Source organism: Crinia signifera, chromosome 12, assembly GCF_055691185.1.
Source record: "Crinia signifera chromosome 12, ASM5569118v1, whole genome shotgun sequence".
NCBI classification, from domain to species: domain Eukaryota; kingdom Metazoa; phylum Chordata; class Amphibia; order Anura; family Myobatrachidae; genus Crinia; species Crinia signifera.
This window is the reverse complement of record NC_139228.1, coordinates 57,504,370-57,728,064: the sequence shown is the minus strand read 5'-3', so window position 1 is coordinate 57,728,064 and position 223,695 is coordinate 57,504,370. Positions and strand designations below refer to the sequence as shown.

The window sequence follows — 223,695 nt, the reverse complement described above, 5'->3', positions numbered from 1 at the left end:
AGTGTCTAGACCGTCAATAGGTCTACCCTAAAAGGTCGACATGCAATAGGTTGACCGGGTCAAAAGGTTGACATGAAAATAGTCGACTGTTCCAACAATGTCGACCTGAAAGGTCGACATGAGTTTTTCATGATTTTTTAACCGGCTTGTTCTTACTTCATCCATCCATCATTCATCCATCAAAAACCCCCAACAGTGCACGTTTTCCAGGTCTCCACTCAGAATTAGTGCACCTGCCAGGTGACCTGGAAAACCCGCACTGTAGGGGGTCCTTGAGGACAGAGGTTGAGAACCACTGATCTAACCCATGACCTCAGCCCTGTGAGGCAGGAACGCTAACCATTACACCATCCATGCTGCCCATTTACAATCACAGACGGGCAGGGCATGATGTTTATTTGGAGGCAGGAGGTCCCGGTTTACACGAGATGCCCTGTGGCCATAGACTTGCACTAGTTTTGTTACTCTTATGTTGGACTGGTAGAATAGAATCATCCATGAATTACCTGAGCCCGGGGTAATTACAGGAGGACAGATGTCACCCGGATGGAACACGGTAGGTCAGACGGGTGTCTATGAAATGAGGATGTGCATGGCGTTTCCGTTGTGTCATATAAAGGAATATGGGGCCTGATTCAGACACCATCATAGCTGCGGACTATGCAGTACGGGCCTATGATGTCTGACAGAGATCAGCAGCACAATGATTGACTGTCTGATGCCATTTGGGGGCTGTCTCACAAAACTGAGGTGTTTTGCCGCCATTTTGAAGGAGTGAACAGCGATTTCCTGGCATACATTTAGGGGTTTATTTACTAAGATGCTAGTTCTATTGAAGATGGGATGTTGCTATGGGCAACCAATGAGATTCTATCTATTATCTTCTAGCAGGTGCTAAATAAATAAGTAGATTCGGTACTTCTGTAGTTTCACGGCGCCGCCGCGCGCACACTCTGGCTCAGAAACTTGGCAGACTGCCAGAGGCTCTGATTAACCGTGCGCGTGCCGCTCTAGCTCAGACAGAGTGTGCTCGCGCCGCTCTAGCTGTACTGACAGCTACGTAAACAGCGTGGCGGCCGGGCAGCAGCAGCAGCGCGCTGCCAGGTCACTGTGGTACTTGTAGTTCCACAGTGAAATAGGCAGCGCTGACAACAGCGGGGGCAAGTGGACACACCCCGGGCACAACGCTGACATGCCAGGGCTTGTAAAGTACTCACCCCGGCACAGCGCTGTATCCCCCATTTACACGCTAAATCCAATGGCTTGCAGCCTAGATCTAGGCGCTAATGCACCTGGATTCACACTCCCTGCAAGCCGCTAAGAAGGAGGGGGGCGCCTGGATTTAGGCGCAAAACCCTCTGAATCCAGGCGCCTTGCGAGCCGCTAAGAAGGAGGGGGGCGCCTGGATTTAGGCGCAAAACCCTCTGAATCCAGGCGCCTTGCGAGCCGCTAAGAAGGAGGGGGGCGCCTGGATTTAGGCGCAAAACCCTCTGAATCCAGGCGCCTTGCAAGCCGCTAAGAAGGAGGGGGGCGCCTGGATTTAGGCGCAAAAGCCAGGCTCCCTGGGAGCCGCAAAGGTGGTTTAGCATCTAAATTTAGACGCTAAAGCGCCTGGATTTAGTTGGGTGGAGGGGTACATCTAAATTTAGACGCAAAAGCATCTAAATTTAGCTGGGTTTAGGGGTACACTATTAAAGCCCGTCCACAGTGGCAGTAGTTGACGCAACAGCTGTCGACTGTGTAAATCCCACTATCCACGCCCACCCGAAGCGTGGCGAGCGGCGGCGGTACGCGTCCTACGACCTTTTCATACCCCCACTATCCACGTCGGCGTGGAGTTGAGAACAGAATAGTGTAGCGAGCCACCGAGCCCGAAGCGTGGCGAGCGCACGCGGATACCTTCACAGGTAAACGCGTCCCCTCGCGGGCTTCACAGGTGTCCGCGTCGCCACGGACACCTGTGAAGCCCGCGAGGGGACGCGTTTACCTGTGAAGGTATCCGCGTCCCCTCGCTGCGCTCGCCACGCTTCGGGCTCGGTGGCTCGCTGCGCTCGCCACACTATTCTATTCTCAACTCCACGCCGACGTGGATAGTGGGGGTATGAAAAGGTCGTAGGACGCGTACCGCCGCCCCTCGCGGGGCTCGCTGCGCTCGCCACGCTTCGGGTGGGCGTGGATAGTGGGGATGATTCAGGAACACATTCACACCTGCACACTCACACACCTGAGACAGTGAAGACGACATTTTCGGCAACTGTTCACTTTTTTTTTAGTTGAAATTCAAGTGAAATTTAACTTTTTTTTTGTTGAAATTTAACATAACTGTAGAATAAAAATGATTCAATAATCATAAACAATAAAAAGTCCAACAATAATTTAGGTACTTATGAGTTATCCGGGCGCCCGATTTCTAAATCGGGTCGGATCGGGCACATCGCATCGCATCGCATGCGACCATCGGATGCGATGCGATGCGATGACCCGATTTTTCCATAGGAATCAATGTTAAAATGGACTGAGTCCATTTTAACATGGAATTCAATGGGAAAAAGGGGTCCTTTTCATACCCCTACTATCCAAGTGGGCATGGAGTTGGATATAAACCTGTGGCGAGCGTAGCGAGCCACCGAGCCCGAAGCGTGGCGAGCCCCGCGAGGGGACACAGAATACCGTCCCCTCGCGGGGCTCGCTTCGCTCGCCACGCTTCGGGCTCGGTGGCTCGCTACGCTCGCCACAGGTTTATATCCAACTCCATGCCCACTTGGATAGTAGGGGTATGAAAAGGACCCCTTTTTCCCATTGAATTCCATGTTAAAATGGACTCAGTCCATTTTAACATTGATTCCTATGGAAAAATCGGGTCATCGCATCCGATGGTCGCATGCGATGTGATGCGATATCGCATCGCATCGCATCTGATTGTATGCCTTAACTTAAGGCATACAATCAAAAAATCGGGCGCCCAGATAACTCATAAGTACCATAATTTAAAAGTCATGATTTAATCAGTAGAGCAGGAAGGAACTTCGGCGTCTACGTCACCGCCAGCATTTTCAGTTGACGGACCTGCTGTGTCGACATCATCGCCGGAAGGACCTACTGTGTCAACATCACCGCCAGCATTCTCTTTCTCGACCAGGGGGAGCAGGGTCAGAGCGTGCCAAATACGATGGAAGGGGTCCTGGGCGCCTAAACTCTGGCTCCACATAAATTCCTGAAGGTATGAATCGAGGTAATGGCGTGCGGTACCCCTCTGGGGTTTATTACGCCACTTGCAGCTGCCCCAGAGTCGCTCCACATTCTGGGTGTGCACCCCAGTGTCCGGGTCGACGAAGTGGTATTTGTGGTTCACCTTTCCGTGAACATAACCAGCCTGCTGGAGTTGCTGGGTATTGTACACCCTCCAGCAGTCTGTGAAGACAGTAGTGCCCGGTTCCACATGGGCCTCGATGGCAGCCATCAGGGTGGCCGTATCCCGCCGCTCCACCGCAGTGATAAAGCACTGGCCGGACTCCCTAGATATTCCCCCGAATACCCACTGCTGGGGCAGGAGCCGTCCGACGTTGCTCTTTCTTTTTACATACAGGCTTTCGTCGACCTCGACGATCTGCCCCGGGCCTCCGATTCGCCGCTGAGGCTGTGCCAGCAGGTCCAGCGTGCAGGCCTCCCTCATTAGATTGCTGTATAGGACAGCAGTTTTTTGGCAGATGTTGAGCTGCTTGTCACAAAATTTCATGCTGGTCAGCTCTTCTGCCCAGCAATATACAAATCTGATCAGGGTCACGAAGGTGAGGTGAGATCCCCTGAACCATTGAGCTGACCTGACGCTGACTTTTTTTCTGCAGCTCCTAATGTGGCAGCGCCACATGCGCTCCTTTATGCTGAGCTTCATGGGGTGGCCATTGGGGCAGGTCATGGTCTGTGGCAGGAACTGGCGGGCCTGCAAGAAAGCCACAGCCTCCTCCTCCGTCTGTGGCAGGTTAAATAATGTCAGACGCTCCATTGCCATACAGAGACTTGCCACTGCCATTATTCACCTCAGCGTCTCGTACAGGGCTACAGCTGACTGACTGACTGACTGACTGACTACGTAAACAGCGTAGCGTGCGTCTAAGCCTGAAGTGGCGGGAGTGAGAATTGACACGCTAAAAGCCCAAAATAAGTTAGCGTCTACATTGGGGACACCCCCTGTGGTAGCGGTGTGCCGGGGTGTGCGATTTATAAGCCCCGTTTATCCCATTTTGTCTCCTTTTTACACTTCATTAATCACGTTACACTATAACACTGTAGCTAGAGCGGCACGCGAGCCTCTGGCAGGCTGCCAAGTTTCTGTTAATAACACTGTAGCTAGAGCGGCACGAGAGCCTCTGGCAGGCTGCCAAGTTACTGTTACTTCCGGCGCCGTGAAACTACAGAAGTACCGTAGATTCTGATTGGTTGCTATGGGCAACATCCCATTTTCCAATAGAACTCCCATCTTAGTAAATTTACCCTTTAAGCCCCATACACTAGGCAGGATATGTACCAGCTGGCCATCGGCCTTTCTGGCAGTGCCAGCCCTGCCACAAACTCTTGCCACGTCACGGTGGAAGTCTCAGGGATCTGGGGGAGGTTGGTCTACTCCCCTGGGGGGAGTGTCAGAAGCCCCTGATACTCAGGAGCCTCTGGGATATTCTGGGACAGTAGACAACTGTGCCTGCCGCCATTTTTCTGGGGACTGTGCACTACTGGATCCTTATGGAAAGCTCTGGTTTCCCAACATACAGACGCCTACAGGGCCTTGTGACAATGTAAATGACATGGTTGAGAACCACAGGGAAAGTATGACCTAATTATTATGCAAAGTGTCACCTCTGAGAGACTATGCAAAACCGACGTGCTGGGAATGTTCCCCCAAAAAGTTTATTTCCGGGCACAGTCAGAGCCGAATTTCCCATTAGGCACGTGAGGCACATGCCTAGGGGCGGCACATGTTTGGGGGCGGCACTTGGATGCCTGTGATAGTACTGTCAGCCCAAAATGTACCAATAACTGCAAAATATCCATTGTACTGTACTATATTCCATCTTAAATAGAGTGTAAATGGATAGGACATGCAGATACTGCCCCTATAAACTGTCCTACTTAGTAAACATTATTGTTGTGCCTAGGGGCGCCCTCATCCCTAAATCCGCCCCTGGGCACAGTAGGGGGGTACGGATAAAAACCAATAGATTTGCTGGGTATACAGTATGTATTGTGAATTTGGAATTCAATTGCATGTGAAATGTGTGCTGCAATCGGATGCAGGACCGGGCTCGCTCGTAACCGCACCTACCCCTATGTGTTTTGGAGGAAGCACTGATTGCTGATAGCCTGTTTTATAATGTGGCCTATTTATGGGGGTTATACCGACCTGATCGCTAATTTGCAGATCAGGTGATCGCCGCCCAGCCAGAGTGGAATCCTGCTCTGTGCAAGGCTGAGAGTGAAAATATGGCCGCCCTGCAATAAGCAGCAAATCTATACGCAAGTCGGTCACCGTGGAATGATTCCCCAGTGTGTGCAGTCTGTGTGTAGCCCAGGACTTACTCAGCGGCTGCCATAGAAACAGGCTGATCGGGGCCGGAGCTGACGTCACATGACTTCCCCTCAAATGTTTGGGCACACCTACGTTTTTTACCTGACACTCTCAGAAGTAGGCGGTTACCACCCACATACGTCGACTACCTGTCAATCAACTTGCGAACGGCCAGCGATTTTATCACAGGACTGATTCGCGCATGCATACTATGCGGGAGTGGTTTTATTATCGCAGCATTGTGATCAGGTCCGAATTACACCAGTATTTTCTGCTATGAACCTAATGAAATCTTGTACATGTAGCTAATGCAATTCTTCCACCCTATAACCTCCTGCTTGGAGCGTGTCAGTCAGGATATTGGGTAAACGCCCAACAGCGTCCAAAATAGCTCCAGAGACGTCTGATGTTTGCTATGAGGATGCAGGAAGCTGAAAATGATTAAATCATGATTGCAAGATCGGCCGCAGCTATTGCTGACTGCAGCATTTGTATTACAGCGTTTCATTGATCAACACTGTAACTACCTAAAGGAATGTTATATTATTGGGTGAGAAATTCGGGCCATAACAGCTCAGCTGACTCTCTAACTGCGTACACACTAGATCAGGCATGTCCAACATTGGCCCTCCAGATGTTGTGAAACTACACATCCCAGCATGCTTTGCAATAGTTTTAGCATTCTCTAATAGCAAAACTGTGGCAAAGCATGCTGGGATGTGTAGTTTCACAACATCTGGAGGGCCAACGTTGGACATGCCTGCACTAGATGATGACGCAAATGATACGATGGTGCTCGTTATTTCCCAGGAACTCCCAGGCAGGCAATATAGCACATACACACTCAGCGATCCACAGATCACAGATGACAAAGGACGTCTGTAACAGGAGCGCACATCGTTAACATGATAGGGGCAGATTTATTAAGCTCGGTGAAGTGATAAAGTGTCTGGTTTTTATCACCGGCCAATCAACTCCTACCTGTCATTTTTCAAACCAAGCCTGTAACTTCACAGGTAGGAGCTGATTGGCCGGTGATAAAAACCAGACAGTTTATCACTTCACCAAGCTTAATAAATCTGCCCCTCAGTGCGTTGCTCGTAAGACATGGAAGGGGGAGTTATCGCGTGAGGTCGTGAGTTGGTGACGCGGCCGGGAGCGTGATCTCGCGAGGGGCGTCCAGCAGCCGGCAGCAGTTCTTCAGCGGCAGCCGGAGCGTGGGATGGGGAAAGCAGGTTATTTTTTTAGTTGCTAATTTTGATATGGTCCTCGAAGCATTTTATCCATTTACAAATGTCCTTGGAACAAAGAAAGGTTCCCCACCCCTTGTTTAAGGATTTTGTAAAGATGTTAAATAGATGAAATATGGATCAAAAGTCAGGGGCAGATTTAGGGGTAAGGGCACCCGTAGGCACAAAAATGTCCGCCCCCCTGCCTAATTGTAATATTTTTATTGATTAGTTATAAACCCTCATTTGATGATTTGCTAAGTAGGACAACTTACAGGGGCAGTATCTGCATGTCCTATTTACACTCTATTGAAGATGGAACCTGGTGCAGTACAGTGGAAAATTTTGCAGTCACTGGTACATTTCAGGCTGACAGTACTATCACATGCATCCAAGTGCCGCCCCCAAACATGTGCCGCCCCTAGGCACGTGCCTCATGTGCCTAATGGGAAATTCGGCACTGCCAAAAGTGCGTACACACTGGGCGATTCGCAGATCGGCCGATATAGATAAACCCCATGTGAACGATTTAGCTCTAAACACTGAACAATATCATTAACAATATCATTCAGTGACATCCCAGGGTCCCCCTGCTTATCATGCTCATGTCAATTTGAGTTGACGGGGGTCATTAACGGCCATTGGGAGCACATATTGTTTGTCATCTGTAGCATACACACTTTTACTAACAGTTATTTTTTTTTATATTAATTTCTAACATGTTAGTAAATGTGTGTTTCAGCCCCTGCACAGTTGTCATCGATTCAAAATCAATGAAAATCGATAATCACAAAGGTGTGGCCATGGCAGCCCTGCGATAAGCCGCAAATCTATACGCAAATCGAATGATTTCCCAGTGGGTGCAGTCTGTGCGTAGCCCAGGACTTAAAACAAATAAATGGTGCCAGAGGAGGGGGAGGCACTACTACTAAGTGTGTGGGCGCTGAGAGGGCCCGAGTACAGGAGAGCACTAAGGGCCTTATTCTGGTTGGTTCGGTCGGACCGTCCTGCCTGCGGTCCGTCTGAGCATTTCCCGCATACATTCTTGCGAGCGTGATTCCGCCCACAGTACATCCGTGCACGAACGGGGTCAGCAACCGACAATAGGGTGTGGCGTTCATATGAGCGTACGCTCCCATGCATGGACGGTCCACAGCCTCATCGATCGGAGACAGAACGCAGCTCCGATCAGAGGCGGTGGCGTACGCCTGAGCACGGGAGCATACGTGTCACTTGTCTGGACCAGCAATTGGTCTGCTAATGTGAAAATTGGTAGAATCCAACTTCAAAGGGAAATAGAGCTGTGTAAAAAAAATTTTGAATTGTATGTTTGTGTTGCAGTGAAAAAGTTGACACATGTCGACTCCTATGAATTGTGTATCCTGTTTTCCTAACATTAAAAGCACACTTGCATTAAGGGTGTAGATGTGTAAAAAGTTACTAAATGGACACATTGAAACATGTGTATTTGGATTACTATAACATAAAAATAAACATACCTTGAAATGGTTAGAAGTGTAGAAAGAGAACCTTGCAATGTATTTCAGGGCTGTGTATGGCTTGCAGGTACTGAAACTAGTTATTTCACTAAATAGGCTGCAGCATTGGATAATATTGCAGTCAGGTGTATGTAATTCACTTGTGTTTGGCGTTAATTAGCAGACCCAGGGTGTCCGCACTCAGGCGGAAACTCTAAAGGTACCCATAGACGGTCCGTTTTGTACTATGCGATGCGCGCTCCCGCGCATCACATAGTACGGTACAAAAAGTATGTGCTGCACATACTTTTTGTACTAGCTAAACATCGTATCGGATCGCATTGCATGCACTAGGCATGCGATCCGATACGATGCATGCTAATTAAGACCCAAACGGATCCGTTTAACGAACCGTGTATGGGCCCCTTAAGAGTGGTATTGAGCACTCTTTGGCGTCCGACTGTTTTGGGCCAAAAATGCACTGTGCGCTCGCCGAGCGAGGCGGTTGTCCCTCCGTGTATTTTTAGTGCACACCCCTGTGTACACCCAGGTATACGCCCAGTTTTGCCCACTTTTCAGGCCTCTCCCCGAAAAACGCCCACGCGCTTGCGATTATTTGCTCGGGAAGGTCCGTTCGTGCGCGGTGTGCTGTCGCTGCACATGCGCATTGCGAATGGTACACATTCGCAGTTGCAAAAAAAAACCTGTACCGTGCGAACGCGGTCCGACCGAACCAACCAGAATAAACCCCTAAGTATCTATGTACTAAGCCTTAAAGACAGATAAAATAGACACCAGCCAACCAGCTCCTAACTGTAATTTTTCAACACTGCCTGTAGCATGGCAGCTACTGTAGGAGTTGATTGGTTGGCGCTTTCTCCATACAATTTATCTCCCAGGCTTAGTAAATAGACCCTTAGTAAATTAGGGCTGCTAAAGTGGAAGGCTAAGATTAGCCTAGATCTAGGCGCTTATTCCAGAATTGCCTTATCTACTGAGGTAAGCCCCAAGGACATAGATCAGGCATTCCCAACCACGGTCCTCAAGGCACACCAACAGTGCAGGTTTTTGTGATATCCAGGCTTGAGCACAAATGGTTTAATCAGAATCACTAAGGTACTAATTAAGTCACCTGTGCTCAAGTCTGGATATGACTAAAACCTGCACTGTTAGTGTGCCTTGAGGACCGTGGTTGGGAATGCCTGACATAGATGAACCTGTAAAAAATATATGTAGCGCAGCCATAGATGGGAGATCTATTTCAGATGGGATGTTGCTATGGGCAACCAATCAGATACTATCTATTATCTTCTAGAAGGTGCTATATAAATATGAAGTAGATTGGTTGGCCATGGCAACATCCCATGGGAAAATAGAAATCTTAGTAAATTTCTCCCATAGTTTCAATGTGTAAGGTAACTGTTTTAATGGTGAGCTTACATTAGGATGGACAAGGGTTATATATGAGTGTTGGATGTGGGAAAACAAGAGAAGATGTGATGTGATGTGCTTTTGCTGTGGCATTTTAACACCGGCAACAGCACCCGAACATGTACCCTTCACAGGATGAATGCTGGTGTGCTATTTCAGTACATCTGGGGTCTGTTGCCCATGAAATATATCTAGGTCTTGGAGGACATATATATACTGTTACCCATGACAAGTTGCGGCCACACATCTCATGACCAACGGCCAGCACTTCCTCAAGGGAATGCCACCAAAGCAGACCATGAGGCTCAGAGAGGAGGACTTGACCTATCACACAGGATTTCTGTCACAGAATGTCATTTGTAGCCAAAGACAATTAGCTGATGAGGGGAAGTTGGAGTTACAGAAGCCATTTCAGGTGCAGTACATGAGGTAAGATATGGTTCAGGTGCAGTACATGGGGTATGATATGGTTCAGGTGCAGTACATGAGGGGTATGATATGGATCAGGTGCAGAACATGTGGTATGATATGTATCAGGTGCAGTACATGGGTATGATATGGATCAGGTGCAGTACATGGGGTGTATAATATGGTTCAGGTGCAGTACATGGGGGGGTATGATATGTTTTGGGTGCAGTGCATTGGGTGTGATATGTTTTGGTTGCAGTTCCTGGGGTATAATATGGATCAGGTGCAGTACATTGGGGTACGATAGGGATCAGGTGCAGTACATTGGGGTATGATATGGATCAGGTGCAGTACATGTGGGTATGATATGATTCAGGTGCAGTTCATGAGGGGTATGATATGGATCAGGTGCAATACATGGGGTATGATATTGATCAGGTGCAGTACATTGGGGTATGATATGGATCAGGTTCAGTGCATGGGGCATGATATGGTTCAGGTGTGGTACATGGGGCATGATATGGTTCAGGTGCAGTACATGTGGGTATTATATGGTTCAGGTGCAGTACATAGGGTATGATAATGTTCAGTTACAGTACATGGGGGTATGATATGGATCAGGTGCAGTACATGGGGCATGGTATGGTTCAGGTGCAGTACATGGGGCATGGTATGGTTCAGGTGCAGTACATGGGGGTATGATATGGTTCAGGTGCAGTACATGGGGGTATGATATGGTTCAAGTCCAATACATGGGGGTATGATATGGTTCAGGTGCAGTAGATGTGGGTATGATATGGATCAGGTGCAGTACATGGGGTATGATGTGGTTTTCTTACAATCAATAAAATAGGGTTCATCACTTAAGGCTAGAACAATGTCTGGGGTACGTGCAAAAGGAGCTGTGAATATGGAAACTTCCTTGTACATACATGGTGACATGTTCCCTGGGCTGGACCCTCAGAGCCATCTCCTCTCGATTGTTCCATATGGATTGAGGCAATCCATATGGAACAATGTACGGTGGCGTCATTTCCCTGTGCCAACAAATCTAGGTGCGCTCCCAGTCTGGGCCTCATTTGTGAAGAGCCCAGGGCTGGCCAGGACCTCGGTAGTGGCCTGCAAGATGCCTTCTGAAGTTTTTGCTGCCTGGAGCTTGTGCTCCCCCGGATCTGCTCTTATTACACCCCTGCCTACATATACTTACCAAAATACCAGAAAATGTCATTCTAAAACATTCTTGATTTGTGTGAGCTGACTAAGTGCACTTCAGCATGACAACATCCACTGTAACACACTGTACTTTAGGTACTGCCCAGGTCCATCTACACAGTATAGAAGCAACAACATAAGTCAGCCTGGGATCTATGATACAACCAGCCATATAGAACCCCACACATTTTCCCCTCACCACATCTGGCCCTTGTCGCAAAAAGTTTGGACACCCCTGGTCTACATGAACAGTCAATAGGTCTACCCCAAAAGGTTGACATGCAACAGTTCGATGTGCAACAGGTTGAGAAGGTCAAGAGGTCGACATGAATAAGTTAGACATATTACAAAGTCGACATGAGTTTTTCCTGTTTATTTTTTTTTTTTAAACCGGCCTGTTCTTACCATGTCGCCATAGAGGGAGAATAGCATGGCGAGGGAAGCAGGCCATGCGAGGGTACGTGTCAACACTGACAGAAAAAAAATGGGAAAAACTCATACTAACATTTTCAAGTGGCGACCTTTTGACCCATGTTGACCTTTTGACACTGTTGGCCTAATGCATGCTTGACCTTTGGGAGTCGACCTATTGACTCTCTCTCTAGACCCTATCTAATAATCCACACCCGTAATTATTGCATCCAGAGCTGTACACTGGGGTGTCAGGGGGAGAGGGGTGCGTGTGCAGGTTCACAGTGCTCCGGTTTCCCTTGGGTGCAGTGATGTGTACATTTGCCTCTGCACTGTATGTTAAAACCCGCTATTTGCGTCCAAGCAGAGATCCAACCGACACAGATTTACTGATTTGCTAAACTCCTAAGTATGAAAAAAGATGCTGTTTCTCATAGCAACCAATTCGATACTGCTTATCGTTTATCTACTACATCCTAGAAAATGACATACTCTGACAGGTTGCTATGGGAAACATCACCTATTTTCACTTATAGAAGCTTTAGTAAATGTACCCCTAGTAATGATGCCCCCTGCGATCCAGGCATGCTGCACACAGAGGGGGGTGGGGAGCTGCTGGGTGATGATGATCCTCCATCCCCATCCTCCTGCAGCACACGGCTGTCACCAGCAGGGGGAGGCAGAGCTCAGCTGCCTTTGTATGATCCCCTGCTACCACCGCCGCCGCCGCTGCAGCAACCTCACCTCAGAAAAAAACATGGCAGGGTCTCAGGAACAGCTGTCAGCCGGGCAGGACCATCTCTGCAGCTAACCTGGATCCAAACATGAGCTTCAAGGCCGCCTGGAGTGAGAGTATCAGCAGCAGCAGCAGCAGCAGAAGCAGCACAGCCAGGCGCCCGGGGACAGCCCATGCCCAGCAGCTCCCTCCATCCTGTGCCCAGCAGCAGATGCATGGTCAGCAGCAGCAGTGCAGAGCCCCAGAGATCAGCCACTAATCTCACAGCAGAGCTGACAGCCTCAGCCACATAGGAACACCCCGCATCCCGAGGAGGAGGCCTGCAAGGATGAGGTAGGTGTCCCCCTGACTGCTGCTGGCAGTGCCACTCTGTGCTGCAGTGCCATGCTGCAGCCATGTCTGCCAGGCAGGGCTCCATTCATTGTGCATGGCTGGCTGAATGAGGGGGCAGGGGGACTGGGGAAGGGGGCTCAGCAATACCAAGTGTGCCCCCCCCCCCCCCCACCTGGGCACTGGGTGCCCATACACACAATGGCACCAGCACATATAATGTCAGGGGAGGGGGCACAGGCTGGAACCACATTTATATATCTATCTATCTCAGACAGACTGACAGGCAGGATTGGGCATTTAACCCCTACTCCAGATGAGCCCCATCCATAGGCGATGTGATGTATTGGTGGGCACTGTCAGGGGGAGGGGGCGACTGTGGCTATGAAGAGTCTGTTTAACCCTCCAGCAGCCAAATGATCCATGCAGAGCCCCATCCTACTATAGCATGCATGGCGGGGAGAGAGTTACCACCTTCATTCCAGAAAACCAATGTAAATGTTTGCCCTATAATGACATCACTTAGTGTACACTGCGCTGGAGACAGAGGCAGATATGCATTTACAGTAAGTCAGCAACGGCAGCAATCATTTCTACAGAATTGTGTGTGTGTGTGTGTGTGTGTGTGATTACATATATATTTGCAATAATATATATTTTTGTTGCAACAATCATTTGCAGAATTGCATGCATATATATATATATATATATATATATATATATATATAATGAAACAATCATTTATGCAGAACTGCATATGTGTATATAATTGCAGAATATTACATATATATATAATATATATATATATATATGTGTTATTTGATGAAAAAGCAGCATTCTGTGTCGCCTCTGGGTATAAACTCTGAATATGTGTTATAACAGTGTGTTCGGAGACCAGCGAGCTGCATTTTGACACCGCAGTAACAATCCTGCAATACAGTCCAGCCTGTGTGACAGACACATTACTGTCTTCTTTAAGCGTCTGAGAATAATTTTTTTTGCACTGGCATTTCTCCTTGCTTGGGCTGCATGGCGGCCATACTGAAAATAGGTACAAGGGCTGTGTAATGGGGTAAGGACACGTCTTAGCCAGTTGTATCTTCCCGTTACCGGCATCTTTGAGCGCAATGTGGAGCTTGTATCTTATTAAAACAAATCTGATTCATTTTTTCTGAAGCTGAGATGTCACATAGATTTCTGGTAATTTCAGTGATATTTGCAGCGTTCGTGTTGGACAGACCCCTCTGTGTCCCCTTAACTCCTATGGAGGACAATACTGGATTTTGGGGGTATTTGTGATGCTCATTTTTAAATATTTTGGCGTCTGTTGTTTCCTTCCAAAAATGTTTGGTGGCCAAGTGGGTCAGTCACAGAGCAGCCTTTGTGTGCTTGTACCAATGAAATGATGAATTCAGGGCAAAGCGACATGTTTTATCCAGCGTGCTGATTGGCCAGGCTGCATTTCATGCTTAAATGTGCAATAAGCACTTCACGTGTGGCCTATATAGGTAACGTGGCACTGAGCCACAAGGTACCAATTGCAATTGCCCTCTTTGACTATGTTGCTTGATTTTGTGATATTTATGAGCGTAGATGTCCCATGCTCACTGGCTGTGACTAGGACACATTGCTGGCCAAACCTGGATCAGTGTCAGAATGAGGAGGCCACGGTTGGAAAGCTTTTCTTGGTCAGAGGGCCTACAGGTTTAACCCTCAAGGGTGACACGTGGTTCCTGGACCACATGTTTTGCCACTGTTTTTATTTGACATTTGCCTAACTCTAAAAGAGTTTATTAATTGGATTCTGTCTATAATATTGCAGATTTATTACGGTCATTTAAAACTATGCCTGTTTTCAGAAATAGTGGCCGTTGTATTTTTGGCAAAGGTGATATTCAGCCAATCAATGCACTGTTATTCTGTGACATCACGGAAGCATGAGACACAAAGGCCTCTGTAATTTAGAGGCGCGTGGTAAAAACGTGGGACATTGCCCTGTCTGGCCTATCTGTGTCACTTGCCGTACCTTGTCTACAGGACCGTCCTCCATTGCAATCCGTACTCTGTAACTTTATTATGCTGCTGATTAAGCCAAAGGTGCTATTCAGTTATAAATCACTGCAACTGAATAACACTGTGATAGCATACACGCTGTGTCATTATTTATGTATTTATAGGAAATTGGCAATTGATCCCGCCTGGTGACGGAAAGGAAACCAATTTACTTCAATAACAGAATATATTTGTTCTTTGGGTTAAAAATAAAAATACACTAAGTCAATATTTCATAGAATTTGGAATAAAATGCGCAAGGGGAATATTACTGATGAATGGGGATGCATAATTGTGGGAGTAGTTGTTAGCATTCTGGGTTATGTTGTAGCTAATGAGTGGGAAGGAGAGAGATAAAGTTTGTTCTGCACTTTAGTGTTCTGTGTTCCCTCATAGGGATATTGAAAGAAAAGAGAAGGAAAGAGGTCACAATTATGCATCCCCATTCATCAGTAATATTCCCCTTGCGCATTTTATCATTTACATATGCAGAGTTTATACGCACATAATTCATTTCTTGCCCTTCATCATTCATTATTATTGTTTACCAAATCTATCCATCTTCTATATCTATTACCAATGGCCCCATCACTTATAATTGCCATATATAGTGTACCCCATCACCATACAATTGGTCACCAGCAAGTCACCAGCACCATCCCGAATCCCAACCTGAGGAACGTTTATCCACACCGGCTCTTTTAGTTGCATCTTTAATAAATTAGCCTTTTACATTTCATTTGCTTTGTCCACCATATTTCTTATACATTAATTCACGCACATTCAACTAACAAGGCAGCGCATACTCCTTTACCTGTATTGTGTTTGAAAACTGTTGTGAGCTGATTGGTCAGTACTTTACCTCTCTATACTTTGGGCCTATTTCACATTGACTTGGAAAGTGATCGGTGCCTACCGGGCGCTGGAACGCCGCCCCACCGCCGAGTCCCCTCGGCACCATGCAAGGGGATGAGTTTGCTAACATTTCTCCTCGCATGCGTCTGCTAGCTGGAGAAATCATTCGATGGTCACCAACTATCGAATTATTTCTCCTGCCTTTGGAAATAAAAGTCTGTCAGTTTATTTCCTCCGCAATTCACCAAGGACGGGTAGCTGACGTCAGCCGCCCACCCCTGGCAGGAATCGGCCCACCCCCGTACCCATGGCAATGTCCAGCAATGGGCGTTCCCACAGTCCAGTGCCATCGCCGCCCTGTCTGCCCCTGGCCCTCCCTCTCCGCAACTCGACAAAACCGTTTTTTTACCGGGGTCTGCAAATGTGCAAATACGCGCGCCCAAACATCGGAACGGGGCCGAATTTGCGCAGTTCCGAGTGAACGTGAGTCAGGGCCTTTATCTCTCTCCAAGATTTAGTAAATAGACCCCAGACTATAATCTCTACCAATATGCAAAACAATAGAAATAAGTCCCAAGGCGCAAAGCCCTCCTTCAGCCGGATCCACAGATATGGGTCACCACTCAACCCAAATATAGGAAAGCTTGTCTTGGAGAAATGGACCAATGGGCGATGGAGGGTAGTGTACACAAATCTCTGATGTGTCTCTCAGGAAATATATAAGTGAAAAACAAAGAGCAAGTATCAGCAATGATGTCCTCAAGTTTCAGAAATGTAAATGGGTTTCACGACGTGGGTAACCATATGCGTACCCCAACTCACTATTAGGAAAGTAGGAGGTGCTCATAAAGGTATCTTTTTATTAGAGGTTCACCACACGTGCAGCATCAGGAGATGCGTACCGTACTCACAGACAAATGTGCGGCTACAGACGCATCTGGGTATCTTTACTTTTAGGAAGGTGGGGTCCTCTCATAGAAATATCACAACTCCATATAAGGGTATAGAAAAACAGAGAGCCCACTTTCAAAGGTTGATAAAATTTATTTTGAACGGATAACATAAAACTGGGATATGCTGGATGGAAAAAGACACGGTACCTTAAGGCTGGGGTATTGGCCTTATACCCCAGTCCGTCACCGTCTGTAAGCAAAAAGTCCCAGTGGTATAACAGCAAGTCCGCTCCTCTCCTGCCAACGCGTTTCGGCAGAGAACCTGTCTTCCTCAAGGCTTGGAGAGGAGTGATCAGAAGCCCATATTTATACCTATGCACATTAGCATCAATTAGGCTTACTTCCGCCGGAAGTGTTCATCGGGCGGAAGTTCCCTTGGATATATCTAAAGTGTAATTTAGAATATACCGGCTCCTCATTGTTGTACTAAGATAATGCTTATAACTCGATACAACCCGCTGGTTAGGCAGGGGAGCTAGGAGGTATTAGTGAGGTTACATAGAGCGTTTAGCGGACTAAAACGCTCTATGTAACCTCACTAATACCTCCTAGCTCCCCTGCCTAACCAGCGGGTTGTATCGAGTTATAAGCATTATCTTAGTACAACAATGAGGAGCCGGTATATTCTGAATTACACTTTAGATATATCCAAGGGAACTTCCGCCCGATGAACACTTCCGGCGGAAGTAAGCCTAATTGATGCTAATGTGCATAGGTATAAATATGGGCTTCTGATCACTCCTCTCCAAGCCTTGAGGAAGACAGGTTCTCTGCCGAAACGCGTTGGCAGGAGAGGAGCGGACTTGCTGTTATACCACTGGGACTTTTTGCTTACAGACGGTGACGGACTGGGATATAAGGCCAATACCCCAGCCTTAAGGTACCGTGTCTTTTTCCATCCAGCATATCCCAGTTTTATGTTATCCGTTCAAAATAAATGTTATCAACCTTTGAAAGTGGGCTCTCTGTTTTTCTATACCCTTATATGGAGTTGTGATATTTCTATGAGAGGACCCCACCTTCCTAAAAGTAAAGATACCCAGATGCGTCTGTAGCCGCACATTTGTCTGTGAGTACGGTACGCATCTCCTGACCTTGATGCTGCACGTGTGGTGAACCTCTAATAAAAAGATACCTTTATGAGCACCTCCTACTTTCCTAATAGTGAGTTGGGGTACGCATATGGTTACCCACGTCGTGAAACTCATTTACATTTCTGAAACTTGACAACATCATTGCTGTTACTTGCGCTTTGTTTTTCACTTATATATTTCCTGATCCTGAGAGACACATCAGAGATTTGTGTACACTACCCTCCATCGCCCATTGGTCCATTTCTCCAAGACAATATAATCTCTACCAAGAATAACATGGGCCCTTCAGCCAGACACCATGTTCATAATTCTCACCCCGTGCAATTTACCGCCGGCGCAGATGACACAGATTTTGGTATCGCCTCCCAGTTCTGCACCTTTGCCCACAATGCCATTTACAGAACGTATGTGCGCTCCATTTAGAATGTTATCTCTCGCGTTAAGCTATGTTTAGATTATTGCATCTACTTTTGGCTTGCGTTAAAGTGTATTTTTATTCTGTAGGGATAACTGATCCCTACACCAGGCTGTTTGTATTCACACTTGGGATTAAGCTCCTAAAGTGACACTGAATACCTATTAATTATTAACCCATGGTAATATAGGGCCTGTGGCCTACTTACATTATAAAGAAGGGCTATGCAGATTTAAAATAGAATCTATAGCCTCACATAAAACCAGATTTGCTGTCTTAAAAGCATAAGATAAGGATTTGTGTGGGCGGCCATATTGGTAACTCGGATAGGATTATGTATTGTACTTTATAACGAGGCCTAAAGAACTGGACTAGATTATTATTATTATTATTATTTTTTATAATCATCTCACTTCTAATAATATAAATGAATTAATCCTGGCGTCTGATACAGTAAAGCCAGCCATTTTGTTTCGTGCCTCTTGCCTAATATGTTGAAAGGATACAATCTTTATATATGTGGGGTTGTAGCACAAAATGGCTGCCTCCACTGTCCGAGTACAGTTTCAAGCAGGGGTCAACGTGACTGAAAATACAAATATCGAGGTAAAATAGGTAGGTACAATTATTACTTAGAAAGGTCAGACACATTTACCGTTTCATTGTTTGAGGCCTTGTGAATTCACCAGTAAAACTGTATTACAGCGATGTCATAGATCACAATCAGACATTGTTGCGAAAATAGAAATCCTGGGATTTTGCGGGTGTACGTACATCACCCTGTGTCCGACTCATGTCTGAAAGGGTCTGCACAGGTTAAGAGTCCCGGGTTTTCCCCGGAATTGTGATCCTGGTAGATGATCCGTCTTATGTCTAGAAGGTGCGACCTGAATCTAGCCAAGGACAGTAGGAGACACTTGGAGACAACATAATCTCCAAGTGCCGAAAGGCCTGGGTCCTTTGTAAAAGGTGGTGACCCAGGAATAACCCAGGTCACACCCATGTGTAAATGGGGTAGCCCTGGCATCAACCTGTTGGAATGCTTTTCCACGCACACTAAGACTCTCCTCTAGTCTCCAAACTTTCAAGCGTTCCCTGAAAACTCACCTCTTCAGGCAAGCCTATCATATTCCGGAACCCGCACATAACCTCCAGTAGCATTCATATCTAATTGCATCCCATCAGGACGTCTAGTAATCTGGTGGGACGGCCATGCTATGGAATTCTATCCTTATTTATCCCTCGTATTTTCCCTATAGATTGTAAGCTTGCGAGCAGGGCCCTCCTACCTCCATGTAGGTTTGTATCTACCCAGTTTGTTTAATCACTGTTGTTTCCAATTGTAAAGCGCAACGAAATATGCTGCGCTATATAAGAAACTGTAAATAAATAATAAATGATACATTTGTACCTGTTTCTGTTACTTTTCTCTCCCCCCGCCCTCTCTTCCTGTTCCCCTTCTGTGCTCTCTCTAAAGGGGCCTGCACACAGGGCAATGTGCGCCATTGATCTAAGCCAGTGGTTCCCAACCTTTTTTCTCTCCCGTACCCCTTGATTAAGCTTTTTATTGAAGAGTACCCCCTCTCAATTTGAAATATAGACAGTACTTAGGAGTGGAGTGGAAGTGAGCGGTATGCGTATCCTTATGCATGTCCTTATATTAAGGAGTAGCGGACAGGAATCGTGCCCTTCCGTGTCTGGCCGCTGGTTGTGTATTGTCTCCAGGGTTCCCACTAACACCTGTAGGATTAATGTCGCTGCTTCCTCTACCTGTGTCAGCACAGGGCAGATGATTGCTTGCTAATGTCTGAGGGCAGCATGGGAAGCTCCCCATGGATTGCTGGTCAGGCAAAAGCACCAGGAGACACTGATGATTCTGAGACGCTGAAGACAGAACCGTAAGTGACAAAACATGGTTCTTCTCCATGGCAATGGGTCTTCTTCTGCCATCAAAATACTTTTTTTCATCTTCCGCCATTACCAATATTATTTTCAAGTACCCCCAACTGGTATGCAGAGTACCCCCAGGGGTACTAGTACCCCAGGTTGGGAACCACTGATCTAAGCGATGTAGATCACTCAGTATCTGTGTGTTGAGCGATCTGTCACAGTCAATGTTCTCCGGTGAGAACACTGGAGATTTGACTAGATTTATCATGCATGCATGATCTACATCCCCGCCCCCCCTTCCCCAAACTGCCTGACCCGCACATCGCCAAGGCAGAGTAATCCCCATAGGGTGGGTGCTGCCAGACAAAAATCCTGCAAGTGTAATTGGGAGCGAGTAATTAGTGTGGATGAGAGACGCAGATCTTGTGCAGAGCGGAGAAGTCGGGTGGGGATATATTTTGAGATAAGCAAAGAGATATAAGTCGGTGTAGTCAGAGTAATGACCTTGTATGTAAGCAGAAGTATTTTATATTGAATCATGGCTACAAATACAAATTAGAAATCAAACAACATAAAATATAAATAAGGCTGCAGTTGGCATTAGGCTGCGGCTGGGGTTATGCAAGTCTGGTCTACATATCAGTGCAGAAATACAGACCACACTGTGCTAGACACACCACAGCAGAGAGCGACAGCCCAGGCAGGGAAGAGGAATTGCACAGGTTTTAGAAGATGCAGGGTGCTAGAATGAACTCTCCTTTGAAAGATTGTTTCTAGGTGCGGGATACTGGACGAAAGTGAAATTATTTTTAAAGCGGCAATCATTGACTAAGCCTTTCAAATGATTGCCTCTTTAAAACTTCTAAAAAAATATTCAACTTCGGCCAGCATCCCATATCCACGGAGGACTGGGGCGCTATTACATCCCACTAGCAGATTGATAATGGGAATTGTGCCAGAAGCCAAGAGAGACGGCACATTGGTCAATTCCTATTGATGTTTATCGATTTCAAATCATTATAATTGAAAAGTCCGACATAAGTTTTTCAGGATTTTTTGGGTGTTGATTTGCAGATTTCATGATCTAGAACACAACTCAGCGTGCCGCACCCCGGGCAAGGTGCCTCGCTCGTCACACTTTACCATTCCAAATCATAGTCCACGTGGTGGGAAAGTATAAAGGTCAAAGACAGAAAAAAAATCCCCTAAAATCTCATTTTGACCCTTCATGTGATGACCATTGCGATGTAGATAATTTAACCATGTCAACCTGTTAATTGTCGACGTAGACATTGTCATCTGGGTACCGTAACAAGGGACCTGCCCGACTTACTGCCGTCTTATGCCGGATTACGTGTTTTGTGGCTGTCTGTAGTCAGACTTTGCTGTGGATTTTCCTCCCATGCTGCAAAACCTCTCGCACTTCCTTTCAAGGGAAGAAGACGGCACCGAGGGTTTTATTAATGAATTGTGTGTATGGCATGCTATGTATCATTCCTACCAAAGATCCACACGCAGATTTCTAACTGTTTAGATTCTATATAGAACTTCACCAAGTAAATCATAACAGCGCTCGGTGTTCAAAAAATATAACTGGCGTTATGGTCACATGATGAGGGGCTACATGACCATCCGATTACTTTGCTTATCTTACACATTTCTGTATATAGAATAGCTGAGCGCCTAGAGCTTCTTCTGCTCAACTTTAACTTTTCCTTTGTTTAATCAGGAGGATTATAAATATCCTCATATAGCGTTAGGCACCGGTTTGAGGGCTGCGCCTGATGATTATATGGTGCACTCCACCAATATTACCTACACCGGTACACGCCTACTCCCACCTATACTACCTACACTGGTACACCTCTACTCCCACCTATACTACTCACACTGGTACACCTCTACTCCCACCTATACTACTCACACTGGTACACCTCTGCTCCCACCTATACTACTCACACTGGTACACCTCTACTCCCACCTATACTACTCACACTGGTACACCTCTACTCCCACTTATACCACTGACACCGGTACACGCCTACTCCCACCTATACTACCTACACTGGTACACCTCTACTACCACCTATACTACTCACACTGGTACACCTCTACTACCACCTATACTACCTACACTGGTACACCTCTACTACCACCTATACTACTCACACTGGTACACCTCTACTACCACCTATACTACCTACACTGGTACACCTCTTCTCCCACCTATACTACTCACACTGGTACACCCTCACACCTCCCCTACTCCCACCTGTACTGCTAACACTGGTACACCCTCACACCTCCCCTACTCCCACCTGTACTGCTAACACTGGTACACCCCTAATCCCACCTATACTTCCTGCACTGGTACACCCTCACACCTCCCCTACATTGTTACACCCCCTACTCCCACCTATACTACTCACACTGGTACACCCTCACGCCTCTCCTACTCCCTCCTGTACTACTCACACTGGTACACCCTCACACCTCCTCTACTCCCACCTGTACTGCTAAAACTGATACACCCCTAATCCCACCTATCTTCCTGCACTGGTACACCCCCACACCTACCCTACTCCCACCTGTACTACCCACACTGGTACACCCTCACACCTCCTCTACTCCCTCCTGTACTACTCACACTGGTACACCCCCACACCTCTCCTACTCCCACCTGTACTACTCACACTGGTACACCCTCACACCTCCTCTACTCCCTCCTGTACTACTCACACTGGTACACCCCCACACCTCCCCTACTCCCACCTGTACTACTCACACTGGTACCCCCTCACACCTCCTCTACTCCCTCCTGTACTACTCACACTGGTACACCCCAACACCTCCCCTACTCCCACCTGTACTACTCACACTGGTACACCCTCACACCTCTCCTACTCCCATCTGTACTACTCACACTGGTACACACTTACAGCTCCTGTACTCCCACCTGTACTACTCACACTGGTACACCCGCACACCTCCCATACTCCCTCCTGTACTACTCACACTGGTACACCCCCACACCTCCCCTACTTCCACCTGTACTACTCACACTGGTACACCCTCAAACCTCTCCTACTCCCATCTGTACTACTCACACTGGTACACCCTCAGAGCTCCCCTACTACCACCCACCTGTACTACTCACACTGGTACACCCTCACGCCTCTCCTACTCCCTCCTGTACTACTCACACTGGTACACCCCCAAACCTCCCCTACTCCCACCGGTACTACTCACACTGGTACACCCTCACACCTCCCCTACTCCCACCTGTACTACTCACACTGGTACACCCTCACACCTCCCCTACTCCCACCTGTATTACTCCCACCTGTACACCCTCACACCTCCCCTACTCCCACCTGTACTACTCACACTGGTACACCCTCACACCTCCCCTACTCCCACCTGTACTACTCGCACTGGTACACCCCCACACCTCCCCTACTCCCACCGGTTCTACTGACACTGGTACACCCTCACACCTCCCCTACTCCCACCTGTACTACTGGCACTGGTACACCCCCACACCTCCCCTACTCCCACCGGCACTACTAACACTGGTACACCCTCACACCTCCCCTACTCCAACCTGTACTACTCACACTGGTACACCCTCACATTTCCCCTACTCCCACCTGTACTACTTACACTGATACACCCTCACACCTCCCTTCTCCCACCTGTACTCATACTGGTACCCTCACACCTCTCCTACTTACGTACACTGGTACACCCTCACACCTCCTCTACTCCCTCCTGTACTACTCACACTGGTACACCCTCACATGTACTACTCACTCCTGTACTACTTACACTGGTACACCCTCACATGTACTACTCACTCCTGTACTACTTACACTGGTACACCCTCACACCTCTCCTACTCCCTCCTGTACTACTCACACTGGTACACCCCCACTCCTCCCCTACTCCCTCCTCCCCTACTCCCTCCTGTACTACACCCTAACACCTCCCCTACTCACAGTGGCGTAACTAAAGGGCCACAGCCCCCGCGGTGGCGCGGAGGCGCCGGGGGTCTGCGGGCACTGTTGTTTCTTCGCCAGCTCCCCACTGCTTCTGGGTGCAGCGGGGAGCTGGCAGGGGGGTCCGTGCGACGCGGGGGTACCTGTGGTCAGGGACTCGGGAGAGCCTGGAGGTCCCTGCGGCACTGATTATGAGTTGCCGGGGTCCCTGCAGAGAAGTGGAAATACTGCGCTACCGCTGTGCGGCGGCGCGGGAAGCGCATCTAACTTTGAAAACACTGGCCGTGGCCGCACACTGATTGGCTGAGATTCAGCCAATCAGCATGCACCCAGTGTTTTCATAGTCAGAAGTGCTTCCCGCTCCGCCGCACGGCGGTAGCGCAGTATTTCCACTTCGCTGCTGGGACCCCGGCAACTCATAATCAGCGCCGCAGGGACCTCCAGGCTCTCCCGAGTCCCTGACCACAGGTACCCCCGCGCCGCACGGACCCCCCTGCCAGCTCCCCGGCGGGGGGGGGAGCAAAATTTTCTGTTACGCCACTGCCTACTCACACCTGTACTCATAGGCGTGCGCAGCACATTTTATAAGGGGGTGCACCGTCAAAGGGGTGTGTCTAGCACCACATAATGGGCATGTATAACACCGCCCATTGGGTGTGTCTAACAGCGCCAATCAGGCGTATCTACCATCATTCTATTGGTACACGCTTCAATATAAAACGGCTCTCAGTATAATAATACATGCAAATAAAGTAAAAAACATATATGGATGATGTAGTGATATGACAATGGTCTGGTACAAGTAACAATGCAAAACACACCTAATTGATTGATGGGCGCTTCTTTCAATGGGATACAGTTCTAAAAAGCAAAAGTCTTTGGTAAAAGGTATTGCATTATTATTTTACAGCGGCCCTTTGAGGGTGACAAAACTGCTGATGCGGCCCCCGATGAATTTGAGTTTGACACCCCTGTTCTAGATTGATAAATGTTTGCTCAAAGCTGATTGGTTGCTATCAGTGACTTTTTTTTGTTGTTGCTAGTCCACTTCTCCACTTTTTTCACAAATGGTGCTCCAGAACCCGATGTATTCACGATGATCATGATCAGTGGCCAGATGACCAGCGAAGGCCTTTATCTTCCTTACCAGTCCAATGCCTCTAAGACTACAGTGAGGAGCCTTTTATTATACGGATTAGATATACACCAGTTTAAAGTTTGTCCAAATGACGGCTTCGGCAATGTACTTTTACTTTGAGCTGTGACAGTTTTTACTTTCCCTTTGAGCTGTAACAGTTTTTAGCTCACAAACTCTCCACCCCACCTCCAGTCCCTATCTGCTCCTACCTCCAATCTCTGTCTTCACAGCTCCTTCTCTCCATATCTAGAAAGTTTGAAACAGATCAGTGTCCCTGCCAAAATTTCTTTCATTTTCAGTTATGACATCTTTTAGCACACAAAGGAGTAATTTGGTCCATCTAGTGGCAACTAGCGGTCAGTGGCGGTACCAATTAATTTTTTATAAATGAACGACAGGAAAGTGAATTAACACAAGATCTATCTATCTATCTATCTATCTATCTATCTATCTATCTATCTATCTATCTATCTATCAGAAATCAGCATTTGGTGTGATCACCTATATATATATATATATATACAGTGTATATATATATATATATATATATATATATATATCTCCTATATATTTGGCTACATCTGTCACTCAAAGTGGGTGTCTGTGTCTATAACGCTCTGTTCCTGGACTTTCCTCTTAATGTGTGATTGCCTTCATCTGTGCTGAACACCTTTCTGAGAAATTAACCTGTTTAAAACAGGTGATGGCAATCATACATTAAGGGAAAGTCTAGAAACAGAGCATTGTGTCCCTCCTGGAGAGGGTCATGTTGGGAGGTATGTGACAGAGAACCAGCCCAGTGAGCCCACAGACAGTGCCAGACACCCACTGCCTTCCCATGTTGCCCAGCACTGCTACTCCACAGCCACCAGGTGAGCGCCCCCCTCCCGCGATTTGCGGCAAACCCCCCCCCCCGCGCGCCCCCCCTCCCGCGATTCGCGGCACCCCCCCCCCCGCAATTCGCAGCAGCCCCAGGATTAAATGGCACATGCAAAACACTGCCATGGCTATGGTCGACAATGAAAAAGGTTGACATGAGTTTTTGAAGATTTATTTTTAATTTTTTCATATTCATTGTCATGTGTCGACATGGACACCAATGAAGTGGCACACTTATGTCAACATTTACATGTGCAAATTTAGGGGATTCCCCAAAACGATATTGCGCTTGGTGTTGGAGCAGCCCAAATGGATTTATAATACGGGGTATATTTTTGCTAATAAGCAAAAAGAGGTATTTAGGCGCTACATGTGTTGACCTTTCTGTGTTGATTTTTTTCTTGTGGCGATTCGCGTCACACCCCCCGCAACCCCCCCTCCGGCGATTCGCGGCACCCCGGCACCCCCCCGCGACCCCCCCTCCCGCAATTCGCGGCAACCCGCCGCCGGAAAACCCAATAAACCCCGCTCTCCCGCGATTCGCGGCACCCGCCCCCGCAACCCCCCCCCTCCCGCAAATCGCGGCAGCCCCAGGATTAAATGGCACATGCAAAACACTGGCACGGCTATGGTCGACAATGAAAAAGGTTGACATGAGTTTTTGAAGATTTATTTCATTTTTTGAATGTTTTCATATTCATTGTCATGTGTCAACATGGACACCAATGAAGTGGCACACTTATGTCAACATTTACATGTGTTGACCTTTCTGTGGCGATTTGCGTCACACCCCCCCCCCCCACACCCCCACAACCCCCACTCCCGCGATTCACGGCACACACACACCTCCCCCGCGATTCTCGGCACCCCACCCCGTGACCCCCCCTCCCGTGATTCATGGCACACCCCCGCGACCCCCCCTCCCATGATTCGCCGCAACCCCCGCCCCGTAACCCCCCCTCCCGCGATTCGCGGCACCCACCCCCGCGACCCCCCCTCCCGCAATTCGCGGCACCCCCCCACGATTCGCGGCAGCTCCAGAATTAAATTGCACATGGAAAACACTGACATGGCTATGGTCGACAATGAAAAAGGTTGACATGAGTTTTTGAAGTTTTTTTTTCATTTTTTGAATGTTTTCATATTCATTCTCATGTGTCGACATGGACACCAATAAAGTGCCACACTTATGTCAACATTTACATGTGTTGACCTTTCTGTGTTGATTTTTTCTTGTGGCGATTCGCGTCACACCCCACCCCCCGCAACCCCCACTCCCGCGATTCACGGCACACACACACCCCCCCGCGATTCTCGGCACCCCACCCCGTGACCCCCCCTCCCGTGATTCACGGCACACCCCCCGCGACCCCCCCTACCATGATTCGCCGCAACCCCCGCCCCCGTAACCCCCCTCCCGCGATTTGCGGCAACCCACCCCGCGACCCCCCTCCCGCGATTCTCTGCAATCCCTCCCCTCCCGCGATTCGCAGCATCCACCCCCCCACAACCCACCCTCCTGCAATTCGCGGCACCCCCCGCGACCCCCCCCCTCCTGCAATTCGCGGCACCCTCCGCGACCCCCCCTCCCGCGATTCGCGGACACCTAAGTTGCAATACAGGGCATCTTTCATACAATTCTTACCATATTTCTCATATACAAACGTTCACAAATTAAGGGGGCGCAGCCCCTTACGACGGTGTGAAGAGCGCCCGTAGGGCGCGATGAATCACCTAGTATATATATATATGCACACACGGTACACACACGGACTGGTATACAGATACAGATAGGTCTGTTTCCATGACAACCAGCTGTGTGAATTCCTCAGTATCACATTACTATAGTGTCATCTTCCTCAGGGTTTTATTAAGGAACCAGCGTTAGCTCTTGTACAGTTTGGATCTGTATGTGGCTGACAGCTCTGGGGCTCAGGTACATCGCTCTGATCTGAGCTCTTATAAGTTTAATAATAAAGAAAATAGTTGGTGGTTTTCTATGGGTTATTGTATTATATTTCTGTGGGAAGATATATACATAGATACACAGCTACCGGGGTATCAGACTGATCAGCTCAGCTTCCTGCTGCACTTTTTAATTGAATAGCAACTTTAAAATTGTGTCTGTCAGACCTCAATGGCAGTTTCCCTCTCTCTGCATAACTCCCCTCCCCTCAGTCTGACCTGCCCCCCCTCCTTCACACAGCCTGACCCTGCCCCCCGTCCTTCACACAGCCTGCCCCTGCCCCCTCCTTCACACAGTCTGACCCTGACCCCTGACCCTGCCCCCCTCCTTCACACAGTCTGAATCCCCCCCTCAATCACACAGCCTGACCCTGCCCCCTCCTCCTTACCACAGCCTGACCCTTCCCCTCCTTCCTGCAGCCTGACTCTTCCCCTCCTTCCCACAGTCTGACCCTGCCCTCTCCTCCTTCACACAGTCTGACCCTGCCCCCCTCCTTCACACAGTCTGACCCTGCCCCCTCCTTCACACAGTCTGACTCCCCCCTCCTTCACACAGTCTGACTCCCCCCCCCCAATCACACAGCCTGACCCTGCCCCCTCCTTCTTCAAACAGCCTGACTCTGCCCCCCCTTCTTCCCGCAGCCTGACCCTTCCCCTCCTCCTTCCCACAGCCTGACCCTGCCCCCTTCTCCTTTCCACAACCTGACCCTGTCCCCTCCTCCTTACCACAGCCCAACCCTGCCTCCTCCTCCTTCCCACAGCCTGAAATGTGGGTAGGGACACGGTGGTGGACACGAAAGTACAGTATATGTGTAAGCGTTACCCAATTATCATTAGTACTGAAGTACTAGAAGTGATGAGCACAGCGTCTGATTGTTCTGTCAGCGGGCAGCACACCCCAGCTTGGCACCAGCCCTGGCATGTGTGCAGGGTCTGGGATCCATCCCTCGTGGCATTCCTTTTGTGTCCCTGGCATTAAGGCATGGAAAATCTGTTCATGCTCCTATTAACATGCAGCTTTTTTATCCCCAGTAATATTCTTAGCACTTATAACAAGGCATATTTGAGAACTAAATAAAGCAGCAGTTCATCCATGTCTGGGAGATTTTACACTGGCAGTATTACATGCAGAAAGTAACCTGTGCATGTCTACACTCCCACTAGTCAGGGTGGGTATGTGTGACCGCATGGGTGCCCAGTTCCTGCTCGTTACGCCAAATTTCACAGGAAGACAGACCCGGCCAAGTTCTATCCTGCTATTTGGCCGGGCAGAGTTTTAGCACTTGGTGTTTCAGTCCACCTGAATTAGACCCTCTATGTTATATTGTGGATAATTTATCATATAAGGTCTTGCGACCAGCTGAAAGTCAGGCCTTTAGCTGCTGAGTCGATGCAAGGAAACTTGTCATGTTCGATACAGTCTCAGCATAACTTGGAGCACTACAGCTTTCAGAATGGCATAAGTCCGTATAAATGAGATTGTTCCTCTGGTTATTACTGAACAGCAGGCATCAAGGGCCTGATTCAGAGATGTGCTCAAATCCTGCTTTTTGCAGCTGAGTACGCTCATGGGTGTAAGTCGCACTGTGCATATGTGACGCGCTGGTCTTGCGGCGGCAGATTGGGTTTGATTGCTGACAATCAGGAACCATCTGGGGAAGGTAACAGTGACGCCAAGAAATCAGACGTGTCACCCTCCATTTTGGGAGCGCATTTGATGCTGCGGCAGCGTATACAGCAGCAGTGACCAAAGGGTTACTCAGATACGTGTACAAAACCTCCTCATTACAAATCCAGGCGACTGTTGCACTGCGCACAGTCGATGTATAATGATAGGCAGCTGTGAACGCATTTACCTACATCCATGCATCAGGCCCCAAGTCCAGAGATCAATCTGCAAGCTCAGCCACAGGCCCTGGTGCTGGAAGGAAAGTGTTGAGCTGTATTAGGCTGTATGTGTATTTATGTGGTGTCATCGGATATCTGTGTTCTGTGCTGGTGTCTGATGCTGACAGGAAGACTCATTAAGCTGTCAGTATAAGAAGCACAATATAGAAGGGGAGATTTTGCGAAGTTTGGAGAGAGATGAAGTATTAGCCAATCAGCTTTTAACTGTCGTGTTGGAAAATGACAAGTAGGAGCTGATTGGTTGGAATTTTATCTCTCTCCAAGCTTTGATAAATCTTTCCCTGGCTGCTGGAATCAGGACAGTGAGGAACTATATAAAGCCTATCCACAGTTGCGATTGTATGCTAATATGGGCAGTAACTATCCTGAACATATAATTACATCAGTACCATCGCCGCACATCTGGTCATGCTGCAAAGTTTGAGTGCCTGTGATGAGCTGCATTGCTGGGATTTACCAGCTGATCTCAGTTATTCCCTGATTGGGTGCAGCAGCCGGGTTCATTACATAGCGGTGCGTCCTGTGTGGTCACATGGCCTGTACACTTGGTGTTACATGGTTTTATAAAGAAGCTTCAGCAGGAGAACATTCCAGCTATAGCATGTCTACTTGTGTACCCCAACTCTACTATTGTGCGCCAACTAGGCCAGCCACTGCCTGTGTACCCCAACTCTACTATTGTGCGCCAACTAGGCCAGCCACTGCCTGTGTACCACAAATCTGTTATTGTGTGCCACTTGGACCTGCCACTGTCGGTGTTCCCCAACTCTGCTATTGTGTGCCACCTGGACTAGCCATGGCATATGTACCTCAATTCTGCTATTGTGTTCCACCTGGACCAGCCGCTGCCTGTGTACCCCAATTCTGCTAATTGTCTGCCACCTGGACTAGCCACTGCCTGCGTACCCCAATTCTGCTAATTGTCTGCCACCTGGACTAGCCACTGCCTGCGTACCCCAATTCTGCTAATTGTCTGCCACCTGGACTAGCCACTGCCTGCGTACCCCAATTCTGCTAATTGTCTGCCACCTGGACTAGCCACTGCCTGCGTACCCCAATTCTGCTAATTGTATGCTGTCTGAATTGAATATTGCTAGTGTATACAGACTCTGCTGATTGTATACCACATGGTGGACTGTAGCCCATATACACAGACTCTGCTGGTTATATCTCTTCACACTGGGTACTCTTTTTGACTCACATACACGCACGATTTGTGTGGCACCCCTAAGCAAACCCTAGAATAGCCGATTCTCTCAGCTGGCGTCTTGTTATATGAACTACAAGAACCAGCACACAAAGCTGGTGCTTTATTTATAGTCTGGGGCTGACAGTGCTCCCCCTGCTGGTCATAAGTGCTATGTGCACATGATGCTTTTTTGTAGCACTACCTGCAATCAAAGTAGTTTTCACTTATTAATGTACTAATTAACTGTTTCTTATACAGCGCAACAGGTTCCAGGTTCCGTTGCACTTTACCATTAGAAATAGGGATAAAACAAACTGGATAGTTACAGATAGCCCAATGGTAGGAGGGCCCTGCTCTCAAGCTTACCATCAGAAGCTAGCAGTAGTGTCCAGGAATGTGCCTTGTCCATCTACTGCATGTGATGGCAACTACACTGGTGCATTGTATCACGCATTCTGACATCTATAGACCTTTACCAGTGTGTATATTACTAGTTTGGTCTTTTGCCATTTTTGTTAATATTTCCTTTCACTGCCCCCAAAACCTGTTATCTCTCGGCCCAGCCCGATGGAAATGTCTTCTGACTCCTAGTATAGGGAATATAGGAGATTGCGCTACGCCATCGATGTTCTTGCAGTATTTTGTGCTTTTGTGCTTCTATTCATATCATTTTTTATTTGGTCATTTTTATTAATTTCGTCTTCATTAATGTTGCGCTTCGTCTGTGTTCTACAACTGCATTGATACATGATATACCTTTACGGTAATATGTAGCAATACAATCCGCCCAGTTTTGCCTGTCTTGACCTGGCAACCATCCGCTCATTATCTAGAACAGCATCACAAGCCTAATTATACATCTTCTCCAGATATTTGCGGAATGAAAATGTTTCTTGAGATTCCCGGCAGCGTAGAATAATAGGAGATGTGTAACACGCTTCGTTGTGCGTGACGGCAGCGTAACTGCTAACGCTCATCTGTACAATCACTGAGCTCTCCAGATGCATTAGGCCTCTGAGTATACGCAGCGCTCAACAGGAGCATACTGCTATCCCGGGAACTGGGATGCTGCCGCCATGTTTTCTGCATACAGGATCACAGTCTCTGCATGAGACGCACCCCCCGAAAATTGCTGCTACACACCTGCATTGTTGCAGCTGGCCGGCGATATTTTCCAGAGCTATTCGCAGACTTGCATAGAGCGGTGACTAATTGATGAGCTATGCAAATATGCGCAGGTCTTAATAAGGCCCTTAGACACATGCGGTAGATAATTGCTTGTCAGAGTGACCATAGGCATTGCGTTCTTATCTGAATCAGTCACCATGTGTCTGTTACTCGGTTAATAAAAATGGCGGCTGAGCCCTCCAATAGGAGTTAGTAGCCACCGATGGTCTGATGGCAATAATAAGTGGTTCCAACATTGTGGGTTCACTACCGATGGGAGGTCACTGCTGGTAAAACATCTTCTCATTTTAGCTGCAAGTCCCACTATGCGCTTGTGCAGTGGTTAAAGTTGATGCATTACAGTTAGGGAAGTGGTCCTGAAATACTACAAGCAGGTCATGTTTTCTGAATATCTCTGAATATCTTTGGTCTGTGCATGCGTATCTGCAAAAATACGCATGTGCAGACTCTCAGTCTAAACGCCTTCGGTGAGTATTACACTCGCAGAGATGATCGCACACAGCAGTGTGGGCAGGGGGCATGCAGGGGGCTGGAGCATGGCGATGCCCAGTGTTTTGTGGGCGTTCGCACAAAAATGGTGGGTGCGCCAAGAAAAACACTGGCCGTTCCATGTGAACGCAGGCCTGACAAAACATGCTCAGGGCGGGCGGTTGACGTCACAGGAAGTCAGCCGCCCCCGTCCTGTCACACCTGTCAGTCTAGGCTGACTTGCATTTGCGAACGGGTGGCACATTCAATTGATGGTCTCCGACCATCGATTGATTTTTCACCCATACACACGCATGCAAATGGATGTGTGAGCATACTCATGCGGCAGTACGTTTTCTTGTGAAAGAGGGCAGACGCATAGTCAAGTTGAATCAGGCCCATTGAGCCGATGTTTGCACGTTCCTTAAATGATTTGCACCCGCACATGGAAAGATCATTCTGGAATTTCAGGAATATCTTTCTTTCTCTTTAGAGGCTTTTGGTCCGGTATTGTCTCCTCTCCACAATAGCCTCCTGTGTGGGAGCCATTGTGACAGATCTCTTTTTTTTTTTTTAGCCCTATCCGCTGCCCGCATAATCTGCCTGTAATATAACAGCAGCGACTGCATTAATCAGACCTACAGGAGCGGTCACGTGGTCACACCGCTGCTCTCTGCTGCAGCTGGGTAGAGAAAGGGCTGCATTCTCCTACCCTTCCTCTTCTGATCCTTCATTCCCAAAATGCACAGCCCCTTGCCAATGCACCAAGCCTCAATGTGACCCCGGTTTCTGCTTCCCCCATTCCCATGACTACCGGTCATATACTGCTGCTGGCTATGTTTGCACTGGAGGATTTCAGGTAGGACCTAAGGGTATTTTCCTCCTGCATCTATGTGTTCTCCTGATTCTGATGTCTTCCCCCTTCTGTGTAATGTCAGGTTGTCTCCTCTCGTTACATGTCGGCAATGGCCAGGTAAGCCTCTCAGCATTCCAGCTGCCGTCCGTGTATAATTAAGCAGATTACTTTTGGAGAAGGATGCGACAATCATTATTGTGTTTCGCTATAATCATAGGTACTCGTTTATTGCATTGTGTTTTGCATGGGTATTTGTCCCAGCAATAGTGGATATAGGCATTTGGGCCAAGTAGGGGTGGAAAGCTTTTTTTTGCAGCAGAAAGATACATTTGTTATGTACTGAATACATGTTTTTCTTTTTGTTTGTGCAGTTACAAATGTATTAGTCATTGCCGATTGGCTGCCCGCCGGGCAGTGCCCGGATATTATTCAGGATTCTCTTCTTATAAATTGTTACAATTGATGAATTTCCAATTTATTATTCATATTCTTTCTATGAATAGATTAGCAATGTAAGAAAAGCAGATTGTTATTGGGAAATATAGGGGTTTATTCTGGTTGAATCGGATGGCTCCAAATGCGGACGGACGGCCGATGGTTGGTGTTTGCGCATGTGCAGAGGCGTATCTGCACATGTGCGAACGCCGCGCACGTCCGAATTCTGTACAGAAAATGATTGGTCGGAGAAATCCGAACAGGGGGAGGAGAGGGGCGTGAAGGGCTGTTTGGGCTCATTACCATATGCGTACGCCCCGCGTTTCATGGGCGTTCCCATGAAAACGCTGGGCGTACATATGGTAATGCGGCCGTGATGCACGTGTGGGGGGCGGACATATGACATAGCCGGATGCCAGCTGCCCGCCCATATCCCTGCTTTTGCACGGAGAAATGCCCGAGTGGTCTGGAGCACTCGGTGCTGCCTGACAACTCGGTCCAGCATTCGATGGTTGGCGACCATTGAATGATGGGGGAGGTTCCCAGAGATGGAGGAGGTGTTCACATAAAAAATCAACTCACAGTCCGTTCGGTCGGTGTCTTACTGCATTCGGACGGTGTGAGCGATCCGTACGGAAGGCAGGGCTAAGAACACTCGGTTCCTGTCCGAAAATACGCATCCGACCGAATCAACCAGAATAAGGCCCCTAGTGAGGCTGTACCCATGGTGAGGCTGTTCCCATGTTGTGGCCCTCACATGTGGTGGGGCGATGATTTTGTCCTAGGTTTACATGTGTTGAAGTGCATCGGACAGTGGCAATGGATTTTTGTTTCCTCTGAGAACGGTTCTTTATTGCCCTCCACCCTTCCGGGTGTCCCGTCTTTGTTCTCCACCCACTTTGACCCTTTCTTTTGGGTCTGATGTGTACAGCCTGTACTGGCTGCCCAAGGTGTTCTCATGGTGTTCTACAGTATACAGGTGAAATGGTAACATGTATACATTTGTGTAAATATTGCTTGTATATTGTGTTTTAATATCATCGCTTACATTAGGTGGGATACATGTGACGAGCAACTCCGAATACCCCCCCCCCCCTCCATTGTGATTCTTGTATATGCTGGCCTTCACCGACACAAACTGTGACCGCATTGAACCCACTATTTGTCATCTTGGTTATACCATTCGTGGGCCTAATTTCGGGATGTATGCAACTGAATGCAATAACTGTGCAGAACTAACTGCGTGGTCAGTCACAGTGCCCCTGAGATGCAGGATTATTAACATGCTGCTGCTGTTTGGGGACTGAATAGGCGGTGACGGTCAGCATTACAGAAAATAGGGGTGTGTTAGCACACCAAGTATGGGAACAGCTGGGCAGCATCTGAGCAGGTGGTCAGACGCTGCCCGGCATTAGAAATCCCAGCAATTTTAGGGCCAAATCCTGGGATCCACCAATCACGATCATGGTACTCGGCCACCCTAGTGGTGTGCTGTGTGACACAGGAACAGTCCGGCTCTGTAAGAGTCTCTGTCATCATTATCCGGGCACGCTTGTTCCCGTCCAATCCATGGTGCAAGAGAGACTGACCTCTCTGTGCACTCCCATCTTACACAAGCGGTCGCTTCCTCGCTTGTCACTATGTTGGTGAAACTAACACCCGATGATATTTATATAACTGACTAAGGAACACAGAAAAAAATATCTATGCCGTTAGTAAAAGTTGCAGTCAAGCATATACAAGCGGAATAATTAAAACCATCGGTGAGTGAAGCCCCTTTAATACAATTGGCAGAATCCCCCTCAGGTGCATAAATTCAGCGTCACTTTCCGCCATTACGTTCTCATCACAAATGATATGCAAATAAAGTTACCACCTCGGAATGAAGCTGTTCACTTACTATTTTCTTTCATTGTTATTTCACAGTGCGGTAGTTGTGATGCTCGCCCATTGTCATGTCTCATAATAGCAGCTGACACATTTCATTTTTGGTTTTCAATTACATCTTGTGCGGCAGACAAGTGTGACTGACTGTATTATGAAATACAATAATTAACTCCTCATATTCCTATGGCGTGTGTTCCTGAGCCAGCAGCGTGACTCGCCTATTTTCCCACCTCTTATTTGTGGATTGATAGTCGTACACCAGTAAGGCAGCATGTGATGTCACAGCAGCTTAAATGACTGAAATAACAAAGAAGAATAAATATTGGGTCAGGATATGAGGGTCAATCAAATGCACCAAAAAGGGATATGTCTTATTGTCTGTGATGTCTCTGAAATAAGCTAATATTTCATAAAGCAAGATGGCATAGTGCGGTGGTGCCCAAACGCGCACCAGCAGTCCAGGTTTTAAGGATATACGTGCTTAGCAATATGTGGTTTAATTGGTACCTCAGTCCATTTGAGCATGCCATCTCTGTACAAGTGGGCATATACTCAAAACCTGGACTGTTGGGAAGCCTCAAGGACCCCCTTTGGGAACCACTGGCGTAGTGATTATCAATACTGCCCTACATCCCCAGGACTTGAGTTTAATTGAGTTTAATACATATCTAACAAGACTTGATATTCAGTTACCTGAGGTAACTTTACCACAGATTATTAATGGGGAAAGCCTCAGGCTTTAATACTGGAGGCTATTCGATTAGCCTCCCGCCTTCTACCGACGAGTGTGTTCTTGGCTCAGTGTGGGAAAGCCAAGCCAAGTGTGTGTAATACAAGGGTGGTAGCAGGACCGCTCATGTGTGTAGTGTTCCCTATGTCAGTCTAATTTCCCACCAGGCCAGACAGCCCGCTGCTTCCCCTCACCGCCATTACACTGCGCCTCATATCAGCCATGCTGGCCCAACCTGAGATGTAAGATGTTGAGGCATGGGGCCAGATGCACTAAGCTTCAAAAGTGATAAAATGGAGAATGATAAACAACCAACCTATCAGCTCCTGCCTGACGTTTTTCAAACACAGTCTGTGACATGGCAGGTAGGAGCTGATTGGTTGGTTGTTTATCACTCTTCATTTTATCAATTTTGAAGCTTAGTGCATCTGGCCCACAGTCACATGTTGAAGTACTGTATGTAGTACATGGTTGCACATCAGCAGCTGAAATGAATCACCATCTTGTTGTGGTGTGTGGTGATAATGTGATGTCACAGAGACAGGCCTGGGTTTAATGCACATTGATAATGGCCGGACAGACGTTCAAGCTGAGCAGCGATCCAGCCAGCTGGCATGTCCACCACAGGCCATGCACCAAACCAGTTTCCATGTTGTGACGTTATCTCCATACACTTCAACAAGTTGGTGATACTACAGCTGCTGATGTGCCTTCTAGACCCAGAAATCAGATCACACAACACACTTGCGTGGTCATGTTTCTGACATTGCCGCCATCTTATAGCCAATGTCAGTGTCGGGATGGTATGACTGATATGACAGGCAGTCTAATGGCCATGAGGAGAAGCAGTGGCCTACCTACTGCTTCTCAAAATCTCTCTGGAAGGTAGACCAATATGGCTTCCAGAAAAAAAGTCTCTCGTCTCTCTCCGCATGTCATGTGATGCCAGAAAGGGAGAATTTACAGTGAAAGAACAGACAGAGCTTAGAGGGGTTAACAATAGCTCACTGAATCACGTGCCATTGACCTGTGGTTGCCATGGTAGTCACATTGCACTGTGCAGAATTTTAAAATGTTATTATCTGCCTGAAGAAACAAACCAAGGAAAATGGTAAATGCCATCATTCTTCTTATAGAATGTGGATATTATGGTTTGGCCACAATTGAATTGCCTACTGCTGTGGCCTGGTGGGGACTTACAATAAAATAGAAGATGCGCCTGAGAGAGGTCTTGTTACAATCCTAATTATAATTAGAGGAGTGATTGTCGTCTAGTGATTGCAATACTGGCGAATAGATAAAGACAGACAAAGCAGAAATATGAAGAAGTGTGAAAAAGGAGACAGATAAGTAGAACAGGCTTTGTGCGGCGGCTGTGGGAAGAGGAGAGCGCCAAGTGTAGGTGCTGGAAGAATGCAGGCGCTGAGTGATGGGTCGACTGGTGTCCCGATGTTGCTGGCTGCGCCCATGTGGATGATTCATAACTGTTGTGTCTCTCAGCTGCTGATAACGGCAGCTGAGATGTGTGATAATCTTCAGCGGCTAAATCATATTATCTGCTAATACTTAGATCATTGAATCACAGAACCGGAAGCACCATTAACAGATAACACATGCAGCGTCCCATTCTGAGACCTGATTACATTTATTTGTTGAGCTGGAAAATAAATACTGCAGAATGTTATCCTCTGGAACTCGCCCCATTTCCTGACGTAGAGTGGGGTGTAAGCATATCCTTTGGCGGAAATTGGCATTATAACCTCTTTCTGTATTGGTGGCTCCTTATGCATGGAGAGGCGGAATGGGAGCATTGTCAGGAGCAACCCTGGCGTTTAATGTTCTCTTGTTTAGGAATAGTTCCATGCAGGACCCCCTGGAAGTCACCCATGACCCTGCTCATCTTTTTATGTAAGATTCTATCTCTCCTGATAATTTGGGGAAGCGAAGCAGTGAGACAAAACTGCAGAACCAGGACTTATTTGGATGTGAAGCAGCCCCCACCCCAAGATCTCTGACATCTGAAATGTGGCGTGACAACACATGCTGTACATTCCTTCCTTGTGGGGATGACAGCCAGCTGTGGGGATGTTCAGGAGTTCTCCATTAAATTGTTACATCGCTTGTCATACGGAGTCTCAATGCAAGATAATTGCCAATTGTCTGTGGATGGAAAGGTCTATAGAAGCGGTTCCCAACCTTTTACTCTCCTCTACCCCTTGATTAGACGTTTCATTTCTAAGTACCCCTCCTCTCAATTTCAGCCCTCCAGATGTTGTTAAACTACACATCCCAGAATGCTCTGCAACATTTTTAGCATGGCCAAATAGCAAAACTGTACCAGGGCATGCTGGCATCTGTAGTTCAACAACCGCTGCAGGGCCGATGGTTTCCCATCCCTGTATTAAGGAGAGGTGGCAGTCTGGCCGCTGGCTGTGTAATGTCTCCGGGGTTCCCTCTAGCATTTGTAGTGCAGAGCAGATGATCACTGATGTCTGAGTGCAGCGCGGGTAGCTCCCAGAGGATTGCTGGTCGGGCAAAGGAGGAGACGCTGTTGACGCTGCAAACGGAACCGGAAAGTGACACAACGTGGTTTATCTCAACCGCAACAGGAAACTTCTTCCACCATCGGTAGATTTCTACCTCTTCTTACACCATTAACAATATTCATTTCAAGTACCCCAAACCGGTCTGCAGTGTACCCCAGGTTGGGAACCACTGGTGTATAGTGTCACAAAATGTCAACATGCAAAAGGTCAATATTGGCAAAAGTCTGACACATGAAAAAGTCAACATGCCATTCAAAAAAAAGATTTTGTGTCCACGTCGACACCTGTTGACATTACCCCCCAATTAGTGTAGCGTGTACCCTTTCTTTGGGCATGGTGCCTGGAGGTTAAAGTATGAAAAAGTTCAAACAATTAATTTTTTTTTTTTGTAAAAGTGTCGAAGTGGCTTTTTTGCATGTCGGCTTTTTGGTGTCGACCTAAATACAGTAGAACTGTCAACCGGATTCAATGCCAGATATACAAATCCCAAAGGTAATACCGACTATCTGTAGTCGCAGTCTGTCCCCAGCAATCCCGTTGCCTCTGACGTAAAAACATTGTCTTTCAAAAGTATTTGCTGCTAATTTATCATAGCAAGTACTTTCATTTCTATCCTTTATATGTAACATGTTAAAGCGCTTTGCTTGGAACTTTCTGTAAAACCCCACATAGCCTTTTTGTCATTAAATAGCTAATTTAATACCCTTCAAGCATGTAGCATATACTATTTTTTTAAACTGTCCTCTTAAAAATCATTAACTATTATTTCAAAATCTCTCTGGAAGGTAGAACAATATGGCTGCCAGACAAAGGCTTTCAGCTCTCTGCATGTCCTGTGATGCCAGAAAGGGAGAATTTACAGTGTAAGAACAGACAGAGCTTAGAGCGATTTAGAAAATATTACTTAATCACGTGCCATGTGTCTGTGGTTGCCATGGTTATTATATTACACTGTGCAGAATAATAAAAATGTGGTACTCTTTACCTAGCACGGCGCCCACGATGTCCATCGTGGTCATCAGGTGTAAAAAATCGCGGGCATCGCATGCACTACAGTAACGGGTGCGACGCGACCGACTCGATGCCCGCGATTTCCCATAGGGATCAATGTTAAATTTTTCAATGGACCCGATTTTTCAGTTCAATGCCTCAATGCCCGCGATTTTGCCATAGGAAGCAATGTTAAATGGGCCACAGAGGCCAAATAGGCACCCTTAGCAGTGAAATGTCCCCCACAATTGTTAACGACAGCCCACGATCCACGCAAACCCGAAGCGTGGCGAGCGTAGCGAGGCCGCGAGGGGCGGCGGTACGCGTCCTCCGACCTTTTCATACCCCCACTATCCACGTCGGCGTGGAGTTGAGAATAGAATAGTGTGGCGAGCGCAGCGAGCCACCGAGCCCGAAGCGTGGCGAGCGGACGCGGATACCTGTGAAGCCCGCGTAGGGCCGCGTTTACCTGTGAAGGTATCCGCGTCCCCTCACGGGGCTCGCTGCGCTCGCCACGCTTCAGGCTCGCTGCGCTCGCCACACTATTCTATTCTCAGGGTATGAAAAGGTCGGAGGACGCGTACCGACGCCCCTCGCGGGCTCGCTGTGCTCGCCACGCTTCGGGTTCGCGTGGATCGTGGGGTGTCGTTAACAATTGTGGGGGACATTTCACTGCTAAGGGTGCCTATTTGGGCTCTGTGGCCCATTTAACATTGTTTCCTATGGCTAAATCGCGGGCATTGAGGCATTTAACTGAAAAATCGGGTCCATTGAAAAATTTAACATTGATCCCTATGGGAAATCGCGGGCATCGCATTGGTCGCGTCACACCCGTTACTTTCGTGCATACGATGGACGCGATGCCCGCGATGGGCGCCGTCCTAGGTAAAGAGTACCTAAAATGTTAATATCTGCCTAAACAAGGAAAATGGTAAATGCCAACATTCTTCTTATAGAGTGTTTGGTGGTCTGTGGATCTGAATGTGAAGGAACAGCATCCTAACTAGGGGCCTTATTCTGGTCGATGTGTACTTTCACGCACTCTTTCGGATGGCGTTTTTTAGCCGTCTGCGCATGCAAGCGCAACGCTATGCGCATGTGCCACGTATGGTCTCCGTACTTGTTCGCACTAACACCGTACAGAAATGTGCACCGCATTCACTCGTGAAATATGGGCGTATTAGGGGCGTCATTCGGAACTACACAGGGGCGTAGTTTCAAAGTGGGCTAAACTGGGCGTTAAACATGGGCGTACACGAGGAAGTGCACTCATTCTGGTAGGCGTGCATTCGGACAGCACACCGAATGCACAAGAACCAAAAGGCAAGAAATATGCGGTGTCCATAAGCAAGTATTTCTTTGCGGACACCACTCGGTCATGCGCTAGGCATTCGGAACGCCCAATCAGTACGGGCGCACCGCAACCAATGTCAGCTGAACACAATACAATCCACTCCTTTACTCATTACTCATTAATTACACTCTTCTCATTGCTTCAATTGGAACCATTGCAGCTTAAATGGACCATTACTAAACACACAAATATATGCTGCAGTTTTGACACACATTTACACTGCAACCAATGGACAGAACTTCCTATCACTAATATAAATAAACACTTTTTAATGAGGTAACCTAATTGCATAAGTGTGTCATGTGACCGATTTCGGAGTTCAGATAAGAGTGGTGATTTTTGCGAAAAAGCACCGCATTCGTGCGTACGGCCAGGGTCCCGTCCGTTCCGACGCGGTAAGACCGTGCATACGCTGTAAGACCGAGTATGTGTGTATCTATCGCACACACGCAAGGTTTGGATGTCGTCCGTAAACACGCCCTGTTCTTCTAGTGTGAGTCCGTCCGTAAACGGAGGTCCGGTGGGCGTTTCTTCGTACGATGTCCGCACAGCGTGGCGTGCGGACCGCTCCGAAAGATTTCGGAAATGTACGCACCAACCAGAATAACCTCCTAGATTATTGCGTTACAAATTCAGAGAGCAGTAAGGGTATTGGCATGCTGGATTCTCTTGCTTGTTCACAGGTTTGGCGTCACATAGTCAGGTGGAATATGTACTGTATTCACTAAGTTTCTTTTTACTGTATTTTATTTTCAATGTGATTTGTAGTAAGTATTCGCACATTCCAGACGCCCGGAGATCAGCAGCAACCACCTGAAACGGTTCATGTTTTCAGCAACAAAGGAGGTGACAGAAAAGTGGGTAGAAGAGAGTGTGTAGTCCACCGCTAGCCATGAGGAACCCCTCCACCGGGCCAGGTGGTTCACAAGGGAACACGTGTAGGTGATCACAGCATACGTTCCACTAGACAGAGTGGGTAACATGACCGGATTCCTCTGCAGGGTCTTAAACTTGAAGCCTGGAGAATAGATTGAGATAAACTCGGAGTTTCTGTCCGGGGAAGGTAGCACGACGTCATCCATTTGCGAGTACTGATCAGTCCGAACCAACGAATAGTGGCCTTTGCAGCATTATTTAAGTGTTACATGTGTTCTCTTGTATATGGGGATGAAAACCTTAGCAAGGTCGATACTGTGAACAGATGGCATCCGTACGGCATCTAATTACCCTCTGTGCTTTTGACCAACTCCCCAACCTATAAGAGACTACAGCCTACAGGTTGGATGGCAGAACCGTCCCCGCTAAACGCTGAAAGCGGGACAGCTGGAAGGTATGCTATAACTGTGTGGCGTATTATTAATAGGGGGCACTAAAGTGTAGCATAATAGTAAATGTAAGACTTCATAAGCTTTTCGCCTTTGGACCACCCCACTGCCTCATCAGTGATCACAAGACCATTCATGGTGGTTTGACTCCAAAAGGTCGACATGCACTACGTCGACATGGACAAAAGGTCGACATTGAAAATGCTGACACATGAAAGGGTCAACATGATTTTTCCAAGGATTTTTTTTACTTGTGAGTGAATGCATGAAAAGTCAAAAAAATTTATAAAATCATGAAAAACTCATGTCCACGTTTTCATTTGTCAACTGTCATGTCGACCATGTATTTGTGTGGACTTTTTGGCAATGTCGACATTTTTGTGTGAACCTCTTGGCTGTTGGCCTATCAACCAGAACCAGCCATCAAGGCCATCAGCATGGGGTGCAACCTACCTTTTGAACCAGAGGTGAGGGCCACACACCGTATGGTTCCAACGACTGGGCTGGATGTAGTCTCATGAAATGTCAATGCTCACTAATAGTTCCTGGAGCAATGCGGTCGACCCTACCAAAGATAGGGCTGTAAGTGACCTGATTGGGCAGCAATGTGCAGGGTATAAGAAGCTATAAAGCTGGCAGTAGCCCATCAGCGTTGGAGACAGGTGGCAGCGTTGTTATGTAAGCAGAAGGAAGATGTACCAGTAGGCGCAGCCAGTGATTCCGATGTATGCTCCTGTTCCAGCCGCCCCCAGGCTGCAGGGAGACAGCAGCCAGGTCTATTTCTGGAGCTGTACAGTAGTTTTCAGCTGTAGCTGTTTATTAGGTGCAGCCGAGATAATTACACTTGATATAGAGCTGTGGCTTGATACTAGCCCTGTCTCTGCTGTACATGAAAGCTTGGCTTCTGTCTCCTAGCAGCTTATCTGGGAGCTGGCTGGAAATGTTGGGTATTGATTGTGTTTAAGCCTGGAAAGGGAACCGCACCACCCTGATTTACAACGAACCGTATAGAACATCAGCCCCTGTATTACTGCTTTCTGCTCTTCCATGTTCCCTGTATTCTGAAAGCCACAACCTGGACTGACTAGACTTATGGCCATGTCCACAGTGCCAATCACCTGGGCCACCCAACGCAACACCCTTCCAATGGTCAAATCCTGAATATAGAATGCCAAAAAATGTGTGCGGGGAACACCTCTATAACCACCACCTCTAGTGTTCTAGCACTTGCATCGGTCACAACCCATGCAGTTCTGCTTTCCTGCCTGGGGTGTCGCTATCTGCTCTGGTGCTTCTAGAACACTCTGGTCTGTATCTCAGCCATGACATATGTATGGAAACTGATGCTGTATATATAAGCTTACATTCTCCACAGACTAACCGAACAGTGCCAACCTACCAATGCTGCATTACAGCCCAGGTACGCCATACGCTCTTCAGATGTAAGTGTAGATGCCATTGAAGAGCGTACACCTGTGCGTCACTCGTACTTACCTGCGTACAGTTGGGAAGTAAGCGGGAGCAAGCAAGTTAGGCTACACCTACGAGCATACGTTTGACTCTGCATCCGCTACCTCACTACTAGATATACTGTATATCAGGCCTGGACAGCCTACGGTTGTACAGGTATTCTGAAGGCAACCAGCATGCTCCGCATATACAGGTTGCCTGGGCCCTATGTATATGATATTGTATTAAGGTTCTCAAATAAACAAGTTATCAGAAGGACAATATTGCTAAAAAAATAGTGACATCCCGTTATTTAATATATACTAGTATAGGGAACCCCTATATATTGTTCTACCTCAATCTGTCCTCCTCTTGCTCTCTTCAGAGAAACTCCCACCCCCCCCATCCAACCTCCTTGCCCTCTCTATCTGCTGCACCGCCCCCTGTAGATCCAACCAACTCCATCCCCATACTTACCGAGTACCTGCAAAGGCCCCCATACACCTGAAAGACATTGCACCCAATCATACAATCTCAAGGGATTGTATGATGGATTGTGTGCGCACAATTGTGCAATCCGCTGGCCCGCGGGTTGGAGGATTGGTCCTCTGATCAGATGTGCTGCACGTCTAATCGGTTGGGATTGGGAGCCAAACCCGGTGTTCCTCCTCCTCTCCTGCTAGGCTTTGGCCTGCCTTGTCTAGCTGTGGGGGCAGTTGGGGAGCGTGCACCTGAACTTCCACTGTGCATGCATTTTGGAGATGGAACAGACCTTAGTTGAGTGTTATGCATACTTGCCTACTTTTGAAAATGAGTTTCAGGGAGATTATAGTTGGTAGTAGAATTTTGCACAGCGCCCCATTGAGGGGGCGTGTCATGCTCCACCCAGTGGGCGTGTCTAGTTCCATATATGGAGAGATTGTGAAAATAGATTGTGAATGTGGCACCTAGAAGCGTGGGTGTGTACTGCTACATCTGAGAGGAATCATTTAAAATGATTTATATACAAATGTAGATGAGCCCCAGAGCAGTTAGTAAGAGCTACTATACTTGGTCAAGTGCTGGGAAATGGTGCTGATGATTCAATGTAAATGTATCTGTCTCTCATTCCTTTTCCCCCCCAAAATGTAAGAGTGTAATGTGGGCTAGGTGAAATGAGGTAGATTGCTACACTATTGAGGGAGAGAGGGAGATTGCTGTTATTTCAGGGAGTCTCCTGGAGAATGCAGGAGGGTAGGCAACTATGGTGTTATATACTGTATATACATACCTCCCAACAGTCCCTATTTTAGCGGGACAGTCCCGATTATCAGGGCCTGTCCCGCTGTCCCACCCGCGGCCGGCAGTGTCCCGCGGTGAGGGGGGCTGTTGGGAGTCCCCCCTGTCGGCTGCTAAGCAGCGGGGAATAAACGATGTGCGCATGCGCACAGCGTCTATTCCCGCAGCCAGGGGGCTGGGGGCATGGCTAGAGGCTCACAGAGCCTCTGGGTCATGCCCCCATAGCATCAAAAAGGGGGCGTGGCCTTGCGGGGGAGCCGCGAGTATAGGAAAATAGGCGCGCAACAGCTATGTCCCGCCTGCAGATGCTTCAAAGTTGGGAAGTATGTATATACAGTATATTTCTTTTTCTGTATATGTGAGGGTATATACTGGAATTAATGGTCATGATAAATGTACTTGCTTCCAGCACCTGTGTGTAATGCCCCTCTCAGCTGTGCTAGTGCACATGCCAGCCAGCGTTACCAACTGTAATCTGCTTCTGGACCCGTAATTAAAAGCACCAAATCTTGGTCCCGCGGAGTCACTAAAATAGACGTGAGAGTATCATGTATAAGGGATGCCGCGTATCACATGTCTGGCACATTTGTACACCTTATCTGGGACTATTAATAGGTGCTGGCCTACAGAATAATGACCGCCCGCAGGACAGCGCTTGTGAGCTATGAAGCAAATGAGCTGATGTGTAAAATGCTACTTTCATTCTAACTGCAACCCATTTCCCTGGGTAACCTCATGATTGTGTCTAGACCCACTTCTGTTTCTTGGCCAGGATGTGACGTTAGGTGAGGGCAGAAGTTGCTAGATGCCCTCACAGTATTTTTTATTTTATCTGTAATTTACATTAGTGTAGGTTATTTTCTTTCAGTTCAGCAGGATTGTACCCTCGATTTATATTCCCCCTCCAGGTATAGGACCCAGAACATGATGGGAAAAGTAAAAAAACAGAAGTAGTTCTAGCTGCAGCTGTAACACCATAGCCAGGCACTTTCCTCTGCACCCCTTGCCAGGGGGCCCAATTCCAAAGGGTTCTGCAAGTTTCAATGAGTGGCGCCCTCTGCTGGTCGCCCTATGTAACCAGTTGATGTGATGGAATCCAATGCAGGGGCACCTGATTTCTGTAGAGCTATGGTGCAGACATGATTTCTAGCCCCCAGCTGGGTCCTTTGCCTCTCTAAGATGATCACGGACCCCATTCACTATTGCCCTGTGAGAAGACCACTTTAGCAGCTGGTTATCGGGGTGGGCTGTAACTATCCCATTGGATTATGCGGCATCAGTAGTAGAACTTTGACATCCAATTGTCTGGGCCACGTTGGGGATCCATCCGTCCATCAGGAAATCTGCTTCTAAGTGATGTGTATGCCAGCCCAAGATAGCTGGTATATCAGCGACAAGTGCTTCCTTTCTCATGTAATTAGCTTTTAATTACAGGAACTAGAAACGCGTGAGGTGCCAGCTGTTCTCCCTGGCACGGCCTGCATTTGGCATTCCGTCTTGGGAAATTATATTCTTCTTCACAATGTTTCCTGTTAGACATTGGTATGGGTTCCCTTTTACCTGTCCTGATATAGCTTGCCCAATATGGGTCTGATTCAGATGTAGGATGTACTGGCCTTCGCCCTTGTAATTCTTCTAGCACCCCAAGTGTCAGTGTGTCATTGTTCTGGGACCCCAGGTGTCAGTGTGTCATTGTACTGGTTCCCCAGGTGTTAGTGTGTCATTGTTCTAGGACCCCAGGTGTCAGTGTATCATTGTACTGGAACCCCAGGTGTCAGTGTGTCATTGTACTGGAACCCCAGGTGTCAGTGTATCATTGTTCTAGGACCCCAAGTGTCAGTGTGTCAATTTCCTGGGACCCCATGTGTCAGTGTATCATTGTACTGGGACCCCAGGTGTTAGTGTATCATTGTACTGGGACCCCAGGTGTCAGTGTATCATTGTACTGGGACCCCAGGTGTCAGTGTATCATTGTACTGGGACCCCATGTGTCAGTGTATCATTGTTCTGGTTCCCCAGGTGTCAGTGTATCATTGTACTGGGACCCCAGGTGTCAGTGTGTCATTGTTCTGGGACCCCAAGTGTCAGTGTGCCATTGCTATAAGGTCCCAGGTGCCAGCATGTTGGGTACTGTAGTACAACAGTATAAGAATACCTGCTGAGTAAAGGGTCCTTAGTCCAGGCAGTTAGAATATCGCACATGTGTGACACCAGCGAGGTGTTTTGGTTATTACCACCGATAAGAATTTCCTGCTGTGAGTGCTGTGGTAGAACATCCTGTTCCTGTGTAAGTCACACTCCTGCTGCATACGTGCCGCCATCTGTATACTCAGCGTCTGACAGTAGAGTAACCATAATGCACACTGAGCGGGGAGCAGGCAGGGAGCGTACACCGGTATCAGGCTCATAATGCCACCCATGGCATCCAGGTAAGCCAATTACAATATAAATGTCACACTCACTCTATAATAGGTTACAACGTAAACACAGATATATACAGTGTGGATTCAGGTTGAAGTGTATATATAACATACATTGGAAGTGTGACTGAATATAGCTGATTGATTGATTTATTTTTGTGTGGTTGATTATTTGTTCTTCACTATTGTGTCTTTCTTTTGTATATACTGCTAGTTAGCTACCTGGCACACTTGTGCATTAATCAGTGGTGTGTGACTACGTATGAATGTCACATTTGCGCTGTGTGAACGTGGCCAGCTAACGATACGGCTATGTAGACTCGGGCGCACTGATCAATATGATGCCTAAAGTGGCAGAACAGGGGTTGGGCAGAGGTCAGGGAGGGTTATCTCATATGGGTATGGATCTTATGTAGGGTACACACCTGAAAGATTTGGCCTCCATTCCCCCAATTTCAATCCAATTCCGAACGATTGTATGTTGATTGTAGGTAAATTGGGCAGTTTTTTGTATGTTTAGATACGATCCGACTCAGATCTGATGCGCATCCCCGCTGGTCATTTGATCATTTTACAGATCCTACCTGCTGCAGGTAGGATCTGTAAAAGATCCATTCAACTGGATACAGATCCAGATCGGATTGGGATTGGATTGAATGCAGATCGTGTGCCCATTGCATAATCTGCTAACGATCAGGATCTTTCTGGTGTGTACCAGGCATTAGGGTAGACAGTCATTGTTGGCGCAATGGGGCGGGGATCGTCCGTGTATGGGGGGGGGGGGGGGGGGTGCTGTGGCTGTGTGACATCAGACTCAGCTGCTGTGACCCATACAGTAGCCAGCTTCACAGCTAGGCTGCGCAACCAACAAACGCTGCGGAATATGTATGCGCTATATAAGAAACTGTTAATAAATAAATAAACTGGGGGGCTGCCAGTATTGTGCAAGAGCTTCGCTGTGTAGCAAATTGCTTGCAAAACTTTAGCGTTTGCATTGTGGGAAAGCCCCAGTGTGTGCACTACGCTGGTGGGAGCCCCCGCGCAGCCTGCCACAACCATGCTGAACAAGGGCCTATGTGAGGAGTTTATGCAGATCTATGCATGGAACCGTTCCCTTTCATGCCAATGTGCTGAAGGATTTTCCTTGGCGCAGGAGAGAGAGAATTGGGACCAGTTTTCCATGGGGTCTATATATAAACGTTACCTGTATCTGACATTCTCCTCTACTGTATCTTCCTGTATTACAAAACCATTTGCTGCTGTCTGTGCAGTTGGGGGGTTATTCAGGTTGACTCACAAGGCTGTGAATTCGCAGCCTTGCAAGTCCACCAAACCTCAAACCTGGCCACCACCCATTCGCAAGGGTGATTCCCTCACAGGGCCTGCGAATGAATGTTAGTAACAGTAACCTCCATTCGCAGCCTAGTGGTGGGATCCACCCACATCATTCGATGGTCGGCGACCATCGAATGATGGCGAAAGTGCACGCATATAAAAGTGACTCTGAAGTCACTTATGTATATGTTGATGGTTGGGAGGAAGTGGGTGGGGAGCTGACAGCTGGCTGCCCCCCCGCATCCGCGTCATTGGGGCATTTGCATGAAAACACCCAGAGTTCTCATGGGAACGCCCATGAAACGCTGGGCATTCCCATATGCAAATGGCCAGGGCCGCCACCCCTACACGCCTCTCGCCCACACACTTGGGTGCTTGCGCACAGCGTACACCCTGTTTGACGTGGTCGCATGCACCCAGCGTATGCACATTTGCAGAAATGCGCATACACACACCATAGGAGCCACTGCGAATATTCTGGTCTGTGCGAAAGGCCCAGAATAAGGCACTGCTATATCTGAAACACCCGGTAATGCTGCCATGCAAGTTTTCCTCCAATAAGTAATTGTGGCATCTCGGGATTTCTGCGGATCGGGTTGCTTCTTCCTGGCGCACTATTAAAATCCAAAACGCAATCTAGCGGACATAAACCAGCCTACGGTACAATGCACAGATGTGTCACAGAGTTCCAGATCCCATTAAAGGCAAGTGGAGGACTTAAAGGCGGTGAGGGGGGGATGGGTGAATGAAGAATAGCAATGATCGACACATTAAAATGTCAACATGATTTTTCACGATTTCTTTCTTTCATGGATTACAGTCCATGTGGACTGTGATTGGGAACAGTATGATGAAGCAGGTGAATGTATGCATTACACTAATTGGGGGTCCATGCCAACAGATGTCGACATTGGGGAAAATTTCCTTACATGGCAGATTTATTTCAGATGGGATGTTGCTATGGGCAACCAATCAGAATTTATCGATTATCTTCTCGAACAGGCATGTCCAAACGATGGCCCTCCAGCTGTTGTTTAACTACACATCCCAGCATGCATTGCTATAGTTTTGGCATTCCCTAACAGCAAAACTGTGGCAAGCATGATGGGACTTGTAGTTTCACAACAGCCGGAGGGCCATGGTTTGGACATGCCTGTTCCAGAAGGTGCAGAATAAATAAGTATATTCTGATTGGTTGCCCATAGCAACATCCCATGTGAAATTGACATCCCATCTTGTAAATTTACAAAAAATGTGAAAAACCTTTTAATGTGTCGACCTTTTCCATAATGGCATGTTGATTATGTCAAGCTTTTTCCCATGTCGACTTAGACCAGGCATGGCCAAACTATGGCCCTCCAGCTGTTGTGAAACTACAAGTCCCATCATGCCTTGCCACAGTTTTTCTATTAGGGTATGCTAAAACAAGACATGCTGGGATGTGTAGTTTAACAACAGCTGGAGGGCCACAGTTTGGCCACACCTGACCTAGACACTATCAACCCATTAATCCACGTCTTTTATATCATTATGGATGATTTCCGACACTCTTCGCAATCATAACGGCATTTATTAATGTTGTATACATGAAGCATGAAGAATGTCACAAAGGTCATCTCTCTCGGAAATCTCTCTCGGGAAGATCGGTCCTCTGCGAGGATATGACCTGGAGATATGAGATTTATGTGTTCGGTCTCTGGTGAGCTTGAATGACTCCCGATATGGCTGGCACCACCATACCACAGATGGCAGTGCACCATTTGGAAGTTCGAGGTATATTGTGCCCAGCCTTGCTCCACCCGAAACCAACCAAGGCTGCCGTAACCACTCCCCCATTGCTCCCATACCGCTCCCATTTTGGGTGAGACCACATCCCTTTTCCTAGTATGGCATGGTGATACTATAGACCGCTAGCCTCGCAGGTAGCGTTAATTTAGGTCACCGCAGAATTCTAGAGATAACATGTTCTCTGCAGACATATAGATGGATTTTACATCCATTTATAGAAGCGTCATGCTTGTTTATTACATACCTTTATGCGGCACGGCAAGATATAGTTTCAATACTTTTCGTCGTCTATGCAGAAACTTCTGGATCCACTTGCTGTTTTCTTGAATTAAGATTCCCAGTTGGTGGCTTAGAGAGGATTCCTGCAAACTCTTGCTGCTATCTAGTGGAAAGAGAAGTGAACTGTCCATGATCTACTTGTGAGCTGGAGATTTTCAACCATCATTGATCAAGTGAGTTGGAAAAAGTTAGTCTGGGCTGACTCGCCCCTCTCATCCCTATTGGCTGACAAATTCCAACATGCTGGACAATCTGGATTTGACAACCCAAATGTATAGTAATTGGTGAAGTATAGTAATCGGTGTCTGATGGATTTTGCTGACCCCCAAGAAATCGTCGATCATCATAGTCCGCCGATCGGCAAATGCCTCCAAGTTGAGAATTCCATTTCATCCCTAAGGCATTGGATAGACCTGAGGTCAGGGCTCTGGTAGCCCAGTCAGGTTCTCTCCAAACTTCCTACAAACTGTATAATGACGTTCTCTACAATGTCATTATAGCATTATTTTCCTTTGCTAGAATGAAGGGACCTGGAAAACCAGCCCCAACCTCGTGCACCAAACTTTGCACTTGGCTGTGTGTCTTCAGGAAAGAAGCATTCTCCTGGCATCTTTCATAGCCTAGATTCATCATCAGGCTGCCAGGCGGTGAATTGCGAGCTGCGGCTCCAGAGAACCTTGATGTGTGATTTACACCACAACCATTGGGGTCCCGCTGTTGGTCTTCTGACTGTCAGGATCCCACTCTTGGTCTGCTGACCATTGAGATCCCGCTGTTGGTCCTCTGACCGTTGGGATCCCGCTGTTGGTCCTCTGACCGTTGGGATCCCGCTGTTGGTCTACTGATCCTTCTGACTGACTGTAATGTTTCCACTCTTGGTCTTCTGGCTGTCAGGATCCCACTGTTGGTCTTCATACTGTTGGGATCCTGCTGTTGGTCTTCTGACTGTTGGTTTAGTGACCATTGGGATCCCACTGTTGATCTACTAACCATTGGGATCCAACTGTTGGTTTTTTGACCGTTGGGATCCCGCTGTTGGTCTCCTGACCATTGGCATCCTGCTGTTGGTCTTCTGACCATTGGGATCCCACTCTTGATCTTCTGACCATTGAGATCCCGCTGTTGGTCTTCTGACCATTGGGGTCCCACTATTGGTCTTCTGACCATTGGGATCGCACTCTTGGTCTTCTGATTGGTGGGATCCCGCTGTTGGTCTTCTATACCCCTCCTAGCAATAGGGGAGGACAAAATATCCAAACCTTAAGTAGAAGAGGTCTCCGCATACTTCTAGCCATGCACGAGTCTTCCCCTTGTTGCCAGTATCTTATTTCCCTAATTAGAGAGGTCCGAGATACTTGGGGAAGGGATGACTATATACTATATAGGTCATATAAACAACAAATCAATAATCGCAGAAAGTGCACTGCATAATTGCAGAAGTGTTATGTATTTGTTTCTCCGTCTAATTAATTATCCATGGGAAACATTGATTTTGCTGGCATTCTTCAGCCCGCTGCCAGCTGTAACATCTGTTATAATGTACCACAAGTCTTTTACATTTCTTTGTGAGTTAATAATGGTCCTTTCTGCTTGCGCCAAGTTAAAGCAATTCGGTATCTTTTTCTGAATTGGCAGCGCAGGTCCTGACATTTCCCCGGCGGCTGCCTGCACTGTGCATTCTGTTATCAGAGCTATTGTATAGCAATAGTACACAACTAGGCACACTCAGTTATACATATATTATCATGTCTCTCACGTCTGCTACAGAATACTGTCTATAATAGGTTTAGTCATATGGGGCTATTTCCTCTTTCCCTGCTGACTTTCATTACCTGTTTTTTATGGTTACACCCTTTGGGTGTAAGCAGCGTTCTTTTGCTGCCTATCCTAATATCCCTCTCTCCACTGCAACTCATCATATAATAACCCTTCTCCACTGCAACTCATCATACAGTACCCCCTCTCCACTACAACTTTTCATATAATACCCCCTCCACTACAACTGGTCATATAATATTCCCCTCCCCACTACAACTCATCATTTAATATCCCCCTCCACTACAACTCATCATTTAATATCCCCCTCTCCACTACAACTCATCATATAATATCCCCCTCTCCACTACAACTTGTCATATAATATTCCCCTCCACTACAACTCATTATATAATATCCCCCTCTCCAATACATCACATCATATGATGTCCCCCCTCTACTACAACTAATCATATAATATCCTCCTCTCCACTACAACTCATCATATAATATCCCCCTCTCCACTACAACTTGTCATATAATACCCCCTCCACTACAACTGGTCATATAATATAACCCTCCCCACTACAACGCATCATATAATATTCCCCCCCACTACAACTCATCATATAATATCCTCCTCTCCACTACAACTCATCATATAATATCCCCCTCTCCACTACAACTCATCATATAATATTCCCCTCTCCAATACAACTCATCATATAATGTCCCCCCTCTACTACAACTCATCATATAATATCCCCCTCTCCAATACAACTCATCATATAATAATCCCCCTCTCCACTACAACTCATCATATATTATCCCCCTCCACTACAACTCAACATATAATATTCCCCCTCTACTACAACTCATCATACACTATCCCCCTCTTCAATACAACTCCTCATATAATATCCCCCTCTCCACTATAACCCATCATATAATGTTCCCCCTCTACTAAAACTCATCATATAATATCCCCCTCTCCACTACAACTCATCATATATTATGCCCCTCTCCACTACAACTCATCATATAATATCCCCCTCTCCACTACAACTCATCATATAATAACCCCCCTCCACTGCAAATCATCATATAATATCCCCATTCACTAGAACTAGTCATATAATATCCCCCTCTCCATTACAACTCTTCATATAATATCCCCCTCTCCACTACAACTCAACATATAATATCCCTCTCCACTACAACTCATCATATATAATATCCCCCTCTCCAATACAATTCATCATATAATGTCCCCCTCTACTACAACTCATCATATAATATCCCCCTCTCCAATACAACTCATCATATAATATCCCCCTCTCCACTACAACTCATCATATATAATATCCGCCTCTTCACTACAACTCATCATACATAATATCCGCCTCTCCACTACAACTCATCATATAATATTCCCCCTCCACTACAACTCGTTATATAATACCCCCTCCACTGCAACTCGTCATACAATATGCCCCCTCCACTAAAACTTAACATATAGGGGGAAATTTACTAAAGGAAATTTGTAAAAAATAGGTGTATTTGTATCCAGAAATACACTTATTTTTGACATTTACTATCCCGAAAATACGGCAATTCGTATTCGTATTGATAGAACATCAATACGACTACGAATTGCCGTATTTTCGGTATAGTAAATGTCAAAAATAAGTGTATTTCTGGATACAAATACACCTAATTTTTTACAAATTTCCTTTAGTAAATTTCCCCCATAATATCCCCCCCTCCACTGCAACTCATCATATAATATCCCTCCTCCACTGCAACTCATCCTATAATATCCCCCGGAAATAATACTAGTAAAGAGAAGGTGTATGTGTAATAATGCAAACCACCTCCGCCAATCAGACCAAAGCTTTCATCTGCCGGTCGCTATGGGTTACAGTACAGCACTGCCCTTTGCACCACATTAGTAAACAGGCCCCAGTGTCTGCAGATCAGTACATGGACGGACCAATGAATGAATTGACCACGTCTGTCAGAGCATCTCTGGAACCAGACAAAGTCTAGCACAGCTCCTGGAAATAGACTGGAGCCTGTGGTCTGGCTGGGAGTGGGTTACCTATATTTGTCCCCTGGCACCGGCCCATGGCACAGCGAGTGGAAGGAAAGTGGGCAGCGCGTTACCTCACAAAATGAGGCTTAAATGGGAAAGAAGAAGTAAAAACAAACATAGGATCTGTCAGCCGCAGGAGCAGAATCTGACAGGAACAGAAACATGTAATCTTTGTAAGATGTCACCAGTGACTCAGAGGCCGTCGTCTTATGTGTCAGCATATACAGGCTCTCACAGGATGTGATAGAACGAAAAAGCCGCTGTCTTTCCATCTAGTAAATTACCAGCTATTTAGTTATATCCAAAAAGAGAGAGGAGATTATCATACTCAACTGTATAAATTAGTGAGGGTGCTATCATGGTACTCCTAACAAAATGGGGTGCAACCCCTGGCACATGGAATTGTATATAACGGTGACTATCAAGGATTCTCCTTTATGTCCTAGAACAAGACAAGAAATTTAGGAACAGGGGGCAAGTGTTTTATGCCTGGCGAAGTGATAAAGTTGGGGTAAAGTCGAAGGTTATAACTCAGCAGCTAAACAGCCCCTAACTGTCAAAGCTGCAGGCTAGTTTTGAAAACTGATGTGTGAAATTTGGGGCGCTCCTGAGATTTTGCTGCCTTAAGGGCCCCATACATCAGCAATTAATTGTGACAATTTTCAGATATGGAGATGATTGCCACAATTAATTTTAGATGTGTGGGCTCCCCCTTTTGGCAATCCCAATCACAATCGCCAATCGATTGCTTAATCAGGTTTTTAAACATGTTTAATAATCTGGTATTATCTGCAGATCTTTTTTAGATGTGTGGGCATTCCCAATTCGTTTTCTTCATCTATTTACATTATGAACAGCTGAAATGACAATCGATTGGGGCAATTTCCAGATATGAAGATGCAATCTTTAGATGGAAAAATCTGCCGATCACTGAAAAAAACTGTAATGTGTGGGCAAAGTCAGATAGATCTGAAAATCCATTTATCTGGCCAAAATATCCCAATATCTGAAAATCCATAAATTGTGATTGCTGATGTATGGGGCCCATTACTTTCAAAAACCTTGGGTCAATCCCAATTGACCCTGTTGAAAATACTAGATGAGGGGGTGTGGTTAAGAAAAATAGGGTGCTGAATGCTGCTGAAAGTCTTGATAATACTTATCTTATTTGTGTTGTTCCCACTGCCGTGACGTCTTTCTTTCACCTTCCGTATTTGTTGTATTCATATGGTGGAGACATAGAATAAAATTTGGATTCTAGTATATCATCTCATTCACATGTAGAACGGGTGATGGTTAAGCCCTCATGATGTGCAGGCAAGAAGGCATACCTGACTTAGACATAAATGAAGTGCTTGACACTTATAAAGGTATCTTTTAGGGTGGCAAAGCGGGTGCGTACCCGTACTCACGGTGGTTCTCGTGTTGACACTCCTCAAAAGGTATCTTTTGCCTGGTGGCGAAGGTAATTTTTCATAAAATTATAATCCACTCCTTGTTTTTGCATAAAAAAAGAGGATTTTATTTACTTATACAAAGTAAAATCAATAAAGAAAATTTTAAAAGTTCTGTCTGCCGGGCAATGAGGGAGGTTAGAGTTGGGGTCCAAAACAAAATTGTGCTAAACCTGTAGGCACAGATGGTGATACTTTTTGTTTATACCTTCTCTCACACCCGTCACCACAAAGACACCTTCAAACAAGAAAAAAAAAAAAAGGGGGGGGGGGTCCTTCCTGCAGACGTGTTTGTAGCTGCTTCTCTTTATCAAGGCCCCAGCGCCCACTTTGCCACCCCAAAAGATACCTTTATAAGTACTTAATTTATGTGTAAGTCAGGTATGCCTTCTTGCCTGCACATCATGAGGGCTTATCCATCACCCATTCTACATGTGAATGAGATGATATACTAAAATCCAAATTCTATTCTTTGTCTCCACCATATGCATACAACAAATATTATTATTATTATTATTATTATAATTTTATTTATATGGAAGTTGACAGAAAGTCGTCTCAGTAGTGGGAACAACGTGAATAAGATAAGTATTATCAAGACTTTCAGCAACATTCTGCGCCCCATTTTTTTTAACCACACAATCTCATCTCGTTTTGAAAATTGTCAGTTACCATCGGCCACTTTATCACAACTTTATCACTTCAGCAGGCTTATTATATCTGCCCCTGAATGGCAACCCCTGATAAAGGATATAATTGACTGACAATAATGTGTTGCCACCATTTAAGTGTGGGAAGAGGTCACAGAACTCCATGGTAGGATGGAGATTTCCTGGCTACTGCAACCGGTTCCTTGCAGGGCACAATAGGTTCTGTTGCCTCCCAGTAGTGGGAGAAAGATTCGACCCCTCCTCCTAGGACACAGTCGAATTGCCACTTGTAGTAGACGCCTCCTGCTGCATTACAGCCCAGTGATATTACTGCTGCTCCCAGGGAAGTGATAGCAACTCCATGCGCACCTGAATAAGCCCCAGACTATACACTTTCTCTCTCTCTCTCTCTCTCTCTCTCTCTCTCTCTCTCTCTGCAAAATGTGATAAATCTCCCTATATGACACATCAGCAGACAGCATCCAGCTGAGTCCTCTGACACCTTTTCTTCCAGCTTCATCTGGATTCCAGTGAAATGTATGAAACGTGTTCTGTGTCTGTGATCAGACTGATGCATATGTAAGAGACATGCAGATAGTGTTTTTACAATAGTGTTACATTCATACACATCTGCTGAATGAGTTAATGTGAATGTTATCACTGTACATTAAAGCGCCTCTGCGGAAGACATACAAATATATTTAAAATTCCTTAAATAATGAAGTTGCTGATTGCTATGAATAGTGCATTCTCATGTGAGACAGTAGAGGGCGCCGACTACTAGTCAATGCCTAATGACCAATCTGTAGCAGCAAACTAATTCTGTGACATCGCCGAGTCTCCCATATCCAGAATCCCAAAATACGTTTTTTTAAACATGACTTAGACAGTGACACTGTTGTTTTCTGATGGTTCAATGTACACACACTTATACAAAATAATTACAAATAATGTATAAAATGACTTGCAGGCAGACTAGTGGCTCAGAGCATGCAGGCAGACTAGTGGCACAGCGCATGCAGGCAGACTAGTGGCACAGCGCATGCAGGCAGACTAGTGGCACAGCGCATGCAGGCAGACTAGTGGCACAGCGCATGCAGGCAGACTAGTGGCACAGCGCATGCAGGCAGACTAGTGGCACAGCGCATGCAGGAAAATTTGTGGCACAGTGCATGCATACAGACTAGTGGCGTGTACTTTCAGGCAGACTAGTGGCACAGCACATGCAGACAGACTAGTGGCACAGTGCATGCAGGCAGACTAGTGGTACAGAGCATGCAGGCGGACTAGTGGCAGATGATGCAGGTTATGTCCAGCTACAGAATAAGAGAAGTATTACTGAGAATAAGGACATCATCTGCTAACTTTCGCTCAGATCTGGATAATAATAATAATGATATTTATATAGCACTTTTCTCCCAATAGGACTCAGTGCTTCACCATTGTCTTTAGAGTTCAAAATACACAACAAGCTTAACAGTAGATATCAGTGAAATGCTTGAGTAAATAGATAAGTCTTTAGACTATTTTTAAAGGATTCTGCAGTGGGGGCTGATCTGCGAGGAAGAGAGTTCCATAGAGTTGGAGCAACAAAGTTGAAAGAACGACCCCCAGATGAATTCAGGGAAATTCTAGGTACTGTTAGTAGTCCTTCTTCAACGGATCGTAGCAATCGAGTAGGACAGTAAGGAATCAGCAGCTGCTGCAGGTACCTTGGGCCCTGGTCATGTAGGGCCTTGAAAGTGAGTAAGCCAATCTTGAAAACAATTCGCCATTTTACAGGTAGCCAGTGAAGGGTGTAGAGAATGGGAGTTATGTGGCAGGTGCGGGGCTGGTTAGTTAATAGTCTGGCGGCTGTATTTTGTACCATCTGCAAGCGGTGCAATTCTTTTGCTGGGAGACCCAGGTAGAGAGCATTGCAGTAGTCTAGGCGTGATGATAGAAATGCATGTATGACTTTAGGCAGGTCTTCTGGGGGAATTAAGTCCTTGATTCTGGCTATATTCCTTAGATGATAGAATGAGGATATGATTGTGGCTGACACCTGATGTTTAAGTGTCAGGCCACTATCCAGGACAACACCAAGATTCCGCACATGATCAGAGTTTTTTAGTGCTGTGCCCCCCAGTGTAAGACCTGTCAGGATGCAGGTCTGGATGCGCCTCGCTGTCATGTTAAAGCACCGCCTAACCCTTTTCTCTCTTCTGATTCCAGCGAACAGAGTATCTGCCAGGCGCGGGCTTCCGTCATGATCTACGATGACACCAGCAAGAAATGGGTGCCAATCAAACCCGGGCAGCAGGGGTTCAGCCGGATCAACATATACCACAACACTGCCAACAACACCTTCAGGGTAGTCGGAGTTAAACTTCAGGATCAACAAGTAAGTGTGCCCGTGGCCTGTTCATGCTGTGCCCGCGGCCTGTTCATGCTGTGCCCGCGGCCTGTTCATGCTGTGCCCGCGGCCTGTTCACGTTTCTGCTGTCTCGTGAAGATGCACGAGACAGCAGCAGTGTTATACGTGTCTGTAGGTGCTTGCCATGCAATGCCTCATTCATGTCTCTGGTCCCACCAAGCCGTGTGGTCTGGTCAGTATTCTCCCCATCCTATATTTCTCAAGTAGTAGAGAAGAAGCAGTTTGCTGCAATCAAAAGGGGGTGTGGTACGGGAGTCCGACAGTTGGGATCTGGCCGGAGTCAGACAGCATAGCGAGCGCAAAAAAAGCCCCATGCGGGCTCGCTGTGCTTGCCACCTATTCTATTCTCCCTCTATGGGGGTCGTGGACCACCACGAGGGAAAATAGCGGGTGGCCGTCGGGCACCCGGCTGTCGGCGTTTTGACAGTCGGGATCCCGACGTCAGGTAAACGACTGTCGGGATCCTGACTGTCGGGAACCCGTCCGACACCCATCAAAAGGATCCCCCGCCCAGACAAAGAGTAACCACCCCTTGCAAAATTGCTAATTTTTCAGATCCATTCACAAAAACCGAATAAGCAAACTGTTTTCTTATCAGAAAGAAGCCTGGGATCGCCTTAGTTTTCACACACACACACCCAGAACACGCCATGCTTCCTCCCCTAAACACCGGCTTCCTGTTAATCTAACTACGACTGCATTTGTGATGTGATTGATGAATTGCTCTTTATAAAACGCTGCGTAATATGTAAGTGCTACATAATAATAGTATGTTCAGGCAGAGCCTGGGGACGCATTGGGTACAATGGTCAGTGGTGGTGCCAGACTAATATCATGTGTATCTAGAAATGGCGCATTGAATGTGTTAATAGCAAGTGTTAAAGTCTTATTACCCCGTTTGTACCCGATATAACAATGTTATGAAGCGTCATGTACACAAGTAGGGGTACATTTACCAAAATGGGAGTTCTATTGCAGATGGGCTGATGCCTATAGCAACCAATCAGATTATACTTTTTATTTATTTAGCACCTTCTAGAAGAAAATAGATAGAATCTGATTGGTTGCTATTAGCTTCAATAGAACTCCCATCTTAGTAGATTTACCCCATGGTGTTTATTCATGGTACAAAAGCAAAATACGTTCTGTCACGTACAGCAGCCAATTAAATATTGCCTTCATTAATGTGCCTACGCTAAACTGCTACTATCTATCTATATCCGGTTGCTATGGGTTACAGTACACAGCTCTTGCATAAGCCCCAGAGCGGAGCTGTGACTGGCTGAGGCGGTTTTACTTTCTGTTGGCAACAGCTGTTCCTTATAGTGAAATATCACGTTTCTTCTTTTCAGGTAGTCATAAACTATTCACTGGTGAAAGGTCTGAAATACAACCAGGCCACGCCCACCTTCCACCAATGGAGGGATGCACGGCAGGTGTACGGCCTGAACTTCGCAAGCAAGGAGGAGGCCACGGCTTTCTCCAACGCCATGCTGTTCGCGCTCAATATCATGAACTCACAAGACGGAGGTAAAAATGCACAGAACTCTGTACTGGGAAGGGACAATGTGGGATGATCTGTGTTATTGGCTTGTTGCTGTAGTGGGTGTGAACTCACACGTGCCATTGCTGGTGCAATCTTTTATGGTGCAACCGATGGTGATTACTGCAGATGCACAAGGTGGTATTGCAGCCGTCTGTGGACGCTCAAAGTGGGCATCTCGGTCCTTGCACATTCAGACGCACTTAAGAGATTGGGGAGAGGGCGGGGCTGGTGCGGGTGTGGTACAGGGGTCCGACAGTCGGGATCCCGACAGTCATTAGCCCGACGTCGGGATCCCGACTGGCCGGACCCAGACAGCATGGTTAGCTCAACTAAGCCCCTTGCGGGCTCGCTGTGCTCGCCAGCTATTCTATTCTCCCAATATGGGGGTAGTGGACCCCCACGAGGGAAAATAGCAGGTCGCCGTCGGGAACCCGGCTGTCGGTGTTTTGACAGTCGGATCCCGACGTCGGGTGAATGCCTGTCGGGATCCCGACTGTCGAGACCCCGTCCGGCACCCGGCTGGTGCTAGGTGTTAAGGAAATGGTGATCAATTTCATTAAAGCAATGTATAGCACTGGCTTACTGATACATAGGGGGGAATTTACTAAAGGAAATTTGTAAAAAATAGGTGTATTTGTATGATTAAAAACACTTATTTTTGTCATTTACAATCCCGAAAATACGGCAATTCATATTCGTATTGATAGCACATGAATACGACTACGAATTGCCATATTTTCGGTATAGTAAATGTAAAAAATAAGTATATTTCTGGATACAAATACACCTATTTTTTTTACAAATTTCCTTTAGTAAATTCCCCCCATAGTGTGTAACTGTAGAAGCCTATTCTGTATAAGACTGGCTTACTGACACATAGAGGGAAATTTGCTAAGATGAATTCGTAGAAAAAACTCGTATTTTCATAGGAAAATACAAAAAAAAAATTGGCGTATTCGTATTTTTGCCATTTGCTATGCCAAAAATACGAATTTTCATATTCGTATTGATGGGACATTCGTATTTGTATTTACAAATACGAATGAATACACCATCGATAGAATACAACAGGAATCACCATTCAAAAGAATGGTGATTCCTGATTTACTAAGCAGCCGTATTGAAAATACGGCCGCTAATTGGTGTAAAACAGCCGCAAATGCCTGGGCAAATACGTAAGGAAAATACACTTCATTTTCCTGTCGTATTTGGCTTTAGCCTGCACGGATCAGTCAGATCCGTGCAGGCTTCAGTGTAAAAAATATATTGAAAAAAATAAATAAATTAAAAAAAACGGCGTGGGGTTACAGCCGTAACCAGCACCAGGCTGAAAGAGCCGGGCCGGTAATAAAAAATCAGGAAACCCGGCAAATAGGGGTTCCCCAATTTTTTTAAACCAGCCCCAGTCTCCAGGGCCGGGGCTGGTTCCCAAAATACGGGGGACAAAATAAGTAGGGGTCCCTCGTATTTTAAGAACCAGCCCCAGGCCCAACCAGCCAGCAGGGTAATGCCACAGCCAGGGGTAGACTTTTTATACAAGTCCCCCCCGGCCAAAGCATTCATACCTACCGACCAGCCTGGCCAGGCCCCCCCCCCCCCTCCAGGACTTACCTGACCAGGCTGAAGCCTGGTGCTGTCTCCGGTGACCCTGGGCTGTGGTCACCGGGCTGATGATCTGGTGTGAAAAAAAAGGTATAAACTATTATTTAATACTGTGGAACTATGAGTCCCAGCAAGCCTCCCCCGCATGGTGGGACTTGGAGAACCACAAGTCCCAGCATGCAGGCAGAGATTGGTGGCCTCGCAAGGCTGCGAACTTTTGCAGCCTTGCAAGTCAACCAGAATAAGGTCCATTGTGTGTATCTATAGCAGCCTTCCCTACATAGCACTGGCTTACTGACACATTGGGGGGAATTTACTAAGATGTGTATTCTACTTCACATGTGATGTTGCTATGGGCAACCAATCAGATCCTGTCTACTATCTACTAGAGGGTGCTAAATAAATAAGAAGTAGATTCTGATTGGTTGCCCATAGCAACATCACATGTGAAGTAGAATACGCATCTTAGTAAATCCCCCCATTGTGTGTAACTGTAGCACCCAAACACCCCTGATACCCTGAACCCTGATACACTATAGGGCAGACTGGATGATCCATATGGATGTTGTCTGCTGTTACATTTCCTGTGTATGTATATGTGTCACGCTGGACCTCTCACCCCATGCTACACTGACAAGTGACACACGATGCTGGATATAGGGAGGTTAGGGCTGATCTAGTACAGGCAGCTCCTGTTTCAGTGTCCTGCGCCTGCCTATTTGGATACATATATGGTCTAGTAGGTCTCCTCTTGGCTTTTCCTGTCACTGCTGCCCTGATTGGACGACTTTCTGTCCAAAATATCCCCAAGAGTCTTTCAGTGGCTTAATTACTTGCTACTTGTCAATGGGCATTTCCTGGTTCCCACGCCCCCCTGTCCGGGGGATTTCCTTATTCCTACTGAGCACGGATTTGCTGCTGTGACCTGTCAGACCTTTATTACTGATGATCCTTCTGGATGCGTTTTGCTTCCTGTCCTACGCCCGAATCAAACCGAAGGACGCTTTAAGTCGCCATTTTTCATGCTGCCACTGGGCACATAATTTGATCCAATTGCAATGCCGGGCCACCAGGCTGGGCACGGCCAATGCAAGTGTGTCAGCTTGGCCACGATCAACCTGAGCGGTGAGTAGGCGCACCAATTCCAGACCGCGTGCCACAGATTATGTATGTCGCCTGCATTTCATTAAAAGGATTAAATTGATTACTTAGCTTATTATGCTGCAAAATTCATGTGCAGGTTCTCGCAGTATATTTAAGATTATTATTTTACCATAAGGATGAACCGTATTTATATTAAAACTCATAAAATTTGTTGTATCATAACCCCTATGCTGCTGAGGGGTTCTCTTGCCCCTGTTTCCGAAAACACCAGGCTCCCAGCAAACACCTCTGCCTGTCAATCAGGCATAACGCCACCGACAGGCATAATGTTGGCTGGATCGCTTATGTCAGTGATGGCTAACCTTTACACTCCAGCTGTTGTTGAACTACACATCCCAGCATGCCCTGCTGCAGTTTTACTATTTGGCCAGTAACGTATAGGGCCTCAATAAGAATTATTCAGGAATTATTTACATTAATAGTAGAGGTGGATACCGTACATTAATCATTTTCGCCGCAGTTACAGTGCCAAATACCCATCCTATTAAGGTATATTATATATTATACAAGTGACGTGTTTTTGTCTTTTGTCTCTCTCCCCTTCCTTTTAATAGGTGTAATAAAAGTTACATTTTAATTCACACACTCTCACCTTTTCATCTAATTCTTACAAGTGTGCCCCAAAAACCCACTTTGTTTTGCCTTTTTGTTCATCTTTGAACAATCTCTCTGCATAGCTTTATTGCTTAACACATTTGGGAGCACCGCCAACCCAGTACCTTATAGAATCTTTCCTGGAACAGGTCTCATGTTGGTTTCATAAACTTAATAAATCTATTTATCATACAATAATTTTCGCTTGTGACAATCCCCCTCCCTTTGTACAAAAATTAGCAGTAACCTACCTTATGGTCCTTGCATTAGCAGTAACCTCCCGTATGGTCCTTGCGTTAGCAGTAGCCTACCTTGTGGTCCTTGCGTTAGCAGTAACCTACCTAATGGTCCTTGCGTTAGCAGTAACCTACCTTGTGGTCCTTGCGTTAACTTTAACCTACATTGTGGTCCTTGCGTTAGCTGTAACCTACCTTGTGGTCTTTGTGTTAGCAGTAACCTACCTTATGGTCCTTGTGCTTGCAGTAGCCCACCTTATGGTCCTTGAGTTAGCAGTAACCTCCATTATGGTCCTTGCATTAGCAGTACCCTACCTTATGGTCCTTGCGTTAGCAGTACCCTACCTTATGGTCCTTGCGTTAGCAGTAACCTACCTTATGGTCCTTGTGTTAGCAGTAACCTCCCTTATGGTCCTTTCGTTAGCAGTACCCTACATTATGGTCCTTGCGTTAGCAGTAACCTCCCTTATGGTCCTTGTATTAGCAGTACCCTCCCTTATGGCCCTTGTGTTAGCAGTAACCTACCTTATGGTCCTTGCATTAGCAGTAACCTCCCTTATGGTCCTTGTGTTAGCAGTAACCTACCTTATGGTCCTTGTGTTAGCAGTAACCTACCTTATGGTCCTTGTGTTAGCAGTAACCTCCCTTGTGGTCCTTGTGTTAGCAGTAACCCACCTTATGGTCCTTGTGTTAGTAGTAACCTATCTTATGGTACTTGCGTCAGCAGTAACCTACTGTATGGTCCCTGTCGTAGCAGTGACCTACCTTATTGTCCTTGCATTAGCAGTAACCTCCCGTATGGTCCTTGCGTTAGCAGTAACCTCCCTTATGGTCCCTGCGTTAGCAGTAACCTACCTTATGGTCCGAGCGTTAGGAGTACCCTACCTTATGGTCCTTGTTTTAGCAGTAACCCACCTTATGGTCCTTTGCGTTAGTAGTAACCTCCATTATGGTCCTTGCATTAGCAGTACCCTACATTATGGGCCTTGCGTTAGAAGTAGCCTACCATGTGGTCCTTGTGTTAGCAGTACCCTACCTTATGGTCCTTGCGTTAGCAGTACCCTACCTTATGGTCCTTGTGTTAGGAGTAACCTCCCTTATGGTCCTTGTGTTAGCAGTAACCTACCTTATGGTCCTTGCGTTAGCAGTAGCCTACCTTATGGTCCTTGTGTTAGCAGTAACCTCCCTTTATGGTCCTTGTGTTAGCAGTACCCTCCCTTATGGTCCTTGTGTTAGCAGCAACCTACCTTATGGTCCTTGCATTAGCAGTAGCCTACCTTGTTGTCCTTGTGTTAGCAGTACCCTACCTTATGGTCCTTTTGTTAGTAGTTACCGACCTTGTGGTCCTTGCCTTAGCAGTAACCTCCCTTATGGTCCTTGTGTTAGCAGTAACCTACCGTATGGTCCTCGTGTTAGCAGTAACCTCCCTTATGGTCCTTATGTTGGCAGTAACCTCCCTTATAGTCCTTGCGTTAGCAGTAACCTCCCTTATGGTCCTTGTGTTAGCAGTAACCCACCTTATGGTCCTTGTGTTAGTAGTAACCTATCTTATGGTACTTGCGTCAGCAGTAACCTACTGTATGGTCCCTGTCTTAGCAGTAACCTACCTTATGGTCCTTGCATTAGCAGTAACCTCCCGTATGGTCCTTGCGTTAGCAGTAACCTCCCTTATGGTCTGAGCGTTAGCAGTAACCTACCTTATGGTCCGAGCGTTAGCAGTAATCTACCTTATGGTCCTTGTGTTAGCAGTAACCCACCTTATGGTCCTTTGCGTTAGCAGTAACCTCCCTTATGGTCCTTGCGTTAGCAGTAACCTCCCTTATGGTCTGAGCGTTAGCAGTAACCTACCTTATGGTCCTTGCGTTAGAAGTAGCCTACCATGTGGTCCTTGTGTTAGCAGTACCCTACCTTATGATCCTTGCGTTAGCAGTACCCTACCTTATGGTCCTTGTGTTAGGAGTAACCTCCCTTATGGTCCTTGTGTTAGCAGTAACCTACCTTATGGTCCTTGCGTTAGCAGTAGCCTACCTTGTGGTCCTTGTGTTAGCAGTACCCTACCTTATGGTCCTTGCGTTAGCAGTACCCTACCTTATGGTCCTTGCGTTAGCAGTAGCCTACCTTGTGGTCCTTGTGTTAGCAGTAACCTCCCTTATGGTCCTTGTGTTAGCAGTACCCTCCCTTATGGTCCTTGTGTTAGCAGTAACCTACCTTATGGTCCTTGCATTAGCAGTAGCCTACCTTGTTGTCCTTGTGTTAGCAGTACCCTACCTTATGGTCCTTGAGTTAGTAGTAACCGACCGTATGGTCCTTGTGTTAGCAGTAACCTACCGTATGGTCCTTGTGTTAGCAGTAACCTACCTTATGGTCCTTGTGTTAGCAGTAACGTCCCTTATGGTCCTTTTGTTAGCAGTAACCTCCCTTATGGTCCTTGCGTTGGCAGTAACCTCCCTTATGGTGCTTGTGTTAGCAGTAACCCACCTGATGGTCCTTGTGTTAGTAGTAACCTATCTTATGGTACTTGCGTCAGGAGTAACCTACTGTATGATCCCTGTCTTAGCAGTAACCAGCCTTATGGTCCTTGCATTAGAAGTAACCTCCCGTATGGTCCTTGCGTTAACAGTAACCTCCCTTATGGTCCCTGCGTTAGCAGTAACCTACCTTATGGTCCGAGCGTTAGGAGTACCCTACCTTATGGTCCTTGTGTTAGCAGTAACCCACCTTATGGTCCCTGCGTTAGCAGTAACCTACCTTATGGTCAGAGCATTAGGAGTACCCTACCTTATGGTCCTTGCATTAGCTGTAACCTACCTTATGGTCCTTGTGCTTGCAGTAGCCTACCTTGTGGTTTTTGTGTTAGCAGTAACCTCCATTATGGTCCTTGCATTAGCAGTAACCTACCTTATGGTCCTTGCGTTAGCAGTAACCTACCTTATGGTCCTTGTGTAAGCAGTAGCCTACCTTGTGGTCCTTGCAATAGCAGTAACCTACCTAATGGTCCTTTCGTTAGCAGTAACCTCCCTTGTGGTCCTTGCGTTAGCAGTAACCTCCCTTATAGTTTTTGTGTTAGCAGTAACCTCCCTTATTGTGTTAGCAGTAACCTCCCTTATGGTCCTTGTGTTAGCAGTAACCCACCTTATGGTCCTTGTGTTAGTAGTAACCTATCTTATGGTACTTGCGTCAGCAGTAACCTACTGTATGGTCCTTGTGTTAGCAGTAACCTACCTTATGGTCCTTGCATTAGCAGTAACCTCCCTATGGTCCCTGGGTTAGCAGTAACCTACCTTATGGTCCAAGCGTTAGGAGTACCCTACCTTATGGTCCTTGTGTTAGCAGTAACCCACCTTATGGTCCTTGCGTTAGCAGTAACCTCCATTATGGTCCTTGCGTTAGAAGTAGCCTACCATGTGGTCCTTGTGTTAGCAGTACCCTACCTTATGGTCCTTGTGTTAGCAGTACCCTACCTTATGGTCCTTGTGTTAGCAGTAACCTCCTGTATAGTCTTTGTGTTAGGAGTAACCTACCTTTATTGTGCTTGTTTTAGCAGTAACCTCCCTTATGGTCATTGCGTTAGCAGTAACCTCCCTTATGGTCCTTGTGTTACCAGTAACCTCCCTTTGAAAAGCGAACGGGGAGGATACCTGTACGTCTTCATTTTAAAATCTAAATTAAAATTCTTTTAAAAACTTTTTTTGTGATAATTTTCGCTGTCTTTGCTGTCTTACATTGTGCAGGAGAAATATAATGCCAATGTACTAACCAATTACATGCACTGACAAAAACACGGCGTAAAGTTGGCAATGCCAAAGGAGCTTACACTCTAAAGCTGGGTACTCACTGAGCGGTAGATCATTCATTTAAATGCCCATCCAATTGTGATATCAGATTTGACGCATCCGGCATAGTGTTCATTCTAGCACCCGCCAAGTTTGAAAACCCATGCAGTTCCAGTTCCCTGCTGGGGTGTCGCTGTCTGCTGTAGTGCTTCTAGCACAGTGTGGTCTGTATATCAGCACTGATATGCAAACCAGACCTGTGCTAGAAACACCACAGCAGACAGCAACACCCCAGGCAGGGAAGTTGAACTGCATGGGTTTTCAAAGTTGGCGGGTGCTAGAATGAACACAAAGGCAGACGATTGGTAAGTGTGTTTGTACTTACCAGACGTCGGATAGGTCGGAAGATGCCCGAATGGTTGATCTGTCGGCCAGATGTGTACCCAGCATAAGAGGTGGGGATGTGGTCATTAGGTCGACAGTCAAAAGGTATAGACCTTTGAAAAAGGGTCGACATGAGTTTTTGATGATTTTTTTATTTTAAACCGACTTGTTCACACTTTACCATCCCAGTGGGAGAATACGCGAGGCACCGTGCCTGAAGCATGGTAAGCGGATCCGGTACACTTATACATTGTTCATATCAACCTGTCGACATAGACACCCCCCAAAAAAAGTCAACATTTTGCTTGTGTCAACTTTTTTGACCATGTCAACCTAATGAATACTGACGTTTTTGATGTGTGGACCTCTTTCACTGTCGACCAATAATAAAAGTCAGTGAGAACTGATTTTTATAACCGTCTGAAATCGCCGGCATCAGTCGCTCACCCCGAGCAGGCATCGGCCCATAAAATGCTGCCCATTCCCCTGATGCCGGCCCTTCTACTCATATATAAATTCTGGAACAACACTGCCAGTCAGCCACAAAGACACTTATATTGTACCAGTTACCAGCTCATCAAAACGTTGCCACAACATAACAGTAACGGCAGCTCACGGCGGCAGGGCGCGCCCAAATAGAGCAATACTTGAATTTCTCAGTTGGGCACCATCTAGTGGCCGCTAGAGAACATAACACTTGAATTCCCCCCATAGTGGTGAGATGCAGCCTTCTACTACTGTGTATAGGATAGTGTGATATAAATGACACAAGCTGCTTTTACACCGGAATTAAATTAAGTTTCACAGTCATAAGCTTGTTCCAAAAATATGTTTCAATAAGCTCTTTAAAATATAAATAGATGGCTGTATTCTGAGCAAGGGGCCTGTAGGAGAGAGAACGTAATGTAATTGTGGGCAACGCGGAAATCAAATCTACTAATGATACATTTATAATGACCCGCTTAACGTGTAAGTGTAATTATTATGTTCTGTAGATCATTTGATTAAGGAACAAAAAAAGAAATCTAGAATTAAGGTCCAGCTAAGCTAAAGTAGAGTTCTACTTAAGAGATTCTTCAGAATCCAATCATTGCTCCAGATGTGGAGTTATATGCAAGCTGGAATGTACATAGATGTTACTGACATTTTTTGATTACGCAAGCTGCGCGCACATTGTGATCTGCTTAGCGGTTAGTGCTTACAAACCATTCTGGCGCGTCTTCCTTTCCTTTGCAACCGCTGAGTGGACTATACTTTGTATCAAGCCCTGTTCAGTCAAGCCTGGGCACAGTGCTCGCCATATCCTGTTGCAACTCCCGCGCTGACTGGCAATGACTGATATGGCGCCGTCTCCCGGAGATAGAGGTTTGGGCGGCATGATCACAAAGAAGCATACGGCTTAGAATTAGGGTCTATGCTCACTTGAGCATTCTATTGGCAGCGGCCAACAGTTGCGGGGTTTGGGTGTGAGTTTTGGTCGTGCGGCTCACATGCGGTCTTGGTCTAGTGGTGATGGCAGAGATCACAGCATAAAAATCATCTGTCCATAAAAGAATGCTTTAAGTTATTGGTCTTTTGTGTTTTATTGTTTTGTGGGCATAAAATTTATAGATTTGTTGTTTGGTGTCTATGGGAACAGGAGCTAAGTACAGGGGCGGATCCAGGTGTGGGGGGATCAGGGTGATTGCTGTCTGCTGCAGTCTTGATGTATTGAGTCTGCTGATGATCCTGGGTGCTCTGAGACCCCCAGGTAGTGCTGTGATTAGTCCAGATTAATTGTTAAAAAAAAACCTCCCCGAAAAGAAAAGTCTAAATCCACCCTTGGCTAAAGATGTAGCATCAGAGACAGCCGTTGCCAGGGGAAATATATGGCAGAAACAAAGCCAATGCGGGCGACAGTAACCATAATACCAAGATTTCTGATGTTGCCATAGTTATAATGATGACACCATAAGAGTCAACATGGACAAAACATTGACATGATAGTCTTCATGGGGAGATTTTTGATGTTAAGGACACTTCAAAAAGTCTTTGCTGCCATTGTGACTATGACTGCTGTCAACATTATGAGCATGTCAGCATTTAGACAGTAGACACAGGTTCTTTGCCCAATGAAAGAGTCGTTTAAACTGGTTCCATTTAGCGTTTGATGGGGAAGATGCGGAGCTGAACGTACGCCCGCTGGCAGAGCACTCTGCAGAGCCAAGCCCATGCCATAACGGTTGGTGCTGAGCCTTATGCTTTTCGTTAGGAGTGACGCACCATAACATATATGAATAGGCCCCCAGCCTAGATCACTTGTGCGGGAAGGCTGATCCCCATCACGGTAAGAGACCTCCATAAAAAACTTTGAACATATTCCAGTTTGCCGACACATTATAATGACTTTTAGCTGACACGGTGAGTGGGACCATAAAGGCCTATTGATACCTGGATATTTGATGACCGATCCATTTAGCGGTGTGTGTAAAGGTATCTTTTGGCTGGCATTTCCATTGTGCCCGCTTCTTTCTCCAGTGCACAGAATAGGTCTCTAGGGGACACTGGCTCTCCCAGAGAAGGTCAGCGCTCAGTAACATTATTGCAGCCTCTCTTATTTGTCAGGTCTATTTTAGTAACTTTTCTGCATAGGGAATGAAAGCACAAAAGATCAACCTCCCCCCATCCCCCCAAACACATATACACACACACACACACACACACACACACACACACACACACATACACATACACATGTGGGCTCCAAAGTGTGTCTGTGTAAGTGCCCCTGATCGGCCAGTGCAGCCAGATTGGGATGGGCCCCTCTACCATTTCTTCAGCTAGACATTTGGCTTCAGGCATCAGCGTGGCCCCATGGAACACACCACTACGTGTGGTGATATATCTGCAGAGCCTCACCGTACTAGCAGGGCCAGAGTAAAATGTCATATGAACTTACCACATGCCAACCTCCAGAAGCCCCCTGCTCAGCATTATAGCCCTGCTATATCAACAAGACCCGCTCCGTCATAGCAACAAGGCCCACTCTATCATAGCTGCAAAACCCACTCCATCATAGCAGCAAGACCCTCTCTGTCATAGCAATACAAGACCCACTCCATCATAGCAACAAGACCCACTCCATCATAGCAGCAAGACCCTCTCTGTCATAGCAACACAAGACCCACTCCATCATAGCAACAAGAACCACTCCATCATAGCAGCAAGACCCTCTCTGTCATAGCAACAAGGCCCACTCCATCATAGCTGCAAAACCCACTCCATCATAGCAGCAAGACCCTCTCAGTCATAGCAACACAAGACCCACTCCATCTTAGCAACAAGACCCACTCCATCATAGCAACAAGACCCACTCCATCATAGCAGCAAGACCCACTCAGTCATAGCAACAAGACCCACTCCATCATAGCAACAAGACCCACTCCATCATAGCAGCAAGACCCTCTCTGTCATAGCAACACAAGACCCACTCCATCATAGCAACAAGACCCACTTCATCATAGCAACAAGACCCACTCCATCATAGCAGCAAGACCCTCTCTGTCATAGCAACAAGACCCACTTCATCATAGCAACAAGACCCACTTCATCATAGCAACAAGACCCACTCCATCATAGCAGCAAGACCCACTCCATCATAGCAGCAAGACCCACTCAGTCATAGCAACAAGACCCACTCCGTCATAGCAACAAGACCCACTCCATCATAGCAGCAGGACCCTCTGTCTTAGCAGGAGGATCCTCTCTGTCACAGCAGCGAGACCCACTCTGTCACAGCAGCAGGACCCTCTCTGTCACAGCAGCAAGACCCACTCTGTCACAGCAGCAGGACCCTCTCTGTCACATCAGCAGGACCCACTCTGTCACAGCAGGAGGACCCTCTCTGTCACATCGGCAGGACCCACTCTGTCACATCGGCAGGACCCACTCTGTCACATCGGCAGGACCCACTCTGTCACATCGGCAGGACCCACTCTGTCACAGCCGAAGGACCCTCTCTGTCACAGCCGGAGGACCCTCTCTGTCACAGCAGCAGGACACTCTCTATCACAGCAGCAAGAACACCTGTGTCACAGCAGCAGGACCACCTCTGTCACAGCAGCAGGACCCTCTCTGTCACAGCAGCAGTACCCTCTCTGTCACAGCAGCAGGACCCTCTCTGTCACAGCAGCAGGATCCACTCTGTCACAGCAGCAGGACCACCTCTGTCACAGCAGCAGGACCACCTTTGTCACAGCAGCGAGACCCACTCTGTCACAACAGCGGGACACTCTCTATCACAGCAGCAAGAACACCTGTGTCACAGCAGGAGGACTCGCTCTGTCACAGCAGCGAGACCCACTCATCATACTCACAGAGAGCATAGCAGATTGCTCTTAGCTGGGCATACAGTATAACAAGCGTGGGCTGTCTGTGGGGAAATCCTTCTGCACGGAGAATGTAACGCTCTGAATGAAGATTTACTTATCATCTAAATCATACTTGTAATTCAGCCAGAATAAGAAATGACAGAGCCAGACGTCGGGTGTATGGCGGGAATGTGATAGTCATAAGCAGAGATGTATGGTGTGACAGATGGGTCACATTCAGGAGGGGAGGGGGGGCAATATCTCAATGTGGCATCTGCCCTCGCTACAAGTGATGAAGGCTGGCACATTCCCATCAGAGTGATATACAGTACGCTCTGTACATTATATATACAATCTGTACCAGCTACCTACGGACAAGAATGTTCCAGCACCGCTGGGTCCCATGTATAAATGATCACTGCTGATATCTGCTTTTACCGGCTCCGTAATTACCATCAGGGCACTGAGAATGCCGCCATTAACAACACAGAAAACTTTTTTCCACGTCAACCTTTTTTCTCCATGTCGATTTTTTGCTTTTTGACCATGCAAACCAAATGCATGTTGACTTTTTTCACGTGTCGACCAGTAGTGGTCGACCTATTGACTGTCGGCCTCATGCTTGTCGAGCTAATGATCCACAGCCTCCCGAGCTTGGCCCCTGTCGACACGTCCACATTGTAAATGTCAAAATATGAGATGCAGACATCCCTTTAAACATTCTGAATATCGTCAATCTCAACTTCAACATTCACGCTCCCGTCATCTGTCAGTAGCTGTGACTATGGGATGTGTTAACACTTGTGGGTGAGGAGAATGTAACAGTAGCCCCGAGGAAGGAAATTGGGGACAGATGTGATGCCGGGTGGAATTTGTCCAAGCATCTTCGAATAATTACGACAGCTCCTCACAATGATCTGTTCATACTGTCACCGCTATTGAAAATACCCTCCGACTAGTGAAAACTAACGTTATACTTAACACATACAATCCACATGAGTGCTTTTAATCCATGTCTGTCCTTCCTATGCCCTATTACCTCTTATACCAGCTTCAGGCAGCTGCCTAGGGACCTAGTTAAGGATGTCTATGGGGAAGACATCCGTGTTGTACTTAATGCAGGTGGTGGCTGTGGAACTTCTAAGATACCACCTTACTTTCCCTTGATACAACTTTCACTTGCGCTGGAAAGTGGTTATTGGCGGCAGCAGTGGGGGTGGGTGGGCAGTAGGTGGTAGTTTTGTCTAGGGTGCCTAGAAGTCTTACACCGACCCTGCTCAAGGGTCTTAATTGCTTCAACTCTGTCAAATAGATAAGTAAAATTTTAGGGTTCTGTAACCAGGTTGGTTCTTGTCCGCAAAGGCCGTAGACCAAGCATCCGTTGGCTCCTTCCGGCCAGAACAAAAAGTGGCCAGCGGCAAAGGGTTGTCTTAAGGTCAAGATCATCTCTATCTACAGAACAAAACTTGCTTCCCCCTTCAGGCTTCTTGGAAGATTTAAATGTGTTTCATGCCTTGTTTCAGGTGACAGAACCTTATCATTTGCTCCGACATCTCCGGGCCGGCTGACCGGCTGAAAAGAAGGCGATTTTGCAAATAATGTATGGCCTTTTCTTCCCAGGAAGCCAGCACTTGTGAGTGGTAACTGTCCGTTTTCTGGGAGTGACGGGGAAGACGCAGGCGTGCTCAAGCACTTTAGTGGAGGGTCTGTGACGTCCGCTCAATCAGCCTGTTTCTATCGCACAGTAGGTTCTAGGTTACGCACAGACTGGGAAAATCTATCGAAGGTGAGAGTGTTGCGTATGGATTTGCAGCTATTCACCAATCTATGTGATTTTTGCAAGCCATTCGCATCCTTACACAAGGCGGGTTTTGACTCTGTCTAGGCAGATGCTACCTGATCGCAGAGCTCTGCTGAATCACCCAGCTGTGATCAGGTCGGAATAACCCCACAGAGTGAGCATAGGTGCTTCAGCCTCTATTTCTTCTGCCATGCCTTCTCCTGTTGGACCAGTTTGGTCATTTCTGAGTGCTGGTCTGAAATCTGGGCTCTCATGTCCTTGAGACCAGCACATGATTCCGTAAATCGGCCATCAAGGAGTCACATCGGCCGGCCAGGTAAATATAACAATAGCTCCTAAAAGATGGTTATCGGAGAGCGGGACCGCAGAGCGCATTTCTTCCTCCAAGACAAATCGACTGTGTTTTCTAGGCCTTACAAAGGGTGCACTGCTAGGAAGGGGATGTGTTGTCGCTCACTTCTTGTAGACTTTAACCCCCTCCTCATATATGAATAATCTCTAACCTGCTACATTACTGCAGTGCCAGAATAAAGGATGACATACCATTGGGTGTGTCTTGTTTCCCGATTACACAGCAGAATAACCGTTTCGGAGATCCCAGTAGTTTAGATTGCCTTTGTAAAAACTGTTCTGCAGTCACGATTTGCAAAAAGATTTGCCGTACTATAATGCAAAAACCTTAATAGACAAAACCACCCATTGTCTCTTTTTGTGGAACGCACAATTTAGAGAAAGTGAAGCAAAATCAACAGACGGCGGCGAAACAAAGCAAGTCATCAAATAATAATGTTGTGACAATGAAACTTATGAAGTCATTGAACGGCTGGAAGAGGCACTGTCGAAATAATAAACCACTCCACAAGATAAGAGGCGAAGCTCTTTCTTGATAAAGGATGGAGAAAAGACAGATGGAAAATTTAGGCAATTAATATTTAATCTAGAAAAAAAACAACCTGTATTTCATGTGCCGTCAGCATATGGTCTGATGCCAGTTTGATGCCTCTGATGCTAATTGCTTGAGGTTTTTTATCAAAGTTTGTTTTTGGCATGAATGAAAATCATTTTTAGGAAAGGGGTCTTAGTGCGGCATGGATCTCTGCCGTGGTGCGGCTGCAGTGTCATTATGCTGAGTACCGGTCTGGGGTTGGCTGGAAGAAGAAGAATTTGTGATGAAATATTTAGACAAAGAGGTGCCCTCCTCTGCTGTATTGAAGGGTCTGGTTACGCTTTGTAACACTGCACTCTCTGGGAGAGCAGGTAAGTCGTGGGAAGAATGAATAGTCTCCATTGAGGATTGTTCCGAGGCCATCTATAGTATGGTCAGCAGGGAGTGGGTGTTTCATTGCTTCTGCCTGTGCCACTGTGACTGTCTCATCCTTTGCAGAATGTCTTGTAGGTGAAGAATATTTTTTTTATTATTATTATTATTATTTATGAATTTATTATTGTTATTATTAGTGTTGATTTTATTGTTAGAATTTTTATTTACTGTGTTGGATATTTTAATAATTGTATTTATTTTTTATTTATTTTATTTTTAATTTTATTTTATGTATTGATTTCCTCATTTTTTATTTATTTGGTTGGTTTGTATAGGTTATTTTTCCTAGAAATAGTTACAGTGGTTCAGTGTAGCTCATACTTAATAGGGTCATTTTTAAATTTAAACTACGATGACTGATGCTTGGAAAGGCTAAAATAAGATGTTTTTAAATGCCTCTTACTAAGATGATAGGTAATCTTATAATGCGTTCGCCTCCTCCCTGGGATGCTGGATGACTACTACATTATACCTTGCTGTTATCTCAATGGCTCAATGTATTGCTTGCGTGCACATCTTTCTTTCTTATGTATATTTGTTTCTTTCTCTTTATTTGTTGGCGGGTAGGGAGATGGTACTCAATGTATGAGTACTGGGACAAGTTTATTAGGGGAAAAATATACATGACTGCTACATGTGTGCATCTGTATTGCCACTAAACATTCTTCATCTTCGCTCATGGACACTGAACTTTGACTTTGACTTATGTTGAAATGTTTGCACTTGTTTATTGTTCATTTTTGTACTACTCGATGTATATCACCATTGTTGATATTGCTTGTTAACTGTACAGATGTACATTCATTTTCATTTGCTTTAATAAAAATTACCCAATTTAAAAAAAAAAATCTTATAATGTGTTCCCAGCACAAATTGTAGTTTTTTGATAAATGTTATATACATAAACTATATGTATTTTATTTCTCTCTTTTTATATATAGACATATATATATCAGTATGCCTTTATATATACACACACACACACATCAGTATGCATTATACTCAGTTATGCAGGCATTGCTATCTAGAATTTCTTTGAGATAAAATAATTGTTTTTATTATTATTTTCAGAACTTTATTTATCCTTTTAATTAAGATTTTATTATTACACTACATTTTTTTATTGTGCCAGATTATACAGGGTGGGAGAGTTGTGTTCTTTTATACAGTGTTATAATATAGGATATTATACAGCATCTACCGGTAAGCATTTTTAATACGCTTTAACAATTATACACTGAAAACAGCTGCTTTAAGACGTCAGATACTTCCTGCAGACTTCCCTAGCCAGTTGTATACTGCTGTGTCTTACACATGGTCGCTAATAGAGGGTAAATGGATATGTACTGTAGTGTATACACTGAGATATATTTACCAATGGTTCTCCCTGCTGCAAGAAGTATTTATGTCAGTATTGAGGACGACGTACAAACTGTATGGGCAATAACTGTAGAAAGAAGCATAGTAATGTTCTTATCCCAGTATTTGAAAGTCGTGCAAGTTTGCACTGCATTGTGGGAAATTGGGATTTTATATTTTTTCCCCAGGTCTTGCTGTTATTGAGGTGATTTTGTAGCATTCATGTTACCGCTCAAAAATGGGTCTTTTTTTTTTTACTGCAAGCAAATCATTTTCACGCTTTCATCTATATTTTGCTGCATGCCAACACTTATGATCGGTTGTGTGCAGGGAGGTGGGGCAGAGTGTGTGTGTGTGTGTAAGCATTGGCCATTGTAGAGTAAGAGCGTCCCATGCAGATCACAACAGAGACACACGTGCACCTGTCAGGAAGTGACTACTGGTGCGGCATACAAACTGATGATGATGACTGTCAACCACTTCTGATTGGCTGAGTGCTTATTGATCCCTCCCACTGATGCCATTTCTGTAATACAGGAAGGCTGCTTTGATCATCTTTGATTTTTTTTTCTACAGTAGTAATCAAGCAGATCCCTACTGTATTTGTAAGGGGGTGACAACAAATGTTTATTTTTAATTAAGTGCAGTTGTACTTCTGTGGTGTATTTGCATTTAAAGAATTATATACAGTAAGTGCAACTTTGGTTGGATGAAGTTGCCCTTGGAGGATGTTTGGATACCAGTCTTTGTATATGCCTGTTCTTCTGTAAAATTGGGAGTGTGCCCACTCCCTTGGCTGAATAACAACCCATATGTGAATGGTCTCACGTTGCTTCACTGTTGGCATGACCCAGGATTTCTCCAGACAAGCATTTTCTTCAGATTCACCAAACCAACTGAAAGGAGATTCATCAGCTAAAATGAGCTTACCCCAGTCCTCAGCAGTCCAATCCCTGTACCTTTGCAGAATATCAGTCTGTCCCGCATGTTTTTCCTGGAGAGAAATTTTTCCTGCTCTTCTTGACACCAGTTCATCCTCCAAAAGTCTGTGCCTCACCGTGTGTGCAAAATCCTACACCTACCTTCTGCCATTCCTGAGGAAGCTCTGTGCTGGTGGTGCTCCAATCCTGCAGCTGAATCAACTTTAGGAAACGGTTCTGGCGCTGGATGTTCTTGGGCACCCTGAAGCCTTCTTCACGACTATTGAACCTCTCTTTGAAGTTCTTAATGATCCGATAAATGGTTGCTTGAGGTGCAATCTTGCTAGCAGCAATATCCTTGACTGTGAAGCCCTTTTTGTGCAAAGCAATGAAGACGGTCAGGCGCTCGCACTTTGCTGTGTAGCAAATCACTTAAAAAAGTGACCAAATTGCATGTATATCGCACTAGTGTATGGACATCTTTAGATTTGGGTGAGTTATATTGTTTCCATGCAGGGTGAATATTCGCTGCTTTATTTGTACATTGTAATCTAGACTTTTGAACACACCCCACACAAATCTAAAGGCCCATACTCACTGGGTGACTTTGATCTGAAAGCAGCTCAGTTTTGTCTTTTGAGCTGCTTCCAGCTCAGAAGTCGCCCAGTGTGTATGGGGCAGTGAGGAGCGATGGGGTGGATGGTTTTCCATAGCGTCCTGCTATGGAAAGTTGTCCACCCCAGGAAAAAAATCACTCAATTTGTGTGCACTGAGCAGTTTTCGTCCAACCAATTTTTCCCCATCATCGGTCAGCATACACAATGACCAAAATCACAGAGTGCAACTCTCTGTGCACTTGTTACATCTGTTCCACCTGCAGTGCAGCATGTGTGTTTTTTTTGCTTTGCTAACAAAGATGAATCATGCCCATTGTTCACTGCAGTTGCCAGCATTGGGGTTAGTGACCCTGTAATTGCCCCAGCTCCTGCAGTCAGGGAACATGTAGCCGTACCACCCAGAATGGGTGAGAGACAAGTAGCAGCCTGCAGTGTCTTGCTTAATGAGCAAAGGATTGGTCTTATCAGTGGCGGCACGTCAGACTAACTAGGGCAGCTGTTACACATTCCGCCGCACTAGCAGAATCCGTGCAGCAGACGGATCTATATGACAATGAGCTCGTCTTCTGTGAATGTATTAGATTATTCTATCTTCTCCATTTTACCCTTACATTTCTGTCCGCTGCGAGATTATGTCATTATCATGGTAATTTCCAGAAGACAAATATTGTGAGAGATGAAGGGAAATGTATTAATGTTCTCTGATATATCTGTGTCATAAAAATGTGCAGAATTAATAACGTATTTGTGCGCCCTCCGGCTATTAAAGGGCAGCCTGTCGGCGTAGATTACACATGCTGACGCAATGTACCATTGAATTAAAGTGACAGGAAGCTCAAAAATGTTCTTTTCTACTCCTGCGTAGCCCAGGCTAATGTACGTTCTGAACAAAGGGCTCAATGACGACGTTCTCTGGCAGCAGGTTACCGAAGAGACAATGGCATCATGAGATGCCGTCGTTGGGCCGTAGCGGTACTTGTATCACTGCTGTCCATGATAAATAGACTTCTCCATGGTGTGCTCGAGAAAGCATTGCAATAGGCAATCATGGTGATGGCTACCCTCAGTATTGGACCTGTGGGTCTTTTTATGTGTCTACCTTTTTCACGTCGACATTTTTACCCTGTCGACCTTTAGACTCAGTTGAGTCTATAGCCGGGGCTTTCTGTATTTGTCTCGTTCACACATGGGTGATGACTTGGGTTATATCCGGGTCATCATCCTTCACTCCCGGACCCAGGTCTTCCAGTGACCCGGATCTTCCGGCTTACCGTGGACGCTTGGAGATGATGTCATCTCCAAACTCTACAGTCCCCAGCCAATCAGCTCCTTCATACACAACAGTGCTATTGAATTGTGGGGGGTGGGGGGGGGGGGGTAATACACCATTATAGGTGTATAGCAATGTGCTTTTTTATTTATATGCCTTTTTGTTTTCTATCTTCATCTTCAGGCCCTGCAGCTCAGCGCCAAACCCCGAGCATCCAGAATGGCCCCTCGCCAGATGAAATGGAAATACAGAGAAGGTGAGTGAGACCCAGAACTCGTGAAGGCAGCCTATCAGTTCACTAGGAACCAGTGATCTCATCACAGCACAGTCCCTGCCGTAGTAGCACACCTCCTTGACGATTGATTCTGGACTTTTGGTCCAACTGCTAGGAGGTGATTTCTGGGGATAGCCACACCCCCACAGTGAGGTGAAGGAGTGGCTATCCATAGCCTCACTCACATCACCGGGACACTGACAGAAGGGGTGTGGCACACCACATTGATGTGATGGTGCCTGTGATGTCACTGGTTCTTAGTGCATTGAATGCCCACATTCTCCTGAATGTTGTTCAGCTCTGTGTAGGTGTGATGCATGGACACATGAAAATACACTTTATTAATAGCATTAACAGGACAATTGGGCGCAGGCAACGTTCAGGAAGGGTCTATGGATGGAATTGTGGGTGATGCAGCGTTGGCGGGCCACGTGTATATGTAATAGGGATCTCTTGCTCTAAGGATAGGGCCGGTAAAATTGGCAATGATGATGGCGTAAGGATAGGGGTGGTCTGACCACCCCTACCAGACACATATCTAATTATTTCTGCACCATAAAATGCGTCATCAGCCTCATAATAGCGGATGTAAATCGGCGATTGATGGGTATTTAACTGCCTGTGGAAAAGTGCAAAATGCACCTAAAGCAGGTCTGAAAGGAGATTGCTGAGGATTGCAGAGACCTTTCACATGGTCGCTGGTGAAACGCATAGGTCCAGTTATCAGTACTGTTCTCCTACCGCTGCCTGTTGTGCATTCATCCTGTGTTTCCATAACAGACAATTTACACAGTCAATTAGGGGTTACAGATCCTCAGAACAGACACAAATCTATAGGGTCTGCCTCTATTTAGTATGGCACAGGTTACTTTACGTACCTGAAATGGGTGATAAGTGGATTCTGATGAGGATCTGATGCCTGCTTCTCCTCTGTGTGCCCCCTTCTATTACATGGCTCATGTGTCGGCAGGTAGGCCATCTGCGTCAGCTTTGCTGTGTGTTTCAGAGAGGAGAGACCTGGGGCAGGTGGGAATGGGGGGCTGTGGAATAGGAGACAGTACGTTTAGCAGCTGTTACCAGCAGTATTGTTACCACTGTCTATTCTGCTGTGGTTAACCCCTTCCTTCCTGACACAACCCATGCGAATTATAATACACGTTTCTGGTCCGCTCTTCTCACGCTATGAATCAGCTGACATTTATACAGCTCCTGGGCCACACTACCACAGAGTGGCCTCAGAATATAGCTACAGCACCATAGCACAGGCCAGAACTGTACTGAGCACACATCTGCAGGAGTCAGAGGCTTGCAAAAACTTTTTGACTGTCGATCTTCAGTGGTCAACTCAATGCATGTCAACCTTAATAGGGTCTACCTAATGACCTTATGATACTTTGCAGTAGCCCTGCATCTCATTTCTCCTCTACGGAGGTAACATCGTCAATGTTGGTGTTGGCGAGTTACCGGCGTTCCGACCGCCCCAGTGGAATCCCATTGTTGCCTCACGGACACTTCCATCATTTTGGAAACCGTGTCACACCGCAGGTTCTGGGATCCCCTTGCAATGTGGAAGGACTTTGAATCTGATCACATAAGTGTATGGGTAGCATTAATGTGACATGTGCATCGAATCCGATCTCATCTTATGGTGCAATAAGTGCCTCCTTTCAGCACCCAGTGTCGCATGCCACATGGCACATTGGGTGATGAAAGAGGGCAGGCAGAGGGTGGTGGAGTAGGGTAGCACTAGAAGTAGTGCTAGCAGGCGGCAGGGGTCAGCGGTGGTGTCAGAAATGTTTAAAACACTGGGCAGCCCTCTGATTGGCTGAGAGAGCTCAGCCAATTAGAGGGCTGCCTAGTGTTTTAAACAAGTCTGCCGCCACCGCTAACCCCCATCGCCCACTAGCGCTACGCTACTCCATGGCCCTCTGCCCGCCCTCTCTTACGATGCGAGCGGTCCCTCCAGCCCCCTCTCCTCAAACCCCACGCCAACGAGAGCGATCCCTCCGCCCCCCACCTGCAAAATGAATTTGAGCGATCTCATGTGGTTAAAAACCACATGCGTTCGCTCCTGCAATTCGATAGATATTATGTGCAGCACATAAGATCTATAGACGCGCATCTCATCGAATAGTCCTTTAAAATTTCATAAAATCATATGATTTATCGGCCAGATGTGGTTGAAACCGAATGATTGCATGCAATATCTCACAAGTGTATGGGCAGCATAACACCTGCGTGGCAATGTCATGTTGTGGAGGCACTACAGTTCTGTGCCTCAAGGCAAGGCTGGGGTAATTGTAGAGGGATATGGATCATTGGATAGACACCAACTAGGTCGACATCCATAAAGGTCGACATTGGGTTAGGTCAATAGTGTCATTTGGTCGACATATGCATTAGGTCGACATGGGAAAGATTGACAGGCAAAAGGTCGACATGTGCCGACATTTCATGTCCTACCATTCACTAGGACGTGGAGGGAGAATATAATAGTGTGCCCGAAGCAGGTGCCGGGGACCCTGTGCACCAATACGGTGTCCAAGTACACTATGTCGACATTCAAGTAAAAAAAATTTGGAAAAAAAAACCATGTCGACCTTCTTAAAGTCGACCCAATGCTTGTGTTGACTTTTTGACCCTGTCAAGCTTAGACATGTCAATCTTTTGTCGGTGTCGACCTTTAGTGGTCGACCCAATGTATGTCGACCTTCCCAAAGTCGACCCAATGACCCATACCCAATCAGCGACTTGCTACAGAGCCTTTCAGAACGTGCAGGTTTGTATACCCCTGTGATGTGGCTGCCCAGCAGTATTTCCATTGGAAGTCTGCTCTCTTGTCTAGATATGGAAGCAACTGTGCAAAATAACATCTGTAAATAGCTCGTCTTGCGCCAGTAGCGGCTGATCATAGACCTGCTGCCTTCAGCCTGGTGCAAACAGATTGAATTTACCATCTATTTGTGTAAACAGGAGAAGACTATAATCACACTGTGAAAGGTTGCACTTGGCAATAGGAAAAGCAGAATAAGGAATTGCTCAATACATATTAAACAGCACATTTTTCTTTCTTGGCATCACCAATTCCCGGGAGACAATCCTTCTAATTAAGTTCACTACAACAAATTATTTTTTATTGCATTACCCGCTGCTAGTATCTAAACCCTGTGCTGCAACCTGCATGATATTTCATTGTAAACCTGAGCTGCGGACTGTGAAAGGGAAAGAGCGACATCTAGCGGTAAAACTGCCACACTGCACCAAAATATAATTCAATTTATTTGCCATGAAATTGTGTCAGCTTGCAGGCTGCTGATAATATTATTTGTCACCTTCACGGCTAATAGGGGCGGTGGTTTGTGCAGCATTTTTTTTTTAACTCGAGTTTTGGTATTTGCAAAATAAGGGGTTTATAATTCTTATCTGCTTGTCTAGGCAAATAATGGAGCAGCAACAGCGCCAAGAGACCCTGGAAAGAAGGACGTCGACTACAGGCAAGTGTGACTGTTCTGATCGCTGTGTTCATGTGTTTGTGCTGGGGTGTTTAAAGGGACACGGACTAACTTATAATTGTGATAATAGTATTGTTATCAGGTTTAATATATAAAAGATCTCCGTAATTTAAAAAAAAAAAATATGCAGATTACCATTTACATAATTACGTTTTTCACTATTTTATCCATCTTGGAAAGATAATTTATGTCACATGAGTGGGAACACAATGGATAATATTTAATTACATAAAGGTACACTTATCTGTGATATGGCCTCACATGCAACACAGTTTTTGTGTCCAGGGCCACATCCCCCATATACATTTGTTCTGCTGACTACTGCCCAGTAACCGGATCGCAAGAAACACGGCGCCCAATCTCTGCCAGATCCACCTCACGCAAATTGCTGCCCAGATTAGAGAACCACACATATAGAAAGTCATCCACCCTGATTGCGTCTTCCAATATGAAGTTAATTTTATATAACTGATCCCTTTCCTTTAGCTGTATGAAGAGCTGTTTGTACACACTCCCATCCATCTGTGGTCATGTCGTGTTTGTACACACCCTCATCCATCTGTGGTCCAAGCCGTGTTTGTACACACTCCCATCCATCTGTGGTCCAAGCCGTGTTTGTACACATTCTCATCCATCTGTGGTCCGGGTCGTGTTTGTAGACACTCCCATCCATCTGTGGTCCATGCCGTGATTGTACACACTCTCATCCATCTGTGGTCCATGCCATATTTGTACACACTCCCACCAATCTGTGGTCCATGCCATATTTGTACACACTGCCATCCATCTGTGGTCCATGTCGTGTTTGTACACACTCCCATCCATCTGTGGTCCATGCCATGTTTGTACTCACTCCCATCCATCTGTGGTCCAAGCCATGTTTGTACACACTTCCAACCATCTGTGGTCCATGTCGTGTTTGTGCACACTCCCATCAATCTGTGGTCCATGTCGTGTTTGTACACACTCCCATCCATCTGTGGTCTGTGTCGTGTTGGTACACATTCCCATCCATGTCGTGTTTTTACACACTCCCATCCATCTGTGGTCCATGCCGTATTTGTACACACTCCCATCCATCTATGGTCCATGCTGTGTTTGTACACACTCCCATCCATCTGTGGTCCATGCCGTGTTTGTACACATTCTTATCCATCTGTGGTCCATGCCGTGTTTGTACACATTCTCATCCATCTGTGGTCCGGGTCGTGTTTGTACACATTCTCATCCACCTGTGGTCCCTGTCGTGTTTGTACACATTCCCATCCATCTATGGTCCATGCCGTGTTTGTACACACTCCCATCCATCTGTGGTCCATGCCGTGTTTGTACACATTCTCATCCATCTGTGGTCCGGGTCGTGTTTGTACACATTCTCATCCACCTGTGGTCCCTGTCGTGTTTGTACACATTCCCATCCATCTATGGTCCATGCCGTGTTTGTACACACTCCCATCCATCTGTGGTCATGTCGTGTTTGTACACACTCCCATCCATATGTGGTCCATGCTATGTTTGTAAACACTCCCATCCATCTGTGGTCCATGCCGTGTTTGTAAACACTCCCATCCATCTGTGGTCCGTGCCGTGTTTGTACACACTCCCATCCATCTGTGGTCCGTGCCGTGTTTGTACACACTCCCATCCATCTGTGGTCCGTGCCGTGTTTGTAAACACTCCCATCCATCTGGGGTCCATGCCGGGTTTGTACACACTCCCATCCATCTGTGGTCCAAGCCATGCATGTACACACTCCCATCCATCTGGGGTCCATGCCATGCATGCACACACTCCCATCCATCTGTGGTCCGTGCTGTGTTTGTAAACACTCTCATCCATCTGTGGTCCGTGCCGTGTTTGTACACACTCCCATCCATCTGTGGTCCAAGCCGTGTTTGTACACACTTCCAATCAATCTTTATAAAAACTGACCCCTGCTGCTTAGAAGTAGATACAGCAGGTACTCCCTTCTTGCAATGTGTTGCGTGAATCCAGCTAGATCTTTCTCCAACTGTCAGAACTGTTATTAATTAATCTACAAGACTGGGAAAACCCAGATAAGAAAGAACACAAAATAATAATATGAAAAGTCTCCCAAAGAGTCTGTTCTCAAAACAAAAAAGCCGGTACTTGTGTAGTTTCTGGTGCCGTGCTACTTCCGGTTTGTACGCTCGGAAACTATCTGAAATAAACTAACTTAACTCCATGCCAACATGGATAGTTCATACCCCCACTATCCATGTTGGCATGGAGTGGATTTTAGATAGCGTGGCGAGCGTAGCGAGCCACTGAGCCCGCAGCGTGGGCGAGCGCAGCGTGGGCGAGCGCAGCGAGCCCCACAAGGGGACTCAGACGCACGGCGCCATGGTGGTGCCGTGAAACTACACAAGTACCAAAAATCCTTACAGACATTTTTACCAGTGAACAAGATGGCTTCCATCTTCCATTTTAAATTGGAACCAAACTATCACCAAACCAAGTAACCAACCCTATTAAAATGAAAATTATACTCTATTTTGTGATTCAAAAAGAACACAAAAAAAAAACATTTTCCTGCGTGAACACAAAAACCCATTGTATGGGCGCATAAAGCGAGCATTGCTGGATTGTCCGTGAAAGCAACTGCGTTCCCAGTGGCCATACTGCACCTCCCATAAATCAGCTGCAAGTATCAATGATGCAGGCGGTGGCGGATTATCCGGAACCACTTGGCGGTGTGACAGCGTACTGAGATGCTGACAGTGGGCTCTACATGCTTTGTGCGGTCAGATAATTCTACGCCAGGGGAAGGGCTGACACAGTTGGTTTTTAAAAGTAAGATCAGCCTGCAGAGGCGTTGCCCCGAGAGAGAAAGATGAGGCAGACTGCAGAAGTAAGGATAGACTGAATCAGCCTGGAGGTCAGAGGGACAGAGAAGTGTAGGTGACAGTAATCCAGGCGTGACATGATGAGGGCAGGAATGAGGGTCTGAGTGGCTTCCAGGATGACAAACCGGCAGATGTTGGAAGTACTTTATTACAGCGGTGGAAGCAGCAGATATGACACTGGCAGATATAACAAGATGGACACCTTTTCATGTGTCGACCTATGGCTTGTGTCGACCTTGTTTATGTTGACCTTTTGTTGTCGACTCAGACACCTTCCTCCCTTTATACCAGTGGTAGCCAACTCCAGTACTCGAGAGCTACCAACAGTTCACGTTTTTTAGGTCACCTGGCAGGTGCACAGGTGCACTCATTACTGACTGACTCATTTTAAAAGATCCACAGGTGGAGCTAATTACATCACTTGTGATTCTGTGAGGAGACCTGAAAAATGTTAACTGCTCTCGAGGACTGGAGTTGGCTACCCCTGCTTTATACCATAATCATATTTACCCCACACCTTACCCACAACGTATATATCAGGTCGCACTTTACTCTGTAGAACTAAGAAATGCAATGTATGTTAACTGTCCAACTCCCATATAAAGGTCTCACGACTCCTGATAAACGCAATATACAAATGGCTTTGTTAGACTTATTCCCAGGCAATGCAACATATTATATCAATGAACCATTAGAGGTGAATGTAAACCTGAAAATTATGAACCAGACTACAAGAGCCCTATTTACAAACCTCCGGCTTACGTGGACGTTGAGGTGAAAAATTGAAAGCAGGCCTAAAGTTAAGTGTAGAGTCCGGCATCTTTAATTTTTACCTCACACGGCCGAGATTCAAGCCGTTCTTTCTTCGCAAATACAGCCACAAGTCGCTTTGGTCCTTCAGAGCCCCCCCACCACACCACCACCCTTCAAACACATCAGTGTGATGCAAAATTAGGTTTGGTATGGGTAAATGGAGATGTTTTGGTGTGTGCGATCTTGTAACCAGTTTAGTGCATCTCCAAAATAATGGTTTTGAAACAAATTTTTGCCGCCGAGCTCTCGATCTGATTTGTATGCATTAGAATCTGTGCATGCCGCCATCTTTGATTTCTGTTTCCATCTGTCTTTCAGTCCCAGCTTTCCTAATCACTCTGCTTTATTTGCTACCCTTGATAAATGCCCATTTTGTTCTTTTCATTTTCTCTTCTTTTAGTTTCTACCCTTCAGATAAACGTGTCTTCCTCCCCTTCCCACTGCCAGTCTCCTCCTCCTGACTACAGTAACTACAGCGTTCCTCCTACTGCTGGCGCTATCCCACCACCATCTTATGCAAAAGTTATCTCTTCAGCATCTCCTGTCCCCGAACCTAGTAATAAATCCAACCAAAAGTCCTCTAAAAGAACCAACGGGCCCCCAGAGTTGCCGCAAAGTCTATCTGGATTTGAGCCTTCCACAGCCCAAGGTTCAGCCTTTTCTCCAATATGGCCAAGCAATGGGACTCTATCCCGAAGCGTCAAGCAAATCTCCTTATCCCCACCTCCGCCTCCTGGTTCCCATGCTCCATTAACCTCTCATCAGTCTGTAAAACATCCCTCTGTGTCCTATGCTTCCCGTTCCGCGTCTCCTACTGTGGCTTCACCAGTGCTCCACCACAGCGTGTCTCCACAAACATTTATTCCAGTTATGCTTCCTGTGATTCCTGGCCAGAATGCAAGGATCAGAGGAGGTCCCGACAAAATGGTCCAAATCCCCAACTTACCTCATATAGGCCCCGATGACCAAGCAGATGAGCCGCAAAGCACTCAGATTCCGATAAATTCCCAGAGAACCCAAGTTAAAAGCGTTGACCGTTGTTTCCTGTCATGCTTAGAAACTGTGCCGCTTCCTCAAATGCCAGTGATTGCCAGCCCCGCTGGCACTCTGACCCATGCTTCTGCTCAATCCTTCCATCCCTCCTCCCATGCCTCCCAGCCATCATACCAGTCCGCATCACACTCTGTTTCATTACCTCCCCCTTATGCTGCTGTATCTGAGCTGACTTTGTCCAAGAGGACCACACATTATATGACCTCATCCGCCATTTCCCAGTTAAGTAAGTACATGTCTTTCAACGAGTGCATCCTTGAACAGAAAATGTTACATACTGTATCTTGAGGTGCTGATGAGACTATTGACACTAGTTAGGGGCCCATTTATCAACAATTGATTGATAAAACTTGTTGTGGATGATAAAACGGGTGCCGGAGAACTCGCCGGCAGTTGGGATTCTGACAGTCATTACCCCGACGTCGGAATCCCGGGTGCCTGAGTCTGGGCAGTCGGGATTCTGACGTCTAGCTAATGATTGTCGGAATCCCGACTGTCGGTGTGTTATACCACATCCGATAAAACTCATTGTGAAGCATGGTGTTCCAGCCAATCAGCTTCCAACCTTAACACATGACAGTTGGGAGCTGATTGGCACCATTTATCACTCACAAGTGTTATCACTCATTGATAAACGAGCACCTAACAATTTAGTCACACACTGTTTCGCTAACTTGAACTTCGTTTGTGAGTTTTCTCATTCTGCGGTTCAGCGCATCGGTTAGCGGTGCAGCCAGGTTGGTGAAGGGAACTCAGAAGGCCTCCACTTAGAATAATGCAAAATATCAGAAGATGTTCAAAGATAATCTATAAAAGTCAGCATTATCCCTTACAACTATGAGTAAGGCGGGGTCAGACCTCACCATGGGGCATTATGGGTAGATACACGCAGATTGGTTTTTGGCCCTATTGGTAGCCCGGAATTGTCAACAAATGGATTATTAGAAGTTTAGAGGTTGGAACTGTCACATTAAAAGGGGATTTTTAGTCATATTTTTGTTATACAATTAGTAGTTCAGACTGGTTTACAAGACCATATAGCTGTGCTACCAGCTTAGTGCCGGGGGCACTGGTTCTATGCCTCACCTTCAGCAATCTGCAGAAATAGCTGCACGGCATGTCCACTGAGCCACACAAATTAAAAAGTTTGGGTATGGTTTAGCTCACAGGCAATGTCTAACTATGGTCCTCCTGCTGTTGTGAAATTACAAATTCCATCATGCCTTGGCACAATTTTGCTATTGGGGAATGCTAAAACTATGGCAAGGTATGCTGGGATGTGTAGTTTCACAACAGCTGGAGGGCTACAGTTTGCCATGCCTGGTCTAGGTAGACCGTGAATAGATTAACAATTAACAAATGTCGAAATGCAGTATGTTGATATTTTACTTGTGTTGTCCTTCTCTCAATGTTGATCCAGTGCATGTCTAACTTTTTGTCATCTACCTGGACATTAGCTGTGAGCCATTCAGATTTCAAAAGGTTTCTCCACCTTTGGATGGTGCCAATTTATTGTTTAATATGTGCCCCCCCTCCTGCAGCCGAGGTTTTAACCAGTCCATCAAGCAAAGAAAAGCAACCCTTACAAGGCTCGCCACCCAAAAGCATGATTTACAGGGCTCGCCACCCAATAGCAAGACCTACATGGCTCGCCACGCAATAGCAAGACTTACAGGGCTTGCCACCCAAAAGCATGATTTACAGGGCTCGCCACCCAATAGCAAGACCTACATGGCTCGCCACGCAATAGCAAGACTTACAGGGCTTGCCAGCCAATAGCAAGACTTACAGGAGTCACCACCCAATAGAAAGTCTTACAGGGCTCATCCACCCAATAGCAAGACTTACAGGGCTCGCCAGCCAATAGCAAGAACTCACAGGGCTCATCCACCCAATAGCAAGACTTACAGGGCTTGCCACCCAATAGCAAAACCTACAGGGCTCGCCAGCCAGTAGCAAGACTTACAGGGCTCTCCAGCCAATAACAAGACATACAGATCTCATCCACCCAATAGCAAGACTTACAGGGCTAACCAGCCAATAGCAAGACTTACAGGGCTCGCCAGCCAATAGCAAGACTTACAGGGCTCGCCACCCAATAGCAAGACTTACTGGGCTTGTCCACCCAATATAAAGACTTACAGGGCTCGCCACCCAATAGCAACACTTAAAGGGCTCGCCACCCAATAGCAAGACTTACTGGGCTCGTCCACCAAATAGCAAGACTTACTGGGCTCATCCACCCAATAGCAAGACTTACAGGGCTCATCCACCCAATAGCAAGACTTACAGGGCTCATCCACCCAATAGCAAGACTTACAGGGCTCACCAGCCAATAGCAAAACTTACATGACTCGCCACCCAATAGCAAAACTTACAGGGTCCCCCACCCATTAACAAGACTTACAGGGCTCGCCACCTAATAGCAATGCTTACATTACTCGCCACCCAATAGCAAGACTTACTGGGCTCGTCCACCCAATAGCAAGACTTACAAGGCTCATCCACCCAATAGCAAGTGCCAGGATGGGCTGTTATCAGAGCCACTCTTCCGGTGAGAGGAATTAATAACTAGACAGAAATGTTACTTATCACCACAACACGCGGTGGTAAGAATGAATCATTGTCGGGACCCCACTGCTGCCAATGGCAAGATGTCCTTATTGGAATGATTCAAGCCATGAGTTTTCGGAGCCCAGCAAGCAGGGAAATGCCTCCCCACACTGCTCTGCACAAGAGAAATCCTGCCCATGTGCACAGCTGTGAATGCGTTTACAGCCCTGCCAATGAGGGGAAAACCATTCAGAGTCACCATCAAGTGGTTTTCCCCTCTGTTGGCAACATCTATTAAGTCTAGACAGAAAACGCATGGTTACTGCCCCCAACAGGCCGCAGGGAGTCAGCCACCTTGCGAGCAGCCAGCAAAGGTTAGCCTACACTGGCTGTCTTTATACAGATGGCTCGCGCATGCTCACTGCGTACCTTGAGCATATGCGGCTGTTCACAGCCCAGCAAACATGTCTCAATCCTGCCCTCTACCTCATCTGAGTCGCTTCATTTCAGTCGCCTTGTGAAAGAGCACAGACAGAATGTCAACTGAGAACAATAGGGTGTAATGTAAATCCCTACATTTAAATGCAGGGCACATATCACTCAGGGTCACCAGCGATATTAGGAGAATATTATTTTTGGGAGTTGTAGTCATAACCCTCTTGATATTATTCATTGGCAGATCAGTAGATGTTTGGTTGCTCTCTAACATAACGCATCTTCTTACTTCTTAAAGGTCCCATGCTTCCACCTGGCCACCCTTCTTCTGCTGCTACGGTAGCTTCAATCGGTGTAGCACCTGCTCCAACTAGCGGACCCCCACCACCGCCCCCGCCTGGTCCTCCCCTGCCATCGGGAGCCACACCGCCACCTGCCCCGCCCCTACCAGCCGTGGGAAGCCAAGGGGTGGTCTATGAAGACAGTCCAGCCTCGGGGCTAGCGGCGGCCCTGGCCAGTGCCAAACTGAGAAAAGTACAAAGGGTGAGCCTCGAGGTTTCCTTCATATCACGCTTGGTTTAGTGTGTTTCTGGTTGGGTGGTTTCTACAAGTGTAATTGGCCACTTATTGGCTTTATCTGGCGGTGCAATGTATGGAGGTCCTTCTGCGCTTGTCTCAAAGTTCAGTCTAAGGCAGGGGTGGGCAATAAGCGGCCCTACAGCTGCTGAGGAACTACACATCCCAGCATGCCTTGCCTTAGTTTTGCTATTTGACCATGCTGCAACTGATGCAAGGCATGCTGGGATGTGTAGTTCCTCAACAGCTGGAGGGCCACTTATTGCCCACCACTAGTCTATTTACTAAGCCTTGAAAAGAGATAAAGTACTGGCCAGTCCGCTTCTAACTGTTGTTTTACTGGCTGTGTTTGAAAAATGACAAGAGCTGATTGGCTGGTACTTTATCTCCAGCCACGTTACTTTTCTCCAAGCAATATATTTACTAAAAGGTCGATGTTGGGCGATTTTGTGACAATGTTGATCGATTTTAAAATCGATGTTGATCTTCCAGGGCTAGAACGCACATTTACTAACATTTAAGAATTGGGACTTTACAGCAGAGAAATGGGTTCTCTCAGTTTAGGAAAGCTCCCCCGTAGTCCCGCTACCGTTGCCGGTGGGAGACACACACACACGGCACTTGATGGGACCGCCTGAGGCTCTGCGCTTGCTGTCATGGTTATCCGGGATCTCGGAGCAGCAGATAAATAACTATTTCATATCATTAAAGCCAGAAGATATGTCGGGAAGTTCTAGTCCCTGCGGAGCCTCCAAAACTGATGCCAATCGGACAAGCAGCGGCAGTGGCGGAGGAGGATTAATGGAGGAAATGAATAAACTGCTGGCAAAAAGGTTTGTATCACAATGACTTCCTGTTGACTTAATCATAGTAATATGTGGGGGAGACGGCCCCAAGTCTTTATGTTGTGCTGTAACTACATGTAATACTCCATGAGAGATTTACTAAGCCTTCTAGAGAGGACAAGAGTTGGAGTTGCCAATAGCAATCGATTTATGGAATGTACTGGATAAATGAGAGCTATAAGCTCATTTGTTTCTACGGGCAACGCCTTTACTAGTGCTCTTTAGAAATTTTGATCAATCTCCCCAATATGGGGCAGATTTATTAACAAGTGATATTCTTCTTATCACTCGCTAAGACTAATAAATGGTGCTTCTGTCAATTTTCAAACACATCACAGCAAGGAGCTGATTGGCCAGAGCACTCATTATCATTCGTAGTGAGCGATAACCACAACGTCACTGGTCGGTAAATCTGCCTCTTTTTTGTTTACCAAATTAGCCCAGAACCGCAATCACAGCAAGTTTGATTGATCCAAATACAAAGATCCATCCCAGGTCCTGTACTCAAACTGCGATTGTATTAGACAAGTTAAAAGTTCTGGTTGACCAATATGCACGGGGTGGGGGCTTGTGATGCCTGTGTGCAGTTCTAGCCTGCAAGCGTGGGGCGAATAGGTAACATACCGTAGGTGGTGTTTCCGCGTCGGCACGTGCGCACACGCCAGAGACGTAGCTAGTATGTAATGTCCACAATGTCTGTTTCAGAAGGAAGGCGGCCTCACAGACCGAGAAACCTGGGGACAAAAAGGATGAAGAATGCCAAAATGTAAGTGTGCGTCATTGTCCTGTGTGACACACATGACACACATTGTCCTGTGTGTCATCATTGTGTTCTACGCAGGGGGTTCCCATGCTCAGGTGTAATTGTCATGGTAACACGGGCCTGCGGGTCACATGACATTATGCTACCTTTGGGATGGCTTGCGCCTATTTTGGCATGGTTGTATTTGTTGTACCAGTAACAGCGTGCGATTGTACATAACCCCAGATCGCCCAACATGTCCCATACATGTTCATGATACCTCCGTACATACCCCCAGACCGCCCACCATGCCCCACACATGTCCATGAGACCTCCGTACATACCCCCAGACCGCCCAACATGCCCCACACATGTCCATGAGACCTCCGTACATACCCCCAGACCGCCGAACATGCCCCACACATGTCCATAAGACCTCCGTACATACCCCCAGACCGCCCAACATGCCCCACACATGTCCATGAGACCTCCGTACATACCCCCAGACCGCCCAACATGCCCCACACATGTCCATGAGACCTCCGTACATACCCCCAGTCCTCGCCACAGGCCCCACACATGTCCATGAGACCTCCGTACATACCCCCAGTCCTCGCCACAGGCCCCACACATGTCCATGAGACCTCTGTACATACCCCTAGTCCTCCCCACAGGCCCCACACATGTCCATGAGACCTCCGTACATACCCCCAGACCGCCCAACATGCCCCACACATGTCCATGAGACCTCCGTACATACCCCCAGACCACCCAACATGCCCCACACATGCCTATGAAACCTCTGTACATACCACCAGACCACCCAACATGTCTCATACATGTCCATGTCCACCTCCTTCACCTCCTAAATACCTCTGAGATATCCAAGTTCAGTGCAACATTAGAGCCATGGTTTGGCCGCGGCATTTACCGGTTGGTTACATTTCACATCTATTTTTTCACGGGCGTCCCACGTGGGGCTACGAGGGTCCGGCAATGCCATGCTCCAATCCTGAGCAGGGTGCAAATCTTAAAGTATAAGTTTTAAAGTTTAGTAATGTAATTATTGTACAGATGGAATCCCCAGATCCGTTAGAGAGACCCCTGAATGTGAAGACTTGGTAATGCAACGTATTACGTCTTACATTATATTGTCCATCATTCTGTTCCTGTGTGTTTAGGAGGATTCCAGTCTCTCATCTTCTCCCAACACTCGTGGTCCCACACCTCAGAATTCTGCAGGTAATGTCCTCAGCACTGTACAGCTAAGTCCTAAATAATAAACTGCTCCTCACCTCTAGGGGGGGGGGGGATTTAAGGTTGTGCACGCTGGAGGCCACTAGGACCAATTAGGTACCAATTAGGTGCTCTGTAGGGCACGCACAACTGACATTACTATTGTATAGATGTTGGCGTAAATTTACTAAAATGGGAGTTCTATTGGAGAGGGGGTGTTGCCCATAGCAGCCAATAAGATTCTATCTATTATGTTCTAGTAGGTGCTAAATAGATAAATCGTAGAATCTGATTTTGTCTTTGTTTTGTGACCATCAAATGGGGGGGCGGGTGGATAATGCGAGCGGCAGGCGGGCTAAAAAAGACACGCAGCACTGCGTGTCAACCAGTATAAGGTCCAAGGCCCCTAGGACACAGGTTCTGAAACCCGGTCCTCAGGACCCCACACAGTGCACGTTTTGCAGGTCTCCTCACAGCATCACAAGTGAAATAATTAGCTCCACCTGTGGATCTTATAAAATGTGTCAGTGAGTAATGAGTGCACCTGTGCACCTGCCGGGTGACCTGGAAAACATGAACTGTGTGAGGATCTGAGGGCCAGGTTCGAGAACCCCTGCCATAGGGCATTATTGTACCATGATCTTATCTAACGGTATTTTGTGATATTACTCCAGACTTGGGTAAGAAGCCGTGGGAGAGAAGTAACTCGGTGGAGAAGCCTGTGGCCTCCTTACTCTCCAGGTGAGTGGAAGCTGCAGGAGAACTGTTCATGCATGAGACAGATCTTGTGGTGCGCTATATTCATGTGCTATCTCATTGCATTGCTGTAGAACTCCACCGGTGGTGAAGAGCCCAGAAGCTAAGAGCCCCATACAATCCCAGCCACCCTCTAGGTACCAAACCAAACTGCAGCCGTCACCGTTTCCGCTTGTCCCACCCATCTTGTGTTTCCGTGTTCTGTGCAAGACACATTGTTGTTGTAGCATTTGCTCGCTGCTGCTGCTGCTGCTGCTGTTGCTGTTGTTGTGACGTTTTTGTTGTTATTTTGCAAAGTGTACCCATGTCACCCAGTAATAAGCTTAGCAATTCACACGGCGGGGGCCTTGGGGTCTGACCTTGCGCAGTCGCCTCCTCTGAGTCGGCAATGGGTACACTTTCCCGCATGTCCCTGTTTTGTCGCTGTGTGTGGTGATCACATTGTCCAGTCGTGCAATGGCCTTGTCAACAGTGTTATACAGCGATGAAAGATACAAGAGCGTAGGGTTATTGTGGTAATGTCTGTGGCAAGTACAACACCATTGTCCAGTCAGAGCCAGGTGCAGCGACAGAGATTGTCTACAGTAACCATACCTCAACCCCTTGTGCAGCCAGCGGAAACAGTAACCATACCTCATCCCCTTGTGCAGTTGGTGGATACAGTAGCCATACCTCATCCCCTTGTGCAGCCGGTGGATACAGTAACCGTACCTCATCTCCTTGTGCAACCAGTGAATACAGGAACTGTACCTCATCCCTTCATTCAGCCAGTGGATACAGTAACCGTACCTCATCCCCTTGTGGAGCCGGCAGATACAGTAACCGTACCCCATCCCCTTGTGGAGCCGGCAGATACAGTAACCGTACCTCAACCCCTTGTGCAGCTGGAGAATACAGTAACCGTACCTCATCCCCTTGTGCAGCCGGCAGATACAGTAATCGTACCACATCCCCTTGCGCAGCCAGAGGATACAGTAACTGTACCTCATCCCCTTGTGCAGCCGGAGGACACAGTAACCGTACCTAATCCCCCTGTGCAGCTGGCGGAATAGAGTAACCGTACCTCAACTCCTTGTGCAGCCAGCGGATACAGTAACTATACCTCATCCCCTTGTGCAGTTAGCGGGTACAGTAACCATACCTCGTCCCCTTGTGCAACCGACGGATACAGTAACCATACCTCATCCCCTTGTGCAGCCAGCAGATACAGTAACCGTACCTCATCCCCTTGTGGAGCCGGCAGATACAGTAACCATATCTCATCCCCTTGTGCAGCTACAGGATATAGTAACCATACCTCATCCCCTTGTGCAGCCGGCAGATACAGTAACCCTACCTCATTCCCTTGTGCAGCTGGAGGATGCAGTTACCGTACCTCATCCCTTTGTGGAGCCAGTAGATACAGTAACCGTACCTCATCCCCTTGTGCAGCCCGAGGATACAGTAACCGTACCTCATCCCCTTGTGTAGCCAGCGAATACAGTAACTGTACCTCATACTTTCATGCAGACAGCGGATACAGTAACCGTACCTCATCCCCTTGTGGAGCCAGCAGATACAGTAATCGTACCTCATCCCCTTGTGCAGCCAGAGGATACAGTAACCATACCTCATCCCCTCATGCAGCCGGCGGATACAGTAAACGTGCCTCATTCCCTTGTGCAGACAGTGAATACAGTAACCGTACCTCATCCCCCTGTGCAGCCGGCGGATACAGTAGCCATACCTCATCCCCTTGTGCAGCCCGACGGATACAGTAACCGTACCTCATCCCCTTGTGCAGCCCGACGGATACAGTAACTGTACCTCATCCCCTTGTGCAGCCGGAGGATACAGTAACCGTACCTCATTCCATTGTGCAGCCAGAGGATACAGTAACCATACCTCATCCCTTCATGCAGCCGGCGGATACAGTAATCGTGCCTCATCCCCTTGTGCAGCCAGTGAGTACAGTAACCGTACCTTATCCCCCTGTGCAGCGGATACAGTAACCATACCTCATCCCCTCGTGCAGCCCGACGGATACAGTAACCGTACCTCATCCCCTCGTGCAGCCGGCGGATACAGTAATTGTACCTCATCCCCTTGTGCACCCATTGGATACAGTAACCATACCTCATCCCTTTGTGCAGCCCGACGGATACAGTAATGATACCTCATCCCGTTATGCTGCTGGCAGATACAGTAACCATACATCATCCCCTTGTGCACCCAGAGTATACAGTAACCATACCTCATCCCCCTGTGCAGCCGGCTGTATACAGTAACCGTACCTCATCCCCTTGTGCACCCAGCGGATACCGCGACCGTACCTCATCCCCTTGTGCACCCAGCAGATACCGTGGCCGTACCTCATCCCCTTGTGCACCCAGCAGATACCATGATCCTACCTCATCCCCTTGTGCAGCCGGCGGATACGGTTTCTTTTCATGTAGGTATCGGGCATGTCTATTGTCATAGTTACAACTATGACTGTTTCTGGCCTCCAGCCTGTCATAGTATTCTGCATCCAGACCATCATTAAGTGGATGGTATATAAGAAGCGCTTGCTGTAGGACAGCGTGCTGCTTTATCTGCAGGATGAAATAGGAATAAACATGACGGTGTTATTTATGGTGCTTATTTACCAATAATCAGGTAGTAGTTTTACATATGTATCATTCGAACACCCAAGAAAAATGACAAAGAAATATTGTTCAGCCTCCATGGCAGTGACCAGGAATCCGCAGGTCGCCGGATGCAATAGGAAACCAATGCTGCAAATTATTACTACAGTAAGTTTTAGGTATTCCCATCCCAGCAGGATCGATGGCTTTCTGCACAGGACACATGTATACAGCTCTGTATATCACATGACTGCTCCTGCACCTGTGCTCTGGGCTTCTGTATGACCATCACAAACGTTGTCCTTAACTCTTTCTCCATTCCAAGCAGGATGAAGCCCGTGAACAGCAGCAACGACGTATCGACAGACGCCTTAGACTTCGACAGAATGAAACAAGTGAGTGCAATAATTACGTATCTTAATGTTTTATTTGATTTTGGAGGGTTGGGGTGAGGGGTAATACCAACACCGCCATAGTTATTGCGGAAGAGAGGTAAATGTTATAGAGGGGACCTGCTTATTTCCCAGAGACGTAGCCTTGCCTGTCCACCATCTGAGTCTTCGGACATGTGTGGGTGTTCCTGTGGATGTGGGCAGACACTGCTCCCCCAACAAAAAGTTTGTGGGGGGGGGGAGGGTATTCACTCTTTCTGACAAAATCCTTCTTAGATGGACAAAACCATGTGCACTATGGGTGGGGAAGATGTTCCCCCCCTGCAGCACACATGGTTTTGTCCATCTAAGAAGGATTTTGTCAGAAAGAGTGAACTAGAATAAGGCCCTATATTCTGGTTGACTCACAAGTCTACAAATGATTTTGGAAGCGCTCGCAGATCAGAGACACCTCTGTAGTGTTTATGATCTGAGGGTGTCCAGGTGTCCCCCGCACCCGTGTCTTCGGGGGAATTATCATGAGAACTCCCAGCATTTTCATGGTAACGCCCAAACACTGGGCATTCCCATGGGAGAATCCACCGGCCCCACGCCCGCACTGTTGTGGCCGGTAGTCTTCCTCATGCGGTCTCTGACTACATTGTCTCTGTTCCTTCACTAGGAGATACTAGAGGAAGTCGTCAGAGAGTTACATAAAGTGAAAGAAGAAATTATTGATGGTAAGTTCTACATCCGTTTCTGTCACATACACACTTACTGCAATGGGTCTGAGGGCAGATTTGCCAGTTCTAGCCCCTTGCTACTGTACCTTTCCCAATACCCCATGTAGGCTTGCGGGGATCACACCCACAATTGTGACACATAGAGGTACAGCAGATGCATTTACACAAGATAAAACGTTGCACAATGCATGCGTCCTACAGTGTGCATGCACAGAGGTGCACTAGTGCTCGAGATGTGCTGGACGTCCCTGGGCAGTGGTTACCCACATGCACGAAAAATGGTCCGCAGTGTGGGCATGTTATGGGAGAAGAGTGATAAAAAGTGAAGAGAGATAAAGTACCAGCCAATCAGCTCCTAGCTGCCATGTTACAGACTGTAGGGTCTATGTATTAAGTGGAGAGAAATAAAGCATATCTTTTAACATGATCCATTCCAGGAGGGACAAGTGCTCTGTTCCTGGACTTCCTTGTCATTTGCTGCTGAGGAGGGGCTGTAGCACAGTCCAACATTCAAATAGGAGAACCCCTATTTGAATGTTGGACTGTGCTCCCACCTCTGGATCCGCCACTGACCAGGAAATCCAGAAACAAAGCATTTCATCCGACCTGAAATGGGTCATGTTGGTAGATATGGCTACTATCCGGTCTGCTCCTAGCTGCTATGTTACAGGCTGGGTTTGAAAAATGACAAGAGCTGGATGGTTGTCACGGGTGACTTCTCCACTTTACCTTTGTCTAAGATTTGTCAATTTTCCCCAATAACCTGTTAGAGGGAGATATTTCAAACCTTTGAGAGAGATAAAAATGGGAGTTTCCCCTAGCAACTCATCTGCTTCTGTCATTTCATAGACTGTGCTAGATAAATGACAGAAGCTGTTTGCTTTGGACAGTATCTCCATGGCTAGATACATCTGCCCCCTAGACATTACAGTAGGCATGGTCATTATAAAGGAATGTTAATTTTAATTGAATTGTTTACTTTCAGCGATCAGGCAGGAGCTGAGCCGGATCAGTACGACATAATAACGGAGCGAGCGGTCCGGTCTGGGAATGTACAGTAGAATCCAAGCAGGACTGATGCGTTGAGTGTTGGATCGGTTAATGACTTATGGACCCGCACTCTGTACCCTTATCCTTAGCAGACACTTTGAAGCTTGGAGCCTTGGATTTGCGCTCAACCTTACCATGAAAGACGACTACCGCAAAGTTTTACATTTCTGGATTATATATATATATATATATATATATATATATATAATTTTTTTAGACTTCATCTGACATCGCACACCGAGATCTCAGCCTTTTTTTTGTATGATATATTTGCTTATTTAAATGCATTATTTTTCATTTAGTACTAGTTTCAAAATTGAAGGAGACTACACTTCGGCCACTGGCTTTGTGAGGGGGGACTTCAGAGTAATACTATCCGGTAGTGTGCGGTGTTAGGACCCTTTCTGCCAACGGAATTTTAATGCAGAATCACAAGAGAACCAGACACACGTTACAAAGAATCGCGCGGTGACAAAAATAAAGATATGATTTCCACTTTCATCACAATATTACGGCGGTACATCAGTGCAGCACAGTATCTGTATTCATATTGGTAATAAATTGTTTATTGTCCAAGTGGGGGGGGGACGTGTTGTTTTTATTTATGGAGAAAATAAACGATGAAACCTCCTTTGATGACTGTAGGAACGTAACGCACACAAAAGCCTGGAGAGGTTTCCTTGGCAGATCTTTGATGACGGACTCACGCTTGAAGGTGTCATGTGATAATGCCAGGAGGTTGGGAATACCGGCGGCTACAGGGAGTGGTGTTACCCATGTATTACTGGTGGTTACAGGGAGTAATGTTACCCATGTATTACTGGTGGTTACAGGGAGTAATGTTACCCATGTATTACTGGTGGTTACAGGGAGTAATGTTACCCATGTATTGTATTACTGGTGGTTACAGGGAGTAATGTTACCCATGTATTACTGGTGGTTACAGGAAGTAATGTTACCCATGTATTACTGGTGGTTACAGGGAGTAATGTTACCCATGTATTACTGGTGGTTACAGGGAGTAATGTTACCCATGTATTACTGGTGGTTACAGGGAGTAATGTTACCCATGTATTACTGGTGGTTAAAGGGAGTGGTGTTTCTCATGTATTACTGGTGGTTACATGAAGTAATGTTACCCATGTATTGTATTACTGGTGGTTACATGGAGTAATGTTACCCATATATTACTGGTGGTTACAGGTAGTAATGTTACCCATGTATTACTGGTGGTTACAGGGAGTAATGTTACCCATGTATTACTGGTGGTTACAGGGAGTAATGTTACCCATGTATTACTGGTGGTTACAGGGAGTAATGTTACCCATGTATTACTGGTGGTTACATGGAGTAATGTTACCCATATATTACTGGTGGTTACAGGGAGTAATGTTACCCATGTATTACTGGTGGTTACAGGGAGTAATGTTACCCATGTATTACTGGTGGTTACAGAGAGTAATGTTACACATGTGTATTGTATTACTGGTGGTTACAGGGAGTAATGTTACCCATGTGTATTGTATTACTGGTGGTTACAGGGAGTAATGTTACCCATGTATTGTATTACTGGTGGTTACAGGGAGTAATGTTACCCATGTATTACTGGTGGTTACAGGGAGTAATGTTACCCATGTATTACTGGTGGTTACAGGGAGTAATGTTACCCATGTATTACTGGTGGTTACAGGGAGTAATGTTACCCATGTATTACTGGTGGTTACAGGGAGTAATGTTACCCATGTATTACTGGTGGTTACAGGGAGTAATGTTACCCATGTATTACTGGTGGTTACAGGGAGTAATGTTACCCATGTGTATTGTATTACTGGTGGTTACAGGAGTAATGTTACCCATGTATTACTGGTGGTTACAGGGAGTAATGTTACCCATGTATTGTATTACTGGTGGTTACAGGGAGTACTGTTACCCATGTATTACTGGTGGTTACAGGGAGTAATGTTACCCATGTGTATTGTATTACTGGTGGTTACAGGGAGTAATGTTACCAATGTATTACTGGTGGTTACAGAGAGTAATGTTACCCATGTATTACTGGTGGTTACAGAGAGTAATGTTACCCATGTATTGTATTACTGGTGGTTACAGGGAGTAATGTTACCCATGTATTACTGGTGGTTACAGGGAGTAATGTTACCCATGTATTACTGGTGGTTACAGGGAGTAATGTTACCCATGTATTACTGGTGGTTACAGGGAGTAATGTTACCCATGTATTACTGGTGGTTACAGGGAGTAATGTTACCCATGTGTATTGTATTACTGGTGGTTACAGGGAGTAATGTTACCCATGTATTACTGGTGGTTACAGGGAGTAATGTTACCCATGTATTACTGGTGGTTACAGGGAGTAATGTTACCCATGTATTACTGGTGGTTACAGGGAGTAATGTTACCCATGTATTACTGGTGGTTACAGGGAGTAATGTTACCCATGTATTACTGGTGGTTACAGGGAGTAATGTTACCCATGTGTATTGTATTACTGGTGGTTACAGGGAGTAATGTTACCCATGTATTACTGGTGGTTACAGGGAGTGGTGTTACCCATGTATTACTGGTGGTTACAGGGAGTAATGTTACCCATGTATTACTGGTGGTTACATGGAGTAATGTTACCCATATATTACTGGTGGTTACAGGGAGTAATGTTACCCATGTATTACTGGTGGTTACAGGGAGTAATGTTACCCATGTATTACTGGTGGTTACAGAGAGTAATGTTACCCATGTGTATTGTATTACTGGTGGTTACAGGGAGTAATGTTACCCATGTATTGTATTACTGGTGGTTACAGGGAGTAATGTTACCCATGTATTACTGGTGGTTACAGGGAGTAATGTTACCCATGTATTACTGGTGGTTACAGGGAGTAATGTTACCCATGTATTACTGGTGGTTACACGGAGTAATGTTACCCATGTATTACTGGTGGTTACAGGGAGTAATGTTACCCATGTATTACTGGTGGTTACAGGGAGTAATGTTACCCATGTATTACTGGTGGTTACAGGGAGTAATGTTACCCATGTGTATTGTATCACTGGTGGTTACAGGGAGTAATGTTACCCATGTATTACTGGTGGTTACAGGGAGTAATGTTACCCATGTATTGTATTACTGGTGGTTACAGGGAGTAATGTTACCCATGTATTACTGGTGGTTACAGGGAGTAATGTTACCCATGTGTATTGTATTACTGGTGGTTACAGGGAGTAATGTTACCCATGTATTACTGGTGGTTACAGAGAGTAATGTTACCCATGTATAACTGGTGGTTACAGAGAGTAATGTTACCCATGTATTGTATTACTGGTGGTTACAGGGAGTAATGTTACCCATGTATTACTGGTGGTTACAGGGAGTAATGTTACCCATGTATTACTGGTGGTTACAGGGAGTAATGTTACCCATGTATTACTGGTGGTTACAGGGAGTAATGTTACCCATGTATTACTGGTGGTTACAGGGAGTAATGTTACCCATGTGTATTGTATTACTGGTGGTTACAGGGAGTAATGTTACCCATGTATTACTGGTGGTTACAGGGAGTAATGTTACCCATGTATTACTGGTGGTTACAGGGAGTAATGTTACCCATGTATTACTGGTGGTTACAGGGAGTAATGTTACCCATGTATTACTGGTGGTTACAGGGAGTAATGTTACCCATGTATTACTGGTGGTTACAGGGAGTAATGTTACCCATGTGTATTGTATTACTGGTGGTTACAGGGAGTAATGTTACCCATGTATTACTGGTGGTTACAGGGAGTAATGTTACCCATGTATTGTATTACTGGTGGTTACAGGGAGTGGTGTTACCCATGTATTACTGGTGGTTACAGGGAGTAATGTTACCCATGTATTACTGGTGGTTACAGGGAGTAATGTTACCTATGTATTGTATTACTGGTGGTTACAGGGAGTAATGTTACCCATGTATTACTGGTGGTTACAGGGAGTAATGTTACCCATGTGTATTGTATTACTGGTGGTTACAGGGAGTAATGTTACCCATGTATTACTGGTGGTTACAGAGAGTAATGTTACCCATGTATTACTGGTGGTTACAGAGAGTAATGTTACCCATGTATTGTATTACTGGTGGTTACAGGGAGTAATGTTACCCATGTATTACTGGTGGTTACAGGGAGTAATGTTACCCATGTATTACTGGTGGTTACAGGGAGTAATGTTACCCATGTATTACTGCTGGTTACAGAGAGTAATGTTACCCATGTATTACTGGTGGTTACAGGGAGTAATGTTACCCATGTATTACTGGTGGTTACAGGGAGTAATGTTACCCATGTGTATTGTATTACTGGTGGTTACAGGGAGTAATGTTACCCATGTATTACTGGTGGTTACAGAGAGTAATGTTACCCATGTATTACTGGTGGTTACAGAGAGTAATGTTACCCATGTATTGTATTACTGGTGGTTACAGGGAGTTATGTTACCCATATATTACTGGTGGTTACAGGGAGTAATGTTACCCATGTATTGTATTACTGGTGGTTACAGAGAGTAATGTTACCCATGTATTACTGGTGGTTACAGGGAGTAATGTTACCCATGTATTACTGGTGGTTACATGGAGTAATTTTACCCATATATTACTGGTGGTTACAGGGAGTAATGTTACCCATGTATTGTATTACTGGTGGTTACAGGGAGTAATGTTACCCATGTATTACTGGTGGTTACAGGGAGTAATGTTACCCATGTATTACTGGTGGTTACATGGAGTAATGTTACCCATATATTACTGGTGGTTACAGGGAGTAATGTTACCTATGTATTGTATTACTGGTGGTTACAGGGAGTAATGTTACCCATGTATTACTGGTGGTTACAGGGAGTAATGTTACCCATGTGTATTGTATTACTGGTGGTTACAGGGAGTAATGTTACCCATGTATTACTGGTGGTTACAGAGAGTAATGTTACCCATGTATTACTGGTGGTTACAGAGAGTAATGTTACCCATGTATTGTATTACTGGTGGTTACAGGGAGTAATGTTACCCATGTATTACTGGTGGTTACAGGGAGTAATGTTACCAATGTATTACTGGTGGTTACAGGGAGTAATGTTACCCATGTATTACTGCTGGTTACAGAGAGTAATGTTACCCATGTATTACTGGTGGTTACAGGGAGTAATGTTACCCATGTATTACTGGTGGTTACAGAGAGTAATGTTACCCATGTATTGTATTACTGGTGGTTACAGGGAGTAATGTTACCCATATATTACTGGTGGTTACAGGGAGTAATGTTACCCATGTATTGTATTACTGGTGGTTACAGAGAGTAATGTTACCCATGTATTACTGGTGGTTACAGGGAGTAATGTTACCCATGTATTACTGGTGGTTACATGGAGTAATGTTACCCATATATTACTGGTGGTTACAGGGAGTAATGTTACCCATGTATTGTATTACTGGTGGTTACAGGGAGTAATGTTACCCATGTATTACTGGTGGTTACAGGGAGTAATGTTACCCATGTATTACTGGTGGTTACATGGAGTAATGTTACCCATATATTACTGGTGGTTACAGGGAGTAATGTTACCCATGTATTACTGGTGGTTACAGGGAGTAATGTTACCCACGTAGGTACTTGTTTCCTTGCACGGCGCCCATCGCATCGCATTCCATAAGGCATATGATGGTATGCGATGCGATGTTACGCGATGGTAGCCGATGTTATACAATTTTAAATTGTATACCATCGCTTTGTATGCCATATACAATGGTATACGATTTAAAATTGTATAAGCACCCTAATGGGTGTTTTCAATGTTAAATGTGCCCCTTATAAGATAATTACTTGTATAAGCACCATAGTGGGTGCTTACAATGTTAAAAGCACCCCCACGCCACCCCCACTATCAACGTCAACCCGAAGCGCAGCGAGCCCGCGAGGGGCAGCGGTATGCGTCCTCCGACCTTTTCATACCCCCAGTATCCACGTCGGCGTGGAGTTGATTTTAGATAGTGTGGTGAGCGCAGCAAGCCACCAAGCCCGAAGCGTGGCGATGCGGAATACCTGTAAAGGGCTCGCCACGCTTCGGGCACGGTGGCTCGCTACACTATACACATGCAATACAACTTAATATCGTGGGCGCCGTGCTAGGAAACAAGTATTACAAGTACACAGATTACTGGTGGTTACAGGGAGCAGTGTTACCCACGTACTACTGGTGGTTGCGGGGAGCAGTGTTACCCATGCACTACTGGTGGTTGCGGGGTGCAGTGTTACCCACGTACTACTGGTGGTTGCGGGGAGCAGTGTTGTCCACATACTACTACTGGTGGTTGCGGGAAGCAGTGTTGCCCAGGTACTACTGGTGGTTGCGGGGAGCAGTGTTGCCCATGTATTACTGGTGGTTACGTGGAGCAGTGTTACACACGTACTGGTGGTTGTGGGGAGCAGTGTTGCCCACGTACTACTGGTGGTTGCGGGGAGTAGTGTTACCCACGCACTACTGGTGGTTGCGGGTAGCAGTGTTGCCCACATATTACTGGTGGTTACGGGGAGCAGTGTTGCCCATGTACTGGTGGTTGCGGGGAGCAGAGTTGCCCACGTATTACTGGTGGTTGCGGGGAGCAGTGTTACCCACGCACTACTGGTGGTTGCAGGGAGCAGTGTTACCCACGTACTACTGGTGGTTGTGGGGAGCAGTGTTGCCCACGTTCTACTACTACTGGTAGTTGCGGGGAGCAGTGTTGCCCATGTATTACTGGTGGTTACGTGGAGCAGTGTTACACACGTACTGGTGGTTGTGGGGAGCAGTGTTGCCCACGTACTACTGGTGGTTGCGGGGAGTAGTGTTACCCACGCACTACTGGTGGTTGCTGGTAGCAGTGTTGCCCACGTATTACTGGTGGTTACGGGGAGCAGTGTTACCCACGTACTGGTGGTTGTGGGGAGCAGTGTTGCCCACGTACTACTGGTGGTTGCGGGGAGCAGTGTTGCCCATGTATTACTGGTGGTTACGTGGAGCAGTGTTACACACGTACTGGTGGTTGTGGGGAGCAGTGTTGCCCACGTACTACTGGTGGTTGTGGGGAGCAGTGTTACCCACGCACTACTGGTGGTTGCTGGTAGCAGTGTTGCCCACGTATTACTGGTGGTTACGGGGAGCAGTGTTACCCACGTACTGGTGGTTGTGGGGAGCAGTGTTGCCCACGTACTAGTGGTTGCGGGGAGCAGTGTTGCCCACGTTCTACTACTACTGGTGGTTGCGGGGTGCAGTGTTACCCACGTATTAATGGTGGTTACGGGGAGCAGTGTTACCCACGTACTGGTGGTTGCGGGGAGCAGTGTTGCCCACATATTACTGGTGGTTACGTGGAGCAGTGTTACACACGTACTGGTGGTTGCGGGTAGCAGTGTTGCCCACATATTACTGGTGGTTACGGGGAGCAGTGTTACTCACATACTGGTGGTTGTGGGGAGCAGTGTTTGCCACGTACTAGTGGTTGCGGGGAGCAGTGTTGCCCATTCACTACCGGTGGTTGCGGGGAGCAGTGTTACCCACGTCCTACTGGTGGTTACGGGGAGCGGTGTTACCCACGTATTACAGGTGCCTACAGGGAGCGGTGTTACGTCTGTATTACAGGTGGCTACGGGGAGTGGTGTTGCATCTGTATTACAGGGGGCTACAGGGAGTGGTGTTGCATTTGTATTATTTGCCGGTGGTTACGGGGATCAGTGTTACCCACGTACTGGCGGTTGCGGGGAGCAGTGTTGCCCACGTACTACTGGTGGTTGCGGGGAGCAGTGTTACCCATGCACTACTGGTGGTTGCGGGGTGCAGTGTTACCCACGTAATACTGGTGGTTGTGGGGAGCAGTGTTGTCCACATACTACTACTATTGCTGGTGGTTGCGGGGAGCAGTGTTGCCCACGTGCTACTGGTGGTTGCGGGGAGCAGTGTTACCCACGCACTACTGGTGGTTGCGGGGAGCAGTGTTACCCACGTATTAGTGGTGGTTACGGGATGCAGTGTTACCCAAGTATTACTGGTGGTTACGGGGAGCAGTGTTACCCACGTACTGGCGGTTGCGGGGAGCAGTGTTGCCCATGTACTACTGGTGGTTGCGGGGAGTAGTGTTACTCACTTACTACTGGTGGTTGGGGGTAGCAGTGTTGCCAACGTATTACTGGTGGTTACGGGGAGCAGTGTTACCCACATACTGGTGGTTGCGGGGAGCAGTGTTGCCCACGTACTACTGGTGGTTGCGGGGAGCAGTGTTACCCATGCACTACTGGTGGTTGCGGGATGCAGTGTTACCCACGTACTACTGGTGGTTGCGGGGAGCAGTGTTGTCCACATACTACTACTACTACTGGTGGTTGCGGGGAGCAGTGTTGCCCACGTACTACTGGTGGTTGCGGGGAGCAGTGTTACCCACGTATTAATGGTGGTTACGGGGAGCAGTGTTACCCACGTACTGGTGGTTGCGGGGAGCAGTGTGGCCAACGTATTACTGGTGGTTGCGGGGAGTAGTGTTACCCACGCACTACTGGTGGTTGCGGGTAGCAGTGTTGCCCACGTATTACTGGTGGTTACGGGGAGCAGTGTTACTCATGTACTGGTGGTTGCGGGGAGAAGTGTTGCCCACGTATTACTGGTGGTTGCGGGGAGCAGTGTTACCCACGCACTACTGGTGGTTGCGGGGAGCAGTGTTACCCACGTACTACTACTACTGGTGGTTGCGGGGAGCAGTGTTGCCCATGTATTACTGGTGAGTGGTGTTACGTTTGTAGTAGAGGGGGCTACCAGGAGTGGAGTTACGTCTGTAGTATAGGGGACTACGTGGAGTGGTGTTGCATCTGTATAACTTGCAAGGACAGGGAGTGGGGTTACTCCTGTATTACAGGGGGCTACGGGAGCAGTGTTACGTCTGTTTACAGGGGCTACGGAGAGTGGTGTTGCGTCTGTAATACAGGCGGAGACAGTGAGTGGTTACATCTGTTGTACAGGCAGCTACAGGGAGTGGTGTTCAATCTGTATTACAGGGGGTTACGGGGAGTGGTGTTACGCCTGTAGTACATGGAGCTATGGGGAGTGGTGTTGCGTCTGTAATACAGGGGCTATGGGGAGTGGTGTTGCGTCTGTATTACAGGGGCTATGGAGAGTGGTGTTGCTTCTGTAATACAGGCGGAGACAGGGAGTGGTTACATCTGTTGTACAGGCAGCTACGGCAAGTGGTGTTAAATCTGTATTAGGGGAGTGCTGTTACGTCTGTAGTACAGGGGGCTATGGGGAGTGGTGTTGCATCTTTATTACCTGTGGCGACAGGGAGTGGTGTTACGCCTTTAGTACAGAAGGCTACGGGGTGTGGTGTCATGTCTGTAGTACAGGAGGCTACTGGGCTTGGTGTTGCGGCTGTAGTACAGGGGGCTACGAGGAGTGTTGATACATATACGGTTGGGACATCTGCTCTCAGAGTAGACCACCCACATCATGTAGTGGTGTATTTCAAGGCTGCATCTTGTTGCATAATACACACAATTAGATAATGCCGCGCAGAACAAGCTGTTGGCCAGAGCAGATTTGGAGAACAACATGAAGAGCTTGTAACCACCTGACTGGCACAGTTCACGCATGGCATTAATACACTATGTAGATTAAAGTGGTAGAACACCGACAGCAACTGGATCAATGATATCTTGGCAAACTGTCTACAAGTTACTGGACAGCAGCATGCAGTATGTTCTGCCTTAAGTACAGTGACCAACTGTGACCCTGAGGAAGGTCATGTCAGCCTAGAATGCACCCGCCGTTCCAATTTCTCACAGTGTGGGCATAAGATCTGGACTCTTAAGCAGCCCATACACGCTGCTTTGTGGGCGTGCTGTACTAGCACGGATCACATTGCATTGCATTGCATGTGCATCCGTTGTGCATGCAATGTGATGAAACCTAAGTACAAAAAGTATGTGCTTGCACATACTTTTTGTACTTACTGTAGGTTTCATCACATCACATTGCATGCACAACGGATGCACATGCAATGCAATGCAATGTGATCCGTGCTAGTACAGCACGGAAAGCATGCCCACAAAGCAGCGTGTATGGACTGCTTAAGGTGGTTGGTCCACCTGGAGCAGAAAGGGAGAGCCACCAGGGGACTGGATCGCTGAGGCTCACCCCAAGAAGTACTACAATACCAAGCCAGCTTGAGTTCATGTTGTCAATGTGCACTGTGAACTATAAATGAAATCACATTAAACAAAAATGTAAAAAAAGCTCACTATGGGGAGCACATCCACCATCATCATCGTGCCATATCTACTCTGGGGTCATGAACCGGCAAGTGACCCCATTTCCTTACAGGTGTGCTTGCGTCACAGGGCGGTATTCAATGTGAATACCGGCGACGTGCAGCGAATCCTGTTTAGGATTCGCTGCACATTCGCCACTGCTCGCTGCGTTCCGGAGCCTCGCCGGCTCCGGTATTCAACGAGTTATGGGCTCGCTGCCCCTGACTGGCGAATTTGAGCGCAGGGAGCCTGAGGACGGTGGCAGGCAGGGAGATGGAAGTCTCCCTGCCTGCCCCAGAACGTTTGTGGGGAGGAGGTGGGCTCCCCGGGTGCCAGGCAGCACAGGCCACACTACACACTACACCCGATCATGAATATGTAATGATCGGGTGAAGTGAATATATGAATATCTAATGAGCGGCTCGGCTCTGGCCCCCTGCTGGCTGCTCTGTGTAAAAAAATATATATTTTTTTTTAATTAAATATATATTCATGTGCTTACAGCACATGAATAAAAATAGCATGCCCCTCCACAGAATAAAATTCCAGATTTTTTGACACCAATTGTAAAAAACAAAACACTTTATTTTAAAAGTTCACCTTCCACTTCACCATAAAAAGATAGCGATTGCTACTCGGTGAATCATGGCGAAAAAAACCTTGAAATGTATTCGCCATCTGGTCATTGAATAGGGTGATTCACCGTTTTAGTCAGAAATTCGCCTTACAGCACAAAATCGCCATAAAAACCTGGCGAATCAGCCTAATTGAATACCGCCCACAACAGTCTTCCTATGTAGCATGTGTGCAAACGTGCCCATATTTTACATTGGGCACACATATCCACCCCTCGTTTCCCCGGATGTGATGTTTATTTGCAGCAAACCTATTTACTAAACCAGTTTATGCAGAGATGTATTGCATGTTCCCAGCGCTTTGTAAGCATGCACCCCCCCTCCCCAGACAGAGGTCTCAGCTATAACAAACAGCCATACCATTGTTTACAGCGTCACACGTCAGAATGGAGCATTATATAACATGAATGTTATTTTATTGACTGTGATCATGCAGCGGCAAGCTTGTATTTCCTTTTAATCCTAGAATAGGGAGAAATCTCCTCATCGAATATGAAATCCCAGAGCACGCGTGCCCACGACTGGTGCTGCGGAAGATTATCATAATATTCGGAGGCGATCTGCCGGACCTGCGGAAGTGACATAAAACCTACTGGTTAAAACAGGCAAATCTTTATAAGGTTACCTCCTTACCTGGAGACGAATGCTTGGAGGCAACACTCAAATACATTGGTGCGCCTTATACTATCTGTAAATGGAGACCCTGTAGCTTGACGCTTTCCCCTGGATTTCCCACATAGCGTATGACTGCAGTCGCCTTGCTGGACGAATGGATTGATGAGGAAGTTGTTCCAACAAAGGTGACCACAATCTTAAATGAAGTGGGAAGTCCCGGAGCAGAACATTTTGTACCTGTAGAACGGGTCATGTTAGTGTTTCAGGGGTAGATTTATTAAGCTCGGTGAAGTGATAAACCATGGGTCTTCAAACTGTGGCCCTCCAGATGTTGTGAAACTACAAATCCCAGCATGCCTTGCCACAGTTTTAACACTCCCTTATAGCAAAACTGTGGCAAGGCATGCTGGGATTTGTAGTTTCACAACATCTGGAGGGCCGCAGTTTGAAGACCCATGTGATAAACTGTCCGTTTTTTTTATCACCGGCCAATCAGCTCTTACCTGTCATTTTTCAAACCAAGCCTGTAGCTTCACAGGTAGTAGCTGATTGGACGCTGATAAAAACCAGACAGTTTATCACTTCACCGAGCTTAATAAATCTGCCCCTCAGTCGGTTGCGGTATAGATGATAGACAAAAGGGGGAGAGCGCTTGAGACTGTGTGGACTGACTTTTTTAAAGACAATGGGGTGTATTCAATGCTTTCTGTAAGCTGTGACAGCGAGCAGGGTCAGTATTCCACTGACCCCCTGCACACGCCGTTTCCCCCTCGCTAGGTTATTGGAACGAGGGGGAAACGCCAAGTGTGGCCACTAAAACAGCAAGGCTCGTGGCTAAATGCAGCGGGTTCCCTGCATTAGCCGCTAGCCTCGCTGTCTGGGGGAATCCTTGCAGTCCTCTGACAGTGAGGATATTCCTGTCACGTTGAATAGGGTGAGCGGCCGGCGCGGGGGTTAAACAGCGAGGGTCACTTGTTCTTGGCCGCATTGAATACACCCCATTGTCTAGGTAGACAGTCACATGGTTGATAGTCACTAGGTTGTCACCGAAAAAGGGCCAACACTGCCAAAAGGTCAACATAAACAAAGTCAACAGTCGAAAGGTTGACATGATTTTTTGGTGTCTGTGTAATCATAGTTGACATGACCCCCATATATACGTACCGCATGGCTCAATTCGCTCGCCATGTTTCGGGCTCATATATTTCCGCTTGAATATGAAAAACCAAAAAAAATTATGAAAATGTTGACCTTATAACTGTCGACCTTGCCTATGTCGCCAGTAAGGTTGTGCCAACCTAAGGTATGTTGACCCTTTTTTGGTCTGACTGACAACCTAATCTATCCACTTACAGCTGTGAATAACATTCGGCCGTGGCGTGGAACATATGAAGGCCACCATGAACAGATCCACTTATGTTGTAACCGGTAGAGATTAGTTGGATGCTAGCATTGGGCGGGCAAATTATACGTCTAGCTTACGTGATGGTTTTAGGGGGGGGGGGGGTATCTGATCTAAACACGTTGTTGATACATTATCCACCATAGGACTTGATTGAGAATCCGGTACAACATTTCTTTGACCTACCATGGGGAGCTTGCTTCCAGGGATACTGGGGAAGTCGTGATGCTCTGTATGGTAGCCAACATTAAAAGTGATTAAATTCAGACATCCATAGTACGAATAGGTCTCACAGCCTTTCATAAACATGTAATGTTCTGAGATAAAATGCCCTGATATTGGATGGAAGCCCAAACAAAACACAGAACCAGCCACCAAGTAGACCACGGCCTTCAGGCCGCATGTGCGGAAGAGCAAGAGGTCAGCGGAAAACTGCACCAGAGCATTCCATATCTCCATGCGGCTGATCGGTTTGGGATTCACATATAGAGGGCGCAGGGCATAAAACAGCGGCTGAAGGAACAGCCACACCACTTTGCGCAAGGGGGTGCAGAAAAACCAACCCTCGAAGTCCGTCGGTATGTCCACGTCCAAGTTGTCTCCTCCCAGGTAGCGGTGGTGATCGATGTGGTATTTTTTAAAGGATGCGGAATATGGCATGCCAATTGGCAGGTTGGCAACCATGGCAAACCATCTGTTCCATCTTGCCTGCCTGTTGCCGAAAGCAACGTTGTGAGAGATGTCATGGATGGCTAAGGTCAATGAGTGATTCACACACCCACCAAAGGCATATGCCCAAAACAGAACCCATTTCCAAGCCAGGTGTTCCACTAGATGGCAGGCCACAAGCTGAGCCGCCACCAGCGCCAAGACGATCCATTTGAGGTGGTGGTCGGGTCCCATTAGACACTTGATTTGTGGATACTTTGCTACGAGAAAAACAAAATTGCATTCTTAGAATCTTATCATTGAAGACCCTGCATGTGTTCTACACCAAAGGTAATTGGATCAAATTTGCACATTGGAAACACTTGCTGCAGTAAGTGTGGATCATAGTGTCAGCAGTAGTCAGGCGACGTAAGTTTTTCAGTTTTTTTCTGGAGTTCATTTGTACATTTCAGTGTGTGGACCCTTAATTAGAGTACCACTTATTTTGCCATGGTCAGGCAAAATAGGCGGTACTTACTCACACTGGAAAACCCTCACACCTCCCCTACTCCCACCTGTACTGCTCGCACTGGTACATCCTCACACCTTCCCTACTCCCACCTGTACTAACACTGGTACCCTCACACCTCTCCTCCCACATGTACTACTCACACCTCTCCTACTCCCACCTGTACTACTCACCTCCCCTACTCCCACCTGTACTCACATTGGTACCCTCACACCTGTACTACTGGTACACCCTCACACCTCCAATACTCACACCTGTACTACTGGTACACCCTCACACCTCCCCTACTCCCACATGTACTACTCACACTGGTACACCCTCACACCTCCCCTACTCCCACATGTACTACTCACACTGGTACACCCTCACACCTCCACTACTCCCACCTGTACTCCTCACACTGGTACACCCTCACACCTCCCCTACTCCCACCTGTACTCCTCACACTGGTACACCCTCACACCTCCCCTACTCCCACATGTACTACTCACACTGATACACCCTCACACCTCCCCTACTCCCACATGTACTACTCACACTGGTACACCCTCACACCTCCACTACTCCCACCTGTACTCCTCACACTGGTACACCCTCACAGCTCCCCTACTCCCACCTGTACTACTCACACTGGTACCCTCACACATCTCCTACTCACCTTCCCTACTCCCACCTGTACTCACACTGGTACCCTCACACCTCTCCTACTCCCACCAGTACTACTTACCTCCCCAACTCCCACCTGTACTCACATTGGTACCCTCACACCTCTCCTACTCCAACCTGTACTAACCTCCCCTACTCCCACCTGTACTCACATTGGAACCCTCACACCTCTCCTACTCCCACCTGTACTACTGGTACACCCTCACACCTCCTCTACTAACACCTGTACTACTGATACACCCTCACACCTCCCCTACTCCCACCTGTACTAGTCACACTGGTTCTCCCTCACACCTCCCCTACTCCCACCTGTCTCCTCACGCTGGTACACCCTCACACCTCCCCTACTCCCACCTGTACTAGTCACACTAGTTCTCCCTCACACCTCCCCTACTCCTACCTGTCTCCTCACGCTGGTACACCCTCACATCTCCCCCTACTCCCACCTGTACTACTACTAATTATACTATAATTAGTTTGCAAAACATGGTTATACTTTTTACCAAAACTGAAATAATTTAAACTGGTCCATTTCTCTGCAGCGCCAAAGGTTAATTATTTGTAGGAAGCGACCCATCAGGTCAGTAAACGTACAAACTAATAGGAGGAGTCCGTTCTGGCGACCCCAGGGAATAATGTGGCCATCTGTAGTCCGTAATGCTGGAATTTCAACAAGGAAAGGGACCACAGCTAGCTGCCTCAGTAGTTTAGCTGCTCCAGGGTGCCCCCTGGTGTTTGATCAATGGAAGATAACATGCCATTGATGCTGCTTGTGAGACATGAATGTATCTGTGTTTTGGGGCCTCCTGTAGCATTTGATGTAACAGCTCAGGGTATAAATGACACCCATATAAATATGTAGTATGTAAAATACACGGTCGCAGGTGTGATACCTGTGTCTGTGCATCACCTATATTTAGAATTTTTCACAATTGATGCTTATATATGGAGGGAATATATTAGAGAACTAGGGTCCCTGTGGATGTGCTTATATGTAATAAATAGGGTTTAATTAATCAGAGGTTGGTGCATTTTTTTGTTTAGAAATAATAATAATAATTATTATTATACTATCTGGTGCACTACAAGTCCCAGAAGGCTCTGGGCTCCAAGGCATGCTGCACTTGTGTTTCATAAATTTTCATGCAAAGTTTGGCACCAGGGCAAGTAGCAGCAAGTACAAGATAATCCAAGGTACGTATGCTGCCGGTATATGGTCAATAGGTCAACACACTCCAAAGGTCGACATGGGGTTAGGTCAACACGGTCATTAGGTCGACACAAGCCTTATGTCAACATGGGGAAGGTTGATAGTCAAAAGGTCGACATGGGGTTTTCACTTTTTATGAGCCGACAGGTGGTATTTCATGCCCTATTTTTCACAGTTTTTTTACCTGAATGTCAACACAGTCGACATGGACACAGTTTAAAGTGCACTGCATCCCCTCGCATCGCTTGCGATGCGTTGGGCGCGGTGCCTCGCTACGCTTGGCACATACTAGTGGATGGTAGGGCATGAAATAACGGCTGTGGGCACGTCGGCTCAAAAACAGTGAAAACCCCATGTCGACCTAGACATTGTCGAACTAATGACCTGTCGATCTATAACCATGTCGACCTAGACCCATGTCGACCATCATGCTGTAGACCAAATGACCACATCCCAATACAATACACAAACATGGCCAGTGTGTATTTATTTATTAACAGTTTCTTATATAGCGCACACATATTCCGCAGCGCTTTACAGAGAATGTTTGAAAAGTCACATCAGTCCCTGCCCCAGTGGAGCTGGCAATCTATATTCCCTACCACATGTACACGCACACACAGACATTCTAGGGTTCATTTTGTTGGGAGCCAATTAGCCTACCAGTATACTTTTGGATTGTGGGAGGAAACCGGAACACCCGCACACTTAGAGCCATGGTGGGAATAGAACCCATGACCTCAGTGCTGTGAGGCAGTAATGCTAACCATTACACCATCCGTACAGCCCCATCCTGTGTGTATGGTAATAACACACGGGATGTGAGACGACACCTACACACCAAGACATGACAACACAATTTTGGAATCCCAGCAAAGCACTGCATTACGGCAATTTGAGAAAGATTACAAAGTTATTTTGAAGTGATTTAAGGCCATTAATATGGTTAGACACCCACTACTGACATCAGCGCTAAGTGATAAAATAGAGGCGATAGATTAGAAGCTCAGAGGACGAATTAGTGCTTAATGGTAATAAAATGCTTTAGGAAACAATCAAATCATTCATGATCAGTGTGGTTGTCATTTATCCTGTCCCTAGGTATTGTACTGAACCCCCCTATAGAGATGAGGGGTTTGGAGAGGTACCTAATATTTCCTTCCTGCGCTCTGTGTGTGGCTGGTCTGTGTACGCCCACTCAAAGTCTCCTCGGGTCACTGCATTCCCCATCACGCACAGTGGTTCCAAAGCCCTAGACTCCAGTCTCCTGATCCTCTTCCCCAGGACTGAGAGGAGTGGGTCAGGGAGCTGGGTCCTATATAACCCTCCTCGGCCCAAGGGTGGAGCTGCTGAATTCTTGTATCGCACAGCACAGACACACAATCATCCCATGGGGTGCAGTGCATTGTACTATTGTGTTATGGCTGGGAACTTGTAACAATACCAAACGCTGCAAGATATTGGAGGGAAGCCATCACTAGGGTAGACCTTTATCTAGGTCGACATGCATTGGGTTGACCACTGAAGGTCGACACCTGAAATAGGTCGACATGTTTGTACAAACAAAAGGTTTGTAAGGTCGACACAAGCATTAGGTTGGCAATGGGAAGTCAAAAGGTCGACATCAGTTTTTTGTCCCGAATGTCGATATAGTTGACATGTACCGCGTCCCATTTCTGTCTGGGCGGCAGTAATCTAACTGTGCAGATCAGCTCTGAATCCGGCCCTTACCCTGGCCATACACTACTATACAATTATCTGTCAGATCAGCTGCCAAACCTGGATGATTGACAAATTGTTTAAATCTGGGATTTCCAGATTTTCATTCCACTTTTCCAGTTTGGGAGCAATGGTGGATTGTCGCTAGCTCTCACCCATTAGCAGAATTTCAACCAGCCTGATGTGGAAGATGATCTGCCAGATAATTGTATAGTGTATGCCCAGCTTTAAGTTGCACACACACTAGACGATATTGTTAACGATGTGCACGATAAGAACCATTGTTATGAATATTTGGTGCATAATGATTATTACATTTGTGGGAAATTATATCAAAATGGTGTAAAGGTTCTATCCTATTTCTGGTGCAATGAGAGCAAAATTCCAATAGGTTGTTTTGGGTAGCGTTATCTTTTCCCATTGCAGCAGTATTAGGGTTGGTTCAATTGTTTGGGTTGGAGTATTAGGGATGGGTTAGTTGTTTGGGTTAGAGTATTAGGGATGGGTTAGTTGTTTGGGATGTAGTATTAGGGATGGGTTAGTTGTTTGGGTTTTAGTATTAGGGATGGGTTAGTTGTTTGGGTTGTAGTATTAGGGATGGATTAGTTGTTTGGGTTGTAGTATTAGGGATGGGTTAGTTGTTTGGGTTGGAGTATTAGGGATGGGATAGTGGTTTGGGTTGGAGTATTAGGGATGGGTTAGTTGTTTGGGTTGGATTATTGGGGATGGGTTAGTTGTTTGGGTTGGAGTATTAGGGATGGGTTAGTTGTTTGGGTTGTAGTATTAGGGATGGATTAGTTGTTTGGGTTGTAGTATTAGGGATGGGTTAGTTGTTTGGGTTGTAGTATTAGGGATGGGTTAGTTGTTTGGGATGTAGTATTAGGGATGGGTTAGTTGTTTGGGTTGGAGTATTAGGGATGGGTTAGTTGATTGGGTTGTAGTATTAGGGATGGGTTAGTTGTTTGGGATGTAGTATTAGGGATGGGTTAGTTGTTTGGGTTGTAGTATTAGGGATGGGTTAGTTGATTGGGTTGTAGTATTAAGGTTGGGTAAGTGGTTTGGGTTGGAGTATTAGGGATGGGTTAGTTGTTTGGGATGTAGTATTAGGGATGGGTTAGTTGTTTGGGATGTAGTATTAGGGATGGGTTAGTTGTTTGGGTTGGAGTATTAGGGATGGGTTAGTTGATTGGGTTGTAGTATTAGGGATGGGTTAGTTGTTTGGGATGTAGTATTAGGGATGGGTTAGTTGTTTGGGTTGTAGTATTAGGGATGGGTTAGTTGATTGGGTTGTAGTATTAAGGTTGGGTAAGTGGTTTGGGTTGGAGTATTAGGGATGGGTTAGTTGTTTGGGTTGGAGTATTAGGGATGGGTTAGTTGTTTGGGTTGGAGTATTAGGGATGGGTTAGTTGTTTGGGTTGTAGTATTAGGGATGGGTTAGTTGTTTGGGTTGTAGTATTAGGGATGGATTAGTTGTTTGGGATGTAGTATTAGGGATTGGTTAGTTGTTTGGGATGTAGTATTAGGGATGGGTTAGTTGTTTGGGTTGGAGTATTAGGGTTGGGTTAGTTGTTTGGGTTAGAGTATTAGGGATGGGTTAGTTGTTTGGGTTGTAGTATTAGGGATGGGTTAGTTGTTTGGGTTGTAGTATTAGGGATGGGTTAGTTGTTTGGGTTGGAGTATTAAGGTTGGGTAAGTGGTTTGGGTTGGAGTATTAGGGATGGGTTAGTTGTTTGGGTTGGAGTATTAGGGATGGGTTAGTTGTTTGGGTTGGAGTATTAGGGATGGGTTAGTGGTTTGGGTTGGAGTATTAGGGATGGGTTAGTGGTTTGGGTTGGAGTATTAGGGATGGGTTAGTGGTTTGGGTTGGAGTATTAGGATGGGTTAGTTGTTTGGGTTGGAGTATTAGGGATGGGTTAGTTGTTTGGGATGTAGTATTAGGGATGGGTTAGTTGTTTGGGTTGGAGTATTAGGGATGGGTTAGTTGTTTGGGATGTAGTATTAGGGATGGGTTAGTTGTTTGGGATGTAGTATTAGGGATGGGTTAGTTGTTTGGGTTGTAGTATTAGGGATGGGTTAGTTGTTTGGGTTGGAGTATTAAGGTTGGGTAAGTGGTTTGGGTTGGAGTAAAACGCAACGGAATAAGCTACGCTATATAAGAAACTGTAAATAAAAACATAACTGCAGCCAAACCCCAACCTCCCCTAATGGCAGCCTTACCATAACCTCCCCGAACCCTAGCCATTCCCAATTGAAGCCTATTCCTAACCGCAGTACCCAACCACAGCTTCAACCTAACCTCCTCCAATCGCAGCCAAACCCAGCAGTCCTAAACTGCAGCACTGAGCATGTCGACACTGAACAACTGTCAGTGTCAACCTTGTTGACTGTTTTCCTGAAGTACTGTCCCTAACCCTAGTGTAAATATCTACACTGTCAGTGTCAACATTATGTTGACAATTTAACCATATTGACTTCACCAATTCCAACCTTGTGCTGCAGATGGTGCGCATGTCAACATGGTGAAGGGTGACATTTAACCCTTTCTTAAAAGTGCCATAGCGCCGTGGGTGAATATTTCTGCTAAATAAAATGTATATTCTCGCTCAGATACAGTATTTGTCTTGGTGTGAAACTACTTTCCCACATCCATACTATTGGGGAGAGTGACAGAAAGGTAGCAAGGTGCGCAGGGCCAAGGTGTGGGCATCAATGCCAGTACTCTCTCCGCCAATCATCATAGACCAGTAACTTTCATCGGTTCTAGAGTCGTTCCCAGCATCATGTGGCTTTATCGCCGCCCTGTACTCTTACGGGTCGATTCAGCCATTTTCGTACAGGTCCCAATTCGGCTCCGTCTTTGATGGTGGCGGTGTGTGCATGCGCATAGCTGCTCATGCGCAAACCCCAGGAGCGCCCCCAAATCGTATGAAAATGGCCAGGACCAAAGTCCAGGATTACTTTTATCTGTGAATCATTTGAAGGATTTCTCCTCTGTGCAGAAGCCTGCGAGCGAACGTGTAAGTGTACACATCCGCTCGTATCGTAGCACAGAGATTTGGGCAGCGGCATTTAAACTGCTCGCTAGGCAGCCAATAAATGCAGCCTAGAGAGCAGGCATGAATTGGGCCCTTATTACGGTAACTGGGGCAGCGTGCCCCTCTCTATTGTTCATTAGGAAGATAGTGAAAACATGCAGACTCAGCCATTGTATTATTTTCAAGCTCCCTGTAGTTACGATATAGCCCTTGCTGGTCCCAGGTCTGACTTAGTGGCACCTCGCCAGTTACGTTCCCGACAGTCGCCTCTGATCCAGCTGACAATGAGGAATCACACTGTGACTGCTTTTCCTTACAGAAGTACAAACACAAATACAGGACACAGCTAGAGGGTAGGGCACGCCTAAAGGACGTTCGTCCTCACAGACTGAGCCAATGTCTTCAACTTCAGCAGGACCGGTCACGTCACCCATATATACAGATAGTGTACAGCATCGGTCAGATATTATTGTGAAAGCCTACAGAAAACTGCACTTTCCCATTTTGTAAAAGTAGACTTATTCCAGAGCGATAGATCTAGTAGAATTATTCACGTGCTAGAGAGATTATGGGAGAAATTTACTAAAGGTGACCATACACGTTACAATTATTGTATACAATATCGCATCTCAGTTTTGCGATGAGAGCAGTACATGCTTTTTGTACTAGATCTCATCGCAAAACCGAGATGCGATATTGTATACAATAATTGTAACGTGTATGGGCACTAAGATGTGTATTCTACTTCACATGTGATGTTGCTATGGGCAACCAATCAGATCCTGTGTACTATCTTCTAGACTCAGGGTGCTAATTAAATAAGAGGTAGATTCTGATGGTTGCCCATAGCAACATCACATGTGAAGTAGAATACACATCTTAGTAAATTTCCACTTGCGTATTCAGCAGCCAACTATGATAGAGGTATGCCAACCTCAAAAACAATTCGACAGAATAGCACAGTTCAAGTAATGCTTAATAATACATAAAAGTCGTGTTACACAAAATAAAACTATTTATTACAGAATACACACATAAATAAATAAAAAGAAATAAGAAAATAAACCTCCTGTCAAAGCAAATTGTTAACAAATATAATTACAAAACAGAGCAATAACATGATTTTTATAAATCTGTCATTTCGGCTGATCTGCTTGTACTTTTATGTCACCTAGAACGATGTGCTTAATGATATTAATTGGGCAATACCAATCCGAAAGTCAGGTCATTCTGGTTGACAGCTCGAGTTTCGCAGCTTCCGAGTCCTTTTAACACCGCCCGCTGTGCGAGCGAACTCCCGCACCCACTATTCGCCAATTTTCCCCACAACGATGCGAGTGAAGATGGGATGTTGTCCCTAGCAACCAATCAGATTCTACTTTTTATTCGTTTCGCACCTCCTAGAAGATAATAGATAGAATCTGATTGGTTGCTTATAGGCAACATCCCATCTACATTAAAACCATCTTACTAAATGTCTCCATGTGTCTCTGCAACACAATCTGGACTCATGTGCAGAGCAACTTAAGGTGCCCAGAAACTTGTCCGGTTTGGGCCTGATTTTACCCGACGGATGGGGCTGCGATCTAGGCCAAATCTGAGGCCAGATCTACAAACAACATCTGATCTGATCCAATGCAGGGCCCCGCACGCATCGGATTGAACTGGCTGTACACAAGATAAATCGTAGATGTTGGGTTTTTTTTTTAGACAACCCCATCTCAACCACTCCCATACCTGCCAACATTGGAGGAGACTAGGGCGGGACAGGGCGCACACCTAATTTTGGGGGCGTGACCTGCCGAAAAGGGGTCGTGGTCTATATGTGCAGCGCTGCCGCGAGCCCACGCCCCCATTTTTCGGCGCTGTGGGGGCATGCCCAGCAGCTCTGTAAGCTGCTGGCCAGCCCCCAGCCCCTCTGCCTGAAAGAATAGACGCTGTCAGCGTCTTTTCACAGAGTGTCCCTATTCTGTTATGAAGAAAGTTGGGAGGTATGCAACAGTAATATGTACACAGCATTCACTGATTGCAGAATAGAGAGAGAAAAATAAGAATATATAATTCGCTTCTCTTTCCAAAGCATAAAGTTGACATGATCAAAGGCAAGTGCCGGATTCCCAGCCGGGAATAACATCCATGTTGCAGATAACTAAAATATTCACATTTATGTGGAAATGTACCAACCTGCCCGCTCGGTTTTGTCTTTTAAATGATTGCATCTTTAAAACATCGAGGAGACGACCACGCTGATGTCTGCAGCCTGTTACCTTAGGGGTACATTTACTAAAGGGTGAGTTCTTAAAAGCAAGAGAGGTTGCCTATAGCAACCAGATTCTTGCTTTTATCCTCTAGAAGGTGCTAGATAAATGATAAGTAGAATCGGATTGCTATGGGCAACATCTATCACTTCTAAAAAGACACATTTTAGTCTTTATAATGTGCCAATTATATGTACAGTCGCTAACGGGGCCTCACCGGCACATTATACGCCTGCTGTACAGCACATTAATAACCTTTGGAAATCATGTATGCAAACAATATAAAGAAAATCTAACAGCAGACAAAACACATTATTTTTTGTGGGCCGGATTCAGGTTTTCAAGCAAAGCAAATAAAAGCAATCCCATGCTGCGCTGCAGGGGGGGGGGGGGGGGGGGCAGATGTATCATGTGCAGAGAGTTATGCTGTGTACACACTAGTACAATCTGCATAAGATCCAGATGCGATTACAATTTAGACTATCTGCATACAATTTACACTATCTGCATTCAATTTAGACTATATAGTGCAGATCTGCACTATATAGACAGGGCAGCCAAGACTTTCTGGTTAAGATATGGGAGCGCGCATTTTGAACGCATCTGGATCGCTTGGGATAAAACCCATACAATCTGCATGAGATCCAGATAAGATTTTGACTATATAGTCAAAATCTTATCTGGATCTTATGCAGATTATTTGAGTGGGGTGTGTTCGAATTTAATCTATATTGTAGCGTAAATATAAAGCTGTTTAACATTTGTGGGCTACATGCAAAAGCAGACAGTATTTACTCTGAATAGAAAAATAAATAAACATCTAGGGGTACATTTACTAAATATAAAAAAAAAAGGTAAATACAATTTGAAGGGTGGCACTTGTGACCTCCAGGGCGAAGTGGCATTACTTCTTGACTTGCGCCCTACAGGTGGGGTGGTACTTCTGGGCTTGTTCAGGTGGCACATGTGCCCTACAAAGGGGGGGGGGGGGGGAGGCAGTGTATCTGGGTTGTCACTATGGTGAAGGAGGTGGAGAATAATCTATTTGCCTCACTGGGTGCCATTTTGTTTAGGTGCACACTAAGGGCCGCATTTAAATCTAAAGCTAAAACCCCGAAAAGGGTTAGCCGCAAATATTACCGTAATTATCACCCCAATGTATGTAGGAAGGACCATAGCAAGAATCTCCGATCCCTGCTGCGATCCCCCCTGCACCGCCGCCGGCCGCATCCCTCATAAGTTTCTATGGGGGATGCGAAAATGCCCGATGTATCAACATCGTGAAGCAGCGCTTCGTATCCCTTGTCTATCGCAATTCTGAGGTGGCGCTACCCCATTGTAGTCTATGGGCTACACATAGCACTGCTGCCAGGGCAGTGCGGTTAGAGGGGTCGGCTAACCGCACATGCGCAGACCCCCCCAGCGCGCGGCTCAGCACATCTCAGTGGGATGATACACCCAGCGCTAGGATTGCATTTTACAATGCGATCCTGGGTGGTAACATTCCATTGTACATGCGATACATGAAAAATGGGCCCCTAAGTAAATGACACCCGGTGGAAAATTGACTAAGACAGGAGTTCTAGTGACGATGGGATGTTGCCCATAGCAACCAATCAAATTATATCTATTACCTGCTAGAAAGGTGCTAAATAAATGAGAAATTTAATCTGATTGGTTGCTATGGGCAACATCCCATCTTCAATAGAACTCCCACTGTCCGTATATTTCCTATCTGTCACTATGGTACAGCCAGATCCACTCTATCTACTACTGTCTCAGGACTATAGAGGAGGCGGGGCCAGGGTAGTTCCCGTCATCAGCAGCTCGCCCGCTCGGCCCCGCCTCCGGCCCCACCCAACTCCTCCCTCTGCCCTGAGCCAGGATGCCGCCCGCCGCCTCCTCCCCGCGCGGCCGTTGAAATGTCTGCTCTCGCGAGATGACGCCGGGAGCGGAGAGCGGCGGCGAGATTTGCTTTGCCCTGAGTCGGGATTCGCGTTGAACGCGGAGGAATAATAACCGGGGGGGGATAATCACCGGAGGCGGCGGCGGTGGTAGTAGCAGCCCCCCGGGAGGGGGAGCGGAGCACCGGGGAGGGGGGGAAGACGCGGGCCCAGCCACCGCACCATGGCATCGGGCGACACGCTCTACATCGCCGCCGACGGCTCAGAGATGCCGGCCGAGCTGGTGGAGCTGCACGAGATCGAGGTGGAGTCCATCCCGGTGGAGACTATCGAGACGACGGTGGTGGGCGGCGGCGGCGGGGAGGAGGACGACGACGATGAGGAGGACGAGGACGAAGAGCCGCAGCACCCGCACCTGCACCACCACCACCACCCGCCCATGATTGCGCTGCAGCCGCTGGACCCGGACGACCCGCACCACCACCAGGAGGTGATCCTGGTGCAGACCCGGGAAGAGGTGGTGGGCGGCGATGACTCGGACTTGCGGGCGGACGACGGCTACGAGGACCAGATCCTCATCCCGGTGCCGGCCCCGGCCGGGGAGGACGACTACATCGAGCAGACCCTGGTGACGGTAGCCGGCAAGAGCTCCGGAGGGGGCGGCGGCCGCAGCGGCAAGAAGGGCGGCGGCGGAGGGGGAAAGCGGAGCGGCAAGAAGAGCTACCTGAGCGGCGGTGGCGGCGGGGCCGAGCCCAGTGCCCGCAAATGGGAGCAGAAGCAGGTGCAAATCAAGACGCTGGAGGGCGAGTTCTCAGTCACCATGTGGGCGTCAGGTGAGGCCGCTACCCCGGGGTGCTGGAGAGGGGATAACGGGGAGGCCGAGGCCCGCGCTCCGAGCTGCTGCCGCTGGGCGCCGCCATGTTCCCTGATCCTCCAGTATGGCGGCCCGAGGAAAACATGGCGCGCGGGCCGCCGGGGGAAGATGGCGGCCGAACATGGCGGCGCTGGTGGGGAGGGAGAGAGGGGGGGCAGAGGGTGAGGGCCCGGGGACTAGGCCGCAGTGGCGCACTAAAGGTGGGGGAGGGGCGGCCGCCGCCATGGCCGTGTGTTCTCTCCCCCCCAATCTGTTACCTCAGCTCTCCCGCCGGGGACCCCATGTCTGAGGGGTGTGTGACTCGGGGGCCCCCAGAGTTGGCTGTCAGTGTGTGTATTGTGTGCGTATAAGACAGCACAGAGTATATAGTGATACCTGTGTCAGTGTATATAGCCTGGCGTGTGTATAATGTTATAGGACATGAGGTCTCACTGTATATGTGCTGTATATACTGACAGTGTATGTGTAAATATAATGGTATAGGTCATGAGGTCTGTCACTGTATATAGGGGGAGTGCTGTACATACTGACAGTGTGTATGTATATATAATGGTATAGGTCATGAGGTCTGTCACTGTGTATATAGGGGAAGTGATGTATATACTGACAGTGTGTATGTGTAAATATAATGGTATAGGTCATGAGGTCTGTCACTGTATATAGGGGAAGTGCTGTATATACTGACAGTGTGTATGTATGTGTATATATAATGGTATAGGTCATGAGGTCTGTCACTGTATATAGGGGAAGTGCTGTATATACTGACATTGTATAATTAATGGCAGGTCTGTCACTGTATAGGGAATGTGCTGTATATACTGTGTGTGTGTGTAAAATATATATATATATATATATATATATATATATATATATATATATATATATATATATATATATAATTATATTCTCATACATACTCATGAGGTCTGTCACTGTATATAGGGGACGTGCTGTATGTACTGACAGTGTGTATATATAATGGTATAGGACATCAGGTCTGTCACAGGAGAAGTGCTGTGTGTATATATAATGGTATAGAGGAAATGAAATCTGTTACTGTATATAGGGTAGTATGTACTGACAGTGTATAAAGCCTGGTGTGCATATATAATAGTATAGCACATGAGATCTGTCCCTGTATATAGGGGACGTTTTATATATACTGACAGTGTATATAATGGTATAGCACATGACATATGTCCCTGTATATAGGGTACATACTATATATACTGACAGTGTATATAGCCGTGTGTGTGTATATAATGGTATAGGACATGAGGTCTGTCACTGTATATAAGGGAACTGCAGTATATAGTTTGGTGTATATATATTCAAATATTTTGATATTATAGCAGTGAGTATGCTGTGCCACTGTGTATATAATGGTATATGACATGATATTGGGTTATTACTGTAGTGTCAGGTTGTGCAGTGTTACTGTGTATTTGGGAAGAGCTGTATACTATATACTGTGTTGCTGTAAATATCTATTCTGTTGTTAATTTGTAATAATGACATTGCATACATACTGTGGAGATTATAGTATGGGTGCATGACTTGTGTGTGACCTGCATCCTTCTCTGTATAACTACCAGGTTCAGGTCTTGAGGTATGCTCCATATTAGTACAGGGGGTGCACCTGGTTAGCTGAGCTGTGTATAGCGTATGTACAGAGGGAATGGGGATGTGTGTGTATAGGGGTACAGGGGGTGCACCAGGCTACCTGAGCTGTGTATAGTGTATGTAGTAGTAGTTCGTTTAATTATAAGGTGACATAAAGTGTCCAGCGCCGTACATAGACAGAGGGAATTGGGATGTGTGTATAGGGGTACAGGGGGTACACCTGGTTACCTGAGCTGTGTGTGTGGGTACAGGGGGTGCACCTGGTTACCTGATCTGTGTATAATGTATGTACAGATGGAATGGGGATGTGTGTGTGTATAGGGGTACAGGGGGTGCACCTGGTTACCTGAGCTGTGTATAATGTATGTTCAGAGGCAATGGTGATATGTGTGTGTGTATATAGGGGTACAGGGGTGCATCCGGTTACCTGATCTGTGTATAGTGTGTGTGTGTAGGGGTACAGGGGGTGCACCTGGTTACCTGAGCTGTGTATGTACAGAGGAAATGGGGGTGGGTACAGGGGGTGCACCTGGTTACCTGAGCTGTGTATAGTGTATGTACAGATGGAATGGGGATGTGTGTGTGTGTGTGTGTGTGTGTACAGGGGGTGCCCCTGGTTACCTGAGCTGTGTAATAATTTATGTACAGAGGCAATGGGGATATGTGTGTGTATGTATGTACAGGGGGTGCACATGGTTACCTGAGCTGTGTATAATGTATGTACAGATGGAATGGGGATGTGTGTGTGTGTGTGTGTATGTGTGTACAGGGGGTGCACCTGGTTACCTGAACTGTGTATAGTGTATGTACAGAGAGAACGGGGAGTGTGTGTGTATAGGGGTACAGGGGGTGCACCTGGTTACCTGAGCTGTGTATAGTGTATGTACAGAGAGAACGGGGAGTGTGTGTGTATAGGGGTACAGGGGGTGCACCTGGTTACCTGAGCTGTGTATAGTGTATGTACAGAGAGAACGGGGAGTGTGTGTGTATAGGGGTACAGGGGTGAGGGTGTGTGTGTATAGGGGTGCACCTGGTTACCTGAGCTGTGTATAATGTATGTACAGATGGAATGGGGATGTGTGTGTGTGTGTGTGTGTACAGGGGGTGCCCCTGGTTACCTGAGCTGTGTAATAATTTATGTACAGAGGCAATGGGGATATGTGTGTGTATGTATGTATGTACAGGGGGTGCACCTGGTTACCTGAGCTGTGTATAATGTATGTACAGATGGAATGGGGATGTGTGTGTGTGTGTGTGTGTGTGTGTGTGTGTGTGTACAGGGGGTGCCCCTGGTTACCTGAGCTGTGTGTGTGTGTGTACAGGGGGTGCCCCTGGTTACCTGAGCTGTGTAATAATTTATGTACAGAGGCAATGGGGATATGTGTGTGTATGTATGTACAGGGGGTGCATCCAGTTACATGAGCTGTGTATGTACAGATGGAATGGTGTGTGTGTGTGTGTGTATATATATATATATATATATATATATATATATATATATATATATATATATATATATATATATATATATATATATATATATATATATATATATATATATGTGCACCTGGTTACCTGAGCTGTGTAGGTACAGAGGAAATGGGTGTGTGTGTATAGGGGTACAGGGGGTGCACCTGGTTACCTGAGCTGTGTATGTACAGAGGGAACGGGGATGTGTGTGTGTGTGTATATAGGGATACAGGGGGTGCACCTGGTTTCCTGAGCTGTGTAGGTACAGAGGGGATGTGTGTGTGTGTGTGTGTATATATAGGGGGGGGCACCTGGTTACCTGAGCTGTGTATAGTGTATGTACAGAGGGAATGGGGGTGTGTGTGTTTATAGGGGGTGCACCTGGTTACCTGAGCTGTGTATATAACACCCATTATTCGGCATCGTCGGTTCCAGCACTGTGCCCCACCCCCTGCATCTCAATACCCTCCCACTGCCCTCTCAACTACTTCTAAGCCCTCCCACAGTACCCACTTTGTCTAAAAAGCAAACCATAATTACTTCCGGCAGGCACCCAAGGTGTCCAGATTAAAGAAGTTTCCGGACCAACGGTTGCCGTAAAATCGGTGTGGTAGTAGTTTGTTTATTTATAAGTCGCCATAAAGTGTCCGCAGCGCCGTACATAGACAGAGGGAATGGTGGTGTATGTATGTATGTATGGGGGTACACCTGGTTACCTGAGCGGTGTATGTACAGAGGGATGTGTGTGTGTATGTATGTATGTATGTACACCTGGTTACCTGAGCGATGTGTGTATAGGGGGTGCACCTGGTTACCTGAGCTGTGTATAGTGTAGTGTTCATTCTAGAACCCGCCATATTTAAAAACCCATGCAGTTCCTCTTCCCTGTCTGGGGTGTCGCTGTTTGCTGTGGTGTTTCTAGCACAGGTGTGGTTTGCATATCAGTGCTGATATACAGACAACACTGTGCTAGAAGCACATATGGTGGTGTTCTATATTTTATTCATACCAATGACCAGCAATAATTGCTGGAAATGTCATACAGCCCATATACAATACAATGCACCAGAGTATGCAATAAAACTGCAAGTGCTGCCACCTACAGCTGGTTTCTGATGCAGCAGGGGATAGGAAACTGCTTAATAGAGTTGACTCAGACCATATGTCAGATCCTTATCTATTTTATTACCAGTTATTTATATAGCACACACATTCTGTAGCACTGTACAGAGAATATTTGAACACTCACCTCAGTCCCTGCCCTGGTGGAGCTTCTATATTCCCTACCACATGTACATGCATACACAGACATTTTAGAGTTAATTTCTTTGGAGCCAATTAACCTAGCATTATGTCTTTGGGTTGTGGGTGGAAACCAGAGCACCCGGAGGAAACCCACGCAAGCATGGGGATAATATACCAACAGTGGTTGTACAGAACAAGCCATGGTGGGAATCAAACCCATGACCTCAGCGCTGTGAGGCAGTGATGCTAACCAGTGTTTGTCCAGGTACTTGCACATTATAGTACAGGAGACCTTGCATGCTACTTGGAGAGGATTCTTCTCCATAAAATTGGTCCCATCACACCACGGACACAGGACAGCTATCTGAATACAAGAGCATTAAGAAGTGATATTTATTTTACACCAGTTGGTACATCTTTCCAGCAAGGAAAATGCAGCCACATTGGTCATTTACTGGGGATTGCTAATAATAATACAAGCTAGAAGTCTAAATATGTAACCATCCGTTCACATTACACAAAATACAGCAAAGCTGACCAGTGCATGGCGTCACTGTCTGGAATTGAATTTCCCCATAGAGCGTGATGTAGGTTTTGGCTTCTCTGTAATTCTCAGAGCATGGAATGGTCGGACTGTTGGGTGATTTGTCCACTGCTAGGCTGACAATGGTCTCCAGTGTTCTCCACTTATAAATAGTCCTCTCTCACTGTAGAGCACCTCTGTCCTTGAGGCCAATTAACTGGTCGGGTTTTAATGTTTAGTCATGCTTAAGCACAGATGGTTAAATAAAACATTTATATATCCCAAAAACATGGAAAGGGGGGGGGGGGGGGGTTTCAATTGTTTTGAGGGCAGTATTAGTTAATGTGCATCCAAAGGACGAATTGAATTGTTACGAATGCTGCGGGCACCAAACGTTACTCCTTGCAATCTCCTGAGGAGGCGCCAGAAATGTGCGAGATGTCTGTTTCAGCACTGGGGCTCTAACCAGGTCTTTCCTTGTCAGGGTCCATGGGTCCCACAGGGGACATCGGGGGTTGTAGGCGGATCCAGGGGGTCCGAGGCACCAATCAGCGAAGCTCTTAAAGATTTTACCCAGCATGCCCGGGCCCTCTCCCCTACAACCCCGCCTCCAGGCTACTGCCGCCAGTTTTTTGTTGGTGCCTGCAGGAAGCAGACGCACCTGTATTCAGCAGGAATCACCTTTTTTTGAGGTGATTCCAAAAGAAGCTTTATTTTTATTTTTGTTTTAATCTGCCGCTTATGCGGGAGAAGCCGCTTCGCGGCAGAACACGCTCCCCGCTGTCAGTGAGTGACAGCGGAGTGAGCGTCTCACTCCTCCCGGCGCCGACCTCCTCAGAACATCTTGAGGCAGACGGCGGGGGTGACGTCAGCGCCTAGCACCGCCGGACGTCTCCCCCCTGACAGCGTGGCCGGACCAGGAGCAGGTAAGGCTTCCTAAGGAAGCACAAATCGCGGTCCTGCCGCGGCGCGCTGGGAGACGCCCGCGGTAGCTGGCGTGGGCACTCGCTTCGGCCAGGGATCCCACTAGACCACCGGGGACAGAGCGGCAGGCTGGGCCTGGGGGGGACCCATTATAATTGGCTCTTACGCTCCGGTGGGGGAAGTCCAGCAAGGGGAGGTGGCGCTTGGCCTGCAGTCCCTCCCCCACCTTTGGCGCCAATCTCCTCGCAGATCTGCCGTCCATAGCTGACTCCGTTTGTGCCCGCCCCCCCTCTCTTGGACCAGCGCCGTTACAGCAGCACGCAGGTCTTCAGAGGACGGGCACATCTCTCTCCCCTGTGAAACCGGCTACAGGCTAAGTAGTACCTTTCACAGCCACCCTCATTCCCCCTTTGCTCTATAGAGTACTGAGGTTGATATAGGGTGTGTTAGCTTATCTATATTGCCTAATATAGTGTGTATGTGACTTTGTGCTAGCACTTCTTTTTCCTCTGTCAGTTTTTCTCTCAAACTGTCCACTTTACTTCTAAGGAGGTTTTTACCTCAGAGGTCACATACTGTCAGTGGATCACTCTAGGTCCTCTTCTACTGAGTTACCTACTGTGCACTGCTTTACCCCCTATTGGGAGTGTTCTCACTATGTCCAAACGGGGGCGCAACCAGACAGAATCTCCCTTGCTCTTGTCTTGCAAGGGCTGCGCTGCAGGTCTGTCTGGAATGGATGTCATCCAGGATGGACTATGTGTCAATTGCTTTACACCTCCTGACCATCCCCAGCCCTCAGGGGCACCCCAGCCACCATGGGCAGCCTTTCAACAACTGTTGGGCACCCTGGTGGATCGTCTTCCTAATGCGGTAGCACCCCCTGTAGTACAGCCCCCCCCTCCATGGGTGGATGCTCTGTCGACCACGGTGCAGACCTTGCAGCAGACTACGGCAGCTATGCAGAAGCTACTGCCACATGCGGCACAACCCAGTAGATCCTTGATAAATCCGTTACTACCGGTAACCAGGGATGGTTCTGTTGACTCAGACGATGGCGGGGATGACCCCGATAATGCAGATCCTGATACTGCGGATGACATCATACCTGATGACGATCAGGACGACCCTATGCCTACTGATACTCCCGCTTCTCAGGCTGAGACCCCTGACATAGCAGGCCTTATTTATGCTATCCGGGAGGTTCTTCTGTCAGATGCAGATGAACCTGAACCCACAGCCAAGACCAGGGACGTCTTTAAAAAGCAAAAGGTAGTTAAAGCCCAGTTCCCTCATTCTGATCATTTATCAGAAATCAGGAGAGATCAATGGGAGGCGTTGGGGAAAAGAGCCAACATATCTAAAAAGATGTTGGCTAGATACCCGCTCCCTCCAGAGGACTGTACTCCATGGGAAATCCCTCCCACAGTGGACGCGCACGTGTCCAGACTGGTTAAACCGTCAGTACTCCCGGTAGCTTCAGGGTCAGCCCTGAAGGACCAGACAGATAGGCGTCTGGAAAACGCTCTTAAGGCAGCTTTTTCTTATACAGGGGCAGTTCAGAGGCCTACAATTGCGGCCACTTGGGCGGCAAAGGCCATTTCTCCTTGGTTACAAGTGATAGAGGATGAGTTGGCCCCAGTTGCATCGGAGGATGCAAGGCTGTGTATGCAACACATCAAACATGCAGCAACATATATTATGGATGCTATGTCGGACGCAGGCACTCTAGCTGCCAGGGCCTCCGCCAGTTCAGTGCTAGCACGCCGGATTATCTGGCTTCGGTCATGGAAGGCGGACCTAGAATCCAAAAGGACTCTGGAACTCTTACCTTTTAAAGGGGAAAACCTGTTTGGGGAGGAATTAAATAAAATTGTGGCTTCCCTGGCGTCAGCTAAGACAGCCTGCCTCCCTACGGCTCTACCGCAAAGGCCTAGGACCCAGTCCTTTCGGCCCTTTCGCCCTCAAGGCAAGGCCAGAGGACAGTCCTATACCAGACCCTCCCCCGCTCATAAGGCTGGCAAACCCAAGCCCAAGCAGCCTTGGGCCGCCAGACAGGCCCCTCCCAAGGCCGACAAGCCTTCCGCATGACGAGGCCAGCCTCCCACAGGCGGACCCCCAAGTGGGAGGCAGACTCCTGTACTTCGCTCACCAGTGGCTATCCTCCACAAAGGATGCCTGGGTGAGGGAGGTAGTGTCGCAGGGGTACGCCATATCCTTCTCAAAGCCCCCCCCAAGACGGTTCTTCTGCACAGGTCTCCCAAGGGACCCTTGCAAAGCAGAACACATGAGGGTCATCCTACGGACCTTACTTCGGTCGCAGGTCATTGTTCCCGTGCCAGGGCACCAGAGAGGCCTCGGCTTCTACTCAACCCTGTTTCTGGTGCCAAAACCAAATGGTACGTTCCGCCCCATTCTAAACCTCAAAGCCCTAAACAAGGTGGTAAAAGTCACAAAGTTCAGGATGGAGACCTTGAGGACCATCATCTTGGCCCTAGAGGAGGGGGACTTCATGGTCTCTCTAGATATCAGAGACGCATATCTCCACATCCCCATCCTACCGGCTCACCAGAAGTATCTGCGCTTTGCTATTCTGAGGAGCCACTACCAGTTTCAGGCCCTCCCATTCGGCCTAGCAACGGCGCCAAGGATCTTTACAAAAGTGATGGCTATAATGGCAGAACTTCTACACAAGCAGGGGATCAGGGTCTTCCCCTACTTGGACGACCTGTTGATTGTAGCCAAGTCACCAGAGGTCCTAACATCCCACTTGCAGATAACGATCTCCGTGTTGCAGGCTCACGGGTGGCTCCTCAACTGGGAGAAATCTTCCATGATCCCCTCCCAGAGAATGTTGCATCTGGGAGCTTTACTGGACACCAGAGCCCTGCGTCTGTTTCTTCCAAACGACAAGGCCAGGGACTTAATACAGAGAATCCAGATCTTTGCTCAGAAACCAAGAGTATCGGTTCACTGGGCCATGAAAATATTGGGGAGGATGGTGTCTACATTCGACATGGTCGAATGGGCCCAGTTCCACTCCCGTCCGCTCCAGGGCCTGGTCCTGGCAAAATGGGATGGCCTACCACAACACGTCAAGTCGACGTTTCTCACTCTAACACAGGAGGTCAAAGACTCGCTCCTGTGGTGGGAACAGATGGACCACCTAAACCAGGGGAGACTATTCTGGTTCAGAGAATGGATAGTACTAACCTCAGACGCCAGCCTGCGAGGCTGGGGGGCAGTAGTAGGATCCCGGTCCTTGCAAGGCGTCTGGACCGAACCAGAATCTCGATTATCCATCAATGTCTTAGAGATTCGAGCAGCCTACAATGCCCTTCTTCAGTCTCAGGATCTGTTACAGGGGAAACCAGTTCAGATCAGGTCGGACAACGCCACGGCGGTGGCATACATAAACCGCCAGGGAGGAACACGAAGTGTCGCCGCTCTCCGGGAGGTCTCCAGGATCCTCACCTGGTCAGAGGAACATCTCCTAGCCCTGTCGGCAGTCTTCATCCCAGGAGTCCTGAACTGGGAAGCGGACTTCCTGAGCCGACAGGATATCCACCCGGGAGAGTGGTCCCTACACCCGGAGGTGTTTGTCAGCCTGACACAAGTCTGGGGCACGCCAGACGTAGACCTCATGGCGTCCAGACACAACTTCAAGGTCCCATGCTTCGGGGCAAGGACCAGGGACCCTCAGGCCTACTTCACGGATGCTCTGTCCGTACCGTGGAAGTTCCACCTCCCATACGCGTTCCCTCCGATAAACATGATCCCCAGGGTGATCAGAAAGTTCAGGCAAGAAGGAGGAACCCTCCTTCTCATCGCACCAGACTGGCCACGCAGACACTGGTACGTGGACCTACAACAACTGTCACACCAGCCCCCCTGGCCATTGCCTCTTCGTCAAGATCTGTTGAGTCAGGGGCCATGTCTTCACCCAGACCCTCAGCGCCTGTCTTTGACGGCGTGGCTCTTGAAATGGCCCTATTAAAGAGCAAGGGCTTTTCTGAAAAGGTGGCTAAGACAATGATCCAGGCTCGCAAGCCAGCATCTTCAAAGATATACTACCGGACTTGGCATTCCTTTTTTTCTTGGTGTAATTCTAATAAATATGATCCCAAGATTTTCAAAACAGCCAGGATATTGGCCTTCCTTCAAAATGGATTGGACTTAGGTCTTAGATTGGCTTCCCTGAAGGTCCAAATCTCAGCCCTTTCAGTATGGTTTCAGAGAAAAATTGCATTCTTACCTGACATTCGCACATTTTTACAGGGAGTGGTACACATACAGCCTCCCTTTGTCCCTCCCACGAACCCGTGGGATTTATCTTTAGTGCTTCAAGCTTTAACCAAACCACCGTTTGAACCACTTTCATCAGTGGAGCTTAAATGGCTGACAGTCAAAACTGTCTTCCTCCTGGCCATTGCCTCCGCACGCAGAGTGTCGGATCTATCCGCACTATCGTGTAAATCACCCTTCCTAGTGTTCCACAGTGACAGGGCAGTGTTACGGACAAAGTCTTCCCACCTACCCAAGGTTGTGACAAAATTCCATGTCAACCAGGAAATCGTGGTACCTGCATTCACCTCAGATGACCTTTCATCTGATGAAAAGCTGCTTGATGTGGTCAGAGCTCTGACCATCTATATCGACCGCACTAAATCGGTCAGGAAATCAGAGTCCCTCTTTGTGTTATATGGCTTTCACAAGAAGGGTTGGCCAGCGGGTAAACAAACTATTGCCCGCTGGATCCGCATGGCTATACACCAGGCATATCTTCTGTCTAACAGGCCCATTCCGGTTGCTATCAAGGCACACTCTACTAGAGCGGTTGGTCCTTCATGGGCAGCAAGCAGGGGTGCTTCTGCCGAACAGCTGTGCAAGGCTGCAACGTGGTCATCCGTTCAGACATTTATTAAGTTCTACGCCTTTGACACGTTCGCCTCCCAGGATGCCTCCTTCGGTCGTCGGGTTCTGTTAACTCCTCAGACAAATTCCCTCCCTTAATTACGGCTTGTGACATCCCCGATGTCCCCTGTGGGACCCATGGACCCTGACAAGGAAAAGGAGAGTTATGGTAGACTTACCTTTGTTAACTCCCTTTCCTTGAAGTCCATGGGAACCACAGGGCGCCCACCCTTTTAAATTTGCCACTGAGGTTCACCTTTACGTGATGTTCTGATACTGTGACCCGTTCTGACCATTCCATATTCATGCTATGTATGTATGAGTTCTGGGCATATGTGTTCTCTGTCCTCTTCTCTTCTCCGCTTCCTGCTCTCGGCTTGTTACCAAAAACTGGCGGCAGTAGCCTGGAGGCGGGGTTGTAGGGGAGAGGGCCCGGGCATGCTGGGTAAAATCTTTAAGAGCTTCGCTGATTGGTGCCTCGGACCCCCTGGATCCGCCTACAACCCCCGATGTCCCCTGTGGTTCCCATGGACTTCAAGGAAAGGGAGTTAACAAAGGTAAGTCTACCATAACTCTCCTTTTACATTGAATTGCTCCAAGAGGGCCGATTAATTACAGCAGTGCTCTAATCCATTAAATCCCCCTTGATTTTCATTGAATTATTCAGTCAGTGCGGTCTCTTTGGAGTGTTTGGCATGAAAGCCGGACTGTGAAGGGTGTCTAATGGGTCAATGGAAGAGGGTGTATGTGAGGTTCTTAGGACATTTGCAGGGAGATGAGATGGTCCGGTGAGCTGAGGGAGAATAATTGCAGTTTCCAAGGGGTCAGAACAACAGAATCAGTATGTCGTACAGTGTGTATGCGCTATGTCACTAACGATGCACATTCCCGCTGGTTACCGGCGACCTCCTCTGTCACCGGTACATGCAGGACGATTGAGGGCCTCCTCACTAGCGAGAGCCATGCTGCCCCCCTCCCTACGCTGCTTGTTGTGGCTGGTATATATACAGTATGTATGCATTTGCCGATGCCGAAACCGCACTGTATCCCATTGAGCTAGATGTCGCTGTGCTAAGTGCCAGACTTACTGCTGATACGCCATACTCGACCAGCTCACATGAAGGGTGCCAGCTAAGATCTGTAATCAATGCAGCCTCAATCATCCAAAACAATTGTATTGGTTCCTGGGCACTTTACGGGAGCTAAAGCTGATAACACACGTCACATTCTCATCCAGTCCAGCCTACCAGTCACTGATGTGGGTGTGTCTGACGCCTATAGAGTCCTGGGCTTTCCCCAAGCTCTCCGGTTAATGTGCGTAGATGCCGTGCACATGCCTCTACCCATCTTCCCATTTATCAGATCTATTTACGGAATGTTGGTTAAATCCAAATAGGAAATGCCAAATCTTCCATGCATCTGTTAGCACATTCCTATAGCTCACTTAAGGTGCCCACACACTAGAAAGATGTGCGCATAAATTAGCCTTCAAGTCTTTTGCCTGTCCTGGACAAAAGATTTCAGGCAAGCGCACATCTTTACCAAAGATTTTTCTTAAGATCCTGTGTGCGCTCCTATGGATCTTTTGTTAAATCTTCTGGTCTTTTATGCAGCAAGTAAGATCAGAGAATTTGGCAAGGGATCCACGGACCAAAATCGTCTGATTTTCGACTAATTATCGGTAAACATCGGACAATATATCGGCCGATTTATCGGAAATCGGCCAAAAAATCGTTCTAGTGTGGGGGCACCTTTACTCAGAGCCAGTGCTCTTCCCATTCCAGAAATGGCCCCTGTAAAGGAGGGTTCAGGCCAAAAGCTTGCGTGGATTTCTTCCAGGTGCTTTAGTTTCCTTCCATAATCCCAACATATAATGCTAGTACAATTGGCTTGGTAGATTGTCTTTTATTTGGATGAATGGAATGATTGATTTGAAATGTGATTGTAATAGCCACGTATATGAGGTGATGCATTGGTGGATTTTGTATTAAAGGGCACTTTTGGCCTGTACAGATTATTATTATTATTATTATTATTACATTTTATTTATAAGGTGCCACAAGTGGGTCACAGCTCTGTATATTATATAAAATATTTGTTTATTGATAACTTCCCTCCAGGAGTCTTCACAGATCTCAGCTCAGTACAAATTTGTTTGGTAAATGGGCAAAACCATATGCGCTGCAGGTGGGGCAGTTGTAACATGTATAGAGAGGGTTAGATTTGTGTCAGTTATTCTGTTTCTGTGCATGGTAAATACTGGCTGCATTATTTTTACACTGCAATTTAGATTTCAGTTACAACACACCCCACCCAAATTTAACTCTCTCTATACATGCTAGATCTGCCCCACCTGCAGTGCACATGGTTTTGCCCATTTTCCAAACAAACTTGTACTGAGCTCAGATCTGAATATGGCCCATAGGGAGAATCTGTGGCCGGCGCTTATTAACATTGTATTCTCTTCATTGAGAAATGACCCCTACACCTTAGCATCACCACTTGACAATTAGAGATGTATGTTATTTGTGACTTTAAAAGAACTTGACTTGCTATTTTTTCCAGATGACAAAAAAGATATTGACCATGAAACGGTGGTTGAAGAGCAGATTATCGGTGAAAACTCTCCACCCGACTACTCGGAATACATGACCGGAAAGAAACTGCCCCCAGGAGGTATACCGGGCATCGACCTGTCTGATCCCAAGCAACTGGCTGAGTTTGCAAGGTAATAACTATTGTAGAATTCTAATTGTTTAGAGGGAGAATACAGCTGTAGTCATTCTGTCTGGACACGTTGGGCTGGTAGCCTAGAACGTACGCCCGGAGCAGATCAGTTATAGGCCCCTTCCTATGCGTGGTAAATTAGCTGGAAGTGCACGATAACTTGGGTTAAGTGCCCATTTAAGAAGGGCACTTTCAGTGCATTTCTATTCAAACAGAAGCGCACAGTAAGTGCAACCTGCATCCTTATCGAATACAGGGGGTTATTTTGGTTCATGTTACTTGTGCAGAGAGAATTAGATTTGGAGTGGGGGGGGGGATTTACTTCAAAGTGAGATCTATATTGCAGTGTAAAAATAAAGCAGCCAGTATTTACCCTGCACAGAAACAAAATAACTCGCCCACATCTAATTCTCTCTGCACATTTTACATCTGCCCCCCTGCAGTGCACATGGTTTTGTCCATCTAAGAAGGAATTTGTCAGAGTGAATTAGAATAAGTCCCACAGTCTGTGGAGATTAATATTATAAGTCCATTGCACTTTTTTCTTCTTTTTTTTTACATTTTCAAAAGTATTTTTTAATAGTGAAAGAAAATAATGTGAGCACATAAACCTGTAAACTTTCACTTAGTGTAATTTTCAGAGTGGCCTGTATGGTGTGCTCATTTCCTATGTATAATACGGTAGTTATCCTTTTATTTAATACATTGAACACCTACTACAGCTGTGGAACACACCTTCAAGTATGCAGTCATGTTATGTATACGTGTGAGAGGTATTAGGTAGTTGGTCAGACCAGATTTACAACCTTTGATATATTTTTTTTTTTTCCTAATCGCTCACACTCTAAAGCCACAAATGCCCACATGCAATGGTGGGAATTCAATCAACATTAGGGGCAGATCTTTTGTTTCTCAACACTGGGATGGGTTGAACTTAATGCATGCGCTAAGCCATTGGCAATTCTCACCTTTCCCTTTAGATCAGGGCTTGACAAATTTCTTTAAAATCTAGGACGTTTGGGTTAACCCTTTACAGGGTTGGGTATATACCCGCACAACCTTATTCAAGATTTTGGTCCAAAAATATGGAAAAAGAGACCCCCAGATATTGAATCCACAGCGTGGGGGGTGCAGTTCCCTACAGAGACAGATTTTAAAAGAAGAGGAGAAAGGCTGTATAGGGGAACGCACAAATTATTAAAACGTAACTTTTATTTGGTATGTATTAAGATGCCCTATATCCACATCGAGGGCACTTCATGAATAGCTCCTACATTTTCATCCTGGCTCCTAGATTTTAAAAGAAGAGGAGAAAGGCTGTATAGGGGAACGCACAAATTATTAAAACGTAACTTTTATTTGGTATGTATTAAGATGCCCTATATCCACATCGAGGGCACTTCATGAATAGCGAAAATAATGAAGAGGTTAAAAAATTACATATATTACACAGACAAAGTAAGTGATGGAAGGATAAAGAGTTTGTGTGTTAAAAACACATTTGTTAGTTAGGGAGCGATGTTATAGGATAGACTTAAGGATAGATGAGATCCTTTATTTGAGGATCAGTTCATTAAGCCATATATTTGGCAAATAACAATGGAGAAGTATATATTGACAATGGGTGGTTTATATTGCAGTCAGGACCAAAATTGTCCACTTGTGATGGGTAAGTCACTCTCACTGGTTACCCAATCACAGGTGGTGGCAAATTAGTGTATTTCGTGTGTTTGTACTTGTAGATGGACACTTCTTGTGAAGGGTGACCCCCTCTCACTGGTTCACCCCTCACAAAGGAGGCGGGTTAGAATAACACTCCTCAAATATTCGGAGGTGTTTATATTAAATTCTCTGTCGGGTAGTACTTAATTGCAGTACCCCGTTAGTGCCTTTTATGATTTTAATACACAGAAAAGAGAAGAATTTTCCCACACAATTGCCACCAATAGTAATGTATCACCACACTAGTATCTAGTGTTGTTTTTAGGTATGTCACTCTCACTGGCATTACCTATTAACACTGATAATTGGGTTATGTTACCCTGGAAGTGATAGCAGTAATGCCACTCTCACTGGCATTTCCTGCTAGTCCCAATAATCATGTACAGTATGATAATATACCAGTGTAGAAACACTAGAAATTATTGCACAGTTCAGTGTGAAATTCCTATATTACAGCAATTCAAGTGGTATTATTTACTGGCTTAGATTGCCCTCTAGTGGTTAAACCACATGAATTGTAGGCACACTACTGTTGCAACATTCACTGGCCTTGAAAAAGCTTAATAGCGAAACGCTGCGTCGGCATCTGTCAGAATAGGGACAAGTCCTCTCAGCTTACCTTATAATTGTTATAGGTAGAAATGAAATGTATTGCATGAGATAGGACGTGGATAGAGTTATGAGAAATAGAAGATATTGCAGCAGAAAATGTATCCAGTACACTTGTTAAATACAATGTTGCAACAGTAGTGTGCCTACAATTCATGTGGTTTAACCACTAGAGGGCAATCTAAGCCAGTAAATAATACCACTTGAATTGCTGTAATATAGGAATTTCACACTGAACTGTGCAATAATTTCTAGTGTTTCTACACTGGTATATTATCATACTGTACATGATTATTGGGACTAGCAGGAAATGCCAGTGAGAGTGGCATTACTGCTATCACTTCCAGGGTAACATAACCCAATTATCAGTGTTAATAGGTAATGCCAGTGAGAGTGACATACCTAAAAACAACACTAGATACTAGTGTGGTGATACATTACTATTGGTGGCAATTGTGTGGGAAAATTCTTCTCTTTTCTGTGTATTAAAATCATAAAAGGCACTAACGGGGTACTGCAATTAAGTACTACCCGACAGAGAATTTAATATAAACACCTCCGAATATTTGAGGAGTGTTATTCTAACCCGCCTCCTTTGTGAGGGGTGAACCAGTGAGAGGGGGTCACCCTTCACAAGAAGTGTCCATCTACAAGTACAAACACACGAAATACACTAATTTGCCACCACCTGTGATTGGGTAACCAGTGAGAGTGACTTACCCATCACAAGTGGACAATTTTGGTCCTGACTGCAATATAAACCACCCATTGTCAATATATACTTCTCCATTGTTATTTGCCAAATATATGGCTTAATGAACTGATCCTCAAATAAAGGATCTCATCTATCCTTAAGTCTATCCTATAACATCGCTCCCTAACTAACAAATGTGTTTTTAACACACAAACTCTTTATCCTTCCATCACTTACTTTGTCTGTGTAATATATGTAATTTTTTAACCTCTTCATTATTTTCGCTATTCATGAAGTGCCCTCGATGTGGATATAGGGCATCTTAATACATACCAAATAAAAGTTACGTTTTAATAATTTGTGCGTTCCCCTATACAGCCTTTCTCCTCTTCTTTTAAAATCTAGGAGCCAGGATGAAAATGTAGGAGCTAGATAAACGAATAGGGTTAGTGCGCGCCTAAGGTGCGCCCCTAAAAAAACCCGTCTATTACATATACCATGGGCCGTAATGACCATTACACCAAATATTGTCATGCTCATTACATATAATACCACATGCCGTAATTACATATTATGCCACATAAGCTCTGCTTATACCTACATGCTCGTTGCTATGGGTTTCATGCTTGACGCCAGGGGGTTAACATACTCATTTCCAATGGGGTTAAGATGCTCTGCCAAGGGCCAATATGCTTGTTGCTCTGGGGTTACCATGTTCTGTCAGGGATTAACCTGCTCGATGCCAAGGGGTTAAACTGCTTGTTGCCAAGGGGTTAAACTGCTTGTTGCCATGCCATAGTCTGACAGCAGGTGGGGGTTAGTGGCAGTGGCCAGTTACACCCGGAGCTGCTGCTGCGGTGTCCGGGGGAGGCCAGGCTCTGACAGCGGCAGCCAGGTGCATATCCACCCGGAGGAGGAGCTGGAGCTGCCTCTGTGTGCAGGGGAGACTGGGCTCTGACAGCGCCGGCAGCCGGAGTTGCTGCTGCGGTACCGCGATGCCGGCTCTATCGGACAAATAGCCGCGGCGGACCTGCTCTGCCATGCACCTGGCCATGACCAGATTCTGCTTCCTCCCCACAAAAATCTGGTCGCCAGGAAGCAGAATCTGGTCGCCGTGGCAACCTGTCGCCCGGGGTTTGTCGAGCCCTGCTTTAGATTGTATCACGTATTCGGACCCTTGTCTTGGCGGGTGTCTATTGTACATTGGTCACACCCGCTTTGTGCTTTTTCTTAGAATGAAACCTCGAAAGATCAAAGAAGATGACGCTCCGAGAACGATTGCCTGCCCTCACAAGGTGAGTGTCTGTCTGGCTCGGGCATCGCCATTCTTGTATGGGGTACCCATATACATTTTCAGTATGATGTAATCGCCAGGTCTCCATTTTCCCATTCTTACTGCGAATATATGTTGGTTGAATCCATTGGTGCCAAGTTTTAATTGTGGCTCCAGTTGCGGCCTCCATTACTATTTATGTGCCACAAACCACTGCGCAAACTGCTAATATGCACCCAAACAGGGTAACAATTGAATTGTTTAGGTGCCCAGCAAGGGTGCTGCAAACAATTCATTTACCCCGCACTGGGTCAAAACGGGTGTAATGGCTGGTAAACCTGACTGCTCTTTAGCAGGGCATCTGTGTGTAAGGGAACAAATTCTGAGCCTTTACCCGCTCTCCCGGCACTGAGATTGCGGAGAGAGACTTATCTATAGGCTGCTATTAGCCAATCAGGTTTTACTGATCCATTATCGACCTTCTAGAAGATAATAGTAAGTATCTGTTTGTTTGCCATAAGCAGCATCTCAACTTTAGTAAATGCCTGGCGGCAGGCGTCTGGGACAGTGCAGTCAGTTGGGGGTTTCTTACACTGACATCCTGCATTAAACACAGATAGGACATGACGGGGTACAGCCCAAATTCCTTTAAATGTCTTAATTGCAGCAATGGGAGAAGACTGGGCGTCCTTCAGCACTGACTTCTGCTTAGACATTGGCCCTTATTCTGGTTCACTCGCAAAGGAAAATTTATTTCTCAAATAAACAAAACCATGTGCACTGCAGGTGGGGCAGATGTAAAGTGCAGAGAGATTTAGATTTGGGTGAGTTATTTTTGCTGTGCAGGGAAAATACTGACTGATTTATTTTTACACTGCATTATAGATCTCGCTTTGAAGTAAAACCTCACTGAAATCTAGTTTTCTCTGCACACATTACATCTGCCCCACCTGCAGTGCACATGGTTTTGTCCATTTGAGAAGGAATGTGCCTTTGCGAGTGAACCAGAATAAGGGGCATTGGCCTTATAGCAAATAATCTTAGTTTTTTCTTTGTGGTCCCATCTGTATAAGGTAGTACAAACTGACCACCCATACGCTCCTTGTAACCATGAACTGCTTGTTTTGTCTTTCAGGGATGTACCAAGATGTTCAGGGATAACTCTGCAATGCGGAAACACTTACACACACATGGTCCACGGGTACACGTATGTGCGGAATGTGGAAAAGCCTTTGTTGAAAGCTCAAAACTTAAGAGACATCAGCTAGTTCATACTGGCGAGAAGCCATTTCAGGTATGTATCCGTCCCTGCGCTGCCTCGTGCCTCATGTCTCACCCTCATGTGGTTTTCTAATGTCCATATTTAGCGCATTGATGTACTAAGGTGCATTGGGGTGTACTGCGGCCACTGCATTAGGATTGTATAGATGCGGTGCTTGGGTTGGGACAGTTTTCCCCCCTTCCATCATTTTTATTACCTAGGGATTAAATCAAATAAACTGCCATTGATTTACAGACGTAGCAGAAAATCTTCCATTGTGACCCTAGCAGCATTTGGGCTGCTTACAGGGGACAGTAGAAGTGTAATACTCATCCTCAGGGACCTTTGTTGGTGATGTCACTGGTGTAAAAATCCCAGCAACTGCATTTTATTGGTTTTGTAGTATCGCGTTTTATCCCAGCAACTGCATTTTATTGGTTTTGTAGTATCGCGTTTTATCCCAGCAACTGCATTTTATTGGTTTTGTAGTATCGCGTTTTTGTGGAAACGCCATTCGTTTCCCTTCCTGCATCGTTCTTCATCCTTGAACGATTTGGTATCTAAGCTGCGCTGCTGGTAAAACCCTTGTTATGTATGGTCATGATACACCTACCACGGTCACACTGTGGCTCAGTGGCCTTTAGCGCTTGCCCAGTGGGTGCCATTAGACACGCTTGTGTGAGGATTTATGTCTGCGTAGAAAAGTGATATTGAGACTTTAATGTTTGGCGGTTACTTCATGTAGTGTGGTGGCTAAGCTTGAGTTCCATATAGAGCCAGCCAACACTTTGGCGGGAGGCTTTCTCATTTATGTAGGTCTTGTGCTGGGAGATAACAGAAGTATCTCAGTGAGATGACATTGAACAAATGTGACACTTCTCGCTCATCTTCCTCCTCATCCTTAACATCGTCTTGACTTCCAAAAGTAGCATTGTAGGTCTCTACATGGCCAGGTGCTACTGTAATAAAGAGTTACAGGGAAACTTATTACTACTACACTGGGATTATACATGCTTATTGCCGCCCACAGAGCTGATGGTATCGGAGCTTTCAGGCCCCGATTACAATCCAGCACTGGATGCCTTCACCTGACACGAAGACACATGAAAAATGGAGTGGAGAAACTTTTAGCATAGGGCTATTTGGCATCATCTTGTGGCCCATTACCTGATTCTGCTGGGTGATCTTTTACTGTTCCAGGAGTTAGTGAAATGGTCTATTGGCTTTATATAGTGAACACTGCAGTTTTGAGGATACCATGTGTGCATGCGCATGTTTCCCATCTACAATGTGATTGGAGACCAGATTGCTTCTATTGATTTTGCAAGCATCCCCCCCTTCCATCCCCTTTTTGTCCTACACTTGTCTTTATTAATGGTACTAATGTCGTATTACTTTTTTTCTGCCTTTTAGAAATTGTGCTTGATTTTTAATTCTGGGCCCAGATATGATTGTACAATCTTTGTATTCTTTCTTGTCTACGTTGTTGTGTTGAACAAATGAGAATGCGAGCAGGCCATTGTCATTTCGTTCCTGGCTTTAGGACTCGCGGTAACTGAGCTGTGATCTCTCCCGTATTTATACCGAGACTTAGGTGTAGGTGACAGGTTTCACGTTGCGATGACCCATACAGGTGTGTAATGGCTTCTTGTACTGTCTTGTGTTCCAGTGTACATTTGAAGGCTGCGGAAAGCGATTCTCATTGGACTTCAATTTGCGCACTCACGTGCGAATTCACACCGGGGACCGGCCCTATGTTTGTCCTTTCGATGGCTGTAATAAGAAATTTGCTCAGTCAACCAACCTGAAATCTCATATTTTAACACACGCTAAAGCCAAAAACAACCAGTAACAATGCACACATGGAAGGACGTCTCGCCCCAAGTGGCATCTTTATAGGCGTATGATGACAATATGCCGGCCCTTTGTATATGGTTTCCACGAATACATTTTAAAAGAAGCCTACTCCTCGAAGAGACCTGTTTTTGATAAAGTACTGTAGTACGCAATGGAGGGGAAACACAATTACAAGTCCGTGCTGAAGATGCTCTTTTACCCCCGTTATCCAGTTTTCAAGTGTTTTTTGTTAAGTGTATACCCCCCACCCTCCTCCCCTTCGCAGCAACATCCCCGCAGGAGAGACCGGGTGTTACAGCAAGACTTCCCGTCACCAAGTCTGACATCTGAAGTTTCCACACTTACATACAGACGCTCACCTCTTCTGGAAGATTTTTTTAATTTGATTTTTTTTTATTTCCAAGTGTGCATATTGTACACTTATTTTTTTTTTGGGGGGGGGAGGGGGGGTTATGCTGAGTAATGCTATGTGAATCATTTTGGAGGGTGATAACTTTTTGCTTGCAGTAGATTTTCTTTAAAAGAATGGACAGTTACTGTACTAAATGCATACTTCAAAAGTATTTTTCATGTATAAAAAAAAATAAGAAGAAAAAAATTCAAAAACAAACCCGAAAAAATTGCAAAAGGAAAAAAAAAATCTTTATAATAGGTTTTGTTTGCTATCTTTTATTTTGGTTGTATTTTTTTTTTATTTGTACTTTTTTTTTTTTTTTTTATAGATGTTATCACACTTTGTATAACTGTACCGTATATAGCTGTAATGAAATCATGTAGCACCAAACAGTAGATGTGATTTAAGGTAGCGTTTATGAAACCCATTTTTAGTCCCTCTGTTTTTTATTTTGAGGAAGGGGGAGGGATACGCAATATCCGGATTTATTTTTATTTTTTTTAATTTGCCTAGGTCATTTGGATAAATTGGTGCTTGGTTGTAGAATGTAATTTATAGACCCTACTGTTGTGTTTTTAATCGCTCGCCTGTGTCCGGCGGTGACGGGCTGATAAATTGTCATATGATTGGCCTGGAAAAAACAAGTAACATCCCCCTATCCATACAGCTCTCAAAACTGGTCTGACCCAATGACTTCCCTTCTTGGGTTCTGCTCAGTTACCTACAATTTGGGCTTTTGGGATCACCCGGCTCTTTTTTAAAATTTGTACCCTTCATTTGTTTTTTTTGTTTTTTAAAGAATTGATGACTTTTATCTGAAGCTGATATAGTGTCCAGATAGCCCGGCACTGCCTGCATTTCACAATATGGTAGTTAATGACATGTGTGTTTTATAACACAAACTTGTGTTTATCCACTGTTCTGTATGATGGTATGTGAGTGTCTGCTAACTACGGCTGGTGGGGTCCTAGATACCAGCCTGGCTAGAGTTGTGTATGATTTAATTTTTTTAAATGGTGGGGGAATTTTTTTTTTATTTCTTGTGTTTTTTTTTTTTTTGTTTTTTTTTACGTTCTGTTTTCCAGGGAGCAGCTGCATGGAGAGAGCTGCATGAAGCTGTACCTCCTCCTCTCCTCAAATCTTGCGTTTTCACCGAAAAATCTTTCTACAGTTTGGAGAGCGTTTTTTATCCAGCATGCACCCTGCTGCCTGGGTACTTGGTTTGTTCTGCAATGTTGGTCATGAAAGTTTCCTACCTGTGTGACTCGGACACCAGGCATACTTTTTGTATTTTAATACTGTAAATACATTTATTTCCCAAAATAATTTCAGTTTGTATATACATTTCATTTTTTATTTTACGTAAACGTTTGCAGGAGGATGATTGCTCACTCGTTGCCGAATCTTCCTCTTCCGATGCTGTTTTTTTGCTGGCACTTCATCCTCCGTTGGCTTTTGCAGAGCTGGGAGTTTAATTAAATGTGGATAAAGATGTCTACTGCCCAATCACACAAGCTGCATAAACTTAAACCATTTGGTTTATTTTATCTCGAGTCAAGTTTCAATGAATCATTATTTGTGTCTCGCCCAATCGGAGAACCTTTAGTAACTTGCATGTTATGGGCAGTAGTCCATGGTGTTGGTGTAATAATTGTAGTCATTCTGGTACAGGCACCTGTGATGTTATAAATGCACCTCTTCAATGTCAGTCTTGTGTATTTCTACACAGGAGACTCATCAAGAGGTGACCTGTCCTACCTATAGCATGTTACTAGCCCGGTTCCCTGCACTCATTTTCTTGGAGTAGGAAATTGTGCAGGTTTGGCCAAACCTGCAGAACTACATATCCTAGCATACCCTGCCACAATTTAGCCATTATTTTATTTTGTGTGTGTGGCAGGGTATGCTGGGTCTTTCAGCAGGAAAGCTGCATGTTGGCCAACATATATAATATGACATGACATATATAAGAACCGTTACTGGCCTTTCCTTGTGATGCTAATCACTTATATATGATTCTAACTCCACTGCCTGCAGGAAGTGTAGACTGGGAGGGTGAGTCATGTACTCCTTCCACTGTGCCACCTGCAGGGGCCTTGGGGTTCTAAACAGACACTGGAATGTAAGATTGTCCAGGCGCCTCATTATCATTGTGGGGCAGTGTTGGTTGTGGATAGCAGACAGAACACTTTGCCTGCTTGCTGTCATTGTTGGCCTGACCCCATACATATGCTGATCCCCCTATTGCTCTGTTTTTGGAGTGAGGGGGATTCGGCATAGTTTGCCGCAGAAGCAGCAAAACTTGCGGCTAAATGTAGTGGGCTCCCTGTATTAGCTGTGAGCCTTGCTGTTTGGGGGAATGTTTGCTGTCCTGTGACAGTGAGGATTCTCACAGAACATCCAATAGAGTGAGTGGCCGGTGCGGGGGTTAAACAGTCAGGATCGCTGGTTTTCTGCAATCTAGCCGTTTAACGCCTCCACTGGCCACGTGCCCCTGCATTGAATACTGCCCTATGTATGCATTGGTTTATAGGTCTTGGTTGCTACCTGATCAGAATAAGTTAGACAAGGGTAACTGAAGTACATCTATGATTTAGAGCAGTGGTTCTCAACCTCAATCCGCAAGGACCCACAACAGTGCACGTTTCTCGTCTCCACACGGAAGCACAGGTAAAATGTATCTGTGAATAATGAGATCACTGGCCAGGTGACCTGGAAAATGTGCACTGTTGAGGCTCCTTGTGGACAGAGGTTGAGAACTACTGATTTAGCCCAGGGTGGGTATATATTACTGGGTATTCCTTATACATGAGTGGCAGACATGGCAGAGTGCTTTGTTCAGCCTCACATTTCTCCCATGTGCAAGGGGATATACGTGAACATCATAAACTACACACGGGGGGCTGTAGCATGTCCTCTGCACTGTAGTCATCATGTGTTCACTTTTGTCAACAGACACCTGTTTCCAGGTTCGCTTGTCCATTTCTACGGATTAGTACATAAGTAGGCTCCCTTCTCACTGTCCAAATGAGGTGGCTAAGATTTATTTTATTTATTTATTAACAGTTTCTTATAGCGCACACATATTCTGCAGCGCTTTACAGAGAATAGTTATACATTCACATTAGTCCCTGCCCCAGTGGAGCTTACAATCTATATTCCCTACCACATGTACATGGGCACACACAGACATTCTAGGGTTAATTTTTGTTGGGAGCCAATTAACCTACCAGTATGTTTTTGGATTGTGGGAGAAAACTGGAGTACCCGGAGTAAACCCACAGGGATAATATACAAACTCCACACTGTTAGAACCATGGTGGGAATTGAACCCATGACCTCAGTGCTGTGAGGCAGTAATGCTAACCATTACACCGTCCGTACTGCCCGGATTGTAATGTACTATGCTTTGTAAGGCTGGTTTCATACACTCCGGTTTTGACCGGACGGAAAAAAGCCGGACCCACTTTGGCCGGATTTCTGGACCTTTCACATGGTCCGGTTTGGAGATCCTGTGGCCCCGCCCCCTCGTCACATGGGGGGTGGGTCCAAACAGTTTGACTGGCATTTCCAGTCTGACGGGTGTATGCCCACCCTACTCGTCACATGGGGGCGGGCGGGCGGGTGTAAGTATCCGGTAATTTCCGTGGTGTGTGAAGGCGCTCATTGCCTCCCACACCACACTGAATGGGCAGAACGGGACGGCCGCCGGACACTGCAGTGGTAAGATCCGGCTGCTACCCGTCGGCCGCGCCGTGACCGTCCAGTGTGAATGGACACAGAGCTGTCCATCACACACTGTAGAGGCGGCACGGCTTTTAAGCTGTGCGGTAATTTCCCGTCCGGCAGCAGCCGGACTGTGTGAAACCAGCCTTGTAGGTTATCTGCTTCCCATCATTTCAGCAGACAAATCATAATGACCCGTGTGTGCAGAATATTACAGGTTTACATCAGATCTCTTGTGCAAAATACACAGTTCAACCTGTGCCGCCACATGGTGATTAGGAACCGGACCTCCACTTGCCATTAATGCATCAGGTCTATTAGTGCACAGTAACCAGATGGCGCACGGACATTATCTAGGTAGACCGTTAAAAGATCGACATGGCAATTATCCAAACATGAAAGGTTGGCCTGAGTGTTTTACAGGTTTTTTTTTTTTCATGCTTTTCCATCCATGTGTATGCTGATTGGGAATGATAAATTGCAGCCATAGTGGAGCTGATGTTGACCTTTTCATGTGACAACATTTTTTTGTTTATCACGGTCAAATTATTGACTTTCTAATTACACATTGTCCGTGAGTTATATCGTGGTCCTAAGGCAGCAAAGGGAAGCCAGCCAGGTTTGGGATTTTACCTATGATCACCTGGCACAGAACATTGCCCATCTCTCCTGTAGGTGAAATAAATCATTCAGGTCACCTGTTATATCTGTGCCAAGTGATCGTACTGTAGAGGTCCTGGGCAGGGATGGCGCTGTAGAGGGCCTGGGCAGGGATGGCGCTGTAGAGGGCCTGGGCAGGGATGGCGCTGTAGAGGGCCTGGGCAGGGATGGCGCTGTAGAGGGCCTGGGCAGGGATGGCGCTGTAGAGGGCCTGGGCAGGGATGGCGCTGTAGAGGGCCTGGGCAGGGATGGCGCTGTAGAGGACCTGGGCAGGGATGGCGCTGTATTCAAGGATGGCACTGTAGATGATCTGGGCAGAGTTGGCGCTGTAGAGGATCTGGGCAGGGATGACGCTATAGAAGATCTGTGCAGGGATGGCAATGAAGAGGATCTGGGCAGGGATGGCACTGTAGAGGACCTGGGCAAGGATGGCAATGTAGAGGACCTGGGCAAGGATAGCACTGTATTCAGGGATGGTGCTGTAAAGGACCTGGGCAGGGATGGCGATGAAGAGGATCTGGGCAGGGTTGGCGCTGTAGAGGATTTAGGTAGGGAAGGCACTGTAGAGGACCTGGGCAGGGATGGTGCTGTAGAGGATCTAGGTAGGGATGGTACTGTAGAGGATCTGGGCAGGGTTGGCGCTGTAGAGGATTTAGGTAGGGAAGGCACTGTAGAGGACCTGGGCAGGGATGGTGCTGTAGAGGCAGGGATGGCGCTGTAGCAGCAATGATAGCGCTGTAGAGGACCTGGGTAGGTATGGCAATGAAGAGGATCTAGGTAGGGATGGTGCTGTAGAGGACCTGGGCAGGGATGGTGCTGTAGAGGCAGGGATGACGCTGTAAAGGATCTGGGCAGGGTTGGTGCTGTAGAGGATCTAGGTAGGGATGGCACAGGCAGTGTTTGAATATATATACGTTGCAGCAAATGTTTTGCTTGTTCTGTGTAATTGGTACAGAAAATAAGCATTCCTTACAGGCCGTCTTTGGTTCCTGTAGTTCTGCACTAGTCAGCGGCAAGTAGCAGAACAGTTGGTAACAAACCGAGTGCCCTGATTATGGCGAGAATAAAAGAAAACAAACTCAGCATTTTTGGAATAAAAAAAAGACCTTTATTTGTGATCAGTATTTCATTGTACAGTAATGTTATTCCAGGGGTGGTAAATGTTTTAACACACGGAGGAGTCGCCAACGTAATTACGAGCAGCGGCAGGTAGAGGCTGGATGAGAAAATTCATTTGGATTTAGAAATGGAAACAACTCAACAAAACTATTGCACCTTTCCCTGTAAAACTGTAAAAGCGGTCACTGATCCCAGATTATAAAAATAGAATAAAATACTGTTCTCTTCCCATTCACAGTACCACAATGTCTGCCCCCTGAGTTGGGCACAAATTATATAACATTCATTTATGTATGCATTCAGTTCTGCTGAATAACTAAGACAGCTGCAATATTTCACATAGAATTGGTGGGATACCCGATCGGTCTAATGGACAAATTAGGCGTCGGCCAACCTTCAGCACTGCAGTTTCTTTTGTAGTGATGCTACAACATGACAGGTGTATATTACAGTATGTATTCACCATCCATTTATGCCTCCATGGCTGTGCACATGATGGCCAGCCGCCTGGGTCACATCTCTGATCTCAGTTACAACCCTGCGTCTCTGTCCTAGGCCGAGGCCTACTCCAGAATCGTACGCAAGTGTTCTGCTTGTGGCCACAATCTAAAAGGTGCAGGTCTAAAAGACTGAGGCACAGGTCAGACCCGTTTTCCCTGCAGTGCCCCGGGAGGGCTTCATCTAACTTGGCACTTGACAGAAGATTCCTGGAAATCTGCCGGGGGAGTTCAAAGGAAATCAGATGCAATACATCTCGGGTGCTAAAAAGCAACCATGCTGAGCTGCTGATGGTCAGATTCTGATTTATCTTATGTGCTGCACATAAAATCTCTAGGATCCGATGCGCACAGGACTGCGCACCAGATCCGATCTGATGTTATACACCTCCGAATTGGGGCCTATTTCACACAATAAAAATTGTCCCAATACTTTGTAATTGGGTGAAATCGGACTTGTGTATGGTCTCCTTTACACCTAAATAATTAATATACTAGGTTACTTATTTAAAAGTCTTGTAATGGTATAAAAAAAACTGCAACAGTTTGTAGTCCCTTAAGGCCCCCATACACTATTCCACTATGACCCAATCTCGATTGATTGGGACAAGAAATTGGCCCAAAACGGATATATTTGGCATCCGATGGTCGGCCCCACCCACAATGGATGGGATCGGCAGGTCCCACACCTGCAAGACTCGGAGCCCGCTCCTGGCAGTGGGGAACAGGGTATCATGCAATATATGGCGTGCGATCCTGCTGCCCGGGAAGCAGTAGTGTATGGCCAGCTTTATACCTAGCCGTAAACAAATATTTTATAAACAGTCTTACAAATAAAAATAGATTTTATCAAATACGGCATACTCCAGTCTTCCCTAGAAACCACATAAATGTGCACAAAGTGATGATTTCCCTATAAACCAGCAGGTAGGGGGTAACCTGGAGATTTGTCCAAATTGCTGAATTTTCAGTGATTTTTGCCACTGGATTTAGAAGCAGCGATTTCTGGTTTCCCAGCAGCAGTGCCCAGCTCTTCCTTAGGGTGCATACACACTGTACAATTTTTTTGACCAATTTGGTTGAAAGACATTTCCATTGAACCCAATGTCCTGGACTAAAGATGTTGACGAAAGATATTGACGACAGACGAAAGAAGAAAGATCTAGCTACAGTTTATAGGCTCTTTTTGAAAGATATACAAATTGAGCTGCATGCACAGTTGACAAACAATCTTGATGAACAACTGGCAGGTATGCGCATCATCATTCATCGTTTGTTTGTTGACAATATCTTTTGTCAACATCTTTCGTCCAGGACACTGGGTTCAATGGAAATGTCTTTCAACCAAATTGGTCCAAAAAATTGTACAGTGTGTATGCACCTTTACACTTCTGCTAACTACCACCTCGCACTACTTCTTGTACAAGTCCTTCCCTCGTCCCCCACTTATCTGACTCTTACCAGCTAATAAATGAATGAGAACAGACATATTTCTCTGTCCAGTCGCTGCTTCAGCAATATAAAGTTCTCCCCTGCACTTGATAAATATATACATATACGACATGATTACGGCATTTAAAAAACATACAGTAAATTATTTGTATTATTATTATTATACTATGGAAAAATAAATATCTGACATTAAACGCCTTTAACTGTAGCTAAAAGCCATATTCACATAATGCTCACAAAAGAGGCCTTACATTAGTGTAGGTCATAAAAGCAGCCAGATGAGAAATCTATAACACGTACCTGTGCAGGTAATTAAAAGCAATGGAAGTTTACTGAAGGGGGAGGGAGAGATGTTTGCACAAATTGCACTGTAACAAGAACGTTTTACAGCAAAAACAAGATTTATAAAAAGTCGACTTGTGTAGGAATTTAGGTCCTTATTCAGGATGGCTCGCAAAAGCTAAATCTCTAATGGATAAAACCATGGGTCTTCAAATTGTGGCCCTCCAGATGTTGTGGAACTACATGTCCCAGCATGCCCTGACAGTTTTGGCATGATCTTATAGGAAAAAATGTGGCAATACATGTTGGAACATGTAGGTTCACAACATCTGGAGGGCCACAGTGTGAAGACCCATGGATAAAACTATGTGCACTGCAGGTGGGGCAGATGTAACAGGTGCGGAGAGTTACATTTGGGTGAGTTGTGCTCAAACTGAAATCTAAATTGCAGTGTACAAATGAAGCAGACCGTATTTACTCTGCACAGAAACAAAATAACTCACCCAAATGTAACACTGCACATGTTACATCCACCCCACCAGCAGTGCAGAATGGTTTTATCCTTTCTGTCCATTAAATAAGGAGTTTCCTTTTGCAACCCAACCTGTCACCCAGTTAGTTTATTTGCAACAGCACCACCTGCAGGATATCTCCTGATAGTGTACAATTCAAGTGTTTCCCTTTTGTTTTAATAAATAATTTAAGAGTAATTATGTTACAAAAGTGTCGACCATAGGCTGTTCCCATTTGGACCAACATATTTTGGACCTATTATCCCAATTCCCTTATATAAAGTTTTTTTTTTTTTGGGTAGGGGTTTGCATGAGTTTGTTAACATTTAAAAGTATGAAGCCGGTGGATAGCTGTAATCTATATGTTACATACTGACATATGCGTGTATCACGCATGACCGACGTTTCGGCAGTACACTCTGCCGCAACACCTTACAATCAAATATTGTAATATTAAAATGATTCAGGACTGACACTAGCTGCCAGCTTTCTCAAGTATCCATAATCTCGCATGAGATAGATTTGCACTAAAAGTAGTCGCAACAACATTTATAGGGTGGTGACATCACGTTACCAGCGTCTGTGGGACGATATTCCCAAAGAAGGCCACATTCTACACCGCAGCGGCGAAAGCCTGTCTAAAATGCATATAAACCAATTATACATATCACTTATGTACATCATATTTATACAACTCGCTTATATATAAAAAAAAACTCAACCGCGATCTGTTCCGGCATGGCACAGTAACGTTTACATGCTCGTCGGCTGTTGTATTGCCGGCCCAGCCTCACACTCGTTGATTGTGTTCTCCGATCTCATATACATGAGGAACATGGTGACTGTGGCAAAGGTGGCGGCATTTACAGGAAAGGCCCTGAGCAAGGTGGAGGTCAGACCTCTGGTGAATACTCTCCAGCCTTCCACTTCATAGCTCTTTCTCATGCAGTCCAGAATGCCGTTGTATTGGTTCACACCGCCGACACCGTCAGCCTGAAGTCGCGACTTGATCACGTCAATGGGGTAGGTCGATAACCAAGACACTATGCCCGACATGCCTCCGGCAAACAGCAGCTTGGGGATTATAAGGCCGTCGTTGAGTTCGCAGCTAAGGTACCTGGTCAGATAATCGTACGTCAAGAAGTAGAGGCCGAAACTTGGTGTCTCCCGGATGAATGTGGAGACCATGCCTCGGTTGATGCCCTTCATCCCTTCCTTTCGGTAGATTTTTACCAAACAGTCCAGAGAATTCGTATAGTGTTTGGAGCGGGATTTGTATTCTCCAGTTCCTTGCAGCTGCATCCTGGTCTTTGCCAGTTCCATTGGGCAGCAGATGACACACTGGATGGCGCCAGCCGCTGATCCTGCCAGAAACTGGTTTAACGGTGTATCCCTGCCGAGGTATCTCAGGGTGTTTCCCTGCACCCCAAACACAAGAGCGTTGATGAAGGTCAGTCCCATCATTGGGGACCCGACTCCTTTGTATAGTCCCCATGCCTACAATAGAAAAACAGACATAATGCCATCAAGTCAGATCTTACATTACAGAATGAGATACCCGCTGATTAGGTCTCATCAGTAATTTGTATTGGCTGTGCTTTGCAGAGAATACTATAGTGTTAGATCTAAACTGTTTTAGCATGGTGCCACTCCCTGCCGTTTTTAAAGGGCAAAATGCGCCCTACCCCTCTAGCAGCGCCTACTTCGCCTGTGCGCTTGGGGGAATCCAAGCGCCAACATAGATACCAGGCCTGCCCCCAACAGTGATATTGACAAGCCCAGCCCACACCCAAGGTTGCTCACACCCAGCTCTCCCATACCCCATCACCTGTCCCAAGGATATCCTTGAAAAAACTGCCCCTAGAGGCAGTGAAACGCGTTGGAAGCTGCTACTCTCAAGCCCCCTAACTGCCATTGATGCACTGCACTTTCTGGATCAAACCAGCTGCCTTTATCTCATTACTATTGGAGAACTGCTTATTGGGAAATATCCATCTCTTTCCACAACCATCGTGATTCCTAAAGCGGAGAAAGTTTCATCTACTTCACCAAACGGAGATCACAGCTATTCATGCAATCCTAAACGGATACAAGATTCCAAGGTGACCCGCAGTGGTAATTATATCTACCTCCAAAAATACCTTTTTGAATCCAGTGGAAAGCTAACTTACTCCCTCTTAAGAACTGTACCATTCCAAATTGGGACATTATTTAGGCGGTAATATATGAGCGGATCCTAACCAATTATCTACACAGTGGCTTACAAAGGGCCGTATATGAGAGATTTTTTTATTCATTATATTAATATGTAATTTTTATTGTGATTTATATGTACATTAAATGTTTTTTACTTTAATTCCTCATTGTTGAGCGCTACTTTCCTTTTTTATTCTTTACCTAGGGACCTACTCAGTCCCTCAAGTAGCAGCTCCACTTTGACCTCACATCCCACGGCAGCGCCCATCTGACCGCCCTAGGGTGGTCTTTTGTCTGTTATACAATTTTTTTACAGGTCAACCTTTTCCTGTGTCGACATTTTGTTAATGTCAACCCAGACCAGTGATTTTCAACTTGAGGCACACCTAATGAGATTTTAAAATTGGCAAGGTACAATATCAGTCCCCCACAGGAAAAAAATAACCCATTCATACTGTCCACTATAGAACATAAAACACATATTTACCCCTTCTGCCTGTACGTGCAGCTCAATCTGACAATATCAACAGCATCTGCATGTACCGCAGTGTGTATGCTCAGCATTGATATATCACTCACTGTGTACCCAGCTTAACTTGCCTTGGCTGAGAATTGTGATCTCGGTAATGTGAGGCAGCAATGCTAGCCACTACACCATGTTTCCATCATTTAATACAAGAACTGTACACTTCATCCAGAGCCAATGTTACAAAGGGAAGCTTGTGTATAGTGGGTTCAATGTTCCCTATGGCAAGTGCTGTTTACTCTCCCTGTACAGCGTACTCTGCACAAACAGAAACATCCCGTGTGTGCAAACTACGGGTGTCAGAACTTACATCTCCTTTATGAGGCCTGGTGTAAAGATATATAGAAACCAGAATATACTAGATGAATGATAGAAGGTCAGTGGAGGCTTTCGGGTAATTCAGCAGCAGCGTAATTACTGGAATCAGGCCCTGGGCTGGGATTGGAAACTTTCCGCAATGTCCAAAGCCACTTGTAGCCAATGTGACTGCTCTGCAGAAGATAATCCCAGCAGGTAAGGAGACATCCAGTATGGGCAATTATTATCCATCTACTGAAAGTTACACAAGGACTGCCAAAGGGCCCAAATCAGATGTCATTAAATTCACGGCCTTTCCGATAATTCAAAATGGTTATTCATTGTTAGTGTTGTCACTGCTGCCCAGTGAGGTCACTGGCTCCAAATGACTTCAGGCGACACTTTCCTACTTCTCAGTGATGCCACTGGCTCCTAGTTATGTCATGCTACACTCTCCTGCTTCTCAGTGACATCATTGGTGATGCCACTGGCTCCTAGTTAGGTCATGCTACACTCTCCTGCTTCTCAGTGACATCATTGGTTCCTAGTGACTTCAGGCTACGTACTCCTGCTTATCAGTAAAGTCACTACTGCCAGTGAGACCACCTGAAACTATTAGCAGCAAGAGCCATCACTGAGACACAGGAAAGTTTAGCTTGAAGTTGCTAGGAGTCAGTGACATCACCAAGACACAGGACACTATAGCCTGAGGTCATTTAGCAGTAAGTGACATCACTGAGATGCAGGAGAATGCTGCCATGAACTTATAAGCATCTCAGTGGTTTCACTGGCTCTTAATGACGTCAGCAGTGGCGTAACTTTCGGAGGCAATGAAGACATTGGCCGCCGGGCATTAGCCACTAAGTGGGGTACTGAGGAGCCGGCACCAGGAGCCTATGACTTCTGCAGTGAGCGGTAACGCACCTGCTGCTGCAGTTGTCACAGGAAAGTAGGAGCCAGCACCACAACTATGGGGGCATCATCTGACGCAGGAGCCAGATCAAAGTGAGTGCCGATATCACTGCTGCAGCAGCCGGGTCATAGGTGCAGGGTAGGGATGAAACTGAAAGTAAACTACAGTTCCTAGCAGCCCTTGCTGCAGGAAGCTCAGGGCTGCTGGGAGCTTTAATTTACTTTTAGAGTCACTGTAATGCAGTCAGTTCTCCGGCAACCAGATGAAGAGGGGGCTCATCACACCCCTCCCCAACCTCCCAAGAGTTTTTATGAATCACCCTAGCAGGCTTCGAGGAGCAGTCCGAAAAGGGGGCAGGGCTAAACGGCAGGCTCTCCAGCATCATGGTGAGTGTGACAGGAATGTGCACTGTATATATTTATCTGTGTGTGTTACTATTATACTGTATGTGTGCATACAGATGTTTGACTATGTATTTTTGTGAGTGTATGTATGTATGTATATACATACATACATACATACATACATACACACACACACACACACATATACACACACACACAGACAAAAGAGGGGATTCATGCCAGGATATAGTATGTAGAAGGATGCTTTAAGAGAAGGGGGTGGTGTCCATAAATAAATGAATTGGATGGAAAAACACTTCCCACTTACAAATGGGCCTCTGCACGAGACCAGGGACAGACGGTGGTGACCGTCTGTATAGAAGAAAGATATTTAAAAAGCATATGGAACTCGGCGATCTGTGTTTTGTTAAAAGTGAAATGGACCACGGTGGGTAATATAAAAAGGCAGTACTTGTGTATTATCTGGGCACCCGATGTTGAAAATTGTAGGCTGACGTGGACTGGTGGACAGTGTTTGGTGATGGGGGGGGTGGGGACGGAAATCCTAGTTTCAGTTACTACATTCTGGGGGTTGCAGGTGCTGTCTGTAGATCTGGGGGTCACTTATGCTATGTATGTGTAGTTGGGGGGGGGGGCACTACCATCTTTGCCATCTTCGGGCACTTGATATGAACTTACGCCACTGGTCGTCAGGATACACTCTCCTGCGTCTCAGTGATGTCACTGGCTCCTAATGACTTCAGGATACACTCTTGTATCTCAGTGATGTCACTGGCTTTTTATGACTTCAGGTTACACTCTCCTGCGTCTCAGTGATGGTTTGGGTTCAGCCAAGAAGGTTGCTCAGACCACTGTACATAAATAACAGATTTAATACAGATTACTTACTGTTTCCTGCTTGATGATGGACTGAAAGCAATGAATGGTCCCACGGTAAAGGGGTTTTGATACACTCTGAACCTGCAGTCGCACCTAAAACGTAAACGACATTACATTACACTCCTGTTTGATGTACCATGGCTATACAACAGATCACAATAAATAAGTGGTCACCGCATAATACAACAGTAAAAAAGGCACTTTTTGTTTTGTTGAACCCTTGTAGTGGAACTGAACTTTCTTAATAGTAAGGATTCCCAGTCAGAATACCGGAAGCGGAATCTCCAAGGTAAGTTATTTTGCCCTACCCCTAACTGACCCTTCCTGAAGCCTAACCTCCGCCACTTCTCCTACAGCCTAACCCTAACCACCCCCACTTCTTATACAGCAGCCTGACCTTAACCTCCCCCACTCCTCACCATTGTATACCTAACCCTAACCTTCCCCACCCCTCCTACAGCCTAACCCTGGCCATTCTATACCGCAGCCTAACCCTAACCTCCCACACTCCTACAACCTAACCATGACAATTCTATACCGCAGCAAACCCTACCCCCTCCACACACACACACTCCTCCTGTGGCCTAGCTGACCATTCTATACCGCAGCCCAACACTAACCTCCCCCACTCCTCCTATGGCCTAACTTGGACCATTCTATATTGCAGCCTAACCCTAACCTCCCCCACCCTTTCTGCAGCCTAGCCCTAACTGTCCTACACCACAGCCAGAAGCTTCTTTAAAGAGGAGGATGCTCCCATGCACAACAGTAACGCCACACACACCACGCCCGATTTTATTATTTCCATGTATTGTTTAGAAGCCCACATTTGAAAATTGCCAATTTTATAGAACAATAAAAGCCACTGTGACAATTTTTTTTTTTAGTGTATATACATATATGTGCTATGTAAGACTGCTTACAGGGTCAGTAAGTGCAGGTCCCCACCAGTTACACTACATATACGATGGCATACAGTACAGTACACAAAATACTTTGCAGTTACTGGTACAATTTGGGCTGACAGTACCAACACAAGCATCTGCCCCTAGGCACCTGCCTAATGTGATTTGGACCTCTGACCGCCGCCTAACCTATTCCACCCCTTTCTGTAGCCTAAGGGGTTGATTTGCTAAAATTGGATGTTGCTATGGGCAACCAATAAGTAGATTCCGGTTGGTTGCCCATAGCAACACCCCTAACCATCAATAGCCCATAGCATACCCCTAGTTTAATTCAATATAGAAAAAAAAATAAAAAAATGTAGTATAAATAAGAACGGTCTCCAACCAATCAGAACAATGAGCAAATAAGGACATGCCGTTACCCCTAACCAAGTCCATAGCCTCCATCATGGCCGCGCCCATCTCCCAGGAGGCCACACCCTTTTTAACCACTGAAAGTCAAAGTATTATTAGTGTCAATTCTCCAGGGGCAGAGGAAATGCTGCTGTGCTCTGCCAGACAATCTGGTTACAGTCACACAGGCCAAACACACGTGTATTATCCTGTATCCCTGCACAATAATTACACTTCTTACAGGACAAAACATTGCTACACATGCAGATGCCACTCAGAGCTGTTCAGACGGGCCAATAAGTGGCTTGGTTTGAAAGGGGAGGGGTGGGTCTTAGACCAATGGAAACTCCTTAAAGAAACCTGTACAAATAGTGAAGTCACATGTTTACCCAGACGGCTCAGTGTTCCGTACAACAATGCAAGGTTTCCGGACTAAGTACACAATGTTCTGCTTCCTATAGTACAAGGGGAGGCGGAGAACATTGTATGCAGGAACGCATTCCATACATAATAAAACACACTGCGCCTCCCATACAAGTAACTAGCTTACCATAAACGGGGAAAGCTACAGTGGATCCTGAATAGGTGGTTCTACCAGGGACTAAATCTGGGACAACCCACCGAATGGTCCAACGTTCGGTAAAGTTTATGCACAGATGAGTTTTTGCATACACACTTATGAATTGGCCGACCGATATTGCTGGCAACAGGGTCTGGTAGAGAAATCACTGCAGGTGGATTTTACGGCCAGTAAATCGGGCAAGTGCACACAGGCATATATGGTGTTGCACTGTCGATGGTATAGATCTGAACAGCATCATTCGTTGGCATATGGGCTGTACACGGGCCGGTACACTTAGCGATATATCGCTATGTGGCTGTGTGAACGATATATTATGCAGTGGGCCTGATTCATCTTGAGTTGTAGATTTGTGAGGATTCGCAAAACTACAACTCTCCTCGGCAGCATGCAGGGGGGTGACCAGCAGAGGGCATTGGCGCACCCCAATGCCGGGTCCCCGCTAGCGATTCGATTGCAAAGTGTTGCAATTGCATTGCTAGTATGCGAATGCTTTGCTGTATTCTGCGCAGCCAGATGGAAGGCCATCATCTTACGGGTGGCATCAGCAGTGTGTGCTGTAGTGGCATCAGGCAGCTGTAGTGACCCACCCAGCAAACTGTCTGGACCACACCCTGCAATGCCCCATTGCCAGCCAGTCAACTATTAGACTGTGAAAATGCGACCGCAGTTTAAGAGGGCACTCGCGCGCTCCAACATTGACACGCATTGCCGAATAGCAGTGTTTGCAAAGCTGCATGGCCTGCTGAGTCAGGCCCAGTGCTAGCCCTGCATTAGTCATACATCTGGAAATAGTTTTGGCCACGCCATGCCACCTGACACATAACGTAATGCTCAATCTGCAGCGTTTCAAACACTTTATTCCAATTCCTGTGTGGCCGTAATACTAATCTAGTGCCCCTGGCACCCTGCATGCTTGAATAAGATGCAGAATATTGGAACGAGTACACCGCTATTCGTGGCATGATACGCAGTGCAAACACTATGTGGATGAGGACACATCTGGCAAAGGCCACCAATATTGTCAGTATATAGGTTTCTTTGTTTTGGAGTATCGCTTTAAGCAGCGGAATATTGGATGCAATAGGTGGCTCAGCGTTTGATTTGAAATTGTCAATGGTTCATGGCCGGTGTGGAATCGATATGGAACCAGATGGTTTCCCTCCAAAACCGATGTTTGTTTTTTTCCAAGGTGCCGGAACACGGAGCATAGCTTTGTCCCCAATAACCATGGGTATTGTAGTGCACAAACATTGTGGCATGTGACTGGTCATAGACAGATGGATTATAGCAGTGATTCTCAACCTCGGTCCTCAGGGACCACCAACAGTGCACGTTTTCCAGGTCTCCACACAGAATCACTGGCGAAATAATTAGCTCCACCTGTGATCTTTTAAAATGTGTCAGTGAGTAATGAGTGCACCTGCCGGGTGACCTGGAAAACGTGCACTGCTTGCGGTTCCTTGAGGACTGAGGTTGAGAGCCACTGCACTAGACTAGTGGATGTATGTGGTCACTGCACTGGGCATCCCTACAGCCCAAGAAGAGAGTCTGTTCTTGGCTGCAATACAATGGGATTAGATCTGGCAGAGTGGGAAACCATGTTGGTGGCGGAGCCTATAGCGCTGTGAGCAAGGCCAGCACCAGTCTCCTGGGAGGATACTGTGCACAGACTTTTTATTATGATGTGAATATTTCGCCCAGCATTGGAATGACTGGATTGCAGGAGCCTTGCCAACAGGATATTACTGAAGGACACTACTGGGAACATATTGAACCAAACAAATGCAGATTAGAAAGAACAGTTAGCGATTGAGATTACAATATACTAAGAATATACAACCCCCTCCCCGCTCTAAGGACATTGGAGACCTGGTTCTGTAGGGGTTCTCTATTGTCCAGACAAAGTTGCCAGCCGCCTGGAGCAAGAACACCGTTCCCATTCTAATGGGGCCTACACATAGCGAATAAGGGGTAGGGATGGCCATCGTTGCCATTGCCATCAATAGTTGCCATTGATAGTGCTAAACTATGCAATGGATGACCATTAATATTTTTACATATCGATGGTCATCCATTGTGTTTGATTGATTGATTGGCCTGTGGGCCAATCAAAATATGGGGAGGGGCTTTGTGGGTGTCAGGGGAGCGGAGCTATGCTCTGTGTCCTGGCACTTTGAAGAAAAAAAAAAGCAAAACATTGTTTTGCTGTTCCATCGATGGAGGGAAACCATCTGGTTCTCCCCAATTGATGCAAAATTATTCGACATCGGCCAGGAACCATCCATGATTTCTAATCATCGATGGTCGATGGCCATCCCTAATAAGGGGTAATGTCTAAGCAATCTCACTAGAAATGCCCCTACATCGCTCCGTGTGTAGGGGCATAGCGATGTGCTGCACCGTAGTAGTAGTAGTACGTTTATTTATAAGTGCGTCACTATCGCCAGTGTTCTCCATGGCCCGACAGATTGCTCACTGCACATCGCTGCGCACTGCTTGTGCTGATTGCTCTTCGCTACATGCGTATTAGAAAACTGCACATCCCACGAGATGCCGCCGATTTCAGCTGCCTTCACTATGAGGTTTTGCTGTAGTTGTGGCCTTGTATAAAGCAGTCACTGGCTGGGATCATCTGGCCACCAGTGACGTGCAGTGGTGGCTGTGAATGGAGAGGCACTGTCACAGCCATCACCGCACCGCACCGCACCCCCCCCCCCCCCCCCCCCCCCCGGGCCTGGCGGCAGGGGAAGGTTGCTGCCTGGCTGCAGCCGACACCTGCTGCCCCCCCCCTCCAGCAGCAGCCAGCAACCTTCCCCCGCCGCCATCTCCGTCCTCCCCACCAACCCCCCATTCCGCACCTGGCCGCCGCCGACACCAGCGCCGCCGCAGCAGCCGTCCCCCGCCGCCACCTCTGTCCCCCGTCATAAAATTGTGTACTTACCAGGCAGGGGAGAGGGACACAGCACGCGGCAGGGAACCGGGACTCAGGAGCCAGGGCACAGGGGAGCAGGGGAGGGGGGAACAAAAGTGACACTGTCATGCTTAAATGACAGGGGCTGGTGTGATTGGACAGCAGCTGGATCTGCTGTCCAATCACAGCAGCCCTTGTCAATTAGGCACTTCTAGAAGTGCCGCTTTTGGCGTTATTTTTAATGGGCTTTTTTAGCCAACTGCTTAGCCCCGCCCCCCGCTTCATCCCATTGCCGTTCTTTATGGGAGGCACGCTTATCGGTGCCTCCCAAACTAGATTAAATAATTCAATCTAGTAAAATAATCTAAAGAAAATATGGTACTTGTGAGTTATCCGGGCTGCCGATTTTGTCCTTAAGTTTGGTTAACTTAAGGACACCCGACCGACGCGATGCCCACGATTTAGCTCCAAATCCCCGATTTCCCATAGACAGTAATGTTAAAAGACACGATGGACCCGATTTCCCATAGACAGTAATGTTAAAAGACGCGATGGACCCGATTTCCCATAGACAGCAATGTTAAAATAAAATTACAATGTGAAATTGGGCAATATGTTTTTAAAAAAAATGTTTCATGGCCCCCCACCACCGTTATTGCCACCCCGCTATTGACGCCAACCCGAAGCGTGGCGAGCGGCGGCGGTACGCGTCCTCCGACCTTTTCATGCCCTACTATCCACTAGGGCGTGGAGTGAGAATAGAATAGTGTGGCGAGCGCAGCGAGCCCCGCGAGGGGACGCGGACACCTGTGAAGCCCGCAAGGTGTCCCTGTGAAGGTGTCCGCGTCCGCTCGCCACGCTTCGGGCTCGGTGGCTCGCTACGCTCGCCACACTATTCTATTCTCACTCCACGCCCTAGTGGATAGTAGGGCATGAAAAGGTCGGAGGACGCGTATCGCCGCCCCTCGCGGGCTCGCTGCGCTCGCCACGCTTCGGGTTGGCGTCAATAGCGGGGTGGCGTTAACGGTGGTGGGGGGCCATGAAACATTTTTTTTAAAAACATATTGCCCAATTTCACATTGTCATTTTATTTTAACATTGCTGTCTATGGGAAATCGGGTCCATCGCGTCTTTTAACATTACTGTCTATGGGAAATCGTGTCGGAAATCGGGTCCATCGTGTCTTTTAACATTACTGTCTATGGGAAATCGTGGGCATCGCGTCGCGGCTCCTTATAACGGCCACGACCGACGCGATGCCCACGATTTCGGGCGCAATGAAAAAATCGGCAGCCCGGATAACTCACAAGTAACGAAAATACTTATGACACAGAATATGTGTCACAGGTATATTCTTTGTATTATTTTGAAACAAAATGACAGGGGAAGCACTGCCTCCCCTGACTGCACGTCCCTGCTGGCCACAGCAATACCATATGTGACAGCATACAGCAGAGATTTATGCTGCTATACACAGAACTCGTACATAAAGCTCATGGCCTTGTCCTGCCCACATGGTTTCCCCACCGCAGATCAGGGTGAACAGCCACGTTCTCCTTTCAGGGCACATGCAGAAAGATGGCGGAACCCAAAACGCTCCATTGTGCAAACGTATCAATGTATTACAAGCATGATCAGGCAGGCTTCAGTACCGATGCCACTGTTTCTCCATGGGCAAAGTGCGCCTAGAACCCAGAGACATTTTAATTTACAGCTCTGTCCGTTCCCACTTGTGTTACTACATATACAGACAGCTACAGCCCCCTGACAAATATCTATTTCATTTACACCCTGGGACAGATGGACTAAGCCTTGGAGAGTGATAATCTGGAGAGATATAAACTACCAACCAATCCGCTACTGTCACTATTCAAACACAGCCTGTAACCTGGCAGCTAGGAGCAGATTTCCATTGTGTAGTTCCCCTTTTAATACAATGGTTACTCTGGAAAGGAAAGACAAAGAGACAACGGGTGGTCTCTGGGGAATAACGGTGACCATGCATGGAGGCGGATGATTTGTGACCACACACTACATAATGCGGATTTACAAGCCCGGGACACGGACACAAGACAGAATAAAAAAAAACAACACAAAAAACACATTGATCCTTTTATTCTGCTCCAGATAAATACAGAATTATTGGAGAATGAATCAGTTTGAATGAAAGGAGAAATCACCTGGTCTATACTTACTGGCAGGTAACTCTGTGGGAAGAGGCTTATTCCTCATCTACAACAAAGTAACATTTATAAGACATCCCCTAGCTGGGAGAGCAGAGGAAATGAACAGCAACAATGTAACAGTAACAAAATACATACAAAAGGACTCGCAGGAGGCAAGTGGCATTTTGGAAAACATTTTCACCTTAAAAAAACAAACAAAAAAAAAAAAAAAGACATTCTGAATGCCCTTGGATACGGCACATTAGTATCCAATACAGAGCAGATCTGTTACCGAGGGCAATGAAGAGAAATATGATGCAGAAGTGGAAGGTGGGAAAAATGGATATAAACGTGTGTGGCCTTACAACCAAAGTATAGCTTAAACTGGATTGCCCAGTAAAAGCCAAGTTTGATTATAGCTTCACTTCGTAGCTGTACGGCAAAATGACGCATTGGCTTTTAACAGGGAGATCCATTTAAAATTAGGAATACGATCTAGTTCAATCCACAGAACAATTGGATAGGTTGCAAGACGGCACGAGTTTATATCAGTTTACCCACTTCCAGAAGATATCTACAACTGGTTTCCCATCAAGCAGCAGGGTCATGTTCATTACTCTTGGAAATAGAATCCGCTCTGCTCATTGTATTGGATACGGGATGCAGTTAAAATCCCGGCTGTCGGGATCCCGGCGTTCAGAATCCCAACGCCGGAATCCCGACCGCCGAAATGCCGACACATTCTCCCTCCTGGGGTGTCCACAACACCCCTGGAGGGAGAATAAATTAGCGTGCCGAGCGTAGCGAGGCACCGGGCCCGCTGCGTGGCGAGCGCAGCGAGCCCGCAAGGGGGGGCGATCCACGTCCCCCCCTTGTCGGCATTTCGGCGGTCGGGATTCTGAACGCCGGGATCCCGACCGCCGGGATTCAATACTGAATCCATTGGATACAATGAAAACCAGAGCAGCTCTGTGTTGTATCCAAGGTCAATGAAGTGAACTTTGTGTAGATTGCAAAAAAAAAAAAAAAGGCAGCAGAGTGGGCATGTTGTAAATACCACCACTAGTATAATAAAGGTTATGCTGGTCCCAAGTGATGTAAATTGACAGGCCATTGTGGGCAAAGGGGCCAGTAATAATCCATTAGAAAACTGATCAAATCATTATCGCGTACACCTATCGGGCCGAGGAACAGTTGTGAGAGATGCTGATGTTCAATTAGCTGCACTTGCGCTCCACGGTGTGTGAGCAAAAAGTCCCAGTTGATAGTGAGACGCAAGGTGAGAGAAGTGTACTGGAAAAGGTGGTCCACCTTATGGACTTGTTATGGGAGTGCTGTGGGTGTGTCCCTAATCTTAGAGGGTCATACTCATGGACTAGCTGTACCTGTCATAGAGCTGCTGATGGCCCGACAGACTGGGCATGTAAAAAACACACCAGGTGGTATTACGGTATTTACAGACAATGTCAGTGGGGGGTCCCAGTCCTTACACATTCATACGCATGGGTGTACCCCAGGGAGGGGCTGCAGATAGGCGTCCATTGATAGATGCAGCTACATCTCCGCCCACCTATAAATCAGGCCCATTGACCGGCGTGTGCAGTCCACAAGCCAACCACATTAACGGGCATTATATGCAAATCCAGTCACTTAAAGATGGATGGGATGGGAGGATGAGGCCTTGTGTGACCAGATATAAACATGGATAGCATTGTGCGACACTGGCAGCTCCAGACGCAATGGTCTCTTTAGTCCTCCCCTCATGTGGAGAGTGAGCATGGGGTATAGAAAGAGAGAGAGCGAGATCCCTGGCCAGTACTGCACATGCTTAGAACATGTGTGCACATCATCGGGGTAATATGTATTACAGTCGCACCTACAATGTGATGGGGGGCTGGGGCGCACTCATGAAGGCAAAGCATATCTGCGTCACATCCAAGGGCAATGTCACCTGATGATATAAACATTGGACTAAAAAGCACAATGGGCAGCTAGAATGAAGTAACAGTGTATAAAGCAAAAGCCCAAAACACTAACGTAAAAGGAAGTATTGAAACCCTATAAGCCATCGGGATGAGAGGCAGCTGAGGCTGCGCTGAAACCGGCTCTATTCTGCCTTCACTGACAACCATCAGATTCAGGCACATTTACCGGACATTCAGCAGCAAATGACATAGGCCATAAATCAGTGTTTCTAGGAAACATAGAATCCGTGGTAAATGTGCGTGTCAAATTAAAACTCACCTTTACGGTATCGAAGGGATGTCCGACTAGTACACCAGTAACACCTACATACAAAACAGAATGAGGAGATTAATGATCTGTTCCCTGAATCACCAGTATAATGTCTGATCGTGTAACAGAGCCACTCTCCCGAGATAGGGTCACCTAGTAGACATGCTTCGGGTCAACCACTGAAGGTAGACATGGCATTAGGCCACAATGGGAAGGTCGACAGACATAAGATCGACATGAGCGTTTCACTTTTTTTTAGTCGACGTGCCAACAGGCGGTATTTCATACCCTACCATCCACTACTGCATGGTGGGAAAATATAATAGTGTGCCGAGCGCAGAAATGCACCAAGCCGGAAGCATGGCGAATGCAGTGAGCCATGCGAGGAGACGCAGTACACTTAGACTGTGTCCGTGTCGACATTCAGGACAAAACAAAATAAAAAACTTATGTCAACCTTTTGACAGTCAGCCTTTCCATTGTTGATTTAATGCTTGTTCCGACCCCGACGGCTTTAGCCATGTCGACCTATTTCAGGTGTCAACCCAATGGCCCGTACCCCATTCTCCTTAGGCTGGCATGGATGACCTCAGTGACACTAGGGTATATGGCAGTAGCTGTACGTGCTCTGTGCATTCCTCCCCGGCACAGCGACTGCAGTGCACAGATCAGTCCTTATCTCTTGTACAAGGTTTGTTTGCCTTTGAATGGAAAAAGGGTCACTACCACCAGTCTGCATTTCTCTCCCTCAGCCTGTCTCTCCCGCAGCCAGGCACTGTCACTTTCAGAGGTTACATGTAATACCTCCCAAGTGGTCCGATGTAGGTGGGACAGTCTGGATTGGAAGGCTCGGTCCCAGGTTTCAGCACAGCTGAGCCACAATACACTGATAGGTGCCCATTCAATGCCATGGTCCCAGCAGTGAATGAACATGGAGGGTGAGGGGCATCTAGGTGACCATACCCTTGTGGCATTACATACTGTCCCAATTTTTAGAAACCAAAGTTGGGAGGGGTGTCAAAGCATCAACAGTCAGTAGGTCCATGTCAACCCTTGTCAAAATGGATCCCCCCCAATTAGTGTAGCACATACCCTTGCTGTGCCCCCCACATGTTACAGTTTCTAACTGCAGTCCACATGGATTATGAAGCATGAAAAAGTTCAAAAGAAAAAAAAAATCACGAAAAACTCACTTTGACCTTTCGTTGATGTCAACCATATCGAGTCTACCCATCACCCAGACATCGGTTAGGAGACAGGTATAATATGAAAGACAACAAGGGCATCGACAAGACCAGTGATGGCTAACCTTGACACTCCAGCTGTTGTTGAACTACACATCCCAGCATGGCCTACATCAGGGCATGCTGGGATGTGTAGTTCAACAACAGTTGGAGTGTCAAGGTTAGCCATCAGTGCATCAGTGACTTTAGCTGCTGGTAACCCTGGGCGATGTACAATGTGAGGCCCGAGGCTGATTCCACAGTTTGTTTGTGCTGAGTAAAGGTACTTTACAATGGTGCGTTATAAACTCCTGCCGACTTACTAGCATGGTACAGAAAGAACGAATGCTACGTGTGTCAAGAAGCTGAGGTCATTAGCACTGCGAAAATGTTAAAATAAATAATTAAGCATTTTTATATTTAAAAGTAAAGCAAAAAAATTTAACACCCTGGGGTCATAGCCAAAAAATCCAGATCCAACAATATTGTCCCCTCCTCAAAGATCAGGGAGCCAGCTTGCAGTCTGTGTCCAGGGCCCTCTCCTCTCTGGCGGCCAGCTTTCTAGTGAGCACCAGCAGACACTGGCACTGTGCTAGAGTCTGCTGCTGATATGCAGGTCTCCTGGAAAATGGTGCAGAGACCATTCCAAAATGCTGGGAAAACTAAAAGGTGACCCTTAAGACATTTCCCATCTGCAAAATTCAGGAAGATTCGGACGGATGGAGTCAAAATCCCGGCGGTCGAAATACCGACGCTGGAATCCCGACCGCCGCAATGTCGGCAATTTCTCCCTCCATGGGTGTCATAGAGAGAGAATAAAATAGTGTAGCGAGGAACCTTGCCCGCTGCGTGGCAAGTGCAGTGAGCCCGGGGGGGGGGGGGGGAGATCCACGGCCCCCCCTTGTCGGGATTCCAGCATCGGTATTTCGACCGCTGGGATTTCGTACTGGATCCGATTCGGATAGTGTGGAAATTTACTAAGATGGGAGTTCTACTTATTTATTTTGCACCTTCTAGAAGATAATAGTTTCTGATTGGTTGCCCATGTGAAATAGAAATCCCATTTTAGTAAAGTTCCCCCTTACAGTCTGTGCAGTAGTTGCCCAAAGCAGCCAATCAGCTTCTGTCATATATCTAGCACAGTCCTGGAAATGGCAGCTAAAAGCTAATTGGCTACTTTAAGTAACTCCATTTTCTCTCTCACAAAGGATTGATACATCTCCCCCTATATCAGTGGAGAGATTGCCCATTAGAAGGAGCCCTGCATGTCCCTTTATATGGAAGATGGACTTGGATCTTATTATACAAAGCTGGCCCATGAACAGCCCACACGCCTCTGGAGAGGATACAAACAGCAATCCAAAATGGCTGCCCCCAGGTACCGGATCCACACTAACTCATACATGGCACCTGGTTACTGGTCTCCACAGCCAGGGTCTGCTGGCTGTAATGCAGAAGAGTAATAGGATATTTATATGCTCACAAACATCTACACTGAGGCCTTCGGATGTCCTGGGGACAGCTGTATGGCCAGAGAATCCAATATGTGTCCACATGAACAAGCAAAGGGAGGTCGCAGAGTTAGACAGCTGTAACCGGCCGTCTAAGGGGCCAAGGGGGTTATTCAGATCAGATCGCTGCTGTGCAAATGTGCAGACCCTGCGATCAGATAGCCACCACCCACCAAAGTTATATCCCGCCCTGTTCAAGGCTGCGACTGACTGTCAAAAATATCGCCCATCGTTGCCCAGATGCAAATCTATTCGCAACTCACCATCAAATGATTTTTCCCAGTTTCCTATCAATCAACTCACGTACGGCAGCGAAAAGATCCAAACACAGTCGTTCAATAATCGTCTGAATAACCCCCATTGTCTCTTACTAAAGCCTGGAATGTGTCCCCCACTTAGAACAGGGTAAGTATTCCAGTTTTGGCACGCTTAAGTGGAATCCCTTCAAAATAAATCAAATATATTAAAGGGACTCCATGCACTATGGCTCCCAATATAGCAGACTGCTGGACAGCGGCACTCAGAAATAAACACACAGGCATGTGTACATGTGTTTCTGTCTGAGTGCTGCCGTCCAGCGGTCTGCTATATATATATATATATATATATATATATATATATATATATATATATATATATATATATATATATATATATATATATATATATATATATATATACATACATACATATATATATAATGCAGTTAGTATCACGGCACTTTGTCCCTCTATGGGTGTCCAAGACACCCATAGAGGGAGAATAAATTAGTGGTGAGCACAGCGGGCCGGCAATGGGGGGCGGTCCACGTGTGTCCCCGTCCCCCCCCCCCCCCCGCGGGCGGCACAGGGTTTTTTGCCTGGGGGGGGGGGGGGGGGGGGCGGCCGGGGGATCTTGCACCGGCCCTGTGTATGTATGTATGTGTTTGTAAAAAATTGTTTAAATTTACTATTGTGATTCCTTCAGTGAAACCCAGCACATGTATTTTTTTGCCTCATTTCCCATTAAACAGCTCCATTAATATTAACATGGAACAAAACAGGCAACGCGAGGGTGAGAGTGGAAATAGATCCGGCAGAATTGGAGCGGCTATTTTTACACCAGGATACCTTGCAGATGGAAAACAACCTGACTGCAAGGCCCTATACGGTCTCTGCGACCTTAACTCTGTGTGTACAGGGGATAAGAGATCTCACCATGGGCCCGATTCAGCCATGCTTGCTAGGATGCGTGTTTTCAGAACTGTACAACCAGCTCTGATTCGGCTCCCATGTGAAGAGATACTGCAAGCTAAAGAAGCCTAGGACCTACATATGCAAGTAGCGCTCGTGTCTTAACCCTGTCATTTCCAGCCAAAGTGGAGCATACACTCTATGGCAGGGCTGGGCATTACCAGCCCTCCAGATGTTGATGAACTACACATCCCAGCATGCCTTGCATCAGTTTCAGCATGGCCACATAGCAAAACTAATGCAAAGCATCCTGGGTTGTGTAGTTCATTAACATCTGGAGGGCCGGTGTTGCCCAGCCCTGCTCTATGGGGTCTATTTACTAAACCTTGGGAGAGAGATAAAGTACAGACCAGTCAGCTCCCATCATTTTAAAAATACAGCCTGTAACATGGCCGCTAGGAGCAGATTGGCTGCTACTTTATCTCTCTTTATCTCTCTCAGGATCAGATGTATCAAGCTTTAAAAAGTGATAAAGCAGATGGAGTGATGAACAACCAGCCAATCAGCTCCTACCTGTCATTTTTAAAACCCAGCCTGTAGCATGACAGGTAGGAGCTGATTGGCTGGCTGTTTATCACTCTCCATTTTATCACTTTTTGAAGCTTGATACATCTGGCCCTCAGCGTCATATTCTGTGGGTAACAGGAGACATTTCCGTGTAGAACATGACCATGATGTATACGGCTATAAGTGCTGACGGGGATATAGAAAGCAGGGGGCAGGCGTTACGCTGTGTCCTTAACTCCGCTCTTAGCTTTGTATGTACAGAAATGCATAGTAGCATGTTGTCCACATGTCACCTGCACTGTGATTGGACGCATTTGGGGGGTGTGAGTGAAACGTAATCCTGAGGAAATTCCTCATTTAACCTTACAATCTAGCAGAGCGTAGACAAACAGGTCCTGCAGGAGCCTCAAACAAGTCTCTGGACACCAGCGGCAACTTGCTGCAGACGTGTCACACACACACACACACACACACAAATGTGCACATGTATGACCCACAACTTACATTTTTCAGTGATGTTGATTCCGTCTTGATTTATACAGTTAGGACCACATGGCCTAGGCACTGATGGGACCAGGCCTAATTTAGTAATCGTGGTCACGGATTCGGTATAAAATCCCGAATGGGTCATAATACCGACAAGGACAAAATCCCGACATTTAAAAGGATGGGTGACACACAAATAGGGGCAGCACGGATGGTGTAATGGTTAGCATTACTGCCTCACAGCGCTGAGGTCATGGGTTCGATCCCCACCATGGCTCTAACTGTGCAGAGTTTGTATATTCTCCCCTGCTTGCGTGGGTTTCCTCTGGGTACTCCGGTTTCCTCCCACAATCCAAAAAATATACTGGTAGGTTAATTGGTTTCCAACAAAATTAACCCTAGAATGTCTGTGTGTGCGCGTGTATATGTGGTAGGGAATATAGATTGTAAGCTCCACTGGGGCAGGGACTGATGTGAATGTTCAAATATTCTCTGTAAAGCGCTGCGGAATATGTGTGCGCTATATAAGAAACGGTTAATAAATAAATACCGACTTCCTGCCAATCACCTTGCGTAGCAGGATTGCCTCGCGCATGACCGATGTTCCAAAACATCCTGAGAAACTGCACAAGGCCTCTCCGGCCCAGTTACCAATGCACATCGCTCCGCCAGCTGGTGGCCCGTATTCCAGTACAAGTAGCCCGGTTCTAACATTTATTTTTTTTTCCTCTTTTTCAATAGGCAACTTGTGCTTGGGTCTCTCTCAGACGGTCACATTGGAAACATTATGTCCCTTTCACAGCCAGCCTGTTATTTATGGAGCTAGGCCTTCACCCGCGAATCCTGCCGCTCAAACCAACGTGACTGGATTCCCCTATTTTTCCTCCTTCCGCGCTTAAAGGAACCACCTCACAGACAGCTTTTGTTTGGTTCTAAGGGGGAAGAATCTAAAGCAGTGGTTCTCAAACTTGGTCCTCAGGACCCCACACAGTTCACGTTTGCCAGGTCACCCGACAGGTACATTCATTACTCACGGACACATTTTAAAGGAGCCACAGGTGGAGCTAATTATTGCACTTGATTCTGTGAGGAGACCTGCAAAACATGCACTGTGTGTGGTCCTGAGGACAGAGTTTGAGAACATGTGATCCCATGGGCCAAAGATAGATAACTATTCTTATTTTTTAATTAACTTTAAATCGTGCCATTATTTATTTATATATTTTTTTTGGGGGGGGGGGGGAGGGGTGTCTGTCACTGGTTTAGTTGGGCCCTTGCGACATCCTGGACAATCAGAATTTAGCAGAGCAGAGAATGAACAGCGTACTGCCATCGGAGGGGTCTCTGGCTTGCAGTGTTAGGGTCAATTCTGAGTGGACAGCTCTTTATTTAGCCCTCCGACTGTAAAAATATCACTTTTTTTTAACTGAACTGTTGCCCAACTCGCTATGTTGCGAGTTCGCAACGGTGACCGATGTTTTCTGCCTGCGCATAATCACTTATGCGCATGTACAAGTCTTCACTGCGGGCGCACTTGGAGACTTGCATAAGTTTAGGGTGCAGGAGGAGTTGCCCAACTTCCCAGAACCAAAGAGGCTCATATTCAGGAGCATAGGCCTATTTGTTAGTCCATGGAGGGGGGGGATCTTGAAGCCCAAGATGGCCGATAACGGAGGACAATAGCTGACACTTACATACCATGTACCTTTTACAATGCTCTATGGCCCTCATTCTGGTCTGGTCGCTATGTTGTGAGTTCGCAACGGTGACCGATGTTTTCTGCATGTACAAGTCTTCACTGCGGGCGCCCTTGGAGACTTGCATAAGTTTAGGGTGCAGGAGGAGTTCGCAACTGAACTGAACAACAACTGAAGCCCAAGGACGCATGAGGGGTTTAAATTGGAACTCTTCCCCTCCCCCCAGTCATACACTCACACTCTGCCCTGAGCCCCCGACGCTACAGCTAGCTGACGAGGTGAAGGTTTCATTCTGCAACAATTTATCGGACGTTATCCAATGGTACATGGCTAATATTATGGTCTGACATTTGCATTGAATCCAACGCTCAGGTTTAGCAATTTGATGCATAGCTGTCACGGAGGATCAGTTTTGCAGTCCGAGCCACAGCCAACCAAAATCACCAGGAACTAGCGATACCTCTGTGACGCACCAAATCCTGACCTGGTTCCTGAGACGAGAGCTAGAACAGCTGACACGGTCAATGACCTTTCTGTACCCAAGCATTTAGTCAACTTCCCAGAACCAAAGAGGCTCATATTCAGGAGCATAGGTCCAAAAAAATGCTGGCCATCTCCATGTGAATGGGGGCAGCTACCGGCCTTCTGGGGGCAGGTGGCTGTTCACGGAGCAGTGTGCTCTAAAGGCACCAGAGAGTGATTTAGATGAGCGAGAGCTTCAAGAAGTATTCGATGGTCGGCAACCCTCGAAGGATTTCAGTCACCCACACAAGGCTGCGAATGGATGTTTATGCAAAACATTGATTTGCAGCCCTTCAGGGAATATCGGCGATTAGCGGGAGCCAATCAGCTGCACAGCGGGCGGTGCTACCAGGCTCGCAATGCGGCGAATTAACACTGCTTTGCAAGCTAACCAGAATGAGGTCCTGTATTTGTTACAGGTATAGTTTGCGGAGCTGCGTTCCCCCCAGTTATTTCTCGTTTGCTTCACGGGGCCGAATTTCAGAGGCAGTTTGTCTTTTGGGGACCAGTATAATCTATATGTCATAAGAGGTTTGCTAAATGCTGTAATGTGATATTTGTTGTAAATACCCCTTCAGACTAAATTGTAAGCCTGCCCGGTCTATATATCTATATAGACATAAATTGCTTCTTGTGTACAGAACAAGGGGACTGATTCAGGTTGGATCGCTAGGCTGCCTAGCGAGCACCTTAACCAGCAGTTCTGTCTAAGAGCGTTCACTAAGCTTAGCCTACACGAAAACGTTGTGCCTCTACCCACGTGCGCCCATTCAGTCACAGGTGCAGATGCGACAGATCCGCGTAACTTTGAAGCGCCAGCAGCTGCAGTGGCCGTCAGGAATACGCACTTGCATCTAGATTTTCTGTAACGCCCTCCAGATTAAGAAAGCCACAGTACAGCGCCCGTCCATTTCTAACAGAATGGGACGCACATCGCGGCATGCAGATCAGCCAGCGACCCATGATCGTAACTGAACAATCACTGTTCAGTACTGCTGCTCATGAAATGCATTGCTGTAACTGGGTTCCCTGCCCTGATCTACATAACCGTACACCAGGGGTGGCCAAACCTGTCCTCAAGATTTACCAACAGTTCCTGTATATCAGACAACCTGCGGATCTATAGTAGGAATGAATGCAGCAGGTTTAAAAAAGTGACAGTTAGTAATGACTACAGCTGTGCACCAGCTAGGTGACTTGCAGATGTAAACCGATGGTAGATATCGAGGACCGGATTGGCCACCACTGCTGTACACTGTTACTAATTTACTGACAATTACTCAGTAAGAGGTGGAGAATCCGGTTTTGGCTGTACTCTACCAATGCTGGAGAGATCAGAAATAGCCCCAAGCACGGATTATGCAACAGTAATTGCTAATACATTCTTCCTATTAAATAGATGAATGCAACCACTGTGTTACCGCTCTAATCAAATACTAGGCCTATCAGGAGCAAATTCAATACACAAACATAAGAATGGGGCGGAACAGGAGGTAGTTTTAAATCTGAACCCCATTATGGTCCAACTGCATTCTTCTGGCCCTTAGTTGGGTTATTTGGTACAAGGGGCTAATTACAGGATCCAGAGACAAGAGATATAAATGACCGGTGACCTTCCAGTACCTGAATACAGATTACAGTTTGGTGCAGAGTTGGGGTGGACTGCTGGAAGTGTAATAGCCTGGCTGGAACTCCTCATGCCACCAATTACTGGGCCAAAGAAAGGACTATCGATCAGTATGAATGACAACTGCACTATGGACACCATTATAGTTTAGAGACACAGGTGCAAAATCCCATCTAGACCACCCATCTTCCGTCCAGTCATGCCACGCTCTACACTGATCTTCTCGTAGACCGCCTCTCCTCTGCAATGACCCAGTGATGCTTCCTCAAGGCATCAGGCACTCTGTAAATTAAGGTTTACCTCCACACTGTAAGAACAACAATGCCACTGATCTAATCAGCTCTTGCCTCCAGCTGCTGTTGGGCTGATCTGCAATTCCAATTGCGATAGGCGGGGTCAACTCTACACTACGGGGCAAGGCGGAACCTGGCCATGTTGGACTTTTGCAATGAGCAGCAGGAATTCAAAATGTGAAATGCTGCTGGAATTATTCTTATTTTCCTTACCGACGACCCTCCCCCCGTCCCAGGTCCTAACTGTCCACCTCCTTGCATGCAAAACCATGCGGCCTTCATGGTGGACTACTGACATCAGGCAGGTGTCTAGCATGGAAGGTTCTGTGCTACGTAACCACCGTACGTAATTCAGGCCCAGTTCTCTTTGTGGAGAACTGTATAAGTATATAGATAACGTAGGTAGGAAACGCAAAGACTACAGATTTTTGATTCTCCCATGGAAACATTGGGTTGTCTGATGCAATCCGCAGCGGCATACATTAGCCTTCGATGCCTCGGCACAGGAGACTTGAGGACACAGTTCCCCGCTGCAATCCTCTTACAGAAGCACACTACTTATATCACATAATGCTCTGCCTTGTTGGAGGTCCAAGGTCCTTCCACTGGGCACAGTACATGCGCTGCATCTATACCCATTGTAAGCACACATTGTGGACGTATTACACTGTAGTAGATTGTAAGTGGCAATGCCAGGAATTGCTACGTAAGTGCCAGAGGTATTAACTCTGACAGAAGCAGCAATGTTTATTTATAAGCTCCTGCCACCCACGTACATATATCACTGGCTGCCTCCTGGTCTTGTGACGTCGAGGAGTCATCATTCAAGGAGTCTCTGCCAACATACGCTGAGGCACCACTAGCTGCCCCACAGCGGGTCATAATTGGCAGCCACTGAGGAATAAATCAGTGAGCAGTGCCATCTCTGGAAACAGGCAGCTGTAAGCCAGGGCACCCACCTGTAATAAGGGCATACACAGTAGCCCATGGCAGTAATGACATACTCTGTGCCCTGTAGCTGGCTGGCACAAACAGTATATTAGCGGCACACATTTCCCATTCTGTCATCTCTGGGCACATTGTGGGCCTGCGTTGCCCTCCATATATAGAGCCGGCATATTCAGGAGCACTATGATACAGCAATTGTACAAAAGCAGAAGTGCCAGCCACACAGATGGCACTGGGGGGGGCAGCCTACCAGTATATTACTCACATCATCCTATTACAATATTTGGGTGGTGCTTGTATAATAACAAGACGCCATAGAATAATATAGGGATGGGGTGTACTGCAGATTCAGAGCAATCAGTGCCCAGGGTCACCTCTCCAAGAACAGAGGCTGCCCCTGTTAAATCAGAAAGATGCCAGCATGGTAATAATGAAGGGGGCACAGCTGAGTGGTACCCTCTGTGCATGCTCTGCATACACCCATGTGCATGCTCTGCATAGTGTCCATGCTGCTGTAGTAAATCCCTGCATATGAATAACGCATGCCCACCCCAGCCTCGGCTCTCACCTCCTGCGCAGCCAGCCAGGAAATCCAGCGCCATGCCTCCCGGGGACGGGTGGAAGAGACACCGAGCCTGCGCCTCTGTGTGCTGCCCAGTCCCAGCTGCAGGGGTTAGTGAGAACGGGGCTCTCAGACAGTACGATGCCAGCAGCAACAGCAGCAATGCCCCCTCCCCCGGCCGGTCCTGTACTGCGCTCTCACCCAGCTGCTGCAGCTCCCGGCGCCGCCCAACAAGGTGCAAATGTCCTTATGTGAGAGGCGCGTCCTGTCCAATCAGCGCAGGAGGACGGGACAACACCCCCAGGACCCGGCCTCCTTGCCCCGCCCTCACCGAGGGCTTGTCTGGAGGAGGGGGTGGGGGAGCAGCAGCAGAATCAATAACAGTAGGAGGGTAGTACACACAATGCTGCCATATATTACCCCAGTAGGTATATATTTATTATATATATAGATATGTGTTCCCTGTGTGATAACTGTGCTGTCTGCTTATGTTACCTACCTGGCTGTTGCAATGACCAGTGGCATCGCTGATGGCTGCCTGGGTGCTTTGCAGCTCAGCGAATATATGTTCCCTGCGTCTACAATCCCCAGGGCACATTGAGCATATACCTGTATGTGTTATGTATATCTGTACTGCCACTGTTTTAACTGTTAATAAATGGCTGTTGCACAGCAATCCAAATCAAATTCCTAGTATACGCAAGTATACCTGGTCAATAAAGCTGATTCTGATATGTGTGCATTATAGGCAGGTATAGGGCCCTGATACTACCAGTGATTACCCCAGTAGGTGTGTGTGTATATATATATATATATATATATATATATATATATATATAATATATACACTTAACATCGGCACTCACCTTTCCTAGTTTTGGGGTGCCCTATGGCTTGTGACCACATTGTTTAAACAGACATTGTAGGGGCTCTGCACACACTAAATTAACTGATAATAAATAGTGGAGATTTGGTTCATGAATTGATCAATGCATTTAAGCCTGCAGCCCCCGTCAAGGGACCCCACTGTTCTGCAGGTCCTACCACTATCGCTGAAAATGGCTACAATACACATAGCTATCACATCAATGTTTGATACCAGGCATGCTATCTGGTCTGAGGCTCACAGCAGACTGTGCTTTTATAGGTGAGCAGCTACCAACACACATGTCACTAATCATCTAGGGAAATGGCTAACATAAGCTATGGAATCTTAGTTAAAACATGGTGCATGAGAGAATGTGACCACAATAAGACTAATTAAAAAAATTAATCTAATAAACAATATATACACTTAACATCGGCACTCACCTTTCCTAGTTTTGGGGTGCCCTATGGCTTGTGACCACATTGTTTAAACAGACATTGGAGGGGCTCTGCACACACTAAATTAACTGATAATAAATAGTGGAGATTTGGTTCATGAATTGATCAATGCATTTAAGCCTGCAGCCCCCTTCACGGGACCCCACTGTTCTGCAGGTCCTAACACTATCACAGAAAATGGCTATAATACACATAGCTATGTGTATAGGGCACCCCAAAACTAGGAAAGGTGAGTGCCGATGTTAAGTGTATATATTGTTTATTAGATTACTTTTTTTAATTAGTCTTATTGTGGTCACATTCTCTCATGCACCATGTTTTAACTAAGATTCCATATCTTAAGCTAGCCATTTCCCTAGATGATTAGTAACAGGTGTGTTGGTAGCTGCTCACCTATAAAAGCAAAGTGTGCTGTGAGCTTCAGACCAGACAGCATGCCTGGAATCAAACATTGATGTGATAGCTATGTGTATTATAGCCATTTTCAGCGATAGTGTTAGGACCTGCAGAACAGTGGGGTCCCGTGAAGGGGGCTGCAGGCTTAAATGCATTGATCAATTCATGAACCAAATCTCCACTATTTATTATCAGTTAATTTAATGTGTGCAGAGCCCCTATATATATATATATATATATATATATATATATATATATATATGGATGGGGGAGGTACGGCACTCTCAGATATAAAGTGCACTTACAAGCAGGTATCAGCAACGTTTTAATGCTTTATTCGCATTGTCATCAGGCTCCGTTGCTGATACCTGCTTGTAAATGTACTTTATATCTGAGAGTGCCTTACCTCCCCCATCCATTTGCATTATTTTAGTAAGGGCACCCGGAGAAGCATTTCAGCGTCGGAGCTTGTGGACTGTTGCCGGTCTCTGTGCTTGCTATATATATATATAAAATACCAGTTCAATCGGCACTCACGTATGCGTATAACAAGCTGACTCTGGTGCCCTCAATGTGACCTCCAGCCGGGGGTCACCAAATACATCTCCACTTCAGAGGCACTCACGGATATAAATGACAGTAGGCAGCCGGAGTAGGCGCGCAGGACCCCAAAAAACCCACAATGGATATAAACGACAGTTCACTCAGCTGTAGTTACAAACGTTTCGAAATTTTCTTTATTTCGTCATCAGTGTATAAAATACAATATACAATGACTCACCTTATATACCACCAGCACCAGTGCACCCACGAAAATTGCCGGCTCTGACCACTGATTACCACAGTAGGTGTATATATATATATATACACCTGTTCCTCCAGTCTCCCCCTGCCCTTCCCCCTGCTCCTCCCTTTTCCCCCTGCCCTTGCCCCTGTTCCTCCAGTCTCCCCCTGCCCTTCCCCCTGTCTCCCTCTGCCCTTCCCCCTGTTCCTCCAGTCTCCCGCCCTTCCCCCTGTTCCTCCCATCTCCCCCTGCCCTTCCCCCTGTCTCCCTCTGCCCTTCCCCCTGTTCCTCCAGTCTCCCGCCCTTCCCCCTGTTCCTCCCATCTCCCCCTGCCCTTCCCCCTGTTCCTCCCTTCTCCTCCTGCCCTTCCCCCTGTTCCTCCCATCTCCCCCTGCACTTCCCCATGTTCCACCCATCTCCCCCTGCCCTTCCCCCTGTTCCTCCAGTCTTCTCCTGCCCTTGCCCCAGTTCCTCCTATCTCCCCCTCCCCCTGTTCGTCCCATCTCCCCCTGCCCTTCCCTTGTTCCTACCATCTCCCCCTGCCCTTTCCCCTGTTCCTCCCATCTCTCCCTGTCCTTTCCCCCTGTTCCTCCCATCTCTCCCTGTCCTTCCCCCTGTTCCTCCCATCTCTCACTGTCCTTTCCCCTGTTCCTCCAAACTCTCCCTTTCCTTCCCCCTCCCAAATCTCCCTGCCCCTCCCATCTCTCCCTGTCCTTCCCCCTGTTCCTCCCATCTCTCACTGTCCTTTCCCCTGTTCCTCCAACCTCTCCCTTTCCTTCCCCCTCCCATCTCCCCCTGTTCCTCCAATCTCTCCCTGTTCCTCCCATCTCTCCCTGTCCTTTTCCCTGCTCCTCCCATATCTCCCTGTTCTTCCCCCTGTTCCTCCCATCTCTCCCTGTCCTTCCCCCTGTTCCTCCCATCTCTCCCTGGGCCTTATTCTGGTTGGTGCGGCCGGGCCGTACGCGTACGTTCCGGGGTTTTTCATGATCTGCGCATGCGCAGATTCGCTAATGCGCAGGCGCGACCACTCACCAACGCTTACGGACGGGTCTCTACGTGCGAAAAAACCTGTACGCGAGTGTACGGGTATTGGGGGCGGCATAGGGGCGTGTTGAGGGGAGCGGCCGTAATAATGAGGGAAAATGGGCGTAAATATGGGCGTACACGGGGGTGTGCACCAAAAATGAGCGGTGCTACTACCGCACGATCGCCTAAAGCACCGTTCATTTCGGACACCAGACAGGCGGCCGCCAACCGCCAGCTCAGACCACCCCTACAGATACCGCATGCCAGCGTGCGCCTGAGTTTGCTAATTAACGCTGATTCCTACTCAAACACATACACCTGAATGTAATAAGCAATGCTGCAGTCTATTAAGTCCAAACCATGATTTCACTACCTGCAAGCCACACACAGCACTCAAACACATTGGAAGCTTATCTTTCTATACTTCTCGACATTTAAAGGTTTGTTTAATTTAAGGTAAGAATCTTTTTAAGACCTGCTTATATATGCTAAGGTAGGTATTTGCTAAACAGTTAGACACATTCACTACGTGCTTTCATAGACTTTACACAGTAGCACACTCAATCTACACAAGTCGACATGTGTCAACGTGTTCACTCTAATACAAACATAGGTTTTGTATTTAGGATACAATAACATAAACCACATCTAACACCTACAAAGGATGTTTCAGCAATGTTTTAAGCCCATGCCCACTATTTAGCACACAATCTTTGTATAGTACCCAAAATACAGAACTGTACCACTATCTCATCTGCTATGAATTGGATTTGACTACACTCTGGATGTAAGATGCCACCAATCACATTATTGCACTCACATCTCTCTAACAAAGGATTCCTACATCTGCTTATGATACTGTAAAATCATATATATTTAAAAACTTATACATGTTTGTTCACAAGCAATTTTATCATGTTTGGCCCATTCACACATCTTTTTTTAGGGAGGACACATATGCATTCCTACACAAATTTACCTTTTCACCCTTGTTTGTCTGCCTCACCCACTCCATGAGGAAAGCATTGTTCTGGAGCTGCTTTTACCTACTACTGTAGGAGCTACCTCACCTGCACACAAACTGCTTTCTCACCTATTAAGTTGCTCTGCACATGTGCTGACACAAACTAATTAGCAGGGAAAAGTTGGATAGGAACATGGGAATGGCCATGGAGAGGGTTACACATGGGAAACTTCGACCACACTTCAACAAATGTTCAAAAATACCCTGGTCAGTAAGTACACATAAATCTAGTATTTGTTTCACACAAGAAATTACACATACCACAATTTTGATTTAATTGGTAAAATAAATTTATTTGCTGTTCAGCATCACAGCTTGACACTTTAATGTGAGAAATCAAATAAACAAATAAAATAGACACACAAATAATAAAACAGCCAGAACAAGAGGTTGCATATCTCCAAACATGTGTTACCCTGCAAATGCAATGGTGAAAGAAATGGGGACACCAGAATACATACTGCAACAACCAGGGTGAATACTAAGCAAGATACACACCACCACAAATTTATCCTGCATTTGTAGAGGTCAAAATACGAACTTTAATGCCCATGGCACGCAAATGGATAGATGGCCAACTCAGGAAGTGGATGTCCAGTGCAATTTAAACATTTGGGGTCCAACCACAGAGGAAGTGAACCAGGTCTCATTATTTTGGCCCTTTTTTCCCCCTTTTAGATGGGGCCTTGGGGACAGGGGCCTTTGGCTCAGCTGGCTTGCGGCGTCTTCCCCTAGTGGACACAGGAGGGTCAGCAGAGGTGGAAGGTTGGGGAGCAGCTTGGGGTGGGCCAGCAGATGGGGGATTGTCCCTTAGGGACCTGGCGGTGGTCAGCTGCTCCGCAAGAAGTTCATTCTGGCGGCTGAGGTGTTGGCCAATGCTTTGTATGCCAGCCGCCAGAGTGTCATTAATGCGGTTCAAGGCCTCACACTGCAGCCTGTTTGTGGCCTTCCACTCCGCCAGAAATTCCGCCACCTGCTGTTGACGGATCGCAGCATCCACCCCTTGCTGCTCGATCCTCTCCAGCATCACCAACACGCTCTCATCCCATGTCTCCTGTGGCTGGGGCTGGGGGTGTCTTCTTGGTGGAGGCTGGACCACTTGCTCCACCTGTGGCTCTGCAGAGGAAGATGCTGCCGGTACATCCTGGGTTTTTGCTTCTGCTAGGATAATAATTGAAAACAATGTCACCATCACATACGCACTAAAAAATATCTTTCAAAATACAATGCATTACTGTGACTTACCATCAAAAGCAGCATCAAAGACCTCCGCCGGGAGCTCACTGTCCATATTGGAGATCCCCCTGACCTCGGCCACATCAATGACGTCCAAGGCGTCCTGCTCCAGGGGGGTATACTCCAAATGATCGGGCATAGGCCCTCTCCCGGTGGACATGCTGTGGTTGTACCGGTCAGTCATCTTCCTCTTCATTGCCGTTTTGAAGTCAGTCCACCTACAAGTTTAAAAATACAAATATCACCATGAGATATGTGCACCACTGTGCTACGTGTAGGGTTACCACCTAGTCCCTTTAATTCCGGACACATGTTAATTACACAGGTTCTGTGGCAGTTTAAAATTAGGTGAAGTGGAGTCTTGAAGTCAGCCAGCCACAGAACCTGTGTAATTAATATGTGTCCGGAATTAAAGGGACTAGGTGGTACCCCTAGCTACGTGACATTTCCTAGTGTGGGTGATCTTATGTTTTTTAGCCATATGTGTCCCACACACACATTAATGTCTCCATTAGGAGGCATTTCAGTGTCTCATCTCATTCATTAGGCCACTAAATGCACATACATACATCACTATGCAGAAATGACATCATCCATGGCCAAATTATGCACCTCCACCTGTTGTGAAACTACACATTCCACCATAGCTTGACAATGTGGTTATTATGGAGTAATTTAACTATGTGATGGCATACTGGGATGTGTAGTTTCTCACCAGCTACATGTGCACAGTTTGGTCATTCTTGTTTCAGTAGCATCATATGGAACATGTTACAACAACTCTTTCAAAAACACACTTTCTCTTGTCCCATCACATACTTAACATGAGCAGAACTGTGCCCATAACCTCACATCACACCAATGGTGCATGTTTCATATATCAATGTGGGTTATTAGACATGGTTGTGTTCACATGTGACATTGAAGTGTAGCACTATCTACAAACACACCTTTCTATTATTCTCAAAACATACATGTAACATATGTACACACATATGACATTATCAGGGGGACAAACACCAGGGCTATTTTTCAGCAGGCTCCAGCAGGAACTGAGGCCCTTATTCTAGTTCACTCTTTCTGGCCAAATATTTCTTAAATGGACAAAACCATGTGCACTGCAGGTGAGGCAGATGTAAAAGCCCACCCAGTAACACCTGCCTCACCTGCAGTGCACATGGTTTTGTCCATCTAAGAAATATTTTGTCTGAGTGAACTAGAAAAAGGGCCTCAGTTCCTGCTGGAGGCTGCTGAAAAATAGCCCTGACAAACACACTAACCTTTTCTTCACCGCTAGCCAATCTCTGACCACTGGTGACACCTGGTTCACTTCCTCTGTGATCTTGTCCCAAAGGTTTCTCCTTGCACTGGCACCCGGCTTCCTGGGTGCCAATTCTATCCATTCGCGTGCCCTGGGCACTAGAATTCGCAATTCGGCCTCTACAAATGCAGGGTTTCTCTTTCTGGTGGTGGTATCCTGCTCAGTCCTCACCCTCGATGTTGCAGCTTGTTTTCTGGTGGCCCCAGTTCTCTCACCATGCACCTGCTGGGTCACACCTGTTTGGAGAGATGCAACCTGTTGTTCTGGCTGGTTGCTTGGCCCTTGTGGAGCTGGTGGAGGTTGAACAGGGCCTGTTACTGAGGGGCCCGCTTGGTCTTGGGTCCTCCTTGTCCTCTCCTGCTCCCTCTGCCTCAACCTTTCAAGCAAGGATTCTGCTCTTGCTCTCTGGAGAGCGTCCTCAGCTGCGGAATCGTCTGAACTAGACATGTTTGCAGCAATTGTGGCCTGCATCTGACTGAATATTTATATGTTAATCTCCCGCCATGAACAAGGGGGCATATATTTTTCCCCGCAATGTATTTGCTCATTTACGCCGATATTTCCCGCCGATAATTGCCGCTTAAATTACGCAGGTCTCAACGCACCTGATCAATCACCTGTATATGCACATACACAGGTTGTGGAGCATTGTGTGCTACATCGTGAAATGTGTGCACCTGTCATTCCAATGATGAGTGTTGTCAGCTGGTATCTGTTGGAGTTCGTGTATGCTTTGTGAGTCACATTTCAAAACATCACGTTATAATGCTTTCCTTGCATATGTAATGAGTATGAAATTGTCATACACCAACATGTTGCATTGTGCCCCTTTAAGCAGCGTATTTATAAGTAGACGGTTGCGTGTATTATTTTCCGCACACTGTATATACAGTACGTCTCTCCATGGAAATCGGTGTATTGTGCCCCTTTTAGCAGCGTATTTATTAGTAGACGGTTGCGTGTATTCTTTTATATAGTATAGTACAGTACAGCACACTGTATATACAGTTCCTCACTATACATTGAATGCATGCTGTTGGTTTTGGTCTGTGTATATCGGAACGGTCCGCGTAAGTTTCTATTCGCATCCAGTTTGTTAATGTAAGAAGGATTAATAAAGTTAATACCAAACAAACAATTTTTTAGACCAATCAGCAAGCACCAAAAGTGATATATGTACCTGCAATTATTAACTGCGCCATTGCCACTATGACTTCAACCAGGGCTAGGCCGTTTTCGACCCAGGAGCTGTTGGCCTTGGTTGAGGTCATGGACCGTCACCTGGGGCCCAGGGGCCCATATGTCTCAAATATGGACAAGCGACGGGCGTATACTGCTGCCCGCCGCCTAATATACTCCATGACCGGCGTCCGCAGAAGCCTGGGGCAAGTTGAGCGGCGCTGGTCTGACCTGCGCCGGCGGCAGCCAGTGTTGCTTTGCACACTTCGCCGCCATATTGCCCGATGTAAGTTTTTATTACTAGTATGTCTGCGTTTTTTTGCAAATGTTTTCTGTACTTTTTATAAATATGTTCCTGAGTATGTGGGTGTATAGGGGGTGTATATGGGGTGTATATGGGGTGTATAGAGGGTGTATAGGGGGTGTATATGGGGTGTATAGGGGGTGTATGTGGGTGTATATGGGGTGTATATGGGGTGTATAGGGGGTGTATATGGGTGTATAGGGGGTGTATAGGGGGTGTATAGGGGGTGTATAGGGGGTGTATATGGGGTGTATAGGGGTGTATAGGGGGTGTATAGGGGTGTATAGGGGGTGTATAGGGGGTGTATATGGGTGTATAGGGGGGGTTTAAGTAGTTGCTCAGTTTTTGGGTGTAGCATATCAATTAGTTTGCATGATAAATGTCTGAAATATAACAGCAATGATAATTTGGAAGGTTATGAGCATGACTAATGTGAATTTTTCTTTCCCCCTTTTTTATGAAACCCAATCTTCGATTTCTATGCCATCAACATGAACATTTCAGCACGGGCAAGAGCCCGCATAGAAGCCCGGGAGCAGGCAGCCCGGGACCAGGCAGCCCAGGAGCAGCCGGAAGAGGAGGAGGAAGAGGAGGAGGAGGAAGAGGAGGAGGAAGAGGAGGAGGAAGAAGAGGAGGAGGAAGAGGAGGAGGAGACAATGGGTCAAGCTGGGGCCCACACAATTTCCCCATCCCCTTCCCCCACCCCCTCCCCAACCCCCACCCCCTCCCCAACCCCCACCCCCTCCCCCACCCCCTCCCCCACCCCCACCCCCTCCCCAACCCCCACCCACACCCCTACCCCCACCCACACCCCTACCCCCACCCACACCCCTACCCCCACCCCCTCCCCACCCCATTTCCAACCCCCCTACACCTCTCCACCACCCACCCCCAAACCTCTCCAATCCCCACTCACACCCACTACCAGCATCCAAATTCCAATCCCATCCCCCTTGCTCCTGACCCCCCCAACCACCGCACACCCAACCAGCGGCGACCAGGATGGCTCAAGTAGCCGTAAGTAAATAATGTGTCTAATGTTTACCTACACATTTCTACACATAAACAATCACAACAACCACATATGTGTATCCAACATCAACATTAGTTGCAACATATCACTGCAGGGCAACCATGAGGTGTGTCCTGTCCTTCTCCAGGAACAAGGGTCCCCTTGGTGGTTTTTTTGAATGTGGCCATGCCTCACCCCTTGAATAATTGACATAACAGTAAATCCAATGAGATATCCGACATTAGTGGTGTGGTAGTTATGTGGCTCCAGGTGTTGGGTAACTCCAGTTCCCAGCATGATGTGCAACATAAATGTAGAGATTGTTTTGTTAATAGTGTGTGAGGCCATGCGTATGCATGCTTTACAAACATAGCTGTAGGCCTATAATTTGTACAGCAATGTCCTAAATTTAAAATAGTAAGGAGTGCTTAAGCCACAACAATGTCATAACCCTTAAATAGCACAGCCTAATTGTGAGGTTAGAGGAGAGTCCCCCAAAACCAAAGTACCAATTGGGATACAGCATACATTCATCCAAGAAGGAGTAATTTAATTAAAGTTATTTACTATGTACAGTATGTGTGTGTTAACATATTTTTTTTTAGTACTGTGTTTACAGCAGACCCATCTTCAATGTAGTTTAAAAATGTATGTGGCCTTCACACATAACTCACAACTTTTTATTATGTACAAATACAACAAACATTTGTGTATGTTATATATTAATTTTTTTTTTATCCCTTCACTACAGACACTGAACAGCAGCAGGAGGAGGTGGCAGCCCTTATTCGGGAGATCTTCCTGACCCTTTTTTATTTGCAACTTCTTTTTGGCCTACTGGAGGCCCGCATTTAATTTATTTTTATCCCCCCCCCCCCCCCCCCCCTTATTATGTTTGTTATAATTAAAAGTTTATATTGTGTTATAAATTGCCTGTGTTTTTAATAATAAATATGTTAGAGGGCTTGTAAGGGTAGGTACATACAGATGTGTAATGTAAGTTATATTAGTAATTTGAGGTGAGGGGTAATGATTGATGTGTAAATGTGTGTGTTTTTGAGTAAAATAACACATAGTGAAAATGTATGAATGTTTAATGTTTTTCGATTAAAACATCACACATAACATCAGGGTAGGTATACATGTTACACATTTTGGACAAACTAATTATGGACATAATTTAGTACATATACAGAAACACCAACATAACTTGATTTAAAAGTAACAGCAATATGGGGACACATAGATAGTGATTAAAATGCCACATTAGAACATAACAAATATACATGTAATGAGGGTTAAAATGTTGTTTTATTAGGGTCTTTATTAAGGTAGACAATTGAGTTAATAGAAACAATAATTGAATAACAAATAGATTAATTAATCAATTGTCAGAATTCTAGTTGAAAGGCAAGATTTGCAGGTCCATATATGTGAAGGGTATGCCAGCGTGCACGGACGTACGCTCACTCTCACGAGCGGTGACATAAGCTGAGTTTCATTGAAAACAATAGGGACCCGTCCGTGCAAGCTGGCGTACGCTCAGATCTCCGCAAGAAGTCGGTGGGAAGACGGCCGAGAGACGTCCGTAAACGGCGGCGTACGCTCTGTTGTACGCCAGTTGTCGGAGTGTAAGGGCTGGTCCGTCCGTGTACGTTGGCGTACGCTCAATTGTACGCCACTCCCCTTAGGCGTTGTTTCTGGCCGTACGTATGCGGCTGAGTTGTGGGTGGACTTAACCCCAACGGCCGCGTATGGATAGCGTACGTTAATAGTGAACGTACGCACGTTTGGCCGCACCGATCAGAATAACCTCCCCTGTCCTTTCCCCTGTTCCTCCCATCTCTCCCTGTCCTTTCCCCTGCTCCTCCCATATCTCCCTGTTCTTCCCCCTGTTCCTCCCATCTCTCCCTGTCCTTTCCCTGTTACTCCCATCTCTTCCTAAAAATATGAGCAACAATACAAACATGAGAAGAGGAAAACACTTGCATTCCCCCCATAGTGGTGAGGAGCAGCATTAGCCTTTCATTATACAGGATGTCATTAACACCAATATGGCTGTAATAAAAGCTTGGATGAGCAATGGGATTAGAGTGGACGGAGATTACATGGATAGTGTAGGAGAGGTCAATGGGTTAGTAGGGTGGAAACAGATTAGAGGAGTCTGTGAAGGTCTCAGAACAGTAATTATGGTTCACACACAGGAGGGAGGGTAAGGGGGTGTACACACAGGGGGGAGGGTAAGGGGGTTTTACACAGGAGGGAGGGTAAGGGGGTGTACACACAGGGGGGAGGGTAAGGGGGTGTACACACAGGGGGAAGGGTAAGGGGGGTGTACACACAGGAGGGAGGGTAAGGGGGTGTGCACACAGGGGGGAGAGTAAGGAGAGTGTAAACACAGGGGGAGAAGGGTAAGGGGGTGTACACACAGGAGGGAGGGGAAGGGGGTGTACACACAAGAGGGAGGGGAAGGGGGTGTACACACAGGAGGGAAAGTGGAAGTGTAAACACAGAGGGGAGGGTTAGGGGGTGTACACACAGGAGGGAGGGTAAGGGGGTGTACACACAGGAGGGGGGTAAGGGGGATGTACACACAGGAGGGAGGGTAAGGGGGTGTACACACAGGAGGGAGGGTAAAGGGGTGTACACACAGGAGGGAGGGTAAGGGGGTGTACACACAGGAGGGAGGGTAAGGGGGTGTACACACAGGGGGAGAAGGGTAAGGGGGTGTACAAACAGGAGGGAGAAGGGTAAGGGGTGTACACACAGGAGGGAGGGGAAGGGGGTGTACACACAAGAGGGAGGGGAAGGGGTGTACACACAAGAGGGAAGGGAAGGGGGTGTAAACACAGGGGGAGAAGGGTAAGGGGGTGTACACACAGGAGGGAGGGGAAGGAGGTGTACACACAGGAGGGAGGGTAAGGGGGGTGTACACACAGGGGGAGAAGGGTAAGGGGGTGTACACACAGGAGGGAGAAGGGTAAGGGGTGTACACACAGGAGGGAGGGGAAGGGGGTGTACACACAAGAGGGAGGGGAAGGGGTGTACACACAAGAGGGAAGGGAAGGGGGTGTACACACAGGGGGGAGGGGAAGGAGAGTGTAAACACAGGGGGAGAAGGGTAAGGGGGTGTACACACAGGAGGGAGGGGAAGGGGGTGTACACACAGGAGGGTAAGGGGAAGTGTAAACACAGGGGGGGAGTGTTAGGGGGTGTACAGACAGAAGGGGAGGGTAAGAGGGTGTAAACAAAGAAGATAGGGTAAGGGGGCTGTACACACAGGAGGGAGGGTAAGGGGGTGTACACACAGGGGGGAGGGTAAGGGGGTGTACACACAGGGGGGAGGGTAAGGGGGGTGTACACACAGGGGGGAGGGTAAGGGGGGTGTAATGCAAACACCTAGACAGACAGAGGTGTAGCTGTAGGGGAATGCCGCTGAAGAAAACTTCACAAGGTCCATTCATACCTACTGAATACATTCGTTCCTGTTGTTACGTAATATTCAGGATTCAGTTCTACCCTGTTGGCTGTAATGTCAGATACATGGGATGTTTCACAGCTTGTCAGATACATGGGATGTTTCACAGCTTGGTAATATATAAAGCGCTCAATTGCCATTGTTCTAATACAACCTGGCAAATGACTGTTAGGAGCTAATTGGCGAGTACTTTATATCTCTCTTTATCTGCCCTAGCTTTGATATACAGTACCTACCCCTTACACTCACTGTGGTGGTAATATGCCAAGGGAGGTATCTCATGGTAGCATAATATCATGCAGATCTATGTAGACAGGGCCAATATAATGTTATTCTCATATAATCAGGTCAAATTAGCTCCTCCCACTTCCCCTCTAACCTGCGACTATTGTCAAAATGCTGCAAATGAGAAGTACACAGATGGCAGACTGTAAGCCTGACCTTAGCAATAAAAAACGTTGGTCTATCGGGGACATAGGAGGGCGGCTCTGGGTACTCAGAACCCCCCCCCCCCCCCCTTGTGTGCACCATTAACTATTAGTAGTGTGGCTGCTGCAATCATTGCTTTATATTTCTGTTGTTTAAAAGGTTTCCATTGTCATTTTTTGGAAGGAGTCAATAGGTATTCCTATTTAATGCAATGTAATTTGTAATTTAAATTGTACTGGCATCTGTTATGTAATTGTAATAGTTAATACAATAGCTGTAATATGGTAAAGCAGCAGTAGGGGGCATCAAACCTTACATTTGCATCACCTCGGACGGATGTACAGGCCCCGTCCCTCTCCTACCATGACATGGTTCTGATTTGGGAAACAAAAGATGCAGCCACCCCCGAATGGCATTATACTGCTGATCACTGACAGTCTGATACCAAAGTGCAACTGGTGTCGCAGATCTGTACTTCACGTGAAGTACGCAATGGCCTATATGTATATACACACGGGCCCCTGAGTCTATCACCATTTTCCAGCGATTTTGTGGGTCTTTGGAGGCTATTCAAGATTGCGTGCAATTAATAATTTCCCTTCACAACATAAAAATGGTGCAGGAGGGGGGGGGGGGGTTTAGCGGGGTCCAATCGCAATCTGTGGTTCCTAGTTCCAAAAATTCCTTAGCTGCTGTATTAAGGCAAAACTCCATGGCTAGGCCTTCATGGTGGCTGCTTCTACTGCTCATCAAATTAAGATTTTTAAATTTTTATTGAGCGTACGGATTTAGCATTTGGAATCCTCAATTCTAAATGTCAGTATAAAAACAAAGCTGCCCAGTATTTGCCTGGTAAACGTGTCCGTAAAAGATGGGGTGGTGCCAGTTTTTGTACCGTTCGGGGGAAAAAAAGGGGGGGGGGTTGTTTCAACTGAATGCAGTGTGGGCCTGTTGGGGCAACGCAGATGATGTGCTGTTGGAACAGCACATGAACGCCAACAATGGCATTCTGCATCACGCGTTTTACCTCCTTCCCCTATACTGACAGACAGGGAAATGCACATCCATTTAAAACAGTCTTTAATGGGATGTAAAAAATCATTATCATTATTCACTGCTGTCCCTGAAACAGTTTGCTATATAACAAAGCTGCAATGCCAATAATTTCCCACCAGAGGGCAGACAGATATGTTTAGCTGAATAATAGACCACAACTGTCCCAAAGACCACACACAAACAGCGGCAGAATTGGTGCCAGGAGATAAGATAATTGGCTCCTGCATTTGTTGATGTGTTCAATCAACCTCAATATTCAGAGTGTATTGGGAAAAACAGAAGCCTGTTACACAATGTTTCCGGGGTAGGTGAGAATGTCATTAGATCAGAGTCTAGTTTAGAGGTGGCATTGCATGTGATCTGATGTGGAAACAAAAGAGGGCCTGTAATAACTAATACTATAAATGTTCCCACGTCTCCCAGGACAATGACCTCAGGGCCAAGGGGAGGGCCGAAGACTGAAAGGTGTTCATGGCACAGTTTGGTATAGGCATGGAATAAAAGACATAAGGGTAGATGTGCATTGGAGAGGATACCTCCCAACTTTCATGGGTTCCTAATCGGGATCTGCCGCACCTGGTAAAAGGGGCAGATGTAGGGGGAGGGGTGGGTGGAGCGTATTACAGCGTGTATGGGTGCTATAAGGGACCTTACGCAGGCTGGCAGGTGTCGGAAAACAATGCGAATGGTGATGGTGATCTGAGGCAGCATCCTCACATACTGCACTCAGATCCTACTATTGGGCAGCTGCCTAGGGCGCAGGATCTGGGGGGGGGCAGTGAGTATTCCTATAACAACATGTTCATTTTATTTTTTTGCTGAAAACTTTACAAACATAAATGTTTCCTTATCTCCTCTTCCAGCTGGTCAGTATTATGGATCTGCTCCGTGTGGACCGAGCTGTAGATGTTTTCCTGTTTCTGAACTTACAGTCCGATTCTGGCCCCAGTATGCTGCGCTGCGGTCAGTGATGTTCAGTGCAGTCACCTTTGCTGTGGCTTCGGAGTGCGGTCAGTTTACACATTGCTGAACCAGCACAAGGTGAAAGGCCAATGAGATATAGCCCAGTATAAATATTGACATCTAAACTTTCTACTACTGGGAGACCTTCTGCCTGAATTCCCGGGTTGGCCCTGGGAACAACCCGCGACTAGCGCTGGTGTGCAAGGTTCCTTGGCCAAATTCCAGAGAAAATTTCCTGGGAATTCAACCCTGCTAGATAGCAGGGTTGCTCCCGGGATCACCCCGGGAAACAGGCCAGTGTGAAAGGTACTTACCCTGCATCCCGGCTTGCTTCCATCTGAACAGAGGGTTCCGGGGTCCAGGTGGCGCGTTACGGGGTCCAGGGATCTGGGCGGTGAGGTCCGGGCAGCGAGGTCCAGGGATCCAGGCTCTGGGCGGCGGGGATCCGGCAGAGGCGGCAGTACGCTTGTAGAGCTATTTGTCGGGCAGCCTGGACCCCGGACCCCACCACCCGCTGCCCCCTCACACCAGAAAATGCAGGGACTAGGCCGATGTGAAAGGGGCCAACCCGGGAATGTCCCTGCATGATCCAGGGACAATATTCCCGGGTAAGTCCCTGCATCTTCTGGTGTGAAAGGGGTATTACTGTGCCGTAATATGTGATATCACTATGGACCTCAGGAGCAGACGGTGCAGCTGCTATGAGGCCCAGAGCCGAAAGGGACCATCTTCCCTGTCACAGTACAATTGTTATATACAAGGGCATAGCTACCATAGTTGCAGGTGGCACAGCTGCTATGGGGCCCAGACCTGAGAGGGGCCATGTTCCCTATCACATACCTCCCAACTGTCACGATTCCGTCGGGACAGTCCCGTTTTATCGGGTCCTGTCCCGACGTCCCACCCGCGGCAGGCATTGTCCCGCTGCGGGGGGTGGCAGTTGGGAGACCCCCCAATCTAGTAGAATAGACGCTGTGCGCATGCGCACAGCGTCTATTCTCGTATGAAAATGAGGTTGCGGCTAATTAGCATAAGCCGCGCCCTCATTTGCATACACCCCGCCCCCTTTTCGGGCACTCGCGCGGCTTCGCCGCGCGAGTGTCCCTATTTCATCCGGACACAAGTTGGGAGGTATGCTATCACAGTTACATGTGTTATATACAGGGGTGTAGCTACCATAGGTGCAACTGCTATGGGGCCCAGAGCTGAGAGGGGCCACCTTCCCTGTCACAGCCACATGTGTTATATACAGGGTATAGCTACCATAGGTGCAGGGAGTGTAGCTGCTATGGGGCTCAGAGCTGAGAGAGACCACCTTCCCTGTCACAGCCACAGGCACGTTGCTGCTGGTCCCCGCCAGCGCCCCTCCATCTTCTTGTCCCGATCACCATCGCATGCGCAGTAGCACCGTGTACAGCCGCTCAGCCGGGCAGCGCTGAGCACTTGGCTCACCCTCAGACGCTGCCCGGCTGAGCGGCTGTACGCGGTGCGGGTGGAGGAAAATGTCAGTTAACATGCACCGGGACTGAACTGCACACAGCGCAGCGAGCACTCCTTCCTGCCCGCTAATCCAGACCTCCAGCTCTCCCTCCTGCCCTGCTCCCAACTACCGCCCCCCAGTGGCCGGCGCCCTAGGCAAATGCCTAACACTGCCTAGTGGTGGCGCCGGCCCTGATCCCCCCACCCATTGTGCACAAGGGAATTGGCGGTTGGGAAAGTCGACAGTCATGAGTTATGCATGTTTTTTGTTCCAAATGTTGACGTGCTCCCTCCACACACAAGTCTCAAAACTCACACGTTTCACTAATGTCCCTTTATATCCTTAAAAGTACATCCCAATGCTTAGCTCCCTTTCCTGTTAGGTTTATTCTGTCGTTGTGTTCTTAAATGCAAATGTGAAGTACTTTGAGTCCTCTTTGGAGAAAAATGCTATATAAATAACGTTATTTATTATGTATGTGCATGTACACAATGTAACTCTTCCGCCTGGGACACAGAGAACCAAAGTGAAGGTCAGATGTAACAGACACTGCGATGTCTTTGTGCTGCAATCTGTGCACTTGGCCACTGGGCTCCATGACCAGCGTGTAGTGAGGAAGGGGGCGTGTAACAGATACAGGCACAATGTATGGCTGGAGATCAGCCGGCTGCTGTGTAGGGATTATAGGCAGCAGCAGTAGCAGCTTTTACCTTTATAACACTGCAACAGTCACCTGACCTGTGACACCCGTGGCCGGTACTGTAGGTATTCATTTACCCTTGTCATTGCTCAGTGTATAACCCCTGTCCCCGCTGTCTCCTGTTCCTATTCCAGGAGGCTCTGGGAGTATAAAGGCAGCGAGAGATCAGCCACCAGCTGAGCGGGGACGTGTGTCAGGCTGAGAGAGCCTGGCAGATGGCTGACTTCATCGCCGGAGCTGTTGGAGGTAAGCTGTGTGTGTGTGAGTGTATACATACATATATATATTGCAGTATATGTCTAAGCAAGTCAACTGCATTAAGCCATCCCGAATGGCCAGTCCTGGTGTCCCCCTGTCCTGCCAAGTCCCACAGAGCACATGGCGATTCTTTGCATCCTTCTACACTGGGGCAGGGGGGGGGCATTCAGACCTGATTGCACAGCCGCGAATTCTCATGGCCGATTATCGAATAGGAAAACACTGGGAGTGTCCGGGAGATCAGTCTGCGGAATTCCCCCAATCAGGGGGCTCACAGGTGTGCGGACAGGGAAATATATCATTTATAAGGAATGATTAACATGATTAACACTACAGTAATAGCCAGTGAAGAGAAGGGAGCGCATATCCTGTTTCCTAGAGCTTACAATCTATTTAAGAATTTCTGCATGTACGCGACCTCCTGTCGGTCAAGCTACGGCCACTTTCCATACTTATTTTCTGTAGCTATTTGGTCTCGCGCCTGCACAATCTATCGATAATCACTCGATTTGCGAATTCGTTGAGCAGCGATCGACTCTGAATAAGGGCAAATCTGTGGCTTACAGCAGCTCTGTAATACCCCTTTTCCGCTAGCCTAAATATCCCGGGTTTTTGTGCAGGAGCGCGCAAAACCCGGGATTTTAGGCAGGTGGAAACGCTCCCTGTAGAAATAACCCAGGTTGTGAGACCCGGCATTTCTACCCAGGTAGCGACCAGGGTTGAACACGGGTTCAACCTGGGTCACTGTGTAGTGTAACCGGGGAACGGGGTTGATGCGACCCAGGTTCCGTTCACTACAGTGCGAAAAGCCGGCGCTGGGAGATGCTTTCATCTCCCAGCGCCTCCCCAACCCCACCTCCCAATGACATCACCCGCTTGGCATTATGCCGGGTGGGGACTCTAGTGTGAATGGGTTCGGAAGCCGGGTCGCACCCAGGTTGTAGCCGGGTACAAAATTCTGGGTGCGACTCGGCTTGCAGATGGATAGTGAACTATTATATCTCTCATACCGCAATCATAATAGCTAATACCAAGCACAAGGGAACAATGTTCTGGATCAGTGGCCTTAATCTGTTTTATCCTTATTAAGAACATGTGACTCTGAATCAGGCCCTTAGTGTCCTGGGTATAAAAGGCTGAGCACAACTACACTGGAGGTCACCATTTTGAATTAAATAGAAGCTGATAATATCACAGAGACACCATGGCAACAGAAGGATTTTAAATGTTCCGATAATGGCCCATTTTCCAAGCAACATCCACATGTGTGGACTGATTAAAAGTCATGTACTCTCTATAAAGGCCCATACACACTGGGCGACTTTGAGCTGAAAGTCGCTCAAAACACCCAGTTTGAGTAGCTTTCAGCTGAAAGCCGCTCAGTGTGTATGCCCCAGCGATGAGCGATGAGCGCTGCTGCGCGCTCCCGCAACATTGCCGGGAAAGCCGCTCATCTGCTGGTTATACCAGCAGATGAGCGGCATTCAGGACGACTTTGCATAGCGCTCCACTATGCAATGCAATCCTCCCCCCTCCGTCGACGCTGGGCAGGGGGAAAGTCGGCCAGTGTGTATGGACCTTTACACACTGGGATAGGAATCAGGAGGGCTAGTGATGTCACTGCCGGGGGGCCCCTGACAGAGGTGGGCTGGGTACAGTATCCCTTGACTGAACGGGATTGACCTATATATAATCCAAGGGTCCAGGGCATATATAATTTGGACTTGGCAATTGCTGGGTGCCTGATGGGAGCACCGCCCTTGGAATTCACTAAAAACTGTGAGTGCATTGGATTTATAAAGTGTATATATATATATATATATATATATAAAGTCTTCTATATGCCGGCACTCCCAGTCAAATTCTCAATAGCTTGGGTGCACTCCAATAAATAAGTACAAGCAGTCCAATAACGGAGGCACACAGGAGGTAAATGGCAGAAAAACGCGTATTCAGCAAATGATCAAGCGCTTTCGGGGCTCTCCCCCTTCCTCAGGATCACAGCCCTTAACAGTGCAACCAAGTGTTCTTGTTGTTCACTTGGTTGCACTGTTAAGGGCTGTGATCCTGAGGAAGGGGGAGAGCCCCGAAAGCGCTTGATCATTTGCTGAATACACGTTTTTCTGCCATTTACCTCCTGTGTGCCTCCGTTATTGGACTGCTTATATATATATATATATATACATACAGTAAAAATCAAATAACAAACAGTGACATCTGTAAATGGACATTTAACCTTCCAGCCCAGAGAGGACCATCTGTATCATGTGACCGTCCTATATCATCTATCGGCTTGCTCAGACCAAGCTTCAGCGCATTACCCTAGCAGTGGCACATATCCAGTCCAGTAAAGCTGATTTTATTAAGCTGTCTTTTCCTTCCTGACATCACGGTGACACAGAAGCCATTCATGTGTACAGATGCTGCATATTTCCAAGGTTATCTGATGTATAATGGTGTTGGACAGAAATTCTCCAACTGGGATTTCTGTCACCTTAAAATCTACACTTCTGGTCAGCAATCATTATCTGTAATCCTATTGTCCTGAAAGATTTCCTGCTGCCTGTCTAATGCCTGTGCATGATTCATGTCAGTGAGGCACGAGGCACTGATGTCTCATGTAAAGAAACCATTATAGAGTGGCTATAGGCAGATTGGTGGGCAAAAGGTTAACACAAAAAATAAATCAGGCAATAGGCACCCCTGGTTATAGGGGGTTTATGTACTAAGGAGAGAGATCCAGAGTATTTATTTATTTACTTAACAGTTTCTTATATAGCGCACACATATTCCGCAGCGCTTTACAGAGTATAGTTGAACATTCACATCAGTCCCTGCTCCAGTGGAGCTTACAATCTATATTCCCTACCACATATACACGCACACAGACATTCTAGGGTTAATTTAGTTGGAAGCCAATTAACCTACCTGTATATTTTTGGATTGTGGGAGGAAACCGGAGTACCCGGAGGAAACCCACGCAAGCACGGGGAGAATATACAAACTCCGCCCAGTTAGGGCCATGGTGGGTATTGAACCCATGACCTCAGCGCTGTGAGGCAGTAATGCTACCCATTACACCATCCGTGATGCCCAGTGGATGGAGATAAAGTACTGGCCAATCAGCCCCATAACTGACATGTCACCTGGCATGTTTGAAAAATGGCAGTTGGGGGCTGGTTGGTTTGTATTTTATATCTCTCTGCTTTATCTCTCTCCAATTCTTAGTGCATAGAACCCATAGATGCAAAGGGGTGTATTTACCAAGATGGGAGTTCTATTGAAGATGGGATGTTGTTTCCCATAGCAACCAATCAGATTCTACTACTTATTTATTTAGCACTTTATGGATAATAGATAGAATCTGATTGGTTGCCCATAGCAACTTCCCATCTTCTGTGCTATTAGTCAGCCATCTTCTAGTTTGCGCACTCAATGGGCCAGATTCAGACTGGCTGCACTAGCATGCGAGAGGATGTGTACGCTAATACATCTGCTCGCCTGCGGACGCACGGAGGAGAAATCATTCGATGGTCGCTCACCATCGAATGATTTCTCCAGCCTTCGCTCTGAAAAGTCAGACATACTCACTATTCAGATGCCCGCTATCCGCCGACCAGGGGACGGGAGATGACGCCATGTGATGTCAGCCGCCCGCCCCCGAGGATGCAGAGGCACACCTTCATTCACAGGGCTACGCCCACCGTTTTTGCACATGTTTGAGCATGCGCAAACCCCGTCATCGGGACCGGGGGCGAATTCAGACCTGAGCAATCAGGTTTGAATCACCCCAAATATAAGGGAAAATACCTGTAATTATTGGGACAGCAGATCACAGATACAGAAGCTGAATGACAGGAACATCATATTTACAGGAGAGATGAAGGTTGTGCTGCCTTAATACTATCTGCACTAAAACCTATGTGTCTATATTATAGGGGCTTGCGGAGTTATGGTGGGCTACCCCCTGGACACTGTAAAGGTAATTATCTCCTGATGTATCTGTTCCTCATACAGGTGTGTGTGTGCACGTGTGCCTGCTGTCCTGGCCGGAATCTGTAATGAATAGAAGTCTACACATTCTCTACAGGGGTACAAGCAATATGGTGGAGGGGGGCTATTGTTAGGAGCAGATTGGCTAGCACTCTCTCCAAGTATATCTGCTGCCAAGTGTGTTGGGATAGACAACGCGTTTCGCCTCATTGTAGCCCCTCCCACTTTTTTGGAGGACAGGGCAGGACCTGGGATCAGGGTTTAGAAAGAGTCTGGGAAAACCTGCCCAGTCTTTGTGAGTCATTAGGGAATCTTGTCACTACATCTGCCGTCTCTCCTCCACCCTGATCACTGCTTCCCACGCTAGAGTTCAGGACTTTGCCCGTGCTGCACCCCTTCAGTGGAACGCACTTCCTCACTCCATTAGACTCTCCCCGACCTTGCAAATCTTCAAACGGCACTGAAAACTCATTTATTCATCAAAGCGTACCCTTCCGCTGCATAACCTAGTCCTGAGGCTGGTCCTCCGATCCCCTGCCTCATGCTTTAAGCCACCTCTCACTTGCATGCACCTCATGTCTTCTGTCTGTCTCATCTTCCTACTAGATTGGAAGCTCCTCAGAACAGGGCACTCTTCCCTCCTGTTGACAAAGACCTCTTCTCTACGGGTGCCAGACGGCACCCCGACAGTCGGGATTCCGACAGTCATTACCCCGACGTCTGAATCCCGACTGCTCCCTCGAGGGGGTCCACAACCCCCATAGAGGGAGAATAAAATAGGTGGTGAGCGCAGTAAGCCACTGTGCCCGCAGCGTGGTGAGCGCAGCGAGCCCCCAGGGGGCTTCGTTGTGCTCCCCCGCTGTGCAGTCGGGATTCCGAAGTCAGGCTAATGCCTGTCGGAATCTCGACTGTCGGGGTGTTATACCACACCCCTTCTCTACACATTTCCCTCACAGCTCTCCCACACTCAAACACTCAGCGACCATCTTCGTCCACATACTCGTCTCCATCTTTGGCCACCAGGCCCTAGTAGTACTTTGATCACGTCCTCACAACTTGCATCTAAGCTGTACTGTGTATTGAATTGTGGCGCTCTTTTTACCTGTACTCTATTTTTGTTATTTATTTACTGTAATATTAAGTTTTGCCTCCCTGTATTGTTCCTTGTGGTACCTTATAAATAAAATAATAATAATAATAATAATAACTTGCCCTAGTCCCAGATGCGTGGATCCCCCCCAAAAAACCCAAATGACAGGAAGGGTTCTAATGTGGCGCCTGGTGTATTCGCATGTGCTTTATATTTATGGGGATTTTTTGGAAATATGGGGGGAAATGTAATAGGGTGAGAGATTTGGTAAAAAAATCTCCAGTTATTTTTTAAAAGCGGAAATCATTTCCACGGCAAAACCAGTTTAATTTTGTAGTGTAAATGATTGCCACTGGAGATTTCTTCCTAAATCTCTCACTTTCTGATTCTCTCACTCTATTACATTTCCCCCGTGGCATCATAGTTACATAGTTACATAGTAGGTAAGGCTGAAAAAAGACTTGCGTCCATCTAGTTCAACCTGGTATAGATATCCATTGCTGATTTGGTTGGTTCTGGTATTTTACAGACAAATTATATTTCTTATTTGTACCCATGGATGTTTTTCTCCAGTAAATGTTTGTCCAACTTTGCCTTGAACGCATTTAATGAGCCAGCCGTTACCACCTCCCCGGGAAGAGAGTTCCAGAGTTTGACTGTTCTGACCGTAAAGAAATTCTTTCTACTAGCTGAATGAAATCTTTTTTCTTCTAATCTATACTCATGCCCTCGCGTCCTAGATTCCTTTCTAGTAGAAAATAGGGTGTGTGACAGTTCCTTATATTGGCCCTTGATATACTTGTACATGTTGAGCATGTCCCCCCTTAAACGTCTCTTTTCTAATGTAAATAGTCCCAAATTGCTTAATCTCTCCCCGTAGCTTAAATTCTCCATTCCCCTAATAAGCTTTGTTGCTCGCCTTTGGACTTTTTCTAATTCTATGATGTCCTTTTTATAGTGTGGGGCCCAGAACTGCACTCCGTACTCTAGGTGAGGTCTCACCAATGCTTTATATAGTGGCATAATTACCCTTGAGTCCCTAGTTTCCATTCCCCTCTTAATACATGCCAGAATTTTGTTGGCCTTTTTTGTAGCTACATTACAATGGGCACTACATCCTAGATTGCTGTCTATTTGGACTCCTAGATCCTTTTCAAGTATGGAATTACCCAGTTCCTCTCCACTAAGGTTGTAACTTGCACACTGGTTGTGTCTCCCAAGGTGCATAACCTTACATTTATCTACATTGAACCTCATCTTCCATTTTTTTGCCCACTCATCTAGAATTGCAAGATCATTTTGAAGCATGGTGACATCTTCTGGTGATTTGATGACTTTGCTAAGTTTTGTATCGTCCGCAAAGATGGATACATTGCTGAGTAACCCTATCCCAATATCGTTAATAAAAATGTTAAACAAAATGGGCCCCAAAACCGAACCCTGGGGCACTCCACTTAGTACCGGTATCATATCTGATACGGCACCATTCACAACCACTCTTTGTTCTCTATTACATAGCCAATTCCCTACCCATCTGCAGATATTTTCACCCAATCCTAGGTTCTCCATTTTATTAATCAATCTCTTGTGTGGGACAGTATCAAATGCTTTAGCAAAATCTAGGAAAATCACATCTACAGCATTTCCATTATCGAGGTTTTTGCTAACCTCTTCATAGAACCCTAGTAGATTAGTTTGGCATGAACGATTTTTCACGAACCCATGTTGGTTAGTACTGAGTAGAAGGTGATGATCTAAATATTCCTGGATACTATCCCTTAAAAATCCTTCAAATAGTTTACCCACAATTGATGTTAAACTAACGGGTCTGTAATTAGCGGGATCTTCCTTTTTTCCTTTTTTGAATATTGGCACTACCTCTGCTATTCTCCAATCTTTTGGTACTATACCTGACGATAGTGACTTGCTAAAGATATAATGTAGGGGGGTAGCTAGTTCATCCCTTAATTCCATTAATACCCTCGGATGAATCCCATCTGGCCCTGGTGACTTATTTGTTTTGAGTTTGCTTAGCCTCAGTATTAATTCTTTCGGCGTGAAATCCACAATGAGATCTGGCTTATTTGTCCCGTTTGTGGTAAATGTTCGTTCCACAGTCTGCTCTCCCTTAGTAAATACTGATGAGAAGAACTCATTTAACACGTTTGCTTTTCCCTTGTCCTCAGTAACACTTTTTCCACTAGTATCAGTTAATGGGCCTATGTTTTCCTTAATTAAACGTTTACTATTTATGTATTTAAAAAATTTCTTTGGGTTGTTTTTGCTTTCAGTGGCTATGCACTCTTCATATAATATTTTAGCTGCTTTGATTACCCCTTTACAAGTTTTGTTTGATTCTTTGTATTTTGCGAATGCCTCCTCATTCAAGTTATTTTTATAGAATTTAAAGGCTCTGGTTTTATTGTTGATAGCTGACCTTACTTCTTTGTCCAACCATGGTGGCTTTTTTTTGTTGAATTTACCTTTAGTTACTTTAGGAATGTATTCAATAGTTAGTGAATCAAGCACCTTTTTTAGAGTATCCCACATTTCCTCTGCATTTTTTCCCTCCATAACCGTTTCCCACCCAATTCCTGTTAGGGCTTCCCTAAATAATTCAAAGTTCGCTTTTCTGAAGTTTAGTATTTTTGCAGTTCCTTTTTGATGTAATTTACTGAAGTTGATTTCCAGTGAAACCATATTGTGATCACTATTCCCTAATTGTTCAATTACTTTTGTGTTTGAAACTAAGTCTGTGTTATTTGTTAATACTAAGTCCAAGAGCGCCTCATCACGAGTTGGAGTTTCTACCGTTTGTGTAATAAACTGGTCTTTAAGTAAGCTTAAGAACCCATTGCTTCTTGCTGATTTACCTGTTTCGTTTTCCCAATCAGTGGCCCTTATTCTGATTCGGTCGGTACGGCCCGCGTGCGGCCGTACCGCCGATGTTTGGACTCTGCACATGCGCAGAGGTCAATCTGCGCATGTGCAGCCCCCTTCGCCGCAGACGTATTTCGTCCGCCGCAAAGGGGGCGTATAGGGGCGTGAGAGGCTTCATGCCCTCATTTCCCTATGTGTACGCCCCGCGTTTCATGGGCGTTCCCATGCAAACGCGGGGCGTATGCATGGTAATGAGGGCATGACGCCCTCATTACCATGACATGGGGGCGGAAAGCTGACGTCGCCGGATGTCAGCTTTCAGCCCCCATACAAGCTACCACACGGACGATTGTCCGTGTGGTCTTAGCTTGCGGGAGCTGCCGCGGCGTGCGGGCCTGCCTTCGATGGTCGACGACCATCGAATGCAGGGGGCAGCTCCCACCATGGTGGAGGCGTAGCCTCCACCATTTTAATGCGGATCGCCAGCCGTCCGTGTACGGACGGCCGTGGCGATCCGTCTGGTGGGCGGCCCTTGGTTTGTGCGGTCGGAGCCCCGTGTGCGGCTCTGACCGCACCAACCAGAATAAGGGCCAATGTCGGGTAAATTAAAATCCCCCATAATTAATACCTGACCCTGATTTGATGCTTGTTTGATTTGGTTTAAAAGAAGAGACTCTTCCCTTTCATTTATATTTGGTGGTCTATAGCATACCCCTATTATAAATTTGTTTTTTGGTTTCTTATTATTGTCGGTTATCTCTGCCCATACTGTCTCCGAGTTGTCGTCTTCCAGGTCTGTGCTCATATTTTTCTCACATGATGTTAAGTTATTATTTACATATAGGCACACACCCCCGCCCCTTCTATTTTCCCTGTCTTTCCTGTAGAGTGTATATCCCTCCATGTTTAATGCCCAGTCATGCGACTCATTACACCATGTTTCTGTAATACCAATGATGTCGTAGTCATCCCTACTGATCACCGTTTCAAGCTCCCCGATTTTACTCACTAAGCTTCTTGCATTAGCCAGTAAGCATTTTAATTTATGTTTATTTTTAGATAAATGCTTGTTACAGTAGTTCCACCCTTCTTCCCCACCACTAATCCATGTACAATCCACCTTTACTGTACCCATATGAACATCCTGCAACTACTGAGTTTTCTTCTCCGTCCTAGGTGCGAATTCAGACCCAGAGGCGCTACACTGGGATTTGGCACTGCATCCGCTCTACGTACAAAGTGGAGAAAGTAAGAGGCGTCTGCTACCCGCTTACTGTACAAAGCTGCTTTTACCGCGACCTTAATGTTTCCTTGTCTCACAAAGGTGTCTGGATTCTTCAAAGGGATGTCCATGCCCATTTCTACGGTGTCCGTCAGCTCGTCAGTCGTGTTTGGGGTACAGAGGAATTGTCTGCATCACCTGTGCAAGCTGAAATATGGCGCGGCGAATGCCAAACCGTCAAAGCTGGATATTTTCCTGACTGGTTACGCGGCTGGAGGAGTGCAGGTACATATCTACTATCTGATATCCGTTCGACAGCCAAACCTATTAACATTATGTTATGTATGGTTGGCGACAGTACCGGCTGGCAGGGGTTTAACCAGAACTTTGTGAGCTACATAGCAACATGTTGCAGTGCCCCTGCCACAATGCTGCTAGAGAGACACCTCCTTGTAGCAGTTTTTTTAAACCATTGAAATTTTGAATTTTTTTGAAACATAGAAATGCCCTAGAAAATATTATGGCCCATAGTAGTTCCCTACTTTACATGACCTCACCCAGTTCATATTATGCCACATTTAGGATTTCCCAGTTCATATTATGCCACCTTACAGTGCCCTAGTTTATATTATGCCACATTGCAGTGCCCCAGTTCATATTATGCCACCTTACAGTGCCCCAGATTATATTATGCCACATTGCAGTGCCCCAGTTCATATTATGCCACCTTACAGTGCCCTAGTTTATATTATGCCACATTGCTGTGCCCCAGTTCATATTATGCCATATTACAGTGCCCCAGTTTATATTATGCCACATTGCAGTGCCCCAGTTCATATTATTCCATATTACAGTGCCCCAGTTTATTTTATGCCACATTACAGCACCCCCAGTTCCAATTATGTTGGGGTCCCGTAAGCACCACTGATGGGCACAGCTGCACATCACTGTTAATTGCATACTCTGCTCTCAGCCTGAAGGGTGGCGGTGACTTACCAGACTTCGTTCATATGGCTCAAGCTCCACCCCTCCTAGAAGCTCCACCCACACTGTCTTACTATCCCACTAAATAAGCCATGTGATAAATCCCAGGTGTGATGAATTTCGTTCTCTATTTTTAGGTGTTGGTGTCATCACCTGCCGACATGGCGAAGGTCCGGCTACAGACGCAGGTGTCGCCTCACCATTCCAGCACAAGCTCGCTCTTGGCCCGCCCAAAGTACACAGGCCCTGTCCACTGTCTGCTGACCATAGTGAGGGAGGAAGGCTTCTTTGGCCTGTATAAAGGGTGTTTTGCCCTCATGTTCAGAGACTGCCACTCGTTTGCCACATACTTCCTGTCGTACGCTGTGTTCCGGGAATGGTTTGCACCAGTGGAGCAGACGCATTCAGGTACATGTTGAATAGGCAACATATGACAAACAGAATAAGTATCTGCATTTATTCCCTCTAACCACTGATACTAACACACACACATACAACCCCCCCCCCCCCCCCCCCAACTGGAACACCTTATCTCTGACCTCTGGACAGTGGGTATGGCTGCTGCAGCACCTCTCTGCTGGCTCATCCTGACTGCTTACTTTGCATGAGAACCAGAGCTCTAGTCTTAGGCCCAGTAGGAACTGGAGGATCTGTTTAATGAAGAATACGTTGCTGGTTCGCCAAGTGTGGGTTCATGGTCCTGCAACCTACATGTCCTAACGGTGGGGGGGATTGTTAGGCCAAAATTCTGATCATTCTAGCACTGGAAATGATTTGAATGTGTCTTGTTCCCTCCAGAACTACATTCACCGTTCTACATGGTGCCTCATCTGTGCTGCCATTGGCCAGCGGTTCCTCTGTGATTGCACACGCCCCATACATATACTGCCTACTGTATGGCATATCACCAGGCATGGCAGCTGCAGGACCGGGGTGCACACATTGGTGCGGCACTGAATATGAGAGACTCAGGTGCATCCCAAGCCAGACAGGAGAAATACGCAGGTACATAGGGCCTGATTCAGCATGGATTGATAATTAGAGAAAAGGCCGTTGACTGTGAGCATAAAAGCCGACGCCCAGACAGAAAGAAAACCCGCTACAGCAAAATTGCAAATACATCGCAGATTGTAATGCATTCGCAGATCTATTCTCAAATCCCAGAACATGGACGTGTACCTGTACAGATGGGAGTAGCGCTGAGGCTGCCACTAATCTGTGACTGAGACGGGCTGGAAGTTTTCGCTGATGTCAGAGACCTGCCTCAAAATGCCTGGGCACGCCTCCGTTTCTTCAAACACACCCAGGAAACGCCATGTTTCCACCCCCAAATGCCGGCTTCCTGTTATAGTCAAGGGTACTTATGTAATATCTGGACTTCCGTTTTTCTTATGAGACCGCGTCCCCTCGCGGGGCTCGCTGCGCTCACCACGCTTCGGGCACGGTGGCTCGCTGTGCTCGCCACACTATATAAAATCAACTCCATGCGTAGTTGGATAGTAGGAGTATGAAAAAATGGGGTGCATTTAACATGGGAGCCCAGATAATACATAAGTACCTAGTCAAGTTGCGACTACTATGCGATCGCTAAGTATTTTCAGTCTCTTATTTTGTTTGAGCACAAACAATGCGAACGCTGCGCACATGCAGTGGGACGGTAATCACTTGACTTGCGGCTTCTATAATTAGCATTCCATGCTAAATCAGGCCCATAGACTGCTAACACCAATTGATGATGGCATCAGAAGGCAAGTTCTGATATATAACTATGGAGCTGGGGGTTCTGCACCATGTAGACACCCCAAGACTTTAGTACTCCGGGAGATAAGTGCGAGATTTCCGACTATACCTTCATATTGCATTTCATCAACCAAACAGACGATATATCGATGGAACAGTGTGTATCAGGGATGTTTGTGTACTGCGTTGTTCACAGACATATCACGCCGGCTGTGCAACACAGCCGATGATCAATATATATCTTTGCATCGCGCTGTGTGTACGTGCGATCCGCAGGCTGTCCGTAAACCCACAACAGGCGCTGAGGGTGATTGGTAGCTCAATGCACAGGTGCGCGCTCACCCAGGTGTGACATCAGCAGGATGGATCTGCCAGTGGGTACCCAGCTTTGCTGTTGCAGACAGTGGTGGGTGGTCATGTTACTGGAACGTGAGATGAATTCTCATTCCAGCCACATAAAATCAGGACTGTCCTTAGATAAATGCGACAGCACGGTGGAGGGGGGCGGTATTGCTTGTGTACAACACTTGTAGTGTACGTAGCCTGCTGGGGAACTACTCAAATGTCAGTTTCAAGAAAGCAGGGAACATTCACTGTGTAACCGTATCCTCGGGAAATGCTGAATATTAATGAGTGGAAAACTACTGGCTGTCTTCCATTGTCCTTCCCCGTCCCAGTAACTGCTCCCAGCACCTGCCAGCTGGGACCGCTCTCATGTACAGCAACTGGTAACCAGAGCCAGCCAGGATGAGGCAAGGTGGGATAGATGATATGAACTCAGATTTCAGATATGTCCTAGATCACGGGTAGCCAACTCCAGTCCTCGAGAGCTACCAACAGTTCACAATTTCCAGACAACCTAGCTGCTGCACAGGGGTAATCATTATTAACTGACACATTTTAAATGATCCACAGGTGGAGCTAATGACTTCACTTGTGATTGTAGGGTATTTATTAAGCTCGATGAAGTGATAAAATGTATTTTTTTTATCACTGGCCAATCAGCTCCTACCTGTCATTTTTCAAACCAAGCCTCTAACTTCACAATTAGGAGCTGAGTGGCCGGTGATAAAATACTTTATCACTTCACAAGCTTAATAAATCTGCCCTTCTGTGAGGACATCTGGAAAACATTAACTGTTGGTAGCTCTCGAGGACTGGAGTTGTCTACCCCAGTTCTATATCATAGAAGGCTAATCTGCTCCTCTCATTTATGGGGGGAATTCGCGTGAAAAGATCACCAGAGTTTTTCGGTGTCAATGTTGACATGAAAACGTGGATCCCCAATTAGTGTAGTGCTTCACTTGCTAAGCTTCTGGTCACTTTAGCTTTCCCAATCGAAGTCCAAACAAGTAAAACTAATTTCAACATTTTCATGTGTCAACTATTGACATGCCGACTTTGTCAATATCGACCTGTTGACTGTCTATCTAGGCACTGTCCTCTCATCCGGATACCCTTGGTCGAGCCCTGTGGTCTGATTGGTTATACCTAAGAGTATATATGACAGTGATCACTTGATAGGCTGTTGTCTTTGTGAATTAATTTAGTGACTATCACCCCAAGCATACGTCTCAGGGCACATTTACTAAGATGGGAGTTGTAATGGAGATGGGATGTTGCCCATAGCAACCAATCAGAGTCTACTTATTTAGCACCTTCTAGATTGACGATAAGATAGAATCTGATTGGTTGTTCTGGATAACATCCCACCTTCAACAGAACTCCCACCTTAGTAGATTTAACCCTCAGGGTCCATCTCACACCAGGAGAGCCCAGATTACCTCAGGTGTTTGTTTTGCTTTCTCCAGAATCAGGCCCAAACCAGTACAGCATGGTGCCTTCATCAGGCTCTGCCATTCACCTTGATGTCAGTTACTAGTAGATTGATAAGACGGCACCGTGGCAAACAACATAGCAGCCTCTACTGCACTCTCTCCTCTTCTTTTTAATAGGTGTATTAAAAGTTACATTTTAATTCACTCAGCCTCACTTTTTCATTTAATTCTTACAAGTGTGCCCCAAAAACCTACATTGTTTTGGCTTTTGTTCATCTCTGAACAACCCCCCTTTTTTCTTAGCTTTATTGCTGAACTATTTGGGAGCACCGACAACCCAGTACCTGTAAGGAATCTCACCTATAACTGGTCTAATGTTGGTCTAGAAAACATAATCCCTTATTGAATCCAATTACACAACAATTTCCGCCTGTGACAATCCCCTTCCCTTTGTACAAAAGCCTCTGTCTACTGCATGCAAGAGACAGACTCACTTAACAAGGTCCTCCGCTTTATCTTACAGAACTAATGGGCATCCTTCTGGCCGGTGGGCTCGCTGGAGTGGTGGCCTGGGGCTTAGCCACACCAATGGACGTGATTAAATCTCGACTGCAGGTGGACGGAGTCACACAACAGAGGTACCGAGGACTCATTCACTGCATCACGGACAGTGTCCGGAAGGAAGGGCCCACGGTGCTCTTTAAAGGACTCTCCCTGAACTGCCTCAGAGCCTTCCCCGTCAACATGGTTGTGTTCATCACCTACGAGACCATACTGAAGCAAATCAGACCTTACTCCTTATGATCGTTTGCCTTGGCGAAGGCAATTCTCAGGGAGACAGGGCCATGTACTGTATGTTGAGGTTGGCAGAGCTTTACACATTGAGGGCGTGGATATCTATGTTCATATTTTGCACATCTGGCTGTGACGCTGAGCCTGTGCCCTTCCCATTTCCTGCCAATACAGACGCTCGCTGGATTCACCAAGGCGGGGGTGTAAATACCTGTCTGACTGTGCCATTCCTGGCCGATGCCTCCAGGAGGACGTCATTTATTATTTTCTAAAGACTCAAGTGATTCTTTCCAAACACTTCACGATTCCCGCGTCCAGTCTGTACAGAATTCATAAACAAGGTTCATTTTTACTTGGGCGAGTAATCTCTTCATTGTGGCATTATGTGGCCTGGAACCGATGTACTCTTCTGTGTGGATATATTATTATTATTACTTATTAACAGTTTCTTATATATCGTACACATATTCCACAGCGCTATACAGAGCATATTCGAACACTCACATCAGCCCCTGCCCCAGTGGAGCTTACAATCTATATTCCCTATCACATGTACACACACACACACACACAGACATTCTAGGGTTAATTTGTTGGAAGCCAATTAGCCTACCAGTATATTTGTGGATTGTGGGAGGAAACCAGAGTACCTGGAGGAACCCATGCAAGCACGGGGAGAATATACAAACTCCACACAATTAGAGCCATGGTGGGAATCAAACCCATGACCTCAGTGCTGTGAGGCAGTAATACTAACCATTACACCATCCGTACTGCCCATGAATGTGTACAGATGGTACATCGACAGTGTCTAGGTGGATAATAGGTCAACATGCACTAGGTTGGCAAGCAAAAAGTCGACATGGCAATAGTTGACATGAGTTTTTCCCAATTTATTTTCTTTCTTTGGACTTTTGTTTTATGAATAACGATCCACGTGGGCTATGATAGAGAACGGTCAAGTGCCCGAAGCTCGCTCACCCTACGCTAATTGAGGGTTTACATTGAGCCTTCCCAAAAACGTGAAGAACTCATGTCAACCTTTTGAAGTGTAGATTTTTGGTTAATGTCAACCTAGACACTGTCAACCTTGTGACTCTCTGTAGAGACAGTCTGTAGGTATCAGCAGTAGAAAGAAAGAAGGAAGTAATAATGCCACTGTATAGGTCATTGGTACGACCTCACCTAGAGTATTGCGTTCAGTTCTGGAGGCCATATCTCCAGAAGGATATAAATACATTAGAGACTGTACAAAGAAGGGCAACTAAAATGGTGCATGGCCTACATCACAAAACGTACCAGGAAAGACTAAAAGATCTTAATATGTATACTTTAGAGCAGAGAAGGGAAAGGGGGGACATGATAGAAACTTTCAAATATATCAAGGGCTTTAACAAGGTGCAGGTGGGAGACATTCTTCACAGGAAGAAGAGCAACAGAACACGAGGACATGCACTGACACTAGAGGGAGGAAGATTCAGGGGAAATGTGAGGAAGAATGTTTTCACAGAAAGAGTAGTAGGTAAGTGGAATAGCCTCCCATCAGAGGTGGTAGATGCAAATACAGCAGTACAATTTAAACATGCTTGGGATAGGCATATTGATATCGTTACAAATAAATAAGGATCTGATATGGTTTGAGGTAACATTTTTATAAAAGGAGCAGACTAGATGGGCCAAGTGGTTCTTATCTGCCGTCCAATACTAAACCAAATTCTATGTTAAAGATATATGGTGCAGCTGCTGGAAAGAGATGCAACATGTATGAGACTGCTGCAAATATCAGCGTTCGTTGAGATCACATCCATTATACAAACCACGGTCAGGCAGAATCAGTCTACCCTCAGTCGCTGCCAGTAATTACTATAAAGGTCATAGGTAACATAGGAACACAATGATTTATAGAGGAAGCAGCACAACACAGAACAATATTGGAATCACCGATTTTCCAGAGACATTCCTGAAATGCTACCTGACACGTCCGAGGAGAGCTTTCTTGAAAAAGTGATTTATGGGAAAAGCCAAAACAAGAGTTCAACACAATGGGTGAGATTTAATAGGATAAGAGATTCAGAAAGTGAAAGATTTGGTAAGAAATCTCCAGTTTTTTTTAAAGCAGCAATCATTTACACTGCACAACCAAACTGGTTTTGAGGTGTAAATGATTGCCGCTTTAAAAAAACCTGGAGATTTCTTACGAAATCTCTCACTTTCTGATTCTCTCATCCTATTAAATCTCACCCTCTGTACTGTATTAGATTCACCCAACAGGATTAACAATGATAAAGGATGGGAGGCACCCAAGTCATTTCATCATCAAGACCTGGAGACAAACGCATTGGTTTGCCTCCAACGTTTGTTTCCCATGTGTGGAATCATTTCCAATTTCGGTAATCCTTGGGGAATATAGCTTTATTAATGAGGAAATAAACATGTCCGGGTGGGCGAGGAGTGAACACAGGATGTATGGAATAACACCCCCCCCCCCCCTCCAAAAAAAATAAAAATAAATCTCCTGGGCGACAGGATGTTATCTGAGGCCTACGCAGATGTCGGCAGAGCATTTTCTAGGCGATAGCCCAACAACAGCTGGTTTACAAGGCTCTTTTCGTTGTTCTTCTTATGGACTGGTAGTGGTGGGAGCGGGTTTCCTTTGTATTCTATGACAGCCATCTTGGCAATGTTCATTTGCTCTCGGGTCGGTATCTGGAACACCGTTACATAGTTGCCGTTATCTGAACTGTAGCGGGGAGCCAGGGCCTTGAAAAGCTTGTGAATGAGATCCTTCTCCTAGGAGAAAAGAGAGAATCATTGGCATGATACTAATGTGTTCACCAGCGGCCCGAGTGGCTGCACCAGTGGCCCGTGTGATTTACAGCTCTATGTGGCAGAGGACACCAATTCCACGCCGTACCGCACACAATGCACAGCTTCCCCGACGTGGGTGCAGGATGATACCATAGGATTTACATTTTCATAGCTTCTGTTTATTGACTCCTGTACATACAGCCACGTGCCCGAATTGGCTGGTGTGCATACAGCCACATTCTGGGGTGTGTGGGTACATCCCTGCATGCATATAGTCATGTGCTGAAGTTGGGGGGAGGGGTACACCCCCCTTTGAGCATACAGCCACATTCTGAGTTATGTGGGTACACTCCATGTTTTCTGACACTCCCAGAAGATGCCCAGTTACCACCCCCAAATGTCAGTTTTGTGGTAGTCAAGCTGTGAGGGGAATGCAAAAAATAAATTGCAGATTTTTTTTTTACGCTGTTTGGCCTCGCACATGGGCGCTATGATCTGTAAGCGTGCGCAATGATTCAATAATCAATCGCTTTGTGAATTCACACAACAACTCTAAATAACCCCCAATATATGCCCTTCAAAATTAAATATGTTCCCCTCACTGATGAGCACCTCGCACCTAGAGGTAACAATAAATATCCCAAACCTGGCCTACAAGAATCAGGGTTTTGCTTATTCAAAAGTGCCAGCTTGACCTTAGCAATCCCTTATCTATATAATAATTGGGGTACAGTGGGTCCCACCTCTCGGCATGTTCCAACAGATCCCAGTGCAAGGGAGAAAGGAAACGGGAGGGTGGGACAGTACAGGGGTGAGGACAGAACTGAGGAGGGCGGGATGGGGCGAAGACTGAGGTGACTCTAAAAAGGTCCAATAAATAAGAAACTTCATGAGAGAAAGACTGAAATGTATGTAATATTTGTGGTTATCTTTGACATCCAATGTAGCATAAAAAGTGCCCAGTGTCAGTCTGTGCATTGTGGGAAATGTAGCTCTGGAGTGGGGTAATTAAACTTTGAAAATAACACCCGGAACCACTAAGTAAATCATCTCACATTGTTGTAAATGACATCATTTAACGTACCGTCAGCCAGAAATCCGCCATCTTCATGGCTTTCGGATCTGTATCACCACATTTCGCATAATCGATGATCTGAAACAAAAACCAATGACATAGTGAGCGACGCTAATGTAAGACACCAATCCTTTCTAATCCCTCCACACGGGAACCCAGAGATGGAAATGATCCCACCCAGAGCTACATTTCCCACAACGTATAGACTGGCACCACTTGGTGGACATCAGACATCACTGCTCAGCTGACATGAGGAACCTGGGTGGGGTCTGTCCATTCCCAGGCAGGAAGAAAGGTGCCAACAGCAGCTCCAACATCCAAATAATAAGGTCACACAGTCCTTCATTAACTCCAATTTGGCTTTTGGTAACTACACCCTACAGAAACCCTGACCAAATAGTGTTCAGTCTAGCACCCTGCAACTTTCAAAACCCATGCAGCTCCTCTTTCCTGCCTGTGGTGTCACTGTGTGCTCAAGTACTTCAAGCACAGTATTGAGATACAGACCAGACTATGCTACAAACCCCCACAACGGTTAGCAACACCCCAGGCAGGGAAGAGGAACTACACTGGTTTTGAATGGTGCAGGGTGCTAGAATGAACACAAACAAATTATACTCAATAGACTCCAGTCCCGGGCCCCCTTTCTGTTGGCTTTGGTGGTCCTCACCCTTCTTGGCCTTGTGGCCGGCTTCTGCATTGCAGACACATTTATTCTGCCTTTGCAACATAGTCCTGTCCTGGGTCTTAGTTGGTGACCTGATCAACTCATTTGGTCTAAAGCAGCGTTCGCCAACCCGTCGCTCGCGAGCGACGGGTAGCTCGCCGGGTGTTTTACAGTAGCTCGGGGCTCAGTGACCTCCTGCCGCGCAGCGCGTCCTTGCTTGGCGGCAGGAGGTCAGAAAGTGAGTTACTGTAATGCCGCGTTTCTGGACCTGGCGGCGGCAGTGACCTCCTGCCGCGTAGCGCTTCCTCGCTTGGTGGCAGTGTGCCCTCCTGTCCTGACGTCCCCAACATGCCGCACTTATCGACGCCACAGCCTCTGCTGAACTCCTGCGCCCCAGCCTCTGCTTAACTCCTGCGCCACAGCCTCTGCTGAACTCCGTTACGTAATTATTATTTTTTAAACCGTGTGTGCGCAACTGTTTACTGCTTGAGGAATAATGGGCATCATGTGTATGGCATATGTTTAGTGAGTCATTAAACATATGCCACACAAATAATGCCCATTACACATATGCCCCACACCTTGATACTCATTAATTAATAATCATCAAGGTGTGTGGGGCATATGCCACACACATGATGCCACACACTTGATGCTCATTAATAATGAGCTTCATGCTGTGGGGCATTTGTATAATGGGCATCATGTGTGTGGCATCATGTGTGGGCATCATGTGTGTGGCATATGCCCCAGATACCTTGATGATTATTAATTAATGAGCATCACGGTGTGTGGCATATGTATAATGGGCATCACGGTGTGTGGCATATGTATAATGGGCATCACAGTGGGGCATATGTATAATGGGCATCACGGTGTGTGACATATGTATAATGGGCATCACGGTGTGGGGCATATGTGTATTGGGCATCACGGTGTGGGGCATATGTATAATGGGCATCACAGTGGGGCATATGTATAATGGAGCTTCACGGTGTGTGGCATTTGTATAACAGAGTATCACGTTGTTGGGCATATGCATAATGGGCATTGTGTGTGTGGCATATGCATAATGGAGCATCACGGTGTGGGGCATTTGTATAATGGAGAATCACGGTGTGTGGTATATGTATAATGAGCATCACGGTGTGTGGCATATGTATAATGAGCATCACGGTGTGTGGCATATGTATAATGAGCATCACGGTGTGTGGCATATGTATAATGAGCATCACAGTGTGGGGCATTTGTATAATGGAGCATCACGGTGCGGGGCATATTTATAATGGGTATCACGGACTGCACTATTGGGGTCATGTGTATCTGGCACTGCACTATTGAGGGCATATGTGTATCACACCCCCATTTTCCATGGCCGCACCCCATGTGGCTACAGCTCTTAGAGAGCTGACCATGCCCCCATAGCGGAAAAAATGGGGGATGTAGCCTCGCAGGAGTTCCACGGTAGTAGCTGAACCCTCTAATTTTTGGCGCGTGCCTTTGGCACGCGCGGATGTCTCTTCTCCTCTACCTACAGTGTTGGGAGGTATGTTTGTGACATATTGGACATTGCAGTGTGTGCCATATTATGTCTGGGGCATTGCAGTGTGTGGCCTAATGTGTCAGGGGCATTACGGTTTGTGGCATTATGTGTAAAGGGCATTTTTTTGATATTATGCAGATTTTTAAACATTTTTTACTTTAGTAGCTCTTCGGGCGGTTTATTTTGTCGCGAGTAGCTCCCGACCCAAAAAAGGTTGGAGACCACTGGTCTAAAGCCACATCTATATCTTATCTCTATGCCCAACCAGACCCAACCTCACTTCATAATGGACAGACTTCTACCCGCCATAAGAAACGCGTCAGGTATGTACCACTGTAACTGTGCCTAGCCCATGGACAGACTTCTACCCGCCATAAGAAACGCGTCAGTATTGTAATGCTGTACCTGTGACTATCCCATGGACAGATTTCTACCCGCCATAAGAAACGCATCAGGTATGTACCGCAGTATTTTATATCCTACCATCCACTTGGGCACGGATGGAGAATACAATAGTGTGCCGAGGGTAGCGAGCCATGTGAGTGAGGGCACCACACTAACAGGGGGCCCATGTTGACAGGTGTCAACATGGACACAAAAAAGTGCAAAAAGAATGTCAACCATTAATGTGTTGATATTGTGGTTGTGTCGAAATTTCCACAGCATCAACCTACTGCATTTTGACCTTTTGTCAATGTCAACATAGTGCACGTCGACGTCTTGGTGTCAACCTAGACACTAGCGCTTTCCGTCCACACCCTCTATGTGTCACATCACATAACACAGGCTGAGGTGGGGAGACTCCTCACCAGATCATCTCGGTACCTTGTTGGCATAGAAGCGCAGCTCGTCCGCACGGGCCCAAGTTGTCTCTATACGCTCATGTCTGACCAGCCCCGTCAGCAGGTTCCGCAGCATGTCCAGCCTGGAGCGGGGCCCCAGCCCCATCCGCCGGGCCACTCTGCCATGGGAAACGAGGAGGCTCCCGAACAGCCTCATAGTACCGACAGAAGGTTAAAGAAGTATGGCCTGGGGCGGCCGCCGTACGGTAGATGCTAAATTATAGTGGGCTAAAGGACCTGTGATGACATCACACCCACGTGACCCGCAGTGATCAGTGGGAGGAGTCAATACACTGAGTTCCATTTCCTCCTTCCTCCTACTGCAGGCAGGATCAGCATGTGCTGCGGACTGGGTGTGAGACAGCCCAAGTATCAGGTACACCCAGCGGCACCCCCTCCTCTCTCACCTGTCCGGTGGGTACCCTCTACGTCACCTGCTCTTACCACCCACCTTACCCGGCGGAACAAAACACCCCCCACCACTCCTTCGACGGGCACCTTCTCGCCCGGCAGCACCCTCCGCTCCCGTTCTTACCCTGCACCACCACCCGCACATTCTGCCCCCACACTGTCCCCCCCTGCACATACTGCCCCCACACTGTCCACCCCCTGCACATCCTGCCCCCACACTGCCCACCCTGCACATAATACCCCACACTGCCCTCCCATCACATAATACCCCACACTGCCCACCCTGCACATACTGCCCCCACACTGCCCACCCTGCACATACTGCCCCCACACTGCCCACCCTGCATATACTGCCCCCACACTGCCCACCCTGCATATACTGCCCCCACACTGCCCACCCTGCATATACTGCCCCCACGCTGTCCCCCCCTGCGCATACTGCCCCCACGCTTTCCCCCCCTGGCATACTGCCCCCACGCTGTCCGCCCCTGCGCATACTGCCCCCACGCTGTCCGCCCCTGCGCATACTGCCCCCACGCTGTCCGCCCCTGCGCATACTGCCCCCACGCTGTCCGCCCCTGCGCATACTGCCCCCACACTGTCCGCCCCTGCGCATACTGCCCCCACACTGTCCGCCCCTGCGCATACTGCCCCCACACTGTCCGCCCCTGCGCATACTGCCCCCACACTGTCCGCCCCTGAGCATACTGCCCCCACACTGTCCGCCCCTGCGCATACTGCCCCCACACTGTCCGCCCCTGCGCATACTGCCCCCACACTGTCCGCCCCTGCGCATACTGCCCCCACACTGTCCGCCCCTGCGCATACTGCCCCCACACTGTCCGCCCCTGCGCATACTGCCCCCACACTGTCCGCCCCTGCGCATACTGCCCCCACACTGTCCGCCCCTGCGCATACTGCCCCCACACTGTCCGCCCCTGCGCATACTGCCCCCACACTGTCCGCCCCTGCCCATACTGCCCCCACACTGTCCGCCCCTGCCCATACTGCCCCCACACTGTCCGCCCCTGCGCATACTGCCCCCACACTGTCCGCCCCTGCGCATACTGCCCCCACACTGTCCGCCCCTGCGCATACTGCCCCCACACTGTCCGCCCCTGCGCATACTGCCCCGACACTGTCCGCCCCTGCGCATACTGCCCCCACACTGTCCGCCCCTGCGCATACTGCCCCCACACTGTCCGCCCCTGCGCATACTGCCCCCACACTGTCCGCCCCTGCCTGCGCATACTGCCCCCACACTGTCCGCCCCTGCCTGCGCATACTGCCCCCACACTGTCCGCCCCTGCCTGCGCATACTGCCCCCACACTGTCAGCCCCTGCCTGCGCATACTGCCCCCACACTGTCCGCCCCTGCCTGCGCATACTGCCCCCACACTGTCCGCCCCTGCCTGCGCATACTGCCCCCACACTGTCCGCCCCTGCCTGCGCATACTGCCCCCACACTGTCCGCCCCTGCCTGCGCATACTGCCCCCACACTGTCCGCCCCTGCCTGCGCATACTGCCCCCACACTGTCCGCCCCTGCGCATACTGCCCCCACACTGTCCGCCCCTGCGCATACTGCCCCCACACTGTCCGCCCCTGCCTGCGCATACTGCCCCCACACTGTCCGCCCCTGCCTGCGCATACTGCCCCCACACTGTCCGCCCCTGCCTGCGCATACTGCCCCCACACTGTCCGCCCCTGCCTGCGCATACTGCCCCCACACTGTCCGCCCCTGCCTGCGCATACTGCCCCCACACTGTCCGCCCCTGCCTGCGCATACTGCCCCCACACTGTCCGCCCCTGCCTGCGCATACTGCCCCCACACTGTCCGCCCCTGCCTGCGCATACTGCCCCCACACTGTCCGCCCCTGCCTGCGCATACTGCCCCCACACTGTCCGCCCCTGCCTGCGCATACTGCCCCCACACTGTCCGCCCCTGCCTGCGCATACTGCCCCCACACTGTCCGCCCCTGCCTGCGCATACTGCCCCCACACTGTCCGCCCCTGCCTGCGCATACTGCCCCCACACTGTCCGCCCCTGCCTGCGCATACTGCCCCCACACTGTCCGCCCCTGCCTGCGCATACTGCCCCCACACTGTCCGCCCCTGCCTGCGCATACTGCCCCCACACTGTCCGCCCCTGCCTGCGCATACTGCCCCCACACTGTCCGCCCCTGCCTGCGCATACTGCCCCCACACTGTCCGCCCCTGCCTGCGCATACTGCCCCCTCCCGCACATACTGGCCCTACACTGCCCCCTCCTGCACATACTGCCCCCACACGGTCCCCCCTGCGCATACTGCCCCCACACGGTCCCCCCTGCGCATACTGCCCCCACACTGACTCCCCCCTGCGCATACTGCCCCCACACTGTCCCCCTTGCACGCACTGTCCCTCTTGCACATACTGCCCTCTACTGCACAA

At 46.9% G+C, this 223,695-nt stretch overlaps 6 protein-coding genes across 25 annotated transcripts; 3 read left to right on the top strand and 3 right to left on the bottom strand.

Annotated features, from left to right (window-relative positions):
- Positions 1-12,408: 12,408 nt before the first annotated feature.
- Positions 12,409-101,774, top strand: EVL (Enah/Vasp-like). Of its 12 annotated transcripts, none has more exons than XM_083166556.1 (15): positions 12,409-12,798; positions 59,628-59,796; positions 61,182-61,359; positions 80,949-81,021; positions 84,475-84,533; positions 88,632-89,510; positions 92,571-92,815; positions 93,560-93,681; positions 94,399-94,459; positions 95,617-95,677; positions 96,346-96,412; positions 96,502-96,564; positions 99,359-99,428; positions 100,087-100,144; positions 101,133-101,774. In XM_083166556.1, the coding sequence occupies exons 1-15, from the start codon at positions 12,794-12,796 to the stop codon at positions 101,168-101,170; spliced, it is 2,148 nt and encodes a 715-aa protein (XP_083022682.1). In that variant the 5' UTR covers positions 12,409-12,793; the 3' UTR covers positions 101,171-101,774. The 12 variants fall into 12 exon arrangements, with proteins under 12 accessions (XP_083022682.1, XP_083022681.1, XP_083022678.1 ...); XM_083166555.1 differs by lacking the exon at positions 12,409-12,798 and adding an exon at positions 13,205-13,361; XM_083166552.1 differs by lacking the exon at positions 12,409-12,798 and adding an exon at positions 33,482-33,646 and having other exon boundaries at positions 94,402-94,459.
- A 10,293-nt stretch (positions 101,775-112,067) lies between these two features.
- LOC146050551 (sphingolipid delta(4)-desaturase/C4-monooxygenase DES2-like) lies at positions 112,068-127,071 on the bottom strand. Of its 2 annotated transcripts, none has more exons than XM_083167616.1 (3): positions 126,857-127,071; positions 114,350-115,092; positions 112,068-112,715 (listed from the first exon to the last, which is right to left on the bottom strand). In XM_083167616.1, exons 2-3 carry the CDS (start codon positions 115,064-115,066, stop codon positions 112,575-112,577), a joined length of 858 nt encoding a protein of 285 aa, XP_083023742.1. In that variant the 5' UTR covers positions 115,067-115,092; positions 126,857-127,071; the 3' UTR covers positions 112,068-112,574. The 2 variants fall into 2 exon arrangements, with proteins under 2 accessions (XP_083023742.1, XP_083023741.1); XM_083167615.1 differs by lacking the exon at positions 126,857-127,071 and adding an exon at positions 118,365-118,553 and having other exon boundaries at positions 112,079-112,715.
- On the top strand, positions 126,102-149,795 carry LOC146050549 (transcriptional repressor protein YY1-like). Of its 5 annotated transcripts, none has more exons than XM_083167611.1 (5): positions 126,102-126,965; positions 140,283-140,433; positions 144,692-144,752; positions 145,866-146,024; positions 149,328-149,795. In XM_083167611.1, exons 1-5 carry the CDS (start codon positions 126,356-126,358, stop codon positions 149,544-149,546), a joined length of 1,200 nt encoding a protein of 399 aa, XP_083023737.1. In that variant the 5' UTR covers positions 126,102-126,355; the 3' UTR covers positions 149,547-149,795. The 5 variants fall into 5 exon arrangements, with proteins under 5 accessions (XP_083023737.1, XP_083023736.1, XP_083023740.1 ...); XM_083167610.1 differs by having other exon boundaries at positions 126,104-126,965; positions 140,271-140,433; XM_083167614.1 differs by having other exon boundaries at positions 126,105-126,965; positions 140,271-140,433; positions 149,619-149,795.
- Positions 149,796-153,720: 3,925 nt separating this feature from the next.
- On the bottom strand, positions 153,721-181,699 carry LOC146050552 (mitochondrial basic amino acids transporter-like). Of its 3 annotated transcripts, XM_083167618.1 has the most exons (5): positions 181,473-181,698; positions 170,868-170,911; positions 168,654-168,690; positions 161,676-161,759; positions 153,721-157,987 (listed from the first exon to the last, which is right to left on the bottom strand). In XM_083167618.1, exon 5 carries the CDS (start codon positions 157,952-157,954, stop codon positions 157,244-157,246), a length of 711 nt encoding a protein of 236 aa, XP_083023744.1. In that variant the 5' UTR covers positions 157,955-157,987; positions 161,676-161,759; positions 168,654-168,690; positions 170,868-170,911; positions 181,473-181,698; the 3' UTR covers positions 153,721-157,243. The 3 variants fall into 3 exon arrangements, with proteins under 3 accessions (XP_083023744.1, XP_083023743.1, XP_083023745.1); XM_083167617.1 differs by lacking the exon at positions 168,654-168,690 and having other exon boundaries at positions 181,473-181,699; XM_083167619.1 differs by lacking the exons at positions 168,654-168,690; positions 170,868-170,911.
- Positions 181,700-196,852: 15,153 nt separating this feature from the next.
- On the top strand, positions 196,853-214,269 carry LOC146050400 (solute carrier family 25 member 47-like). Of its 2 annotated transcripts, XM_083167397.1 has the most exons (7): positions 196,853-197,000; positions 199,315-199,426; positions 203,377-203,420; positions 208,578-208,649; positions 208,726-208,908; positions 209,745-210,015; positions 213,649-214,269. In XM_083167397.1, exons 2-7 carry the CDS (start codon positions 199,396-199,398, stop codon positions 213,927-213,929), a joined length of 882 nt encoding a protein of 293 aa, XP_083023523.1. In that variant the 5' UTR covers positions 196,853-197,000; positions 199,315-199,395; the 3' UTR covers positions 213,930-214,269. The 2 variants fall into 2 exon arrangements, with proteins under 2 accessions (XP_083023523.1, XP_083023522.1); XM_083167396.1 differs by lacking the exon at positions 196,853-197,000 and having other exon boundaries at positions 199,070-199,426.
- Positions 214,270-215,550: 1,281 nt separating this feature from the next.
- On the bottom strand, positions 215,551-221,101 carry LOC146050401 (large ribosomal subunit protein bL17m-like). The gene is made up of 3 exons (XM_083167398.1): positions 220,836-221,101; positions 217,810-217,878; positions 215,551-216,707 (listed from the first exon to the last, which is right to left on the bottom strand). The coding sequence occupies exons 1-3, from the start codon at positions 221,007-221,009 to the stop codon at positions 216,459-216,461; spliced, it is 492 nt and encodes a 163-aa protein (XP_083023524.1). The 5' UTR covers positions 221,010-221,101; the 3' UTR covers positions 215,551-216,458.
- Between the last annotated feature and the right edge of the window lie 2,594 nt (positions 221,102-223,695).

Excerpts from the sequence above, each read along its gene's own strand:
- LOC146050549 (XM_083167610.1), top strand. The coding sequence starts at position 126,356 with ATGGCATCGGGCGACACGCTCTACATCGCCGCCGACGGCTCAGAGATG. Across the intron at positions 144,753-145,865 it reads CGATTGCCTGCCCTCACAAG|GGATGTACCAAGATGTTCAG; the intron begins GTGAGTGTCTGT and ends TTTGTCTTTCAG. Across the intron at positions 146,025-149,327 it reads CTGGCGAGAAGCCATTTCAG|GGAGCAGCTGCATGGAGAGA; the intron begins GTATGTATCCGT and ends TCTGTTTTCCAG.
- LOC146050552 (XM_083167617.1), bottom strand. The coding sequence starts at position 181,506 with ATGGCGCTGGATTTCCTGGCTGGCTGCGCAGGAG. Across the intron at positions 170,912-181,472 it reads CCTGGCTGGCTGCGCAGGAG|GTGTTACTGGTGTACTAGTC; the intron begins GTGAGAGCCGAG and ends TTTTGTATGTAG. Across the intron at positions 161,760-170,867 it reads ATCCCTTCGATACCGTAAAG|GTGCGACTGCAGGTTCAGAG; the intron begins GTGAGTTTTAAT and ends TTTACGTTTTAG.
- LOC146050400 (XM_083167397.1), top strand. The coding sequence starts at position 199,396 with ATGGCTGACTTCATCGCCGGAGCTGTTGGAG. Across the intron at positions 203,421-208,577 it reads ACCCCCTGGACACTGTAAAG|GTGCGAATTCAGACCCAGAG; the intron begins GTAATTATCTCC and ends TCTCCGTCCTAG. Across the intron at positions 208,650-208,725 it reads CTACGTACAAAGTGGAGAAA|GTGTCTGGATTCTTCAAAGG; the intron begins GTAAGAGGCGTC and ends TGTCTCACAAAG.
- LOC146050401 (XM_083167398.1), bottom strand. The coding sequence starts at position 221,009 with ATGAGGCTGTTCGGGAGCCTCCTCGTTTCCCATGGCAGAGTGGCCCGG. Across the intron at positions 217,879-220,835 it reads TGCGCTTCTATGCCAACAAG|ATCATCGATTATGCGAAATG; the intron begins GTACCGAGATGA and ends TTTTTGTTTCAG. Across the intron at positions 216,708-217,809 it reads TGGCGGATTTCTGGCTGACG|GAGAAGGATCTCATTCACAA; the intron begins GTACGTTAAATG and ends CTTTTCTCCTAG.
- LOC146050551 (XM_083167615.1), bottom strand. The coding sequence starts at position 118,446 with ATGGGGAATGCAGTGACCCGAGGAGACTTTGAGTGGGCGTACACAGAC. Across the intron at positions 115,093-118,364 it reads GCGCAGGAAGGAAATATTAG|CAAAGTATCCACAAATCAAG; the intron begins GTACCTCTCCAA and ends TTTTTCTCGTAG. Across the intron at positions 112,716-114,349 it reads CTGGAAGCAAGCTCCCCATG|GTCCGGCAGATCGCCTCCGA; the intron begins GTAGGTCAAAGA and ends TCACTTCCGCAG.
- EVL (XM_083166550.1), top strand. The coding sequence starts at position 33,594 with ATGACTACCGGTCATATACTGCTGCTGGCTATGTTTGCACTGGAGGAT. Across the intron at positions 61,360-80,948 it reads CATGAACTCACAAGACGGAG|GCCCTGCAGCTCAGCGCCAA; the intron begins GTAAAAATGCAC and ends CTTCATCTTCAG. Across the intron at positions 96,565-99,358 it reads CAATCCCAGCCACCCTCTAG|CAGGATGAAGCCCGTGAACA; the intron begins GTACCAAACCAA and ends CTCCATTCCAAG.